General features: G+C 47.7%; 10 protein-coding genes and 1 pseudogene across 20 annotated transcripts; 6 read left to right on the top strand and 5 right to left on the bottom strand.

The window, feature by feature from the left end:
• Positions 1 to 255: 255 nt before the first annotated feature.
• On the bottom strand, positions 256 to 51,215 carry EBF4 (EBF family member 4). Of its 2 annotated transcripts, none has more exons than XR_014795245.1 (18): positions 50,814 to 51,215; positions 50,171 to 50,292; positions 37,882 to 38,038; positions 37,601 to 37,664; positions 37,394 to 37,449; positions 35,485 to 35,558; positions 34,334 to 34,402; positions 8,483 to 8,564; positions 7,582 to 7,699; positions 7,349 to 7,482; positions 7,131 to 7,257; positions 5,756 to 5,844; positions 5,526 to 5,591; positions 5,271 to 5,448; positions 4,947 to 5,135; positions 2,512 to 2,593; positions 1,304 to 1,378; positions 256 to 1,077 (listed from the first exon to the last, which is right to left on the bottom strand). XR_014795245.1 is itself a non-coding variant. In XM_084886882.1 (18 exons), exons 1-17 carry the CDS (start codon positions 51,126 to 51,128, stop codon positions 1,308 to 1,310), a joined length of 2,109 nt encoding a protein of 702 aa, XP_084743008.1. In that variant the 5' UTR covers positions 51,129 to 51,215; the 3' UTR covers positions 256 to 1,077; positions 1,304 to 1,307. The 2 variants fall into 2 exon arrangements, 1 of the variants encoding a protein (XP_084743008.1); XM_084886882.1 differs by having other exon boundaries at positions 2,512 to 2,709.
• A 6,911-nt stretch (positions 51,216 to 58,126) lies between these two features.
• LOC311624132 (RNA-binding protein PNO1-like) lies at positions 58,127 to 59,092 on the top strand (annotated as a pseudogene). The gene has a single exon. The product of its transcript is annotated as an RNA-binding protein PNO1-like (transcript).
• Positions 59,093 to 68,620: 9,528 nt separating this feature from the next.
• On the top strand, positions 68,621 to 74,219 carry IDH3B (isocitrate dehydrogenase (NAD(+)) 3 non-catalytic subunit beta). 3 transcript variants are annotated; one of them, XR_014795431.1, is made up of 13 exons: positions 68,621 to 68,752; positions 68,881 to 68,961; positions 69,258 to 69,356; positions 69,462 to 69,582; positions 71,485 to 71,545; positions 71,623 to 71,755; positions 71,857 to 71,990; positions 72,078 to 72,180; positions 72,276 to 72,422; positions 72,595 to 72,689; positions 72,799 to 72,859; positions 73,809 to 74,010; positions 74,103 to 74,219. XR_014795431.1 is itself a non-coding variant. In XM_084889036.1 (12 exons), the coding sequence occupies exons 1-12, from the start codon at positions 68,717 to 68,719 to the stop codon at positions 73,893 to 73,895; spliced, it is 1,158 nt and encodes a 385-aa protein (XP_084745162.1). In that variant the 5' UTR covers positions 68,621 to 68,716; the 3' UTR covers positions 73,896 to 74,219. The 3 variants fall into 3 exon arrangements, 2 of the variants coding, with proteins under 2 accessions (XP_084745162.1, XP_084745161.1); XM_084889036.1 differs by having other exon boundaries at positions 73,809 to 74,219; XM_084889035.1 differs by lacking the exon at positions 73,809 to 74,010.
• A 1-nt stretch (position 74,220) lies between these two features.
• Positions 74,221 to 79,593, bottom strand: NOP56 (NOP56 ribonucleoprotein). Its single transcript, XM_084889034.1, has 12 exons — positions 79,507 to 79,593; positions 79,264 to 79,353; positions 78,801 to 78,915; positions 77,782 to 77,943; positions 77,420 to 77,618; positions 76,914 to 77,101; positions 76,683 to 76,834; positions 76,397 to 76,497; positions 75,905 to 76,053; positions 75,558 to 75,679; positions 75,235 to 75,372; positions 74,221 to 74,647 (listed from the first exon to the last, which is right to left on the bottom strand). The coding sequence occupies exons 1-12, from the start codon at positions 79,507 to 79,509 to the stop codon at positions 74,297 to 74,299; spliced, it is 1,770 nt and encodes a 589-aa protein (XP_084745160.1). The 5' UTR covers positions 79,510 to 79,593; the 3' UTR covers positions 74,221 to 74,296.
• A 9,740-nt stretch (positions 79,594 to 89,333) lies between these two features.
• On the bottom strand, positions 89,334 to 132,536 carry TMC2 (transmembrane channel like 2; the record flags this gene model as incomplete). Its single annotated transcript, XM_084888413.1, has 20 exons — positions 89,334 to 89,551; positions 91,168 to 91,270; positions 92,158 to 92,236; positions 95,140 to 95,265; positions 98,163 to 98,402; positions 99,154 to 99,221; positions 99,417 to 99,545; positions 101,968 to 102,117; positions 103,281 to 103,460; positions 105,027 to 105,215; positions 105,522 to 105,669; positions 107,428 to 107,570; positions 108,934 to 109,032; positions 110,913 to 111,019; positions 111,397 to 111,478; positions 113,381 to 113,471; positions 119,334 to 119,486; positions 126,345 to 126,657; positions 131,857 to 131,904; positions 132,503 to 132,536. 20 exons carry the CDS (start codon positions 132,534 to 132,536, stop codon positions 89,334 to 89,336), a joined length of 2,700 nt encoding a protein of 899 aa, XP_084744539.1.
• LOC311624699 (cleavage and polyadenylation specificity factor subunit 6-like) lies at positions 121,398 to 122,826 on the bottom strand (the record flags this gene model as incomplete). The annotated part of the gene is made up of 2 exons (XM_084888272.1): positions 121,398 to 121,690; positions 122,142 to 122,826. 2 exons carry the CDS (start codon positions 122,824 to 122,826, stop codon positions 121,398 to 121,400), a joined length of 978 nt encoding a protein of 325 aa, XP_084744398.1.
• Positions 132,537 to 145,993: 13,457 nt separating the features above from the next.
• Positions 145,994 to 153,372, top strand: LOC311624810 (cleavage and polyadenylation specificity factor subunit 6-like; the record flags this gene model as incomplete). The annotated part of the gene is made up of 3 exons (XM_084888414.1): positions 145,994 to 147,483; positions 152,589 to 152,741; positions 153,324 to 153,372. 3 exons carry the CDS (start codon positions 145,994 to 145,996, stop codon positions 153,370 to 153,372), a joined length of 1,692 nt encoding a protein of 563 aa, XP_084744540.1.
• Positions 153,373 to 170,319: 16,947 nt separating this feature from the next.
• ZNF343 (zinc finger protein 343) lies at positions 170,320 to 199,608 on the top strand. Of its 7 annotated transcripts, none has more exons than XM_084886892.1 (5): positions 170,320 to 170,405; positions 178,393 to 178,654; positions 178,826 to 178,884; positions 183,169 to 183,295; positions 194,856 to 199,608. In XM_084886892.1, the coding sequence occupies exons 2-5, from the start codon at positions 178,621 to 178,623 to the stop codon at positions 194,885 to 194,887; spliced, it is 252 nt and encodes an 83-aa protein (XP_084743018.1). In that variant the 5' UTR covers positions 170,320 to 170,405; positions 178,393 to 178,620; the 3' UTR covers positions 194,888 to 199,608. The 7 variants fall into 7 exon arrangements, with proteins under 7 accessions (XP_084743018.1, XP_084743014.1, XP_084743017.1 ...); XM_084886888.1 differs by lacking the exon at positions 194,856 to 199,608 and adding an exon at positions 186,831 to 189,445; XM_084886891.1 differs by having other exon boundaries at positions 170,342 to 170,458.
• On the top strand, positions 195,872 to 199,608 carry LOC311624074 (histone deacetylase 8; the record flags this gene model as incomplete). The annotated part of the gene is made up of 1 exon (XM_084886904.1): positions 195,872 to 199,608. The coding sequence occupies one exon, from the start codon at positions 195,872 to 195,874 to the stop codon at positions 197,003 to 197,005; it is 1,134 nt and encodes a 377-aa protein (XP_084743030.1). The 3' UTR covers positions 197,006 to 199,608.
• A 600-nt stretch (positions 199,609 to 200,208) lies between these two features.
• Positions 200,209 to 209,103, top strand: SNRPB (small nuclear ribonucleoprotein polypeptides B and B1). Its single transcript, XM_084886911.1, has 7 exons — positions 200,209 to 200,356; positions 202,699 to 202,850; positions 204,820 to 204,931; positions 206,113 to 206,265; positions 207,261 to 207,399; positions 207,746 to 207,871; positions 208,957 to 209,103. The coding sequence occupies exons 1-7, from the start codon at positions 200,354 to 200,356 to the stop codon at positions 208,992 to 208,994; spliced, it is 723 nt and encodes a 240-aa protein (XP_084743037.1). The 5' UTR covers positions 200,209 to 200,353; the 3' UTR covers positions 208,995 to 209,103.
• Positions 209,104 to 224,517: 15,414 nt separating this feature from the next.
• On the bottom strand, positions 224,518 to 244,025 carry TGM6 (transglutaminase 6; the record flags this gene model as incomplete). Its single annotated transcript, XM_084888273.1, has 13 exons — positions 224,518 to 224,671; positions 224,854 to 224,987; positions 225,320 to 225,474; positions 231,658 to 231,999; positions 233,432 to 233,674; positions 233,752 to 233,855; positions 236,334 to 236,472; positions 237,004 to 237,181; positions 238,501 to 238,629; positions 239,847 to 239,965; positions 240,684 to 240,926; positions 241,485 to 241,658; positions 243,965 to 244,025. The coding sequence occupies 13 exons, from the start codon at positions 244,023 to 244,025 to the stop codon at positions 224,518 to 224,520; spliced, it is 2,175 nt and encodes a 724-aa protein (XP_084744399.1).
• Positions 244,026 to 283,740: the final 39,715 nt, after the last annotated feature.

The raw sequence follows: 283,740 nt of genomic DNA on the forward strand, positions 1-283,740 counted from the left end.
AGTCAGCTAGGGGACGGAGTCCTCAGTGGCAGAATGTGCTCCCAGCCAAAGATCTCAGGGCTGAGCCCATGTCCTGGGTCCTCAGGCCTGTACGCCCTCTCCCCACATCCCCACACAGTACCTGAAAGCAGACCTGGGTAGGGAATAGCTGCTCAGTGGAACTCTGGGGCTGTTGAAAAGCCCAACCTGCAAGAAGGCTGCCCAGGGGCACGTTTTGGACGGGCTTCATGAGAAGCCTAGAAACGCAGACCCACGCCAAGGAAGCAGGCAGGAGAGGCCGGGTGGCCACCTGCATCTGTGTTTATTGTTCTCTTTTCTCCAACCCCAACAGAGCAGAGTGTGAGTCCAGGGCAGCTGGGCCCGTTCCATGGTTCTATGGGACCAGCAGAGTCATGTGTGTGTGGGGGGGCCAGAGTCCATGGGACATATATTGGGAAGAAGACCCATAATTCAGGGGGCCTAGCACCCCCTCTTCTGCACTGCCATGCCTGAAGCCCCCACTGGGATTCATGATGTGGCAAGCGTGAGAGTGCAGGCTGCGATGGGAGGGGGGCAGCCACGGGGTCAGGCGGCCATCGGAAGCTCCATGGGAGCCTGGGCAGGCCTTCTGAGGCTGCTGGACCTCTCCCAGGCCCTGGAGAGAAGTGGGGCTCTGGGACAGCGAGATGGGCCAGACACAAATGGGACCGTCCCAGGCCTCCTCTCCCTGAGCTATTCTCTTTCCCGCAGTCCACTTCCTGTGCTCCTGTCACCTGATGCCTCAGGTCTGCACAGAGTCCATCTCTTCCGCAAGAACCGGTCCAGAGTGTGAAGTCCTACATCCCGCACCTCCTGGGATGCTCTCCTGCCAAAAGCATCAGCACAGTGCTGGGGCTCCGACCAGCCCCAAGGAAGGGAGGTGAAGGAAGCCTGTGGAGGGCCGTGAGCATGGGGAGGAAGTCCTCTCCCCACTCAGGCCCATGGGTTGAGGTCTGTCCACAGCCCTGGCCCTGCATCTGTCTGTGCTGCCATCCAGGGCACGGGCGTGAATCCTGGTGGGACCTCCATTCCGGGCCAGCAGGGGCCCGGCCCACAGACCTGGTGGGAGATGGAGAGAAGGTCTTGAATGAAGGCTGGCTGCAGGGGACAGGAAGCCACTTCCTAATGCTTGTTCAGTCTGGGCCACTGCGTGGGCTGCGTGGCCCTGACAGCCGTCTAGCTGGGCCCCGGAGAGGAAGACCTGGACCCCAACTCCCCGTCCTGGCTAAGGTCTTTTGGAGACAGAGCCCATCGAAGGCTGGGAAAGGACCGGCCGGAGACTTACCGCATTAGGAGTACGCCAGGCCCTGAAGCCCCCGGGCTGGAGAATGGAACTTCTCAGAATCCTCAAAAGACTGGTCTGTAGTAACCAAGGGGAGGGGCTATGAGCCGTGTGTAGCCTGGGGATCTTATCTGCCTGCCTCTCTGGGCTGGAGACAGTGCACAGGGCATATAACTTGTCCTGAGCACAGCGCTATCAAGAGCCTTGGAGGTAGTCAGCCAACCCTAGCGCTGGTCTGAACCAGCACCGCAGAGAGTTAGGTGAGGCGTGCCAGAGGGCCTGGCTCAAGGTGAGGCAGCAGAGGGCCAGGTACCAGGACAGAAAAGAGGCCAGCCTCCGGGAGCACCGATGCCCAATGCAGCGGCAGCAGCAGCATGGCTTCCTCCCCCATCTCCATGACATTCATCACTCCCATCACCCTTGCCCCTGTCTAACCCCCTCCCATGGTTGGTACCGGTGGCCCTCTGTCCTCCCCACCCCTCACATTTTAAACTCTCTTGGGTTAAAAAAAAACAAAGCAAAAAAAGGGATTACCCTTTCAAATCACCCTAGAGCATTGTCTAGCAAGCCCATCCTAACTGTCATCTCTAGGGGATGTGACTTCTTTTGACTTGCTATACACTATTGCTTAGGGCTCAGGCTGTTAAACTGGATGTTGAGCTGGAGGAGTGATACATGAAGTGGCAAATGACAACCATTTCACAACTGGGATGTGGAGGGATGATGGGGTCTCAATTTCTTATCTGTAAAATGGGGAGAGGAAGCTGGGCTGAACTTTGTCCGAGGCCAGTCCCCTTCCATCAGCAAGTGACCCGTCCCTCACAGTGGTGTGTGCTACCCTCCAGTGGACGCACAGGTAAAAAGCACGCAGCCCACGTGGGGTTCCTCAGGCTGAGCATTAGGTCTCTGCCCTGGGTTCAGCTGGATGGGGGTGGGGCCTTGGGATGGTTTTCAGACCTTCTCCATCTGGAATGTGAGTCCCCTTTCCCTTGGTCAAGTGGCCAGTGGATGGCATCCAGAGTGGTGACCATACCAAGCTATGGGGACAGGAAAGAGGGGGTCCCCTTGGACTCGTACCAAGCTCGTTGCTCTGCACCCTACAGGGAGAACTGGTCAACTGGCAGGAGGCTCTGGTGACATGTGGAGGGCAGGGGCCCCTCAAGCCCAGCTGCTCCACCGGCCACAGTGGGCAGAGAGAACCCCTCGCTCACCTGGAAGCCCGTCTCCGTGGGCTCTGGGGCAGGCCTGGGTTGGGGAGCTTGGTGGGCGCAGCACGGGGGCAAAGGCGCTCCTCTGTTTGACAGCGGAGATCATGTTGACAGGTGAGAAGGAGAAGACGCTGGTGGTGGGGGCAGCCGCCGCGAGGGACATGGAGGAGGCAGCAGCCAGCGGGGGGCTAGAGGGCATGACTCCGGGGCGGGGCGGGGAGGAGCAGGTGCGGCAGGGAAGGCAGTGGGAGACACAACAGGGAGACAGCACCATAGTGAGTAGCATGGGCTGCTGACCCCAGGCCCAGACCTCACTGGGGGCTGGGAGGGTTCTGGGGGGACCCGCTCAGGGCAGGGTCTGGAGGCGGGCTGGGAGCCTCTGAGGTCCTGGGCCAACACCCGCCTTTTGCGGGGCTCTGGAGACCCTTTCTCGGGGCTTGGAGGTGACAGAGTCAGACTAGGTAAAAACAAAAGCAAAACCAGAATATCCAACAGAATCAAATACCGGGAGGTGGCCTCAAAGAGCGAGATGAGCAAGAGATAGAACAACACAGGATTCCCGCTGAGAACCACTGGAAATCTGAGGAACTGAAAAATATTTACGGGCCCTAGAGTACCAAAGTCCTCACTCAGAGACAAAGACCGGGGTTCATAGCGGAGCTGGGACAAGTGGTCAGGGATAAAGTTTGGGGGTAGGTGAAGGCTCCTGTTACAAGGCCTCTGTCCAGAACCAGAGCTCATACAACTTCCTCCACAAGTGCGCTCCCCTTATCAATCACCTCTCCCTCTGGGCATTCTGTTCTCTCTCAGTTCAATGTAGGTCCTCTGCACACGAGGAGTGGATGGGGACCTGGGTAAGCACTGCAATATTATGAGATGGGACTGGCACTTGGGCGAGTCCAGGGTGTCCCCAGCTGATGCTGGAAGTGGGATATAAGCAGCTCTAGAACGCTTGATCCTCTGGCTGAATGGGGAGATCTCAGGTCGCCTGGCTTCTGCCCCCTGGGTCAGGGAGTGCCTCCACTGCTGATGGCAGTGTTATAGTGGAGGAGGGACGTGGGTGCTCCAAATCCGAGGGTCACCCAGAGAGAGGTCTGAGAGAGCTCTCCCAGAACTGAAGGGACGTACAGCGGTGGAGCCTGGCCCGAGCAAATGGCCAGGAGAGACAGAGGCTACAGGAAGGATACCAGAGAGCCATCGCCTGTGTGGATGCTGGAATATGGGGCTTAGGGTTCCAGAAGTTGAGTCTGGGAAGGGAGTAGAGTGCCAGACTCAAACCCACAGCCAGAAAGAGCAGTACCCAGGGTGCAGCCACTGGCTAAGAAGGCTAGGCAGGTGGCCAGAGACTTTGATCCTCAGCGATAGCAAACATAAGATGGGGGACAGATGAGGAAACCACAGGAAAAGCCACGACCAGCTTCTCACGCAGCCTTCCTCATCCCTCTGGCTCAAAAGTGTCCCCCAGTATGTGAGGCACAATCTCTCTTACAATGGATAGGGAGGGGCTTTGCAGCACACAGTAGGTGCTTTATAATTATCAGCTTAATAGCTAAGCTATAACAACTTGGTGTTGGAAAGAGGGACTTGAGGGAAGTGCAAATGGTAAAAGCCTAAATGTCCTGCTGCCCATCCACCTGCCTTTGAAATGCCCCACCCCAAGAAGCCAGACCGAGAATGATTAGTGCCCAGTGACACATTCAGACCTGAGAACAACCCTAGGCAGGGGGTGACAATGATCCCATTTTACAGCAAAGAAACTGACGTTCAAAGTACATAACACGCTGAATGTCAGACAGCTCCTGATTTGGACACTCAGAGGTTGAATCCAGCTGTCTGACCACAGAGAATCCGCCCGCTCTGCATGACCCCATCGCAGGGAGCCACGGCTCCCCGGCCTCTCAGACCCAGGCTCCAGGGGAGTGTGGGGCCAGGCGGAAGCCTCCCTTTTCTTGATCCCTGAGTTCCCTCAGGCTTCCGGCAGGGGGCGCCACACTCCTCCCGAAGTTCTAGTTTAAGAAGGAAAAGGTGGCGGTCCGCCAGGTTCAGAGGGACGCTCCCCAGTTAAACACCGGTTTCGGGAGGACGGGAAGGTTAGAAGCGATGAAGTCAGCAAAGAGAGCTAACGGTGGAAGAACTGTCCCGGCCCCAGGGCCCGGTGTGTGTGTGTGTGTGTATGTGTGTGTGTGTGTGTGTGTGAGAGAGAGAGAGAGAGAGAGAGAGAGAGAGAGAGAGAGAGAGAGAGAGAGAGAGAGAGAGTGTCGCACATTGAGGGCTGGCCTGGCTCCCAGTGGCAAGGCCAATGCCGTTGCTCCAGAGACAGGGATGCTCCAGGGAAGGTGCCGGCAGCCTTTCCCCCCCATGGGCTGGGAGGCGCGGGGCTGAGCCCCACGCTGTTCCCGGGAGCCCCGGTCTCCCTTCCGCGGGCAGGGGACACTCACTGGTGAAGGGCGAGGTGGCCGTGGAGCCGTTGAGGAAGCTCGGGGAGCCGGGCACGCCGAGGCCGGCCACTCCCGGAGCCCCGTAGCCGCCGAGGCCGGCTCCGAGGCCGCTGCCGTAGCTGCTCTGCTGCGAGCCGGGGCTGGGCGCGAACCCGCGGGGGGACGCGCTGCTGCAGCTGCGCGCATAGCCTGCGGGAGAGAGCCTGGCGGTCAGGGGTGCAGCATCGCCGGGGAGGGCAGGGCAGGGGAGGAGAGGGAAGAGGAGGGGAAGGGAGAATAGGGGAGGGGAGGGAGGGTCGCCCGCCCTGGGGACGCAGGACGCACCCGGCTCCGGGCCCGGCGTGGCTTCCCCGACGGCGATGGCCAGCGGGCTGCTGAAGGCGTTGATGCCCACGACGGCGGGGTGCGGGTGGCTGGGGGCCAGCGGCCCGAGGGGCGCGGGCGCTCGCGGGGCGCTGTACAGAGCCTCGGCCACGTCGGCCGCGCGCTTCAGGAGCAGCTCCTGCGGAGACAGAGAGGGCGCCGGGCAGCCCGGGGCGGGCGGGGCGCACACAGCCCCGGGGGCGCGGGGGCGCCTACCTGGTTACTGCTGGGCACCCCGTACAGCGCCTCCGCCAGGTCGGCCGCCCGCTTCAGCAGCACCTCCTGCGGGCAGGGAGAAGACAGCGGGCCAAGGAGCAGTCCCGGGGGCGATGGAGGGGCCGAAAGCCCCCGCCTGCCCCCTCCACCACAGGACACCCTCCTCCCCGCCCAGACTCCCCCCTCCGCCACAGGACACCTCATCCCGCCCGCCGCGCCCCCCGCAGTACCTTGGGCAGCCTCTCGGGGTCTCCGGGGTGTCTGGGGATGACTTTCTGGAGCCTCTGGAACCCGTAGTCAATGGTGGGTTCATTCAGGGCTGGGGAGAGCGACAGCGACTGGAGGACGCCCCCTGCCGACGCCCGGCGCGGGGCCCAGCGGCAACCAGCCCAGAAGCCTCGGCCGCGGGCCCTGCCACCCAGCCCAGCCCCAACCTCTCGGGTTGGTGATCTTGGATGTTTTTTGAGTTCATTTCTTATTACAAAAATGGACACTGTATATGTATATTAGCTTCTGCAGGACTGGAGGGAAAGGTGTTTTTTTTATCATTTGCATTTGGTCTTATCAGATGTAAATTATTTGCCATAAAAGACCCCCCCCCCCAACTCCCCGCAACAATCTCCATTTATGACAGCTCAGGTGCACTCTCAGCAGCACCTCACCCCAACCTAACGCACCAGCGGAAGCCTTACCTACCTCCACCTTCCACGCCAGATTTAGAGAATTTCCCTTCGTTTACCCCAAAGTGTAGAACACTCACTCCGGGTGATTGCACTTGCATTCCTTCTCTCTTCTCCCTGGATGACCTTCCTTCCACATCTATCTTCCCCTCTCCATCCCACCCTCCCCCATACACACACCACTCTGCAGGAGGAACCCCTGGCTGACACCCCCTCCACGGTGAACCTCCACAGCGGAGCACGTGCTCACTGCTCAGCTCCCCGGCCAGGCTGGAACTCCCTGGCAGTAAGCAGGGTCTCTCCAGCGGTGGGAGCCCCGCGAAGGGCTCCGTGAATAGCTGTTGGATGATAGCGTGGGGGTGGGGGGTGGAGAAGTGCGTGGCTTGGGCTTAGGTGGGGATTTCTGGCCAGTGGCCAAATAGAGCTGGGATGGAGGATTCTACCCCTCATCTTCAGTGAGTGGCTTTCACTCAGGTCGTGTGTGTGTGTGTGTGTGTGTGTGTGTGCAGAGTGAGGCTTGCATGCAGAGTGAGGCTTGGAGGAACCAAGAGACCCAGGGAGGATGCCCCTATTGGGGCACCTTTAAAATAAACATGCCCGTGGAGATGTTACTGTAGACCCTGAGGAGTGGGATGCTCTGGACACCATGGGGAGAAGGCCCAAGGCGGGGAGAAGGCCGAGGAGCGCTGGGACTCAGCTCCTGGGGGAGGACTGAGGAGCCAGAGGCCAGGGGGAGAGAGAAAAGCGCAAGGGAAGCAGGTAGCGCGAGGTGGAAGGCGTGCATAGCGAGGAGAGCGGCCGCTAGGGGGCGCTGCCACAAGGAGATTTGATTAACCCAGAGGCGGGGGCTCCAGATGGATACCAAGGACCGGGCTCCTTGCCGGGGACCCTAGGCCTCCCCTCTCCCACCTGACTCCTTACCTACCTGTGTAGACAAAGCGGCCGGGGGCCCCCTTGCAAAACTGCTTGGACTTGTAGGACAGGGTCACCTCCACCACCCCGGGGATGTGCCGCGGGGGCGTCTGCACCCGGATGGCGTGCGGCGTGATGAGCTGCCAGGGGACAGAGCAGGCCTGCGCGTGAGGACCCCGGAGAGGAAGGCCCAGCCCCGAGCCCGGGGGCAGTCTGCAGCGGGGGGCTCACCTCACTCCACACGAGCACGTTCCCGAACACGACCTGCAACCCGTCGAAGAAGTTGTCGCCGATGACAATGACGGTGGCGCCGCCCGTGGTCCAGCCCTCCCCCGGGCTGATGGCCTTTATGCAGGGGGTGGCCGCTGGGGGGCGGGAGAGGAGCCAGGTCAGGGGCTGGCCCCGGGGTGGGGCGGGGGGCCGGCTGGGCCTGCGGGCAGCGGGGGCGAACCGGGGGTCCTGACCTTCGGAGGGGTCCAGGCGGCGCGCCCTGCGGCCGTGCTTGGAGTTGTTGTGCACAAACATGTTGTCCGACACGGCCAGCACGTGCCCGTCCACGCTCACGGTCGTGGACACCACCACCTGCGGGGAGAGCGAGGCCGGCTTGGCTGGAGCCCCGGGGAGCGGGGAGGCCCCCAGGAGGAAACGTGTGGGGCACCAGCAACTTGAGGCGGTGGTGGCTGGGTGCTGGAATTCAGGGTCACTCACATGGGGAACAGCCTCAGCCCCTCAGGGTTGGTGGGAGGGAAGCCAGCTGGGTCAGTGACATTCTCAGAAGCCCAATCTCTGACTGCCCAGGGAAACTGAACCCCGGAGCTGGAAAAGTCAAGGGCTCTGGGGAGGGGGGGGGGGAGTAAACTGTCTCCTTGGGTGGAGTGGCTAGGGTTTTTGCAGACACACAGCTCTGTTCTTGGGGTTCCGAGGCAGGAATGGCTTGTAGGCAAGTGAAGTGAGAGTTCTGACCAGGGGGTCAGCATCAGCTTGAGAACCCGTCAGCAGGAGCCCCCACCCTGGGAGGAAATTGGGGCTGCCTTCTTCCCCCCTCCTTCCCTGGGACGGGTGTGCAGGTTGGGGATGTGCTAAGGGCAGCTGCTCGCTGCTTCACGCTATGCAAATGAGCTGGGTCGTTAATCATGTAAAAATGTCACAATTAGCATCTCCTTAAGTGGGGCTCTAATGAAGCCTCCCCTGGCAGCCGGCATAAGTTGAGATGGAGCCACCCCACCCCCGCAGGCAGCAGGCCCTGGGCTGGGCTGGGCTGGGCAGCGATCTGCCCTGGAGGCCTTTCCCAGGCGGCAGGGGTGCCCCGAACTCCCGCTGTCAGGACAGGGCAGGTCTGCAGGGTGAGCCCGCTCCCAGACCCACCTGGAAGCGACGCATGTCCCGGGGATTCCCTGCGTTCTTCAGGCAGTTCTGGTTGCATTTGAGGAAGAACTTGAGGAAGAACCTGAAACAATATGGGGGTGGGCTCCAGGGTCTGGGGGTTCTGGAAACAGGTAAAGAGCCAACTGCTCCCTGCTAGCCCCTCCCAGCAGAGTGACTGCATTCTGTGTGCTCACACGCAGACACACCTGATATTCCTATCACAAACGACACACACACATCCACGCAGTAGACCCATCCCAACAACTATTTCATACACACAAGACTCCCACAGTGTAGGAATCACACAGTCCCTATTTGTCCTGCATAGTGTATTCTTAAAGAATATGTCCATTATGCACACCATATATACCTATTACTCATGATTATACCCACCACACAATGTATACATATGCAGCAGGTACTCACACTTACTGTAAACGTATCCCACTCCATGTATATGTCATAGTATATGCCCATCACACATATAGTGCGTCCATATCTCTTAGCATGTCCCTCCCCAAAGTGTAAGCATCACCCACACAGTGTGCACTTGTCATAAAAGTATATCCATCCTGTACACTGTAGATGCCTTATGTACTATTACTCACAAAATATAGCCATCACAAAGTGTATACTCAACACACTCAGGGTATATCCTTCATATAAGCCTATTCAATACGTACTCCGCACACAGTCTGTACTTATCACATACATATGGTACACTAATCACATGCAGAGTCTCTCCATTACACAGTGTGTGACCATCCTACATAGTATATGCACAGAAAGAATATGACAGTATATGCATTAATATACCATTTTATGTTATATATGATCACCCTAAATACAGCCACTGCAAGTACTATGTAGTCATTGAATATAGTAAGCAGATCTCCCAACAAATCCCCCTCACGCACAGCAGGTCCGCTCACACATAGACCCTTGTAGAACTCTGAGGTGCAGATATGTCATGTGACCCCAAATAGTGCACACCCATCATGCATGCACTCCACCCACCTCTACAAAATACCCTGTGGGACAGACAGCCTGTATGTCCCCATAAGGTCGTCAACGCTGTGTAGATGCCATATATAATCCAACAGGCCCTCCCCAAGGTGCAGCAACTCAAATGCTCCCAAATAATACATCTGCACAGTGTAGATACTCCATTTATATCACATTATATGCCACCACAAAGACTCCCTACCCCTGTAAGACACCCCATAGTATAGACCACTGGTTGGCAAACCGCGGCTTGCCAGCCACATGCGGCTCTTTGTCCCCTTGAGTGTGGCTCTTCCACAAAATACCATGTGCGGGCGCGCACATACAGCGCGATTGAAACTTCATGGCACATGAGCAGATGTCGGTTTTCGGCTCTCAAAAGAAATTTCAATCATTGTACTGTTGATATTTGGCTCTGTTGACGAATGAGCTTGCCGACCACTGGTATAGACGCTTCTTTGCTCACAGTAGTCGTGCCCCACCTTTGTGCCAGAGTGTTGACACCTTAATCACACACAGTGTAGACCCCCCTCTTGGCCTCTTCCACAGCCCTTGCTCACAGGTCTTCCCACCCTTTCCCTTTCCAGTACAGGATGCTTTTGTCCTTTGGGTCCACACCAATTCCCACTTCCTGTCTGGCCTTTGGAGACCACGCCTCCCTGAGAGCCCCATGCCCTTCTGGCACCTCCACTTGTGCAGACCCTCCCCAGGACATCTCAGTTTTGAGCCTGGTTGGCATTACTTGCAGAGTGGTGTTGAGCAAAAAGCAGCCACACAAGGCCTGAGCCCTCCTTGGGGTATGAGAGTCGGTTCCCTTTTCCCCACTCTGAGCCTGAAGTTCAGAACTGCACACAGTTGCCCTGGCCAGTTTGGCTCAGCAGATTGTTGTTGGCCTGCAGACAGAAGGGTCCCAGGTTCAATTCCAGTCAAGGACACATAGCTGGTTGCAGGCTCCTTCCCGGCCCAGGCAGTGGTCAGGGCTCATACAGAAGGCAACCAATCGATGTTCTTCTCTCACATCAATATCTGTCCCTCTCTCTTCCACTCTCTCTAAAAGCAATGGAAAATATCCTCAGGTGAGGAAAAAAACACACAACTGCACACAGTTGATGCCATCAATGATGGAGCTGCTGAAATCTCACCCACTGCCAGCTGGTAGGCCATGGGCTGCTCCCACCCAGCCGGAGGCCCAGCCAATGCTCACATTCTCCAGAGAGCCTGTTGCTGCAGAGCACATGCCAGCCCCCTGCCAGCCTCGGAGCTGTTAGAAAAGTTATCCACAGTTGGCAAATAAGGCAAAAAGAGGCCTGTGAGCCCTTTCAAACACATTCTGGAACAGTGGTTTTCAAGTTGGCACCCACACCACCTTTGCCACATCACCTGGGAACTTGCTAGAAATGCAGATCAGACACACTGACTCAGAACCTCCTGGGGGTGGGGCCTAGCAATCTGTGTGTTCATAGGCCTCAGATGATTCTTTTTTCTTTTAAATATATTTTTATTGATTTCAGAGAGGAAGGAAGGAGAGAGAGAGAAACATCAATGATGAGAGAGAATCGTTGATCAGCTGCCTCCTGCAGGCCCCGCACTGGGGACTGAGCCCACAACCTGAGCATATGCCCCGATCAGGAACTGAACCATGACCTCCTGGTTCATAGGTTGATGCTCAACCACTGAGCCACACCAGCCAGGTAGCGTTCAGGTGATTTTGATGCTCCCTAAAGTTTGAGAAGCACTGCGCCAGAGCTCACTACCCCGCACAGCAGCCACAAGCCCTACAAATGCAGTTTGTCTGAGCTGAGATGTGCTGTAAGTATAAAATTCCTATCATATTTCAGTCACTTAGAAAAATGTAAAATATGTAATATATATATGTAACTGTAAAAAAATACTCATTGGAGGATATTTTTTTCTATTGCTTTGTTGTTGTTTTGTTAGAGAGAGTAGAGGGAAGGGAGGTGGGGGGATAGAGATGTGACAGAGACACATCGATTGGTTGCCTCACACACACACCCCAACTGGGGTTGGGGATCAAACCTGCAACCAGGGTACATGTCCTTGACCAGGAATCAAACCTGAGACCCTTCAGACCATCAGCTAACACTCTAACCACTGAGCCAAAACAGCCAGGGCGCATGAGTAAATTATTTGGTATTGATTACATGTTTCGATAATAATTTTGGATATACTAGATTAAATAAAATATATTCTCATAATTAATATTACCACTTCTTTTTAAAAATGTGACTACCAGAAAATGTAAAAATTACATATGTGGCTTGCATTACATTTATATTGACTATGTTGCTCTGGAGTACTATGCTAACAAAGCCATTTAAGAGTTAGCTGTTATCCAGGGGAAAGTAAGTTTGACTCATATTTGCTATTGATGGGGCCCAAATGTCATAAAGTTAGGTGCTAATCTACAGAAAACTGATAAGATGCAAGTGCTTTTTGTTGGGAGAAGTAAATATTTCTGTTTGGGAGAGAAATGACCCCTAAAGGTTACAATTTTTTATTTATTGCTTCATATCTAACTTGGCAATCTCACTCCAGGATTTTTCACATATCCCACTTCTTCTCTGGGTCTCCCTCCCTCCCTCTCCCCTTTCCATAACTGCACACTCTCCTGGAAGGAGAGCCTGGCAGGATCTAGGTCAGTGAGGGCAGAGCATCCTGCTCCGGAGCCAGGGACATCCTACAGGACGGGGTGTGAATTGTGTTGAGGGGTTGGGAAGCTCTGAGGACCCCAAAGCCGGCATGATTCCAGGGATGGGAAGAGGGAGGAGATGGGAGAAGAGGGTGTTTCTGAAAAGCCCCGCTGTGCCCATGGGGCTGGAGGTCTGGGGAAGCTGCCTTTACCCAGGGGGCAGAGCCAAGCCCACAGCCCTGGGTGAACTGAGTGCCCCCAGGGAGGGTGAGCATTTTACTGTGCCCCTGGGCAGACAGAACCTGTGCCCAGTGCTCTCCCCATTGTGGCCAGGAGGCCCTTTGGGGACATGATCCCACAGAAAGGGTGGTAAGAGAAAGGACAAGTCCCAGGGGCTGCCATTGGAATTACTAGAAGAAAACACCATAATTAAAAGCATGAGTTACAAATAAATTATAAAACTGCAAAAATAAATTTAAGAAATCATCCAGGCAGGCCGGTGTGTCTCAGTGGTTGAGCGTCGACCTACGAACCAGGAAGTCACGGTTCCATTCCTGGTCAGGGCACATGCCCAGATTTCGGGCTAGATCTCCAGTAGGGGGCATGCAGGAGGCAGCCTACCAATGACGTTTCTATCTCTCACACCCTCTCCCTTCCTCTCAGAAGTAATAAAAAGAAAAAAGGTCATCCTGGTCTAATTTACAAGTATAGTACTTAGCAAGAGCCTAGAAACCCTGCTGAGTTCTCACTTGCGTTATCTTGTTTAATCCTCTCATGGTCCTGAGGTCTGCAATCATTCCTACTTTTACAGATGAGAAAACAGAGGATAAGCTACAAAGTCACAGGGAATACCAAATTTGGGATATCAATTTGGGACTCCATGCACTACTGACGTGGATAAGAATCATGGAAAAATCCCTCTAAGTGTGGTTCTCAGAGTCCAACCCAGCCCCAGCCAGGAGGCTTCTGTGCAGCGAGCATCCTTCAAAAGAGGCAGGCCATGCAGGGACCAGGTTAGCCCTTGAATGGGGATTTCCTCAAGGTTACACATCCATCAGGGTTGCAAAGGAGGCTCAGGTGCCCTTACACCTAGTATGGGGCCTTCTCAGTCAGAGAAGATTTTTAAAAATATATATTTTATTGATTTTTTTACAGGGGGGTAGGGGGGAAGAGAGCTAGAATCATCGATCAGCTGCCTCTTGCACACCCCCCACCGGGGATGCGCCAGCAACCAAGGTACATGCCCTTGACCGGAATCGAACCTGGGACCTTTCAATCCGCAGGCCGACGCTCTATCCACTGAGCCAAACCGGTTTCAGCCAGAGAAGATTTTTGCAATTAATGAACAGTTGCCTAATATGAGCCAAACGTTGACCGGTGTTGCAGTTCAGTTCAGTGAAGGGTACAGATGGTTTCATTATTCTATTCTGTGTATATGTTCCACATCCTCCATAACGGAAAGTTTAATAAAATGCCAGATGAAGAGCTGTGGACAGTGGCCATCCAACTAATAAAGCAATTGAGAGTAGTAGTTATTCATCATGACTCTGGGCGCAGTCCACTCACACACCTACCTTACCACTTCCTGAACTCAGTGTTGCCTTCTTAGTCATGTCTATAAATGCTTTTTATTCCTCCCTGTAAAAACAACTCAAGATGAAATTAAAATGAGCCTTCCTTGTCAATGAAATATTTCGTATCAAAGCAGATGCTGGATTGACTCAAGTGCAAACATTTGACTTTTACATAACTTCTCAGGTGTGAACCATTGCCTAAAGAAACCTCCCTTAGCACAGTCCTTCCCTCAAAAGCGGCAAGAGGTAAGGGGAGTGTGGAGGTGATGGATGTGAGCCCACTGTCAGCCTCTGGGTTCTTGGGGCTGGAGTGCAGAGTGGACGGAGCTGCTCTTTGGAAGGCAGTGTCCAGGTGCCTGGACCACTCGGTGCCTGGATTCCCTCACCCCAGCTTCTGTGACTGGTGGCTGTTGAGGAACCCACTCTCTGTGAATTATCCTCAGCCAGAAGCAAGGTCCCCACCAGCAGCCACAGCCAAAACAGACGGACATTACAAGGATGATAAACTCTTAGTGCTATTCATACTCCCAAACTCTCCAGAGGGTCAGGCTGACACTGGGCTCCAGCTGAGACCATCTTATTGCTAAATCCCTTTTCCTGCCGGGTCCTGCTTCCCTCACTTCTTGTCTTTTCAGAGAGCTCTACCAATACATCACTTTCCTTTTTGAATGTTTAAAAAATTGTCTGTCAAGCCTCACTAGATCATATTTTTTCCCATTGATATTTAGATAGAGTGGAAGCGAGGGAGAGGGGGAGAGAGCGAGGAGAAATGTCGATGTGAGAGAGACCAGGGCCGGGTATAGAACCTGCAACCCAGGTCCCTGCCCTTGCCTGGGAATCGAACCTGTGACCCTTTGGTGCAGGTGCTGACGCTCAAACCACTGAGCACACTGGTCAGGGCTCCAATACATCACGTTCACAGGAATCCCCATCTCCAGCCCTGTTTCTAGGAATGGCATCCTAAGAAACCAGATTGCAAAGCTTTTACCAGTATTTCCCCCCCCCCCCCCCCCCGCCTCCTCATATCCCTGTGAGATACTTAGAGCTGAAATTATGTTCCCATTTCCAAAGAGAAAGCTGCTAGTAACGGGGCCCAAGGGTCCTTGCAAGTACAGGGCTGTCAGGAGCAAGGAAATGAATGTCTAGATTACAAGTGCTATCCAATAGAACCTCTCCCAAAATGATATCCACTGGCCACATGTGGCTATTGGATAAAGTAAAATTTCAATTTTATTTTAATTGATTTAAATGTAAATAGACACATGTAGCTCCTGGCTACCACATCAGACAGTGCGACTCTAGAAGGAGGAAGCAAAGTGAATGGATACATGGGTTGGGACAGGGTTTCCAAAGCATGTGTCCTGCCAAGGCCTTAGGGAAAAATGCAGATTGGGAGCAAAAGGTGAAATAAAATTCGTTATTTATTCCAAGACCAAAGATGGCCCTGCATCCAGGGATGGGGACTAGCAGAGTGGAAGGGGGTGGGGGGCTGGGAGCAGGGGTCGGGAATCCTCCACTAATTTTCACCTCAAAGGGTTTGCCTTTGAGCTCTCGAGCTCAGGAAAAGCAGAACATCTGGGGCAGGGTCTGTGCTCCCCACTGCTTTTCTTGTCTGCTGCCCCCGCCCCCAGCTCAAGGACAGAAGAGGATGCAGATGGCTGGGCCATTCATTCCCTCATTCACTCAACACACCCATTCATAAAGATGTATTAAACACCTTCTAGGTGTCAGGTAGTGTAATCTAGAGATGAACACGATCTTAAGAAAAGTACAATACTCAGGGAAAGAGAGAAACTTAAAGTACAGCTAGTAGGATAGAGTGGTGGGCATGACAGGATAACCTGCCAAGTGCAATCTGTAGCAGCCACTCTGCCTGGGGAAGTGGAAGGGGTCCTTGAGGTCACGTGTGAGCTTGGGCATTTGGGGTCTTGGAGGAGCAGAGACATTTTTCCTGGGAGAGAAGTGGGAGGAAGGGAATTCCATGCAAAGGGAATAACAGCCCTGCCAAGGGGCAGGTGGGACACGGCACTTTCCCAGTGGTGCCTGATGAGACTGAGGAGGGCAGCTGTGGACCAGGGCCTGGGGGCTGGGGGTATTGGCACCAAGTCCTGTGGTATTTGGACTCTGAGGGTGACAGGAAGTCAGCTGAGGATGCTTTATTGGCTGTGTCATTTGGAAAAGTCATTTTGCATCCAGGGACTAGCAGGCACCAAAGGGCCTAGGCTAGAGAAGGGATGGTGGATGAGGAGGTTGGTATGAGGGGTAGTTCAGGCCCAGGTGGGAGTGACCCTTCCTGGCCTTGGCCTGGGGCAGCAGCCACCTGCCAGGCCTGGACCTGGCCTTCCCACCATGGTCCTCACTGGGGCAGAGGTGGCTGCAGTGCAGATGGGCTGGGGGACTATAAATAGTCAGGGTGCATACATTAGCATGCCAATGCACCCGAACCCCATCCTCTATGCTAATGGCCCACCATGCGCCTGAACACCTTCTGTTCCCCTGCATGCATTTGCATGCACAATTAGCATAATCTTGTATAATTAATGAACAGCGTCAATTTTAGCTCCTAAGTAATTTGATTAACATGTTGATAGGGCACTTACGAGGCTCTCCAAACCTCAGGGCCGGGCATGGGGCCTGAGGAGAGGGGAAGAGGAGGGGGAGAGACAGCTAAGCGGGCCCCCAGCTGCCCAGGAGAGTGGTGGTGACTCCACTCTCTCCTAATGGGGCCTGAGGGGAGGGAGGAGAGGCTGCTAATGGGAGGCCTCTGGGCACCCCATGTGGACTGGCAGGGACCTGAGCATGAAGCACACTGTGTCCTTGTGGACACAGAGATACACAGGCCCCTGGCATGTACCCCAGCCCAGGGAGTCTTCTGTGAATGCAGGATGTGGAGAACAGAAGAGGAGGGATGGAGAAAACGTAGGGTGACTGGTGGGCTGGGGATGGATGGGCAGAGGGAAGCCACAGAGGAAGAGGTGTACTTGTGGGTAGTTGGGGACATGAGGTCCTGAGACTTAGGGAAGAACTTGTATATTCCTCTGGCCTTGGGTGGGTGAGCCAGGCTCCAGAGCCAGGGATCTTGGCTCCTTTTCTTTATGAATCATGCGCGAGGCAGAGGTGCGGGGCTGGCACCTTCTATAATGCCCCAGTGACAGGGAGAGAACACATAGAAGACTGAGTGCTGCTCCCTTCCTTTTCAGAATCAGAGCCATTCCTAGCCGCCATCCCAGGGCTTCAGACAGAGGCCCAGCTCCTCTCTCCTGCTCATCTCTGAGTCAGAGTCAGGAAGGTCATCCCTGCCTCTAATGGACTTTCCTGTTGCTGTCTGGGCTCAGGTGCACTACCTCCCAAGATGGTCAATCAAGGTGAGGGCAGGTGGGGTAAGAAATGGTACTGTGGCAGGCCCTGTATTGGACATTGTGTCAACACCTCTCACTTAACTTTACCACATTCCTACAAGCTGGGTTTAGGAGTCAGCTCCATTTTAGTTTTAATTTTTATTTTTTATTGATTTCAGAGAGGAAGGGAGAGGGAGAGAGAGATAGAAACATCAATGATGAGAGAGAATCATTGATTGGCTGCCTCCTGCACACCGCCCCCTCCCCCCCCATCGGGGATCGAGCCCACAACCCAGGCATGTGCCCTTGACCGGAATCGAACCCAGGACCCTTCAGTCCGCATGCTGACAGTCTATCTACTCATCCAAATCAGCCAGGGCAAGGCAGCCCCATTTTACAATGAGGAAGTTGGAGCTGAGAAAGGTGAGACCTTGCTCCGAGTCACATGTCCACACATTCCAAGTTGGCTTCAGTCCCCCAATCCTGAATAGCTCTTAGCTTTTTGGTGAGGATTTATCATTCAAATTGCAGACAGGTCATTTATTAGCCATCTCCCACTCCACCCATTATGGTCCCCAGGCCTCGTCATGCCCATACTCACTCTCCACCAACATCCTCTGGAGGCATCGTCCACAGCTCCCTCCAGCCTCAGCCTGGGGGCCGCTCTGATCTCAAGCTTAGTTTCAGCTGCCCAGATACCTTCCCTTAAATCCCTGGATGAGGGATGGCTTGCTTTGTGATTGGCCTCCTAGCCCACATGAACCCCAGGGCACATGGAGGAACCTCTCATGAACCCTCTCTACTTCCTCCCTCAAATGCTCCCAGCTCTGAAAGGGGGTCAGGGGAAGAAGTGCAGTTCATTCTCTGGCAAGAGGGAAAATTTCAGTCCTGCTTCAGCCCTGAACCAGCAGGAAGGTTCTGGAACCTTCAGGGGGAATTGACAGAATGTTCCATGGACTACTGGATTAGGAAGAGGGGCATATTCTTTCACAGCTTCTACAAGTCCTTCTCATCGAAGTGAATTTGTCGGCTTGTACTACTACCTGATCTAGGGATTGAGGCCTAAGTTTGCCACCAATAGGATAGATGAAAGCTTACATCGGCCAGGTGGCTCAGACATGACCTGTTCAATAGTTATTGCGCATTAGGTACAACTACATGCCGAGTGTTCATAGTCCACAGCTCCTGTCCCACCCCAGGAGCCAGAGGAGGAGAGCTGTGGGCCTCTCATGGGATGAAATCTTCCTCACCTACTCCTGCACCATTCTGGTCAATCAAGCAACTATTTAATCTTAGAGCTGTGATGTCTAATAAGATAGCCATTTTAATGTGGCTATATAAAGGGGGGGGGTTTTACATCTATGATACTTTCAATAATAAAGATAAATTTTAAAAATGTATTTTCATTGGTCAAAATTACATAAAGTTGAACATTCAGTTCCTCAGTCATAGTAGTTACATTTCAAGGGCCAAATAGGTATATGTAGCTATCGGCTACCATATTGGTCAGTGTAGAACATTTCCATCATCACGGAAAGTTCAACTGGATAGTGTTGTCTTAGAGCCTTACCGTTGTTTTTTACTTCCTCTTACCATTATGTAAAGGCTTACATAATTATGTGTTTTTAATTTATTGATTTGAGAGAGATAGAGAGGGAGGAAGAGGGTGAAGAGAGAGAGAGAGAAACATTGATTTGTTGTTCCACTTATTTATGGATTCACTGGTTGCCTCTTATATGTGCCCTGACTGGGGAAATCTAACCCACAAACTTGGTGTATTGGGATGATGCTCTAACTAACTGAGCTACCCAGCCAATCTTACACAATTGTGTTTTATAGCAACAGCTCTGTAATCTTAGTAAGAACAGAGAGCTATGCGGTGTTTTAACTTGTCCTATCCCATTCCCTTCTCCTCAGCTCGGTGGTAGCTTTGAAAACCAGCAGCCTTGAAACCTTGGTAGTTATGACAACCAAGAGTCTAGCAGCCACTGGAATGGACAAATTGGTTTTGAAAATTCTTAACAATCTGTATTTCCAGACAATCGTTACTATTTGACCTACCTGGAAGCTCCCTAGCAGCCCCATTCTCAGTACTTGTTATTTGACCTGATTCAGATCTTTCTTAGTGGGAAAAACCCTATCCTCAGGGTGTTTGTTGAAAACAATCTGTGGCAACTGTTCAAACTGCTGTTGCTGGAAGCACTGGTACTAGTTGGGGCAAACAGAGTCAGGAAAAAGTGAGAATGAAATGTTCCTAGGAGGCTCTGAAAAGTTCTTATATATTCCTGGAAATTTAGAAGGTAATGTGTGTACTCGGGGAAGAGCAGGTGTCCAGAAAAGATCTCCTCCAGCGTGCTTGGGTCTGGGGTGACCCTGTGCATTTCTACAGAGCTTGCGAGAACATTTTGGAACGGTTTGAGGCCTTGCTCTGCTGCATCCGGAGCAAGGTTATAGAAATTTCAGACAGTCGGAAAAAAAAGAAAAAGAAAAAAAAAGCCCTCCCTAGTCTCCCATCTCTAGCTGGCCCTGGAACCTTGCACAAGCAAGAAGTGAAGGTAAAGGCAGAGCTTCCCTAACACACACACACACACACACACACACACACGCACGCACAACCTATTGGGAAAAGGTTGAAGACTTATTGGTCCAAGGCAATTAAGGAAATGCCTGTTCAATTATGAGCAGAACACTAAGCTAAATGAACAGAAGAAACTTTAGTGGTCATGACAAAGAATACAGACTTTATAGAACTGGTCCAGTAAAGTCACTAAACAAATAGCAACAGCAACAAACATTAGAAGACGGGATTTGATTTGTAGAAGTACCACATTATGTTATTAAACTATTAATTTTCAACAAATAATTATGAAACATGCAAAGTAACAACGAACTATCACTCAAAGATGAGAATAAAGCAGTTAGTAGGAATTGTCCTTGAGGAAGCCCACATGTTGGACTTACTAAACAAGTACTTTAAACAGCTATTATAAATACTTTAAGAACTAAAGAAAACCATTTCTAAAGAATAAAAGCAAGTATGATAATATTTTACCAAATAGAGAACATCAATAAAGAGTCACAAATTATAAAAAAGAACCAAATTTAGCCCAGTCGGCATGACTCAGTGGTTGAGCATCGACTTATGAACCAGAAGATTGCAGTTTGATTCCTGGTCAGGGCACATGCCTGGGTTTTGGGCTCAATACCCAGTGTGGGGCATGCAGGAGGCAGCTGATCCATGATTCTCTCTCATCGCTGATATTTCTCTCTCCCTCTCCCTCCCCCCCCCCCCTCTCTCTCTCCTCCATCTACCTCTTCCTTTCCCTATCCCTTCCTCTCTGAATCAATAAAAATGTATTTTTTAAAAAGAACCAAATTTAAATTCTGGAGTTGAAAAGGACACCTTAAAAGTAATTTTTCTAGAGGAATTCAACATATCTGAGTTGACAGAGGAAAAAAAAAAAATCAGTGACCTTGAAGATAAGTCAATTGAGAGAACCCAGCTCTGGAGCAGAAAGAAAAAGAACAACCAAAGGTGAATAGAGCCTAAGATGTTCTGGGTCACCATTAAAAATACCTACATACACATAGTCGGAGCCCCAGCAGAAAAGAAGGAAAGGAAATGGGCAGAAAGAAAGTTTGAAGAAATAATGGCCCAACACTTCCCGAATGTGATGAAAACCTTATTCTGCACATTTAAGAATCTTAATAAATTCCAAGTAACGTGAACTAAGAGATGCACACATAGAAACATACTCAAACTGTTAAAAGACAAAGACAAAGAAAGAAGCAACAAGAGAGAGAAGCAGCTTATCATGGACAAGGGATCCTCAATAAGATGAACAGCTGACTTCTCATTAAAAACTATAAAGGTCAGAAGACAGTAAAATGACATATTCAAAGTGCTGAAAGAAAACAGTTGTCAACCAAAAAATTATAGTAAAACTACTCTTTAAACATGAAGTATAAATTAAAATTAAATAAACATGAAGGATGATTTAAGATGATAAACAAAAACTGAGGGAATTAAGGACTAACAGATCTTTTTTTATAAAAAACTAGAGGCCCAGTACATGAAAATTCATGCACTGGAGTGGGGAGGGGCGGTCCCTCAGTCCGGCCTGCCCCCTCTCACAGACTGGGAGCCCTCAGGGGCAGGAGGCCACCCAGCAATCAGGGGAAGATGACGCCCCATCACACCTCTGCTGCTGCCACTGCTGGCAATGCAAGCCTCAGCCGGCCCTGTGCAATGAAGGGTCCTGGGTTTGATTCTCAATCAAGTTGCAAGTTTGATTCCGGCCCTGGTCAGGACATCTTCAGGAGGCAACCAATCGATGTGTCTCTCTCACACTGATGTTTCTCTCACTCCCTTCCACTCTCTCTAAAAATCAATAGAAAAATATCCTCTAGTGAAAATTAATAAAAAAGGAGAGGAAAGGGAATGACTCTATATTGCAGCACTATTTCTATATATTATTATAGCTAATTTTATTATCTAAATTAGATTGTTTTAAATTAAAATATTAATTTATATTCCCAGGGAAACAACTAAGAAAATTACTCAAAATTAAATAAAAACAACAGCAACAAAAGATATACTGGTAACTACCCATTTAACCCAAAAAAGATAGTAATGGAGTAATAGAGAAAAACAACAAAATAAGACAAAAAACACAGCAAAATCCAAGACATAAATCCTACTTTTTCAGTAATTATATTAAATGTAAATGGATTAAACACTCCAATTAAAAGGCAAAGAATGGCCATATGGATTAAAAAACATTATGTTTGGAGTGGTGAACACACAATACAATATACAGATGATGTTACAGAATTGCACAACTGAAACCTATATAATTTTATTAACCAACTAGGAGCCCAGCAGGCGATTTGAAATTGCACTGCACCGCCCACTCTTGAGTCATTGATGCAGCCCCAGCCGCTGCTGATCAGGTCCTCCTCCATCCAGCACAGTCATGTGGAGGCCCCTGCCACCCCACCGCCAGATGCTGTGTGAGCAACCTCCTGTCTGGTCGACCAGTTCCTGTGTTCCAGTTAATTAGCATATTTCTCTAATGTATATAGATATCCCCAATAAATTCAATAAAAAAGAAAAAAAATAAATGTAGAAAATGCAAATTTAAAGTTTTACAGTCTGTTGAGTTGCATAAGTTGTTTCATGCACTAGAGGCCCAGTGCATGAAAATTCATGCACTGTAGGAGAGTTGTCTGGGAGTTTTACCAGGGTGGGCGGGATGGGGGGGGTGGAGGCAGGCAGCTGGGGGAAGGGAGGGGAACCCCCGGCCAGCAGCCAGCAGCCACTAGGGGCTATACCAGTGCATGAATTTTGTGCACTGGGCCTCTGGTGTTTATATATAATAATAATCCTATAAAATAAAGAGCTAATATGCAAATGGTCATCACACCCTCATGCCCTTGCATCCTCACTCCGGGGCTGGGAGACCTGAGGCCAGGGCAGGGGACCTGAGGCTGCGCCCCTCTCCCTGTGGGGTTTGATGGGGTGTGGAGATGGCCAGGGACTTGACTGTGGGTCCCTTGGTATGCCCCAGACTCTTACAGGAGGTAGATTTTCATATACATTTTATTAATTTTCTTTCATCTCTTATACTTCTATTATAGAGAAAGAACAAATGGCAATATTAAAATATTTCCTCTAATTAATTCCCTTTTAATGTGCATGAATTTAATGCACTGGGTCACTAGTAATAATAATAATAATAATAATAATAATAATAATGTGTAGAATTAAAAAATAATCAAAATTCATAGGGTAATTGAATGTCCTAAGATCGATGGTGTACTGGCAAATATTTAACAACCATTTCCAGCGAGGGGAAAACCCTGATTTATAGTGTTTGTAGATTTCATGGTTATATGTTCCTCCCATAGCTGATTTCAAGCTATCAATGTGAAGTCTCTGAATATGGAGTTGAGCAGAGTTACTAATAATTAGCACTTCTGAGTCAGTATGAGCCAGCTCTGGCACACTACTGTCAAAGATTATAATATTAGTCAGGAAAGAAATTATGACTTTATTAAGAATATATAGTAAATTTTAAGAGTAATGACTAAAAGAATAGAAATGAAATGAATAAATTTCCAAGCCAGTAAAGGGGAAAATAAAATAAGAAATACAGCCTTAGCTGGTTTGGCTCAGTGAATAGAGCGTTAGCGTCCGGACTAAAGGGTCCCAGGTTCAATTCCAGTCAAGGGCACATGCCTGGGTTGAGGACTTGAACCCCAGTAGGGGGGCGTGCAGGAGGCAGCCGAATAATAATTCTATCTCATCATTGATGTTTCTATCTCTCTCTTCCTCTCCCTTCCTTTGTGAAATCAATAAAAGTATATTAAAAAAAAATACATACACCACATCAAACAAAGTAGCTAAACCATTTTAAACAGCAAGAAAGAAAAAAAAAAATAGAAGTGGAACAAATAAAAAGTACAAAGATCATAGGAATATTATTCAGAAAAGATAATAGAAAAATATCTGAAATAAATCATAATATCAATAAAGTAACTAGACTAAACTTGCAAGGTGAAAAACAAACTAGATTTTTAAAAAATCCAGCAATATGCTGTTAAAGAGAAATATCTGAAACATAAAGACACATAATGGTTGAAAATCATAGGATGTAAAAAGGAATATGAGGCAAATATAACCAAAAGTAAGTTGATAGAGCCTATAAATAATATCTATAAAATAGACATTAAAGCAAAAATATTATTAAAAATAAAGGATCAATAAAATGCTGATAAGTTGAAGTATTTAGAGGAGGATCCAAGATGGCTGCACAGGTAAACACCTAACCGCAGCCGCACACAATAATTTCAATAAAATACAACTAAAATATAAAATGGACATTACCCAGAGCTACAGGAAAGTCGACTGACTGGAAATTCTACAACGAGAAGCAAGGAGAAAACCAGAAGGAAGCAGGGAGGAGCTGTAAAAGCCTGAGGTACGGAGACACGCGGCGCACTCGGAGAGGACGGAGCCGGAGAGGAGGGAGGCTGAGTGCCTGGCTGGCGTTCCCTAATGGGAAGGAGATAAAAGCTCCGGACTGTGCTGAGCCCCAGTTCTGACTGCTCTGAACCCCAGTTCTAGGCCAGACCCTAGGGACCCAGGCTCATCCAGAGGGAGCTGGGCTGTAAGGCAGAATCCCAGGGGAGCGGCGAAAGGCAGAGCCCCCAAAGGCGTGCACATTGCGCACAGAGAAGGGACGGTTGGCTGTGCCGCGGGATTGCCCTGGTGGGAAGGAAACAGGGGCTCCAGACTGCTCTGAACACCACCTCCAATCCCACTTCCAACTGAATTGAACCCCAGTTCCAGGCCCATTGGGGGAGAGACTAGACTGTTTGGTAGCAGGCGAAACTTGAGAGCACCTCACTCTCAGAGGTGCTTGCAGCGAGTACTGAAGGACCCTGAGGAATTCTGAGACTCAGGAGTCGCATAGGGCGTGGCTGACGGAAGCCAAGGCTGTAGGCTCCACCCTGAAACTCCGCCCCATCAGGGAAGCTGCGAAAATGCCGAGACAATGAAATAGATCACAAACGAAAGAAATGGAAGACAAAAAGTGACTGGATATAGAGTTCAAAACCACACTTATAAGGTTGTTCAAGAATCTCCTAGAAAAGGCCGATAAAATAAATGAGACCTATGAGGATATGAAAAGGGATCAACTAGAAATAATAAGGGATCAACAAGAAATAAAGAATACATTGTCTGAAATAAAAAATATTATACAGAGTCCTAAAAACAGAATGGAAGATCGCAAGAATCAAGTCAAAGATTTGGAACATAAAGAGCCAGAAGACACTCCTCTGCAGAAGCAAGAAGGCAAGAGAATCCAGAAAGTTGAAGATAATGTAAGAAAACTCTGGGACAACTTCAAGCGAACCAACATCAGAATTATGGGGATCCCAGAAGATGAGAGAGAGCAAGATATCGAAAACATACTGAAAGAAATAATGACAGAAAACTTCCCCCACCTGGTGAAATTAGACTTACAAGTCCAGGAAGCGCACAGAACTCCAAACAAAAGGAATCCAAAGAAGACCACACCAAGACAAATCATAATTAAAATTCCAAGAGCAAAAGACAAAGAGAGAATATTAAAAGCAGCAAGAGAAAAGCAGATAGTTACCTATAAAGGAGCACCTATACGATTGTCAGCTGATTTCTCAACAGAAACCATGCAGGCCAGACAGGAATGGCAAGAAATATTCAAAGTGATGAATAGTAAGAACCTATAGCCAAAAATAATCTACCCAGCAAAGCTATCACTTAGAATCGAAGGCCAGATAAAGAGCTTCACCAATATATGGTGAAGTTCATCACCACCAAACCAGAATTATATGAATTGCTGAAGGGGGGTTCTTTTGGAAGAGAAAGTAAATAAAGATAAAAACTATGAACAACAAATATGTAACTGTCAACAAATGAATCTAAAAACCAAAAATTTTTTTTTTTTTTAAATCTGATGAACAATATTAACTGGTGAATATAATAGAATCAGAGGTATGGAAGGGGAGTAAACTGACGATTCTCGGGGAAAAGGGGAGATGGGGATGAGGGAAGAGACTGAACATAAACTGTGCACCTATGGATGAGGACAATGATGGGTGGGGAAAGGCAGAGAGTGGGGTGGGAACCTGGTGGAGGAGAGCAATGGGGGGGGGGGGGAGAGGAACATCTGTATAATATGAACAATAAAGATTAAAAAATAATAAAATGCTGATAAGCCCTGGCCAGTGTGGCTTAGTTGTTAAGAGTGTCAGCCTATGCACTCGAGGGTAGCTGGTTTGATTCCAGGTCAAGGGCACATACCAGTGTTGCAGGTCCAATCCCCGCCCCTGTCAGGATACCTGGGAGGTAACCAATCGATAGGTCTCTGTCATATCAGTGTTTTTTTCTCTCTTCCCCCTCTCTCTATCCCCCTCCTCCCTCCCTTTCACTCTCTCTAAAATCAATGGGAAAAATACCCTCATTCCTTAGACGAGGATTTTAAAAATGCTGATAAAACAATTAACTCAGGGAAGCTACAAGGTTCTGGTCTAGGGCTTATGCCTTGGTGATAGGCTCCTCCTGGGCTGGACCCTGGTTGGGCTCATGCAAGAGGCAACCAATCAATGTGTTTCTTTCACATCAATATTTCTGTCTGTCTCTCCCTATCTCTTCCGCTCTCTCTCTAAAATAAAAATAAAAATAAAAAATCAATGGAAAAATATCCTCAGGTGAGGAATAAAAAACAATAATATATATGCCTAATATGCAAATTGTCCCCTTGGGAGTTCAACCAGCACACGGGGAGTTTGATGACTCGCTATGACGTGTACTGACCACCAGGGGAAGAAGGAAGGCCCCGATCGGCCCTGATCGCAGGCCAGGCCTAGTCACCCTACTCGTGCACAGATTTTATGCACCAGGCCTCTAATAATAAAATAGAAAACATATTTTAAAAAGACACAAAGGAAATGGTAACTACATAGGCAAATATATAATTTCTTTCATATTGTTTAACTCTCTTTAAAAATACTTGGCTGTTTAAATAACATGGGTATTAAAAAAAACTCAAAAGGGAAATGAGAGAGTATTTTTAACTGAATAAAAATGAAAACATGTCATAATTTGAGTATACCCCTTCAGCAGTAGTTAGGGAGAAATGTACAGAACTGAAAGCCTGTTTTAGACAACTAAGAAAGCCTCAGCTTTCACTCTAAGAAACCAGGAAAAGGAGAGAAAATTAAGCCCAAAGTAAGCAGTAGATAGCAACTAATAAATATAAACATAGAAAATAGAAAATCAAATCACTGGGACTGGTTTGGCTCAGTGGATAGAGCATCAGCCTGTGGACTGAAAGGTCCTGGGTTTGGTTCCGGTCAAGGGCATGTACCTTGGTTGTGGGCACATCCCCAGTGGGGGTGGTGCAGGAGGCAGCTGATTGATGATTCTCTCTCATCGATGTTTCTAACTCTCTATCCCTCTCTCTTCTGCTCTGTAAAAAATCAATAAAATAAAATAAAATAGAAAATCAATAGAGAAAACCAATGAAATAAAAAGCTGGTTCTTTTAGAAGATCAATAAAATGGATAAACCTGTAGCTATATTGCTCAGGAAAAAAAGAGAAGATACAATTTGCCAATACCAGAAATGAGAGTAGTGACATTCCTACAGATTTTAGATATATTAAATGGATAGGGAATATTATTAACAATTTTATGCCAACAAATTCAGCAACTTGTAAGAAATGGACAAATTCCTTGTAAGATACAAATTCACAAAGCCCAACTTAGAAGAGCTTAAGGAAGAAGTAACACCACCTTTACCCAAACTCTAAAAAAAACTGAAGAGGAAGAAATGCCTCCCAACTCATTTTTTATATCAAAACTAGACAAAGAAATTACAAGAAAACTAGAGACAAATATCCATATGAATATCAGTGCAAAAATTCTAAATAAAGTGTTATTGAATCAAATCCAACAGTATATTAAAAGGTTAATATGCTATCACCAAGTGAAGTTTATATGGGAAATATAGGGTTGGTTTTAACATTGGAAAACCAATTGATGTAATTCATAATAAACTAAAAAAGAGGTCACCTCAAAAGATGCAGAAAAAGCACTTGGCAAATCTAACATGCATTCCTGATAAAAACTCTCAGTAACTAAATAGAGGAGGGAATTTCCTCAACCTGATAAAAGGCATCTATGAAAAACATATAGTGACATACATGCAAACATACATACATGCATGCACACCCACATACATACATAATGGTGACACCTTGAGTGCTTCCATCTAAGATCAGGAACAAGACAGATGTTCATTCTCAATGCTATTATTCAACATTGTACTGGAAGGCCTGCCTAGTGTAATAAGAAAAATGAATAAAAGACATTGCATTCCAGTGCCAGGTTTCTATCCTAAACAAACTCTTGTACCTACTCAGATTAGGAGAAACAAACAAGACTGTGCATAACAGCTTTGCTTATCATAGCAAAAATAACACACAACGAACAACAGCTAAATATAGCAACAGAAAATTTCAGAAATATAATGCTGAATTTAAAAACATCTTAGAAGACTACTATATAGAAAATAACATAATTTTTATAAAGTTAAACATAAGCACAACTAAACAACATGCTTAATATTATACAAATTGTGATCATTTATTTTTTTTTAAAGAGCAAGCTCATGATAAACACAAACCTCAATTTATTACCGTTGGGAAGGGGCTGGCAGTGGTATGAGACGGGGAAGGAAGACGGTGGTGGCATCAATGCTATTTTTAATGTTCTAAGTTTAAGTTTGTTGGTAGGTTCACAAACGTACAGTGATTATCATGCTTCCTCGTTTTTATTTTGTTATAAAAATTCTTATGTATTATCTAGGTATAATAACTTACAATTTTTTTTCAAGTGGATCCAGTATTTAATGTAAACAATGAAACCATAAAATTACTAGAAGAACTACAGGATAGATTTTTTAAAAATTATCTTGGCCTGATAAAGGTATTTCTAAATAGGATGAAAACCCAAAGTATTTAAACAATTGAGGGACTGGGTAAAAGTTTCACCATAAAAAGTTAAAGGACAACAACCAACTAGAAAAAAATTTGTGCAACTCATGACAAAGATGCACAAATATTCCTTAACATATATTCCTACAAATCAGTAACAAAAGCCAATCTGTTATAGAAAAATAAATAAAGGATATGCACTAATGGTTCACAGGAAAGGAAATAGAAATAGACTTTAAATACATGAAAGTGTGCTCAACCTCCGAGTGAGAGCAACGGAATTCACTGGGATATCACAGTTGACCTCTATGATGAAGAAAGGTGGGGGAAATTATGGCAATCAGTGCTTGCTGCAGTCATTTCTCAACCCTGAGATCACCTGCCTCTATTCCTTGAAGATTTTATTCCTGGATCACTATATATGCTCTTGAACATTGGTCCTATCATAATTCTTGGTGTTTTCAGCCGAAACCGGTTAGGCTCAGTGGTAGAGCGTCGGTCTGTGGACTGAAAGGTCCCAGGTTTGATTCTGGTCAAGGGCATGTACCTGGGTTGCGGGCACATCCTAGCTCTCTATCTCTCTCCCTTCCTCTCTGTAAAAAATCAATAAAATATATTTTTAAAAAGTAATAATAATTCTTGGTGTTTTCAATATCAATATCGACATATAATGCTTCCAACACATTCTCTTCTCCACTCCTTGAGCATCTCTCCTGCAACAGCCTGTCTCCAGCCTCCCAAGGTCACACAGGACCATGAAGGCAATCCTCAAAGAACCCTACCTACAGGCAGCCCACTCTCTAACCTCCTGCTACTACCTCAACTCCAATAATTCTTTGGCTCCATCGGAACCCATGTTCCACGTATCCTGCCTTCTCTTCACTCTCCCACAGTCCTCTCCTGAACCAGCTTAAACTGCTTGTTCCATTTTTGTAAACACCCCTTGCGTTCACTCTCTTGCCCTCTCGTGTTTCATCGTACCTGCATGTGTGCAGGTCTGCATGGCTGGAGAAAGTTCTCACTTCAAATTTATGACCACAAACCTCAGGAGGGTCTTTAGTGCTACTTGGCAATCACACAACATTTCCATGGCCCATTCGCTCCCCTGGACAACTATTTTATGCCTAATGTCTCCCTTTCCATCCTCATCCTCATCTGTTGACCTTGCTTCTTATTTTTCTGAGAAAACAAAGCAATCAGAAGAGAATGTCTGCAAGCTCCCACATTGTATGTACCCGTTTACCCATCTTCACTACTGTTTTCATGGATAACTTCGTGCTTTCAGCTAAAACCAGTCCTGGGCACAGGGTCCCATGTCTTTTGCCAGCTAAAGGACACGGCTTTAGCAAGTCTTTCTTCTATCTCTTGCATCATCATTTCCCCCTTTCCTACTGAGTTCTCATCAGCATATGAACAAGCTATATATTTTTTCTTTTCCTTTCTTTTTTAAAAAAATATATTTTATTGGTTTTTTACAGAGAGGAAGGGAGAGAAATAGAGAGCTAGAAACGTCGATGAGAGAGAAACATCAACCAGCTGCCTCTTGCACACCCCCCACCGGGGATGTGCCCGCACTCCAGGTACATGCCCTTGACAGGAATCGTCCCTGGGACCTTTTAGTCCGCAGACCGACGCTCTACCACTGAGCCAAACCGGTTTCGGCTATATATTTTTTCTTGGTCTTACCTTGTGTTCCGGCCAGCACCACGTTCTTTGATCCCTTTACAGCAAAACTCAAAAGAATTCCTCTAGTCATTGTCTCTAATCTCTCTTCTCCCATTCATTTTTTTTAAAGCGATTCTTTAATTTTTAATTTTTATTGCTTTCAGAGAGGAAGGAAGAGGGAGAGATAGAAACATCAATGCTGAGATAGAACATTGATCAGCTGCCTACAAAGGATAGAGCCCACAACCTGGGCATGTGCTCTTGACTGGAATCCAACTTGGGACCCTTCAGACTTCAGGCCAGACACACTATCCACTGAGCCAAACCGGCTAGGGTTTCCCATTCTTTCTTAAACCTACCCTGCCAGACTTCTGCTTCTCCCCTCCATGGAAATCGCTGTTATTGATGTCACCAATGTTCCCCATGTTGCTAAATCCAGTGGTCAATCCTTGGTCCTTTTTATCTTATCCACAAGCAGCATGGGATGCAGTTGACCACTGTGTCCTTTTTGGAATATTTCCTTATCTGGGGTACTGTACTCGCCTGATTTCTCTCTGACTACACTGGCCGCTCCTTCTCATTCATTGCTACCATATCTCTATGATCTACAAACACTAGATACCCCAGGATTAAGTTCTTGAACATATTCTAGTTTCTGCCAACACTCATTCCCTCCAATTTCATTCATTTAAATTCTATCTGCATCCTGGATCTTTCCCTTGAGAACCATACTCATGTGTTGTTGTTATTTTGTTTTAATATATTTTCATTGATTTCAGAGAGGAAAAGAGAGAGATAAAAACATCAATGATGAGAGAGAATCATTGATCGGTTGCTTCCTGCATAGCCCACACTGGGCCGGAAACCTGGGCATGTGCCCTGACCAGGATCGAACTGTGAACTCCTGGTTCATAGGTCAATGCTCAATCACTGAACCAAGCCGGGCCAGGCCATACTCATATTTTTAGCTGCTTTTTCAACATCTTAAACAGAACACATCCAAAACCAAACTCCCAATTTCCCTCCTCCCAAACCTGCTCCCCCTGAAATCTCCTCCTTCTCAGTAAACAAAAGTTCTCTCTAAGTTGTACACATCAGGAACCTTGGGGACATCACAGACTTCTCTCTGTAACTTTGTCTCTCCTTCCATAACACTGCTTGTGAAATACATCCCGAATCTAACCACTTCTTATAATACAACCTCTTCTTATAACATCCTTGGCCTTAGCCTCCATCATTTCTCACTGGGAGAACTGAAATGGCTTCCTAAGGCACCTATCTCCCTGTTTCCTCCCTCGCTTCCTGCAGGTCATCTTTACACGGGAGCTACAGTGACCTTGCTGAAATAGAAATCAGGTCATATCATTCTTCCCCAAACCCCCCAACGGCTTCCACATCATTCAGAATAAACGCCCAAGTCCTTACAAGGGCCTACATGCATGGCCCACACTCAGCCTACAAGGCCCTGCATGATCTTGCCTTCCTCCTGCCCCACCATTAACCCTCTGGCATCACCTCCTCCAGTCACCTGGGCCATCTTGCTGTTCCTTAAACACACCAGGGGCCCTCCTGCCAGGACCATTCTGCCCCCCAGGTTCAGACGTGGCTCATTCTCTTACTTCCTTTAGGTCTTGGCTCAAATGTCATCTTTTCAGTGAAGCCTTCCTTCCATCACCTAAAACTGCAGCACTCCCATCCTGGGCGTGCGCTGACCTCTCCCGATGGCTCTCTTTTTCTCCTTAGCTGTTATCGCCACCTAACATGCTATCTGTTTTATCCACTCGGCTCATGTCAGTCTCACCTATTAGATCGTAAGCCCATGAACACAAAGCTTTTTGTCGATTTTCATTGCTGCTTAATCCACAGCGTATTAGAAGACGCCCTGGCACAAGGAGACATTAAAACATTGTTTGTTGCCCAGCTGGTGTGGCTTGGTGACTGAGCGTCAACCTATGAACCAGGAAGCCAGGGTTTGATTCCCAGTCCCGGCACATGCCTGGGTTGCAGGCTCGATCCCCAGTAGGGGGCGTGCAGGAGGGTAGCCGATTAATGATTCGCTCTCATCATTGATGTTTCTATCTCTCTCTCTCTCTCTCTCTCCCTCTTCCTTCCTCTCTGAAATCAATAAAAATATATTTTTAAAAAATTATTTGCTGAATGAATAAACAACGTACATAATTGGCAAGAGTGTGGCGAACAGGCATTCTCAAAATTGTTGGTATGAATGCCAATCGGTATAATCTCTACAGAGGTAAACAGGCAATAACTATCAAAATCATAAATGCACCTATCTTTGGACCCAGCAATTCTACTTTTCGTAATATCTTTTGTAAAATTCATACATGTGCAAAATGACACAGAGTAATTCACTGCAGCATATTTTATCCCTGAAAAAGAATGAAAACAGCCAAATTGTAGAGCTATAGAACCATCTAAAGAAATGTCAGTTTATCCATGCAATGGGATACTTTACAGTAGCACAAACAGAGTAAAGAAACTTCTCGTGTCGTGAGATAAGCTTCCCGATAGATAAAAAGCTACATGTGCCCACTTTTTAGAAAGGTGCTGAAAGTACATTTAATATGCCCCCTTTTATAAAAATAAAGGGAAAGGTGCAAAATAACGTATATCTGTGTTTTCTTGTGTATGCATAGACTATTTCAGGAAGGATATACCAGACGCTGCTAACAGTGATTGCTTATTTGGAGGGCGAAGGATGGATCAGAGGCAGAGGTAGGAGACTGCTGTAAATTCTTTTCAATTTAAAAATCTGTACTTTGTGAATGTTTTATCTGTTACAAAGAACAAGGCAGGGTTTATGTTCCAGTATGGAATGATTTTTTTTTTTTAAAATACATTTTTATTGAGTTCAGACAGGAATGGAGAGGGAAAGATAGAAACATCAATGATGAGAGAGAATCATTGATCGGCTGTCTCCTGCATGCCCCCTACTGGAGATCAAGCCTTCAACCCAGGCACGTGCCCTGACCGGGAACCGAACCCAGGACCTTCAGTCCCCAGGCCAACGCTCTATCCACTGAGCCAAACTGGTTAGGGCGGGAATGACTTTTAAGGTATAAAAGGTGGGGCCAAATTAACAAAATAACTACAAAATAACTTTATAGTTATTCATATGGAAAATAATGCAAGAATAAACTCTGTGTCTCACGTACTCACAACTGCAAACCTAATTTTGCCCCTGTAATATGTGTTACAGTTCTTTTTAAAAAGGCAAAATACAAAAGAGTGTGTGTAGCATGGTATACCTAGCAGTGGGGCAGACTTACTTTTCGTTATTTACTCTTTTGTAATACCTTTTGATTTTTTTTTTTTACCTTATATATGTATTTCCTATTCAAAAATTAATTTTTAAAAATTATGGTGGGAGAATAATTTAAAAAAATTTTTTAAAATATTTTTTATTGATTTCAGAGAGGAAGGAAGAGGAAGAGAGAGAGAGAAACATCAATGATGAGAGAGAATCATGGATCGGCTGCCTCCTGCAAGTCCCCCACTGGGGATTGAACCCACAACCCGGCCATGTACCCTTGAGCGGAATTGAACCTGGGACCTTTCAGCTTGCAGGCCAACACTCTATCCACTGAGCCAAACCGGCTAGGGTGAGAATAAATGTTTACATGCATCACCTTGGCAATCCTTTGAACTTGTCAAGTATTTCTCCAGTTTTCAAATGAAGGAAAGGGACATTCAGAGAAGTCAAGTCAAACAGTGCAGAGGTGGCATCTGGACTGGAACCAGCAGTGCCTTCATTCTCCCAGCCTCTCTCTGCTGCAAGCTCACATCCCACTCCCCTCCCCCATCCCTTCCCCTCCTCAGGCCCCCTCAGGGAGCACAGCTCCTAAGCCCAGCCCCAGAAAGTTTGCCACCAAGGCTTCCTTCAGGGGCCACGGCTGGTGGCTCCCTGGTGTCTGACTTTTTTTTTCTGCTGAGAGCCACCCACATGGGGGTGACAGAGGGGTGGGCAGCTCCATCCCTCCCTGGAGCCGCCACCACTCTGTGCCTGAGCCCAGGCTGCCCAGGCCTGGCAGTGCCCAGGCCTCCCCTCGCTGTACCTGTCAATAATGACGGGGTCTGAGGGTGTCTCATTCCGGTTGCCACAGCTCTTCCGGTCACAGCACCGGCTGATGGAAAGATGAGGAGGGAAGGAGAAAGGGAGTGAAGGAGAGGGAGATGTGTGTGTGTGTGTGTGTGTGTGTGTGTGCGCGTGTGTGCGTGTGTGTGTGTCTGGGTATGGAATCCTAGGGCCAGAGGGACTCACTCCCAGGGACCTGGGGGCGAAAGGCAGTGAGGGTCCAGCCCAGGGGGTAAGGTTGGCAGGGAACCTTGTCCCTAAGGTATGCTGCGGCTGGAGGATCGGGAAAGGGCAGGCGGCTGGCCGCCCACAGGGCCTCTCTCTCTCTCTCTTTATTCACACAGAGACAGCTCAGATGGTAAGCATGCAGCTCCGGAGTCCTCACAGGGTGAACCTGCCCATCTAACAGCCCCCGACAAACACCACGTAGTACCCGGCGCCCCAGAAGCCTCCTGGGCCCCTCCTTGTCACGTCACTACACTTCCCAGAGGCAGCCTTCATCCCAACCAGATTTTTTTAAATCTATTTTTTTCTAACTAAAATTTCGTATCCAACCACCTTGCATTCTCTTTTCCATGTAGGAGGAACTGGACGCTGTCTGACTGGCATCTCCTGGGGAGATCTTGCCTAGAAAGGCCACGCCTTATGGTGATGGGGAAGGGGAGCCAATAGCTGTGTGCCCCCTCTCCCCCTGCCCCCTCCCAGGAAGTGCCCCGGGGTCATGTAGGAGGCAGCAAAGTTTCCTCTCTCCTGCTCTGGAGGGAATCCAGGAGGCCCGGGCCCTGCCCCCACATCCCCAGAGAGCCCTCCCCTGAGCTTTATTAGTGAAGCTTCCCAGCAGTGGCTGAGGCTTCTCTTACAAAAACACTTGGCAGAGCCACATAAACAGGCCAGGTTAATGGGGCCTCAAGGACCCTCTCTTAGCGAGCACTGTGCCCAGGGGCCTCCCTCTTTCCTCACCACCACCCCCACCCCCACCCCACCCCCGCCCCAGGCTTTCCCAGGGAGCAGCAAGGAGGGCGGTGGTGGCAGTGGCAGTGGCAGTGGCAGTGGGCAGGACCTGGGGGGGGGGGGGAGTCCTTGACAAAATCTCAGCCAAGGTCAAGGTGCCAGGGAGCCAGCCCTTCTCACCTGCACATGATCTCGTGGGTGAGCAGCACGCGGCACATCTCCGGGTTCTTGTCCTGCCCCTCGTAGATGATGGCCTGGGGAGGGAGGAAGGGCACAGGCTCAAGTGGCTGCAGGCTCCTCTGAGGTCCCAGTGCAGGGGGGACATGGGTGCTGCCCCCTGGGAACACCAGTACCCTCCAAGTCACTGGGGGGCGGAGGGGGGGGGCTAGGAGTGAGAGCAGGAACCTGGAGCCTGGCGCCCCAAACCAGGATTACCACCAGGACAGACAGCAGTGGCACAAACTCTGAAGATTCTGTCTGTCCACAGGCAGCTCTTTCCAGGTCCAGCTCTGCTTGGGACCAAGGACCAAGGTCAGGTGGGTACGGGGGGGGGGGGGGGAGGGGAGACACGGGACGGGGGTGAGGGGGGAGGAGAGACACTCTTATCCCCACGCTCCCCATGGCCCTTGTGGACCTCCGCTTCTGCTCACAAACATTGTCCTCTAGGCCCGTGGTTGGCAAACTGCGGCTCGAGAGCCACATGCGGCTCTTTGGCCCCTTGAGTGTGGCTCTTCCACAAAATACCATGGCCTGGGCGAGTCTATTTTGAAGAAGTGGAGTCAGGAGAAGTTTAAGTTTAAAAAATGTGGCTCTCAAAAGAAATTTCAATCGTTGTCCTGTTGATATTTGGCTCTGTTGACTAATGAGTTTGTCACTGCTCTAGGCTATCCCAGCTGGTTAATCAGACTCCCTCTCTCCATTCTTATCACCTCCCCAGCCCAGGCCAGGGTCTCCCCTTGGACTTTGGGTCAGTTTCCTCACTCACTCCCCCCCCCCCCCCCCTTCCACCCTCTGCCCTGGAGCAAGGAGTAACCTTCCTAACTGCATGACCCCTTTATAACCCCTGAGCCGCCCAGCCACTCCCACTTGTGGGGTCCTTCTTTCTCTGGACTCCCTCAACCACTTCCACGCTTGTCCCCACACAATCCCTCTTGGTCACTGCCTGCCTGGTCTGCCTCCCCCATGACGGCAACCACAGAGTTTCTAGAAAGAAACTGTTTCTCCCTCTGTCCTGGGATTAGACAGAAACTGCTGGAAAGCCCAAATGGCATTCCAGGCCACTGATGGGCCCATTTGAGCTCAGCTCCCGGTTCATGTGCACTTGCCACTTCTCTGCAAGAGGCTTGCAGCTCTGCACTAGCAAGAGCCCATCAGGGCTCATTGGGGCGTCAGTCTTCCTGAGCCCTTGAGGAGCTTGGCCCCTGAGCCTCCTTCCTGTGACCTTCCACGTCAGCAAGCGCTGAGGGTCTACCATAGAAGCTCTGGGCCCCACCTCATCCCCTTTCCTGGACCAATGCACCCCCCTTCTCCCCCCAGCTACAGTGAGTGCTGGCTGCCATGTGTTTCCTCTTGAGGCTGGCTCTCACACATAGGCGCTGCCTTGCCTGAAAATGTCTGGAAGGTTACAAGCTCCCCTTGGGAGTGCTCCCCAGCCAATTACTGACTCACACAGGGCACAGAGTCCTGGCTTCCTTGCCTCAGGGGGGACAACGCTGTTGTCATTCCTTCTCCAGGGCTCCCTGTGGAGCAGGCTGAGGTTGGACTGCAGCTGAGACCCCCTCCATGCTGAGCATCCCCTGCCCTGCTCCGCTTCCCTCCCTCTCTTCTCCTGAGAGCCCGTCTGCCTCCCCAATAAACCCTGTACGGCTGAATCCCTCTGTCTAGGCTGGGCTTCCAGGGGACATGACTAGGATGAGGTCTTTGTACAGATGTTGTCCTTTTTCTCGGCTAGAGGGGAAGGACCACACAGGCTGGGGCAATACCTGAGGGAGCCAGGCCATGGGGGAGGTGGAGGCAGGGATGAGGATGCTCACGCACACCACCAGAGATGGGGGCCCGAGGAGGCCAGAGCACCCCTGGGCTGGCTCACCTGCTTGGACATGGAGTCGATGAGACGCACGTAGAGGTCCTGCTCCGTCCGAAGTCCTGAGGGTGGAAAGGTGGAGAGGGCTTGCTGTGTGGGGAGCATCTGTGGCCTCGGATGACTGGAGCACACTCCACACTCTCCCCACCTGGAGGCAGGGGCCTCCTCAGCCCTGCAACGGGGTATTTGGTGTCGCCGTGGGGCTCCACTCACCATTGTTATACACCAGCCGGAGGCGGTAATGGATCCCGTTGTTCGTCTTTTCAGCCCCAGGTTCCTACAGGGCCAAGATGGGGAGGGTGCTCCCAGGGATCCCCCACCCAGCCCTCCTCTCTACAGCCACCCTCTTCCCCTCCCTCCCACCCACTCACACCGCCTCCCTTCTCTACTTCTCCACGGGCCATCCGTGCACCTGCCCTGTGGGAGGGGACCCCTGAAGCTCTCCTGCCCTCCCCCACCGTGCTCCGTCCCCGCCCAGCCCACGAGCCTCTCACTCGGTCCTTCTCCACGAAGTCGATGAAGGCCGTGCGCTCCACCTCCACGGGCTGCCCCTGCCGGTCGTACATGGCCAGCACGAAGTGGAAGAAGTTGGATTTCCTGAGGTTGGACGGAGGCTGCTTCTCAAAATGTGCCCGTGCCAGGCCCACGCCACTGCGGGGAGAGAGGAGCGGGAAACCACCGGAAGTGCTCTCAGAGAGGACTCCAATGAAACCACCAAAAATGCTCTCAGAGAGCAGGACCCCATGGAAACCACCGGAAGTGTTCTCAGAGAGGAGGACCCCATCGAAACCACCGGAAGTGCTCTCAGAGAGGACCCCAATGAAACCACCGGAAGTGTTCTCAGAGAGGAGGACCCCATCGAAACCACCGGAAGTGTTCTCAGAGAGGAGGACCCCATCGAAACCACCGGAAGTGCTCTCAGAGAGGACCCCAATGAAACCACCGGAAGTGTTCTCAGAGAGCAGGACCCCATGGAAACCACCGGAAGTGTTCTCAGAGAGGAGGACCCCATCGAAACCACCGGAAGTGCTCTCAGAGAGGAGGACCCCATGGAAACCATCAGAAGTGCTCCCAGAGAGGACCCCATCTGAACCACCGGAAGTGCTCTCAGAGAGCAGGACCCCATCGCCTCTGGCCAGGTGGTGGGGCTGGCCAGGATTTGGCTCTGACTCTGGGCAAGGAATAAATTGGATGGGCCCGTTGCACGCTTGCCAGGGTCCTGCAGCCCAGGCAGGGGCCTCTCAGCCGTCACTCAGCCTGCTCTCCAGGGAACAGGCAGTGGCAGCAAAGGTGTCCCAGCCAGGCTCCCTCCCAGGCTTCTCCTGGGGCCCCACGTTTTGAAAGGCTGATCTCCAAAACCAAACGCATGAACAACCCATGTTACGGTCCAGAGGCTCCTGTGACGGCCCTTTAGGGCATCCAGGAGCAGTTAGCAGGTCCTGGAAGAAATACCCCACTGTCACCCAGTCCATGGCTGTGTCCAGGAGCCTGAGCATTGCCTGGGAGGTGATGATAAACATTGGACCCTCATGGACATCAAACTGGCTCAGGGCCATTTGTCTGCCCGGCCTGCATCTGGGCTTTGGCTAAAAGCAGGGGGCGACTCTGTGGGTGTGGGGGCACCTGCCTCCATGCTTTAGGACAGTGGTCGGCAAACTCCGGCTCTAGAGCTACATGAGGCTCTTTGGCCCCTTGAGTGTGGCTTTCCACAAAATACCATGGCTTGGGTGAGTCTATTTTGAATAAGTGGCATTACAAGAAGTTTAAGTTTAAAAAATTTGGCTCTCAAAAAAAATTTAAATCATCGTACTGTTGATATTTGGCTCTGTGGACTAATAAGTTTGCTGACCACTGCTTCGGGAAAGACAGCCCCTGGCTCCCTGGGCAGGAGGGTCTTTTGGTCTGGCCTTGTCAAGGGCTTTCTCCTGGGTCACCAGGAACTATTTTCAGAAGCAAGGCCATGTGAGAGCAAGAGGGGAAGGACCCTCTTTACCAAATATTTCCTGAACTCCAATGATGTACCAAGCACTGAACACATGGCACTGAGTGGGGCGGGAGTTAAATGCCTGGAAGGGGAGGGAAGACAGAGAGCTGTAACCCAAGACAAAGTGGTAGGTGACCTGCAAAAGATGTTACTATATTAAGAAGTATAAAAGCAAAGGGGGGGGGGGGATGAATTCTTTCTGGGAGAGATGAGGGAACGATTTATGGAGATGGTGGCCTTTAGCTGGTCCTTGAGGGATGAGTAAGAGTTAACATGTCTTCTCCTCATGGACCCACAAAAGAGCAGACCAGACAGCATAAGAAATGGCAGTAGGTGTGAGTGTTAGTGTCACTGGACTGCAGACTTCAAAAAGTGAAGTGAGGAGACAAAGGGCTATATTGAAAGTGCGAGACTATGGAGGGACACAAAAAACAGTTTAGACTTCCTTTTCTGGGTCAAGGTCCTCCAAAGTATATCCCTTAGATTTCTTGTAGCTCCAGATCCCTCCTTCACAAAAGGGTGCTATGGCCACAATTGCTGGGAAATGGGGCTCCATAGCATACATTTGTGTATAGGGAGGCCTGGGACACTCTCCAGGAATGGACCCCACTTGGCCTGGCTCAAGCTGATGCTCCTGGTGTGTGGTAGCCAGCCTCGAAGATGGTTTCCCAGATTCCTCACCTCCTGGTATTCATGCCCTGTGTAGTCCCCCTCACACACTGTGTCAGGATTGGTCTGCGTGGCTGATACACTATAGCACTAGTGATAGCATATGAGTTCCAATGTTAGATCATAAGAGACACTGTGGCTTCTGCCTTGTTCTAGCTGGCTGGCATGTGGCGAGGACATTCAAGCAGCCCTATGGAGGGTCCATGTGGAGAAGACCCGAGACCTCCTGTCGACAGCCAGCACTAACTTGAGTGACACCTTGGAAAGAGATCCACCAGATCCACCAGCCCCACTCAAGCCTTCAGATAACGGCAGCCCAGGCTGTCACCTTGACTGCAGCCTCATAAGAAACCCTGAGCCATGGCTTATCTATAATAATAAAAGCATAATATGCTAATTAGACCGCACGTCCTTCCTGATGACCTTCCAGACGAACCCAGGGCTGTGAGGGAAGCCTGGGTCCCGGGTGCCAGAGGGAAGCGGTGCCGGCAGCCGGGGGAAGAAAGGCCTACTCCTGCACGAATTTCGTGCATCAGGCTTCCAGGAGTGAATAATACCGTGCGGTAATAGTTGTTAACTAGACTTACTGTGGTGATCATTTTGAAATAAATAAATACAAATATGGAATCATTATGTTGTACACCTGAAACTAATGTAATTTTGTGTGTCAATTATATCTCAATTTAAAAAATAATTTACTTGCGCCGAAACCGGTTTGGCTCAGTGGATAGAGCGTCAGCTTGGGGACTGAAGGGACCCGGGTTCGATTCCGGTCAAGGGCATGTACCTTGGTTGCGGGCAATATCCCCAGTAGGGGGTGTGCAAGAGGCAGCTGATCGATGACTCTCTCTCATCGATGTTTCTGACTCTCTATCTCTCTCCCTTCCTCTCTGTACAAAATCAATAAAATATATTTTTATAAAAAATAAAAAAATAATTTACTTGCATATACCAAAAAGAAACCCTAAGCCAGAACCACCCACCTATGCTGTTCCCTGATGCCTGACTCTCTCAGAAACTGTGTGAGATAATAAATTTGTTGTCTTTTGTTGCTGAGTTTTGGAGCAATTTATTTATTTATTTATTTATTTATTTTTTAATGTGGCAGTAGATAACTGAGACACCATGCTTACTCTACTATGGAGCACTTCTGTCGAGGGATGTGGTTTGGGAAACATGACTGAAGGCCACCGGAAGAGTCTGAAGCCAGGCAGGGCTGAGAAGATGCTGCAGGCGGGTGGGCAGTGTGGTGGGAAAGGGGAGGCTGCAGCAGGGGTAGAGGAGGATGGGGTAGTGGGGCTACCTTGAGAGCCATTTAGACCAGAGTCCCACCACGGACATGCTAGCACCTGCCATATTCATCACGACTTAAGATTTTTCTTCATAGAATTTAAGGGGACTCTTCCCCCTCCCCACATGGGAGTCTGTGCTGTGAGATTCTCTCCCCTTCCCCTTGTGGGAGTATGTACTTGTTCTTCAATAAATTTCCACCTTTGCTATAAAAACAAAACAAAACAAAACAAAACAAAAACAAAAACAAAAACCTCGACAAAATAAACGTATTCTTCTTCCTGTGAAGCCATAATATCTGAGATGTCATGGGCTTGAGAGTTGAGAGGCTCGTTGTGTTTTTACTCCCAGAGTCCAGTAAATACATAAACAATAAAATGCAAATTGTTCCTCCTCTCGAAAGCCTGCTTGAGAGCCCCAGTGGTCCATGGGACATGTTGGTTCCAGAGGCAGAAGTGATGGGTCTGGTTTGTCCAGATCAAGATGAGGAGGAGGAGGGGGACTACCCACAGCTTTTCCACACCAAGGGTTTTTCTACACAAATTCCTTTCTCTAAGGACATCCTTCTCCCTTAATCCCCTCATCTTTCCTCTTCCCTCTCCCCACCCCCACCTCCACCCCCTCAGGCTACAGTCCTTTGAAGTCCTGGCCTTGACCCTCCAAATTCCCTCAAGAGGGCTTTGATCACAGCAGGTCCCTGATTACTGTTGATGAATATGTTAATGAGGCAGCAACCCTGACTCCTCCCTCCAGTCTCAGGACCACTTTGGGGGGAGAAAAGCTCCCAGGAACAGGTTCCAGGACCACCTGCGATGAGAGGAGGCCAGAAGGGGATGGGCTTGCGGAATCATCCCAGATCACTCTGCCCTTTATTGTCATCTAGCCCAGGAAAGACACTGGAAAGCTTTCAGACAGCAGGGCGTGAAGATACAGAGAAAAGCAAAAAAGGTCTTAAGAGAGGAAGGGTGGATGCAGGGCAATAACACAATCTCCTAGACCAGTGGTCGGCAAACTCATTAGTCAACAAAGCCAAATATCAACAGTACAACGATTGAAATTTCTTTTGAGAGCCAAATTTTTTTTTAAATGTAAACTTCTTCTAATGCTACTTCTTCAAAACGGACTCGCCCAGGCCATGGTATTTTGTGGAAGAGCCACACTCAAGGGGTCAAAGAGCCGCAGTTTGCCGACCATGGCCCTAGACCACTCAACACACCCTTTCTCCTCAGACACCCTTGTACTCCCCAGGCCAAGAGAAAACCAATGATGCTGGTCTCTCCCATCCATCCCTCTTGGCAGATATCAGGCAGTCCTGGGTTCTGCCTACCGGCCGGCTCCTGCCAGCCTCCTAAGAACCAGACCTGGGAAGTCTGGCCTAAGCCCCTAGCCAAGCTCCCTTCACAGGGTCCACCCTCCCCACAGGAGGGGATTCTTTTTCTTTTTTAAAATATATTTTATTGATTTTTTACAGAGAGGAAGGGAGAGAGATAGAGAGCTAGAAATGTCTATGAGAGAGAAACATCGACCAGCTGCCTCTTGCACAACCCCTACCGGGGATGTGCCCGCAACCAATGTACATGCCCTTGACCGGAATCGAACCTGGGACCTTTCAGTCCGCAGACTGACGCTCTACCACTGAGCCAAACCGGTTTTGGCAAGGAGGGGATTCTTGTAGAGGTCAGGTACCCTAGCCTGGGGTCTGTGACACTGGTGCTGCCAGCTGGGGAGTATGGAGGGGCTTCCCTGTCTCATAGACTCAGTCCCACTTCCCCTGAGACAGCCCAGCATTCTCCTCTCTTCCCCGCCTTGGTTAGTGGGTCAGAGGCACAATCCTCCTGGGCTAACCCACCCATGCAAAACAGTGGGGCCCAGGTGTTAGTGTAGAGCTGTGAGACAGGATCCCTATCCTGAACACAACAACGTGACAGCCGCAGCCCCTGCAGGCCAGGAGACTGCAGATTGGGCACACCCAGGCCTGCTCCTGGTCTGTGACTGTCTCCAGTTTACCCAGTTCAAACCCAGCCAGATAGGTGAGAAGATCAAGGTGAGATAGAAAAGGTTTTGCTTAAAGACATTCTAGCATTCCTATGAACTGAGAGACAGAGAATGACAAAGGACCAGCACATCAGTGAGGGCATCAGAGGCTGGTCTGGAGTAGGCCTCTCTTCTCCTGGTCCCCCCCTGGCACCTCCACTCCCACCCCCAGCGTGCAGCAGGTGACCGACCAACACACCCGAATGGAACTGTAAGCCCCAAAGGAGAGGGTCGGGAGAGGCAAGGAGAGAATAATGTTGCTTTTCTCCCTTCGGGAATAGCTGAAGCTCTTGTAATGAGAAAACAAACCACAATTAAAGACCAGAAAGAAACTCAGAAGAGAGCCAGGGATGTGGAGAGGTCTGAGAACCCTGGCCTGGGCATAGGTGTGTTGGATACAGGTGGGAGGTGGGACCACTCACTGCTCTCTCACTAGCTTAGAAGCAGACAGATGTAGAGGAAGGCCAGCACCTCTGATCCTGGGGTCTCCACAGTGGGGCTGCCCAAGTTCAAAGTGTGGGGAGAAACGGCGAGAATGTTTATCGATAGGACCCCTTTGCCTAAAAGAAGGGAGACTGGAGTAGAGCCTCTGGCGAATGGAGAGGCAAGTGTTTTATTTGGGTTTCCCCCGAAGCAGAACCCTCAAATGCAAAGCTTATGTGGGAGAGGAGTCGGGAAACATGGGTGGAGGTGGGGAGTGAGAGAGAAAAGGAAAGGTGGTTTATAAAGGGTGCATTAGCGAAAAGTTACTACTGTGGGCAACCGCACTGGAGCCCTGGAAACAGCCAAGAGCACTGCTTTGGAGTCATTGCGCAGAAGGCTGGAAGGACCGGGGTATTTGTCCACCGGCTCCAGCCAGCCATTGGCGGGGGGCTTCCGAAATACTTCGCAGGTACTTCTGGCCTGAAGTGCAAGTGGGCAGAGCAGGCCCTGGGAGCCTAAGTGGTAGGAATCAGATGCTGGCAGGGGGCATGGGAGGAGTGCCATCTAGCAGGGTGTAAACGGAAGCCACGGAAGCCATAGAAGCCGGCAGGCACGAGCACTGCCTCACCTGGCACCTTTGGGGTTGGGGCTCTCATTCAGAAACAGCTCATTCGCTTAGCCTCATCAGAGCACAGAGCCTGCCACACAAGTGGCCTTTCCAGGTAAATGCAGATGAGTGATGAAAACAGCCACATTAACTACCTTTTGTTAACACTCCAAAACGAATGATACATCTCACTTCCTTAAAAATGCTGTTTTCAACAAAATGTTCAAAACGCTTTCCTACCAACTCCGGAGGGAGCCAAGGTGGTGGGCCATTTGCCCCTGAACCAAAGAACCAGGCTATGGGAGGAGAAAATAGTCACTCTCATACTTCCACCGGGGCCCACTCACGCCCTTCCCATCTTCTGTTCTGGAATAGCCCCAAAGTTAAAGGCAACTGTAACAAAAAAAAAAAAAAAAAAAAAAAAAAAAAAAAAAAGCTGTGGTTTGCACAGCTGTTTTTTGTTTTTTTTAAAATATATTTTATTGATTTTTTTACAGAGAGGAAGGGAGTGAGATAGAGTTAGAAACATCGATGTGAGAGAAACATTGATCAGCTGCCTTCTGCACACTCCCCACTGGGGATGTGCCCGTAACCAAGGTACATACCCTTGACTGGAATCGAACCCGGGACCCTACAGTCCGCAGGCCGACACTCTATCCACTGAGCCAAACTGGTTTCAGCTGCACAGCTAGTTTTTGTTGGGAGGACACTGGCCTTGTAGCAAACATGGTGTGTGCATGGGCTTCCTGAGCACTGTGCTGGGAGTCCAAGTTCAAGGACAGCCTGACCTTCACAGTCTGGGCCTGTGCTCCTGAGTACAGAGGGGTGATATGGGGACATACTAGGGGCTGCCAAGTTGCCTGGCTGCTATTGCTAGGGCCACCCAGTGGTCCCAGGGCCACCCCGCGGTGCCTGGAGGTGCTCCTTGGTGAGGCTGAGCAGGGTGCCCCAGAGCCCCTCTCACAGAAGCTGCTGGGCTTTGCCATGACTGGGTAATACAGACAACACCTCCCTCACCTTCTCTGCTCTGTTCTCAGGCCACTAGTGGTTCCTCACATCCTTGACTACATGGTTATTATAAACACCAGCAATTTAAAACGAGTAACTCAAACCACAGAGGACCAGTGGCTGAGGCTGGAGCTTTGGCTTCCCCCCAGGGGCACCCTCAGGCTGCTTCCGGCTCCTGCTCAGCACCAAACCCTCCCTTACCCTCCTCGGCAGCCCAGGGTTCTGACGGTGTTTTGGCTTGAGCCCTATCCCTCTCGGAGTCTGGGATGCTGGGCAAGGTGGGGACAAGCCCTGAGGTCATCAGAAATGAGAGGCTGTTTTTTGACCACCCTCCCCCTGAAGGTGGAAGGAGCAAAAGATGTATATCTAACTACATCTAAACCCTCGTCTCAGATTTCCCTAAAGTCTCTGCTAAACACTGCTTGTCCTTTCCCTACCCTGGCATGGTTCCCTAAGTGACCCCCCTCCCCCTTTCCTCTGCATCCTCACTTCCTCCAAGCGTCCCACTGGCCCCTGGGACTGCAGGTAACCATCAAGCTGGGCCTGGTATTCCTGGCCCGAGCCAAGATCTACTGGCCTAGTCCTGCCCACCCCGACATGCCCAGAGCCTGGCTGTGCCACGGACCAGGGAAGATAAAAGCAGAAGCTCGCTGGTGTGCACCCACCTCGACCACGCGGGCAGAGGAGGACCTAGCGGCTAGAGGCAGCTGTTCAGAAGCCATGTCCACAGATGCCTGCAGGAAGGAGAGGTGGCTCGGGGCTGCTTCGTATCCCCTGCCCCCACTGCCCCCGCAGCGGCTCTGATCACCTGCCCCAGGAAACTGCCTCAGCCACCGAGGTCCCTACACAAGGAGGAAAAAGACTGGCCACCCTGCTTCTCTCTGCCCACTCCCTCACCGCCCACCCACAGGCCTGTCTGCCAGGTCCCAGGCTGATGAGCGGCTATTAATTATTAAAGCAAACAAAAGCATTTCCTAGCAGGGAGGCTGGCCTGCAGCTGCTTACAGGAAAGGCGGCCCCAGCTGGCTTGCCTCTCAGGACCCTGCAAGTGCGATGGGACCAGCTGGAGGGGAGGCTGGCCTGGGTCCTGCGTGGGTCCCGGGCTGGGAATCCCATCGAAAGGCAGGGCAGTGGCTTCTGTGCCAAGCTCTCTAACAAGAGGATGTGGGTCTGAAGGGGAGCCGGGGAAGCTGGGATATGAGTCTCAAAGCCAAAGTCCTATTGGCCCAGAGAGGGGACGGTCATGGCAATGGCCAGGGTCCTGTGCAGAGCTCTCCACCTGGAAGACCCTGCCAGGCTCTGCACCAGACTTCCCTGTGCTCCACTGTCGTCTCCAGTGTGAGGGTACGCAGCCCCTTCCCGCCATCCCTCTTTTATATATATTTCTTTATTGATTTCAGAGAGGAAGGGAGGAGAAACATCAATGATGAGAATCACTGATCAGCTGCCTCCTGCACACCCCCTACTGGGGATCAAGCCCGCAACCCAGGCATATGCCCTTGACCGGAATCGAACCTGGGATCCTTCAGTCCACAGGCTGACGCTCTATCCACTGAGCCAAGCCGGCTAGGGCTCCCCCATCCCTCTTAAAAATAAATAAATAAATAAATAAATAAATAAATGCCGAAACTGGTTTGGCTCAGTGGATAGAGTGTCGGTCTGCAGACTGAAAGGTCCCAGGTTCGATTCCAGTCAAGGGCATGCATGTTGGTTAAAAAAAATATTTTATTGATTTTTTTACAGAGAGGAAGGGAGAGGGATAGAGAGCTAGAAACATTGATGAGAGAGAAACATCAATCAGCTGCCTCCTGCACACCCCCTACTGGGGATGTGCCCGCAACCAAGGTACATGCCCTTGACGGGAATCGAACCTGGGACCCTTCAGTCCACAGGCCGACGCTCTATCCACTGAGCCAAACTGGTTAGGGCCCATCCCCCTTTTGCTGAGAACTTCCTTCCTGTTGCAGAACCTCCCTACTGTCCTTAGGCTCTGGGGCTTCTCCGTCTCTAGCTCCTGTAAACCTTGGCTTTGCAGAGCTGGGGAGCAGCAGCTGCCCCAGTACCTGGCTCCTGGGGTCAGGTAGATCCTGGCGACCACCAGAGTGGAGAGGGGAGCCCAACAGAAAGGGGTTTGGGAATCTTCCAACACGCACTCCTGTCTCCTCCACCAGATGCTCATTGCCCCCGCTGACTGCTCGTGCTTGTCCTCGTGCTGTGGACACAGGACGAACAAGCCACCCTCCTTGCTCTGAAGGGACAGGCTAGCAGCTCAGGAAGCTCGGGAGAGTCAGGGCACGGCTGACTCTGGCCTTAGGCAGCACCGAAAACCATCCCCTTGGGTTGGGTGGGAGGGCGCAGAGAGAGAAGGTACTGGGTAAGACAGTTCGGCGGGCATGTGGGTGCTAGGAACAGGGGAACTGTTTCAGGAGACATTGCTGAGTGACAGGTATCCTACAAAGGCTGCAAGGAAATTTGGGATCAGCCTGTGACTGGCCTTGAATGCTGACTATCTGGGAGGAAGAGGGAGTCACTGAAGTTTTTAACGGAAGAGGGACGCGAGCAGAGAAAAGTGCTTTGGAAATATTGCTTTGGTCCCCAGTGCACGGCAGATGGTTTGGGGGAGGGCTGAGAGGCTGAGGTTGGACAATAGGAAACCAGGGTAGGTTAACCACCAGCCGGAGAGAAAAGTGGCGGAGGGCATGTCATCATTAAAAGAGGTCTGTGGGCACTGAGGTCAGGAGTAGGACACAGAGGGAACTTCCAGCAGCCCTGACAACCAGGTGACCATGGGGCAAAGGAGAGCATCAGAGACAGGTAAGCAGCCTTGGGGGCAGTGCTCCTGGGCCAGGTTCTCAGAGGTGAGAGGGAGAGGGACCAGGCAGAGGTTGAAGAGGGAGGTGGGGGCAGGAAAGGAAGTTTTGTTGTTGCTGTTTTGGGATGAGTAGGAGACCAGCTGGGGATTGAGATGCCAACAGGAGAGAGGCTGGGCTGCTTGGGGGAGAACGAGGAGAAAGGATTGGCCTGCTCTCCTGAAGGAGGTGACCCAGAGTCACTCAAATGAGGAGGAGGGGCCTCTCAGGCTGTGTCCTAAGACAAGCCTCTGGGATTGGAGACGTGCAGCCCAGGCCTGGGCCCAGCCGTGTGGCCCTGGGGACTCAAATTTGATCCCAAGCACCAGTCAAGACCCCATGTGAAGACAACACGTCTGGTGGCGGAATCCCCTGGCACAGCCCCGCCCCACACATCCTGCACCCACCGAAGCTACAGGGCCACTTGCCTCCTTCACCTCTGCTCCCCCCTCATCCAACCTGCCGCCTGGGGCTGGGGCACAGGGGAGGGCCCGAGAGAAGGAGGACCCTGAAACCCCTGCGACCCCATTGCAGCTCCCGTATCCACGGTTATAAGGTGCTTTCACCACACTGCCCGTGGGGGAGAGGAACACCGGGCGATGTTACTAGTAAGAAATGGATTATGTCAAAATGAAACACACACCAGAACCAACAGAAAAACAACAGGACACAAAATTGTATGCATAGCACGGGGGTAAAAAAAAAAATGTAATGAGAAGAAAGATGGGAGGAAAGTGTTGACAGTAGTTGTATTAGAGAGGTGGGGTTTTGTTTCCTATTTTCCAATTTTTATCATGAGTGAATTAATGCGGAGGCAAGACCTTTCTCTTCTTGAAGAGATGAACTCCAGAGAACACCCTCTCCCCCACTCCCTCCTGACGGTCATAAAAGGATGAGCAGAACCACTGGTTCAGTTTGAGCATGAAACAGGGGGGCTAGGGGAAAGGCTGGGGCTGGACAGGACAGGAGATGTGACTGTATGGCCTGGGCGCCAGGCCATCCCCTATGAGAATCCCTTCAGGCTGCTGTACGGGCAGCTGCTCAGGACTCTGGGAACCGGCTTTCACATGCCCCAGCTGTCTGCAGAGGCCACACCTCTCCATGCTACCCTCCCTCAACCCCCCCCTCCGGCCCCCCCCCCCATGCTCACAACTAGAGATACAAATAGCTTGGGGCCCTAGTGTCGTAGGGGCAGGTCAACACATCTTTAAACTTCCTTCCCAAATCCAGGCGTCCACCCCCCACCCAGCCTCCCTGCCCAGGAGCCAGAGGAGATGGGTGTGGGTGCGGGCTTCCCAGGGACACCCAGCCTCCCGCAGGACCCACCAGAAAAACACCTCGAGAAGAGGCGGGACCTGAGCGGCCCTGCCCCATTCCCGGCCCCAGTCACTCCAGCTAGCAAAGAGGGACGCGCCCGCCTCATCTTTTCCCATTCTTCAGCCCCCGGCCGCTTCCCCAACCCAGCGCACCCATCCTCCAGTTGAGGGTCGTGGGAAAGCAGAGAGGGGGCTGGGTTTGAACCCTGGAATGGGACCTGGAGAGGCCCTGGGACTGCCCGGGAAGCGGGGAGTGACCGTTCCTACACGGCGGGTAGCTGTGGGGCTTGGCTCAGGACGGCGGGCAGGCGGGATGCCTTTTCCTTAGAGCCGGGGGGGGGGGGGGGGGGGGGGGGGGGGGGGGCCGGGCTCACCTGCAATAGTCAGAAGTCAGAGCCGGGACAGCCTGGATGGGAGGCAGAAGCCCCGCCCCGGCCCGCCCGCCCCGCATCCTCAGGAGACAGCCCTGACGCTCGGGCCGGGTGGGCGGGAGAGCTTGCCGGGACAGTCCAGAGTTGGGGCTCCCCTCACCCCGCGCCTGAGCGAAGGCGGCGAGGAGCCGTCCAACCCCAAAGCGCTGCTGGGTCGCTTCGGAGCGCTTACCTCTGCGCCGCGGTGCCGGCGTCCAGGATGCCCGCGCCCTGCATCCAGGAGCGCACGGAGCCCAGGCCCGCAGGCAGCAGCGGCTCTTCCTTCAGGTGCAGCCCGCCGCGGGGCAGAGCGTCCTGCGCGGGGAACATGAGGGCGCGCAGTGGGTAGGCGCCCCCTCCCCCCAGCACGGGGGATCCGCTCCCCCGGAGGCTGCGGGCGTCCCAGCTCCCGGGGACCCGACGGCACCGACGCCTCCAAGCGGGCAGCGCAGCGCGCAGTCCCGGCGGCTCGGTGCGCGCTAGCCTCTGGGGCGCTCCCTCGGAGAAAGCGGGTCCGCGAGCGCCAGCGCCGTCCCCACCCCTCCCGGGGCGCGGGGCGGGGAGACGGAGGGATTCCCCCGCGGCCTGAGCGCCGGCGGGCGGACCGTGAGCGCGGCGGGGAGGGCGGGAGCGCAGCCGGCACCCGGTCCGCGCGGAGGCGCCCCAGAGGCGCGCTCTGGCGGCTGCCCAGGGCCGCGGTCGTCGGAGGGGGGGCCCCTGGGCGCCCTAGCAGCTGCCTCCGGCGAGGAGGGGGCGCGGGGCTGCCCGCCCTTTTCCCCTCGCCGCCCCCACCTCCCGCCCGCCCGCCCGCGGCGCCGGCGCGGGGCGCTGATTACCATCCGGGAGGCGGAGGCTGCGGGCGCGGAGCTCGGCGGCGGCGGCGGCGGCGGCGGCGGCAGGGGAGGCAGGAGCAGCAGCAGCCGCGCGTCCCGGGGAAAGGCTGGGGCAGCGCCGGGCCAGCAGACGCCGCCGCCGCCGCCGGCGCCCCGCTTGCCCCGGCGCCCCGGCCCAGCCGCAGCCCCGGGCGGCAGCACCTGGAGCAGCAGCAGCAGCAGCCCGGCCGGCTCCCCCCGGGGCCCGGTCCCCGCGCCGCCCCGCCGCGGCCGCCGCCGCCCGCCGCTCCCCAGGGCCTGGCCGCGGGCCCGGGCCATTCCGCCGCCGCCGCCGCTCCCGGGGGAGCGGAGCCGGAGGGAGGGAGCGCGCGGGAGGAGGGATGGCGGGAGCAGGCGGGCCCAGGGGACGAGGGGCCGGGGGAGCGGGGGCGGGGCGGCGCGGCCGGCCGAGGGGCGGCCGGGGACGTGACATCATCGGGGGAGGAGCGGCCGGGCCCGGGCCGCCGCGGCGGGGCGGACCCTGGAGAGGCAGTCTCCGGGGCTGGGGGCTGGGGGCTGCGGCCTGGCCGAGGCGGCGGGGAGGACCGGAGGGACCAGCGGGGCCGGGAGGCCCGGGCAGTGAGCAGACGGGGCTGTGCGGCGGGGGAGCTGGCCACGCTGCGCTCAGAAACCACCGCCGCCTCAGGGTCGCCCCAGGACGGCCCCCGGCTGCTCAGTCTCCTCGGCCTCCCCGAAGTCCCGCCGCCCTGGCCCTGCACTTGCTGCTCATGTTGACGCCTCCGAGCTTGTACTCTGGATGGTCGTGGCTCCAGGCTGTCCTCAGGGCATTTCCTCTGATGAACCTGACCTCGGCTTACCCTCAGCCCAGGACGCAAACCTCTGTCTCTTAGACTGGATCCAGGGGCGCTGAGCAGAGGCCCTGCACCCCCACCTCCAGTCCCTGTCATCCCTAGTCGTTGTTGTCTAAATTCAAAGCATTTTCTTCCCCCAATTTGTGCCTTTCCAAGACCTCTTGCTTTTTTTTTTTTTTATCGCAAGTTGGAGACGTAGGGCTTGGAGTTGGGACTCAGAGTCAGCTCACTTCGTCTTTCTCTTCAGCCAGAGAGTCTTCCCTCTCAGATTTCATTCTTTTTATTAGTTCCTGGCACAGACATCATCTTACCCAGGACCCCGGGGGCAGAGCCATTTCTGCCCCTGTTTCCAGTTCTGTCCTGGTGTGTCTTGCCAGGCTTTGCACAAGCCCAGAGTCCAGCACTTCCCTGCAGAACAGCTTGGGGGTGGCCTGCCCTGCCCGCTGTCTCACTCTGACACCCCCAGAATACCACTTTCCTGCCCCAACTGACTCCCACCCTCTTTCTGAGGGGCCTCCATGTGTGTAGTTGGTGGTCTGCCCCACAGGGACCCAGATGAAGGACCCCAGGACCATCCCACTACTGGGCCTCCTACCACCCCAGAGGTTCCCCCACCTCCTGTCCTTTTACCATCCTTCCCTTTCCCTGTCCCCCTCTCCATCATCTGCAGGGCCTGTCTCCCTCCCAGACTAATCAAGGGCTCAGTTTTTACCACGGGTGAGATTATCAAAGGGAGGTCTCTCCTTAAGGTGAACTCTTATGCCAATCTCTCCCCCTCCTTACCCGGCTCTCTAAATCCTTGCTCCTCCCAGTGTGGTCCCTGGACCAGCAGCATTCGCATCACATGGGAGCTAGTTAGAAATGTAGAATCGCAGGCCCTGCCCAGGCCTGCTGAATCAGAACCTGCCTTTTAACAAGATCCCGGGAGACTTGTAGACACGTTGCATTTGAGCAGCATTGCTCTAGAAACCACCCAAAGCTGTTGCATACACGCTCCACTTCAAACCTGCCTCTGGCTTTCACATTTCCAGCAGACACCCTACCTCTTACTTAACGGAGAGGAGATAGGAATCTTGAAGGATCTTGCTGTCTCTCAGGGGTGCATCTTTTTCAACCTTTCTCAGTTTTTCCATCCATTCTCTCCTCTCCTTGTACCTCGGAGAAGCAAGCACCAGGGACCTCTTTGCTCCGTCTCATCTTTTGCATCTCCTGATGTTGCCCCATATGATCTGCTTGGGTTTTGATCTTCCTTCTTTCCTCTGTTCAGAACTGCTCTCTCTTAAAAGAATCTTCCCCTTGTCCTGCCTCTTCTTCCAACTGTGCCCCTCCTATTTCTGAGAAAGTCCCCAAAACAACGCCTTCCTTGTCAGTCTGGCCCTGTTTGCTCTTCTCTGGCCTCAGGCCTCTGAACCCCTGCAGCGCTGGGCTCTCCCCTCCCCTTCCTCTCTCCCCCCCCCCACCCCTGCACTCCCCCTCCCTGTCTCCTCTTACTCCTCTGAGTGCTTCAGCCCCTCTGTGCCTTGCTCTCTTCTCTTCCTCAGAGAGCGCATGCTCTTCCACAGTCTCGGAGGCCATCCGTGGGGAAAAGGTCTAGTGTGGGCCTCCATCTTGCTTCTGTCAGTCCTGGACATCAGCTGGTGAGGACAGGGTTGGGGAAGAGGGGAGCAACGGCCTCCACGGAGGGTCCCTGTCATGATAGCTCTGCCCCTGGGCCGGGCCTGCTTCCTCTCCACATGCTCAGGCCACATTGCCCATGACACCTCCTCCCTATGCCCAGCAAGCTTGGGGCCAGGCATTCATTTCTGATATTTTCATCACCCTGCCCAAAGACATCTCTCTATCAGATCTTTTTTTAAAAATATATTTTTATTGATTTTTTTCACAGAGAAGAAGGGAGAGGGATAGAGAGCTAGAAACATCAATGAGAGAGAATCATCGATCAGCTGCCTCCTGCACATCCCCCACCAGGGATGTGCCCGCAACCAATGTACATGCCCTTGACCGGAATCGAACCTGTGGCCCCTCAGTCCGCAGACCGACGCTCTATCCACTGAGCCAAACCGGTTTCAGCATCTATCAGATCTTAAGGATTCTCCCTCCATGTCTGTCTCCTACCCGAGGGCCCACAGTGCATGTCTTTAACAATTAAAAGTATTTGTCCTCCCCTGCTCTGCACCCTGACTTGGAGGAGAAATTTACCTCAATCTGATGACAACCTCCTTAGCCCTCTGCCTGCCCCCAATTGTCTATCCCACAACCACCCTCCATCCTCCTGCCACAATTTTTTTAAAAAGCCTGCCATCACTGGCTTAGGAACTTCCAAAATGTTCTCACGACTCCCCAAGGAGACATTTATGGACTCAGTTTAGGGACACTCTGGGCCCTTTGCCGCATGGTCCCAGTGTCTCTTGTCAGCCTTCCTTCCTTCCATCCCCTTGCTGTGTGCGTCTCTTACGTGCCTGACTCAGAAACCACACAGTTTCTCAAACACAGTCTCACACTCAGCTCTGCCCCTTCATGCTGGCATCCCCTCTGCCTGCAGTGCCCTCACTTTTGCAACCTTTCCCCTCTGGGAGGCAACAGGGTCCACATGCCTTTTCATCATGGCTGCAGATCTTCATGGTTCTAGAAAGACTCTCCAAGGTACATTTGGGAGGTAAAAACACTCAGTATTAACCTGGGGCAGAAAGGGAGGTCAGTCAGCCCAGGAAAGTGGTGCTGTGCTAAGGCCAATCTGGATGGGCTCCTGACTTACCTGGATTTCTATTCTATTCTAACCACATGGATTAGCAAGAAACCAGCCAGGATGGCATTTGAGGCTTCTCAGGGCCTGCAGCCCCAGAGAAGGGTTTAGAACCACTGAACTATAAGGCCTGTGGGTGATGAGGTGCCAGCTGGGCTCGGCAGGTGGAAGGCCAGGAAGCAAATTGTGGGGCAGCCTCTAAGGTCAAAGGTAATCATCTTTCCTTTAGATTCAGCAAGTCTGTTTCTCGGACCTCTATGTGTGTTTTTATTTTGCATTACTTATCTCAGTTCCTTTGGCAAATTTCTCCTCGCAACCTGAGGCAGCTTCTCCATGAAGAAGGGATTTTGGGCCCTGGCCAGTTTGGCTCAGTGGATAGAGCATCAGCCTGTGGACTGAAGGGTCCTAGGTTTGATTCCAGTCAAGGGCACATACCTGGATTGCAGGCTCAATCTCCAGTAGGGGAGTGTGCAGGAGGCAGCCAATCAGTGATTCTCTCTCATCATTGATGTTTCTATCTCTCCCCGTCTCCCTTCCTCTAAAAGCAATAAAAAATATATTTTTAAAACAAAAAATGTGTTCTTTAAAAAAAAAGAAAGAAAGAAGGGATTTGGGGGCCTGTTGTAGTTGTGGTTGCAGAGAGCTGGTGTGTGTGTGTGTGTGTGTGTGTGTGTGTGTGTCTGTGTGACGGGTGGAGGAGGCGGGGTCCAAGCCCACAGAGAGCGCCTGTCCTCTCTGGCCCAGGCAGAGGCTCCCGCCATCCACCAGCCCAGAGCTCTGCCCTCCTCTTTCCCTTCATGGACGTTCGTGCTCACAACCACGAGAAGGGCTCTTGTCATGTGCCCAGTGCTAGAGAATAAGCAAAGACTAAAACACAGGTTCTGCCCATAGGGACACCACAATGTGGTAGTGGTGGTGGGGTGGAGGGAGGACTTATAACACTCAGGGTCACTCTAGAGCAGTGGTTCTCAACCTTTCTAATGCCTCGATCCTTTAGTACAGCTCCTCGTGTGGTGACCCCCAACCATAAAATTATTTTTGTTACTATTTCATCACTGTAATTTTGCTACTGTTATGAATCATAATGTTAATATCTGTGTTTTCTGATGGTCTTAGGCGACCCTGCTAGCGGTTCTCAACAGGCAAGCATGGGACCAGTGCAGGAGGGCCTGGGCCTGAGAAGGGGCAAAGGGGGTCTTGGGCAGAAGGACAAGCATATGTAAGGCTAGAACAGTTCAATGGGTGGGTTTGGGGTCCTTGCTTCAGAGTGGAAGCTTTTAGCACCTGGGGCATCATGCTTGTGCCGAGGATGCCACATTGGGGAGCTTAGAATTTTCCCTGTCGGCCTGGCTTTAAAACAGTATCTTAAAATTTGACAGAACTCGTCCATTCTTCCCCCACTTTTTCCAAAAGGGGGTGCAGCACAATAGAAAACAAATCCGAAGCGGTGTATTTGGCAGAAGTAGGTCCATAGCGCCCCCTAGAGGTTCCATAGTGTCAGGCCAGCACTTAGATCCACTTGACGTCAAGATCATTAAAATATAGGAAGGGTAAAAAAAATAAAAAAATAAAACTTGCATCAAATATGGCTGTCCAATAGAAATGACGAGGGCCATCCCAGAGGATTCCTGGTGGGTATGCCCAGTTCAGCCTTCCTCCCTGGTGACTGCTGAGTTTCCTCAGCTACTTCAGGTGTTAGTCTTGCTAACTGGTGTTAGTCTTGCCTTGGGATCCCATTTCCTGCAACTAGGCTGAGTTTAATCCTAAATAGTAAAAGGATGAGAGCTATAAGGGTGGATGCTTTGGCGGGGTGGGGGTGGGGTGAGCTGCCATCTTCAATCTGTGGGCTGGAGCAAAGGCTGCCTGTCCCCTCGATATTCCTGGGTGTTCACAGCCCTCCCCATCACGAACCATCTCAGACAGCCAGTTTGAACCCCATTGAGAAGGATGAAAGGAGTGATTTTTTTCCTGGTGCAGCAAGGTCTTCTCCAGGCTGGCTCCTTTGTTCCTCTCCCGGCTTTCAGAAAGGGGCCAGGACCTGCAGGTTTCTAACCTAAAGCTGTAACAGCACCCAACACTACCCCGGAGGGCTGCCTCTTACCTACCCACAGGGGCAGTGGCAGAGAATCTGAAATTATATATATATATATATATATATATATATATATATATATATATATATATATAAAATTTCAAGTACAAGGGAAAATTTATTTAGAAAGTCACAGAGGTAGGGGAAGAAGGAAAAAATTTCAGCAGCGAAAGAAGGGCTCTTGAATCTTCTTTTTTTCTCCAGAGAGAGAAAGGGAGAGAAAAAGAAAGATCAATGATGAGAATCATCCATCGGCTGTCTCCAGCTGCCTCCTGCACACTGGGGATCGAGTCCTGACCATGAATCCAACTGTGACTTCCTGGTTCATGGGTCCACACTCAACCACTGAGCATGGACTGGGCCATTTTTTTTTTTTTTTTTTTTTTTTTTTTTTTTTTTTTTTTTTTAGAGATATGTCTTAATAGAACAAGGTTATCACTTACTGGCCTGCAGCTCTTGCAGATGGGAATTTTTATTCCTTCTCATGTGTATCCGTAGTGTTCAGAACAGTGCCTAGCACACAAATATTTATGGAAGTAGGACTTGTCTGAGAGACAGAGGTCAGGAGCTCATGACTGATTTGGTACATGGAGTTCCACAAGGTGTCTCAAGTAGATGGGCTCAGCACACCTGCTCTCTGTCATCTCGCCCTGCCCTGCCCTGTCACTCAGGCCTATTCCTGGGTAGAGAGTGTCAAGGTCGCTCTCTCTTACTCTTCAATGGCCACTTGGCCAACTGGAGCACCAGATCCTTGCAATGCAGCACATGGTGAAAAGAATTTGGGGTCTGGAAACTTGTGTAGGCAATATTATTATCTAATTATTATAATCCTATCTAATAAAAGAGTAATATACAAATTGACTATCACTCCAACACACAAGATGGCTGCCTCCATGTGATCAAAGATGGCTGCTCCCACGTGGACACAAGATGGCCACCACAAGATGGCTAGCAGGGGAGGGCAGTTGGGAGGGACCAGGCCTGCAAGGAAGGGCAGTTAGGGTTGACCAGGCCTGCAGGGGATGGCAGTTGGCTGGGGCGGACCAGACCAGCAGGGGAGAGCAGTTAGGGGTGACCAGGTTAGCAGGAGAGGGCAGTTGTGGGGGACCATGCCTGCAGGGGAGGGCAATAGGGGATGACCAGGCTGGCAGGGGAGGCCAGTTAGGGGCAATCAGGCTGGCAGGGGAGCAGTTAGGCATCAATCTGGCTGGCAGGCGAGTGGTTAGGGGGTGATCAGGCTGGGAGGCAAAAGCGGTTAGAAACAATCAGGAAGGCAGGCAGGCGAGCAGTTGGGAGCCAGCAGTCCTGGATTGTGAGAGGGATGTCGGACTGCCTGTTCAGGCCCAATCCTACTGTACGAATTTCGTGCACCGGGCCTTTAGTATTTAATATAATTAAATATAATTAAATAAATAAATTAAACATTATCTTCTACTTATTAGCTTCAGTTACTTTCTACATAAGCCTGGGGTACTGAGGGTCCAGTGGTATGATGGTAAGTACTTAAAAATTGCCTCTCAAAAAATAAACCTGATTTGTAGCATTTGCCAATTTTCATAATGTATTTGTTCCCACCATGGCTGATTTCAATGTGATGTGACAAATCATATTGGGAGAGCAGCATACGCGTTCCAACTGGAAGCACCTGCGGGGGCTGGAGATTCCTGAGGATGGCCTCAGAAATGGAGGCACAGAGCGCTGGGGCCCAGGACAGTTTCACCCAGGACACCCGCCAGGGTGGCCGGAGAGCGAAGAAAAGGCAGGCGGAGGAGCTGTCTGCGGCGGGGGAGGGCGGGGACACGAGCCGCCCGCATGGACACAGAGGAGGCCAGCGAAGAGGCCGGTATTCCTGCCCCTCTCCGGGGACGGATTCCTGGATGGGAAAGAAGAAACAAGGAAAATTCCAGTCCCGGCTAACAGATACACACCATTAAGAGAGAACTGGATGAAGATATTTACTCCTCATGTAGAACATTTGGGACTTCAGATACGCTTTAAGTTGAAATCAAGGAATGTAGAAATCAGGACTTGTAAAGAAATCAAGGATGATAGCGCTCTGACAAAAGCCGCCGATTTTGTGAAAGCCTTTATTCTCGGGTTTCAGGTAGAGGTTGCACTTGCTCTCATTAGGTTGGATGACCTCTTCTTAGAGTCTTGGAATTACAGATGTGAAACCTCTACAAGGAGACCGCCTGTCAAGGGCAATAGGAAGAATTGCTGGCAAAGGAGGAAAAACCAAATTCACCATAGAGGATATGACACGGACGCGGATAGTTCTAGCTGATGTGAAAGTTCATATCCTTGGCTCTTTCCAAAACATCAAGATGGCAAGAACTGCCATTTGCAACCTCATCCTGGGAAATCCTCCACCAAAGGTTTATGGCAATATACCTACGAGCTGTGGCTAACAGAGCAGCAGATCGATTCTGATTTCAAGTCAGAGACTTTTTCTTATCTTTGAACTGTAGAGAAGAAGAGCTTACAAGTGGTTCCAAGAAATCATGGGAAGAATTTCGGTCACTTTAAACCTCAATCTCTGTTCTTCAGTTCTTAGCCAGAAGCATAAACCTAACAGGAAAATTTGGTAGTATTCATTCAACAGTATTCATTGAGGATAACTTGAGTATCAAAATTTCATACCATTATTATACTTAAACATTAATTACAATTTATCTTATTTTGTTTTAAATTAGATGCGTAATTTCTAGTTCCCTTATTTGGAGGGAATATTCTTATTTTTCTATTTGAATTTATGTTTTTAAATTAGAGATTTATAAACATTTCTTCCCTATGAGTTGTAATTAAAGAACTATTCCCAGAAAACCTCTTTGAATCATGTCCCTAAATACTGGTGATGTGACTATTTTAGAATCAGGTCATAAAAGCAGCAGTTTGGCCATGCTGTGTGAACCAAAAGACTAATCTTTCTACCTGTTTGCCACTTGTAAAATTAAAATTTTTTTTATAACAATAATAAAAAATAACCATATTGGGAAAAGATACACATAATAGGTCCTCCAGAGCCCATGCAGGCTGACTCACTAATACACCTCCGTGTGGGTCCTAATGACAGAAGTTTCCCCTTAAAAGTCACCCTTTGAAAAAGAGTGATGGACAGCCCTGGCTGGGTGGCTCAGTGGGTTGGTGCATAGTCCTGTATTCCAAAAGGCTTTAGATTCGATTCCCTGTCAGGGCACATACCTAGATTTCAGGTTTGATCCCTGGTCAAGGTGTGGTCAGGGTGCATACGGGGGATAACCTGATGGATGTTTCAGTGTTTCTTTCCCTTCCTCTCTAAAATCAATAAAAATAAAAACTATATCTTGGGTGAGGATTTTTAAAAAGTGGTGGACCTTATACTTTACAGCAGCCTGTATGTGGGCATTTCTTTAAAACAAAATATTTTATTGATTTTTCACAGAGAGGAAGGGAGAGGGATAGAGAATAAGAAACATTGATGAGAGAGAAACATAAATGTGCCCACAACCCAGGTACATGCCCCTGACCGGAATCGAACCTGGGACCTTTCAGTCCACAGGCTGACGCTCTATCCACTGAGCCAAACCAGCTAGGGCTAGGCATTTCTTTTTACTATCAAGATCATTTCATGTGGGTTAAATGTATGTGGATGATCAATTTGATCTGAAGTACAACTTTTATTATTTTCAGTTTAAACAAAGTTATTTGTGGGCTGGAAGGGATCAGTGGGGGGAAAAGGAGGCCATAAGTAATGCTTTCAACACTAAAGATTTTTTAAAAGAGTTATTTGATTTTTAAAGTATATCATAACACAGCAAATTGCCTATGTGTATACACTTCAATAAATTTTACACATGTATATACCCATATCAACACAGCCCTGATTAAGATTCAAGCCATTTCCATGCCGAAACTGGTTTGGCTCAGTGGTGGAGCGTCGGTCTGCGGACTGAAGGGTCCCGGGTTCGATTCCGGTCAGGGGCATGTACCTTGGTTGCGGACACGTCCCCGGTGGGGGGTGTGCAGGAGGCAGTTGGTCAATGTTTCTCTCTCATTGACGTTTCTGGCTCTCTGTCTCTCTCCCTTCCTCTCTGTAAAAAATCAATAAAATACGTATATTAAAAAAAGAAAAAAGAAAAAAAAAAGATTCAAACCATTTCCAATATTCCATCTCTGGTACCTCTTCCCGTTCAATACATGCCCTGCAGAAGTAACTCCTCTCCTGACTTCTCACACTGTAAACTGATTTTTCCCATCCTTGGAGTTCATATAAAAGATATCTATCATGCACTGTGTACTGTTTTGTATCTGGCTTTTATTCATCATTATATCAGTAAGGTTTATACTTGGTGTTGTAAGAGTAGTTCATTTATTTCCATTTGTGCAGTATTCCTAGTGCCTACTTTAAATAACTTTAACTCAGTAGAAGTTTTTGTATATGTGTGTGCTTCTCATGCCTAGTTTTGTCACTCATTAATGAAACTGTGGATCCCATCGTTTGGCCTTCCAGGCCATGTACTCAGTCCCATATGCTCTGTTTCTCCTTGGCCCTGACATATCCTCCACCACTTCTCCACTCCCTGGAACATCTGCCAAACCCTTTAGAATCCCTTCTGCGTAATGAACCAGCCTTCTCATATTCCCAGCATTCCTTTTAAAGATTTCTCTCACCTCCAGCCCTAACTGAAACCTGGAGGACACCTGTTAGGGACTACATGTTATGTCCCCCTGAAATTTATGTTTTAAATCCCCAATACCCCTTGTGACTGTATTTGGAGATAGGGCCTGTGAGGATGTGATAAAGTTTTAAACGAGATCGTAATGATGGAGCCCTAATCTGATACAGCTAGTGCTCTTATAAGAAGAGAAAGATAGAGCAGAGTGCTCTCTCTACCATGTGAAAACAGAGAGAAAGTGGCCATCTGCAAGCCAGGAAGAGTCCTCACCAGGAGCTGAATCAGCTGGCTCCGTGATCGTGGACTTCCCGGCTTCCGGTGCTGTAAGAAAATACGTTTATTTTGTGTGGTGGTGGGTTCGGTTGGGCATTGTCCTGTGCACCTAAAAGTTACCAGTTTGATTCCTGGTCAGGGCACATGCCCAGGTTGCGGGCTTGATCCCTGGTGTGCAGGAAGCAGCTGATCAATGTTACCCTCTCACATTGATATTTCTTTCCCTCTCCCTCTCCTTCTCCCCCCCCTCTCTAAAAATCAATTTTAAAATCTTAAAAAAGAAGAAAAGAAATTTTTGTTGTATAAACCCCGGTCTCCGGTATTTTGTTGTGGCAGCCTGAGCAGACTTAAGACAACACCCCAGACACCCTTTATCCTAACGGAAGGTCCTTCCTAGCGATTACTGTCTATTCTCTCTCCTCCCACTACATGGCAGTATTTGCAATTTTCCACTCCGCCCACCACTACTACTTTCAAGCCAATACGTTAACCCGTTACTGTTTCATGGATGCTGGCGGAAGACCTGAAATTCCTGGAGAAGAAACAGAAACTTGCTGCAGCACAGCAAGTAGCAAAAGCATCGTGTTTGCATCAGTTCTTCCTGACCCTGCTGTCCCACAGGGACAGTGGAGGGGAGGAGCCCTGTGCATACTGTGGGCTTGTGCTGCGTCTGAGGAACATGGGCATGGGGAACCCACCTCTTTTCTAGAAGGCAATAGCACGCTTCTTGTCCTGGAGGGAGATAATACATCATTCTCAAGGTTGGTTGCTGCACACACACCCCTGACCAGGAATCAGAAAATCTCATGGATATAGAGAACATTTTGATGGTTTCCAGGTGGGAGGTGGGTCAGGAGGCTGGGTGAAAAAGGTGAAGGGGTTAAGAAATACAAATGGGCTGCTGAAACCGGTTTGGCTCAGTGGATAGAGCGTCGGCCTGCGGACTGAAGGTTCCTGGGTTCGATTCCGGACAAGGGCATGTACCTTGGTTGCTGGCACATCCTCAGTAGGGGGTGTGCAAGAGGCAGCTGATCGATGATTCTCTTTCATTGATGTTTCTAGCTCTCTATCCCTCTCTCTTCCTCTCTGTAAAAAAATCAATAAAATATATTAAAAAAAAAAAAAAGAAAGAAATACAAATGGGCCGAAAATGGGTTGACTCAGTGGATAGAGCATTGGCTTATGGACTGAAAGGTCCCAGGTTTGATTACGGTCAATGGCATGTACCTTGGTTGCAGGTACATCCCTAGCAGGGGGTGTGCAAGAGGCAGCTGATGGGTATTTTTAACTCTCTATCCCTCTCTCTTCTCTCTGTAAAAAAATCAATAAAATATTAAGAAAAATATATATAAATGGGCAGTTATAAAAATATGGGGATGTTATAAATACAAATGGGGCAGTTATAAAAAGCATAGGGAATATAGTCAGTAATATTGTGATAACTGTGTATGGTATTAGAGGGGTACTAGACTTACTGGGGTGTCTACTTTGTAAGTTACATAAATACCTAATCTCCATGTTGTACACCTGGAAATAATACAATAATGTATGTGAACTAATTGAAAAAATACATTATAAAAGAAAAGAAATAACCCAGACAGAGTGGTCAGGGCCTTATATTCCGCATGGCCAGTAGAGATGGGTAGTGGTGCACAGGGTCTGTGGCAGCTCGCCTCTCCCCACAATTGGCCGCACACATTCCTGGCTGAACGTGAATATTCACATGAGAATGCCGCTCCACCCGCCGCTCTGATTAATCTGATCAGCAGAGGCTGGGACCGAATCTGTTCAATCTGTCTCACAGAGAATTTAATTAAGGCGACTATCAATAGAACTTCAAGCAGCTAACTGAGGCCAACCTGAAGTGCTGGCTTCAACCATGCCACCCAGGATCCCACACGCAGTCACCTGTGAATGAGTCTCATCCTATTTTAGGCAGCCAGGCTAGTCTAACCTCAGGTTATTATCACTAAAATCCTCACAAGTGAGTTTTAGACTAATCTGCTGATCTTTGATGTCATTGCTAATAATAAAGGCCAAAAAGCAATCCTCAACGCTAATAAGGAGGCATGCCATGACCCACATATAAAAATACACTCTAAAGCAGGGGTCTTCAAACTACGGCCCACGGGCCACATGCAGCCCCCAGGGGAGTCTGATCCTGCCCGCCAGGTTTTTTGGGCAGTGAGCGCAGCCAAGGTGTTACAGTAGGAATTAGTAGTTCATATAGTCCGGCCCTCCAGCTCTCTGAGGGACCGTGATCTGGCCCCCACTTTAAAAAGTTTGAGGACCCCTGCTCTAAAGGGTCACATACAAACACACACATGCCACTCCAGTTCAAGATTTGGTTTTAAGCCCGGCTCCGTGGTTGAGCATCGTGTCCTATGAATCAGGAGGTCATGGTTTGATTCCTGGTCAGGGCACATGCCCAGGTTTTGGGCTCAATCCCCAGTAGGGGGTGTGCAGGAGGCAGCCCATTGATCAGTGTTCTCTCTCATCATTGATGTTTCTATCTCTCTCTCCCTCTCTGATATCAATAAAAATATATTTAAAAAAGATTTGTTTTTAAATATGATTTGCATCATCATTACACTGGTTTGGTTAAGTCACATGGGCAGTGTTACCAAATTGTTGCAGTCTCAGTTGCCAAATATGAACCAAACCATTTCGGTGACAGGAAAAGTACATGCATTTGTGCCGGTCAGACTGAAACAAGGTTGTGCCGGATGGTGTGTTTGTACAAGGATGGGGTTGGTTCCACAGTCAGGAGCTGCCGTTGATGGCAAAGGGCACAAGTAGTTGAGTAATGACCATGTCCACACAACTTCTTTTGTTTCTGTAGCACGAGGATAGGCTGACAAGCCCAGAGGGGTCAGGCTGCCAGCTGAAGCTTGACTCAACCGAACTTGGTGATGGTTTTGTTGGCTGCAGTGTTGAATCTAGGGGACACAGAGGACATTAAGCGTCCCCTCTCCCTGCACCTGCTGGCATCTAAGGTGTCTTCTCACCAGCCTCCATAGCCACGAAATCAGTGTGTCCCACTCCAGTAGCTAAGACTTTTTTTCCTACTTGAACCCTGATCTTTCATCTGAAGGGACCAGATACGAGGGGGACAAAATTGACAAAATTCACAGACACACATTATCTCTCCCACCTTGGCCTCCGTGGGCCAGTGCAGGGGGATTTGACAAGCAGTGGGCTCAACCAAGCCATGGTTGAACATGGACACCAATGGGTGTCAGTATAGCCGAACCACCAGCGAACCAGGCCGGCACTTAGGGGGCCCTCTGTGAATTGAGGATCCCACTGAGCCAGCAGCTTTGCTTTAGGTGATGAAGTGAGGAATGAAGTTTTCCTCAAAGGAATTGCTGCCACTCTTGTAAAGCTCAGATAAGGTTAGGGCTAGGCAAGCTGTGCTCTTGAAAACAGCATTTACATTTGACTGGTAAGACCTTCTGTGCCCTTCCCTTTATCACCACCAAATCCAAGTTGATTTGGATCATGCCCAAATGGGAGTCACAGGAACGCTATGGGTCAGTAATAGGTTAGGCTTCTTTTTAAAAAGGGATGTATTTGGTGACTGTGTCCGGCAGGTGGCACTGTTGTGCTGGAAATGGCCTCAGTAATTTTTCCTGATTATGTTTCTCCTCTAGGAAGCCTATATGGTTTCTTTCTGGACCATCCCAGATGGTTCAAGAGTCACCTCTGAACACACAGCAGCCTCTGAATGGGCGAACCCCCTCTAGAACTTACGGCGTTTATAGTACAAGCCTGGACAAACATCAACACCAGTTATACTTTCAGCAGTGGCAGCCCCAATGACAGTACAATACACTGAACTGGCCCAAAGGACCTCCACACAGGGCCACTTTAATTTCCTTTCCCCAATGAAAACGTTGCTTAAAGCCCATCAGTTGAAATTGGGGGATTTCCTTGTACCTTATGGGAAAACAAACCAAGGAGCTTAGTGTGTGCGGATCAGGAGCCATGGCAACAGCTTCAGAGCACGCTGCTCCAGAGGGGAGAGCAGGGTGTGGGGGAGGCTAACCCATGGGGGTGGGGCAGCTGGGGGGCTTTTCCTTTCTCTAGGCCTCTGGCTGCAGGACTGGTACACCACTGCATTCTCCCCTGTGCCTCCAGCTTCAGTACAAGACCATGGCCACTCCCCTCCCGCCCCCCAAGCCCAGGACCATGGCCACTCCCACTGCATTTCTTGGAACCTTCAGCCACCTCTGCCTGCATCCAACAACAGGACTGGGTAAGGTGGTAACATGAGTGCTTGGGTTCTACGGAGTTATAGACATTTGTGGCCGTTACCTCTATGGAAGTGCCCAGCATACCCACTTTTTCTTCAAAGCTGCTGAGGGCAGAGTAGCGTGTGTGTGTGTGTGTGTGTGTGTGTGTGTGTGTGTAGATGGAGGAGCACAGAAGGCGAGAAAGGTCTGTGCAAGTGAGCAAGGCTTTTGTTCACTTTGGGTTTGAATGGCCACTTGTTGGGCTCAACCAAATAAACTGGTAGTGTTTTGGTTCACCTGAAGCTCTATTTCAGACACCCTGGACATGCCATTTTATTTCAGCTTTCAGGACCTTTTGATTCAGAAGCCACATCCCTACTGCCTTTGGTGTGGGGCCGTGAGGCTTGCTGCCCCTTCGTCCTCGCAGCCCTTCCACCTGCGGCATGGAGGAGTGAGCAGGAGCACAGCACCGCTCAGGTGGCTTGTTTCCGTCTGCTTCCCACTGCTTGGCCTCATTAACGGGTAGGACGGTGTGAGACCTTCCCTCCAGTCACCCGCGGCCTGCCACCCACCATCTGGAAGATTCACTAACCTATGTGAGGGGGTCTTTTCATAACCTCTGATCTGGTCCCCAGGGTTGGCCTTCCTCTTCCAGAAAGCCATGTCTCTGTCACATCCCATCCTCGCTGCCACAGTCAGGGCCTGGCATTTGAGTTTCCCCTGCTGATCAGTTAATAACAACCAGTCTTACTATTTCATGGATGCTGGCCAAGCAAGAGGGGACTCCTGGGTCAGAAACAAAGGACTTTATTACTCATGGCACAGCAAGCAACACAGCATAATATTCACATTGGCTTCCTTCCCTCACACTTGGGCAACGTGGAGGGCCCAGGAGATGCTGGGTTTGTGTTGCATCTGAGGAACATGGAGTTTGGAGAACTCACCTCTTTTATAGCAGGGAATGAGTGAGCTTGTTCTGAGTCCTAGAGGGAGATACTACCTCATCCCTCCAGGTCGCTCACTGCAAATACAAGTCTGAGAAATAGTGTGGGCAAAGAGTAGTTAGGACCTTGCATTCTTGGCACAGCCAGCAAGAATGCACAGGGACACTCAGGGACCACAGCCAACTGCCTCTCCCAATAGTTCCTACCACATGTCCACTTCTATGTTATGCCTGTCTCTTTTTAAAAAGCCTTGTGTCTCAGTCCTAATGCCCAAACTGGGTGATAGCAGAAGAAACAAAGAAAAGAGAACTGAAAACTCTTTTAAGATCACAGATGCAGCCCTAACCGGTTTGGCTCAGTGGATAGAACGGTAGGCCTGCAGACTGAAGGGTCCCGGGTTTGATTCCGGTCAAGGGCATGTACCTCGGTTGTGGACACATCTCCAGTAGGAGGTGTGCAGGAGGCCGCTGATGGATGTTTCTAACTCTCTATCCCTCTCCCTTCCTCTCTGTAAAAAATCAATATAAATATATCTAAAAAAAAAAAAAAAAAAGATATCAGATGCAAATGACTTAAATATGTGTAAGCTGATCAAAAAGAGTAGTATACCGTCCTGGCTGGTTTGAGTCAGTAGTCAGAGCATCAGCCTGTGGCCAAAGGGTTTTGGGGATGATTTCGGATAAGGGCACATACTTCAGTTGTGTAAGCCTAGAAAACTGACATTCAATTCACCCATCCTCACACTGAACACTTACATATGCTCTATAAGAGCTAGAAGGAACAATTAAGATGGTTTAAACATCCTCCCTAACCCAAAAGATTGGTTAAGGCACTTTTCAAGGGTTCTAACTTTCCCCATTCTCAGGCAGCATCAGTGAACTCATCAGTGAACTCACCAAGCTCACGGGGAGGACACAATGTCCTTCAGTGACGGTCTTGTTACCGATTGGGGTTATTGGCTGGGACTTTGGTTCTTTCCATCGAGGCAAGAAAAGATTTTAAGGTCAACAAAAATAAAAGCAAAGCAAAATGGGGTTTATGGAAGATACATTCCAAAGGAGAAGCAGGCCAGTCGAGAGGGCATGGGAGCCAGCAATGGCTAGGCTGCTTTAGCTCACTGGGAAGTCAGAGAAAAGGGGCCTTGGAGACAGGTCCAGGGGGTTAGTCTGGGAGGAGCTGTAGCTATCGGTTTCTCCTCTGCTTGCAAGTCTCATGGGGCCCCTCAGAGATTGGAGGGTACTGCCTGTGGAGGAAGGAAAGGGGAAAAGGAATGGCATGCGCCTGCTCCTTAGGGACAGAGTGAGAGAATGCAAGAGAAGCTCCGAATTTCCGGGCTTGATAGGGGGGTTTTCTGGGTGAGGCCTTTCACAAGCATTCAGGGGAGATTAACAGAAACTATCTTTCTTCTGGGCATGCCCTTATCTAGAATATCTACAACCCAGAGGGCGGGGTCAAAACCAAATGCAAATTTCATTGTAATTAGCCCGGGGCCCTAGAAAGGTCACAGTGGCTTTGAGGTCATGTCATTTTCTTCTGGGCTCACGCCAACGACCGCTGGCTCCGAACCTGCCTGCTGGCGGTCTGCTGGGCCGCCCGTAGGGAGAGGGGTCCGAAGGCAATGCTGGGCCGACCCCTGCTCCGGAGGCACACAGACCAAGGAGGGCCCCCTTGTTTTCCTTCGTGGACCCCGGGGCAGGCCTCCCCGCCGCCGCTCAGGTCTGACCTCCTACCGAACAGTCATCTCCTCCGCTGGAGTCAATCAGCGCCCTTCATCAGGCCCTTTCCCCTGCCCACAGCCGCCTGTCTCCCCGCGGCATCCCATTCAGGTCCCCGTTAAACATCAAATCTGACATTATCCTTTCACGTTATGCTGACGTTTCAATATAAATTAAATACAGCGGCTGGGGAAAAAAGGCAATAAAGAAAGCAGCTGTGTGTTCCGCCCGTCTCCTGCGAGGGGGTAAGCAGAAGAAGACGGAAGGGAAAGACGAGCAGGTGCGGGAGCCGGCGGGAGGAACTGCGCGCCCTCCAGGGCCCCGGGACTGACCGGAAGTCAGGGTGCCGAGCCGCTCAGGCTGTCGCGTCACTTCCCTCGCGACTTCCGGCGAAGAAGATGGCGGCTCTCAGCAGTGTCCGCTGGCTGACCCGAGTGAGGCGGGGAGCGGGCCAGGCCGGGCGGGCGGCCGGGCGGGGGTCGGCGCGGTTTTACCGGATCACAGGTAGCGTTCCGGGCGAGGGCCCGGGCCGACCTCACTCACAGGCTGTGTCCCTCCGCAGGCGCTGGTCGCCGCCCCGAGCCCGGGGGCATGGAGGGGCCTGGCTACTTCGGCCGTTTCGCGCTCCGCCTCGCGGGGCCAGGTAAGCGCAAGGCCCCCTTCCGCCCCCTCCCCGGCTCCCCAGCCCTCCTCCCCGGCTCCCCAGCCCTCCTCCCCGGCTCCCCAGCCCTCCTCCCCGGCTCCCCAGCCCTCCTCCCCGGCTCCCCAGCCCTCTTCCCCGGCTCCCCAGCCCTCCTCCCCGGCTCCCCAGCCCTCCTCCCCGGCTCCCCAGCCCTCTTCCCCGGCTCCCCAGCCCTCCTCCCCGGCTCCCCAGCCCTCCTCCCCTCTCCCGGGCTCCTGCTCCTACTCTCCCACCATCTCTGATGGCCCCGCTCGCAGGCCGAGGACGTGAAGGTGGAGGGCGCCTTTCCTGTGACCATGGTGCCGGGAGACGGCGTGGGGCCCGAACTGATGCATGCCGTCAAGGAGGTGTTCAAGGCGAGTTGCCCGGGGGAATCTGCGGCAGGGACGAGGGGGTGGGAGGCGGTTTGGAAAGAACGTATTTGATCCTGACCCTGTCATTTTTGGGACCTGCCTCTGAAGGCTGCCAGTGTCCCAGTGGAGTTTGAGGAGCATTATCTGAGCGAGGTGCAGAACATGGCTTCTGAGGAGAAGCTGGAGCAAGTTCTGACTTCCATGAAGGAGAACAAGGTGGCCCTCATTGGTATGTGTGCCCTCTTCTACGTGTCATTTAAAATCAAATGGAAAAAAATATATTCATTCAGCTTCCCTCGACACATATGACTACATGAACTCTCCCTGAGCTCCCATCGGTTCCTGACCATTGTTGGTTCCTTCCAGCTGGAACACAGGAGTTGAGAGATCATGTGAGCTCTTCCCACAGGAATTCAGCGTCTGTCATGGGGCTACACCGTGAATCGTTGTCTTGTTAATTGTGATTTTAGAATGCTACTCTGGCCACCTCTTTTCTGTCTTCTCTCCGCTTCCCTCCTTGGATCTCCTCATTTGATTTTTTGGTTTTCAGTTCTGCCCTTGCAGTCCATTTTCTGCATCTCTTCTCTTGGGAAGAGCAGCATGACTTTGCCAGGCCCAGCCTTAGCATAGGACAGTGAGTTCTTTATACAGTGACTCTCAGCTTTTCTGCCTTCATTTCCACAGCAATTATTCTGTGCTATGGACTAGGCTGTGTTAGTGTCCAGATGTATGTACTACCTTGATTTATGCTGTTCCTTCTGCCCAGAATGTTCTGATGCTACATGTCAGAATCCTCCTCACTCACTGTATTGGTCTCCCAGGACTGTCATAACCAATTGTTGCACAACTGGTGGCTTAAAATAACAAATTTTATTCTTTCACAGTTCTGGAGGTCAGAATTCCAAAGTTAAAGTCTTGGCAGGGCTCTCTGAAAGCTTAAGGGAGAAATCGTCCTCGGCTCTTCCAGCTCTTGGTGTTCCTTGGCTTGTAGATGCATCACTCCGGTCTCTGCTTCTGTCTTCATCTGGCTTTTTCCTCTCTGTGTCTGTGTATCTATTTCTACTCTTTTTTTTTTGTTTGTTTAAGGGCTTGTCATTGGATTTTGGGCCCACCCTAATCCAGATTGATTTCATCTCAAGATTCTTAATTATATCTGCAAACACTATTTCTTTTCTTTTTCTTTTTTTTCCTAACACTTTCTTAAATAAGGTCACATTTATAGGTTGAGGTATAGACATATCATTTTGGGGGTTACAGTTCAATCTACTACACTCACTTTACCTAAGGTCTGGCTGAAGTGCCAGTCATTCCGTGATATTTTCTGATATTACCGCAGTGAACTTCTGTGTTTCTATGTATGTCATTAAGGTCCTTTCCCATGTTGTTTATTTATTTACTTTAAAATATACTTTAAAAAAAAATTGATTTAAGAAAGGAAGGGAGAGGGAGAGAAAGAGAGAGATAGAAACATCAATGATGAGAGTCATTGTTCTGCTGCTTCCTACACGCCCCCTACTGGGGGATCGAGCCTGTGACCCAAGCATGTGCCCTTGACTGGCATCGAACCTGGAACCCTTCAGTCCGAAGGCCGGCACTCTCTCCACTGAGCCAAACTGTCTAGGGCTTCTCTCATGGTTTTAAAAAACCATATCCTTTATATTATCTGTCTTCCTCACTATTGTTTGCCCCTTGGGGGCAGCAGGTATGTGTTGTGCTTTTGGTTGATATACCTAGCACCTTTCTTACACATAGTCCATGCTCAATAATTGTTGGTTGAGAAAATGTCAAATAGGTAGACACAGAAACATCAAGAAAGGTCACAGATCCCTTGGCATTGTTTCTCAACATATTAAGCCCAGGTTCTTTGATAACATGAAAAAATATTCTGTCCTCTTACGTCACTTTGAGGTTTCAACATACATGTGACTAAAAATAAAAGTGTTAGACAAAATGTTTCTGCATTATTTTCCTTTGCCCCATCCCTCCAGAGAAGTTTAAGGGTCATGATCGGGAGCGGGAGATGGGAGTCTGGGTTGCATTCTGTCACTGAGGGGACTGGACAGTGATCTGAGTTTCCTTGGGTGTGGCTTGTGCCTGACATTTCCCCACCCCTGCACCTTTGTTTGTGCAGGAAAGATCCACACCCCGATGGAGTATAAGGGGGATCTAACCTCCTATGATATGCGACTGAGGTAAGTATGGTGGGCCAATGGGTCAGAGGGATTCTAGGGCACCAGGCACAGTGTTGATGGCCCTGTCCCACCCCCAGGCGTAAGTTGGACTTGTTTGCCAATGTAGTCCATGTGAAGTCACTTTCTGGGTACAAGACTCGACACAACAATCTAGACCTGGTGATCATTCGAGAGCAGACAGAAGGGGAATACAGCTCTCTGGAACATGAGGTGAGGTCCTAGAAATTGGGGAGCGCAGGGGTGAAGGTAGGAGAGGCATAGCTCTTCCTTTCTTTCCAGTATCACTCAGCTATTTCTCTCTTCCTGCCCAGAGTGCAAAGGGTGTGATTGAGTGCTTGAAGATTGTCACTCGAACCAAATCTCAACGAATTGCAAAATTCGCCTTTGACTATGCCACTAAGAAGGGGCGGAATAAGGTCACGGCTGTTCACAAGGCGAACATCATGTGAGGGACATGGCTTTGCGTGGGGTAGGTTCCTGGGAAGGTAGACCCCTGCACTCTCTTGGCTGAATCTGTTCCCTTTGCCCATAGGAAACTTGGGGATGGGTTGTTTCTGCACTGCTGTGAGGAAATTGCTGAACTGTACCCCAAAATCAAGTTTGAGACAATGATCATAGACAACTGTTGCATGCAGGTAAGGCTCTCCTTGTGTGTACACACTCTCAGTGCAGAGGGAGGCAGGCAGTGGAATTTGCTTCTCTTCTCCATGCCCACATTTCTCCCTTCCAGCTGGTGCAGAATCCTTACCAGTTTGATGTGCTGGTGATGCCCAATCTCTATGGGAACATTATTGACAATCTGGCTGCTGGTTTGGTTGGGGGAGCTGGTGTGGTACCTGGTGAGAGCTACAGTGCAGAGTATGCAGTCTTTGAGATGGTGAGTGAGGTCACCTCCTCTAGTTCTGTGTGCCCTTCTCTGACCTCAGGTTCCTCCTGATCGTTTCATCCCATGCCTCCTCTCAGTGTACCTGGCCTAACCTCTTCTCCTTGATCTTAGTTTCTGCAGAATGTCTGCTCCCAGTGACTCTGGCCTGCCCTTCTTTTCGCAGGGTGCCCGGCATCCATTTGCCCAGGCAGTGGGCAGAAATATAGCCAATCCCACAGCCATGCTTCTGTCAGCTTCCAACATGCTACGACACCTCAAGTAGGTTGTGGTGGGCTGGAGGAGGGCAGGTGGTGAGAGGGAGCACAGATGGTGAAATTGGGGCCTGATGAGGGGGGAAATCTCAAATTGTTCCTCTCTACATTGACAGTCTAGAATATCACTCCAACATGATTGCAGATGCAGTGAAGAAGGTGATCAAAGTTGGCAAGGTGAGTTTAGAAAGGCTGTGGGGTTCAAGGCCTCAGAACTACTCTCTAGGTAACCTGAATTGGGGTCTCCTTTCCCTATAGGTCCCCAGAACATCTGCTCTCTGATCTTGCCCTTCCCTCTCAGGGCTGCTCTTCACTTCTCCTCTCTTAGCTGTTTCATCCTCTAGATCAGTGGTCACCAACCGGTGTCTGCGGACCACTGGTGGTCCGTGAGATCTGAAAGGTTGGCGACCATTGCTCTAGATCTCTTTTGCCTTTCAGTTCCCATCTGCTATTCCCTTTCCTGCTCCATCCATTGGCTCTTTTATGGACAACTTTTATTATTTTTTAATCCTCACCCGAGGACATGCTGAAAGATCGATTACCCTTCTTACTTGCCCCAGCCGGGGATCAAATCTGCAACCCAGGTATGTGCCCTGATTGGGAATCAAACTGGCAACCTTTTGGTACACAGGACAGTGCTCAATCAACTGAGCCACTCTGGCCATGTGTACTGGGCATCTTAATGCTGAATTTGTAGCTCTCTTATCTAGGGGGAGCGGATGGGGATGGAGCAGAGGGAGGTAGCAGGCAGGATGAGGCAAGGGTGTCATCACCTCCACCCTGGAAGCCCATCCTCGTTTGCATCCCCCTGCCATTTTCTTCCTTCTACTTGTCTCCAGGGCATCTCATCCTGTCTCCAGTCTACATTTCCTATCTTCTCTCCGGCTCAGCCTCCCATCCATTCTGTCCAGGCTGCAGTATCGCTTTAATAGTGACTCTGGCCCTCAGAAGACCTGAGTGGACAAGTCCATGTTCTTGCAATCCTAGCAACTTTCTTGCATCTGCTGCCTTGTCTTCTTTCTGGCTGTTATCCCATCTTGGACTCCCATTTCCATCACAGTGCCCTACCCCGCTTCATGGGCTCTCTTCTCTTCTTTCCCACGGCTATTGCCGGTGGTGGCTGTAGGTGCGGACACGAGACATGGGCGGCTACAGCACCACAACCGACTTCATCCAGTCCGTCATCGGCCACCTGCACCCCTATGGGGGCTAGAGCCCCCTTATTCCCTTCAACCTCACGAGGACCATTCTACCTACATCTCCCTTCCGCACAGTGGACCAGAGAAGAGCCCTTAAACCTAGACCATAATCACCTGGGCAGAGCCTAGGTTATCCTGGGGCTGGCTTCCTGAGGGAAACTAATGGGGGGAGGGTAGGGGTGGGCCCAGGTCACAGGGGTGATGACAATTCTCCCCCACAGGTTCGAACTCCTGACATGGGTGGCTATGCCACCTGCCGAGACTTCACTGAGGCTGTCATTGATGCCCTGTCCCAACCACACCCAAGTAAAGGTGTCAAATAAAACATGACGAATGAACTCTATGTGATTTTCTTTTATTGGGACTTAGGGGGTGGGTAACTTGGTGGTTATACCCCACCAGGGTACTGTCCATTCTAATCCTCCTGGGCCAGTTTTAGCTTTTTCTTTTTCTTTGAGCTCTTATTGCTAACAGCCTCTTCAGGTCCACTGCTGAGAGGTTCCTCCTTCAAGGAGAGTTTCCTCTTTTTCTTGAGAACACTCCTGTTTGCTGCCTCTTCGGGTTCACTAACGGGTTCTGGTTTGGTTAAAGATTTCTTCCTCTTGGGAAGATTTCCATTGGTAGCTGTCTCAAGATCATTATTAACTAACTCCTCCGTGGGCAAAGATTTCCGTTTCTTGGGTTTGGGTGAAGAAACAGGTGGGTCTTCTGTTCCATTCTCCTGGAGCTTTTGCTTTTTCTTCTTTTTAGGTTTTTCATTTAGTTCCTAAGGGGGGAAATGGGCATGAAATGGTGTCCCTCACTGTATCAACACTTCCAGCCCCCACCCCATTCAAGTTCCAGCAATTAAACAGGGCAGAAAAACTGGTGGAAATCCACCCCAAAGGTGACTCCCACTTAAAGGTGAAGAGAGAATTATTTAAGCCCATAAGAGAAAACCCCACCATGTTGGTCACAATGAAGCCACCATGCCTAGTTCCATAGGGGACCCTGAGATACTGTTTGGCAAACTGGGCGCTATGAAAATCCCAGGGAAGACACACAGCCGAAACCAAGAACAAACAGCAGGAATGCACACTACCCCCAGTTGAGGACTCCTGGCAGGCAGCCGAGGACAGAACACACTTGCCCAGGGAACCAGTGTGCTACAACCAACTCTCTGGGCTCTTGTTCAAGTTCTCTCAGCACCTATCTCCTTCCTATAGAATCAAGAGGCAGTTTTAGAGGTTTCAAGTCCTTGTTTCAGTTCAAAGGCCTGGACTCAAGACTATGACTTTGAGGTCACATCCTTTGTTCTACAGTTGAAAATCCTACAACTCAGGATTTTCACTCAGGCTCTGCCTACTTACTGACCTCACACTCCTCTTGTGTACTGCTGCTGTTTTCTGGAGATGCAAGGGTGATTGCAGCCAGCCGTTTCTTTTCCTTCTTCAAGCGTTTCTTCTCCTGTTTCTCCAGCTTCCTAGTAATCTCAGCAGCCGCTTCCTCTGCCTGGCCAAAGGAAAGTGCTGAAAGGCTCTGAAGACCTCTGACCAGACAGAGGTTTCCCTCCTGGCTTCATTGGATCAGGCTCATTAAATCAGTTTTTTGCCTCCACTCTACAAGGTCAGGCCAAGACAGTTCATCACTTCCAACAGCTAGCTGTGCCAAGCCCCACCTGCAAAGCCCCAACTGACCTGTACCATTGCCTCCTTCATGACCTCCAGATTCTTTCGTGGAATCACGCCAGTCTCATAGAAGGATAGCCGCTCTTCCACTTGTTCTCGAAGCTTCTCCCCAAATACATTTGTGGGTACCTCTGGGTGTGTGTGTGTGGGTAAACAGAGCCTGTCAGCTCCTACCGGGTCAAACTACACTCACCCCCCGCATTTCCTCTACCCTCAGCTTCACTCAGACCCAAAGTATCAACACTCACTAGGTGAACTGCTGTTGACGAAAAATGTTACCATCATTGTAGAAGCTAAGGTATTTCCCCCACACCCTCCCAGCCCCCTCTTCACAAATGCCACTCCCTCAACCATACCAGAGAAGCAATCAATTCGCGAGGCAATACTGCATTTGTTTGCCAGGTATCGGGAGATGCGGCCTTTGTTCTTGGCAGCTGCTCGGCCAATGAAGGTGGAGTGGAAAATGAGTCCATATTTTGGGGTGTTACCCCTTGTCTTCAGGGCTCTGGGAGAATAACATTCAGTGGAGACTTTACAACTGGAAATTTCAACCCTATTAGCCAGGCAGCTCCTCCCCTCCCCTTTCCCTCCATCTCCAGAGTGAGCCTTAGGCTGGGGTGGGTCTAACCCATGGCTCCCAAGGCAGAAGGCACCCAATGTCGCTGACCTGGAAACTCGGTCCCTTTGCTGGGCCCTGGGAATCACTCAGACACCAGGACAGGCCATCACCCCCACACCAGAGGCCTGTATAGGTCAGGATGCCCTGGTCAGCCATCACTGTGATTCCCCAAACAAGTAGTGGACACCAGAAGTGGCACCTGAGTGTGGGCAGGTGCCCTCACTGGTACCTGAACAGGGCCTTCTCAGCCCCAAGGATCTGCACTGTGGATGCTGGATACTTGGCCAGGTTGGTGAGGCTGCCAGCATGAGCAATGAGACGTGCGCCTACCTGGAGGAGTCAAGGAATTAGTCACAGACGCTGGATATGCCAACCTGCCAGCTGCATAATCCCGCCTTACCTCTGCCCATTGCCCATCAAGTCACGGGGAAAACATGGTGGATCAAGAAACAGAGCAGTGTGGACATATAACCGTAACATTCCTTATCCCCCCATTTTTGTTCCCCATGACTCACTGCTTCCCCAATTAGGGCTGACAGGCTGGGGGCCACTTGGCTCATCTTGGATCGCAGGTAAGTATGCAGACTCTGGCGGTACTCTGACAAAGACACCACACGACTGGAGAAGCTTTCAATGTTTATCAAGTCAATGGCTGATATGTCCATGCCTGAAGGACACCAAGGAGGAACGTAAGGGCCAGATAGTCAGTCCCATACCTTACTTTGGCTGCCAGGTTCTGTACTGACCCATAGAGGACCGTGAGGCGTCCAGAATAGCCTTAGCCTTGGCCCCATCCATTGTTAGTTCCTCCAGCTCCTCCAACTTTTCTTCATTCAGCTCCTTTCGGTTTCCAATGAACTGAGCGACGCGACAGTATGTAGCATTGTCATTGATTATCTTCACCAGCTCAGGAAAGTGATACCCATACCACTCCCTGCAAAGAGCAAAAATCACTCCCTGGCCAAACTGCCACATATCAAATAAACCTATAGCCACCAACTACTCCTTGCCCAGAAGTTGTTTAAACAAGACAGATCCCAAACCTCCTTGATTCAATGTCTCCCCATTCACAATTCAGACCAGACAAAGAGCCTGAGCTGAGGTGTATATGGGGTAGGTTTACTCTGCCTCCTATTTCTGTACAGTCAGTGTAAGCACACAGCCTGTGGTAAGCACCAGGAGGCCCAGCCCCACCCCACAGAAGCCAGTCCATTTCAGGATCCAAAATGAGCTAGGCCATTCCTCCCCTTACCTGACACGCATGGAGAAGGTATTGATGTCCTTATCCAGCTGGTCCAGGAGGCTAATGGACTGTATAATCATATTGTCCACCCGGTTCACATTAAACTTAACTTTGGCCCGAGAATAGCTGTGTCCCAACCCCAGCTGGGCTTTACAAGCAGACACATCAGTCAGGCCCTTCACCAGGTTGTGGAAGTGCAGACGAACTCCTAGAGGAGGGCAAGACTATGAGCAAGGGAAGGCTGAGCTAGCTCCTGCACCCACAGGAAACAGCCAAGCAGGACAGCTACCCAGAAGCAACCCTAGGCACCCTGTTTCCAGACCCCCCCCCCCTCAATTAAGAATGGCATAAAAGTTAATGGACGGTCTCACCTCGAAGAATCTCAGCTATCACACCTCCAGTCTGGCAGCTGTACCCTAACTCCTCTTGTATAGCAGCACCAATCTTGGGGTCCCCAACCCCCAGGAGTACTTTCTTCTTTTTGGTTGGCAGGTAAGTTTCCAAGAACAGGCGGAGGTCCTCATGAACAATACCTCAGGGCAAAAAAACCAGAGCTCCCACTAACGGACGGCTTAAATCACAAAAGGGATCCTGTCACTTCAACTGTTGATTGACAGACCACTAGTCCAGCAGAGCATGCTGGGATGGTTTGCCTATATCCCTCCCGCTTTTGGCTTTGCTCAGAAGCATAGAGACATCAGTGATTGCACTCAGGGGATTGACAGATTCAAGTCATCACTGCAAAGCCTGCATTAACCACGGGAGGTACAGAACTCAGGTACAACGGTACAAGTGTGAAATGCATAACTGAAAGCTTAAGACATACTCCGAAGCACCATGAAAATATTTAGTTCTCAATCTGCCTTCTGGAACCAAAGGTCTAAGATGGCAAGCTGGGCAATGTGCTTTAAATATAACATCTAGCCTACCATACTCCTCCCTCCCCCCACCGGATATTGAGCTCCGTTAAGACTACTCTAGTCGTAGCCGGTTTGGCTCAGTGGATGGGGCGTTGACATGTGGACTGAAGGGTCTCAGGTTTGGTTCTGGTCAAGGGCATGTACCGTCGATGCAGGCACATCCCCAGTGTGTGTGTGTGTGTGGGGGGGTGGGGGGGGTGCAGGGGGTGGCTGATCGATGTTTCTGGCTCTCTATCCCTCTCCCTTCCTCTCTGTAAAAATCGGAAAAATGTTTTTTTTTTTTTTTTAAAAAGACTACTCTAAATTACATCCTGTACACACCAAATACTACCCAGAACCTATCAGATTTTGAACAATTTAGCCGAGGAAAGGCAAATACTATCACAAGCTCCCTAGGAAAAGAAACTAGACAATGGCGGGGCCTATATGTTGGCTTATCTTCCTGAACTCCCCGGAGGTAGCTTACTCACCTTCAGACACAGCATTGACATTTTCCAAGGCAACCTGGGATGAGGCAAAGGGACCAAAGGCCACGAGACGAACGATGTTGTGGAACTTGCCCAGATTGAGCACGCACTCCTCCACCTGGGGGAAAGGAAGGAGGGGAGAAAGGCTAAGTGTCTTCCTTCCTTCGCTCCTGCCTGTAGGGCGCAGTAAAGCGGCGGCTCTCAGCCCTGGTCAGGCCTAACAGCCGACTGAACGCTTAAGGGAACGAACCTATCATGGACCCTAAATCTCGTTACTTCTTCGTCGGCTCAGGGTGGGAGAATTCTAAATGATCCTAAGGCGATTCTAATCACGGAGGCAGATCAGGATCCTCGGCAAAGGAGCTTTCCGGCTCGGCTCCTACCCCATCGCGCGCGGTCGGCCACGTGGGAGCGCGCGGTGCATGCTGGGGTCGTGGCGGCCCGAGAGCCCACCGCTCGCACCCACCTGCGGCTGCAGCAGGCTGATCTCCTCCACCTCCTTCAGCGCCAGCAGCGTGTAGCCGACCGCGTGCTCGAACAGCACGTGCAGCAGCACCTGGAGAGGAAGCCGGACGTCAGCGCCAATGCGGCCATCGCGTCCACCCGGACCCACCCCCACGGCAGGCCCAAGCTCCGGCCAAGGCTCGGGCCCGAACCCAGGCCCGAACCGCGGCGTCCACCCGGCTCGCACACCACAACCACTCCTCACCATGGCGCCCGCTCCTGGCCCGGCTCGCAATGCGGCGTGCGGGCTCTGGCGCGCGGAACCAGGCTCCGGAAGCCCCGCCTCCGGCCCCCGCTGGCCAATCAGAGGTCGGGGACGATACCTTTCCGGGCTCCCGGAGGGGTGCGCCGTGTGGTATCTCCCGCCGGGCGCGGGGGTGGCGCGAGTGCCGGCGGGTGGCTTTTCCGGCCTCTGCCGCAGCGCCCGCATGGGCCTGGGCCGCCAGCATGGGCCTGCGCCGAGCCTTGTGGGCTGTAAAAAAGGTTTTGAAAACGCTTTTCTGGCTGATAGCCCAGGCCCTCCTGTTCTCATCATATAAACGGCGGGCCGCAGAGCTAGGGGAAGCCAGGACTGGAGGCCCGGCACAGGAAACGGATGCCGAGCTCGCCGTCCGCAGCGCAGGTGGCCTCGGGCCCCAGACACCTCCCTGCGCCCCACACCTTCTGGATCCCCTCATCCGTGCCTCCCTCTGAGGGCCGACCCTCCTGGGAGGCCCGCGGGCCGCGCTCCCGCTCTTCACCGGAGCGGAAGCGGGGCCTGGGCATTCTGGCGCAGACCCTAAGGAAACTTCTGGTGGCTGGTTTTATGCTTTTAAATAGTATTTTGTTTTGTTTTTTTTTAAATGAGGATGGCAGGCGATGAAGTAGAAAAGAAAGGCGATCCCACCTTTTTCTAGGTTGGTTCTTGTTCCTTTTGAGCAGAACACACTTCCTTTTGCTCGAACATGAGTTGCTTTGCCCCGTTGAAGGGCCCTTAAGTTTTTTTCAAATTATTTTTTATTGATTGCATAGAGTAAGGGAGAGGGAGAGAGAGAGATAGAAACACCAATGACGAGAGAGAATCATTGATCGATTGCCTCCTGCACGCCCCAGAGCCGGAATCCCAGCACGGAGCCCCAACCGAAAAATCAAACCAGAGGACTCTAACCCGGACCTCCTTCCTGGTTCATTAGCTCAACCACTGAGCCACGCCCACCGGGTTAAAGAGATTTGTTTGTTTTTAAACTTAAAAAAAACGTATATTTCAGAGAGGGAGAGAGAAACAAATGATGAAACCAGCTAGGGCTAAAGGTGTTTTTTTTTTTTTTTTTTCCTAAAGGTTTTTTTTTTTTTTTTTCCTAAAGGTTTTTTTTTTTTTTTTTTTAAATTCCCATACAGAAGTACATTTATAAAGTTAATATATTTTATTTTCTTAAGCAATTAAGTTACTTGACAAAATCCAATTACTGAGTTCACTTCCCTCGCGCCCCTCCATCCCCCCAGTTACCACATTAAAAAATATATATATAGCCAAAAAAACAGTTTGGCTCAGTGGATAGAGCTTTCTCCTGCAGACTGAAAGATCCCAGGTTTGATTCCAATCAAGGGCGTGTGCCTTGGTTGTGGGCACATCCCCAGTGGGAGGTTGTGCAGGAGGCAGCTGATTGATGATTCTCTTTCATTGATGTTTCTAACTCTCCCTCTCTTCCTTTCTGTAAAAAAAAAAAATTAATTAAAAAATATATATATATGATTTCAGAGAGGAAGGGAGAGGGAGAGAGATATAAAACATTAATGATGAGAATCATTGATCTGCTGCCTCTTGCATGCCCTTACTGGGGACCGAGCCCTGATCTGGTTCATAGGTTTAAGTTCAACCACTGGGCCTGGGCTCACTGTTGAAGCCATGTATATTAAACTATATGGCTGGTAAATATTAAAATCTTAATATTGTTTGAAAAGATTAAATTCTGTTACATATATCCACTTAAAATCATGGGTCTAAATCAGTTATTTCACATTTTAAAATAGAATTGCAAAATTATAATATTAAATTCTCTCAAATGTTATAAATACCAAATCAAATAGATGGTTTCAAAATGTAATGAAGAATATTAATGCTAAGACTTTGTTTTACTTCATTCTTTCTATAGTTAATCCTAAATATTCCTGGAGTTACAGGTGCTTATCTGCTAAAGTAGGGGCTTTCAAAGAAGTCAGAATCCATTAATGGATTGCAGGGTTTAGACATTCTTGACCAGCATTGAAAAGAAAGGATGAAAGAGAATAGGAAATAGTAATACGTCACATAGAGCAAGGGAAGGGGTGTTGGTTTGTAGAACTTGTCTCAGCTAAGCATACATCTGTATACAAATATGTATACCCTAGTACAGTGGTTGGCAAACTCAGTCAACAGAGCCAAATATCAACAGTACTACGATTGAAATTTCTTGTGAGAGCCAAAACCGACTTCTGCGCATGGGCCACGAAGTTTCCATCGCACTGTACATGCGCAGCCACTCGTGGTATTTTGTGGAAGAGCCACACTCAAGGGGCCAAAGAGCCGCATGTGGCTCTCGAGCCGCAGTTTGCCGACCACTGCCCTTGTAAACATATACATAGTATATGTGTACATATAGAAATACATATGCACACACACAAATATGTATAACTTCTGTGGATTAGACTGAGAGTTACTTAGCTGAAAGCTAACATATTTGGGATAAATAAACCTGCCTCTGAGTCAAAGCATGAGGACCAGGAGCACCGATGTGCAAGGGGAAGAGGAGGAGATGAATGTCTCCGCTCAAGCAGAGAGAGAACTAATTTATATTTCCTCTGCCTTCTGTGTATTTCTGGCACCCAAAGGATCAGATGATGCCCATCCACATTTGGGAGGGCCAATTCACCAGTTCAAATGCCTATTGCATGCCAGGTATTTCTAGTTGCATGGATACAGTAGTAAGCAAACCAAGTCAGTATCATCTGGAGTTTACAGTCTATGGGGAGATGAAAAATCAAATAAATATGTTGATAAATGTTAAGGAATATTGCATTGTTCTATAGAGGCCCTCAGCGAAGAGGTGACATTGGAATAGAGATCTTAATTAAGAGAGTAATGCAGACATCTCGGAGAAAAATAAAAATAACCCTTGGCCTCTGACTTCAGAGACTTTATAATCCTGGAAGAATGAATATAACAAAGTGCTGAAATGAGTAGTATGGGAGGCAGAGCAGAAGGTAATGTGGTGGTGGTGGTGGTGGAGGCCAGTGCTCCTGAGGAAGACTCTATGGCCAGAGGAGTTTTAAGCATTAGAAGAATGTGTAGATTGTTAAGAGATGAAGGAAAGAGAGTAGAAGCAAATGCCAGAAACAAGAAAAGAACCTGCTAGAAGTGTAAGAGTTATGCTGGTCAGTAGTAGGAGAAAGACTGAAGGATCCAGCATGTAAAATCTAAAGCAAGCCTTAAATGAAGGCCGGATGGATTGCTTAATCTGATGAGTCTCTCACTCTTCACTAAACAGTGTTTGGTTGGAGATTAATTTGGAGGTGATGTTCCAGCTGGGAAAATGTCCTTCATGGGCCACAGGCCTGAGGGGGAGCTGTGTGTTTCCAGGCATGCTCCAGACTCCAGCTGTAAAGCCACAAGGCACCTGGGTCCTTTTCTTTCTCTGTGCAGATAGGACTGTGTACCCATGGGGAAGGATCATACACTGTAGCATCCATAACTCTTTCACGTAGCCTAGTCCCGTGGTCGGCAAACCGCGGCTCTCAAGCCACGTGCAGCTTTTGGCCCCTTGAGGGTGGCTCTTCCACAAAATACCACAGCCTGGGCGAGTCTATTTTGAAGAAGTGGCATTAGAAGAAATTTAAGTTAAAAAAATTTGACTCTCAAAAGAAATTTCAATCATTGTACTGTTGATATTTGGCTCTGTTGAATAATAAGTTTGCCAAGCACTGGCCAAGTCTGTGGCTCACTGTGTCATTTGGTATAAATTTGAACAATGGGCAATGCTAATGGGGACCTATGGAAATGGAATGTGCTATAGTCATGTGCCACACGAGGACTAACATATATGATAGTGGTATACCATATAGCCTAGGTGTGTAGGAAGTTATACCATCTAGGTTTGTGTTAAGTACACTCTATAATGTTCTCACAATGACAAAATTGCCTCAAGTGCATTTCTCAGAACTATCCTTGGGGTAAACTGAGGATGACTGCTTAAATTCCAGTGACTAGTTTCAGGCCTGGTTGCTCAATTGGTTAGAGCATTGTCCTGATAGGCCAAGGTTTTGGGTTTAATCCCTGGTCAGGGCACATACAAGAGTCAACTAATTGCTGAAACCGGTTTGACTCAGGGGATAGAGTGTCGGCCTGCGGACTAACGGGTCCTGGATTCAATTCTGGTCAAGGGCATGTACTTTGGTTTCGGGCACATTCCCAGTGGGGGGTGTGTAGGAGGCAGCTGATTGATGTTTCTCTCTCATCAATGTTTCTAACTTTCTGTCCCTCTCCCTTCCTCTCTGTAAAAAATCAATAAATATATATTAAAAAAGAGTCAACCAATGAATGCATAAAAAAGTGGAACAAGTCAATGTTTTCTCTCTAAAAACAAACAAACAAATAAATAAATAAAATCCTTCAAGAAAGGAAATTGCACAAAATAGCCAAAAGATGGCGGCCGTTTACACATTCTGTGAATGAGACAGTTAAAAGGCTTCTAGCAATTCGCTTGCCCTTTTTTCAAAAGTGAAAAGAAACCCTGCAAGAGTCTTTGATAATGAGTTACCCATATATGCAACGTTGATTTTTAAAAATATATTTTTATTGATTTCAGGGAGAGAGAGAGAGAGAGAGAGAGAGAGAGAGAGAGAGAGAGAGAGAGAGAGAGAGAGAAACATCAATGATGAGAGAGAATCATTGATTGGCTGTCTCCTGGCATGACCCAATGGAACTGTGACCTCCTGGTTCAGCCGCTGAGCCACACTGGCTGGGCCGCAACATCATTTCCATGGACACAGAAGAATGAAAGGCATTGAAGGAAGACCATCTAGCACAGTGTTCCTTTTTTTTTGGCTATAGCTTCTGAAGCTCAGAGTTGATTAGAATTATAGGATATAAAGGGGGAGGGGGAATGGGAGATACTGTAATACTATCAACAATAAAAATATATAAAAAAAGAGTTATATGATAAAAGTTTTGTTCAGTTGATGCTGTTTGTGTTCATAACCTGTGTCTGAGGATATTTGATCTTATCCACACCTGTGATAATATTTGCTATTTATTGATCACTTAGCATAATGCTTGGCACTTAGTTTTACATGTGTCAACTGGTTGAATCACCAACAGAAATTGGAGGTTGGGTTGATATGGCCCTTATTCCAGATATGATTTGGTGATGGAGATATCTGTATGCTGTATTTACTTCATGTGCCCCAACCATGAGATTTACATTTTTCAAACTAATACTACATTACAGAATAAATTATCTGGTATAGTACTGCAGACAGCTGTCTTCAATAGAAATCCTCAGCACTCAAAAACAAGCTCAGTTTACAAAGTTGGTTGGTACTCATGTACCTGGTGATTTTGCCCTTAAAGATTGTATTTCAGTTTTTGTTCCCTAGGAACTAAAAGGGATAAGGGACAAGATGCCCTAATGAGCCAATTAGGAGTCATCTTTATTGTGTGAAGGTTCAGAGCAGATTACCTCTATCAAATTCTGAACAAACACAGGAGGAAATATTTCCTTTTTATATCCTTCTAGTTCTTTGTGTGAGTTATTTTTGTAGACAGCTTGTAACTTTGAGTATACATCATATCTAGCAAGCACCTGCCATATCTATACAGACAACTTGTAAACTTGAGTAAGATATCTACACAAACACCTATAACCTTGAATAACATCTATACAGGCACCTGGCATCAATATCAGTGTATCAGTTAGATGGCTAGCTTGCAAGGTCAGACAATTAAGTTTATCTTTTCTATTCAAGCAAAAAAAAGTTATTTTACAGTCTAAAAATAACAGAGTTGACCTACAGAATAAGAGACTGTCTAAGAATAACATACTAGTTCAAACAGCAGTTTTCCAAAGGAGGAATTACTCTGCTTCAAAGCAATACATGGTATTTTAAAATATTCATTTGATAATCTTTGTATTTTATTGGGAGGTTTTATTACATTAGCATTTATTTGATTTTTAGAGAGAGAGGAGGGAGAAAGAAACATTGATGAGAGAGAAAGTCATCAATCCGTTGCTTCCTGCATGGCCTCTACTGGGGATCAAGCCTGCAACCCAGGCATGTGCTGTGATGGGGAATTGAACCAGTGAACTCTTGGTTCCTGGGTAGCTGCTCAACTGCTGAGCTGCACCAGCTGGACAGCATTTATTTTGATTCCTGATATACTAGTATTTTAAATCCTCTTGTATGCTTTCTATTTGGTATAATTTTTGTTGTTTCTTTGCCTTTCTCCTCCCCTCTCCTCCCCCCACACTTTCTTGGAGGTACAGTGAACCTAAAATAACTTTAAAATTTTCCATTTGAGTTTTTGGGAACACATAGTTGGTATGGGAATTTAGATGCTGTGAGGACTACCTTGTTAATATAAATTCTCAAAGGAGACCTTTCTCCTCTACTTCTACCAAGATCAAGAGAAATAAATGTTCCCTTATGCATGCAGGTTTATTTCTTACTGTTCCTTCCAGAGCCTGAGGAATTTCGATGCCGCAGCTTTGGGTGGGGTGCTACAGAGCATATTGAAATGACTTTACTGAATTGAGGATCACCAGGGTAGTGGGTGCTGTTGGTACCCTGCCCAGGTCCCCTCCCTGGCTGGTGCATCTCTCCCCAGTTTCTGTGAATGTGCAAGTCATGGGAAAATCAGGTGCCCAACGTGTGTTCCTACTTATGTGATTCTGTGTGCAATGGAGTCTTTATGGACATTGAGCATGTAATTAGAAAGAAAGGGTCTGTCTGCAAAAATAGCTTCTGAAAGGTAAAATTTAGTGTTTGTTTCATTTTCCCCCAGCAAGGAATACACAGACAAACTAGGGTAATGTCACTAAGACACTGGTTATAATTCTCTGGGTAAATTTTTAAGTGGACTTTCTAAATTCAAATCATTCTCAGGTGACCGAAAGAGAGAAGGAAGGGGTGGAAGAGAGGGAGAAAGGAAAGAGGGAAGAAAAGAAGGATGGGAGGAAGAAAGATGGTCTTCATGCTTGATGGTTCATGGACAGGCTGCATAGAGAAGTTTTAAGATGGAATGAACTGGAAGCTCAAACCCGAGAACACAGAGATGATAATAGAATGTTTTCTAATAACATGTCCTACCTGTAAAGCCACACCACATCCACACCCTACTTATGCCTTCTTCCTCTACCCATCTCCCTAGCTTACTGAAGTTTCCTGTTGCTTGAGGAGCCACCATTAACAAATCCTCTAATGGATGTCTTTCAAAAAACCTTTAGAGTTTTCTTGGTAGAGGTCTTGTAACTATTTGAATTAGGAAACATCCTGTTAAAATATGTTAAAAAATTCTTTGTTAACAATCCCCTTCAAGAGATGCAGCCTAATCTTTCCTTTGAGTGTGGGCTGGACTTGCTGATTCAGTTCTAATGCATAGAAAGTAGTAGAATTGATGATGTAGCTTCTGAAACTAGGTTACAGAGGTATTGTGGCTCCCCCTTGCTCTCTCAGATTACTTGCTCTGGGGGAAACCAGCTGCTGCTGCGTTGTGAGGACACCCCATCAGCCCTATGGGGAGGTCCATGTGGAGAGTAATCAAAGTTTCCTGTTAATTGCAGCAAGGAACCAGAGCCTCTTGCCAACAGCCACGTGTGCGCGCCATCTTGTGAACATGTCTTCCAACGCCAGTCAAGTCTTCCAATGGCTACAGCCCTGCCCGAGATTTTGACTGCAATAGCCAGCACCATAGCTGCCCAGTTAAGCCACTCCCAAATTATTTGTATTTTATTTTTGAATCACAGTTGACATCCAGTATTATTTTATATTAGTTTCAGGTGTACAGCATAGTGGTTAGACAATTCTATAATTTATGAAGTGATTCTCCCAATAATTCAAGTACCTAGCTGAAACCCTACATTGTTATCACAACATTATTATCATTCCCAAATCCTTGATACACAGGAAACTAACTGTAGGAGGTAATAAATGTTTATTTAAGCTCTTAAATTTTGGGGACAGTTTGTTGTGCAGCAATAGAAAGGAAGTATTCCCTCACATACAATTATGCATCACCAGAAGAGGATAATTTGTGTTTATGGTGGGTGTTTAGGTATATTATAGATAGCCATTAGAAGCCTGACAGTAGTCACTGCCAGGAGTGATGACTGAGGCCTCTCTTGTTTCCTTCCCTGGGGGCTGGCATTATCCCCAGGCAGGATGACTTAAGGCCAGGTATCGGCGTGGTGGCCAATGCTGGGTCTTGCAGTCCTGATTGGTAGGGTTAGATTCTGTTGATTCTTATGTTGAGATCTCAGGTAGGTTAGTTCGAAACCGGAGTGTATTCTCCAGAAGAAGGGATATGATGCATCAACATTTTTGGATGGGGGGTGGGTGTTGGATCTTGGTTCCAGAAAGATGGGGCATCAGCCATATCTTACTTTTGCCTGGAGATGAACTTGGGAGAAATAATTTATAATTTCTCTCACTCCATCCCAGGTTGTATGTGAAGTTTTGGAGCTGGGCTGGGAAAGGGAAGGAAGTTGGATATTGTTTTAATTGTATAGCTTATGAAATCTCCATCAGGACTTTGACTGACTTGCAGGGTGTGGGGATTCTCCTGAGAATGTCTGGGGACTTGATTGGGTGGTGGTTGAGAGACAGGACCACTTCTAGGACGTGCAGAGACATGGAGTGAGAATGTCCCTTGGTCCCGAAGCCTCATGCTCACCTGGGTCTTGGGGCACCAGGCAGAAGAAAGGAGGGAACTGCCAGCAAGATACCTGGCTATTGAAGAGTCCTGGATTGTGACTGTGCTGAGCCTTTGCCCTTGCTGGTCTCAATGGTCTGACCTCCTGGCTTATGCTGCCTGGAGACATTTTGCGTAGAACCCGTGACACTAGTCAAGGGTGGAGAACATCCAGCCTTCAGGCCATGTAAGGCCCACATAATCATTTGGTCTGGCTCTGTCAAGGCATTAGGGATAAATTAATGAAATGTTTGACCAAATATAGCAAACTAATTTTAAAGTTAATGGTTTTGTATGGTCCTCAAATGGTGTTATAAATACCCAAATGGCCCTGGGCAGAAAGAAGGTTCCCCACCCCTGCGTGAACACGATGGCCAAGGCTAGGCTCTGCAATGACCCTTTGCAAAACTCCTCAGAGATCATCTTCAGCTTCTCCTATACAATAACCAGGCCATCACATTCCTTTTATAATTTGGTGCATGAGAAAGATTTTCTGCCCTGAGCAATCTTACGTTTCCTTCAATTAGATAAAAAAGGACTATATTACTCCCTCTCTGCCTTGCTGCCAGGAGGCTCCAGTGCATTTCTGGCGCTTAATGGTGTCTGCTCCCCCTCAGATTAGGTTCTGGGTCATCATCTTCCCACTCACCATGGCTGGACTTGGACCCATTTAGTTTTATTAGTTTCATTATTCTAGCCATTTCACCTTTGTATAGAGGTGATGGTCAGGATATGGCCCCTGTGCACCCCCTCTCAGTTGGTGGAGCTGGTAGAAACCTGTGTCCCAACATGGGTGCCAGGAATAAAGTCTATGATGGTGGCTGCAGCCCTGCACCCTTCTCCCAAAGCCCGGAGCCAAGGGAAGCCACCATGAGTGCAAGGTCCAGAGCTGCCTGCACCAAAATACTGGGAAAGACAATGATGGGGAGGCAGGAGGCTCAGCTCCCCTAACGGGCAGATGAAGCCATGACCTGAGACTAAGGAATCAAAATCCCCACATTCAATAAGAGGAGAGAGAACGTGTGTGAGAGGAGAGAAAACACCGATTTGGGCACGTGAGCTGGTGGGACTCGAGTGCAGCCCCAGGATGGGTCTCCTCTGAGTCCCCGCTATCAGCGGGGAGGTCTCTGAGCACTCTTTCTAGAGGATGACCTCCCAGGATGAGTCTGAGGCCCAGGTTGGCTAGAATCTGGTCTTATGCCAGGAGGCCGAGATATAGGCAGGTGACTGGAGGCAGGCAGCATGGTCCGACTGGCAGAACTGGAGGTCTTAGGGCCCTGCGCCTTCTTGCACGGGGTTTGGCTTTGGCTGGCAGAGTGAGGCATGGTCTCTGGAAAAAGAACCAAGACAAGGATGAGGATATGAGAGATTTTGCTACAGTTTTTTTTTTTTTGTGTGTGTGTGTGTGTGGGGGGTGGTATGGAATAGAGCCCTCTGGAGCTGTCCTGCTCAGTATGTAGATTTCAGTCCTAGTTGGTGAAATGAGAAAGGCCAGATCACCCCCAGGCCTCTGGGGACACCTTGGCCTAGCCTTCACATGAACAGATCTGCTGGAGGAATATGACCTGCTGGCTGGAGGACTAGAATTTGAATGCTGGCCCTGGGCTAGACTCTCTGGACCTGGTTTTCTTGAGTATAAAATTGGGACAACAACAACAGCCTCACAGGTGGCTGCTAGGGTCAAATATGGATGATGGAAGGGGCTGTGTAAACTAGAATCAAATTTGATTTCCAACTCTTTCATGCACTTGTTTCCTTCCCTTCCCTTAACTCCAAGTGAGGGGCAGTTACTGGCTTGTTCTCAACGCTGGGTTAAGTAGCCAGACATTAGAAGGGTGTGACATGGGAACTAACGAACTCAGGAGAGAAAGTGAAGACAAAAATCATTTCAGAGCTGAAACCGGTTTGGCTCAGTGGATAGAGCGTCGGCTTGGGGACTGAAGGGTCCCGGGTTCGATTCCGGTCAAGGGCATGTACCTTGGTTGCGGGCACATCCCCTGTAGGGGGTGTGCAAGAGGCAGCTGATAGATGACTCTCTCTCATCGATGTTTCTAACTTGCTATCTCTCTCCCTTCCTCTCTGTACAAAATCAATAAAATATATTTTTTAAAAAATCATTTCAGAAACAACTAGATTACGAGGACCAGAGAGAAGAAAAGTTACCACAGAAGACTTGGAGGGTAGAAATGAGTGAGACAACCCTAAGACAAGCAGTGCTATTTTCCCATGTTATATAGAGGCTGCTCATTTTCATCAGTCCTTTCTCTGTGCCAGGAATTCTGTAAAGCACTTTAACACACAATCCATTGCATTTTCACCGCTGCATGAGGCTGGCATTATAGTTCATTCTTTAAAAAAAAAAAAAAAAATAATATATATATATATATATATATATATATATATATATATATATATATATATATATATATATATTGATTTCAGAGAGGAAGGGAGAGGGAGAGAGATAGAAACATCAATGATGAGAGAGAATCACTGTTTGGCTGCCTCTGGCACCCTCCTCCCCCACTGGGGATTGAACCTGCAATCCGGGCATGTGCCCTTGACCAGAATCAAACCCAGGACCCTTCAGTCCGCAGGCCAATGCTCTATCGACTGAGCCAAAACAGCTAGGGCTATAATTCATTCTTATTTTCACCGACCCAACTTCATACAGCTAATAATCACCCGAATTCTGATTTCAATCCCAGATCTGACTTCACAACATATACTCTTTATACCTTTCCATGTGGCCTTGTAAAAAGTAATTATGACATGAAACTCACCTGCTTTGAATGAAAGAGAAACACCACATGACCTCACTCATTTATGGATAATAAAGAACATTATAAACTGATGAACCAAAAGATAGATATAGAGACAGTAAAGCAACAAGCAGACTGTCAATTTACAGTGGGAAGGGGAGGGAGATCTGGGGGAGAAACTCACCTGCTTTGGTGGCATTTTTGGAGCTGTCTTTAGCTGTGTCCTCGGAATCTCTGGCTGTGGCTCTGTCTTTGACAGATTTGTGGCTCTTCTCAACTTCACGGAGCTGCAGGAAAACATTAATAGTCGGTCTCCCGCAGGGAAATGGGTGTTTGAGCTCAGGATGGTGAGATCTAGTTGACAAGGACTCCATCTATCTTCAGTTCTTGGGAACTACCTTAAATCGCCCATTATTAGTCCTCATGACTGACGGCAGGGGGCAGCAGAACTCAGGTTTGCACAGCGTTTGAAGTGCACCTGGCCCTGGAGGCTGGAAGCCCTCAATGGAAGTTCAACGGTTTTCTTCATCTGGGCAAGAGACCAGTAAAATTAAGGAAATGGGAATGGGGATGGGGATGGGGATGGCGAACTGGCTGTGAAGCAGATGAGATTCATTCCGGTAGAGGCATGGAGGAGGTAAGGAGGACAGGGTCTAGAGAGGGTTTACCCTATGTAGGAGGTGAGGGTGGAGGAGCTGGCAGAATGGAAGAGAGCAGTCTGAAGCCAGCTAATGTTGAGAGAGGCTGCCTGAGCTTGGAGGAAACTTCCAAGACATCCTAGGCTACAGGTCACAAGCAATATGTAGTTCTGACAACACTGTTTCCTTTAGCATTTATAGCATTAGTCTTAATCTATAGGAGTTATCATGGGTACCGGTTTTATGATGTGTGAACACTGGTTGAATTCATTGAATTTCTTCTGTTCTTCAGCAAACTCTCAAAATGTAATTATTGTTATAGACACCCAAATATCCCGAGAATGTAAATGCATGCTGTTGAATCTCACAGGCTGCTACCTGTCATACAGATATTTTTGGCTTTGACTCAGGAGAAAGCCATTTAGAGCACACAACTGGGTTCACAGAGATAATCAGCAAAACACAAAAACATGACATCATTTTTGCCTTCCAGAATGAAACTCGTGACAGAGTAATGAAACTCGAGACAGACTCACCGCTTGGATTTTCTTCCTCAGCTGGGCATTGGCGCGGGAAAGGGTTTTGGAAACTGAGTTCAGGTAGTAGATGGCCAGGCTGTAAGAGAAAAGCATGCCTCCTGTGGGAGCGCGGCCTTGGAAAGTGACAAGAGCTGGGTGCCTGTCCCGAGAAATCAGGGCAGGCTTCCTGGAGTCGGTGCCAAGGCTTTCCCCCCGGGCAGGGTGGAGAGAGGTCCTACCATCCTAAATCCTCCACTTAACATGGAAAAAAGGCCCTGGACATCCCTGCTCTCTCCATCTGCTGGAACGTGGACATGACCTACACATTTCTACCTCTCAGAGTGCTCAGTAAAAGGTGGCTAAAGGAATCACCCCTCTTATAAAAACCTGAAGAGGTGGGGGAGTAGCAGGGTGTCCTGTCTGCAAAAGAAGCTGATGGTGTTTCCTGGGCACTGCCCCGTGCCAGGCTCTGTGCCCCCACTGGTTTGGATGAAACTCCATGAAGTAGAAATGATGGTTCCCATCTTTACTAATCAGGGTCCTGGGATTCAGAAAGGTCAAGTCATTTGCCCAAGGCCAGCCCCTCTTCAGGGTCAACACAATCACCCATAAACATTTTACCCTCTCTCACCTCCAGCTCCTCCCTAATAAACGGGTTGTTAATTAGGAGAAAGGGCAAGGCCTGGTGCCGAGAAAGTGCCCCCAGAGCCAACTGTGTTCTATCAGTGCTCCTCAGAGCATTGGAAGCCAAAGCTCTTTTCACAATCGCCACGTATGGAGAGAGGCAGAGCAGCCCAGTACCTGCTCCCAGTTAGCCCAGAAACACAACTGTGGATGCCCCGGAGGCCCTCTGCTCGGTTTAATGAATGGAATTTCTTCTCTAAGCTGCTGGTGTTCAGCATCAGACGCCCACTGGCTGCCTGCAGGACGGGGTGTCCTTTGAGGCTATAATCTGGGCCTCCCTTTCACAGGACCTGCAGGGGCTCTGACCTGGAATGTACAATCTGAGAACAGAGAGGCCACTTGGGTGGGGTGCTCAGCCAGTCTGTTAGCTGAGAGCTTTTTAGGTTCATCCTAATTGCCACTTTTCTCCGTGAACTTCAAGCCTTAGCTACTCCCCAGCTTTCCTCTCATGTGGGCCGCCCAAAGCCACTTGAGTAGAGTCTACCAGCTCTCTCCGTACAGAGGAGGGAGGATTGGTGAAGGGACCACTCTCTGTTTTGGCGCTTTCTCGGCACCAGGCCTTGCCCTTTCTCCTAGTTAACAACCCGTTTATTAGGGAGGAGCTGGAGGTCAGAGAGGATAAAGTGTTTATGGGTGACTGTGTTCCCCCTGAAGTTGCCTGCAAAGGTCAGGTTTGGTGTCTGGGTTTCAGAATCTTTTCAGGGGGTCCAGGGCAGTCCAGGTTGTTATAGTATGTCAGCCCTCTTTCATGCCAGGAATAGAGCAGATGTTTGGAACTGAGCAGTTTAACACTATTAAAGAGAACAAAGAAACACATACCTATGATCCAAGAGTTCCACTCTAAGATGTCTACCTTAGAGAAACGCTCCATATATGTACAAGGAGCACATTTGCAAGAGCAAAAAAGTAGAAACAACCTAACTATGTCTATGCAGAGAATAAACTGGTTCGTTCATTCATTCATACAATAGAACATGTAGCAATATTAAGATCTATGCTCATGTATCTACATGGATAAATCTCCTAAACATAATGTCGAGTGAAGAAAACTATGTAGTATGACCATTCATGAAAGATTTTCAAACTCAGAAAACAATAGTACATATACACATGATGAAAGTACCAAAATAATAAGCTAATCAAAATAGCAGTTACCTTCGGAGAGGGCGGGAGAGAAAAGGATTGGGGAGAGCTTGAAGTGCATCTTCCCTTAAAAAGACAGATCTGAAGCAAATACTGCTAGATGTTAACATCTAAATTTGTGATCACGTACATGGTTATACTTTTCTATATGTTAGTAATATTTCATAATTAAAAAACACACACATGACAACAATGGATATTTATAAAGAAAAACTAATATTTTCACTAGTGTATTTTTGATGAGGAAATTCAAATTCAGAGCTAGCTTCCTGTCTTCTCTTTTCCTTCCTTTCCCTGGTCCTTCAAAGAGCTTTTACTGTTCTCCTACTCTGCCCTAGGTGCGGGGCTGGTGTTGGAGATAGAGACCCTCAGACCCGCCCACCATCCTCAGGGGTTTCTCAGTCTGTGAGAGGGAGAGTGATGAATGAAGGAGCCAGAAGTTCTAGGGCACGGGATGCTCTGTGGAGAAGTCCCATGGGCCCCGCAGGGACAGGCTGAATCAGCCCCTAAGGTTTCTCAGAGACTCAGAGCCAGAGGTCTTTGATATTTCTAGTGAATGTTTAGGAGGGTGTTACAGACACTATCAGCACCCACCCATATTCCTTGGCCCCTATCTTTCAATATGGAAATCCCTCTTATGGAAACCTGAAAAGGTGGGGGAGTAGCAGGGTGCCCCCACTGGTTTTGATGAAACTCCATGAAGTAGAAATGATAATTCTACTGAAAACTTGCAGCTGCCAGTACCTTTCCCTCTGTGCCCTGCAGCCTCCTGCACAGAAACCATTCTCCCTGGGAATATGCCTGGCCTGTATTGCTGGTCAATGAACCAACTCCTCTCCCCTCCCGAGATTCCCAGCAGCATTCAACCAGTGACTGATGGGAGCTGGTGTGCAAATGCCCCAGATCCCTACCCTTGAGTGAGGTAACTCTGAAGCACACTGTTTTCCAGAATTCTCCAGCAGGACCAACATCATCCCAATGATAATAAAGCAGCCTCCTGCTTGTCTACCTGCTCCCTTCCCCCCCAAATTACTTGCATTTGAATCGTTGTCTCAGGATCTGCATCTGGGACATCCAGACGAAGAAGGCAAGAAAGAAAGATCTACTAAGGAAGTTCCCAACTATGAAGGGGAGGTTTCAATGAAGCCCAGCCAGGGGCCTTGGCTAACTTACAACATCAGCAGGATGGCTGGAATGATCAGGCCTGGATTGGCGATGAACGCAAAGATCTTGCCCAGGAAGGTTGGAAAATCATTTTCAACGGTCTCTTGGATGACGTCATACATTCTGTTTTTCCCACTGGGAAGAAGAGGACACATTACAGCATGCTGCAAAGCTCACACGACACACGACTGTGTGCATGCCCCTCCCACAGCTGCTGCTCACCACTGAGCAGGGAGAACCACAGATCTGTCCCCACAAAGGGTTGCCCTTTTGGGTCAGTGCCCTCACAACTTCTCAAACTACATTAGCCTCCTGCGTCTGACATCTTATGGGTGTCCGCCTGCACTGTCATGGGAGAAAATTGCCTGTACTATAGCTATGGGACTGACACAGAGCTTCCCATGCAGGGGAATAGTTCTCTAAAGGCTGGCGTGATGGATGACATCATGGTGCCTCTCGATTTTTTACTATCAGGCTCTTTACAGAAAAGGTTAGCTGATCCTGGTATAGGTAATACTTCTTACTTCATAGCATTGTGATGTGATGAGTACCAGCTACCCCCAAGTTGGGCAGGACTCAGGCTTAACAAACTTGCATATATGCTTTAGTACGGATTTGCACAGTCCTCTAAGCACTTTACAAATAATAACATGCTAAATCCTCAAAACAACCTTATGAGGTATTGATAGTAGGCTCTACTGCTATTTCCATCTTATAGGCATGAACCTGTGGTGTAGGGAGCTAAGAAAGTTGCTCAAGATGACCCAGCTGGCAAGTGACAGAGCTGGTTCTAGAATCTATGCTCTAAATGAGAGGGCTGGCAATTCTTTTCTGAAAGGAGATAGATAATAAAGATTTTAGGTTTTGTGAGCCAGAAGGTCTCTGTTGGAATCACTCACTTCTGCTGTGGTACCGAGAAAGCAGCCGTAGATGATATGTAAGATGATAAGTGTGGCCGCGTTCCAATAAAACTGTGTTTATAGAAGCAGGTTGGTGGTCTGGATTTGGTCCATGGGCTACAGTTTACCAACCCCTATTTTTAACTATATGCTGTGCAATGCTGCCCATTTCATTCACTTATATTGTTTGTCTGGAACGGATCTAAACCCTGAATCCCTCCATGAAAAGTGAATTTCTGTGAAGGGTCTAGTTTAAGCATCGACCCAGTATTCTTTTCTAGACAGTGGGTATAAAGCCGTGAAAAAGGAAGCAAAAAATCACACCCTCATGGAGCTTATGCCCTGGTGGAAGAGACAGAAAACAAACAAGATAAATAGGCAGAAGGAATGGCATGTAGATGTTAGTAAGGAGATAGAATAAGCAGAAACAATGGTGTGTGTGTGTGTGTGTGTGTGTGTGTGTGTGGCATTTTAGTTAGGGTCTCCAGGGAAGGCCTCACTGACCTTTGAATAAAGACCCGGAGCAAGTGAGAGGAAGCTATGAAAATATCTACGGGCTGAATGTACCAGCCGTTGATGGGTTTTGGTCAAAGGAGTGATAGGAGGAAGGTGACAACCATATTTCCTGCTGAGTTCCATTTTCCTTCCCCTGCCACCTGGGTGGAGGCTGCCAGGGCCTCTCAGGATAGCAGATGAAGCGGGGAGGGGCAGCTGGGGAGGGCTGCATGGCAAAGACCTGTTCCCTAGCTTCCTGCCTGAGGACAGGCGGGCAGCCTCAGCAAAGGGGCACCGCCATCTGCACCCAGAGTCCAGCCCTCCAAACCTCACTCAGGAAGGCTTCTACCACCTGTGCCATGTGGTTCTCCCTGCAGCCTGGCGTTCAGGCCTTCTACTCTACATCTACCCTCCTCACCCCCCCCCCCCCCACACACACACACACCTTTCCTTCTGTCTGAACCTCTGATCAGCCAGATTATAGTCTGTTGTGAGCACTCCTGCTACTCTCTCCTTTGAGCTCCCAGGACACTCCCTGTGGGGCACTAACTACAGGGCTGTCTCTAACTAAGTTCTTTATAAACCGAGCAGCATTCCCCAAAGGGCATTGATCCACACTGGCAGGCAGGGCAGGGACGGGGGTGAGGTGAGTGAGGCTCTGGGGTGAACAGTCTAAGGAGGAATTCACTCTGAGGCTCGTGACACCCTGCCCCCAGCCCTGGATGGGTGTCACACAAAGAAAGGGTCTGTGGCCAATAAGGATAGAAACATTAGCTTGCACATCTTATCTTATTGCATGACTCCTCCAAGCCTTTAGTACAGGAGCTGCATCGGGCATTTCTGAGTGGGAAGGTGGCAGATAAAATAGTCAGCAGGTTCCAAACTGCTTTAACCACAGACTCCTTTTGACGGAGTAGAGAGAGGGCTTTCCAGAAGGTCTCACGTTTGGAAAGAGAGCAGTCGATGCACAGATCTCTCATTGTACCTCCTTATATGGTTATTGATCTCTTTATACAATGTCCAGTCTCCCAAACTAGTCTGGTGTATACACCCTGAACCCACAGTGTTGGCAAATGCTCTGCAAAACGTGGTGTCCCAGCCAACAGTCTCAGTAGCTGCTGCACATTTGACTGGTGATAGTCAATACTGCATATGGTCATTTCATCTTCCGAATACCGCCTCCTCCCACCCCCATCCCCCACCCCCATCCCTGTTATGTTATTTATCCCCGCTTTTTCCTTTCTGCCTTCTTCCCTCTCTCCTTCCCCTGCCCCCCTCTTCTTTCTGTTTTCCTTCTCTCCACCTCTTCTCTTCTTCCCTCACTATGCCCACCAGAGCACAGGGGTGGGCAGACACTGGGGGTTCTCATCTAGTCCCGCCCCCTGTTTTTCATGCTAAAAGGTTAGAACTGTGCTGTCCAATATGGTGGCCATTAGCCATATGGGGTTACTAAGATGAATTCAATTGAAAGAAAATGAGAAAGTCAATTTCTCGGTCCTCACTTCAAGTATCCAACAGCCACGTGGCTGGTGGCTACCGTATTGGATCGTGCACACATAGGACAGTTCCATCAATCTGAGCCACGGCGCTCTGAGCAGACTGCCCGGAGGTGGGGGGGGGGGGGCTTCTCTCATGCACCTGAAGGGTCCGCAGTCAAAGGAGGGCGGGAGGGACATGATGGTGTAGGCCACGGGCAGCAGGCTGAGGAAGAGCACCAGCAGCAGCAGGCCCATGTAGAAGTTGTTGGAGCGGGAGGCTTTGAATACGCGCTCGTGGGGCACGTTGCTGCTCATCACCGCCCAGCACTGGAAGTACATGGAGGTCAGCAGGCGCAGCACGTTGATGCCCACCAGTCCCGGGGCGTAGAAGGAGCCCATCCTGGAGGGGCGGAAACACACACCCGGTTGGCCTGGCAGCAGGAGAGGCCAGGGAAGGGGGACAGGAGGAAATGGGATTGGTGGGTTAGGGGAAGGAGGCCCCGCCTTCTCTGCAGGTCCCAAAGGAAGGGGCCTCCCGTTTAACCAGGACATTTATCACCACACCATAGCCATTCATTCCCCAGGAGACACGCTGAGCATTATTGCCTCAGCACCAGGCATCTAGCAAATTATACGGCCTCCTGTCCCTTTCTCCGTGGCCTGCCTAAAATAACATGACTGCTCAGAAAAGTATTTGGAAAGTTCTCAAATTGAGAGACTTGGACATTGACTTGCACTGAGCCATTGGTATCTTGAAAGTCTTTGGCTGAAGTTATACAACCTCCTCTAACTCCCTCCTCAGAGGAAGAAGTTCCTTAGTTCACTTATCTCCCTCCTTCTCTCCTTTCTTTCCTTTCCTTCCCTTTCCTTCTCTCCCCACTTTTTCCTTTCTGCCTTCTTCCCTCTCTCCTTCCCCTGTCCCCCTCTTCTTTCTGTTTTCCTTCTCTCCACCTCTTCTCTTCTTCCCTCACTATGCCCACCAGAGCACAGGGGTGGGCAGACACTGGGGGTTCTCATCTAGTCCCGCCCCCTGTTTTTCACGAGAAAGGAGGGCGCTCCAGCCTCTCCCAGCGAGTTGAGAGGCCAAGCCTGAGATTCCAGTTTTCGGACTCCCCAAATGAGGTGATCTCTAGATGAACTGGGTAACTCACCAGATCATGCCTTGGTTGAAGATCAAACCAAGCACATTTCCACTAATATCAAACTCAGCATAGGAAGGCTGCCGAGAGATAAAGAGGGAGGAAGTGGGAGGGTGGGGGGAAGAAAAAGGAGACATGTTAGATGGTGTCAGCCAGACACTACTACCAGCCACTGGCCAACCCAGGGCCTCTCCAATCAAAGAGAGAGGAACTGTTGATTCAGGGTTCTGCTTCTTTAACATATAGGGTGTCTGCGGAATATCTGCGAGACATACAAATCCAGCCTCCAGGTCCCAGCACCAGCAGTAGTTCATGAACCGGACAAAACACGCCCTCAGGAAGTCCCCCACCAGGATGGTGATGTACGTCACCAGCATGTCGGACACCGTCAATCTCACGAATTCCTGTGAGGAAGAGCACAGAGGAAGGGGTGGTCAGGGCTAGGCCTTGCCCACCTCTCCCAGCTGACTGCAGCCATGCAAATTCTCTCCCGCCCACCTACATTCTTCTCTGTGATCCTCTGAATTTGGAGGCGCAGGGGTGGTGGTACAGAGCAGAGACCCAGGCTTTGAAACATTCTTATATAGGTCTCAGCTCTATAATTACTACTGGTATTGCTTTGAAATAGTCCCTGAACCTCTTGAAAGTTAATAATATTAACCTTGCGGGGTAATGGGAAACTTAGTGATTATGTATGCAAATTGCCTGGCACACCGGTAATGCCCAAAGCTTGGCAGTTATCAGCCCAGATGCAGGATCTGAAGGCTTGCCCCTTCTTTCCCCACCTGCTCTGAAATACCAGTGGCCCCAGCTAAGACTGAATCTGATTTTTGTCACCAGGAACAACAGCTAGCTTTCCTTACCTCTGGCTAAAGACTTTTTTTTTTTCTTGTTAGATAGGGAAAATAATGTAGGTTTTTCACATAGGCACATGGCAAAGGGGGCAAAAGTGTGTTACTTTTTGGTGGAAAATTTCACAGACTTTCACAAAATTTCACAAGACATCTAGTGGACTTGGAATTCCTAGAAAGTTCAGGGTTTGCTTTCTTCACTTTTATATTATATTCTCCAAATTGATAAATGAATTATTTCTGGATGAACAGCTGATGAATTTTCAGGGTTATTCCTCAGTAAGAATTCAGGTTTATGTTCTAAGTTAGGGGTGTCGAACTCAATCAGAGAAGGGGCCAAAATCTAAAATCCAGCCTAAATCGCGGGCTGAATGGTTTACTGAACATTCATAAACTGACAATGTCATAAACTGACAGTTGAGTGCAGTGATGACAGCGCGGTGCAGGCCACATTGCAAGGCCTGGCGGGCTGGATTTGGCCCGCGGGCCTTGTGTTTGACACATGTGTTCTAAGTAATAGACAACCCAACATGCGTCAGGTCTCCACTCTGTGCAAGATGATGCTCTGGGGCTCAGGCTGGAGGTGGTGGAGGACATAATGCCTCAGACCCATCATTATCAACTAGCTCAGAAAGATACAAACTTTTATCAGTGATGGGAGCAGTGATGGGCATTGAGGGAGGAGGGCAAGAGAGATACCTCCCAAGGATGTGGGGCAGGAAAAGAGAGACTATATGGCAGAATATTTAAAAAGAATCATGTGGCCGAAACCGGTTTGGCTCAGTGGATAGAGCATCGGTCTCTGGACTGAAAGGTCCCAGGTTTGATTCCGGTCAAGGGCATGTACATTGGTTGCGGGCACATCCCCGTTAGGGGGCGTGCAGGAGGCAGCTGATCGATGTCTCTCTCTCATCGATGTTTCTAGCTCTCTATCCCTCTCCCTTCCTCTCTGTTAAATATCAATAAAAATATATTTTAAAAAAAGAATCATGTGGGTAACAAACTCTCTATGGCCTTCTAAAGAGGATTGGTTTTATTGACTTGCAGATTCTTTCTCTGTCACATATTGTGATGAGTTGAATGCAGGAGCTGGGGATGCTCAGTGGCTCTACACCTTGAAGACGAGGAGGATTTGAAGAACATGGGAATCTGGATCGGAGGAGGAAGGGATGGTAAATCTGAGCTCTCCATGAATGCGGTGGGAAGGAAAGGCCTCCAGGACCTCCAAGGGCAAGAACAGATCTTTTTGCCTGCAAGATTTGCAGATGGTGAACTTGGAGGCAGTATTCAATGGAGTGTGTGATGTAATTCCCTCATTCATTGTACTTCATTACCTTTAGTTAATAACACTGTTGTTTGACACTCTATGAGAGTGGGTTCTTCAGGGGACCCATGGAAAAGTAATAAACTCTGCATCTCACTGGGGTGGCTGATGAAGAGAAACCCCATGCAGAGAGCTGGAATTGAGGAAGAGAAGGCAGCAGACCTCTGTGACCTGTGAATATTTTAAGTTCTGCTTGTGAAGGCCAAGAACACTAGGCTTTAAAGTCCGCCCATTGCAAGTTACAGGAATGGTGGTAAAAGTGGATAAAGGGAAATAGCAGTTGTTAATTTTTGAGTCTCTGATAAAAACCATTAATTCTCTTTACAGAAAAATGCACAGATGCACATACACACACATTCCTGAATCCAATTTGTAGGAGTCATTGTTCTCCAGGTGGAGAACCTTAGGATTGCAGTGAAATCTACAGTAAAACTCTAAATAAAGAAAAACAAAAACAAAACCAAAAACTAGATTAGTGAATGAAGCAGATAGAGAAATATATGGATTTTGAAAAAATGGGAAAGTGAAAAAGTGGAATTTTCCTAAGAAATATTGGCTGGACACTTTGGTGGCTTAACAATGGAAACATCGAGAAAAGAATAAAAACAATTGAGAGCAGGGATGACTTTTCAGGAGAGCACAGCTACTCACAATGCCCACGGCTGTCTCCCAGCAGGAGCCGCGGGGCACGTCAGCGGGGTGCAGGGGCGGCCGGGGGACACTCTCGTTCCACCCCGAGGAGTTGTAATAGTTAAACAGAGTCCAGTGAGTGATGTTCTTTATCGTCTCTTCATTAGAAAGCTGGAACAGAAGATGGAGAGGTGGGGCTGGAAGGAACCAGGGATGGCCCAACTATTTCCACAGGAACAATAACTGAAGCCAGCACATGCCAAACCTTACCACCTCCTATAGAGTGATAAGAGCTATGGAAAAATTTCTCTGAGGATAAAGAAAATTCACATCAGACAATGGCAGCCAGAGAAGACTTCCTGGGTAGGCAAAGAGATCTGAGCCTAAACTTCAGGGAGGATTAGTCAACTAGTCAAACATGGGGAGAGGGTGGAAAGAGAGAAGTTTGCTCTGAGGAGGAAATGTGAGGGTTAGGAGGGTGGAGCAGTCTATTGGAGTAGGAGGGAACCAAGAGATGAGGATAGAGCGATGGCCAAGGGCCAGATCCAATTAGTTCCATGCTTAGAACCTTCTTATAGCTTCCCTGTTAGCCTCAGGAAAAAATCCATGCAGCTCAATAATGAGGAGGGAGGGGTAAGGAGCAGGAGCCTCATCATCTGGGCCTTCCCCGGTTTCATTTTTCACTTCTCCCTCTCTACTCTGCTCAGCCATCCTGCAGTTCTCTATTTGCACCTGCTGTTCCCTCTGCTTGTTCCAGTCTCTGCTAAGGTTCCCCAGGGGGTGCTGGAGCCCCTCGAATGCACTGCAGTGCTGTCCTGGGCTTGCCCCAGTGAAGCATATCCTGCAGCATCTGTAATGGATGAGCCTGTCTCCTGGCCCAGAGTGTGAACACCCTTGGTGTGAACACCCAAAGTGTGAACACCCTGCTGTCCCCCGAGGACCTGACACAGAGGACTCCATAACCATTAGGTAAGCAATGAGGAAAGGTTAAGTCAACTATGACATATCATCTCCATGGACACTTACTCGGCGGTAAACACTCAAGGCAGCTATGAAACCATATGGGAAAGGCTGTAGCTAAAATATTGAGTACTAATGGATATGTACAAGATGGGAATAAAGACAACCTAAGAAAAAGACAGCAAAGAACTACAGCAAAATGGTTAATGGTGGCTGTCTTGGGTCATATTCTGGGATTACTTGTTGTTCATTTTCCCCCCCTGAATTTTCCAAAAATGTACTTAACTGATACAAAGCATGCATGAGGAGAGTATTATATCTAAACAAGGAAATTTGGTGGGCCCCGGGGGCTGAGGGGAGTCTGTGGGCTTTACCTTGAGGTGGACGTCATCCATCAGGGCCAAGAGAAACGTGTAGAGATTCCCCAGGAAGAGGGCAAAGATCCGCCCCAGCTGCCACTTCAGCCCGATGCGTGGGTGGTAGTTCTCCAGGTTAGCGATCGTTTCAAACAGAGGGGGACAGAACATCCCAAGCAGGGACATGACAATTTCAACCTGAGAGATCAGCAAAGCATGGGTTACTTGCCTCATCAACATCACTTGGTTGGTCACCATTTCTGCATCCTGAGGGCCCTGCATCTCCTTCTCCTTGTTGTCCCCTCCTCTGCCTCTGGAGATGCCCTGGGGTCTTCACAACTTGCTGTGTGACCCTGGCAAAGGCACCAACATGCCCTGAGCAGTTGGCATATGTCCCACACATCATAATTGCTCTGCAATTGGTTGCCACCATGACTGTTGCTTATTAGTATTGATAAAAAAAAAAAAAAAAAAAAAAAAAAAAAAAAAAAAAAAAGAGGAAACTTTCTTTGAAAAGTAAATGAGTTAACCTAGGGGGCGCTGCTTTGTGTTCTGGAAAGCTCTGAACTAGGTAAGAGTCACGTGATAGCCGTCATCATCTCAGGAGACTGGAGGACAGGAAGCTTATGATTCTGTGGGTCGTTATTTGTTTCTGGGCTTAGCTAGATGGCTCTGCTGTCTCACCTGGATTAATTCATGAGTCTATGGTCAACTGATGGTTGTTGGCTTCATTCACACGTCTGATGGTTGATTGGCTATCACCTGGTGTGATGAGATAACTGGGCCATGTCTCATTACTCAGTAGGCTAGTCTGGACTTATTCATTTTTTAATTTAAAAAAATGTTTTTTATTGATGTCAGAGAGGAAGGGAGAGGGAGAAAGAAACATCAATGATGAGAGACAATTGGCTACCTCCTGCATGCCCCCTACTGGGGATCAAGCCCACCACCTGGGCATGTGCCCTGACCTGGAATTAAACAGTGACCTCCTGGTTCAACCACTGAGCAACACCAGATGGGATGGAATTGTTTAAATCATGGAGGTCTCAGGATTCCCAAGAGAGTAAGTTCCAATTCACAAGCACTTTTCAAATCTGCTTGTCTCATGGTAGCTACTGTCCCATTGGCTAAAGCAAGTCAATGGCCAAACCCAGCTGGATTCAAGGGATGGGGAAAAAGATGCCACCTCTTTGTGGGAGGAAATCACATTGTGAAGAAATATGTATACAAGGGTGGGAAGAATTTGTAACCATTCTGCCAACTACCACAGATGTCAAATTTCCAAAAGATATTTATGAATTCAATATAATCACAATAAAACTTTAATGTGTTTTACTGTGAATCTCCATGAGAAAATCACTCTACCAGATATCAAGACATACCATAAAGCTATGGTTTATGAGTGTGTTATTAGTGCCAGAATAGACAAATAGATCAATGGAATGGAAAAGGAAGCCCAGAAACCTAGCCATGTATTAATAAACACTTGATTTATGACATATGGTACTATAGAGCTGCGAGGAAAGGATCACCTTTTTAACAACTGTGTTTTAAAGCTATCCTGACTGACATGCTAATTAAATCCAGCTCTATCTAGCTTCAGAAACCCAATGGGTGACTCTTAGTTCAAGATGTTTGCACTACTAGACTAGAAAGAGATGTACTTTCACTTTCTAAATCAAGTCTTTAGCTGAATGGCACAGGGACCATTGTAATTTCAGTATTTGCCCCTAATATTCACTTCCATAGAGATGCCCTCCTTACCTCATTCCTTTCATACCAGCTGACGTTCTGCATTTTGGAGAATTCCTGGGATCGCTTCACCACAAAGTAAATGAGGTACCCACTCCCACACAGACAGCAGATGATGAGGAAGTTGGCCAGGACGCGGAGAAATCTTGTCAGGTGAATATTTTCTTCTTTGTTACTTTCTTGTTCATCCACTATTGATTCCTTAATGTGTGAAAATGAGATGTGAGTAACATAAGGCCAGGAGCCAAGAGGAACCACTGTTGGGTTCCTGGGATGGCTTCTTTATGTATTTCTATAAGTGAAATAATATAGAGTGTTGCTATTAAGCACTGTTGCCTTATGGGGAATTATTATAGTTCTTTCCTTTAAGAAAACCCTGTCCAGTGTGGGTCAGTTGTTTGAGCTTTGTCGGGAGCACCAAAGAGTTGCCAGTTCAATTCCCAGTCATGGCACATGCCCAGGGTAGGGTTCGTCCCCCAGGAAGTGGGAACTGCCTGGGGTGGCTACCTTGAAGCTGGTGGTGATGGAGGCATATTTGTTGTCGGCCGTCTCTGAATTGCCGATCAGGTAGTCCCAGCTGGTGAACATCTTGAAGCTGAATGTGAAGTTATCACTCTCCCCCTCGCTGGTGCTGCCCTGGGTGTTGCTGGCCATCCTGTAGGGGGCACATCACTGGTGTTATATCTGCCCTGTCTTTACTGTGGCAGCCCAAGGGAACCGTGGCCTGAGCCATCCTTGGGCACAGGTAGCAGATATCCGAGGAAGGGAATGAACCATGCAGGTATTCGGGCCAAGAGAGATCGGATTTGGGGCACTTTCCCTTCAAATTCAGAGTCCCCTGTGAGGACCTATGGTGTCAGTTGTGTAATCAGAAGCCTGCAGGACACTGAGCCATGCTTTTTACCCCAATGTCTGATTTCCTGTGGCTTGATTTGCCTGCAAATGTTTCAGAACTCTGTTCTCACAGAGAAACAGCCTCTTCTAATTTGTCTATTTTCTTCAAGAGAAAATGTATTTTTTTTCTGATGTAAAATCCAATAAGCCTTGAGACAGCTGGTACTGCACCCAGGTAACACAGACATCCTTTTCTTAAAGCACCTTGGACCTGCCTTGTTACCCACATATTTCATCCCACCCTGTCTGCAACCGCTCTTTGTGGAGTCTTTCTGTGAGAATCGCAAAATTCAGAGCAGGGGCTCTATCAGACATTGTGTGTGTGTGTGTGTGTGTGTGTGTGTGTGTGTGTGTATGTGTGTGTGTGTGTGGAGATGGAAGGTGGGGAGTAAGAGTGCACTCTCTTTAATTCTATCTTACATGCTGGCTTTGGGATTTGCTATTTCAGGAGCTTGGTCGGCTTAGTTAACTTTTGGTTCATCAGAGAAACATTTCGTATCCTTATACTTACCTGGATAATTGCAGGGGAAAACGTAACCACATGAGGCCAAGAATAAATCCAAGCCTGTCTCCTTGTTTTTTGTGTTTTTCCTCCCTGTTGCTTGATAGAGCTGGGCAGCCACATGTTACCTCACAGACTCTGTTGTGTGCTGGGCAGGCTCTCATGAACGGTAGCATTTTCCGTTTAAGGATTCTAATTAGGCTTCGAGAGTTCTCTACTCCTTTTCTGCAGACTCAGCTACCCCTGCTCTTCTGGGAAAGTGACCCTTTGTGGCCCTGCCGAAGGTCCTGGTGGTCAGATGTACATAGGAGACTGTGACACCCCACCCTGCACCCGCCTTTACTGAGTGGGGTCCTCTAACTAAGAAGAAGGCAGTTCATGAGATGGGTAAACATTTCTTTAGAAAGTATGGATTAAGAACCACAGACATGATTAAGACAAAATTAAGTACCAAGTCCACTTCTGAACATGGAGACAGGTGGAGTCGGGGCCAGTGAGGACACCATACTTTCATTTAGGCATATTGTTTATATCACCATAAGTACCAGGCTGGATTCCTACATGCAAGCTAGAGGTATAGAGGCACAGAAGAGTTTTTTAGAGAAAGCTGAGCTCTGGGGGAAGCAAAAACATGTCTTGCAAACTTCTCTAGTCTTACCTTACTCAGTACCATACAACCCACAGTGGCCTTTGGCAGTTCCTGGAATTCACTAGGCTATTTCCTACCTCAGGGCCTTTGCACATGCTCCTCTTTTGTCTAAAATGCTGTGCCCCAGACTTTCAGTGTGGGTGGCAGTTCTCAGCCGCATCTAAAGGAGTTTCTATCCCATTTCACAGAACTTCTCACATTACCCTGTTTACCTTCTATACAGCACACGAAAATCTGCCTTTGCTTTATTTATTTTGGTTTTCTGTCTAAATCCCCCACAAGAAGGTAAGTGGGCACAGAGTGGCTGTGGGAGTAGGATGTCTGTATGAAGAAAATGAAAAACCTGTAAATAAGATGGTCATACTTACGATCTAATGACAATCATCAGGCTATAGCCGAACACGCTGACCCCCACCATAAAGTAAGCCATGGGCAGTCTGTACCTCAGCCACCCGATGGTCCGCTGGTCATTGTAGTAGCCATAGAAGAGAGCGGAGTATTTAATGTAGCCCTGTGGGACAGCAAACCCAAATGCTCTGGGTCTGTAAGCTCAGCGCGGTCATCAGACACTTCCATTCTACCAGGCTTTCTTTCTCAGGGGCTTAGCGGGAGTCTGAGGGGAGGAAGGAAGAGTTCTGGACACTCTTGTTCTTCCCTTCACTTCCCCCAATGGCTTCCAAGTCTATCCATGTCTCCCCCTCTTTTCTTTCTTCATTCTCTCTATTTCTCCATTATACAGAGTGCAGAGATATAGGACAGTGAGGAGAGTGTGGTTTACATTGGGGAAAAGACTAGGAATAAGGTGTGTGTGTGTGAGTGTGTGTGTGCGTGCACATGCACATGCACAAATAGCTCCAAATTCTTAACCTGAGCATGAGACCCTGAGCAAAGGCAGGGAAGCACCAAAAGTATGTGATGCATCCAGGGACTTTCCCCCAAACTCGATAACATTGGGGCATAAAGTGTGAGGTCTTAGGTAGAAAAGGGGCTGAAGAAGTAGGGAACAGCCAAACAAGATTATGAATAGTTCTTTTGTAAACCCAATTCAGAACACTGGGTTTTATTCCATTTGGGAGTGGGAATAAGTGACTATTGGAGGTAGGGAAGATAGGGTCAGGCTTGCATTGTAAAAAGATCGCTCTGGCAACAGAGGGAATGGAGACTGAAGGAGCCAAGCCAAGGCAGAGAGCAGAGGTAGAAGATTCCAACTGTGGTTCTGGTGTCTGGATGGCAGATGCAAAGTAAGGGGTACTGATAAGGACTCATCAATGCCCAGGGCAGGGCATAGAGATGTAGTGGGGTGTTATTCAAAGGAAAGGTAAGGGGGATGGAAAATGAGGGACCAATTCTAGAAATATTTCGTAGATTGCATGTGTTGGGGGGAGAGGGGTGGGTAAGAGGGAGAAGTATTGGGTAACTTAATGATTGGATGAACCATGGTTCCAATAAAAGAGATGGGGAAAAGGTGTGTGTTTGGTTAAATAGATGTTGGAATTTATGGAACAATAGGACATTCACTTGAAGATGCCCTGTCACACTTAGGGGAAGGCTGCAACAGTAAAAGACTTGGGGTGTTCTTGTGGGCACAGGGAGAGAGAATGGTGTTGTAGATCCGCTTACACTGATATAGCAGAATGAGGGGAGCAGTGTTCTCATGGGGGCTCATGTCCATCAGCATGTGTGCCTGCACAGAGGAGCCCAGGAAGGGGACCGAGGAGGACATAGTTGGCTGCCTCGTTTTGCATAGTGCTGGAATTCTATTTGATAAAGCACTGGGTTTTCAATAATCAAATGCAGCATGTCTTGTGTATTCATGCAGTTTTTAGAGTTCACAATCATGAAACAGAAGTTCATTGGCATGTTGGCAATGGTACCTCAAAATCCCAGAGGACGGAAAAATCCATGGCTCTTTCTTCCTCCGCCCGCGGCACTGTCTTTCTGGGTATGCTCCCATAGGGCATGCCCATCAGGACCTTGTAGGGACAGGAGGATGCAATTATATGTGGAGAAAATACAAACACGCCGAGACTTCCCTTCTCAGAACAGGCACACCCGTTGTCTTCTTTAAATGACATCAGTCATGTTCCTGATTTTACAGGTAGCACACACTTATTGTGGAAAATGTGAAAAAGCCCAACCACTTGGGTAAGCATCGACTTATAAACCAGGAGGTCATAGTTCAACTCCCGGTCAGGCCACATGCCTGGGTTTCGGGCTGGATCTCCAGCCTGGGCCATGCAGGAGGCAGCCAATCAATGATTCCCTCTCCTCATGGATGCTTCTGTCTCTCTCCCACTCCCTTCCTCTCTGACATGAATAAAAATAAGTTAAAAATGTGAAAAAGTAGAGAAGAGCATTTTATCTACCACCTCCCCATCTTATTAGGAAAAAAAACCCCTACCTCAATGTCCTTAAATTTACTCAACTTCTTTATGAACCACTGCATTGCCAATGATGTCGTATAGGCCCACAGCGTTTTTATGTGCTCTCTTCTCATGGGCATAAATTCATTTGGAATAAAAAATAAAAAAAAAAAGCTCCCGGGAAGAAAGTAAAAGCTCTGTGAAGGTAAATTTCCCCAGTGGCTTCTGGGAAAACTGACACTTCCTTGGCTATGGAGGGGTCAAATGAAACTTCTGGTTGACCTCTGGCAATATTTCTCCCCTGGAAGAACCAGGCCTGGTGGAAGAGCGTCTGTACACTCGCTAGAAAATTTAAAATCCTTATTTCTAGGTTGGAGAGTAATACTGGCTTAAGGATATACATAGGACTAAGTGGACTCATAACCCTGGGTTTCCAGGTATGTGTATAAAAGAGTATAAAGGCCAGTTGATGACATATTTGTCAGTACACTTGTAAGTTATGTAGAGAAGAATTCAGTGGTTTTATTAATAGTGTAACACTTCTTTGCTACCAAGCACTATTATAATACATCATCAACCACTTCCAACTAATCTGGTTTAATTCATATTACATGGAAGTCCTTTTAATCTCCTAATAAACTGACATGCAGAGAAGTTAGAATTGACTTCATATACTCATGGAACCAGCTATAGCAAAATAGGGATCAATAAACTGTCATAGAACCCATTAATAAACACTAAATGTAGACAGATAGTTACGGGAAAGTTTCTGACGTGAATCCACGTGTGTACCCAGCACCAGCACCAAACAGCTCAGGCAGGACCATAGCAATTCGGGTGCTCGATGCTTAGTGGACCAGAGGCATTGTTGGAAAAGATCTGAGGTCCACACTCTGAAGACCTGGGATCTCATCACCCCAAATTTACTGTGTAGCTCTGCACAAGGCACTTATTCCTTTTTTTGTTTCTCAGATGCTCATTGATAGGCAAGGATCTGTCTATATTCATGATAGGATGATATTTGAAAGAATAGTGAGGAGCACTAGTCAAATCCAATGTTTGTTTGTTTTTGTAATAAATTATGATATAATGCATTCTATCCCCCTCACCCCTCTCTTTTTTTTTTTCAGGGTAAAAGAAAAAGGAAAAAAAAAAAACCTCACTGAGATATTAATTATCCACTGATCTTAAAGTAAAATGAGAGGTAGAAAAATATAGAGTCCACATCTTAATTCAGAAGTATTTTGGTTTCTTTCTTTCTTTTTTCTTTTCTTTTCTTTTCTTTTCTTTTCTTTCTTTCTTTCTTTCTTTCTTTCTTTCTTTCTTTCTTTCTTTTATTTTTAAACTGAGCTATCTGGGCAATTGATGTGAGTATAGAATCTAAAATGAATGACTGATTCTTTGTAAAACAGAAAGTATTTAATATAAACGAAGATGGTGGTGATGATAAGCCTGAACACTATCCAAAGATATAAGAAGTCCTTTCTTACCTCTGGGATTATGACTAGCCCAAATATTAAGCCAAAAAGGACAAGGTTAACACCATACATCCATCGCAGGAAGATGAAATATGAAGCCACCGAAGAACCAAAGTGACCTGGAGAGAGAAACGATGGCGGGGGGGGGGGGGGGGGTGTCAGTGTTGCTGGAGGAGGATGTTAACACTATTGAGCACGCTTTGTGTGTGCTGAATCTAATTTTCACATCAGTCTGTGGCATGGACATCCTGACCGCCATTTTCTTTTTCTAAATAAGTAACGTGAGGCTCTAAGAGCTTAATGGATCTGCCTAACCTCCCAGAATCAGAAAGTGAAGAAATACATTTCCAATCTTTGTCTGGCTATTCCGTAGCCGGCTCTTCTTCCCAGTACGACAGCATCTACAATAATCTAATCAGCGGGACAAGAACACAATCCCAGCCCTTGAAAAACTCTTCAGTAAACCAGCTAAAAACAGGGACACCAAGATACTCACTTTCAATGTCCTTGATCTTCATTTCCCAGGGAATACACTGAGTCTTGAAATTATCAAAGTCTCTCTTAAACTTGATCCATTTCTGAAATTAGACAGTTAATACCCTCAGTTCATTAACATGTTGCCTTGTGCCTTGGAGGGGGATGCTGGAGGTGCACGATGATGTTGACATGTCAACATGGGGTCGACATGCGGGTGAGGCACCACCTTGGAGTCGGTGAGCCCAGGCTGCCAGAGGTGGATGCTAAGTCTTCACGTTCAGTCGGGTGTGGAGTGAGGGAGAAGGCAGGGCACCACAATACCTTGCATTTGTCTACAGGGCTGATAAAACTCCAGGTTTGAACAATTTATATGTGAAGTTAGAAATTTTGTATAGAATTTCTGATTTGGGGAATCAAATGGGTTAACAACCTTTAGATACAACTTCCTTTACCTTAAAACAGTGGGAAAAAGAAATCTTACAACTCTCCCAGCCAAGTGCCTAAGTTTGATAGGAATTGTTGCTAAACCATGATGCTGATGGGACTGGTAGAGGCCTCAGCCCATGGCTTCCCATTCTTCTCCTGGTGAAATAACAGCTTGTTTTTTGTTTTTGTTTTTTTTCTGAAGAAAAGGAAAGCATCACACCCCTTTTCACAGACTCTTCCCAGTTCCAATACTCAGTTTGTACCAGTTAGAAACCTCAGTAGCGGCCTGTCTGATGGCTGGATAAAAAGTTTTCAACTCTTCAGGGCGCTGCTTTCCAGCAACCCTAGCTCCTGGAAATAAATCCATTTGGAATTTTTAAAATTCATAGAAAACAGCGAAGAGGTAGTAGGGAAAAGCTCCTCAGATCAGTGTCTATTATTACTGAGAACGTGTCTCCTCAGAACTTGTCTATGAAGGAAATGAGATTTTCCTTTGTAAATTCACTGAGGATGAAGGAGATTTTGTCTGAAGGAATCAGGCTGCCAGACTTGAAGGCTTTGACCATACCCTAATTGGATGACTACTTACTAAGGAAGGAAACCATCCATCAGAAGAGAGAGAAGAGGGGGCTCATAGGGATAGACTGGGGGATAAGGCAAAGGTATCCCTAAGACGGGAAGGGAGGGCTGTGGGGAATGGCCGGTGGTGGACATGGGGCACTTCAGTCCCATTGCTTCACCTATTTTTCTTAGTCATGATTCTGTGCTCAGAAATCATCTTTGGCTTATTTGGCTTCCTGTGTAGGTCTGTTTATAAGAGAGCATTATCCCACCACCTGGGCTCTGAGTATTTTGGTGCTATGGCAGTAATTTTTCATTGCAAATTAATAGATTAGAATTGGGATTATGGTTTAGCTTTCTGCAGAACTAACTCTACTGGAAAGGAAAAAAAAAAAAAAAAAAAAAAAAAAAAGGCATTCCTGATATGGACTTCAGGTTTTCTAGTTCTTGTATCAGTTATTTCTCCTTGTGAATGAATAATCCAGTGTCTGGTTTTATATATCAGTCTCATAAGCTTTATTAATGTGAGTCCTCCCCCAAGGTGGATCTCCTGTCAGGTTGCTGATAAAATCAGTACAAAATATAGGCTTGCAAGACTGAGGCCAATAGGAGTAATGAATGCTGCCAGGCGAGGCCCTTGGAGACACAGTTGGTCTCTTGGCAACCATCCGACAGCCCCTCAAGGCTGTAGGCATCTTGGCCTGAAAAGGGATGCCCTAGAGGTGGAGCAGAGGCAGAGGGAGGCCCGGAGAAGCTCTGCATCAGAGCTCTCTATCCTACGGGGCTGGGGTGTGGGCAGGAGAAGACCTGGCACATCCTTCCTCAGAGCTCTGTGAGATGGTAGCTGCTGCCCTGGGACTGGGTTATTCATTGTGACTTCCATCTTGCTCACCAGCTATATAGTCAACTGGACCTCACACTCAGGATTCTGGGGGAGCAGGACACAAATGGTGAGGCTGGGAGGTGCCTGGGATAGTCACCCAAGCTCAGAAGTTTGCAGCCTCTGCAACACACACCTTAGTCATCAGCATCTTATAGGCGTAGAGTCGCCTGCCTTTCCCTTTTCCCAAGGCTCCTTCATACTTCTCCACAAATTCTTGGGCCTCCCTGGTTGGAAAAAAAGAGGCGGGATCAGGAATTACTTAACACCCAACCAAAAAAAATCTGAACTATGAGGGTGTCTACGTGGCAGAAAGCTGTGTTTTTATACTGCTTGTGGAGTATGATGTAAGTTTCATGAATGAAAGGTATTTTGTCTGTTTAGTCCCTGAAATTTCCCAAATGCAAGCACAGTGCTTGCTTCAGGGTAGGCACCTGAGGCAGAATTTTGGCCCCCATGACCTTCATCCCCTGGTGGTACATTCATGAGTGGCAAAAGGGATTTTGTAGGTATAATATTACTGACTTTAAAATAGGAACATTGCTGCCCTTGCTGGTTTGGCTCAGTGGACAGAGTGTTGGCCTGTGGACTCTAGGGTCCTGGGTTTGATTCTGGTCAAGGGCATATGCCTGGGTTGTGGGCTCCATCCCCAGTAAGGGGCATGCAGGAGGCAGCCAACAATGATTCTTTCTCATCATTGATGTTTCTCCCTCTCCTCTCCCTTCCTCTCTGAAATCAATTAAAAAATATCCTATATAATAAAAGTTTAGTATGCTAAGTGTCTGGTCATCCTGTTGGCCATTCAACCAATCAAAGTGTAATTTGCTAATGATGTGCTAAGGCCGCTCAACTGTTTGCTATTATGTGCACTGACCACCAGGGGGCAGACTCTCTGACCAATAGGTTAGTTTTCTGCTGGGTTCCGGCCCATCAGGACTGAGCAAGATGGGCTGGACACACCCTGGAGCCCTCCAGGTTCTCTCCCTGGCTGGCCAACCTCCCATGTCCCTCTCCAGCCCCGATTGTCCTCACCAGCTTCAGCACACCACCCCAGAATATTTAATGTATCTAATCTTCCCTGGATGTTCACTCACTCATTCAACATTCATGCACTTCACAAATATCTCCTGATCACTGTATTGTTTTCTATTGCGTCTGTAACAAATGACTACAAGCTTAACAGTTTCAGACAGCACTCATTTGTTAGCTCACACTTCAGTCAGAGGCCCAGCACAGCGTGGCTGGATTCTCTGCTCAGGTCTCACTGGACTAAAATCAAGGTATCAGTAGGGCTGCAGTTCCCATCTCAGGCTCTGGGTCCTCTTCCAAGCTCACTGGCTTTTGGCAGATTCAGTTCCTTCTCTTGCTTTTCATGTGGGGTCCCAGCAACAGAGAGTCAGAAATTCTCCTGCTTCTAATTTCCTTGACTTTCCCTTCTGCCACATCTCTCTCTGACTCTTCTACCTTCCTCCTATTTTTAAGGGCTCACATGATTACATTGGACCCTTCCAGATAATCCAAAATCATGTCCCTATTTAATATATATGTATATTTTGTTGATTTCAGAAATGAAGGGAGAAGGAGAGAAAGATAGAAATATAAGTGATGAGAGAAAATCCTTGATCAGCTGTCTCCTTCATGTCCCCCCCAGTCCCCTCAACCTCCAACTGGGGATTGAGCCTGCAACCCGGGCATGTGCCCTGACAAGGAAGGGAATAGAATCATAACCTCCTGGTTCATAGGTCAAAGCTCAACCTCGGAGCCACACCAGCTGGGCTATGTTCCTTTTATATACTAGTATACTAATACACACACACACACACACACACACATACACACTAGAGGCCCAGTGCACAAAATTAGTGCGCTCAGGGCAGGGGAGGGGTTGTCACTCAGCCTGGATTGCAAGAGGGCACAGGCCAGGCCAAATGATCCCACCAGTGCATGATCGGGGATGGTGAGGAACCATGGAAGGGTTCCAGGGTGTGTCTGGCCCATCTTGCCCAGTCCTGATCAGTCAGACCTGAGCTGCAAGCTAATCTAATGATTGGAGTGTCTGCCTTCTGGTGGTGAGTGTGTGTCATAGTGACTGGTTGAACAGTTGAACCAATGTTTGGACACTTAGCACATTAGGCTTTTATTATATAGAATTTAGGTTAATCCTCACACAAGAATATTTTTTCCATTGACTTTTTAGAGCGAATGGAAGGGAGGGACCGAGAGAAACATTGATGTGAGAGAGACACATCAACAGTTGCTTCCCAAACACATCCTGACTGGGGCCAGAGATTGAGCCTGCAACTGAGGTACATGCTCTTGACTGGAATTGAACCTGCAACCCTTCTGTCTGCAGGCTGACACTCCAACCACTGAGCAAAACCAGCTTATGGCCCCCACCTGAATTTTGTTACTAGGGGTGGGGGTGGGGCTGCTGTTTTGTTTGTGGGGTTTGCCTGGAATAGGGTTGTTATTGTCTGTTTTCTGTCTTGCCAGGCTGTCCCTTTTCTGGTCCTTTGGCCAGAAAAAGCAGGCCTTTCTTCAGGAATTTTTTTGTCTATGTTGGTGTTGCTAGATTTCCAACCTCTCCAGCCTGGGTACATAGGCAAAAAGAAAGAAAGAAATCGTGGAACTCAATGCCCTGGCATTTCTTTGGTCCTGAGGTCCTTAGCCAGTCTGTGTTCATCTCTGCACCTCACAGAGTCTCTCACGTTTGCTTTGCATGCAAACATCCAAGGTTTTAGTTGTACGGAGTGGGTATGTCTGCTCCATCCTCCTGGAAGGGCAATTCATCTCTCAGAAGAAAGCAAGCAATTTGGATAACTGTCTAATCACCAGGCTCCTGACAAAGCTGAGGGACAGCTGGTACATATTGTTATGATTACAGCAGCCATTCCTGACGTGTGGGCACTAGGTGTTCTATTGCCAATATCACAGCCACCGTGTGTCATTATTAACCAAGTCCATTCATAATGCCTTTTCTCATTCATCTTTGTCCTCATCCTTATGTTGCAGGACTCAACATAGTGTCTGGCACAAGAGCCATTCAAGTTTTAATAATAATAATAACAACTATTAATTAATTGCATATCATGTGCCGGGCATTTTAAATAAATATTTTGAATTTGTCAGAAAAACTCTACGAGGTAGATATTATTATTCCTATTTTACAAGTGAAGAGTGTGAGGCTCAGAGGGGTTAAAGAAAGGAAACCAGACTGAGAGGGATTAACCGGCCAAAGCCACCCCGATGTGGCAGAGGTGTGAATGCAGGCTTGCCCCAATTCACTGCTTATTGCTCCTCATGCCTGGTTGTTGATGATCTACAACAACTATGCCCAGGTCAGCCAGCTGCCTGAGCGGCCAGAGGCTGTGGCCCCTACACCACTGCTTCTATTATAAAAAAAGAGAATATAGTCAGGGAATGCTATCTGCTGTCAAAGAGTTCACCACCAGGAGAGGAAACCATACAGGAGGCAGAGGGGTGCATTCTAGAATGTCTAGTGATTCTGAAGAGGTAACTACAAAGTAAGAACGCAGGTTCTAGAGCCTGGATGCCTGAGTTCAAATCCTGATCAGGCCACTTAACTCACTGTGTGACTTTGGGCAAATTACTCAATTGCTCCGTGTCTCCGTTTGCTCATCAGTAAATCGGGGACAATGATAGTAGTCTCCTACCCCACAGGGTGGTTATGAGGATTACATGAATTGGGACCCATATAGCATTCAGGCCAGTGCCTGGCACATAGAAAGAGCTCAGTACCTGTTGGCTATGTATAAAAGAAAGAGCATTAGAAGTTGGATCAGATTTGGTTCTGCAAACAAGAGCATTGAGTCCAATGAGAGGCAGTGCCTGGGCATCGGAACAGCAGTAAGCACCTCGGCTTGACTGTGGGGAGGGGCAATGGGACTTGGCTGCACAGGAGACAGTTGGTCTGAGTCTTACAGGTGAGTAGAGGTAGCCTTGGGCTGGCAGAAAGCAGAAACCTAGAAGAGGCACTGGCTGGAGTGGAGCCCCAGAGGCTGGAGCCTTAGACGTGAGTCTGGGATAAGGAGTCTTGGAGAGGGAAGAGAAAGGAAGGAGGTCTGGAGGGAGGAGACCACGGTGCGCTGGGGAGGCCTGCCCCGTGAGCAAGTGAGAGAGACAACTCTTTCCAGCTTCTCAGGACTCAGTCACTTCCCACCCCCGCCAAGGGCGGGAACTCTCCCTCCTGCCTGGAGGGGGTGTCAGACTTCTCCTGGGGCAGCTGAGCAGCCCTGGGGGATTTTCATGGCCCTGAGACCTCCTGCCAGCTGGGGATCTCATTTCCATAAGCATCAAGGTGCTCTCTTTCCACAGTTAATAAAAGATGGGTTCAGCTGACACCTGAGAGGGGATGCGGCTCTGTTGGAGTGACAGGTGGCTGTGCTGCTCTGGTTAATGGAGGAGGAGCAGGCCCTGAGGGAGCAGGGGGAAGAGACTCAGACAAACTAGAACCACTGCCTGGAGCGGTACCTGCAGCCCAAATCATAGCCATTGAACCCAGTACATTAAAAATTCACAATTCCTATATACAATCAATATGAAATATTAATCCCTTATTGCACATTCTTTTTGTATTGTCTTCAAATCTGGTGTTCATCTTGCACCATGTGTGATGAGTTAAATTTAAATAAATTAATATAAAAAATTCAGTTTCTCAGTCACACTGGTGGGGAAAATAAGACATATTGTGGGGTGGGGGGGCGCTATTTTCAGTCGCCTGGTATCTATAACCACACGAACTGTTTTTCAAGGGCTCAGGAGCCACAGGTGGCCGCGTTGTTAGTGCAGATTTAGAGCACTTCCAGCCCAGAAGGTTCTGTGGGTCAGCCTTGGCCTGGAGGCACCCAGGGAGCCATTTTCCTGCAGCTGCTCAGGAGACAACGTGATAATCTGCAGGACAGTGAGCAAGCTCTGCCAGGACCCTTGTAAGGGTCTGTCAGGGTTTGTGCAGCCAGCATCTTTACTATGCCCGCTGGCGGCAAACGGAGTTAAAATAAAACCGCCACGTTTTCCTACACAATAGAGGGGGGGAGGCAGTTGACTTGAGCCATAAAGAAACTCAGGTGTGAAAGAGATCAACCAAAGAACTTATATGCATGTCTGCATGACCCATGGACACAGAGAATGGGGTGGGGGGCAGGGGTGGGCTGGAAGGGGTTGATGCGGGGGGGGGTGGGGGGAGGGAGGAAGGGACATATGTAATACTTTCAACAATAAAGATTAAAAAAAAGAAAGAAACTGAGGTGTGAGAGGAGCTGGGGAAAGTGTCTTTGCTGAGAGGAATGGGGCAGGGGGTGTCACCCCAACCCCATGGCAGAAACATGGAAGAAGGACTTGGGGGAAATGGTAACTGCGGATGGGAATTTTTTAGGAGAAAACCAGAGTGAGGCAGTGTGCCTCCTGTTCTTATCTCAGCACTGCTGTAGACACTCAAGCATCAGAAAGCGCTGGTGTGCCAGCCGTCATCGGACACCGTTGAGAAGCGGCTGAGTAGAAAGCAGGAGCCAGGAGTGTGTGCAATGTTCACGGAGCACCCTCAGAAGCTTGGCCCGGGGTTAGGCATTTGGGACCCGTGAGTACTGAGACAGGCCCTTCCTGCTCTCCGCAGGGTGAGTGTGCTACACATGGAGGATTCTGGGTGCTTAAAGCACAAGAGAGTCTGAATCTGTTGAGATGGGGGTGGGGGGTCACAGAAAGTCCCCCAAGGAAGGCTGCGAAGGAAGCACAGAAGCCACCAGAAGGGGTGGGGGTGAGACAGAAGGGGCAGCTGGGCAGTGGAAGGGTGGGGCGCAGACAGGAGCACCAGGATTCTGTCTCTCCGGCCTGGCCCGGCTCCTTGCTGGCCAAACAGCACAGTCTTAGTCAACAGCCCCGGCCCAGGCCCGTCTTGGCTGAAAGGGCAACTCGCCTGCCCCTCAGCTCTGTGCTTGTGCTGGGGGCGCAGGGGACCCGGAGAGCGGGAGGGTGGTCCCCCTCCTGTGAAGGCCCTGGGGGCAGAGAGGAGGAAGGGGCTCCAAGCAGGAGCGGAGCTTTTGGACACTGAGAAGCCCGGCCGAGCCCCTGCTCACCTGAGCTCCCTCAGCTTCTTGGCCATGGGCCAGGGCTGGTTGCGCATGTGGGTAATGAGCTTCTTCTTCTCTTCCACCTGCTCCCAGATCCTGGCCAGCTCCTCCTCAGACAGAGACTCCCGGGCAGAGGCGCTGGAGGCCACAGAGGGCGATCTGGAGGAGAGCCAGGGCAGAGCAGAGAGTGAAGAGGAGGTGAGCATGGGATCAGAGGAGCCCAGAGCAAGACAAACGGGCCCCAGACACACAGCTCTGACCACCCCTGGCAGGCCTGCGCCTGCTCAGAAGCCCTCAGGGACTCCCCCTCCTGTAGAAGAGGCCTGTGGCTCTGTCCTGTAGCTCAAGCCACCGGGGGGAAGGCCTCCCCAAATTCCACTTCTCCTAGTCCCCCCACATCCCAGACCCCAGCACCGTGCTGCCCAATAGAAACACAATGCGTGCCACAAACTGTAATTTAAAAATTTTAAAAAAAATATATATTTTATTGATTTTTTACAGAGAGGACGGGAGAGGGATAGAGAGTTAGAAATATTGATGAGAAACATCGACCAGCCGCCTCCTGCACACCCCACACCAACCAATGTATATGCCCTTGCCTGGAATTGAACCTGGGAACCTTTAGTCCGCAGGCCGACACTCTATCCACTGAGACAAACTGGTTTTGACAATTTTAAATTTTTTAGTAGCCCCATTAAAGTGGTAAAAGGAAATGGGTAAAATTAATTTTTAATAATGCCTTTTATTTAATCTACCATATTAAAAATTATAATTTTAACGTGTAATCAATATAAAAAATTATTAAAGAGATATTTTCCACTTTTTTTTGTACTGTCTTCAAAGTTTGGTGTTCATTCTGCACTCCGAGTGCCTGTCAATTCAGACATTACCATACATTCTTCATTAAACATATCAGATCCGTATTTGAATTTCATAAAATTTATAATTGAAAAAAGTAGATTTGTATACCTCAATTTTTTGAGACATAAAAGTTTCCCGATAAAAGAAGCAAGTGGCAGAATGTCATTTTCTTTTGACATTTGCATCTGCATTGGCAAAGAAATGCTTTGGCTTTAGAGTAAAATTGTTTTCCAAACTACATCTGTGTGTCCAAGTGAAATAAATGTACTGACTCTTGGGTCAGTTCTATATTAACATCAAATTAAAATTAAATTGAATGGGAAATTCAGTCCCTTGTCACACCAGCCACATTTCAAGTACCCAGCACGTGGCTGGTTGCTGTTGTATTGGACGATGCTGCTGCCGAGAACTTTCGGCGGGAAACCCTGTTGTGTGATGACCCTCAGCATCTCATGGACAGGACTCTGTGCTCAGCTGCCACCGAAATCCAGATTCTTCCCCCTCCCCCCCGCCACCCCCATTAAACAGTTTATTACAACATTACATCTATTGTAATCAGAGTGGTGCTGTTTATAGACATTATCATATCAACATTTTTAACAAGAACAAACTACTACAAAAACAAGCATTTGACATTTATTTGACCTTTATTTCAATTGCTTGCACATTGTAACAGCCAAAAAGTATATAACCAGTAATAAACTTACAGAAGCTATAACTTTTAAAAAAATATATATATTTTATTGATTTTTTACAGAGAGGAAGGGAGAGGGATAGAGAGCTAGAAACGTCAATGAGAGAGAAACATCGACCAGCTGCCTCCTACACACCCCCCACTGGGGATGTGCCCGCAACCAATGTACATGCCCTTGACCGGAATCAAACCTGGGACACTTCAGTCCGCAGACCGACGCTTTACCACTGAGCCAAACCGGCTTCAGCCAGAAGCTATAACTTTTAAACCACACAGGTTTTCCTCAAATAAAAACAGTTAAGCAACATAAAAAATAAAAGGAGAGCTACTGGTTGCCATTCATGCAGATTTGCTTAATTCAGATCTATTCCTGTTCATTTATCCATGAATCCTTACAGGTTCATTTATCCATGAATCCTTACAGGTTCAGTTCAATCACAAAAAGCAAACTGCTGGACAGGCATCATGTTTCCCTCCTGGAGAATGTTTTTGTCTTTGAAGGTGTTCCTCTTCCTTCAGCTTCTAACGATGACGATACTTGCGCTGTCGGTCACGCTCTCGGTCTCGCTCTCGGTCGCGCTGTCGGTCACGCTCTCGGTCTCGCTCTCGGTCCCTATGTCGGCCACGGTGTCTCTCTCTTTCTCTGCTTCTCTCTCTATAATAATCATCACGACGATCTCTACTGCGGGATTTATGACGCCGACTCTTTTCTCCTGATCTACTACAGTCCCTCTCTCTGGATCCTTCACGTCCTGACCCAGAACCATAAGCCTTGGATTCAGTTGCACGAAGGCAATCTTGCAAAGAGCTAAGAAGAACTTTGCAACGATCATCAGTGTATACTTTGGATTGTTTAATTAAAGAAATTGCAGCTACCAATGTCTCAGTTGCTCTCCCATGATTACCAGAACTGGCATCAGACATAGCTCTTGAAATAGCGCTGCTTGAGATTGCTCTATTTTCATTCACGATTCCTTCAAACTCGGCTTCACTCGGTGGCGTTCTTGCTGTCTCCATTTCCCTTGCGGGAGGCCCAGAGTCCCCCCTATCATATGGCGGAGGTCGGCCACATGGATCTGTTGGTGGGGGGCCCCGACTGTCTGAGGTGGGCATGCCGCTGTGAGTCGGTGGAGGAAAGAAAGCTGGGTTCACATGTGGAGCTGGCCCTGGGGCACCTGGAGGCGGTCCTGGAAGATGCGGGGGAGGAGCAAGTGTAAAGGGCGGCCCCAGGGGACCAGGTGGACGAGGTGGGAAGGGACCTGGCGGTGGAGGTGGTCCTGCTGGCCCAGGAAATGCGTCCCCACCGGGCACAGCCCCCGGGAACCGGCCCCGTCCTCTCCCACCTCGTGGAAACGCTGCGCGGGACCGGCCTCCTCGGGGACCAGCTCTCCCTGCCCCAGCTTTGCCTCGTCCTGATCCTGTAAGTTTCCTGTACTTCATTGCAAGGCCACGCAGGTACTGTTCATCGCATGGAATCACAACAGGATTCCGACCGTGAAGTTCTCTTTCAGGCAACAGATCCTTTATCTTTCTTGAGGATTCTCCGGACCCAACGTCAACAAGGGCAATCCCCTTTGACCGGCCGTTGGCCCGCTCCTCAAAAAACCTTATCTCCAGAATATCATGGACTCCCAAAGAACGCACTGCTTCGGCTAGGTCCTCAGCGGTTGTCCACCACGTTAGGTCTCCGATGTATACCGCAGACCTCTTCTCCGTGTGTGTACAGACATCATCCGGTGCGGCTCCTCTTCCCACATCATCGCCAGCAGCTGGTGAGAGAGGTTCCATGTAATCCCAGTATTCTGGGCCATCGCCATTATTTGCGCATGGAGAGATGGCATCGCTGTACAAATCTGTCTCTTCAGGCCCGCCACATTCAGCTTCCTGGTAGAACTCTTCGTCTACATCCGCGTAAATGTCTAAGTAGTCCTCTGCGTCCGCCATCCTGCCTCCGCTGCCACTGCCTCTGCTGCTGCTGCCACTGCCTCTGCCGCTGCCAGAATTGTGTGTTCTCTTCAGGCCTCTTTCTGTCTTAAGTACAGTCACTCTCACCTGAATTAATCTAATCCAATCAACCTGGTCCAATTGGATCCACTAACTTTAATCTGATTAGCTTGATTTAATTTTATCACCTTGATTTATGCTGGTCAATTAAATATCTGATCAACTTGATTTAATTGGATCAGAAGGTTACAGTTTGATTCCCAGTTAGGGCATATGCCCAGGTTGTGGGCTCGTTCCCCCAGTAGTCAATCAATGATTCTCTATCTCTCCCTATCTCTCTTAAATAAATTTAAAAAATTAAATTAAAAAAAATATATATGAGAGATCAGATAGCCTCTTTTTTAAAAATACATTTTATTGATTTTTCACAGAGAGGAATTGAGAGGGATAGAAAGATAGAAACGTTGGTGAGAGAGAAACATCGACCAGCTGCCTCTTGCACACCCCCCACTGGGGATGTGCCCCCATCCAAGGTACGTGCCCTTGACAGAAATCGAACCTGGGACCTTTCAGTTGGCAGGCCAACGCTCTATCCACTGAGCCAAACTGGTTTCGGCAGATATCCTCTTGACTGGATAGTCAACTCACATCATCTGTGAAGGGCAGATAGATATCAGATACCTCCAGATGGGATACCTTGAGAGGGACACAGTATCGCTTATATGGTATTCAAGCTGGGATGCATAATCTAGCCATGAAAACACATCAGAAAACCCCCAAAATGAGGAACTTTCTATTAAACACAAAAACAGGATTGTACCTTCAAAAGCGTCATAAAGGAAAGGCTGCAAAACATCCCAGATGAAAGGAGACTAAAGAGATATGACAACTAAGTCAAATACTTGAACCTACATGTGTTCCTATACTAGGGGAAGAAAAAGAAATGCTATAAAGAACATTACCGGCCGAAACCAGTTTGGCTCAGTGGATAGAGTGTTGGCCTGTGGACTGAAAGGTCCCAGGTTCGATTCTGATCAAGGGAATGTGCCTTGGTTGCGGGCACATCCCCGGTAGGGGGTGTGCAGGAGGCAGCTGGTCGATGTTTCTCTCTCATTGACGTTTCTAGCTTTCTATCCCTCTCCCTCTCTCTCTGTGGAAAATCAATAAAATATATTTTGAAAAAAAGAGAAAATTACCGAGTCAACTGACAAAACTGAAATGCGCATAAATTAGACACGATATTGTGCTGACGCTAAGTTACAAGGGAGGGGCTGGAGAAGCGTGCTGCCAGGGCGGCCTTCTTAGCGGGTTCATTAACGGGAACATCAGGACATGCGCTTGGGTTACTGCAGGCTTTGGAGAAACAGTTTGCAGCAGTCTCCGTGAGCTTCAGCTTCTGATGAATCCTGAGGAGCAATGGAGAACCATAGCAGAGAGGTGGACAGGAGGGGATCCTAGCCCTGGAACACCCAAAAGCCCAGGGATTTTTTTTTTATACGCCTCATGCACACCCCATGATATCTGCCTGTGGGTCTTTGCATGGGGTGTTCCCTCGGTAGGGGGGGCATTCAATCATTGCTCATTCCAAACCCACCTTTGCTTTCTGCCTTGTCTAATGGTGACTGATAATTATGTCCTATCGCCCTATTTCCTCGAAAATAAGACAGTGTCTTATATTAATTTTTGCTTCCAAAGATGCGCTAGGTCTTATTTTCAGGGGATGTCTTATTTTTCCATGAAGAAGAATACGGTACCATTTATTGTTAAATGAAAATAAAGGAAATTTGTTACCTGTATACAGTTCGGTAGTACGGTAGTTGTCAACACAAACCAGATAAACTGAATCCTACAGTATCAAGAATTTACTCATTTATTGAATGACAATAATGTCATTATCTTCAGGAACATCATCATAACAATCCAATTCCTGAATTTCCTGGTGAATTTCTTGTGACTCCATTTCTTTCAGAATCAGTGGACCAAATCTCTCATGTTTAGCAATAGCACTGTCTTTAAATGAGTACTTCTTGTCAAGGTAGCCTGCTCGCAGTGCATTTGCAATGCAACTGTCAGTGATTTTCTCCCATGAATTCTTCATCCAAGTCACAACTTCTTGCAGTTCGGGTTTCACAAAGTTTCCACGCTGATTTCTCTCCATTCTATTTTCAATGTAGTCATTAATTTTCATTCTGAGACAGAACATAGGGGGAGGGGGAGGCTTATTTTCGGGGGATGCCTTATATTTCACTCAGAAGGGAACCTGTAAGTAGGTCTTATTTTCGAAGGATGTTTTATTTTTGCGGAAACACGGTAGTCTGTCAGTATCTGGGGAAGAAAGCTGAGAATTTTTCATCGCTCTATGCCCCGACATGGGCATGGATGAGTCCTTGTTTGCACCCCTTACTTTGCATCTGCCATCCAGACACTGGTGGTCTGTTGAGAATGGTGAGACTTCCCTCTAAAGTTTGGAACACGCCAAGGCCCACTGGCAATGCATTCAAGTTCTCTTTAAGTTGTTGAGGGCACTCTTCATCCTTTACCTCCGTAGTTTGTGTCCAGAGACTACCAGACAGTAGACAGAAGCCCTAACAGCCAAGGAGAGCTGACATGGTGACAGGAGAGATCAGTGGCCAGTTTGAGGGCCTGAGCTCCATCTCTGTGAAGGCGGAGAGGCACCATGGACAATGACGGGGGGTGTGGGTGAAGAGGGTTTGTTGGAACCCAGTGGGAGGGAGCGTCAACTTCACTATAGTCCTAATACCGCCACTGTTTCAAAAGCATCCCCACCCATCACCAACAGGGATTCTCGAAACATCCTGAGAAGTGAACAATGCAAAAAAGGGAGGCGAAGAGAGGGAGCTGTCCATTCAAAACTGGGAGCGAAATGTGGAACTAAAGTTTTGACTTGTCTGTATGCTGGTTCTGACTGGTTTTGACCAGTTTCTGTATGCTGGTTCTGTTCATCAGCCCACGTATGCTAGTGCTAATGAACAAAGGAAACAAAACAGGTAAAACAAACCCCAAAATCCTTGAACTTCAGAGCTGGTGGAACCTTTGAAGATCTTTTAGCTCAATGCTGTGTTTTACAGAAGAGGACACAGGTCCAGATCAGGGAAATGGTGTACTTAACGCCCTCCTATGAGTCCTGAATCCAATTTTGTTCATTTATATCAGCTCCTCTGCAAGAGCTGTGGCGAGTCACCTGCTAGAGTCAGGAGACTTGGAGTCTTGTCCCACCCTGCAGTCACCTCCCCTCCCCACGCTGAGCTCCCTCTCGCTCTGGTGTGATATGAGTTGTGGAGTGAAGAGTGCCCGGTGACCACTCCACCTGGATGGCCATGATTTCCCTCCAGGTTCTGCCCCAGATTCAGAGAGGCAAATAGAAGCAGGAGAAGAGAGCAGGGGCAGCCTATTTATAAGGTGGTGGGGGAGGAGGGTCCTCATCAGGAGAGGGAGAAAGATCAGCAGAAGAGGGAAAGCACCACTAAAAACACACCTGAATCAGAGTCACAACACACCTGTGTTTCTTCTGTTGCTTCCCCATCTCCTTCTTCTGCACCTCCTTTTCCTTCTTTGAGGATGCTCTCCGTTCCTTAAGGGAAGCCCTCCCATCTCTCTTCTTCCCCTCTCGGGCCCTCTGGGCTGTGCTCCGCTTCTGTTCCCCCAGCTCCTCTCGCTGTCTCCTGTGCTCTACCTGCTTCCTTTGGGGGGACTCTGGCCTTGGGCTGCCCTTGGCCCACTCCTTCTGGCCAGCAGAGCCTCCGCACCTGCCTGCCACACCCTCTGCTTTGGGGGCTGGCTTCCTGGAGGGTCTCCTTTCAGATCTGTCACCTGCAGGGGCAGGAAAAAGACAGGTCCCATCTGTGAGGAATCAGATGTTCAAGATGCTTCCTGGAGCTTGTGGGCTCCAAAGGCCTCTTTTGGAGCCTCCGGTCTTGGGTAAAAATTAACGTCTCCCTCCTTTGACCAGTCGGCACTCCAACACACTCTTGCCTATTCTCAGATAGAGATCCAGACACATGCCTTGCTTCTTTCTTGGTGTGCAGTCCCTTGGACTCAGAGCTAAATCACCTCCTGACTCCCAGGGTGAAGGCCAAGTGTGTGCTCTGTTTGGTAAGGCTGGACCACTGAGACGGGAAGGAGCCAGCTGGCTCCATTCTCCAGGGCTTTCCCCCTCGCGTGCCCCTGCCTGGCATGAGGAAAAGACAGAAGGTGAGAGCAGCAGGTCCTGTTCTCACCTTAGCCTTGCAGGCCACAGGTCCAGTCGGGAGGCAGAGGGAGAGGGGAAATGTGGGCAACTGCCTTTGTTGTAGTTCCAGAGGGAAGGAATGGATGAGGTAGAGTAAGCAAGGTTAGGGATGGCTGGTTTGAAGAATTTCAGAAAGACCCAGAATAGCCTACATAACATTGAAGGAGGAGAACAAAGTTGATCAACAGACATTATCTAACATCAAGATTTACTATAAATATATAATAATCAAGGCAGTGTGGTATTAGTGAAAGAATAGGCAAATACACGAATAGAGCAGAATAGAGAGGCCAGAAGAAGACTCACATAAATATAGCCAACTGAGCTTGAACAAAGGCAATTCAATGGAGATACTGTGTTTCACCAGATGGTACTGGAAAACTGGACATTGCATCACATGCAAAATAATAATAATAATCTGGACACAGACCTTTATACCTTTCACAAAAATTAACTGAAAATGGACCATAGATCTAAATGTAAAATGCAACAGATAAAACTCAAAGATAACAGAAGAGGATACCTAGGTGATCTTGAGTTTTGCAATGATATTTTGAATCTGACATCTAAAGTATGATCTATGGAAGAAGAAATGGGTAAGTTGGACTTCATTAAAATTAAAGAGTTCTGCTCTGCACTGTTAAAAAAAATGAAGAAAAAACCCCCACCAACAAAAAAATCTATATATAAAAGTCTAAGCAACCATTTGATCGTTCAACCAGTAGCTATGACCTGCACTGACCATCAGGGGGAAGATGCTTAATGCACAGGCATAGAAACATGGAACAGACTGATGAACCTCAGAGGGAAAGGGGAAGGGGGGAGGGTGGGAAGAGATTAACCAAAGATCTTATATGCATGCTAGAAGCCCCATGCACAGATTCATGCACTGGTGGGGTCCCTTGGTCTGCCCTGCAGGGACCGGGCCAAAACTTGCAGTCTAACATCTCCCAAGAGGTCCTGGATTGCGAGAGGGTACAGGCCAGCCTGGGGGACTCCACCAGTGCACAAATCCATGCACCGAGCTTCAAGTAAAAATATAAAAAAGAAAGAAAATGAAAAGACAAGTCACAGGCTGGAAGAAAACATTTGCAAAATGCATGTCTGAAAAGAATTTGTATCTAAAGTCTACAAAGAACTGCTAAAACTCCGCAATAAGAAAACAACTCAATTTAAAAATGGGCAATGGATCTCAACAGATACCTCTCCAAAGAAAATACACAGATGGCAGATAGGTATAGAAAAGAAACCAACATTGTATGTGTTCAGGGAACTATGAATGGAAACAAGAATGACTTATTAGATGACTTACAACATTAATTGCTAGTGAGGATGTGGAGTAACAGGAACTCTCATTTATTGCTAACAGGAATGCAAACTGTTACAGCCACTTTGGAAAACAATCCGGCAGTTTCTCACAATGCTAAACACAGCTTCCCCTGGAATTCAGCAGTCACACTTGTAGGGGTTTATCCAAATGAATGGAAAACTTAGTCCACATAGAAGCCTGCACACAAATGTTTACAGCAGCTTTACTTATAATTGCCAAAAACTAGATGCAAACCAGACGTTCTTTAATAAGTGAATGGATAGGTAAACTGTGGTGCACCCAGACAACAGAATATTATGCAGTGATAAAAGGAGCTATGGAGCCATGAAAACACACAGAGGGACTGACCGTAAAGGCATGTTCCTAAGTGAAAGAGGACAGTCTGAAAAAGCTATGTACTGTTTGACCCCAACTCCATGACATATGGGAAAGGCAAAACTATAAAGGCAGTGCTCTGGCTGGTGTGGCTCAGCTGGTTGGAGCATCATCCTGAACACCAAAAGGTGGCAGGTTGGTGGGTTCGATTCCCATTTGGGCACTTACCCAGATTGTGGGTTCCATCTCCGATTGGAGTACATATGGGAGGCATCTGATAGATGTTTCTCTCTAACATTGACGTTTCTTTCTATCTCCCTCTCCCTCTTCCCTCCATTTTCTCTCTCAAATCAATAAGAAAAAAGCTTGTCCTTAGATGAGAATTTAAAAAATATTTTTTAAGCCAGGACCGGTTTGGCTCAGTGGATAGAGCGTCGGCCTGCGGATTGAAAGGTCCCGGGTTCGATTCCGGTCAAGGGCATGTACCTTGGTTGCGGGCACATCCCCAGTACGGGGTGTGCAAGAGGCAGCTGATTGATGATTCTCTCTTATCAATGTTTCTAACTCTCTATCCCTCTCTCTTCCTCTCTGTGAAAAATCAATAAAATATATTTTTAAAAAAAAGAATTTAAAAAATATTTTTTAAAACACCAAGGGAGACAATAAAAAAAAAAAAAAAATCAGGAGGGGAGGAGAAGGGGAGAAAGGATGCTAGGTGGAGCACAGAGCATCTATTTCTGGGTGTACTAGTCTGTGTGTTAATGTAATGGTGGATGCATGGCATTTTGCATTTGTCAAAATGTGTACAGACAGCCAAAACCGGTTTGGCTCAGTGGATAGAGCGTCGGCCTGTGGACTGAAAGGTCCCAGGTTTGATTCTGGTCCAGGGCATGTATCTTGATTGCGGGCACATCCCCAGTAAGGGGTGTGCAAGAGGCAGCTGATCAATGATTCTCTCTCATTGATGTTTCTAACTCTCTATCCCTCTCTCTTCCTCTCTATAAAAAAATCAATAAAATATATATTTTAAAAAATCTGTACAGACAACACATAGAATGACTCCTAATGTAAACCGTGGACGTTAGCTAATAATAATGTATTAATATTGGTCCATCAGTGGTAACAAATGCACCACACTGATGCAAGATGCTAAACATAGGCGAATTGGAGGAGGGCGGGGGAAGGAAAGAAGCTTGTCTATGGGAGCTCTTTCTGTTTTCTGTGCATCTGAATCTGATCCCCTCGGGCTTGAAGAGTGACCACAAGACGAGAGTGAGAACTGAAACCTTGTACCCCACGCTCAGCCTGGACGTAGCATGCAAACTACTCTTCAGTGTCTATAGTGAGATGACTTTGTGCTCTGCCTGTCTTCATTAGCATGACTTTATTTTTCCAGGAATTTCCTGCCCAGGCAAATGGCTCATGACAGGGTTTTCCCACAGATCCTTCACCTCCTTGATGAAGAGCATCACAGACAACTTGCACCCTTAGATTCTTTGAATGCTTTGCCTCCTGGCTTTGCTATTGTGGGCTGGTATATCATAATTCGTACCCAATCCTAAACAAGCCCCCACTTTGAAAGACCTGCCTTGAGTCAAATTTTCAATTCTCAATGAATTCCGACTTTCCTTCCCCTCTGAGACAGTGCCAAAACCTGCCTGTAAGCAACACATCAGCTTTGTCTTATCAACAGGCTGTGTTTTTCATACTTAGCGAGCCAGATTTTGACAATAAATTAGGTCAACGTATTTTCAAATAAATGGTGTACTAAAGAAAAAGGCCATGGAAATAGAGAGTGATGAATTATAATTTGGGATGGTTGAAAATGACTCTCAAAGAACTGATGTTTATGCTGAATCTTGAGGGATGAACAGGACTTTGCCAGGAGAAGTAAGGGGTAGAGATATAGAGAGGTGGGGGTGGTAATTAAAGGTGGAGGGATTGTGAGCAGAGGAAATGGGACCGAGGGCCCCGGTGGAAATGCCAAGGGCTCTGGGCATGGGTTACCAAGGCAGAGCCGAGTCTCAGGGAGGATCTGGTGCTTGGGCAGGGGGTGTGGAGAGAAGGGGTTACCCAGAAAATAGTACATACCCATGGGCAGTTGGATTGGAATCTGAAGGGTGAGGGTGTGACACTGGCGTGAGTTTTGCAGGATGTGGCCTGCATCAGTGGATCATGCTAGATGCACTGAAGAGCCTATCTTGGGTTGGGGACACTGGTTCCCAGCTGTTGCAGGGCAGGCTTTGTGAGCTTGTTTGCTTCACTTGCTGTGAAGGCAAGAAGAGGCATCAAGCAGGACAGCAAACTCCACTGGGACTTGGTTCCTAATTGCTGCAGGAACTTCAGGGACCTAGGAGATCTCTGGTGTAAATAAGCACAGGGCGGACAACGGGGGACAAGAGGGAAGAACTTGGCAGAGGAGGCCGAGGAGGTGGACCTTGGAGCCAGATCCCCCACATGCTGTGCACCAGGTGGGGGCCAGAACAAGTCCCTTCCCCTCAAAATGGGGTGGAAAGAGCTCTTCCACCCCCCAAAGTTCATCGCTCCCCAAGATTCTGCTTCCTCAACCACAAGGGGGACCCTGACTGGGAAGTGAGGAGGAGAAAATGGCATGGAATCCACAGCACCTCTCATGATCTGAAGTGAAGGACAGCCACCCTGTGGGCATGGCTTCTGCCTTCCTAATGGCAGCGGGGGGGGGGGGTCCTCTCTCAGCCTATGAGAGCCTCCGAAGCAGGCCATCCCCTCTGGGTAAGCCCCCCGTGGCTCACATTCTGGATGAGAAGAGGATGAGCACCCACTACCGCTGGGATGTGTGGAGGGTAAGAGTGTGCGGCTGGAGTCCGTGACCTGGGTGAGTGTCCTGACTCCCCCCGACCCGCAGCCTGGTGCGTGTTCACTGCTTCCTATGGCTCATCTCAAAGTGACATAACTCTGGGCGTCTTCCTGACCGCTGGGGCTGAGGGCAACCCTCCCTGTGCAGCATCCGCCCCCTCTCTGCTTGAACCTCCTGCTTGGGAGGATTCCTCACAGAGACAGGGAGGGAGAGAGGGCGGAAGGAGGATGGGAGAGATGGTGGGTGGGTGCCAGGATGAGGGGGCACCGCAGGCTCCCCGGGAACGAATCACCACCTCACCTGCGCCTGGAGAACCGCTCCTCGGCCTTCCTCTCACTCCACCTCCTGCTGTAAGAGATGGGCAGATAGATGGATGGCCTCTGGACAGCCCCCCTCCCTGTCACTGTGGGAACCCTCCACCAGTTCACAGCTGCCTCAGCCCAGAGCCTGGCTCCCGTTATTTTACTAACAAATTCCAGGACCCCCATCTTGACATTTCTCTGACACCCTGGGAAAATCATGAGGCCAGAACATCCCCACAGCTCCCTGCCCCAGGCAGGCAGACAGACAGACAGACAGAGGGCATTGCTATGGAAAGGCAACTCTAACCAAGACAGCAGGAGACTGACAGACCCTGGAGGCTCTGCCTGCCTCTGCCGCTCAGCGCTCAGCGTCAGCACGGGTGTTGTGCGTGGCGCTCTGCACCTGCCACTTTACATCCCTCCAACAGTCCTGCAAGGAACGGAGGCTGCCTTCACCTCCCCGATGAGGCGGGAGAGGATGGATAACCAGACTGAGGTTGCTCAGCGAGCGGGCAGCAGGCCCTGAACTCAAACCCAGGTCCCTGTGTCTTGAAAGATCCTTTCTGCTTCCCTGTCCCTGCTGCTACCCAGGGCCCCTGGGGTTTGGGGGTGGGTGGTGGGTGCAGAGATGAGGACAGACTCACCTTCCTCCCCCGGGCCCTTTGCCTGGTGGCTCATGGTCGGCAGGGCTGGCTGGGCCCTCACTCGGCTCAGGCGGCTTGCTGGGCCACACACACCTGTGGCCTGGGGTGATTTCCTGTCCTCATGCTGGCTCACCTCCCTTCCTGGGCCCCAGGGCAGTCAGGGCTCCGGGGCTTGATGGAGATTGAATGCGGAGGTAGGCGAAGTGTGGGAGAGAGCGGGCAGGAGCCAAGGTGGTGAGCTCCCAGCCTGTCAATCCGGCCACACACTCCTCAGTTCAGGTTTCCTGGAGAGGGGCGGCGGGCCTCACCTTTCAGGCATCGCTTACAGCAGGGCCCGGAGCTGTGGCTCCTCTCCCCTTGCACTGGGCCCGCGGAGGGTGCGGAGGGGGCATCCCGGGCCTTCCCTCTAGCGCAGCCCAGGTTGGAACAGGGAGGTCCTAGGACGTTTGTGAAACCATCACCAGGGCTGTGTTTGAAACACGATTCCCAGGACCACCCTGGGCTTTGCATCAGGAGGTCAGGCAGGGCCCCAGACCCTGCACACTGAGTCCTTATGTAAGGAGCCCTGAGCCCACGGTGAACCGTTCCCACCGGCCTCCTGCTCACAGATCTCAGCTCTGCCCGCGGCTGCCCCGTTCAAGAAACGGCAGCTTCGGCTGCTTTGAAAACCATGACCCGAGCCTTGGCGTGGGCTCTCTGGAGGACGGTCACAGTGCGGGCCCTAACCCGGGGTGGGTCCCTGGAACTCTGAGAGTCCTGGATGGAATGGTGTGGGTCTGTAAACACCACACTTTTATTTTTCCTGTCCTTACTTACTAGGTAAAAACTGCTGTTTGAATTTTAACCCTGCTATTCTGACTTCGGCACTGGCTTGCTAGCTTAAACAATAGGGCACTTGCCTCAGCTTCCAGATTGAGACCTGGAGGCTAAGGCAGTTTTCCTGTGCCTATGGACCAGGACCACAGGAGATTGATTCCCACTGACTCAGTTGCTCCAGGAGTAAAAGCTGTAGATAACCTTTAGAGATTAACTTTGCTCAGGTCTGCTTCGGTACTATCTGTTATCACAAGATAGGGCCACATTCCAATGTCCAGCAGGATGTGGCTGGGAACAACCCGTTCCTAGCCTTTAGAATTTAGAATTTAGAACAAAGGAAAATCCTTGTGGTTTGGACCTTTAAAAGGTCTGCCTACACCTGGAACGGTGTAGTCATGTGGACTCTACCTGCATGTGGTGTTCTTGCGACCGTCCCGGCCAGTTCAACAAATCCTTGTCTGCTTTTTTTAATCAATCATCAGCCTCTGGTGGTCTTATTTTGAATCCAGGGTTCAACCACACAATATCCTTTAATTGAAACTTAGCATTTCCTTAAGGATGTGTGATTCTGTCCCCAATAAAAGTCAGATTTGTTTTTCCATAGCACATTAAGCTGCTGGGACTATCTCAATATATCACGTACCTGGTCACCGCTTTGGGATTATGATAGTCACAGACCTGCCACTAAGTCTTGCTATCTGATTATTAGGAAGCATGTGTGTCATTATCTGAGAGATTTTTAAAAATATATATTTTAATTTATTTCAGAGAAGGGGGAGAGAGGTGGGGGGAAGAGAAATGGAAACATCAATGATGAAGGAGAATCATTGATTGGCTGCCTCTTGCATGTAACCTATTGGGGATTGAGCCCGCAACCCAGGCATATGCCCTAACCAGGAATCAAACCCATGACCTCCTGGTTCACAGGTCGATGCTCAGCTACTGAGCCATGCTGGTCAGGCTATCTGACAGATTTTTAAAAAACGGTTTGATACCTATTTCAGGATCGTTGGTCTCCTTTGTAATCCCAGTATTTTATCTTATGGATTTGAAACCAATGTTTTGACCAATGTCTGTGGGTCACACCAGGATTCTGTGACACAATAGGATTAAGAACCTGTCCCAAAGCAAGTCTCCGGTGGGTGTCCCAGAGAGCCCCAGCCTCCAACCCTCCGGACACCTTGGTGAAGGGGAGGAACAAAGGAACCTCCACCTGTGGTGTCCTCTGAAATGCACTCACAACACCCCAGCTTTAAAACTTTTCTCTTCGCCACCTGCCTTTCTCTCGGACCTGATGGCTCCTGCCCCAGGGTGCAGGGACAGTGAGGAGCTCTCCCTCTGTGCTCTCCCTCTACAACCGGGCCCTGGGGGCCTGCAGCTGGCCCCTCTCCCAGCTGGACAATCCCACTGCAGGGCCCCGGACAGGGCAGCACAGGCAGCCTGCCCGGAGCAGTGAGGAGCGGCTTCCTGCGGAGGGCGCTCCCGGCTCTCCTGCCCCTCCCTGGTCTCCTGATGAGCAAGGACCCTCACAGCAGCTCCTGGCCCTGCCCCTCCTGGCTCCCTCTTGTCAAAGGAGGAAGGCTTCCTGCCCACCTTTGTCTCCGGAGGATTCCGTCGTGTTCCAGCCCCAGCCCTGTCCGCACAAAGGAACACACCACTTCTCTGCTTCCCACAGAGAACAAGGAGCACTCGCAGGGCCAGAGCCAGTTGCAGGCACAGGGCACTCACAGGGGGAAAAGCAGAGAACCCTGGTGGGTTTATAACCTCTAAGGCCGCTAGGCTTAGTCTGTGGTGTCTGCAGGGGGAGATCTGGGAATTAAAACACTTCTTCTCTCGCCCTAGCCAGTTTTGCTCAGTGGATAGAGCATCGGCCTGTGAACTGAAGGGTTTAGGGTTCATTTCTGGTCAAAGGCCCATGCCCAAGTTGCAAGCTCAATCTCCAGTAGGGGGCGTACAGGAGGCAGCCAAACAATGATTCTCTCTCATCATTGATGTTTCTCTCTCTCTCTCTTTGCCTCTCCCTTCGACTCTGAAATTAGTTAAAATATTAAAAAAAAAAAAAAAATTTCTCTCTCACAACAAAGCCTTCATGGGATTCCAAATCCACGTTTGGGAGTCAAGCACTGAACACAGAGTATTGTGCTCTGTTTGCCGCACAGCATCTGTATAAATTCCAGTGCTTCCAGAGCTACGTACACGTTCAGGTGAGCACGAGGCCTCGGAACGTGGGAGGCAAACGAGTCTCTCCTCATCCCGGCGGGGCCATCCGCAGCGTTCCAGGCAGAGCGGAGGGAGAGGACCGGGGCCTGTGAGGCACATGCGTTGTGGTGTAACCCCTATCTTACAAAGGACGCCTCAAGAAGTCAAATTATGCAGTCATTTATTAAAGACCAGCAGCATACGAGGGAGCTATTCAGTGCTCCAAACCTCAAAGCCCCAAACAGCTTGCCATATCTGGCTTATATGGGCAGAATATCAGAAAGGTATTAATTACATTTTTGGGGGTCTGGAATGAGGAACCTGTTTCATGAAAGGCATTTTTACAGAAACAAATTTGAGCAAATTAGTTATCTAAAGTATCTACGAATCACTGAATCAACAGAAACACATCATCTGGGACCCAAACAGCAGTTTCTACCTGAGTTGATTGCTACCATACTTTACAGAGACCAGGATTTGAGCTATTTGCTCAAGGAGTGAGAAAAGAGAATGACAGTGATATTTTCTAACTCTGATCCTGCCCTGGCTGCTGGCTCGGTCGGTTGGAACATCCTCCTGTACACCAAAAGGTTGCAGGTTCCATTCCTGGTCCGGGCACATACCTGGGTGGTGGTTAAGGTGCCGCACAGCCTATGGAAGCGATTTGGAACATGAGCTTGGAAATCAGAGTCTAGTTTTGCATTATCCAATTCCTGCTCTGCTTTGCCCTGGAGTTTTGCCTCATCAGGATTTGCCTTTTCTTTTGTGGTGATTTTACCATGTCTGCAATGTGAAACCTCTTGACTTCACACACTTGCAAGTTTTAAGAAACATAATCTAGTTTGAGGGGAGTGAAACCAAATCAGGCGGCCCCAAAACATGTCTTTTAACTTTTCATAAAATATTCTTGCTTTTATTCCGCTTATCACCAGCGTTAGCTAGTTTACCTGTGGGTTAAATTTATTAGGCATTCAACTCAAACACGGCTTCGAAGAGTCATAATATTAGAGTGGTGTGCTCTTAATATTTTATCAGGATGGTGAACACTTCTATTGCTAGGGTTGAGGCTGGTAAGTGCTGCAGTCATTCTCTCCCAGGGGTGTGGCCTGGTCTTGGAAAACAAAACACTAACATTGAATAAGACAAGGACAAAAATCACATGTGTGACTTCAAAACCAGGAGTCACAGTGTGTCCAAATTCAATGGCTCTTTTGTCTCAAAATCCCTGGTTAAGGGGAAAGCATCCTGGGCCACCTTGTTAATGTATCTATCCAATGAAAAATGCATCCGTATAATTAGCTGTGGGTATCTGCTTACAAAACATCCAGTGTCGCTCCCAGAACCTTGTAAACCAGCACAATAGGGAGGATCCGGTGTCCGGAGCTAACACTCTCGCTGGGCTAATGTGAGCTGGTGCTGCGGCCAGGTCCCAGGTCGCTGCCCTTCACCTGCGGCTCACACCAGAAGCTCCCTCTGGGGTGGTTTGTGGTGTGAGCCTCGGAGGGGCAGCAGAGGGGCCCCGGAGAGCAGGGCAGCAGCCGTGCGCCCTGCTTGCCTGGGGTGTGTATGTGTGATGAGCAGGGTGTGCTGGAGGCTCCTGTGGGCAGTGTCTGAGTTCCTCTGCTGTGCTCTGTCATCACTGAAGGTGGAGCAGAGGGCACTTGTGGGCAAGAAACTGCTGGGGCTGTCTCTGCCATGTCAGGAAGGGAGACCTGCACCCAGGGATTTGGGACCTGAGGAAACATTATCACCAGGGCAAGGGGCGGTTCCTGCCAGAGAGATAAGTCAGACACACCAAGAGGCTGGCTGGGCATGAGGAAAAGGGCAGCCGGGTGGTGTCTGGGGCTGTGACTCTATGTGTCTGCCTCAGCCCCCTCCCCGCCACCCCGGGAGGCAGAGTATGGACAAAAGCCATGAATGAATAAAGCCAAACTGCATTTATAGATGTCATCACGGGTGACAAGTCTCCTTCCGTCCCCCACTTTGTATGGACCTAAGGAAGCTCCTGAAGACCTCTACACCTTCGTGTTTTCCTCTGTTCGGTGGAGGTAATTCTGCTCCGGCTCCTGGAAGGGTGCTGGGGACTGAGTGAGCTGACGGCTGTAACCGGAACACCCCAAAGCCCTGCAGAGTCAGAGGGGTCTCTGCAATGCTGCTGTCGCTGCTCACAGTCGTGGAGCTTGGGCCCGAGGTGCATCTGAAGCCCCATTTTTACCAGGGCACAGACCAGCCCCCTTCCCTCTGCTCCTCCACAACCTCCCACAAAGCTCTTTATTTTTTTTTTTTTTATTCTGTTGTTGTTAGTCCTCACCAGAGGATATTTTTTCCATTAATTTTTAGAGGTAGTGGAAGGGAGGGACAGAGGAAGGGAGAGAGAGAAAGAGAGAAACATTGATGTGAGAGAGACATTGATCTCATCACATGAGCCCTGACTGGGGGACGGTGGGGGCGGAATCGAACCATGAGCCCTGACTGAGTGGGGGGAGATCAAACCATGAGCCCTGACTGGGGGAGCAGGCGGGGGGGGGAAAAGAACCTGAGACCCTTTGGTGCACAGGTGGACGCTCTAACCACTGGGAAACAACAGCAGAGGCCAGAGGTGGGACAGCAGCAGGCGAGTTTGACCCTCCCTTCCCCCCGCCATCCAGTGGGCACACCCTGGAGAAGCAGTTACACACCATAAAGAGCTGTGTGGTCCTGGCAGGTGGCCCAGTGTGGTTTCAGCAGAGCCCGGGGCTGGAAACACCAAACTGGGACAATTGCACAGCCTGACATTTCTTGGCCACTTCTGCCCAGGACTAACCCCCCTCCCCACCTCCTCCGGGAAGCTTGGACTTCTGCCTGCCCCCTTGTTTCTAGCGCTCTCTCTTCCCAGCAAGACACTTACTGGTCTGATAAACCAGGCTGACCACGCACAGTTTGAGAGGTGAAAGTCCTCAGCTGCAGATTCCCTGTCTTGAGCCCCGTGGATGGGAGGCTGCGGGTGGACATGGACGGGGAAAGGGAGCTGGAGAAGACACAGGGACTTCACTTACTGAGAGGTGTGTGTCTGTCAGGATACTATGTCTCTCCCTGTCATTTGGGTCAACTCTCCTCAGGCCCACTCTGAGACTGTTTGTTTTTCGGGTGCATGTGTCAGACTCTATTGGCCTCTGTTATGTCCTCTTTGGAGAGTGCTCACTCTTTTGACGTTTATATGGCCTGTGCCTCCTTCATCTTATTAGTCTCTGGAGCCTGAGGGCAGGACTCAGACCTTGGGTCAAACATCCCAGAGTCAGCTTCGGGAGTGAGCCATTTGGGACTCCTGGGGGAACAGTGGGGCCTCAGCCTGTGGAGGGGAGAGGGGACTGAGCAACCGGCGTGGCCATCAGGGATCTAGGCAGACTTTGAGAGAGGGACTCAGCTTCTGAACTGAGGACCGGGCCTTGGCCTCGGGGCCAGCTGTGCGGAGGTTCCCCATAGAAAGCCTCTCTTCCCCCCAGGGCTCTGCCAACTGCTCTCCATCCTCCCCGCCTCACTCCGGGGGCCAGGGGAGGCCCGGGTGCTGGAGGGCGCTGGCCGGCTGCTGTAGGCAGGATCCGGGGCGACCTGCCTGAAGGGCCTCCCACCCTCTGAACAGGCTCTTGGGGGCTCCCCTCGCGGTTCTCATGGCCCAGAGTAGAGATTGTGCTGGGAAGCTGGCTCCTCTGCTTGGTCCAGGCAGTTCTGTCGGGCGCCCTCTGTCGGCCAGGCCACCACTTGGCCATTGTGGCAAACCCGTGCCAGGCTCAAACATCAGCAGAGCCACCAGTCTTTGGGGTGGAGAGGGGAGGCTGATCCAGCGGGCAGCAGCACTCGCCAGGATAAGTGGAAAAAAACAACAAACGACAACCAAACAAATCACAAGTCCTTTTCCAAAGTACGCATTTGTCGTGGTTTAGAGCAACTTTACATGAATCTCAGTATAATTAAAAGTGACTCATGGAGGCGGTCAATGGGAGAAAAAAGGGGACATATGTAATACTTTCAACAATAAAGATTAAAGACAACCCCCCCCCCCCAAGTGACTCAGTTCTTTGATCTCAAAAGTAACTTCCTGTGAATTAGAGCGAATATACATGCAAATAAGGAGTTTACCTCAAAATGAAAACTAAGCTCTGTCGACTTCTTATTATGAGCTGGAGCACATTCGTTCAGAAAGGCAATTGAAATAAACTCAGAAAGACACATCTCAATCTAAATGTCTTATTGCAAGATAGGGCAAATTAAGATAAATCTAAGTATTAGTCCTAATCCTAACGTCATAGGGGAAATGAGGACAAATTGAGTTTATGGGAAATCAAGCTCTAAGTCACTCATTTAAAATAAAATGCATGAGCTGTAAGGTGCTATAGAAACTTGCCCTTTGCAAACAAGCTCAGAAACGCAGTCACCTGAAATGTACAATCTTTATGCAAATTAACTAGGCTGAGTAAAAACAATGTAAACAGGGTGTCCCCAAAATGTGTACACACGTTGAATAATTATAAAGGCAGTGTTTATTAAAATACATTTCATTTTCAAAATAGAGCCATCAGCTGTTAAAGTGGGTATACATTTCGTTGGGACACCCTGTATATAAGATAAATTAAAAGTACTTTATTGCCGAAACCGGTTTGGCTCAATGGATAGAGCATCGGCCTATGGACTGAAAGGTCCCGGGTTCGATTCCGGTCAAGGGCATGTACCTTAGTTGCGGGCACATCCCCAGTAGGGGGTGTGCAAGAGGCAACTGATCGATGATTCTCTCTCATCGATGTTTCTAACTCTCTATCCCTCTCTCTTCCTCTCTGTAAAAAATCAATAAAATATATTTTTTTAAAAAGTACTTTATTATGTTGAGTTAGTGAAAATGAAGATGGAATTAATCTATGCGTCAAACAAGCAGTATGTTGGCAAACAAGTTAAGATGCAGATATTCCCCTCTAAGAAAACTTCTAGTAGAGAAGAAAGGCGAATAAAAATGAGTTAGAACCAATTTAGGTAAATCTAAGCAGTATCAGGGAAGATGCCATTTTTCCTTAATCTACCTTGTTATGAGGAATGAGAGTAAATATAGTCAGTGCTAAGCATTTTAAGTGCAATCAAGCTCAAGATAACTCCATTATTTTAAAGGAAACTGTTTATTTCTCTTTAGAAAGAATTCATATGTAACAGTTGATATTGAAACAAGCACAGACTCAAGCACTCTCCAGGTAACTAAGAGTTTAATCTGAGTGTTTTTTTTTTAATGTGAAATCAAGCTAGAAATCACTCATTCGTTTCAAACAGATATTACAAGCTTCCAAAGTACTTTGTAAACTTTACGTGTGCACACAAGCTCAGAAACACACATTCATCTCAAAATTTCCTGCTTCCTTCACTACTGATAGCTAGGCCCTATTAACATCGATGTGAAGAACATTGATCAGCCACTAGGGGGAGTGCCTTGGTCCTGGCATGTGGCCAGCTGGCACTGCCATGGCATACTCAGCCCTACCTTGGGCGCCTTATGAGCCACGCCAGCTCAACCAGGTTTGGTGACCCTGAGAGGGGGCAGTGAAGGATTGAGAAAAGACACACGAGATAAAAAAAGCTGGGTCTGGGTGGGACACTGTCCTCTCTGATGGAGAGCTAGGAACAGCCCCACGGAGTATAAGCCGTGTCTTTATTTTACAGCCAGATTCCACGAGGCAAAGTAAGGGCATGGTTCAAGATGTTTACAGCATTCTCCTGGGTTTCAATCCCATTCAATTACATGCACCTGAACTCTATCAAGCCCACGTCACTGCGGCACAAGGGACCATGTGTTCAGACCATAGGTTCAAGCTTACAACTATAGCTGATGGCTATAATTGTGCTGGGAGGGCTCTGCCCCCTAAGGTGGGGCTTGCACGTGGCCATGTGAGGACTGTGCCCTCTCATTAGACCCAGGCTTGAACCTGTGCAAACACTGGCACAAAGACAGAAATGGTATTCATGGAGACCACCCCCAACTGCGCTCCTGCTCCCTCTCCAGAGGTTACGCTGGAGACAGATCTGGAAGGAGACCCTCCAGGAAGCCGGCCCCCAAAGCAGAGGGTGTGGCAGGCAGGTGCGGAGGCCCTGCTGGCCAGAAGGAGCGGGCCAAGGGCAGCCCAAGGCCAGAGTCCCCCCAAAGGAAGCAGGCAGAGCACAGGAGACAGCGAGAGGAGCTGGGGGAACAGAAGCGGAGCACAGCCCAGAGGGCCCGAGAGGGGAAGAAGAAGAGAGATGGGAGGGCTTCCCTTAAGGAACGGAGAGCATCCTCAAAGAAGGAAAAGGAGGTGCAGAAGAAGGAGATGGGGAAGCAACAGAAGAAACACAGGTGTGTTGTGACTCTGATTCAGGTGTGTTTTTAGTGGTGCTTTCCCTCTTCTGCTGCTCTTTCTCCCTCTCCTGATCAGGACCACCCCCCCTGCCCCCCCCCCCCGACACACCTTATAAATAGGCTGCCCCTGCTCTCTTCTCCTGCTTCTGTTTGCCTCTCCGAATCTGGGGCAGAACCTGGAGGGAAATCATGGCCATCCAGGTGGAGTGGTCACCGGGCACTCTTCACTCCACACCTCATATCACACCAGAGCGAGAGGAAGCTCAGCGTGGGGAGGGGAGGTGACTGCAGGGTGGGACAAGACTCCAAGTCTCCTGATTCTAGCAGGTGACTCGCCACAGCTCTTGCAGAGGAGCTGATATAAATGAACAAAATTGGATTCAGGACTCATAGGAGGGCATTAAGTACACCATTTCCCTGATCTGGACCTGTGTCCTCTTCTGTAAAACACAGCATTGAGCTAAAAGATCTTCAAGGGTTCCACCAGCTCTGAAGTTTGAGGATTTGGGGGTTTGCTTTACCTGTTTTGTTTCCTTTGTTCATTAGCACTAGCACACGTGGGCTGATGAACAGAACCAGCATACAGAATTGACAAGTCAAAACTTTAGTTCCACGTTTCGCTCCCAGTTTTGAATGGACAGCTCCCTCTCTTCGCCTCCCTTTATTTGCACTGTTCACTTCTCAGGATGTTTCGAGAATCCCTGTTGGTGATGGGTGGGGAGGCTTTTGAAACAGTGGCGGTATTAGGACTATAGTGAAGTTGGCGCTCCTTCCCACTGGTTTCCAACATCCCTCTTTACCCACACCCCCTGTCATTGTCCATTGTGCCTTTCCACCTTCACAGAGATGGAGCTCAGGCCCTCAAACTGGCCACTGATCTCTCCTGTCACCATGTCAGCTCTCCTTGGCTGTTAGGGCTTCTGTCTACTGTCTGGTAGTCTCTGGACACAAACTACGGAGGTAAAGGATGAAGAGTGCCCTTAACAACTTAAAGAGAACTTGAATGCATTGCCAGTGGGTCTTGGCGTGTTCCAAACTTTAGAGGGAAGTCGCACCATTCTCAACAGACCACCAGTGTCTGGATGGCAGGTGCAAAGTAAGGGGTGCAGACAAGGACTCATCCATGCCCATGTCAGTCACAGAACGATGAAAAAGCCTCAGCTTTGTTCCCCAGATGCTGACAGACTAGTAGGGGCGACAGGACAAAATTATCAGTCACCATTAGACAAGGCAAAAAGCAAAGGTGGGTTTGGAATGAGCAATGATTGAATGCCCCCCCTACCGAGGGAACACCCCATGCAAAGACCCACAGGCAGATATCATGGGGTGTGCATGAGGCGTATAAAAAAAAATCCCTGTGCTCCAGGCTTTTGGGTGTTCCAGGGCTAGGATCCCCTCCTGTCCACCTCTCTGCTATGGTTCTCCATTGCTCCTCAGGATTCATCAGAATCTGAAGCTCACGGAGACTGCTGCAAACTGGTCTCCAAAGCCTACAGTAACCCAAGTGCACGTTCTGATGTTCCCGTTAATGAACCCGCTAAGAAGGCCGCCCTGGCAGCACTCTTCACCCTTGTAACTTAGCATCAGCACAATATCATGTCTAATCTATGCGCATTCCAGTTTTGTCAGTTGACTAGGTAATGTTCTTTCTAGCATTTCTTTTTCTTCCCTTAACCTGTTAACCGGGGAATTCCCTTTTTAATTACGCAACATATAACGGGTGCGTACTCTTTCACTAGGACGTGTCAGAACGTCACGCCAGGAGGATGTAATTTCATATTATTATTATCTTTTATTTATACTTAAAATAAATGGAAAGACTATGAAATATATATTTTTTCATTTATTTATATATAAAGCAGAAAGGAAAATACAAAATTACAAACAAATAGAAAAGAATACCAACAAAAAAATGGAAACATCGAATTAAAAAATTATAAATTTTACAAACAATTATAAAGATTACAAAAAATATATATTTTTTATTTCGGTATAAAATAAAAAATATAAAAAAGTTAACAATTTCAGAACAATAAACAAAAGCACACAAATCAAATAGAAATATTGAGTTTAAAAAATTAAAATATAGATGTAAAAATTCAAAACTTAACTTCCATGTGATATACTTTAAAACAATTGTTGATACATAGTGCTACCTTACAATCTGGACACCAGTATGTAGATTCTTTCCTAACACCTTTTTTGTAGCAAACTCAGCATTTCCTGGATTTAGTTTTTCCTATATCGCTTTTCATTTGTTCTGGAAAATGCCTTTCAACTAAGCATGATGATTTAGATGTAGAGCTGCTTGTTGATGTCTTTGGGTGGGTTTTCACTATGTTGTTATCTACCAATTTCTCTACACACTCTATCAAAAAGTGTAATCGATCCAAATGACCTTTATCTTTTTTGTATATAATATATGCATTGAAGCAGCACATATCAATTAATCATAGAAAAAATTTTTTAATAATTTTTTTTTACCCTATTACGGGCAGCCGTGTAGGACACCATAACTCCATCTCCCAAATCTGCGCCGCCCATATTCTTGTTATAATCCAGGACAACATTTGGTTTTTCTTGCCTTCTTCCTCTCTTTTCAATCATTGTCTTTTCGTCATTATGAATAGAACTGAGCATCAATACGTCTTTTTTATCCTTCCATTTTAAAACCATAAGTTTGTCTTTGAATCTTACTATATGTTCATTTTTCTGTAATTTTTTTGTTTTTATTTCACTGGGGATTCCGACTCTGTTTATCCTCATTGTTTCCAACAATGTCTGTATTGTTTTGACACAAGAGTTCAGCCAAATGAATTGACCTATAGAAATTATCTAAGTAAATCCTATACCCTTTATTCAGTAAGTCATGTGTTAACTCCAAAACAATTCTTGTTGAACACGTCCACCACTCTCACTAGCGAAATTATACTGATTCCCTCCGTGTCTTAAATTCATGTTGAGACATGTATGGATGATTAATACCTTTGTTGTTCGAAAATATACGTCCCGCCCGTTTCAAGGCGCAACATATATTTCAAGGATGTACTCATATGACCTACCCGTACCCGATATTGTTTACGTTTGACGTATTTACACGTCCCGCCTGGTTAACAGGCTAGTATAGGAACACATGTAGGTTCAAGTATTTCACTTAGTTGTCACATATCTTTAGTCTCCTTTCATCTGGGATATTTTGCAGCCTTTCCTTTATGACGCTTTTGAAGGTACAATCCTGTTTTTGTGTTTAATAGAAAGTTCCTCATTTCGGGGGTTTTCTGATGTGTCTTCGTGGCTAGATTATGCATCCCAGCTTGAATACCATATAAGCGATACTGTGTCCCTCTCAAGGTATTCCATCTGGAGGCACCTGATATCTAACTGCCCTTCACGGATGATGTGAATTGACTATCCAGTCAAGAGGTTATCTGCTGAAACCAGTTTGGCTCAGTGGATAGAGCGTTGGCCAGTGGACTGAAAGGTCCCAGGTTTGATTCCTGTCAAGGGCACGTACCTTGGTTGCGGGCACATCCCCAGTGGGGGGTGTGCAAGAGGCAGCTGGTCGATGTTTCTCTCTCATCGACATTTCTATCTCTCTATCCCTCTCAATTCCTCTCTGTGTAAAATCAATAAAATATATATTTTTTAAAAAGAGGTTATCTGATAGCATATATATATATATATATATATATATATATATATATATATATATATATAATTTTAATTTTAATTTATTTAAGAAAGATAGGGAGAGGTGAAGAATCATTGATTGACTACTGGGGGATCGAGCCCACAACCTGGGCATGTGCCCTGACTGGGAATCAAACTGTGACCTTCTGATCCAATTAAATCAAGTTGATCAGATTAAATCAAGCTAATCAAATTAAAGTTAGTGGCTCCAATTGGACCAAGTTGATGGGATTAGATTAGCTCAGGTGAGAGTGACTGTACTTAAGACCGAAAGAGGCCTGAAGAGAACACACAATTCTGGCAGCGGCGGCAGCAGCAGCAGCGGCAGCGGCAGCGGCAGCGGCAGCGGCAGCGGCAGCGGCAGCGGCAGCGGCAGCGGCAGCGGCAGCGGCAGCGGCTGTGGCTGTGGCTGTGGCAGTGGCAGTGGCAGCGGAGGCAGGATGGCGGACGCAGAGGACTACTTAGACATTTACGCGGATGTAGACGAAGAGTTCTACCAGGAAGCTGAATGTGGCGGGCCTGAAGAGACAGATTTGTACAGCGATGCCATCTCTCCATGCGCAAATAATGGAGATGGCCCAGAATACTGGGATTACATGGAACCTCTCTCACCAGCTGCTGGCGATGATGTGGGAAGAGGAGCCGCACCGGATGATGTCTGTACACACACGGAGAAGAGGTCTGCGGTATACATCGGAGACCTAACGTGGTGGACAACCGCTGAGGACCTAGCCGAAGCAGTGCGTTCTTTGGGAGTCCATGATATCCTGGAGATAAGGTTTTTTGAGGAGCGGGCCAACGGCCGGTCAAAGGGCATTGCCCTTGTTGACGTTGGGTCCGGAGAATCCTCCAAAAAGATAAAGGATCTGTTGCCTGAAAGAGAACTTCACGGTCGGAATCCTGTTGTGATTCCATGCGATGAACAGTACCTGCGTGGCCTTGCAATGAAGTACAGGAAACTTACAGGATCAGGACGAGGCAAAGCTGGGGCAGGGAGAGCTGGTCCCCGAGGAGGACGGTCCCGCGCAGCGTTTCCACGAGGTGGGAGAGGACGGGGCCGGTTCCCGGGGGCTGTGCCCGGTGGGGACGCATTTCCTGGGCCAGCAGGACCACCTCCACCGCCAGGTCCCTTTCCACCTTGTCCACCTGGTCCCCTGGGGCCGCCCTTTACACTTGCTCCTCCCCCGCATCTTCCAGGACCGCCTCCAGGTGCCCCAGGGCCAGCTCCACATGTGAACCCAGCTTTCTTTCCTCCACCGACTCACAGCGGCATGCCCACCTCAGACAGTCGGGGCCCCCCACCAACAGATCCATGTGGCCGACCTCCGCCATATGATAGGGGGGACTCTGGGCCTCCCGCAAGGGAAATGGAGACAGCAAGAACGCCACCGAGTGAAGCCGAGTTTGAAGGAATCGTGAATGAAAATAGGGCAATCGCAAGCAGCGCTATTTCAAGAGCTATGTCTGATGCCAGTTCTGGTAATCATGGGAGAGCAACTGAGACATTGGTAGCTGCAATTTCTTTAATTAAACAATCCAAAGTATCCGCTGATGATCGTTGCAAAGTTCTTCTTAGCTCTTTGCAAGATTGCCTTCGTGCAATTGAATCCAAGGCTTATGGTTCTGGATCAGGACGTGAAGGATCCAGAGAGAGGGACTATGGTAGATCAGGAGAAAAGAGTCGGCGTCATAAATCCCGCAGTAGAGATCGTCGTGATGATTATTATAGAGAGAGAAGCAGAGAAAGAGAGAGACACCGTGGCCGACATCGGGACCGAGAGCGAGACCGAGAGCGTGACCGACAGCGCGACCGAGAGCGAGACCGAGAGCGTGACCGACAGCGCGACCGAGAGCGAGACCGAGAGCGTGACCAACAGCGCGACCGACAGCGTGACGGAGAGCGAGACCGAGAGCATGACCGACAGCGCAAGTATCGTCATCGTTAGAAGCTGAAGGAAGAGGAACACCTTCAAAGACAAAAACATTCTCCAGGAGGGAAACATGATGCCTGTCCAGCAGTTTGCTTCTTGTAAGGATTCATGGATAAATGAACCTGTAAGGATTCATGGATAAATGAACAGGAATAGATCTGAATAAAGCAAATCTGCATGAAGGGCAACCAGTAGCTCTCCTTTTATTTTTTATGTTGCTTAACTGTTTTCATTTGAGGAAAACCTATGTGATTTAAAAGTTATAGCTTCTGTAACTTTATTACTGGTTATATACTTTTTGGCTGTTATAATGTACAAGCAATTGAAATAAAGGTCAAATAAATGTCAAATAAATGCTTGTTTTTGTAGTAGTTTGTTCTTGTTAAAAATGTTGATATGATGTCTGTAAACAGCACCACTCTGATTACAATAGATGTAATGTTGTAATCAACTGTTTAATGGGGGGGGGGGGGGAGGGGGAAGAATCTGGATTTCGGTGGCAGCTGAGCACAGAGTCCTGTCCATGAGATGCTGAGGGTCATCACACAACAGGGTTTCCCGCCAAAAGTTCTTGGCAGCAGCATCGTCCAATACAACAGCAACCAGTCACGTGCTGGGTACTTGAAATGTGGCTGGTGTGACCAGGGACTGAATTTCCCATTCAATTTATTTATTTTTATTTTTTTAAATTTATTTATTTATTTATTTATTTTTTACATATTTTCTTGATTTTTTTTATTGCCCCCCTCCCTCCCTCCCACACATCCCCTCCCTCCCCATAGTTTTATGTCCATTGGTTGTACTTATATGCATTTATACAAGTCCTTCGGTTGATCTATTATCTCCCCCTGATATCCCTACCCTCCCCACTGTAATTTGACAGTCTGCCTGTTGCTTTACTTTCTCTATATCTGTCTCTTGGTTCATCAGTTTATAAAGATCTTTATCATCCACCGATGTGTGAGGTCATGTGGTGTTTCTCTTTCGTTGATTGGCTTATTTCACTCAGCATGATGCTCTCCAATTCCATCCAGGTTGCTGCAAATGATGAGAATTCCTTCTTCTTTATGGCAGCATAGTATTCCATTGTGTAGATGTACCATAGTTTTTGGATCCAATCATCTGCTGACGGGCACCTAGGCTGTTTCCAAATTCTGGCTATTGTAGATTGTGCTGCTATGAACATAGGGGTGCATATATCCTTTCTGATTGGTGTTTCTAGTTTCTTGGGATATATTCCTAGAAGTGGGATTACTGGGTCAAATGGGAGTTCCATTTTCAGTTTTTTGAGGAAACTCCACACTGTTCTCCACAGTGGTTGCACCAGTCTGCATTCCCACCAGCAGTGCACGAGGGTTCCTTTTTCTCCGCAACCTCGCCAACACTTGTCGTTTGTTGATTTGTTGATGTTGGCCATTCTGACAGGTGTGAGATGGTACCGCATTGTTGTTTTGATTTGCACCTCTCGGATAATTAGTGACTTTGAGCATGTTTTCATGTGCCTTTTGGCCTTCCTTCTGTCTTCTTTTGAAAATATTCTGTTTAGGTCCATTGCCCATTTTTTAATTGGATCATTCATCTTCCTTTTATTTAGTTGTATAAGCTGTCTGTAAATGTTGGAGATTAAACCTTTATCAGTGGTAATATTTGCAAATATGATCTCCCACACCGTGGGCTTTCTTGTTGTTTTATTGATGGTTTCTTTTGCTGTAAAAAAGCTTTTTATTTTGAAGTAGTCCCATTTGTTTATTTTCTCTTTAGCTTCCATTGCCCTAGGGGCAGTATCAGTGAAGAAGTTATTTTGGCATACGTCTGAGATTTTGCTACATGTGGATGCTTCTAGTATTTTTATGGTTTCCCGTCTGATGTTTAAGTCCTGTATCCATTTTGAGTTTATCCTTGTGAATGGTGTAAGTTGGTGATCTAGTTTCATTCTTTTGCATGTGTCTGTCCAATTTTCCCAACACCATTTATTGAAGAGACTGTCTTGACTCCATTGTATATTCGTGCCTCCTTTGTCAAATATTAATTGAGCATAGTGATTTGGGTTGATATCTGGGTTCTCAATTCTATTCCATTGATCTATTTGTCTGTTCTTGTGCCAGTACCAGGCTGTTTTGAGAACAGTGGCTTTGTAGTATAGTTTGAAGTCTGGTATTGAGATCCCTCCTACTTTACTCTTCTTTCTCAGAATCGCTGTGGCTATTCGGGGTCTTTTATTGTTCCAAATGAACTTTTGGAGAGTTCTTTCTAGGTCAGTGAAATATGTCGTTGGTATTTTAATGGGGAGTGCATTGAACCTATAGATTGCTTTAGGAAGTATGGACATTTTGATGATGTTGATTCTACCAATCCATGAACATGGTATGTTCTTCCATCTCCTTACATCTTCCTCTATCTCTTTTTTCAGTGTCGTGTAGTTTTCCGCAAATAGGTCCTTTATTTCTTTAGTTAAATTTATTCCTAGGTATCTTAATTTTTTTGGTGCGATGGTGAATGGAATTGCTTTTTTAGCCTCTGTTTCTGTAGTTTCACTGTTGGTGTATAGAAATGCCATGGATTTCTTGGCATTAATTTTATATCCTGCTACGATGCCAAATTCATTTATTAAGTCAATTAGTTTTTTAATGGAGTCTTTTGGGTTTTTTATGTACAATATCATGTCATCTGCAAATAAGGATAACTTTACTTCTTCTTTTCCAATTTGGATGCCTTTTATTTCCTCCTCTTGTCTAATTGCAATGGCTAGTACTTCCAGAACTATGTCAAACAGGAGTGGCGAGAGTGGGCATCCCTGTCTTGTTCCTGTTCTTAGAGGGAATGGTTTTAGTTTTTGCCCATTGAGTATAATGTTGGCTGTGGGTTTATCATATATAGCTTTTATTATGTTGAGGTATGATCCTTGTACTCCCACCTTTTTAAGAGTTTTTAACAGGAAAGGGTGTTGGATTTTGTCAAATGCTTTTTCTGCGTCAATTGATATGACTATATGATTTTTATCTTTCAATTTGTTTATGTGATGTATCACGTTTATTGATTTGCGGATATTGTACCATCCTTGCATTCCTGGAATAAATCCTACTTGGTCATGGTGTATGATCTTTGTGATGTTCTTCTGGAGTCGATTTGCTAGAATTTTGTTGAGGATTTTGGCATCTATGTTCATGAGGGATATTGGCCTGTAATTCTCTTTCATTGAGTTGTCTTTATCTGGTTTTGGTATTAGGGTGATGTTGGCTTCATAGAAGGAGTTCGGAAGTGTTCCTTCCTCTTGGATTTTTTGGAATAGTCTGAGGAGGATAGGTTTTAGTTCTTCCTTGAATGTTTGGTAAAACTCTCCTGTGAAGCCATCTGGCCCTGGGCTTTTGTTTGCTGGAAGCTTTTTGATGACGGTTTCAATTTCTTCCCACGTCACTGGTCTATTGAGATTTTTAGATTCTTCCTGATTGAGTTTTGGCAGTTTGTATTTTTCTAGGAATATGTCCATTTCCTCCAGGTTGTTTAGTTTGTTGGAATAGAGTTGTTCGTAGTATTTTGTAACAATCTGTTGTATTTCGGTGGGGTCCGTTGTTATTTCACCTCTTTCATTTCTGATTTTGTTTATTTGGGTCCTCTCTCTTTGTTTCTTGGTTAGCCTGGCTAGAGGTCCATCAATCTTGTTAATCCTTTCGAAGAACCAGCTCTTGGTTTTGTTGATCTTATGTATTGTTTCTTTGGTCTCTATGTCATTTATCTGTGCTCTGATTTTTGTTATTTCCTTCCTTCTGCTTACACTGGGCTTTTCTTGTTGCTCTTTTTCTAACTCTTTGAGTTGTAGAGTTAGTTTATCTGTTACCATTTTTTCTAGTTTTTTGCAATAGGCTTGTAAGGATATGAACTTCCCTCTCAAAACTGCTTTTGCTGTGTCCCATAGATTTTGGATTGTTGTGTTTTCATTGTCATTTGTTGCCAGGATGTTTTTAATTTCTTCCTTGATTTCTCTGGTAACCCAGTCCTTGTTTAATAGCATGTTGTTTAGTCTCCATGTATTTGATTTCTTTGGATTATTTTTATTGTAATTAATTTCCAGTTTTATGCCACTATGGTCTGAGAAGATGCTTGATATGATTTCTCAATTTAATTTTAATTTGATGTTAATATAGAACTGACCCAAGAGTCAGTACATTTATTTCACTTGGACACACAGATGTAGTTTGGAAATCAATTTTACTCTAAAGCCAAAGCATTTCTTTGCCAATGCAGATGCAAATGTCAAAAGAAAATGACATTCTGCCACTTGCTTCATTTATCAGGAAACTTATGTCTCAAAAAATTGAGGTATACAAATCTACTTTTTTTCAATTATAAATTTTATGAAATTCAAATACGGATCTGATTATGTTTAATGAAAAATGTAATGTCTGAATTGACAGGCACTCTGAGTACAAAATGAACACCAAACTTTGAAGACAGTACAAAAAAAAGGAAAATATCTCATTAATAATTTTTTATATTGATTACATGTTAAAATTATAATTTTTAATATGGTAGATTAAATGAAAGGCATTATTAAAAATTAATTTTACCCATTTCCTTTTACCACTCTAATGGGGCTACTAAAAAATTAAAATTGCCAAAATCAGTTTGCCTCAGTGGATAGAGTGTCGGCCTGCGGACTAAAGGGTCCCAGGTTCAATTCCAGGCAAGGACATATACATTGGTTGATGTGGGATGTGCAGGTGGTGGCTGGTCATTGTTTCTCACTCTCTATCCCTCTCCCTTCCTCTCTGTAAAAAATCAATAAAATATATATTTTTAAAAATTTAAATTACAGTATGTGGCACGCATTGTGTTTCTATTGGGCAGCACGGTGCTGGGGTCTGGGATGAGGGGGCACTCAGAAAAGTGGAATTTGGGGAGGCCTTCCCCCCAGTGCCTTGAGCTACAGGACAGAGCCACAGGCCTCTTCTACAGGAGGGGGAGTCCCTGAGGGCTTCTGAGCAGGCGCAGGCCTGCCAGGGGTGGTCAGAGCTGTGTGTCTGGGGTCCGTTTGTCTTGCTCTGGGCTCCTCTGATCCCATGCTCACCTCCTTTTCACTCTCTGCTCGGCCCTGGCTCTCCTCCAGATCGCCCTCCGTGGCCTCCAGCGCCTCTGCCCGGGAGTCTCTGTCTGAGGAGGAGCTGGCCAGGATCTGGGAGCAGGTGGAAGAGAAGAAGAAGCTCATCACCCACATGCGCAACCAGCCCTGGCCCATGGCCAAGAAGCTGAGGGAGCTCAGGTGAGCAGGGGCTCGGCCGGGCCTCTCAGTGTCCAAAAGCTCCGCTCCTGCGTGGAGCCCCTTCCTCCTCTCTGCCCCCAGGGCCTTCACAGGAGGGGAACCACCCTCCCGCTCTCCGGGTCCCCTGTGCCCCCAGCAGAAGCACAGAGCTGAGGGGCAGGCGAGTTGCCCTTTCAGCCAAGACGGGCCTGGGCCGGGGCTGTTGACTAAGACTGTGCTGTTTGGCCAGCAAGGAGCCGGGCCAGGCCGGAGAGACAGAATCCTGGTGCTCCTGTCTGCGCCCCACCTTTCCACTGCCCGGCTGCCCCTTCTGTCTCACCCCCACCCCTTCGAGTGGCTTCTGTGCTTCCCTCGCAGCCTTCCTTGGGGGACTTTCTGTGACCCCCCACCCCCATCTCAACAGATTCAGACTCTCTTGTGCTTTAAGCACCCAGAATCCTCCATGTGTAGCACACTCACCCTGCGGAGAGCAGGAAGGGCCTGTCTCAGTACTCACGGGTCCCAAATGCCTAACCCCGGGCCAAGCTTCTGAGGGTGCTCCGTGAACATTGCACACACTCCTGGCTCCTGCTTTCTACTCAGCCGCTTCTCAACGGTGTCCGATGACGGCTGGCACACCAGCGCTTTCTGATGCTTGAGTGTCTATGGCAGTGCTGAGATAAGAACAGGAGGCACACTGCCTCACTCTGGTTTTCTCCTAAAAAATTCCCATCTGCAGTTCCCATTTCCCCCAAGTCCTTCTTCCATGTTTCTGCCATGGGGTTGGGGTGACACCCCCTGCCCCATTCCTCTCAGCAAAGACATTTTCCCCAGCTCCTCTCACACCTCAGTTTCTTTCTTTTTTTAAATCTTTATTGTTGAAAATGTTACATATGTCTCTTCCCCCCTCCCCGCATCGACCCTCAACCCTTACCACCCCAATGTCTGTGTCCCTGGGCCATGCAGACATGCATGCAAGTTCTTTGGTTGATCTCTTTCACACATGAGTTTCTTCATGGTGCACATCAACTGCCTCCCCTCCCCCCTCGTCCCCCCCTCTATTGTGTAGAAAAATGGGGCAGTTTTATTTTCACTCCGTTTGCCTCCAGCGGGCATAGTAAAGATGCTGGCTGCACAAACCCTGACAGACCCTTACAAAGGTCCTGGCAGAGCTTGCTCACTGTCCTGCAGATTATCACGTTGTCTCCTGAGCAGCTGCAGGAAAATGGCTCCCTGGGTGCCTCCAGGCCAAGGCTGACCCACAGAACCTTCTGGGCTGGAAGTGCTCTAAATCTGCACTAACAACGCGGCCACCTGTGGCTCCTGAGCCCTTGAAAAGCAGTTCGTGTGGTTATAGATACCAGGCGACTGAAAAAAGCGCCCACCCCCTCCCAATATGTCTTATTTTCCCCACCAGTGTGACTGAGAAACTGAATTTTCTTAATATTAATTTATTTAAATTTAAATCATCACACATGATGCAAGATGAACACCAGATTTGAAGACAACACAAAAAGAATGTGCAATAAGGGATAAATATTTCATATTGATTGTATATAGGAATTGTGAATTTTTAATGTACTGGGTTCAATGGCTATGATTTGGGCTGCAGGTACCGCTCCAGGCAGTGGTTCTAGTTTGTCTGAGTCTCTTCCCCCTGCTCCCTCAGGGCCTGCTCCTCCTCCATTAACCAGAGCAGCACAGCCACCTGTCACTCCAACAGAGCCGCATCCCCTCTCAGGTGTCAGCTGAACCCATCTTTTATTGAAGGGGGAAAGAGAGCACCTTGATGCTTATGGAAATGAGATCCCCAGCTGGCAGGAGGTCTCAGGGCCATGAAAATCCCCCAGGGCTGCTCAGCTGCCCCAGGAGAAGTCTGACACCCCCTCCAGGCTGGAGGGAGAGTTCCCGCCCTTGGCGGGCGTGGGAAGTGACTGAGTCCTGAGAAGCTGGAAAGAGTTGTCTCTCTCACTTGCTCATGGGGGCAGGCCTCCCCAGCGAACCATGGTCTCCTCCCTCCAGACCTCCTTCCTTTCTCTTCCCTCTCCAAGACTCCTTATCCCAGACTCATGTCTAAGGCCCCAGCCTCGGGGGCTCCACTCTAGCCAGTGCCTCTTCTAGGTTTCTGCTTTCTGCCAGCCCACGGCTACCTCTACTCACCTGTAAGACTCAGACCAACTGTCTCCTGTGCAGCCAAGTCCCAGTGCCCCTCCCCACAGTCAAGCCCAGGTGCTTACTGCTGCTCCGATGCCCAGACACTGCCTCTCATTGGACTTGATGCTCTTGTTTGCAGAACCAAATCTGATCCATCTTCTAATGCTCTTTCTTTTATACATAGCCAACAGGTACTGAGCTCTTTCTATGTGCCAGGCACTGGCCTGAATGCTATATGGGTCCCAATTCATGTAATCCTCATAACCACCCTGTGGGATAGGAGACTACTATCATTGTCCCCGATTTACTGATGAGCAAACGGAGACACGGAGCAATTGAGTAATTTGCCCAGAGTCACACAGTGAGTTAAGTGGCCTGATCAGGATTTGAACTCAGGCATCCAGGCTCTAGAACCTGCGTTCTTACTTTGTAGTCACCTCTCCAGAATCATTAGACATTCTAGAATGCACCCCGCTGCCTCCTGTACGGTTTCCTCTCCTGGTGGTGAACTCTGACAGCAGATAGCATTCCCTGACTATATTCTCTCTTTTTTAGAAGCACTGGTGTAGGGGCCACAGCCTCTGGCCCACTCAGGCAGGTGGCTGACCTGGGCATAGTTGTTGTAGATCATCAACAAGCAGGCATGAGGAGCAATAAGCAGTGAATTGGGGCAAGCCTGCACTCACACCTCTGCCACATCGGGGTGGCTTTGGCCGGTTAATCCCTCTCAGTCTGGTTTCCTCTCCTTAACCCCTCTGAGCCTCACACTCTTCACTTGTAAAATAGGAATAATAATATCTACCTCGTAGAGTTTTTCTGACAAATTCAAAATATTTATTTAAAATGCCCGGCACATGATATGCAATTAATTAATAGTTGTTATTATTATTATTAAAACTTGAATGGCTCTTGTGCCAGACACTATGTTGAGCCCTGCAACAGCCTGGCAAGACAGAAAACAAACAATAACAATCCTATTCCAGCCAAACCCGACAAACAAAACAGCAGCCCCACCCCCACCCCTACTAACAAAAGTCAAGTGGGGGCCTGAGCTGGTTTTGCTCAGTGCTTGGAGTGTCAGCCTGCAGACCGAAGGGTCCTGGGTTCAATTCCGGTAAAGGGCATTAAAAAAAAAAAAATCAACCGAAACCGGTTTGGCTCAGTGAATAGAGCGTCAGCCTCCGGACTGAAAGGTCCCAGGTTCTGATTCTGGCAAAGGACATGTACCTTGGTTGTGGGCATGTCCCCAGTAGGGGGTGTGCAAGAGGCAGCTGATCAATGATTCTCTGTCATCGATGTTTCTCACTCTCTGTTCCTCTCTCTTCCTCTCTGTAAAAAAAATAAAATAAAATAAAAAAATTAAAATATAATTTTTAAAAAATAAACTGAGTGCATTTGAAGATGTAGCAAAGAGAAAGGAGCTCCAAAGGAGCTACACAAAGTGGACTTTTATAGGCAGAAGGATTCAGGGGGTCAAGCAAGCTATTGACAAAGAGTGGATTCTTTTGGGCAAGGTCACAATCCCTTAGGGGTCTATGAGAAAATCACCTCACTAGTGCTGACCAGGTGATTCCGGAATGACTGGTTTAAGATTTCATTTCTGGGAGAAGTTGAAACTGTTACTGACAGGGGCCGGCCCTTAGTAGGTCTGCCTCAGGCCGGTCTGTGGTATATGGCTGCTTGACTTTGGGTAGGAAAGATTTCGCAACAGGATTCCAGATGGGTTTGAGAATATGTTTACTAATGCTGGGGACAATGACACAAAGGAAGAAATTAGAGTAGAAGAAAGGACAGGGAGAACCCAGGCAGTGCTCTGCTTTGGCTCTAGAAATGTTATAGGAAAGAAATGAGCAAGGCAGGGCTGCCTCACCTCCTGGGAAGCTAGAGAAAAAGGAGGCCGTGGAGACAGGATCAGGGGGTGAGCCCAGGTCGAGCTGCCACTGCCCACCGCTCCCCTGGTGGCAAGTCTTGTGGGTACCCTTAGAAATAAAAATGCATGCCCAGGAAGACTCTAGCGAGAGCCCACATTAAGACTTTGTCCTGAGGGCTTTTTATCCTTTTTTTTTTTTTTTTTTTTTTTTTTTTTCCTGAAGGTGAAAATCTTGCAGGGGGGGTGGGGGGAGAAAGGAAAATAGGTAGAATATTCATCAGCTTTCCAGGTGCATTTTTAATAAGCTGATGCATTAAAATGATCGTATAGGGGAGTTTGGATTATTCTTTGGTCTGTTGTACTGTTTTACCTTTCTCTTAGGTCCATCTGGCTTTAATGGGTTTTTTGTTATTTGTTCCCCAACTTCATCTGTCCTTGGGTTTAGCTGGCACAAATGCATTCATTGGGTCTATGTTCTCTATTTTCCCAGGCCAGGGTGACTTAAGCTCTGTATTTTCTGGTTAAGGAGGAGAATAGAAACCATTTGCTCTCACATGTCCTTGGTTAGGGAAGATAAAGTCTTGGAATTCACAAGCTGGCTGCAAGCTGCCCAAACTGTTTGGTTTTGTTTAATTTTCTTCTTCCCCATTCCACTTGCCCAGGGATTTTCCTAGCTTCTTATTTACTGTCCTGCTACACAATTAAAGTACTAAGTTTTGGTTTGGTGTTGTGGGCTTAGCAAAAGCGACACTCTTGGTGGCCTGTTGTCTCTTTTTGAACGGGGGCTCTGCAAAGCAGACCTCGTTCAGCTCATAGGAAGAGCGTTTCAATAGTAATGGCAAATGAAATGTAAATTTAGTTTTCACCTTTGCCACAAAGGAAATACATCGTCTCCTCCCTCCATTTTCTGAGAATGTCTTTATTGAGAAATCTATTTGTAAATGTGTTCTGCTGATGTTTGAGCCTGTCCTGGGTTTGCCAAGATGGCCAAGTGATGGCCTGGCCGACAGAGGGCGCCCGACAGAACTGCCAGGACCAAAGGGAGGAGCCAGCTTCCCAGCACAATCTCTGGTCTGGCCAAGAGAACCTCCAGGGGAGCCCCCAAGGGCCTGTTCGGAGGGTGGGAGGCCCTTCAGGCAGGTTGCCCCGGATCCTGCCTGCCGACAGCAGCCGACCAGCGCCCTCCATCTCCCGGGCCTCTCCAGGCTCCCGGAGTGAGGCGGGGAGGATGGAGTGCAATCAGCAGAGCCCTGGGGGGAAGAGAGGCTTTTTATGGGGAACCTCCGCACAGCTGGCCCCGAGGCCAAGGCCAGGTCCTCAGTTCAGAAGCTGAGTCCCTCTCTCAAAGTCTGCCTAGATCCCTGATGGCCACGCTGGATGCTCAGTCCCCTCTCCCCTCCACAGTCTGAGGCCCCACTGTTCCCCCAGGAGTCCCAAATGGCTCACTCCCGAAGCTGGCTCTGGGATGTTTGACCCAAGGTCTGAGTCCCGCCCTCAGGCTCCAGAGGCTAAGTAAGATGAAGGAGGCACAGGCCATATAAACATCAAAAGGGTGAGCACTCTCCAAAGAGGACGTAACAGAGGCCAATGGAGTCTGACACATGCACCCGAAAAACGAACAGTCCCAGAGTGGGCCTGAGGAGAGTTGACCCAAATGACAGGGAGAGACATATTATCCCCGACAGACACACACCTCTCAGTCAGTGAAGTCCCTGTGTCTTCCCCAGCTCCCTTTCCCCGTCCATGTCCACCCGCAGCCTTCCATCCACGGGGCCTCAAGACAGGGAATCTGCAGCTGAGGACGTTCACCTCTCAAACTGTGCGTGGTCAGCCTGGTTTATCAGACCAGTAAGTGTCCTGCTGGGAAGAGTGAGCGCTAGAAACAAGGGGGCAGGCAGAAGTCCAAGCTTCCAGGTGGAGGTGGGGAGGGGGGTTAGTCCTGGGCAGAAGTGACCGAGAAACATCAGGCTGTGCAGTTGTCCCTGTTTGGTGTTTCCAGCCCCGGGCTCTGCTGCAACCACACTGGGCCACCTGCCAGGACCACACAGCTCTTTATGGTGTGTAACTGCTTCTCCAGGGTGTGCCCACTGGATGGCGGGTGTGTGTGTGTGTGTGTGTGTGTGTGTGTGTGTGTGTGTCAAACTCACCTGCTGCTGTTCCACCTCTGGCCTCTGCTGTTGTTTCCCAGTGGTTAGAACATCTGCCTGTGCACCAAAGGGTCTCAGGTTCAATCCCCACCACAGTCAGGGCTCGTGTGAGAGGCAACCGATCAATATGTCTCTCTCACATCGATGTTTCTCTCTTTCTCTCTCCCTTCCTCTGTCCCTCCCTTCCACTCTCTCTAAAAATTAAGGGAAAAAAGTATCTTCTGGTGAGGATTAACAACAATAAAAAGTTAAAAAAAAAAAAAATAGAGAGAGCTTTGTGGCAAGTGTGTGGAGGAGCAGAGGGAAGGGGGCTGGTCTGTGCCCTGGTAAAAATGGGGCTTCAGATGCACCTCGGGCCCAAGCTCCACGACTGTGAGCAGCGACAGCAGCATTGCAGAGACCCCTCTGACTCTTCAGGGCTTTGGGGTGTTCCGGTTACAGCCGTCAGCTCACTCAGCCCCCAGCACCCTTCCAGGAGTCAGAGCAGAATTACCTCCACCGAACAGAGGAAAACACGAAGGTGTAGAGGTCTTCAGGAGCTTCCTTAGGTCCATACAAAGTGGGGGGCGGAAGGGGACTTGTCACCCGTGATGACATCTATAAATGCAGTTTGGCTTTATTCATTCAACACATTGGCTTGTGAGGAGCATTCCAGTTTCCATTGTCCTTATCCCCCGGAGAAAGAAGTGACAGAGTCCTGGCTCCTCCGGGCTTTTGTTCACACTCTGTCTGCCTGGGTGGCGGGGAGGGGGCAGAGGCAGACACATAGAGTCACAGACCCAGACACTGCCCGGCTGCCGTTTTCCTCATGCCCAGCCAGCCTCTTGGTGTGTCTGACTTATCTCTCTGGCAGGAACCGCCCCTTGCCCTGGTGATAATGTTTCCTCAGGTCACAAATCCCTGGGTGCAGGTCTCCCTTCCTGACATGGCAGAGACAGCCCCAGCAGTTCCTTGCCCATAGTGCCCTCTGCTCCACCTTCAGTGATGACAGAGCACAGCAGAGGAACTCAGACACTGCCCACAGGAGCCTCCAGCACACCCTGCTCATCACACATACACACCCCAGGCTGGCAGGGCACACGGCTGCTGCCCTGCTCTCCGGGGCCCCTCTGCTGCCCCTCCCCGGCCCACACCAGAAACCACCCCAGAGGGAGCTTCTGGTGTGAGCTGCAGGTGAAGGGCAGCGACCTGGGACCTGGCCGCAGCACCAGCTCACATTAGCCCAGCGAGAGTGTTAGCTCCCGACACCGGATCCTCCCCATTGTGCTGGTTTACAAGGTTCTGGGAGCGACACTGGATGTTTTGTAAGCAGATACCCACAGCTAATTATACGGATGCATTTTTCATTGGATAGATACATTAACAAGGGGGCCCAGGATGCTTTCCCCTTAACCAGGGGTTTTGAGACAAAAGGCACATTGGGTTTGGACACACTGTGACTCCTGGTTTTGAAGTCACACATGTGATTTTGTCGTTGTCATAGTCATTGTTAAGGTTTTGTTTTCCAAGACCCAGCCACACCCTGGGAGAGAATGACTGCAGCATTTACCAGCCTCAACCCTAGCAATAGAAGTGTCCACCATCCTGATAAAATATTAAGAGAACACCACTCCAATATTATGACTCTTTGAAGTTGTGTTTGAGTTGAATGCCCAATAAATTTAACCCAAGGGTGAACTAGCTAATGCCGGTGATAAGCAATAAAAACAAGAATATTTTATGATTTGATTTCACTGCCCTCAAACTAGATTATGTTTCTTAAAACTTGCAAATGTGTGAAGTCAAGAGGTTTCACATTACAGACGTGGTGAAATCACCACAAAAGAAAAGGCAAATCCTGATGAGGCAAAACTCCAGGGCAAAGCAGAACAGGAATTGTCCCAGAGGAACCTCTTATCCCCATTTAAATAACACGCATAAGATCATGCAAAACTAGACTCTGATTTCCAAGCTCATGTTCCAAATCGCTTCCATAGGCTGTGCGGCACCTCACCCACCACCCAGGTATGTGCCGGACCAGGAATGGAACCTGCAACCTTTTGGTGTACAGGAGGATGTTCCAACCGACCGAGCCAGCAGCCAGGGCAAGATCAGAGTTTGAAAATATCACTGTCATTTTCTTTTCTCCTTGAGCAAATAACTCAAACCCCGGTCTCTGTAAAGTATGGTAGCAATCAACTCAGGTAGAAACTGCTGTTTGGGTCCCAGATAATGTGTTTCTGTTGATTCAGTGATTCGTAGATACTTTAGATAACTAATTTGCTCAAAATTGTTTCTGTAAAAATGCTTTTTATGAAACAGGTTCCTCATTCCAGACCCCCAAAAATGTAATTAATACCTTTGTGATATTCTGCCCATATAAGCCAGATGTGGCAAGCTGTTTGGGGCTTCGAGGTTTGGAGCACTGAAGAGCTCCCTCGTATGCTGCTGGTCTTTAATAAATGACTGCATAATTCGACTTCTTGAGGCGTCCTTTGTAAGATAGGGGTTACACCACAACACATGTGCCTCACAGGCCCCGGTCCTCTCCCTCCGCTCTGCCGGGAACGCTGCGGATGGCCCCGCCGGGATGAGGAGAGACTCGTTTGCCTCCCACGTTCCGAGGCCTCGTGCTCACCTGAACGTGTACGTAGCTCTGGAAGCACTGGAATTTATACAGATGCTGTGCGGCAAACAGAGCACAATACTCTGTGTTCAGTGCTTGACTCCCAAACGTGGATTTGGAATCCCACGCGAGCTTTGTTGTGAGAGAGAATAATTTTCTTTTAATATTTTTATTCATTTCAGAGAGGAAAGGAGAGGGAGAGATAGAAACATCAATGATGGCCAGGACCGGTTTGGCTCAGTGGATAGAGTGTCGGCCTACGGACTGAAGGGTCCCAGGTTCGATTCCGGTCAAGGGCATGTACCTTGGTTGCGGGCACATCCCCAGTGGGGGGTGTGCGGGAGGCAGCTGGTCGATGTTTCTCTCTCATCGACATTTCTAACTCTCTGTCCCTCTCAATTCCTCTCTGTGTAAAATCAATAAAATATATTTAAAAAAAGAAAAAAAAAAGAAAAGAAACATCGATGATGACAGAGGATCATTGTTTGGCTGCCTCCTGTACGCCCCCTACTGGGGATCGAGCCTGCAACTTGGGCATGGGCCCTTGACCAGAATTGAACCCTGGACCCTTCAGTCCACAGGCCGATGCTCTATCCACTGAGCCAAACTGGTAGGGCGAGAGAAGAAGTGTTTTAATTCCCAGATCTCCCCCTGCAGACACCACAGACTAAGCCTAGCGGCCTTAGAGGTTATAAACCCACCAGGGTTCTCTGCTTTTCCCCCTGTGAGTGCCCTGTGCCTGCAGCTGGCTCTGGCCCTGCGGGTGCTCCTTGTTCTCTGTGGGAAGCAGAGAAGTGGAGTGTTCCTTTGTGCGGACAGGGCTGGGGCTGGAACACTGCGGAAGCCTTCCTCCTTTGACAAGAGGGAGCCAGGAGGGGCAGGGCCAGGAGCTGCTGTGAGGGTCCTCGCTCATCAGGAGACCAGGGAGGGGCAGGAGAGCCGGGAGCGCCCTCCGCAGGAAGCCGCTCCTCACTGCTCCGGGCAGGCTGCCTGTGCTGCCCTGCCCGGGGCCCTGCAGTGGGATTGTCCAGCTGGGAGAGGGGCCAGCTGCAGGCCCCCAGGGCCCGGTTGTAGAGGGAGAACACAGAGGGAGAGCTCCTCAGTGTCCCTGCACCCTGGGGCAGGAGCCATCAGGTCCGAGAGAAAGGCAGGTGGCGAAGAGAAAAGTTTTAAAGCTGGGGTGTTGTGAGTGCATTTCAGAGGACACCACAGGTGGAGGTTCCTTTGTTCCTCCCCTTCACCAAGGTGTCCGGAGGGTTGGAGGCTGGGGCTCTCTGGGACACCCACCGGAGACTTGCTTTGGGGCAGGTTCGTAATCCTATTGTGTCACAGAATCCTGATGAGACTCATAGACATTGGTCAGAACATTGGTTTCAAATCCATAAGATAAAATACTGGGATTACAAAGGAGACCAACGATCCTGAAATAGGTATCAAACTGTTTTTTAAAAATCTGTCAGGTAGCCTGACCAGCATGGCTCAGTAGCTGAGCATCGACCTGTGAACCAGGAGGTCATGGGTTTGATTCCTGGTTAGGGCACATGCCTGGGTTGCGGGCTCAATCCCCAATAGGTTACATGCAAGAGGCAGCCAATCAATGATTCTCCTTCATCATTGATGTCTCCATTTCTCTTCCCCCCACCTCTCTCCCCCTTCTCTGAAATAAATTAAAATATATATATTTAAAAATCTGTCAGATAATGACACACATGCTTCCTAATAATCAGACAGCAAGACCTAGTGGCAGGTCTGTGACTATCATAATTTCAAAGAAGTAAACTACCTACATGATATTTTGAGATAGTCCTAATAGCTTAATGTGCTATGAAAAAACAAATCTGACTTCTACTGGGGACAGAATCACACGACCTTAGGGAAATGCTAAGTTTCAGTTAAAGGACAGGAAAAATAAAAGTGTGGTGTTTACAGACCCACACCATTCCATCCAGGACTCTCAGAGTTCCAGGGACCCACCCGGGTTAGGGCCCTGCACGGTGACTGTCCTCCAGAGAGCCCACGCCGAGGCTCCGGTCATGGTTTTCAAAGCAGCCGAAGCTGCCGTTTTTTAACAGGGCAGCCGCGGGCAGAGCTGAGATCTGTGAGCAGCAGGCCAGTGGGAACGGTTCACTGTGGGCTCAGGCCTGACTTACTGATGCAAAGCCCAGGGTGGTCCTGGGAATCGTGTTTCAAACACAGCCCTGGTGATGGTTTCACAAACGTCCTAGGACCTCCCTGTTCCAACCAGGGCTGCGCTAGAGGGAAGGCCCGGGATGCCCCCTCCGCACCCTCCGCGGGCCCAGTGCAAGGGGAGAGGAGCCGCAGCTCCGGGCCCTGCTGTAAGCGATGCCTGAAAGGTGAGGCCCGCCGCCCCTCTCCAGGAAACCTGAACTGAGGAGTGTGTGGCCGGATTGACAGGCTGGGAGCTCACCACCTTGGCTCCTGCCCGCTCTCTCCCACACTTCGCCTACCTCCGCATTCAATCTCCATCAAGCCCCGGAGCCCTGACTGCCCTGGGGCCCAGGAAGGGAGGTCAGCCAGCATGAGGACAGGAAATCACCCCAGGCCACAGGTGTGTGTGGCCCAGCAAGCCGCCTGAGCCGAGTGGGGGCCCAGTCAGCCCTGCCGACCATGAGCCACCAGGCAAAGGGCCCGGGGGAGGAAGGTGAGTCTGTCCTCATCTCTGCACCCACCACCCACCCCCAAACCCCAGGGGCCCTGGGTAGCAGCAGGGACAGGGAAGCAGAAAGGATCTTTCAAGACACAGGGACCTGGGTTTGAGTTCAGGGCCTGCTGCCCGCTCGCTGAGCAACCTCAGTCTGGTTATCCATCCTCTCCCGCCTCATCGGGGAGGTGAAGGCAGCCTCCGTTCCTTGCAGGACTGTTGGAGGGATGTAAAGTGGCAGGTGCAGAGCGCCACGCACAACACCCGTGCTGACGCTGAGCACTGAGCGGCAGAGGCAGGCAGAGCCTCCAGGGTCTGTCAGTCTCCTGCTGTCTTGGTTAGAGTTGCCTTTCCGTAGCAATCCCCTCTGTCTGTCTGTCTGCCTGTCTGCCTGTCTGTCTGTCTGCCTGGGGCAGGGAGTTGTGGGGATGTTCTGACCTCATGATTTTCCCAGGGTGTCAGAGAAATGTCAAGATGGGGGTCCTGGAGTTTGTTAATAAAATAATGGGAGCCAGGCTCTGTGAACTGGCAGAGGGTTCCCACAGTGACATGGGGGTGGCCCAGGGAGGGGGGCTGTCCAGAGGCCATCCATCTATCTGTCCATCTCTTACAGCAGGAGGTGGAGTGAGAGGAAGGCTGAGGAGCGGTTCTCCAGGCGCAGGTGAGGTGGTGATTCGTTCCCGGGGAGCCTGCGGTGCCCCCTCATCCTGGCACCCACCCACCATCTCTCCCATCCTCCTTCCGCCCTCTCTCCCTCCCTGTCTCTGTGAGGAATCCTCCCAAGCAGGAGGTTCAAGCAGAGAGGGGGCGGATGCTGCACAGGGAGGGCCTGCCCTCAGCCCCAGGGGTCAGGAAGACGCCCAGAGTTATGTCACTTTGAGATGAGCCATAGGAAGCAGTGAACACTCACCAGGCTGCGGGTCGGGGGGCGTCAGGACTCCATCCAGGCCACGGACTCCAGCCGCACACTCTTACCCTCCACACATCCCAGCGGTAGTGGGTGCTCATCCTCTTCTCATCCAGAATGTGAGCCACGGGGGGCTTACCCAGAGGGGATGGCCTGCTTCGGAGGCTCTCATAGGCTGAGAGAGGACCCTCCGCTGCCATTAGGAGGCCAGAAGCCATGCTCACAGGGTGGCCGTCTTTCACTTCAGATCATGAGACGTGCTGTGGATCCCATGCCATTTTCTCCTCCTCACCTCCAGTCAGGACCCCCCTTGTGGGTGAGGAAGCAGAATCTTGGGGAGCAATGGACTTTGGGGGGTGGGAGAGCTCTCCCCACTCCATTTTGAGGGGAAGGGACTTGTTCTGGCCCCCACCTGGTGCACAGCATGTGGGGGAGCTGGCTCCAAGGTCCACCTCCTTGGCCTCCTCTGCCACGTTCTTCCCTCTTGTCCCCTATTGTCCCCCACTGCCTGGGGCTGGAGTCCATCTGTGACAAGGGGATGTGCAGGACGTGCTCTGGGCAGGAGGGAGCCGGTGTGAAGGCACCAATGGCATCTCAACACTCCAGCTGCCCCTTGGTCACTGTCCCTCCTCCCTACCCCACCTGCCGCCCCATCCAGCCCATACCTTCCTGCAGAGACATGAGAGCGAGCATGAGAATGCGTGCCTCCGTGTGGCTGGAGGAGGGAGGGCCAGCTGCACTGGTGATCCTTGTCTGCGGGATGCTTAGGTCTGGTTCTCCACAGCCCACCCCCTTCTGCACCCACCCTGCTCCCTTCACCCAGCTCAGTTCTAGGGCTCTCCCAGGGTCACAGCTGTGCTGACACACAGTCTCACCATCCTCCCGTGTCTTTGGAGGGAGAAGATTTGTTTCTGGCTCCATCTCTCATTCAAGAGGGAGCCGAGCCTCCCAGGGCCAGGGAAGAGCATCTATAAGACCACCCATCTCTCACTGGCTCTCACTGACCAGCTTCCTAACGTGTATGAATTATTATCACGTCCAAATTTTCTTTCTTTACCTTGTCTTACCAAAAACCCTTTCCCCCCAGGAGGTGAGAAGAAGAGAAAGGTTAGCGCAGAACTGGGAGAAGAAAGCCTGTCCTGCCACACACACCATGTCCTTCTGTGTTTGAGTCTGTAAATAGCACTCAATACTTTCCAATGTGCTTATTTACACCAGAGATCTCCTAGGTCCCTGAAGTTCCTGCAGCAATTAGGAACCAAGTCCCAGTGGAGTTTGCTGTCCTGCTTGATGCCTCTTCTTGCCTTCACAGCAAGTGAAGCAAACAAGCTCACGGAGCCTGCCCTGCAACAGCTGGGAACCAGTGTCCCCAACCCAAGATAGGCTCTTCAGTGCAGCTAGCATGACCCTTTGATGCAGGCCACATCCTGCAAAACTCACGCCAGTGTCACACCCTCACCCTTCAGATTCCAATCCAACTGCCCATGGGCATGTACTATTTTCTGGGTAACCCCTTCTCTCCACACCCCGGCCCCAGCACCAGATCCTCCCCGAGACTCAGCTCTCCCTTGGTAACCCATGCCCAGAGCCCTTGGCATTTCCACCGGGGCCCTCGATCCCATTTCCTCTGCTCACTATCCCTCTACCTTTGACTACCCTCCCCTATATCTCTACCCCTTTCTTCTCCTGGCAAAGTCCTGTTCACCCTTCAAGATTCAGCATAAACATCAGTTCTTTGAGAGGCATTTTTAACCATGGCAATTATAATTCATCACTCTCTATTTCCATTGCCTTTTTCTTTAGTACGCCATATATTTCCTTTTTTTTTTTTTAAAGCAAAATACATTGATCTAATTTATTGTCAAAAGCTGGCTCCCTAAGTATGAAAAACACAGCCTGTTGATAAGACAAAGCTGATGTGTTGCTTACAGGCAGGCTTTGGCACTGTCTCAGAGGAGAAGGGAAGTTGGAATTCACTGAGGATTGAAAATTTGACGCAAGGCAGGTCTTTCAAAGTGGTGGCATGTTTAGGATTGGGTACGAATTATGATATACCAGTCCACAATAAATAGCAAGGCCAGGAGGCAAAGCATTCAAAGAATCTAAGGGTGCAAGTTGTCTGTGATGCTCTTCATCGAGGAGGTGAAGGATCTGTGGGAAAACCCTGTCATGAGCCACTTCCCTGGGCAGGAAATTCCTGGAAAAATAAAGTCATGCTAATGAAGACAGGCAGAGCACAAAATCATCTCACTATAGACACTGAAGTGTAGTTTGCATTCTACGTCCAGGCTGAGCGTGGGGTACAAGGTTTCAGTTCTCACTCTCGCCTTGTGGTCACTCTTCAAGCCTGAGGGGATCAGATTCAGATGCACAGAAAACAGAAAGAGCTCCCATAGACAAGCTTCTGTCCTTCCCCCTCCCTCCTCCAATTCGCCTATTTTTAGCATCTTGCATCAGTGTGGTGCATTTGTTACCACTGATGGACCAATATTAATACATTATTGTTAGCTAAAGTCCACTGTTTACATTAGGAGTCACTCTATGTGTTGTCTGTACAAATTTTGACAAATGCATAATGCCATGCATCCACCATTACATTATCACACAGACTAGTACACCCTGAAAAAGATGCTCTGTGCTCCACCTAGCATCCCTTCTCCTCCCCTCCTGATCTTTTTGGTGTTTTAAAAACTATTTTTTAAATTCTCACCCAAGGACACGCATTTTTCTTATTGATTTGAGAGAGAGAGGAGGGAAGAGAGAGAGGGAGAGAGAAAGAAATGTCAATGTGAGAGAGAAACATCGATCGATTGCCACCAAGACTATGGCTTGTGCTAAGCCCAAGGCACCAAACCAAACTTAATACTTTAATTTTGTAGCAGGACAGTAAATAAGAAGCTAGGAAAATCTCCGGCAAGTGGAGTGGGGAAGAAGAAAATTAAACAAATCCAACAGTTTGGGCAGCTTGCAGCCAGCTTGTGAATTCCAAGACTTTATCTTCCCTAACCAAGGACATGTGAGAGCAAATGGTTTCTATTCTCCGCCATAACCAGAAAATACATAGTTAAGTCACCCTGGCCTGGGAAAATAGAGAACATAGACCCAATGAATGCATTTGTGCCAGCTAAACCCAAGGCAGATGAAGTTGGGGAACAAATAACAAAAAACCCGTTAAAGCCAGATGGACCTAAGAGAAAGGTAAAACAGTACAACAGACCAAAGAATAATCCAAACTCCCCTATACGATCATTTTAATGCATCAGCTTATTAAAAATGCACCTGGAAAGCTGATGAATATTCTACCTAGTCTCCCATCTCCCTCACCCCAAGATTTTCACCTGCAGAAAGAAAAAAAAAAGGGTAAAAAGCCCTCAGGACAAAGTCTTAATGTGGGCTCTCGCTAGAGTCTTCCTGGGCATGCATTTTTATTTCTAAGGGTACCCACAGGACTTGCCGCCAGGGGAGCGGTGGGCAGTGGCAGCACAACCTGGGCTCACCCCCTGATCCTGTCTCCACAGCCTCCTTTTTCTCTAGCTTCCCAGGTGCTGAAGCAGCCCTGCCTTGCTCATTTCTTTCCTATAACATTTCTAGAGCCAAAGCAGAGCACTGCCTGGGTTCTCCCTGGCCTTTCTTCTACTCTAATTTCTTCCTTTGTGTCATTGTCCCCAGCATTAGTAAACACATTCTCAAACCCATCTGGAATCCTGTCGTGAAATCTTTCCTACCCAAAGTCAAGCAGCCAAATACCACAGACCGGCCTGAGGCAGACCTACTAAGGGCCGGCCCCTGTCCAGTAACAGTTTCAACTTCTCCCAGAAATGAAATCTTAAACCAGTCATTCCGGAATCACCTGGTCAGCACTAGTGAGGTGATTTTCTCATAGACCCCTAAGGGATGGTGACCTTGCCTGAAAGAATCCACTCTTTGTCAATAGCTTCCTTGTCCCCCCGAACCCTTCTGCGTATAAAAATTCATTTTGTATAGATCCTTCGGAGCTCCTTTCTCTTTGCTACATCTTCAAATGCACTCAGTAGATTTAAATTATATATATATATATATATATATATATATATATATATATATATATATATATATTATTGATTTTTTACAGAGTGGAAGGGAGAGGGATAGTGAGAAACATTGATGAGAGAGAAATATCGATGAGCTGCCTCTAGCACAACCCCAACTGGGGATGTGCCCGCAACCAAGGTACATGCCCTTGACTGGAATCAAACCTGAGACCTTTCAGTCCGAAGGCCGTGCTCTATCCACTGTGCCAAACCGGCTTTGGCGATTTTTTTTTTTTTAATGCGCTTTACCGGAATCGAACCCAGGACCCTTGGGTCTGCGGGTTGATACTCTATCCACTGAGCCAAATCGGCTAGGGCTGAATTTTGGGGTGTGTGTGTGTGTTTAACACCCAGATCCTAGGTAATAGGCCTGAGAGCCAAGCTCCAGCCTGTGTGAGGCTTCTGTCCTCCAGAACTGGATGAGAATTTTTCACTAACTTTGAGGACTTGGACAAGAGGATACCCACTAAGTAGCATCATGCAAAGTGGGTGACAGCTTTGCCTTCCTGTTTCTCCTGCTGGCAAAGTGGGGATGCCCACAGGCATGCGCGGGTGGCACGAAGCCTCACTTAGATGGCGCTCATGAAGGGTGGTGTGCATGCTATACAGCTTGAGCTCAGGGAATTTAGCGGCTCCTGGGAGTGAAAAAACAAGGGTAAGCGCAGAAAAGGCTCCCAGCCTGCACTCAGTACCCGCCAGCCCGCCAGCCGGAAATGCCTCTATTGCACAGAACTCTTCACCCCCGGGGTAGGCCGGGTGCGGAAACCTTCCGCGGAAGCTGCCGTAGAGATTTCTGGGAAATGTAGTCTTTCCAGCGAATGAGTAGAAGGAACAAACTTCACTCTGGAATCACTGCCTGTCTTATTTGTTTTTTTTGGTTATTAAAAAAAAATAATTCTAGAGAGAGGTCTGTCTCAGGCCAGTTTGTTGTTCCACTTAGGCATTTATTGGTTGATTTTTTTTTTTCTTCATTGGTTGGTTCTTATGTGTGCCCGGACGCGGGATGGAAGCGGCAACCTTGGCGTTGTGAGAGGACGCTCTAACCCACTGAGCTACCCGGCCAAGGCCATCCCTGTCCGCTTAATGCGTGGGCATCTTCATAAAAGAGACAGATAGGCTGTCAGTACAGCAGACAATGTCCAGGTACATTAACCTCGTGGCCGCCAGCCTCTCCCCGGGCGGCCATTGGGGGCGGAGCCCGGGGGATTCTGGGAGCTGTTCCGGCGCCGTTGATGGCGGAGGGCTGGGTGGACCTGCCCCGCGGACTCCGGTGAGGCCCTCCACCGTGCGGGAAGGCGTCCCCCGCGCAGGGTTAGGGACCTGGTAGGGCGAGGCTGGTGGGAGAGTGGCCGCAAGCTCGGGAGGTTTCGTTTTGGAAATGGGGCGCGGCCCCCGATGCGCCTTTGGGGGCAGGGGGTGGGGAGAGGCGCTGCTAGCTGGGAATCTCCGAGTTGCTGGGCGCTAGCGGACCTTTCTTCTCGGGCTCCAGCTCTGTGATTTCTTTTTTGAAGGAGGTGAGGTTATCCTGGGCCAGACAATTAACGAAGAGGGCGGCGGCTGCAGTCGAGCATCCCCGGGGTCTATTTGAGCCGAGCACAGGTTCAGCCAGGCATCCCCTGGGGTGGGGTTGGGGCGCGGATCCAGCCCTATAATAGCCCCCCGTCTTTGTAGCAAGGGAACCCCTTCCTGGGTCCTGCGTGTCCGAATGGTTGTGGGAACCTAGGATTGACCACGAATATGAAGAATTGGGTAACTGCTTGTTTGCGTGTTTTGGTGGGGCTGGATGTGGCTCCAGGAGTGATTGGGTGGGGACGGGTTTGGGGTGGGGAATCTCAGCACCTGCAAGTGCTTAGGTTTGTCGGGGTGGTGAGCTTCGCGTGGGCAGGTACCTAGGGGGTGGTGGGAGTGTCTTGGGTCAGAAGTCCTGGGCTTTAGGGGTGGGGTGGTTTGGGCCTAGGACGAACATCTGGTGATGGTGGGTACCACCCGACCTTGACCTGCGTTTAGGCAGTTTTGTGAGTGGGGGATGAGACTGCTTCCGTGGCACCTGTTGTCCCAGGGCTTGTCATGAGGCAGGGACTCGCCCTCTTTGTGGCAAAGGTCCCGGTTTGGCTGTAAATGTCATTTACAGCTCCCTCTCCTTGTCTGCTTTTCTCTCGTGTTGGGGTCAGACTTGTGGATTAGTTAGGGTTCAGGGAATTAACCTCTGGATTAGGGTTTAGGGAATTAAGGTAGGGTGGGAACTTCTGGGGGCTATTGGCTGACTATCCAAATCACTTCTGGCATCTGGTGAGGCCTAGATATCAAGACTTAAATTTTTATTTTATTTTTATTTTTGGTAAGGACAGATTTTAATCCTCTTCAGTACTCGAACCCCATGAACCTATCACCAGATCCAGCATTTATTAATTCACTGCTAATCTTTACACCTCCTCAACCCTATGTGTGAATATACTTTGAGAATAGTCCCACCCCAGAGGGGTTGACCACTACTAACCTTACCACTGACAGCTGGCTAAGGACATGGGACTCCATGGGTAGTTTAAATCTAGGCACTTTCTAGCTCTTCAACATGAGCAAGATTCATAACTCTGCCTCAGTTTATCACAAGAGCTAACTCATGGGGCCATTGGGAGGTAAACATTGTACAGAGCCTGGTATATAGTAAGAGTTTTTAGTAATTGTTAAGTAACCTATGTAATAAAGAGGTAATATGCAAATTGACAATCACTCCAATGCACAAGATGGCCGCCCCCATGTGGACACAAGATTGATGCCACAAGATGGGAGGGAAGTTGGGAGGGCAGTTGGAGGCGATCAGGCCTGCAGGGGAGGGCAGTTAGGGGTGGGACTAGGCCTACAGGGGAAGGCAGTTTTAGGGGATCAGGCCTGCAGGGGAGGGAAGTTGGAGGGGACCAGGCCTGCAGGGGAGGGCAGTTGGGGGTGACCAGGCTGGCAGAGGAGGGCAGTTAGGGGTGGCCAGGCTGGCAAGGGAGGGCAGTTAGGGGTGACCAGGCCTGCAGGGGAGGGCAGTTGGAGGTGACCAGGCCTGTAGGGGAGAGCAGTTTGAGGGGGATCAGGCCTGCAGGAGAGGACAGTTAGGGGTGACCAGGTCTGCAGGGGAAGGCAGTTAGGAGTGACCAGGCCGGCAGGGGAGGGCAGTTAAGGGCAATTGGGCTGACAGAGGAGTAGTTAGGCTTCAAAGAGGCTGGCAAGGAAGTGGTTAGGGGCAATCCAGCAGGCAGGCAGGTGAGTGCTTGGGAGCCAGCAGTCCTGCATTGTGAGAGGGATCCCAGATTGAAGAGGGTGCAGGCTGGGCTGACACACCCCATCCCCGTTCCCATCCCCGCCCCGGTGCACGAAATTTGTGTACCAGGCCTCCTGAGCCCATAGACACCGAAGGGTTCAAACAGGCCTGAGTTATTCTGTCCCTAAGATGTGCTACTTTGGCATGTGAATAAATTTTGAGGTGAAGGCAGTTGAGACCCTGTTGACTCACAAGAAACTTTACCTCTCCCTTATAGAATTTAAATTTGGGACCTTGTCCATTCAGAGTTATCACCAGAAATAACTTTTATGACCTGTGGAGCAGGGCAAACCTGTGATTGCTAAACCTCTGCTCTCATCGTACTGCAAATGACCTTCCTCCCTCTGAAGCCCATGATGCCTTACCTCATCGTGAGCTCAGAATGCCAGATGTACCTCAACTTCCTTTCTGTCTCTGAACCTCTGCTGTGCGTGTGTGGGTGTCTCTGACTCACTCATATATTCGGGGTTTCCATATGTACGTATGTAATTAAATTTATTTTTTTTCTTATTAATCTAATAAGATTTAATTATTAGGCCAGCCAGAAGAACCTAGAAAGACGGGAGCGTTTCTTCCTCCCCCACAGAGCAAAAAAGATTCCTTACTTTATAGCAGCATAGCAGGGCAGGCTGTGTTCTGACGCCCATTTTTTATTTTTTATTTTTAATTTTTATATATATATATTTTATTGATTTTTTACAGAGAGGAAGAGAGAGAGATAGTTAGAAACATCAATGAGAGAGAGTCATCGATCAGCTGCCTCTTGCACACCCCCTATTGGGGATATGCCCACAACCAAGGTACATGCCCTTGACCGGAATCGAACCCGGGACCCTTCAGTCCCCAAGCCGACGCTCTATCCATTGAGCCAAACCGGTTTTGGCATGACGCCCATTCTTTTTTTTTTTTTTTTTTTTTTTTTTTTTTTTTTAATAAGTTTTTATTTTTCATATTATTACAAATGTTCCTTCCCCCCCCCCCCACCATTGCTCTCCTCCACCAGGTTCCCACCCCACCCTCTGCCCTTTCCCCTCTCCCCATTGTCCTCATCCATAGGTGCACAGTTTATGTTCAGTCTCTTCCCACGCCCCCCTCTCCCCTTTTCCCCAAGAATCGTCAGTTCACTCCCCTTCCATACCTCTGATTCTATTATATTCAACAGTTAATATTGTTCATCAGATTTTTTTAATTTCCTTGGTTTTTAGATTCACTTGTTGATAATTACGTATTTGTTGTTCATAATTTTTATCTTTGTTTACTTTCTCTTCTGAAAGAACCCCCTTCAGCAATTCATATAATTCTGGTTTGGTGGTGATGAACTCCTTTAGCTTTTTTTTATTAGTAAAGCTCTTTATCTGGCCTTCGATTCTGAGTGATAGCTTCGCTGGGTAGCTTATTTTTGGCTGTAGGTTCTTGCTATTCATCACCTTGAATATTTCTTGCCATTCCCTTCTGGCCTGCATGGTTTCTGTTGAGAAGTCAGCTGACAATCGTATAGGTGCTCCTTTATAAGTTACTACCTTCTTTGCTCTTGCTTCTTTTAGTATTCTCTCTTTATCTTTTGCTCTTGGAATTTTAATAATGATGTGTCTCGGTGTGGTCCTCTTTGGATTCCTTTTGTTTGGAGTTCTGTGCACTTCCTGGACTTGTAAGTCAAATTCTTTCACCAGGTGGGGGAAGTTTTCTGTCACTATTTCTTTCAGTATGTTTTCGATATCTTGCTCTCTCTCATCTTCTGGAACCCCCATAATTCTGATGTTGGTTCGCTTGAAGTTGTCCCAGAGGTTTCTTACATTATCTTCAATTTTCTGGATTCTCTTGCCTTCTAGCTTCTGTGGAGGAGTGTCTTCTGGCTCTTTATGTTCCAAATCTTTGACTTGATTCTTGCGATCTTCCCTTCTGTTTTTAGGACTCTGTAGAATATTTTTTATTTCAGACAATGTATTCTTTATTTCTTGTTGTTCCCTTATCATTTCTTGATGGTCTCTTTTCATATCCTCATAGGCCTTATCCATCTTTTCTAGGAAATTCTTGAAAAACCTTATAAGCGTAGATTTGAACTCTATATCCAGACGCTTTTTGTCCTCCATTTCTTTCGTTTGTGATCTATTTTGTTGTCGCATTTCGCAGTTACAGATGGGACGGGATTTCAGGGTGGAGCCTGCAGCTTTGGCTTCCGTCAGCCCCGCCCTATGCGGGTCCTTCAGTGCTCGCTGCCGGCGCCTCTTAGGCTTTTACAGCTCCTCTGTGCTTCCTTCTGGTTTTCTCCTTGCTTCTTGTTGTAGGATTTCCAGTCAGTCGACTTTCCTGTAGTTCTGGGTAATGTCCATTTTATATTTTAGTTGTATTTTATTAAAATTGTTGTGTGCGGCTGCGGCTAGTTGCCTACCCGAGCAGCCATCTTGGATTCTCCATGACGCCCATTCTTGACTCTGTCCCCAGAAGCTGCCTACTTCCTTCTCTTATAGATATTATTTTCAAAAATCAGGACATTATAAGTACAATCATTCTGCATGTAAGAAGAAAAAGAAAAGAAAAAACTGGCAAAATCCTATTAAAGACAATCTAAAAATGTTATGCCCTAAGACCTTATCCTGGTAACTACTGGATTGGAAGCTTCAAAGTGATGGCCAAAAAGAAACATAGGCCAAGTCCTACCAAACTGCTGCCAACCTTCAGGGAAATTATACCCTAAAAGCTTACAGTGGCTACTATGAAGATCATTCCGGTTAGATTAGACCATTTAAAAGTGCACTTAAAAGTGAGGACTTCCAAATCAGATATACAGAATAGGGACTATAATTACTCACCAATATAACAATATGAAAGCTCTCTTTAAAAAAAATAAGTTTTTTTTTTTCAATTGAAATGAAAATTTTGGATTCTAGGCTTGGCTTTGATACTGGGTCGCTGTGTGGTCTTAAGATAAGTCAGTGGACCTTTTATGCCTTAGTTTCCTCCTCTGGGGGTGGAAAGGATAGAAGTGTCTATCTCTTGGTTGTGTTGTGAAGATACGTAGTACTCTGCGCTTAGTACAGTACCTGTTTTATAAAAGCAGCTCTGAGGCTTTTTTTTTTTTTTTTTTTTAAAGGAAGAGGAGTACCGCTTATTTTAGACTTGGCGATTTCTAGCCTGGTGTCTGGGGCTGAGAGACGGCCCTGACGTTCACAGTTCCTGTTTTATCCTCAGGTCCCCGTTCTCATATCCGTGCTGCCCAGAGAGGATTGCAGAGAGAAAATGGGTTCCTGATGCCCCGTTATGGTGGGCACCACACACTTCACGTTCTTAGGGTGTTTTCTTTGCTCCAAACTGTGGGTGAATTTCCTTTGCTCATTCTGACATCTCAAGTCCTGCAACGTCCCATTTGAGGCTTTTTGGTTCTTGTGAGGCTACTCTTTTTACACTCTTGTGTGGCCCTTGGTTAAGCCATAAAAAGGCTTATTTGGTTTGAGTGGCTAAGTTTCTACATGTCAAAATCAGATGATGATGAGGGATCTTTTAAAAATATATATATTTTTATTGATTTCAGAGAGGAAGGGAGAGGGAGAGAAATAGAACATCAATAATGAGAGAGAATCATTGATTGGCTGCCTCCTGCACACCCCAACTGGGGATCAAGCCTGAAACCCGGGCACATGCCCTGATCGGAAATTGAACCATGACCTCCTGGTTCATAGGTAGACATTTCACCACTGAGCCATGCCAGTCAGTCAGTGATGGAACCACTGAGCCACACCAGTCAGCCATGATGGATCTTAACTGGAAAAACTTATAAATTGAAAAAAAAAAGACTTTTTAAAAAATTTTTTTATTTTTAAGAGAGCTCTCACATTGTTATCCTGGTGATATGATAGCCCCCCCATTCTGTATATCTGATGTGGAGTCCTCGCTTTTAAGTGCACTTTTAAATGGTCTAATCTAATTGGAATGTTCTTCATAGTAGCCACTGTAATTTTTTAGGTTATAATTTCCTTGAGGGTTGGCAGCAGTTTGGTAGGACCTTGGCCAAAAATGGAGTTTGGCCTACATTTCTTTTTGTCCACATTTCGAAGCTTCCAATCCAATAGTTACCAGGATAAGGTCTTTAGGACATAACATTTTTAGATTGTCTTTAATAGGATTTTGCCAGTTTTTCTTTTCTTTTTCTTCTTACATGCAGAATGATTGTACGTATAATGTTTTGATTTTAAAAAATAATATCTAGAGATATCTGAACGTATTTGCTCATGGGGCATTATTTTAGAGAATGGTGAAGAAAAAGAGCTTTGGAATGAAAATTATAGATTCTTGGCTTGGCTTTGATATTGGGTTGCTGTGTGGTCTTAAGACAAGTCAATGGACCATTTATGCCTTAGTTTCCTCCTCTGTGAGGTGGAAAGGATAGAAGTGTCTACCTCTTGGCTGTGTTGTGAAGATTTGTAGTACTCTGCACTCAGTACAGTACCTGTTTTATAAATACTAAAAAATACTAGCATTAGTGGGAGGAAAGGGGCTATATTTATCAGCTTAGGCTAAGTTGTACTCCAGTAACACATGACTCCCAAATCTCAGTGACCCACAATCTAACCTTAAACCTAGTCTGATGCCTCCTTTGTAGGTTGGCTCAGCACCATGGCCTTTGATAGTAGAAAGAAGGCCACTTCTTGGGAACGTGGTGCTCTCAGAACATGAGAGATGGTTGAATCCTGCACTGCTCAGAGGTGGCATGTCACCTTCTCTCCCATTTCATTGTCTAAGGCAAGACCTGATGTTATAGGCAGAAAGTACAGTCCTTTTAGAGAGAAGCAGATAATTGGGAACAATGACCAAATCTACCACAAAGGACTGTTTTATTCCACTCACTAGGAATAGCAAAACCCCTGAGATGCGCTTCCTCTTACAGGAAGCTCGGATTCTAGTAAGGAGAGTCATAGAAATAGAAAAATTGCAAGATGGTGTGATTAAGATGGGATGTCCAGATTGGACAGAAGAGTGAGTGACCATCTCTGCCTGTGTTGTTAGGGGGTAAATCAAAAGGGCTTCTCAGAGGAACCCTAGCTAGTCTCAGAAGGGAACGTGGCAACAGCAGAACTGCAGTCACTTGGACTGAGATTCTGGACAGGGTGTCTGAGTTGCTTCTGAAGGTGGTATAGCCCCTAACATCACCTGCCCCCTTTGGGACCACGTGGGTGGAGGACTTCAGATTGTGCCCATCAGGAGACATCCGTGCACATCACTGATAAGGCCTGTGGCATACATGTGCAGAAAAGAAAGATGTGTATGTGTGAGGATATCTTTACAGAGTCACTGTGAGATTTGGAGCTCTACCTAAAGTAAGATGGACTCAGTTTAGACCCCCCCTCCCCCACCTCCTCAGACTACTGGGACGTAGGGGATGGAATACATTCAGAACAGCCAGGAGCCGAGTTCTGAACGCCCCATTCCACTGGCATCATGCTATGTCTTCTCTCTGACTCAGGCTCCAAGCAGCAGAGCTTGTATACAACACATGGAGCTTGAATTTGAGGTGTGGGGGAGGGAGGGAATTGTAAATTTTGTCACATAAGGGAGAATGGCAGGCAACAGATTTGAGAGCTGGAAAGAAATGAGGTAAAAGAATCCAAGAAGCCCGGCCAGTGTGGCACTTTGGTTGAGCATCGCCCTGTGAACCAGAAGGTCACAGTCTGATTCCTGGTCGGGCACATGCCTGGGCCCAGCCCCCAGTGCGGGGTGTGTAGGAGGCAGCCGATCAATGAGTCTCTCTCATCATTGATGTTTCTATCTCTCTGAAATAAATAAAAATATATTTTGGGAGGAAAAATTCCAAGGAACACCCTCCCCCCGCCTGGACTGAGACTCCATATTTGCTGAATGAGGAGGATGTGAGAGGACAGGATCCCCATGAGGAGGCATGGGCTTAGGGCCTCCATTAAGGATCCTGGCAACATCAAGTTTCTTCTCCGTCCCACAGGTCCTGGCTTCATGGAAACAAGATGGGCTTTTATAACTAAGGTTCAGAGACGTCACTTCAGGCAGCAGAAATCGATCTTGCGATGAAATGGCTTCTACCTGGATTGCTGGTAGAATTGCAAGGCCAACACGGGGCTGATTCTGGGGCCCCGACATTGCCTGACCCCCTGCCTGGGAAGGCAGGACAGGGAAGAGATTTTGCCTTTGGAGAGCAGGGGAGCTGCGGACTATGAAGAAATTGACTCAGAATCCTAAGGCAAAAGGTGAGAGTTGTTGAGAGTGTGGAGGTGAGAGGGAGAGCAAGGCTCCAGGGTTAGCTGAGCTTAGTGGCCTCAGCTGAGTAAAGGGACTGCTTCCTCCATCACAAGGCTCAGAGGAGCTGCTCCGGGAGCATCAGGGAGGCCTCTTCTCACAGCTTCTTTTTCTTCCCCGAGGTTTGCCTTCTGATGCTACTGGCTCGCTCCAGAAAACGGAGGGAAAGCCCGAAATACTGGTGAGTTTGGATTACTGGGTTTTTTTTGTTTGTTTGTTTGTTTTTTATGAAATGCTGGCTCGTTTTTCAGAGCATAGGCATATTGTATATTCTCTTTATTGGGACAGGAACAGGCAATTGTCAAGTCACTTTATAATGATTCCTGTTTATTTCCATTTATTTTATTGTCAAGATTAATAGTTAGAGTCCAGGAAACTTTAAAGCACAAGAGATGTATTTAAAAAAAATTGCTTTAAATTCTTACCCGAGGATATGGTTTTCATTTTTTTTTTTTTTTTTAGAGAGAGAGAGAGAGATAGAGATAGATAGAGAGAGAGAGAAAGAGAGAGAGAGAGAGAGATTGACTTGAGAGAGAAACATCGATTGGTTGCCTCCTGTACATATCCCGACTGGGGACTGAGCATGTAACCTAGGTGTGTGCCCTGACCAGGAATGGAATCTGCCACCTTTTGGTGTTCAGGACGACACTCCCACTGAGCTACTGGCCAGGACAGCATAAGAGATCTTTTTTTTTTTTTTTTTTTTTTTTTAAATATATTTTATTGATTTTTTACAGAGAGGAAGAGAGAGGGATAGAGAGTTAGAAACATCGATGAGAGAGAATCATCGATCAGCTGCCTCTAGCACACTCCCTACTGGGGATGTGCCCGCAACCAAGGTACATGCCCTTGACCGGAATCGAACCCGGGATCTTTCAGTCCTCAGGCTGAGCCAAACCAGTTTCGGCAACATAAGAGATCTTTTTGAAAAACTGAGATTATTGAAAATTGTAAATGTACTATTAAATTTCACTTTACAACCACACTACTTAACGATAATATCTTTTGCATTGGACGTATTTTACTAGTGAGATTTTGAACATATGGAGAAGTAGAGAGCATAGTAATAACAGGGCCTCAGGGGCCATCACATAGCTTCAATAGTCATCCACAATGGCCAGTTTTGTTTAATTTCTACTCTTCTGATGTCTCTCGCTGGATTGCTTTTGACAAATTTCAAACATTTCATAACAATGTCTCTATAATTTTTAAAGATAGTGGTAAGAGGGTAGTAGTGGTGTTAATTCTATTTATTCTAGAAAGAGGAACTATGGCTTAAAGGTGTTTGTGATTTGTGCATGGCCATACTATCAGTTGATGGTAGAGCCAGGATTTGAACTTGGTTTTCTCTGACTCTCAAGCTCTGCAGCTTCTAGTGTGTTGTATTTTGGACTCTTTCTGTGACATAAGTCCTCATCTAGTAATATGGGAGCATATTTTCCAGCCCTAGAAATGGGCCTAGATTGTTTGAGGAATGACTCATACAGAATGCTCTCTGTAGTTAACAGTGCTTCACCCCTACTCCACCTCTCCTTCCATCTTCTTTCCTTTACCAGAAATTTGATGTATTCTTTCATGTGAATGGTGCGTGTGCGATTCTACAAGTCAAATTAATAGGTTTATAAGTAGACTGGCCTTATCCTCAAGGAACATTTCAGTTCATTGGGAAAATAATGTATATAAAAAAGAAATTATGACAATAAGTAACTTATACTAATAAAAGGGTAATATGCTAATTAGACTGGATGTCTTCAGGATGTCCTTCTGGATGAAGTCACGGTAGTGGGGCTAAGGCAGAAGTGGTTAGGGGTGATCATGCTGGCAGGGGAGAGTAGTTGGGGGCGATCAGGCTGGCAGGGGAGAGCAGTTGGGGGCCATCAGGCTGGCAGGGGAGAGCAGTTGGGGGCGATCAGGCCAGCAGGAGAGCAGTTGAGGGCATCAGGCAGGCAGGTAAAGTGGTTAGGGGCGATCAGGCAGGTAGGCAGGTGAGTGTATAGGAGCCATTGGTCCTGGATTGGAGAGGATGCAGGCCAGGCTGAGGGACCCCCTCTCTGCCCCCCCCCCCAAATTTTGTGCACTGGGCCTCTAGTTTTTAAATAATAATTGAGATGGTTGCCTAACTACCAGCCTAAAGCTTTCAAACCAATGTGCAGCCACTCACAGTTTATTGACATGCAAGGTCACAGGACATGCGAGCACTTTTGGAATGCTGGAGTGAGGCGCTCCACAGACACTCTCCCCAGTGAAACAACATAGATGATTTAAAAAAACTCCACCATTAAACCCAAACATTTGAAGTCTCTGGAAATTGTCCTAAGGACTATAGCAAGTGGAGAAACATTTAATCAAGAAAATCTGTGTTTTTAGCCCTGGCTGGGTAGCTCATTAGTTAGTTCATCATCCCCATATGCCAAGGTTTCCAGTTCGATTCTCAATGAGTGCATAAATAAGTGGAACAACTAATCAAAGTTTCTCTCTCAAATCAATAATTTTTTTTTTTTTTTTTAAAAGAAGAGAAAATTTAAGTCTCAGTGAAAACTGCAAGTCTGTGGCACTTGTCCCACAATCTGCTTCGTCTGCCCGCCCTTTAGCTCACCATGATGGGAGCTCTACTCCCAGTGGGTACAGCCGAGACAATGGGGCTCTTCTCTTCCAGTTCCCAGTGTAGGCCTGTACTTTTTCCTGGGGAGATAGGCCACCAGCTGTTCCCATTCCCTCCAGATCTGTGTTGCAGGCAAAGTGGCCGAGAGGTCTGGGCTTTTCTTTCTCCACCAGCCCCTGTTGGTCGGATAGAAGCTCGGTCCCAGGCATCGGAGGTCAAGAATCAGTAAGGACCCTATTGCCTTCTCCCCTTCCTCAGAGGGCAGAGATTTTGTGCCAGGAGGGGCAAGCTGAGAAGAAAGGAGCCCCCCCCCCCCCCCAGCATCCCACCCCCCAGGGCACCTCTCTCAGAGTAGGAATGTCGCTGAGAGAAGTGGCTGCCAGTTCTGCTCCCAGCTCTCAGCACTGGCAGAGATCATGCCCAGGGGGAGAGGCAGGTTGGAAGAACGAAGGCCAGTGCAGCACTCAGAGCACGGGCTTTATTTGGAACAGAGCATAAGGATGTTGAAACCTAAGAGTGCTCCTGAGAACAATGGAGATTTTTGTGGTGAGCAATTAAGAGGCAGCTCAGGATCCATGATAGCAACAAGCAAAATGCAAATCAGCCGAAATCGGTTTGGCTCAGTGGATAGAGCGTCAGTCTGCTGACTGAGGGGTTCCAGGTTCGATTCCGGTCAAGGGCATGTACATTGGTTGTGGGCACATACCCAGTAGGAGGTGTGCAGGAGGCAACTGGTCGATGTTTCTCTCTCATCGATGTTTCTAGTTCTCTATCCCTCTCCCTTCCTCTCTGTGGAAAATAAATAAATAAATAAATAGATAAATAAATACACACACACACACCCACACACATACATTTAAAAAAAAAAAAAAAAGGCAAATCAGCTAAAAGTTTAACGGAGAGAACCAGGGAAAGAGAGAGCTGAGTAGAGCCCTCCCTCTCCAATTTGGGACATCCCTCTCACAATCCAGGACTGCTGGCTCTCAACCTCTCACCTGCCTGCCTGCCTGATTGCCCCTAACCACTCCCCTGCCAGCCTGATTGACATTTAACTGCTCCCATGCTGGCCTAATTGCCCCTAATTGCCCTCCCCTGCCGGCCTGCCCCCAACTGCTTTCCCATGCAGGCCTGGTCTCCCCAACTGCCTTCCCCTGCAGGCCTGGTCCCTTCCAACAGGCCTCCCCTTTAGGCCTGGTCCCTTCCAACTGCCCTTCCCTGCAGGCCTGATTCCCCCAACTGCCCTCCCCTGTTGGCCTGATCTCCCCTACTTGCTCTCCCCCACATGACTGGTCCCCCCAACTGCTCTCCCCTCCTTGTCTGGTTGCCCCCAACTGCCCTCCCCAGCAGGCCTGCGTCCCTCCCAACTGCCCTCCCCTGCAGGCCATCTTGTGACGGCCATCTTTGACCACATAGGGGTGGCCATCTTGTGTGTTGGAGTGACAGTCAATTTGCATATTGCCCTTTTATTAGATAGGTTTGATTTCAGAGAGGAAAGGAGAGAGAGAGAGATAAACATCAATGATGAGAGAGGATCATTGATCAGCTAGCTACCTTCTGCATGTGCTATACTGGTGATTGAGCCCACAACTGGGGCATATGCCCTGACTGGGAATCGAATGAACCCTGACCTCCTGGTTGGTGGCTCAGTGCTCAAACACTGAACCACGCCAGCCAGGCACTATCCTCAGATTTTAACACACAGCCGTAGTAATGGCTAGAAGAATTTGATCTGGAGAACTGTGTAACCTGAAAAAAATTAGACCAACTCTTACATATCAAGACTCTCCAGGGCTACTGCACAGACTCCTCACACTGGGAAAACTGACGGGGACGTGCTGCTCATTAATTGTTGCTTGTTTATAGGTACCTGTTACATTCAGGGATGTGGCTGTGGTCTTCACTCAGGCAGAATGGGAGCTCGTGAACTCTGAGCAGAGGATCCTGTACAAAGAAGTGATGCTGGAGAATTACAGGAACCTACTGTCATTGGGTGAGGCTATGTTCTTTCCTTCCTTAATTCAGGAGAGATTTATGGGCCACCTGTCATGTGCCAGAAGAAGTTCTAGACACTTAGAATACGTTAGTAAATGAAATAGTAACCCTGCCCGTGGGGGCTTTTTCTAGTGTATGGAGACAGACAACAAATACCTTCATATACAGGGATGTTATGTTAGAAAGGGATAAGCACTACCTAGTAAAAAATAATAATAAAATGAAGCAGGATAAAGGAGAATTGAGTGTGACAGGGTGGCTGGCTGAATTTTTGAAATCAGTTATCTGAAATCAGTGAGGAGGGAACATTTGACCAAAGACAAAGTGGTGAGGGAGTTAGAACTCTAGCTCTCTAGGGCAAAAGCATTTCAGATGGAGACTTATTTGGGGCTAAGACCTTAAGGAAGGAATATGCCTGTGGGGAGAAGGGATTGAGATTGGAAGCACAGTTAACGAGGGGGAGAGAAATGCCTTCTGCAACAGAAGTTGAAATTAAATGTCAGAGATTGTATAGCTTTTGAGTTTCATAAGCCAGATTATTTCTTTTATTTAAAAACATACATTTATTCTTTAAGTCTAGATTGATAAATACTTTTGATTGCAACATTACTCTCATTCAAGGGTTGGTCACTTTTTCTACAAAGAGCCAGATGGTAACTATTTTAGTTTTTGTGGTTGATATGGTCTCTAACCACTCTCAACTCTGCCCTTGTAGTGCTAAAGCAGCCACAGGTGATGTGCAAATGAGTATGACTGTGTTCCAGTAAGACTTTATTTGTGGACATTGAATTTTGAATTCCATATAATTTTTATATATCATAAACTATTACTCTTTTAACTTATTTTCAACTCTTTAAAAATTTACAAACCATTCTTAGCTAGTAGACTGTACATGAACAGAGGGCAGTATGGTGGTTTTAGGCTGTAGTTCCTCTTTCCGACCCGCCCCCCCCCCCCCCCCCACCTTTGTTCTAGGTCAGCACTATGTAGTTGAAATATAATGTGAGCCACATGGATAATTTTAGATTTCCTAGTAACCACCTTTAGAAAAGTAGACATAAATGGGTAAAATTAGTAATCTTAATCTGATATATCAAAATATTATTTCAACATGTAATCAGTATAAAAATCATTTTACTTTTTTGTACTAAGTGTTCAAAATCTGGTGTGTATTTTATGCTTAAAGTACATTTCAGTTCAGACTAGCCACAGTTCAAGTGCTCAGTAAAAATGTATGCTGGTGGCTACCATATTGGATAATGCAGTTCTGGATATTTCCATATTTCTAGATAAAGCATCTAGAGAGTTAGATTTTTGCAAACACAAACTAGTTTCAGGAAGAAGTTTCTTCAGGAGTTTCCTCACATGGCCTGGCTTTTTTCATGATATCAATTAATCAGATTTAATATGTCAATTTTCATCTTTGATAGCTTTGTTCTGGTTCCGTCTAGTTTGCGCTCTACTTAAGTTGGATTCATCCATTTCAGTCTGGTTTTATGTGTTTTGATTTGGCCTTAGCTATTCAACCTAACTAGATTTTATTTTGATTTTTATGTTCCTCTGATCATATTGTTCTCTTTCTCTATGTTAATACATTGAATGGGTTCAATGTTAAAATGACCTGATTCAAATTAGGCTCGATATGGAAAAACTGGATTTTCTGAAATTGTTTCCTTTGTCTTGCTCCACACCACAGTATTCTGCAGTTCCCTAGCCTCTTACTGGGTTTCTCTCTTTCTTTTCTTTGGATTAATGTCACATGCTTTTTTTTTTTTTGTCTATATTCAAACTCTTAAACAATTTGTGAACCTTAACGATTGTGATCATCACATATTATGATGAACCCATTTTCTCTGTCACCATCTCACCTGTGCTTTTCTGTTTAGTTACAAGAATATAAGTTTATTCTCAAACTTACAAAAATTGAGGTCATACTCATTTCCCTCTCTTTTTTTTTTTTTTTTTTTTAAATATATTTTATTGATTTTGTACAGAGAGGAAGGGAGAGAGATAGAGAGCTAGAAACATCGATGAGAGAGAGTCATCGACCAGCTGCCTCTTGCACACCCCCTACTGGGGATATGCCTGCAACCAAGGTACATGCCCTTGACCGGAATCGAACCCGGGACCTTTCAGTCCCCAAGCCGACGCTCTATTCATTGAGTCAAACCAGTCTCGGCTCGTTTCCCTCTTAAACTCATTTCTTGTTTTCTAATTCTTCACATATTCATGTTCCAATGTCTCTTTTTCAAGGGTACTGTTAGAAATAAGTGGGCCAATTTTCCCTGAAATAATCTTTAAAGCTATCATAGGTGAGATATTTCAGTTAGTATAGGCTATGTATTGTTGTGATAACAACACAGAACTTTAGCAAATGCTCATTTCTTATAATACCTCTTATGTACAGTTCAGATAGGAGTTTAGCTCTATTGGGGTTCTGTAATCCAGGCAAAAGAACCAGTCTTTGTCTGGGTCATGGGATTCTTAAAAGGAGAAAAATGGAATGAAGAAACCACATTGTGGCTCTTAAAATGTGTTGGAGCCCATCCTGGGTGTTTCATTGGTTGAGTGTTGACCTATGAACCAAGAGGTCACCAGTTTGATTCCTGGTCAGGGCACATGCCTGGGTTGCTGGCTCAACCCTCAGTAGGGGGGCGTGCAGGAGGCAGCCGATCAAACATCTCTCATCATTGATGTTTCTATCTCTCGCTCCCTCTTCCTTCCTCTCTGAAATCAATAAAAACATTAAAGAAAAATGTTTGAAAGTAGCACTAACTTTTCACCAATCTCCCATTGGCCTAAGCAAATCCCATAGCCAGTCTGGTGTCATTGTAATGGGATTAGCTTTGGCACAAGATGCCAAAATCCTGAAATCATGGATCATGCATTTCTTGTCCACTGCAGAATCCACAATACTTAGTAGAAAACCCAGCACTTAAAATTTCTAATAAGTATTTGTTTTCTGTGGACAACCTGAAATTCAGATTTATTTCATATGCAATCCCTTTAACCCCTGTTTCATGTACATACTCCTATGTTTGGAAGCCCTCCAGATCAAGTGACTTTTTATGTTTATTAGTCTTTTTGTTTTCTGATGTAAGAAAAGTCATGGAGGAGAGTTTCATATCGGTCATAGAGTCTGTTATCTCCAAGTACAACAGAATTGTGGACAGTACATCAGTGTAAGTGTCGATGGCTTGGATGATGTACTAGAAAGAAATGGCTGACACTATTGAAGCTGTTTACAAAGCAGAATGCTTACTTGAGAGGCTCCTGGTATGACTGTACACAAACATGTGGACATGTAGACTGAGTGACATGTAGAGGCTGTTTCTGATGTGGTTTTATTGGATTGTAATAGAAAATGGAATGTTTAGAAATGGAATATAGAGGAATTTTTGGTGGAAAACGAACTCTGTTGTACATTTATTATCAATAGTAGGTGTGGCAGGAAGATACTCTGTCCTAAGACAAGCCGGAACAGCCAGCTGCCCACTTAGGGCTTCTCTAATTGAACACTCTTTCTCCGGCAGAAACAAAGCCAGAAACAGACTCCTATTCCTCTTGCCTTCTGGCCTGCTCCCATGAGCCACTCCTCAGCCAACATGTGCTTCCGAGCTTCTTGGACTTACGTGACTTCCATCCAGGGGATTCTGGCCCAGGGCGTCAGGAGCAGAAGTTTTCTTCTCCAAGCTGCTGGAGGGAAAACACAAAAGCTCAAGAGAGAGAAGGTGGCTTCAGATCCTTGTTTGCGAGGACCGAGGAGAGAGAAACCTCAGGTGCTGTTCCCAGCCCACCCCGAAGACAATCAGCAAGTCCTAGAGAAGGCAACGCAGTGGTAGAAATAGAGCCCAGGTCAGCCCAGAGGGTCCGCCCTGTGCAAACAGGCAGAGGAGCGAAGGAGTCAGGAACCCTGAGATCCAGAGTGGTCGGCCGTAGCAAGCACGAACTAGACTGTAGTCTGAAACCAAACTTAGCTATAAACCAGGTGACCCTCTCAGAGGAGAAGCCCTATGTTTGCAGGGAGTGTGGGCGAGGCTTTAACAATAAGTCAAACCTCAACAGACACCATCGGACACACTCAATGGAGAAGCCTTATGTGTGTGGTGAGTGTGGCCGAGGCTTTAGCCTGATGGCAATCCTTGTCCATCACCAGAGGACACACTCAGGAGAGAAGCCGTTTGTGTGCAAGGAGTGCGGGCGAGGCTTCAGCAAGAAGTCCAATCTGAACAGACACACAGAAACACATTCAGAAGAGAAGCCTTATTCATGCAGGGAGTGTGGGCAGAGCTTTAGAAATAATTCAGTCCTCATTAAGCATCAGTGGACTCACTCTGGGGAGAAGCCCTACGTCTGCCCGGAGTGTGGACGGGGATTTGCTTATAAGTCCACCCTCAGAAAACACCAGAGGACTCATTCCGGAGAGAAGCCCTATATTTGTCAGGAGTGTGGGCATGGCTTCAGCGAGAAGTCATCTTTCATCAGACACCAGAGGACACACTCAGGAGAGAAACCCTTTGTGTGCCTGGAGTGTGGACGAGGATTTGGTGACAAGTCAACCCTCAGAAAACACCAGAGGACACACTCGGGAGAGAAGCCTTACAAGTGCAGTGAATGTGGCCGAAGCTTTACCCAGAAGTCATTCCTCCTCATTCACCAGGGGACACACACGGGAGAGAAGCATGTTTGCAGGGAGTGTGGGCGAAGCTTTAGCTACAAGTCAAATCTCATCAGACACCAGAAGACACACTCAGATGTGAAGCCTTATATCTGTAGGGAGTGCGGGCGAGGCTTTTTCTATAAGTCGGACCTCATCATCCATGAAAGAACACACTCCGGAGAGAAGCCTTTCGTGTGCAGTGAGTGTGGGCGGAGCTTTAGCCAGAAGTCATTCCTCGTCATTCACCAGGGGACACACTCGGGGAAGAAGCATGTTTGCAGGGAGTGTGGGCGAAGCTTTGTCTACAGGTCAAATCTCATCACACACCAGAGGAAACACTTGGGGAAAAGCATGTTTCCAGGGGTCACGGACAAGACTCAGCCATCAGTCGAGTCTCATCTGACACCAGAGAGACACGTGGGGTCTGTGTGTGGCGTGAGTGTACTTTCAGAGATGCGCTGACTCTCATCAGGCACCGAGGACACATTCAGCAGAGGAGCCTAAGTGTGGGTAACTCGGCCACACTTAAGTGAGAGGTGTTGTGTGTGTAGGGACCGTGGGTGAGGTGTTTATCGAATATCCAAGGGCAGACAGGCAGGCACAAGATGACACACTCAGAGAGGAGCAGTGTGTTTGTAGGGATTGTGGGAAAACTCTTGTGATCAGCCAGCCTTCTTATGCCATAGAGAGATCCTTATGTGGGGATACTGTGGAACTCTGTCCAGATAACCATATCAGGATCAATACCCCTGCTGATGAGCTGCAGAGATGGTGCTTTTCTATGACCTGCTCTCAGCCACAGGGAATAGCACTGTCCTCAGGGCTGGCTCCTGGCCAATGACTGATTGCTGTGGGGAGACAAAACCTCAACCCTGAACTCAAGAGATGCCCATCCGATCTCAGCTGTGAACACATTGCAGGTCTGCTTCTTCCTCTGCCCAGTCCTGCCCTCATTCACCAATAAACTACTTCTCCATCTCTTTGTCTCTGCAGGGACGCCACTCAGACATTTTAAGTGTACAGGGAGCTTGGACATGATTGTGGCCATAGACACCCCTCACAAACCTCAGCGTTTGCATAGAAACTATGGGCAGAATGGGCATGGATTTAGGAAAAGGGCATCTCAGGATACATCAGAGAATAGCCATATTGTGGGAAGCTTTAGGGAGTCTGTAAGATGCTTTAACAGTCAGTCACATTAGTTATTAGAGGTCACTCAGAGAGAAGATCTGTGTGGGCGGGGTTTGTGGGTGAAGCTTATCCAGATGCTCTTCCTCAACAGACTAAAAGGACATTCTTTACACCACAAACCACTACCTCACTCACCTTTGAAGAGGTTTCATAAGTCTTGATACCCGCCCCCCTCCCCACGCACACACACATTCTCTGTATGAGAGTGAAGATGGCACTAGCCACTAACTAGACTTGGTTTTCCACCACTTTTTGTAACCCAATGGAATAAAAAAGTAAAAGGTTTTATTTAAGTAACCTAAGAATGACAACTTGTTTTATTTTTGTACACCAGTTCCTTCCCATGTTTTATCTTTTTGTTATAGTAAAATATAAGCTCAAGCTGCACACCTTAGTCTCTCATCCAAGTGGAAAGGAATTCACATTCACAACCTAGATTTCCTGCATGAATTCAACCCTTGAGAAAAAATAAGTCCAAATAAATCTGAGGATATCTGAGCCTTTGTGTGGGGAGGATGATCGGGGTTCTGGAGACATGCCAGCCGAGGGGAGAACTTCCCAGGTATCCAAGGCCTGGATTGCCTTTGCCTCTTCTAACTGATCACCCCCTTTGGCTTTTGTAAAGGTTCCCTTCCCTGGGTTTTCTTCCTTCTAATCTCTACCCAGGTCTCTGCTGAATCCTCCTCATCGCTGTCAAACCATCACTGTGCTTAATGGTCTGTTCACATCCTGCATTTTCAGGGATTCTGTAAGCACACTCCCTATGCAGCCTTCCACAGTCTAAGCTCAAGTCCTTTAACCTGCCCTGTTCTCCAGTCATGCATGAATGCTTTGGGTTCCTTAGCTATTCATAGGTCTAAAAACCCCTAAATATAGCTTCAAGGCCATGTCCCCACAGCCCTCCAAGGGTCCTGCTAATGACATACCACATCATCCTACTAACTGGTCCAAGACAACCTAGCCATATGCCAGCCATCGTTTTTCAGCCCAAGGACCTGGTCCTTTGGCCACACCCTTTCCTGGTCCCCCTCCCTCAGAGCTCAAATTGCTCAGTTTGACAGCTCTAGACTCGCTGGCTCTGATTTCTGTGTCCCGGCCAATAACCGTTCACTGTAGAGGGTGGGTCTACCTAGACTCCAGCAAATTTGCTTGCTTAGTTGGAGTTTACCAGGTCACAAATTGGACATCAGGCTTTGAAAATCAAAAGTGGTGTTAACATCCCATCAAAGGAGGGGGCAGTAAGAGAGTCTGAAGGAGTCCCTGGCTCCAAGGCCTCTGCTCACTCCCTGAGCCATGCACTCAGCTCTGCAGCGGGTCCTGGGTCAGCTCTGGTGAGGGGGTGTCAGCATCGGAGTGTTCCCCTAGTGTTCCTATCCCAGAACTACCCCTATACCATCAACACTTTGCTTCTGGTCAGAACTAGAAGCCACAGAGGGAGGAACATGGCTATGTAATCTCTAGGATTTGAAGAGTGATGCGATGGGCCTTTTGCATTCCTGATAAGCCTAAGGCCCTTTCTTTATGCCCTGCTGTTGGGAGAGAAAAATGCAAACAAAACCAGCACCTTCCATTAAAAAAAAAAAAAAAGCATACCCTGTTCATTAATTTTAATCTGGACATCATTTTGGAGAATAGCCAAGCACTCAGCTGACCTTTAATTAAAGAAAATTACTTGGGATATATTAGAACATGATATTCTAGGATCCTAAAAAAATAGAAACAAGATCCTTAGAGTTTCCATGCACCGGTGTTTTGAAGAGGATACTCCAGCTGAGGAGTGGAAAATCTCACAAAAGGCAGGTTCCCTGGGACAGGCTTCGCCCTCGTCTGCTGCTGATGTAGACAGACCACAGGGCGAGTCCCAGCTTACCCTGCTCACCAGCTTGGAGGAAGAATTGGTTCTGCAGAAGAGTTGGTTCTGCAGAATCCTCATTGCTGCTGACCATAAGTTCCCCTTTTTCCGACCCCTCACTTCCTTGGGAACTAGGTTATTTTTTGTTGGGAAGAAAGTTTAATGTGAATTTTAAAAAAATATATATATTTTATTGATTTTTAACAGAGAGAAAGGGAGAGAGAGAGAGAGAGTTAGAAACGTCGATGAGAGAGAAACATCGACCAGCTGCCTCTTGCACACCCCCTACCGGGGATATGCCCGCAACCAAGGTACATGCCCCTGACCGGAATCGAACCTGGGACCTTTCAGTCCGCAGACCGACGCTCTACCACTGAGCCAAACCGGTTTCGGCTAATGTGAATTTTTAATGCTATTTACAATAGTTTTTGTCTGAATTGACTCTTTGCAATGTCTGTCCCAATAATCTAGAGTGAAAGCAGGCCTGTACCGTTCCCTGTGCCTAGTAGACACTGCTGATAACAGAGGCTTACTTGTCTTCCCCCCGACCCCTGCCCCAATATATTTTTTATTGATTTCAGAGAGGAAGAGAGAGAAACATCAATGATGAGAAAATTATTGATCAGTTGCCTTCTGCACGCCCCCTATTGGGGATCAAGCTTGCAACCCAGGCATGTGTCCTTCACCAGAATTGAACCTGGGACCCTTCAGTCTATAGACCGATGCTCTATCCACTGAGCCAAACAGCTACGGCAAAGCTTACTTGTCTTTTTCAGAGAGGGGCCCAAGCTTTGAAAATCTTAGTGTAAATAAATTTGGCAATATTGGAGGTGTGCCTGATTAATAAAATTGTGAAAACAGTTCAGATCAGGTTTTCTGCTGAACAGGGGTGAGAGAATCTGGAAGAGATGATATAGGGAAACAGAAAAATTAAGAGAAAGAGAAGGCGTGATGGACTTGAGACTAGGATAAATTTGGGAAGTCACAAGTGTTGGCGTTGCCCAGACAAAATTTACAGGACAACTCTGGCGATGGTAATGCGGACTAAAAGAGAAGACAGGCATCGTAGGGTTTGTTTTGAAAGTCCTTGGTGTTGCAACTTTCCAACGTGAGAAATATTTGCAAAAGATAAAAGTTCTCATCACTCCCGGGATCCAAGCAGAACATCATCTTATCTGTGCTTATCATAAGAATAGTTCCTTTTCTGGAGGGTACTAGGTTGAACTGGCTATCCTCTTTCCCCATTCAAGTCTTGCATTGTGCTGACCTATGTGTAGAGTGTTTGTGTGTGTGTGTGTGTGTGTGTGTGTGTGTGTGAGTGTGTGTGTGAGTGAATGGTGCCACTTATTAATATGTTGTCTCAGCTCTAAATTCACCTGATCTGTGAAAATGGATAGCCCTTGAACTCCTTTTCGTTTGCCAGCTGGCATGAAGTTTATCAGTAGTGGGCTCTGGAGCAACATCAGAAGGAGCTGCTTTCCTGGCTCATTTCACCAGACTCCGGGGGTACCCTTTCCCCCCTCTTCTGCAGTTTCTTCATGCTGAATGCCTGCAGGACCCAGCTTCCTCCACTGATTGGCCATCTTGTTTTCCTCAGCTCTCCACTCAGGCAGTGGTGGTTTAGCCGGGAGCCCAAACAGCACAGGTCACTGCTCCTGCACCTTCTCTTCATCTCCATGGGCACACAGTCTAGGGCTGACTGGCTTTCTGGCAAGCAGATCACCACCTGACTTTCATCTCGTGCTGAGGCCCAGAACTCCCCTCCCTGGTTGCTACTCCCCAGACCCTCTCTTCAGCTCTATGTGCATGCACACCAGGGTCCTGGCAGTTACCTTTAGCAGCCCCAGCTCAAACTGTGCACAGAAGTACCCTAGGTTCTTGCAGTTTTCCAGTCTCCATTTCTATAGCAGTGTTTATAGCAGTGTTCTGACTGTCTTTGCTCACCTGCCTATCAGCCTCGGCTCGCTTGTGCCTCATAGGTTTGTTTGATGCATCCCTTCAGATGCAGACACTGTGTGGTCCAGGTTTTGTATCAACGTCAACATCAACATCTTTTTTTTTTTTTTAAAAATATATTTTTATTTATTTTTTTACAGAGAGGAAGGGAGAGGGATAGAGAGCTAGAAACATCGATGAGAGAGAAACATCAGCCAGCTGCCTCCTGCACACCTCCTACTGGGGATGTGCCCGCAACCAATGTATATGCCCTTGACTGGAATCGAATCTGGGACCTTTCAGTCTGCAGGCCAACACTCTATCCACTGAGCCAAACCGGTTTCGGCTCAACATCAACATCTTGGTTCTCTGTCCACATCCAGCTCCCTCTGTGTACCTGCATTCCAGAGGGTTATTCCTGTTCGCCAGCTCTGGTGTGTGCAACCCCCCACCCCTACCCCAACTTCTTGACCATCAGTGGGCTGCAGCCACTCCTCCAGCGATGGCTGATCCCCAGTCTTGGGGAGGGAACTCTCCTTTCCTGTTCATCCTTCCTTAGAATTCTACCACAGCTGAGTTTTTCTTTCAATATTTATAGTTACTCTCCTATCATTATATAATATATACTTTAAAAATCTTTACCTGATAAGCCCTAGCTGGTTTGGTTCAGTGGACACGGCATCGGTCTGTGGACTTAAAGGTCCCAGGTTCGATTCCGGCCAAAGACACATGCCTGGGTTGTAGGCTTGATCCCCACTGTGGTGAGCGCAGGAGGCGGTCGATCAGTGATTCTCTCTCATCATTGATGTTTCTATCTCTTTCTCCCTCTCCCTTCCTTTCTGAAATCAATTAAAAAATTTTAAAAAAAATCTTTACCTGAGGATATGTCCTACTAATCTTAGAGAGAGGGGAAGAAAGAGCGAGAGAGACATCAGTGTATGAGAGAAATATTGTTTGTCACCCCAAGTGCCCCAATCAGAGATTGAACATGCAAACTAGGTATGTGCCCTGACCAGCAATTTAGTAACTGGCAACCTTTCAGTGCATGGGGCAGCAGTCCAACCACTTGAGCCATACTGCCCAGTGCTGTATAATAATCCTTTATGTTAAATTTCCTACTTGAATTACTGTGTGGTTTATGTCTCTCTTCATTTTACCCAACTAATACAGATGTGAATTGTGTATGTAGTTTTTATATGAGCACAAAGACACAGACTTTTGATGGCATTTATTCAAAGAAACAGTGCTAGTCAAAGTTATTACTAGCTGGGGCTCTGGACCTGAACCCAGACACAAAAATCTAATGGGCTAGACCTGTATTTGTGAGGCTTACGAATTAAGAATGGTTTTTACATTTTAAATGGTTGAAAATAATCAAAAGAAGAATAATATTTTGTGACATATATCCATGTCCATAAATAGTTTTACTGTAACACAGCCACATATTTGTTTTGTATTGTTTATAGCTGCTTTCATGCTACAGTGGTTGAGTTGAGTAATTGAATCAGAGACCATATGACCCATAAACTCTAAAATACTATCTGACCCTCAACAGAAAAAGTTTGCTGACCCTTGATCTAGACCAGCAATTTTAATCAGTGTGCCACAAGAATTTTTAAAACATGCAATACCTGACTATTCAGTCAGGGGCACTGACCTCTTTTCCCTTAGATTGTCAATAAAAAAATGACAACCGCTAACAGAACAATAGACACCCAGTGTGAATGAATATAAAATATACCTATTTTTTGTCAGATCGGTAAAAAATACATTTTTTGGTTTGCTGAAGAATTTTAGTTTATGTGTGCCATGAAATGAAAAGGTAAAAAATTGCTGATCTAGACTGAATCAAAGGCCAAATGAATAACCTACTTAACCCCATGCTCTGGAATTCATGACCTCTTTTTTTCTTATTTGTAGATATCAACAAGCTGATTCTAAAATTTATATGAAATTACGAGGGATCTGGAATGCCAAACCAATCTTGTGAAAGAAAAACAAACTAGGAGAACTCACATTTTCTGATTTCAAAACTTACTACAAAGCAATGGTACTGACATAAGGATAGATCAATAGAATAGAATTGAGAAGTCAGAAATAAAACCATGTGTCTATAGTCAGCTGATTTTCCACAAGGGTACTAAGACCATTCAGTGGGCAAAGAATAGTTTTTTCAACAAATGGTGCTGTGGCAACTGGTATTTACCTGCAAAAGAATAAAATTTAACCCTTACTTATGCCAGACATAAAAATTAATTAAAAATATATCAAAGATCCAAATGTAAGAAACTAAAACTATAAAACTCTTAGAAGAAAGCAAAGGACCAAATCTTTATGATCTTGGACGTGGCAAAGATTTTTAGATATGCCACCACCAAGAGCATGAGCAAAAAACAAAACAACAAAAAAATATAATAGATAAATTGGGCTTTATCAAAATTAAAAACTAAGGTGAAAAGACAATCCATAGAGTTAGAGAAAATGTCTATAAATCATATATCTGATATGGGACTTGTATCTAGAATACATACAGGATTCTCACAATAAGAAAAGAATCAAATGGGCAGTAAGTACACGAAAAGATGCAAATCAAAAGCACAATGAGATAAATACCAGTCCACACACCTTTTGATGGTCCATCCAAGTCACATAATAAGAGATGATGAAGAAGTGGAGAAATCAGAACTTTCATATGCTACTGGTGGGAGTATAAAACAGTGCAGCCACTTTGGAAAACAGCCTGGCAGGGCTTTATATCTGCCCAGCTCCCAGTTTTGAACTGTGGTCACTAAATGAGTGCCCGTGCATTTCTTCAATTGGATGGGGATGGAGGACAGTGACTCTTGATCAGGGAGCACCGCTGCAGCAGATCAGAGGAGCAGGAACCGGAGCCTGGGCTGAATTCACAAAAAGCAGGATCTAGACAGTGGCTCCAGATGGAGGAACCAGAGGAACCTGTGGACAGTGGGCATTCCCTGCTCCCGGTTTACATCTACAGTCCCGAGTACGTCCGCATGTGCGATTCCCTGGCCAAAGTCCCCAAACGGGCCAGCATGGTACATTCTTTGATTGAGGCATACGCACTGCATAAGCAGATGAGAATAGTCAAGCCCAAAGTGGCCTCCATGGAGGAGATGGCCACCTTCCACACCGATGCCTATCTGCAGCATCTCCAGATGGTCAGCCAAGAAGGAGATGACGATCACCCGGACTCTACGGAATATGGCCTCGGTTATGACTGTCCAGCTACCGAAGGGATATTTGACTATGCAGCAGCCGTGGGAGGGGCTACAATCACAGCTGCCCAATGCCTGATTGATGGGATGTGCAAGGTAGCCATTAACTGGTCCGGAGGGTGGCATCACGCAAAGAAAGATGAAGCATCTGGATTTTGTTACCTCAATGATGTCGTCCTGGGGATACTACGATTGCGACGGAAATTTGACCGTATTCTCTACGTGGATTTGGATCTGCACCATGGGGATGGTGTAGAAGATGCCTTCAGTTTCACCTCCAAAGTCATGACGGTGTCCCTGCACAAATTCTCCCCGGGATTTTTCCCAGGTACCGGGGATGTGTCTGACGTTGGCCTAGGGAAGGGACGGTACTACAGCGTGAATGTGCCCATTCAAGATGGCATACAGGACGAGAGGTATTACCACATCTGTGAGAGTGTGCTAAAGGAGGTATACTCCGCCTTCAATCCCGAAGCGGTGGTCTTGCAGCTGGGAGCGGATACAATAGCTGGGGATCCTATGTGCTCCTTTAACATGACTCCAGTGGGAATTGGCCGGTGCCTTAAGTACATCCTTCAGTGGCAGTTGGCAACGCTCATTTTGGGAGGAGGAGGCTATAACCTTGCCAACACAGCTCGCTGCTGGACATACTTGACTGGGGTCATCCTGGGGAAAACGCTCTCCTCCGAGATCCCAGATCATGAGTTTTTCACGGCATATGGTCCCGATTACGTGCTGGAAATCACGCCAAGCTGCCGGCCGGACCGCAACGAGCCCCACCGAGTGCAGCAAATCCTCAGCCACATCAGAGGGAACCTGAAGCACGTGGTCTAGTGGACAAAAAGGGGTCAGGTTTCCAGAGCTGAGGAGCGGCGCCTGTTCCGAAGGCAGCATGTTTATGCGAGCTGTGTGTGGAATTTGTGACTTCAGGGGAAATTTGGAAGAAATGAATTCTTGGAAATTTCCAAGGGGCACCAAGTGTCTGCTGGCCTCCTGGGGTGAGGCAGGGAGGCACCCCAGAGGCTCAACTAAGCCTAGAGGAAGAGTGAGACTTCCAACATTAAAAGTGTTTATTTTTTAAACAAACAAATACCATTTTTAATCTTTGAAAATTATTTTTTAAGCAAGTTGGGCAGGGGGGTATTTTTATTTTCTTAAAGGGGACAGATCAGAAGCTGGGAGAAAGCATGGATGTGCAGTGGGTTAGCGGGGGGCTGAGAGGTAGGGTTTGGGCTTCAGGACCATCCAGGTGATGCCTTGGTGAAGGGAAATGATAGTAGATTGGGAGATGGGAAGAAGTCCAACTCTGTTGTTTTTAGGATTATTGATCTTTTTAAAAATAATTTTTTATTGATATTTAGAGAGAGAGGTAGGGAGAAGGCGAGAGAGATAGGAACATCAATGAGAGAGAAGCATCAGTTTGCTGCCTCCTGCACGCCTCATACCGGGGATCTAGCCCAAAACCTGGGCATGTGTCCTGACTGGGAATTAAATCAGCAACTTCTTGGTACATGGTATGATGCTCAACCAACAAGAGTCACACCAGCCAGGCGAGCTGTTTTGTTTTTTTGAAATCCTAGAAAGAAAAGAAAACAGTCTGGTAGTTCCTCAAACAATTAAACAGAGTTACCATATGACCCAACGGTTCTACCCCTAGGTATATGCACAAGAGATATGAAAGCGTAAGTCAGCATGAAAACTTGCACACAAATGTTTAAATGCAGCATTATTCATAATAGCAAAAGGGCAGAAACTGCTGAATGTCTATCAACTAATGAATGGGTAAACAATAATGTTATATTCATACAATGAAATATTAGTCAGCCATAAAGAAGAGATGAAGTACTAATATATGTCATAAAATGGATGAACTTTGAAAACATGATGCTAAATGAAAAAGACAGTCACCAAAGACCACATATCATGAGCTCTTTTGTAAGGAATGTCTGGAATGTCCTTCATTCAGGTCTTAGTTCACATGCATGCTCAGAGTTTCCCAGAGCATCTAACCAAAGTTATAACCCATCACTCCCAATCCCACTATCCTACTTTGTTTATTTTTCATATCACCTTAATATTACTCTTTTTACCTATCCACTCGGTTTACTGTCTGTTTCACTAGAACATGAAGTCCTTCAAGGAAGGGACTTTGTATCTCACTAACAGTGAGTACGAAATAAATAATTTAAAATGCATGCATGAGTGATATGTTAGGAGGCAGGATAACTTGGAAGCAGCTGGGGAATCAGATGGAACTATATTCCTGTTCTTGCCACCTTGAGCAAGATAATATCTCTCTCTGAGCCTCCATCTCTTCTCCACATGTTGACAAAAATGGGACAGAAGCTACATTTTAGGGTGTGAGAGTTAAATTACAAAGTCCTGGATGGTGTGACTCAGTTGTTTGAACATCGACCCATACCCTGAACAATTGCTGGATCGATTCCTGGTCAGGGCACAAACTCAGGTTTCAGGTTCAATCCCTGTTTGCATATGGGAGGCAACCGATCGATGGATGTTTCTCTCTCACGTTGATGTTTCTCCCTCTCAAAAAAAATCAATAAAAACATTAAAATTACAATGAAGTAGAAACTTTTCTTGCTGGGTTTTGAGGAACAACAAGGAGACTAGTATGGCTGGAGGGTGATGAGTGAGGAGAATGTTGAAGGAGATGAAGTGGGAGAGGGATGCAGGGCTGGATTTTATTCTGCGTGTGCTGGGAAGTTATTGGGAAGTGGAGAGCAAGGCAATGACATCATCTGATATAATCCCACTACATGATAGAGGGATCCCTCTGGCTGCTGTGAGAGCAAGAGAGGAAGCAAAGAGACTAGTTAGGGGTTCAATGATCCAAGACAAAGATGATGGTGGCTAAGAGTAGCATGGTAGTAGTGGGGCAGGTGACAACAGATTTAAGACATTTTGAAGGTGAGGTCCATAGGATTTGCTGATGGATGGAGATGGGAGAGAATGAGAGGGATCAAGGATGCTACCAAGTTAGTCGTTTTGATTTTTAATCAGAGAAACTTCTGAGATGGGAAATGCTGGTAAGAAGTGGTTTTGGGAAGAAGAGTGATTAAGACTCAAGAATTTAGTTTTCATTGTTAAATTTATTAACTATTTAGACATTCATGTCCATCAGGTGGCTGGATATTAAAGCCAAGAGTTAAATGAAGAGCCCAGGTTTAAAGGAACAAATTTGAAAAACCTGAACATGTAGAACTTTCAAAAGTCCTGGAATTGGTCCTAGCTGGTTTTGTTCAATGGATAGTGTTGGCCTGTGGATTGAAGGGTCTCTGGGTTTCATTAGGGCACATGCTCCAGGCTCCATCCCCAGTAAAGGGGAAAGCAGGAGGCAGCCAATGGATGATTCTCATCATTGATGTTTCTATCTCTCTCTTCCTCTCTGAAATCAATAAAAATGTATTTTAAAGTCACTGGACTGGCTGGGGATTGATTCATTCAAGTATTCAATAACTCCTTGTTTTTGTGTTAGCAGTGACCTAGTCTAGGCACTGCAGCCATGAACAATGCACAAACATCCTTACTGTTGCAATTTACGTCTAAAGGGAGAGATAGCAAAATGGGGAGAGATAGCAAAATAACTAACAAAAGCATATAGTACATTAGCTATTTGTGTTCAAGAGAAAGGGCAGGTTGCAGTTTTAAACAGGATGGCCAGGGAAATTTTCCTCAGTGGTGAAAATGAGTCTAGAAGGTGAGGGCATGAGCGGTGCACACACCCGGCTGCCCAGAATTCCAGGCAGAGGCTACAGCAAATGCACAGGCGCTGGGGCAGGAGCACTTCACGGAGGGCAAGTTCACGGAAAAACCGAAAAACCGGACGAGTGGCTGTGGGGGAGAGAGCCCAGGGCGGAGCTGGTGGCGGGGTTCACTGGCCAGGCTGGGGCGGGGCGGGGAATGAGGAGGAGGAGGAGCAGCTGCTCTGGCGGTTCCGTTTGCCGTTAGCTCCGCCCGAAGCCCCGCCCCTCTCTGAAATCACAGCGTTACGTCGGGGGCGGAACTCCGGGGCCGGGCTCTGAGACCGGAAGTAGTTTTCTGCCGGACTCCATTTTGCCTGGGACTGCATTTCCGGTAGTAGCGGCGGGAAGCGGGCTCCGGGAGGGCTAGGCCTCGGCGCAGGCGAATCCGGCGGGAATCGGCGCCATCAGAACCGCTACCATGGTGAGGAGGCACAGGCCGGCGGCGCGGGCGCTCCCGAGTCTGTTGTGGAGGGAAGGGGCGCGACCAATTGGGGAGGAGGCCGTGGTTGGCCGCTCGGTGGTCGGCGATGAAGGCCCGGCCGCGGCCGCTCCGTCCGGGCACGAGAGCGGGACCTGGGACGCTCGGCGGGTTGGGGGAAGGGAAAGCGGGAACTGCGGGGCGGAGGCCGGGGCCCTCGGTGGGCGCGGGGGTGGGACCGCGGCTCTCCACGGTATTTGGGGTCCTGGAGGCACGAAGTAGAAACTTCTGCGGTAGAGATATGTGTTCGTGTGTCGAGTGCAGGCTCTAGAGCTGCAGGAGGGCTGGGGAGGTCCGGTGAGCGAAGGCCGTGGGGCAGGAGGGGGCAGGGCTCCTGGCTGAACCGGGCGAGTGTCCTCGGGGCTGGGGAGGCGGAGGGAGCAGGAGCACGCGTGGAGGAAGAGCTGGACTCACTTTCCAGTACATTTGTGTGTGTGAATACGCCCGACTCTTCAGGCGCTGGGGCTGCGCAGGGGAACGTTTCCTTCCTGCACCGGGTTTACTTTGCAGCCGGGGACGCTGGCAGCGCACCTCCGCGGCGGTTCAGCCTTAAGTAACGGTCACCGCGCCGAGGGGACGGGACGCACGCCTGCGGGGTGGATGGTTCCTGCGCGATCAACCAAAAGACTTGTGTGCAGGCATATGAGCCCAACCGGTGGTCACGGACAGCAGGAGGGTGGGGGCATGCGTGGGGAGGGGTTTGGGATGGGAATTGGGGGGGGGGGGGAGATGAGGAGAAATATGTGATACCTTAATAAACAAAGAGAAAAAGATTGTTCCTTAGCGGAGTCAAGATTGTTCCCGCGAAAAACGGGAGGGCACGTTTTCGATCCGAGGGATGTAAGTGCAAAGCATAGGAAGTTCTGGAGGGGGCAAGGGAGAAACGGGGGGGTGGGGGGGGGACCTGGTTACTAACGGCCTCAGCCGCACCTAATCTTGCTGGCGATGGGGCAGGCCACTGAAGGAATTGAACCCCCCAAAATGATAAGAACTTTGTGTTTGGAAAGCTCCCTTTGTTGAGTAGGTGCTGTGCTGGGCGAAGTGGAAGCAGGGGGACCTGGTAGGATATTGTTTGGGGAATTTGTTAGAGGCGTAGACACTGGGTTCAGGCTGATGAGGTTCCTGGCTCCGAGAGAGACAGGATAACCTTCCTCTCCTCTCCCAGCTTCAGTGGCCTCATCTGTAAAGGACGAAAATAATAGAGCTGATTTTGAGACTTAAGTGAGACATACAGTGCTTATCACAGGGCCTGGTATGAAGTGAACACTCAGTAAGCGTTGGCTATTACTGAGAAGGCCAAAAAATGTTGCCATAAAGATTGAGGTCTGTGTGGCTAGAAGCTGTCTGATTACAAGGCAGTTAAAGAGTCATCTGAGGGAGACTGGGTCTCCCTGGAGGGATTAAAAGCTCTGATTCACACATTTGTAGGCTCAGAAGCCTTGTCCAAGCTCACAGAGATGAACCGCATACACAGTCAGGACTGGCCAGTCAGACTGATGCTAGGCTGATGCACAGATCAACTGCCAGGCCCTTTGTTTCTAGAGAGAACTATAACTGCCAAGGGCACCCAACATTGTAGTGTTGCCTCTAGTCTATTTTACCAAGCCAGGCTGTAAAACAGAAAATGTTGTTGGGTTAATTTATTTAAGGATAACAAGTTTATATATTCTTAAAGAGCATTGTGTGTTCAAAGTAATTAGTATCCTGGCTACCAGGAAATTTCCCTGCCAAAGGTAGTCCTGAAGACTAACACATTCTCCTTTGGGGCATTCTACTCCCACCTCCAAAGTGATCGCTCCTTTCTGATAAGCTTCTGGCTGATTGGATTTTAGTGCCAGCCCCATTCCAGCCCATTTCCTGGCCTTTTAATGGAATATGGGTGTATTATAGTACTGGAGTCACACGCCTGTAATCTTCACAGTGGTAGGTATGGATGGATTGGATTAGTTAATTCACTGAAATTTACCCAGCCTTCACAAAGGCAATTGTAATATGAGATGATTTGAAGGGAAAGGGGCAGAGGTCAGGACTGAACCCGGTAACATGGGAGAATTCCCGGGAAAGGACTGTGGCTGTACTAAGAAAGACAGATCCATGGAAAAGAAGGCTGCAGGGATATGTGGTTCCACCCTGGCTGGGTAGCTCAGTTGCTTAGAGTGCAGTCCTGATACGCCAAGGTTGCCCGTGCAATCTCCAGTCAGGGCACATGTAGGAGTCAACCAGTGGATGCATGAATGAGTGGAACAAATCCATGCTTCTCTCTCTTCCCTGCTGATTTCTTGCAGACTGTGGGCAAGAGCAGCAAGATGCTGCAGCACATCGACTACAGGATGAGGTGCATCCTGCAAGACGGTCGGATCTTCATTGGCACCTTCAAGGCTTTCGACAAGCATATGAATCTGATCCTGTGTGATTGTGATGAATTCAGGAAGATCAAGTGAGGAATGGGTTGTTGGGGGGAATTTGGGTGAGGGGGGTACATTGGTGGTGGGGTGGGCCAAGTGATAGGTAGTGATACAGCTAGCTGATTCCTGTTGGTTTGCTCTCCAGTGTTAGAGGGCGGATTTAAATGGAGACATTGGTCACTTAAATTGCTTTCGTTAGCCCAGCAATCCTTGCTCTGTGGTCCTAGCACATTACAAGTTGTAAGAAGGGCTGCTAGGCTTTTTGTTTCTCTTTCTCATGCTCCTGGGTATTGGGGTAAGGGCTGTCATAGTCTCCCCACAAGTGTATGAGGGGGGAGAGCTTGGTTTTCTGGCCTCATTACCTATTTGTAGAGCTGTAGCCTAAAAGGCTCTCCCAGTGCAGCCTGGTCTGAAATGGCTTTAAGAGCCTCTGACCTCTGCAGGGTAAGTGCTCAGCTGCCCCCGTGGGTTTGGGGCCAGTGCTTTTTGTTGGCATTTATAGAAGCAATCAGAGAGATCTTCTACTGTCCTACAGTTCCATAAGTTATTGGATGACTCCCTTATAGTAAGAGTCACAGATCTTAAGTTTCGGACCTAAAATATGTGGTCTAGCTTTTTGTCCTATTTTTACATTCAAGGCAACTTGAGGCCCAGAGAGGTTATGTAATTTTCATGGTCATTCAGCTCTCGTTGGCCACGTGCAGTGGCCATTTTATGTTGTCAGCAGCTGTGAAATTCCTTTGATTCCCTTTGGGACCGTTGTTTTCTTTGTGGCATGAGGTTAAGAAGTATAAGACAAAAAATTTGGTAGCATGGCTGATTGCCAGGTATGCACGTTAGAGAAAAAAGGCCAGCAGATCAATGTAGAATTATTCCAAACAGTTCTCTTTTTCAAATGAAACTAACTTTATTCTGACAATAAAAAAGTTTATTAGAATATCTTTTTAAAAATAAAGAAAAACATATGAGAAAAAATTAAAATGCCCAGAAAAGCTTTTTTTTTTAAGATTGTGAAAGGCAGTATATACTTTTAGTTAAAAATAAGAAAATATAGATAAGCATAAAAAAGGGGGAAAATGTCCACCCACAAAAAACCACTGTTAATTTATTATAAAATAGCATTAAAATGAAACCTTTACACGGGCCTACATGTCTCAGTGTCAGCCTGTGAACCAGGAGGTCATGGTTCAATTCCCGGTCAGAGCATATGCCAGGATTGTTGGCTTGATCCCCAGTGTGAGGTGTGCAGGAGGCAGCCAATCAAGGATTCTCTCTCATCATTGTTGCTCCTCTTTCTTTGCCCTTCGTCTCTGAACTATATATTAAAAAGAAAGAAAGAAACCTTTAAGTTGATTTTTACATGGATCAGGTATTTTTTCTTTCTTTTTAGCATACTGGCTTTGAGATTTTCTTCCCTGCCTTGTGGTTATTTTTCCCAGGTTGCATTCATATTTTGTTCATCTTTTCTGGCTGTGATTGTTTGGAGATTTGTGTTTTTGTGCTCTGAGGACAGAGGTGTAGTTCCTATGTGGTTAACCTCTTACTTTTCCTTTATGGTTTCTATTTCTGATGTGAGGTAAGGGACCCACTTGTAAGTGGTGCTGAGTGGGATTCAGTTGACCTGAGGAATTGTTTCAGCTGCCTTCTGACACTGACAAGACCTTAAGTTGAAGGAAGGGAACACAGTGATAGATAGCAGAGAAGATTGACTGAGGAAAGATGATTTGATGGTTGTTAACGGAATAACATTGAGCCAGGGCTGGGCTTTCTTGACTGTTGTCCTGTCTCTTGTTCTGTTTTCTCTTGGCACAGGAATCAACCACCTGGGGTTGCAGATACATCCTGTGAACACTACTAGAAGAGCTGTCTTAGGGAAAGTTTAAGTACCATTTGTCATGAGATAGAGTGTAAAACAAATCCTAGAGGCCACTAGGTAGGTGAATATGAACTTTACCCTCTTTCTAATGCTTGCTTTTTTGTTTCTTCTAAACCTGTCTTTAGGCCAAAGAACTCAAAACAAGCTGAAAGAGAAGAGAAGCGAGTCCTTGGGCTGGTGCTACTTCGAGGGGAGAACCTGGTCTCAATGACAGTAGAGGGACCTCCTCCCAAAGATGTAAGTCAGAGCAGAGTGCCAATGAAAAGCGTGTGCTGTGTGCCAAGCACTTTATTTATTCATTTATTTATTTTTGATTTATTTTTTGCCAAGCACTTTAGTATTTTATTTAATCCTTGTAGCCATCTTTGAGATAAATAACTCCCACTTTCTAGGTTTAAGTAACTTGCTCAAGGTGTCAGTAGCCCAGCCCTATCTCAATGCTATTCTGTAGTAAGATGTGACCTTGGCATTTGAACCCAAGCATCCTTGATTCTGTAAACACCAACCTCCATTTAGAAGTAGAGCAAATTTTAGAGAATCTAACCAATTTGTTTTCCCTTTTTTATTTTAAGACATTTTTCATCAAAAGAATATTTCTCTTACACTGTTTATTGTCCATATAATACATATAGTAGTACATATATGTATATTAGTATTTAACACATAATATGCATGTAATATTTTGTTTTGCTTTTTCACTTAATGTAAATATTTTTCTACTTGCTGTATATAAGTCATGTTAGTGGAATGACTTAAGATATTTTCTCAAGTGAGTACAGAGTACTTTGTCCTAGTAATTTCCTTATTTTTGGATTCATTTGAAGCTTTTTTTTTCAATATATATGACTGCAAGTGATGTTACCATATTTTTTGGTTCAAAGAATATGTACCAGTATGTAATTCTTGGTATCTATTTCCAGTAGAGTTTACTACTCTAATGTAGCTCATTGTAAACTTTCGTGACCTCAAGCAGTTTTGTCATAACTCCATCATTTGCAGCTGAGGAAACAGTTCCAAAATCGTGGGATTACTCCCCACTGTCACCCACCAGGTGAGATTCAGAGCTGGACTGAACCTCATGTTTCTTTGATGCCAGGTCAAGTGCTCTTGTCTGCTGCACCCTCCTGAATGGAGCCCTGGGCCTTTGTTAGTTTAATTTTCATTGGAATGCGTATTGGTGGTTGTGCTGTGGCATGTTTCTCTAGACTTACCCTTAAAGTCTAGCCTGCTGCAGAGTGACAGCGAGGCATAGAATCTGAGGTGGAGAAGGAATGGTGTTACCACATACCGGTGGACAGTGTCTGTACGTTGTTTTGATGTCCTATAAGTCTGAGAGGCTCTCTTGGCAATGACATTCCAAAATGTACACCTGATTCTCTAGGCCATGAGCATTTTAACTAACTTACTTTATTTTTTAGACGGGCATTGCCCGAGTGCCACTTGCTGGAGCTGCTGGGGGCCCGGGCATCGGCAGGGCTGCTGGCAGAGGAATCCCAGCTGGTGTTCCCATGCCCCAGGCCCCTGCAGGACTTGCTGGGCCAGTTCGTGGTGTTGGTGGACCATCACAACAGGTGAGGAGTTGGGGAAAGGCACCAGTGTCTGTAGTTAAAGGATAGAGGGAGGGTCTACAGTTTGGGAGAAGTCCAGAATGACAAACCTATGACTGCCAGGCTATCAGTGTTTTAATGGTGCTTTGTGTATGTGTTTCTAGAATCTAGCGAAAGGAAAACCTGTCGTGGTAAACTATATGACATTCATGAAAGGTATATTAGCCGAATGTATGGTAGCAAAAGGTTTCTATGACAGCATTTGAAATATACTCTCATAACTTACTAATTATTTGAAAATGCAGGTGCCTTCTCTAATTTGTGTTGGGCATCCTGGGAATTGGACATTCAAGCTTGATCTTCTCTGAAAAATGGCTTTTTGTTTGTTTTTGGTTAATACTCACCCGAGGATATTTTTCCCACTGATTTTTATTTTATTTTTAAATATGTATTTTTATTGATTTCAGAGAGGAAGGAAGAGGGAGAGTAGAAACATCAGTGATGAGAGAGAATCATTGATTGGCTGCCTCCTGCACACTCCCTACTGAGGATTGAGCCTGCAACCTGGGATTTGCCCTTGACCAGAATTGAACCTGGAACCCTTCAGGTCACTGGCTGATAGATAACTCTGTTCACAGAGCCAAACCAACTATGGCTCCCATTGATTTTTAGAGAGTGAAAGAGGAGGAGAGACATAGAAGAGACATTGATGTGAGAGTGACACATCGATTGTTTGCCTCCTACGTGTGCCCCAACCGGCACCAGGAATTGAGCCTGCAACTGAGATATATGCCCTTGACAGGAATCGAGACTGCGACCCTTCAGTCTGTGGGCCGATGCTCTATCCACTGAGCCAAACTGCCTAGGGCTAGAAGATGGTTTTGAATAGAAAGTCTTAAGGCCTGAGTGGTAGTTTAGGGAATTTGGTATCTGCTGCTGCTTTACCAAGTTGGGGAGGAGGTTAGGATGCTGCATTGCACTGGACTGTTCTTCGTAATTCTCTTCCTGCGTTCTCTTAGGTGATGACCCCACAAGCAAGAGGCACTGTTGCAGCTGCTGCAGCTGCTGCCACAGCTAGTATTGCAGGGGCCCCAACCCAGTACCCACCAGGCCGTGCAGGTCCTCCCCCACCTATGGGCCGAGGGGCACCCCCTCCAGGTAAGAAACCCATAAGGAGAGCATTGCTAATTGCTAAAAGATGCCTGAGCTGGATTTATGATGAGACATACCTTGACCGAAACTGATGATGAGTTTTATAGTTAAGCAGGATTACTCTGAGATCCAGCCTGGCTGACTGACTATGGAACAAGAGCCATTGGGAGTTCCCTCCTCTTTGGCTCAAGTCCCAGTTTGCTAGGAGATGCTGGGACAGTGTAATGGTCTATCTGTCTCAGAACTTGTTAGTTGTTAGACAGCTTTCTATGTTTTTTGTTGTTGTTGTTGTTGTTGTTTTTTTACCCTTGACAGACACTTGAGCTATCTTTTGGGGACTTTTATCTTTCAGGCATGATGGGCCCACCTCCTGGTATGAGGCCTCCCATGGGCCCCCCAATGGGGATCCCCCCTGGACGAGGAACTCCAATGGGCATGCCCCCTCCAGGAATGCGGCCCCCTCCACCAGGAATGCGAGGTAATGCTTACAGCAGTGACTTAGACTTCCTTCCCTAAAGCCATACTGGGATGGGAAGTGAAGGGAAGGTGAGATTGTGACCATTCCTCTGGGCTTTCAGGCCTCAGCCTAGTGAAGTGAACTCTTTCTTAGAGGACAACTTAATCCAGAAAGGAAAGAGGGAACACCATTTCTTTAATTGACCTAACTCCCTCTGCACCCAGGTACTTCTCAGTGTCCAAGGCAGTGTTCTTAGGGCACTATGAAATAATGCATTCTGAGGGTCCCCAATAAAGGTCATGGAATTAATCACCTTTGGTTTGGTAGTGTTTAGTAATTAAGAAAGGGCTCTGGGCTTTGCTATGTACTATTTAGTATGTATATCTTTAACTCCAGTTTGAGAAATGGTGACATAGATCGCCCTCATCCTCTGGTAAGAAAACGGGCTCAAAAAAAGTTCAGTGTCTAGAAGCTCACACCGGTGTTCTTTTCACCAAGCCAGAGTGGCTTCTAAGCTCACCCACACACATCACACTAGGCCAGTGGTCGGCAAACTCATTAGTCAACAGAGCCAAGTATCAACAGTACGACGATTGGAATTTCTTTTGAGAGCTGAAAACAGACTTCTGCGCATGGGCCACGAAGTTTCCATTGCTCTGTATGTGCGCGCTGGCACGTGGTATTCTGTGGAAGAGCCGCACTCAAGGCGCCAAAGAGCCGCATGTGGCTCGCAAGCCTCGGTTTGCCCACCACTGCACTAGGTGATTCCTGTGTCTGTGGTCTGAGCTTTCTGCTTTTGGTTTTTGTAAGCATGGGAATCCAATTAGTCCTGGAGATGTCACCAGTCAGTACATACATCCCTCCAGTCGATTGATCACTGCAGGATGTAGGAGCCTGGGCAGGAATGGGGACTTGACTTGCAGATCAGGCGCTGACTACACTCCTTATTCTTACTTCAGGCCTTCTTTGATCCTTGGCCACAGAGTTACGGAAGTAGCTCCACAGAGGCGTGGTCCCGGTTCACCGGGGCCACACTGCCACAGCCCGGTTTGTTTGTTATGCTGTTGTACTTGGAGTCTCACCAGATTGTCTGGTTTCCCTTACAGGACCCCCTCCCCCAGGAATGCACCCACCAAGACCCTAGACTCATCCTGGCGCTCCTCAGCTCCATGCCTGAAAGCCTATGCTGTACATAGTCCTTTTGTTTCTGTGTGGCCTGTGAAACAGTTTCTTAATAAACTCTTAATGGGATATTATAAGTGTGCCTGGTGTTTCTGTTCAATTTTAGAAAAATCTTAGATAATAACAGGTGCTTAATCAAGTCAAGAAAGGGTACCTTGGAAAAATTAGCCCTAATCTTAACTGTTTGCCTTTTAAAATATTTTTCTACACATTTGCAGAAATCCACATACCAAGAAGGTTACAGAATTGAACTGCAATGAGACATTTTAACCTATCAAACTGGCAAAGATGGGTTTGTTGAAGTAAACAAACAGAGTGGGTTGGGACTTTGTGTATCCTCTTAGAAGGAACTCATCTAAATAGCTTCTTGAGCAGTACTTTATTTTTATTCAATAAAGTATGAAGTTAATACTAAAATTGAAAATCCTATTGATCGGAATAATTTAACTTTCTCCTAGGGTTATACATATACATGTAACCTCATCCAGTTTTTGAATTGTGGGGCCTCCTTGATTTCTACCCAAAGTCTATGGTCAGTTGATAAAATGGTCATTGAGCAGTAGTAATCTAGTACTTGGGTACAGGTATAAGAGGTCACCTCTGTTTTTTTGTTCTCGTTAATCCTCACTCACGGATATTTTTCCATTGAGTTTTAGAGAGTGGAAAGGAGGTGGGAGAGACACACAGAGAAACATTGATATGAGAGAAACATCAATTGGTTGCCTCCTGCATGTTTCCAACCAGAGCCAGGCATCTAGCCTGCAATTGAAGTATATTCCCTTGACCAGAATCAAATCTGGGACCCTTCAGCCTGCACACTGATGCTAGCCACTGAGCCAAATCAGCTAGGGCTCACCACTGTTCTTAAATTACTGTCTCGGGGGAATATAATTCTAAATGTAAAGGAGAACTTAATAAAAAAAAGGAAAAGATCTGCAGTAGGGGGGTTTTGTCCAGGAATGTAAGTTTGGTTCAACATAAGCCATATAATAAAAGGAAAAATACATTATGAGGTCATTTCAATAAATGCAGAAAAAGCATTTGGTAAAATTTCCCAACCCTTTTATTATAGAAACAGCAAATTAAAAATAGAAGGGAACTTTTTAAACATAAAGACTCGTGAAAACATTTTAAGATAAGGAGCAAGGCCAGGTTGTGGCTTTGGGCACTATTTAGCTAGAGCAATTACTCAAGGAAAAAGATCCAAATTAGGAAGAAGCAAAACTATAATTATATATATAATCTCAATAATTCATAAGAGCTGTTAGAACTAAGTGAATTTAGCAAGATTGCAGGGCACAAGATCACACAAAAATTAGTTGTATTTTTATATTACAGCAATGAACAATCTGAAAAGGAAATTTTAAAAATTATAATAGCATTCATGCCGAAACCGGTTTGGCTCAGTGAATGAATAGAGCGTCTGCCTGTGGACTGAAAGGTCCCAGGTTTGATTCCGGTCAAGGGCATGTACCTTGGTTGCGGGCACATCCCCTTTAGTGCAAGAGACAGCTGATCGATGATCTCTCATCGATGTTTCTAACTATCTCTCTTCCTCTCTGTAAAAAATCTAAAAAATATTTTAAAAAATTATAATAGCATTCAAAAGAATACCTATGAAACTACCAAGGGAGTGAAAGATTTACACACTGAAAACGTAATGTCCTAAAAGAAAGAAAATTTAAATGGAAAGCTCTCATTGAATGGCAACATTCCTTGAAGTGATCTATGGGTTCAGTGTTATCCCTGTAAAAATTCTAATGGCTTTTGCAGAAATGGAAAAGCAAAAACAACTGAAAAAGAACAAAGTTGGAAGTCTCACACTTCCTGATTTTAAAACTTACCATAAAACTTAAGCCACTGGCATAAGGATAGATGTAAGCAAACAAAAGAATTGAAATAAACCCTTACAAATACAGTCAATTGGATTTTGATAATGCCAAATCTTTTACTGGAAAAAATAGTCTCTTCAACAAATGGTGTTGGACAACTGGATAACCTCATGCAAAAGATAACATTGACTGTTATTCCATATATCACTAACTCAAAATGGATCAACAATTGAAAAACAAGAACGAAAACTAATAAAACAATTAGAAGAAAATAGATAAATCTTCCCGACCTTGGATTTGGTAATGGGTTCTTAGGTTTGACACCAAAAGCAAAGCAACAAAAGAAAGAAATGCACTTCATCAAAATTACAAACGTCTTTGCATCAAAGGACATCAAGAATGAAGAGGCAACCTGCAGATGAGAAGTTTCACAAATCTTTAATCTGGGTTTATCTAGACCAGCGGTTGCTAACCTTTTGGACCTCATGGACCACCAGTGGTCTGCGGACCACCCGTTGGCGACCGCTGATCTAAACTATAAAGAACCTTTATAACTTAGAAGATGAATTTAAAACCCAATGAATTCCTGGCCAGTGTGCTCAGTGGTTAGAGTGTTGGCATGCATACTGAAAGGGTCGTGGGTCAATTACTGGTCAAATCACATCCCTGGGTTGCAGGTTCTATCGGCCCAGACTGATATTTCCACTCACATTGATATTTTTGTCTTCCCCTTCCTTCCCTCCCACTGTAAAAATCAATGGAAAAAATATCCTTGGGTGAGGGTTATTAACAACAACAGCAAAGCCCAATTAAAAAGTGAACAAAGGAATTAAGTTGACATTTCAAAGATCTACAAGTGGACAACAAGCACATGATTCAATATTGGTTGTTAGATGAAAATCAAAATCACAATGAGATACCACTTCACACCCACTAGGATAGCTTTAAAGAAAAAATAAATGACAACTATATATGTGGAGAAATAGGAGCCCTCGTGCATTACTGGTGACAAGGTAGAATGGTGCAGCCACTATAGAAAACGTTTGGCGGTTTCTTTAAAAATTAAACAGAATTACCATATGATCCAGCAAATTCCACTCCTAGATAATATAGCATTATTCATAATCAAAAGGTGGAAACAGCCCCGGCTGGTTTGCTCAGTGGTAGTGTCAGCCTCAGACTGAAGTGTCATGGGTTTTATTCTGGTCAGAGGCGTGTACCTCGAATGCAGGCTTGATTCCAGCACCAGTCGATGTGTCTCTCTCACATTGATATTTCTCTCTCTCCCCCTTCCACACTCTAAAAATCAATGAAAAACATATCCTCGGGTGAGAATTAACTAGGAAAAAAAAAAAAAAAAAAAAAAGAAGAAGAAGGTAGGGACAACCCACCTGTCCATAAGTGGATGAACGGATAAACAAATTGTGGGATATACATTTAATGGAATATTGGCCATATAAGGGATGAGGTGTCCACACAATATCATCTGGATGAACCTCGAAAACATTGCAAAGTGAAAGAAGCCAGGCACCAGAGGTTACATAATTGATTCATTTTACAGGAAATACCTAGAATAGGTAAAATCAGAGAGTCAGAGCTGATTAGAAGTTACCAGGGGATGGGGATGGAGGAAATGGAGAGTGAATATGGAGTGCTTTTCTGTGGTGGAATTTTGAAACTAGAGATAGATGGTAGCTGCACGACATTGTAAATACATTAAATACCATTGAGATCCAATAGTCAAAGTGGTTAGTTGTATGTTATGTGAGTTGGACCTCAATTTAAAAAAGAAATGTTCTATACAGAAAGAGTTTACCAAGGCTTTTTGTGTTGGAAAGGATATTCCCAGCAGAGGAGAAGGCCTAGGAGTAGAACATCAGGTAGGCGAGCTTGGCAGCAGCTTTTGTCAGAAGTGTTAACCGTTGGTTGGCTCAGATAGTATCACAGGAACCCGTACCTTGAGCATCACAAACTGTAAAGCAGGGTTGATGTAAACCTCTGGCTAGCCGAAACCGGTTTGGCTCAGTGGGTAGAGCGTCGGCCTGCAGACTGAAAGGTCCTAGGTTCGATTCGGTCAAGGGCATGTACCTTGGTTGCGGGCACATCCCCAGTAGGGGGTGTGCAAGAGGCAGCTGATTGATGATTCTCATTGATGTTTCTAACTCTCTATCCCTCTCTGTAAAAAAATCAATAAAATATATTAAAAAAAACACACACACACAAACAAAACAAAAAACCCTCTGGCTAGCTTCCCAATCTGTCTGCCAGGTGTTACCCACTAGGGTTTTGTACTTCTAGCCTAGAGGGATGAGGGCTGGGAAGGTAGGGACTCCACACAAATAGCAAGAATAAATCAACAAGGGTAAAATGTAGTCACCTATTGCCTAGTGGTTAGCAGAGAAAAAATCCCGGATGCTCAAAACTATTCTTGAAAATTGATGAAAACTCTTTGAAGTATTTCTATGTGGTTCTGTGTATACAACCTTACATAGGAAAATCTTTGACATACTTGCTTTTAAATCATTGACTAAAGAGAAAGAACAAAAGGAAAAGTGTACAATCAGACATCGGGATTCGATAGTATATTTAAGATAACTCCTAAGTCTCTAAAGGAGAAAGAGATTCGAGTGGAGAATTCCAATGTGCTTTGATTTGCTTATAGACTTTACTCCAGTCCAGTTTTCATATAAGCTTCTATCAAATTAGTTCAGTTAGTAAATTGGTCTGTGTCTGTAATGACTAAATGAGATAGCAGAGTATAAAGGCATCCAGTTTGCTGCTGAATCCTGCTTGATCAGACCCACATGAGTACATTTCATAATTTATGTATTCTGCTTTAAAAATACTTTATTATGTAAATGTTCACTAAAGAATGACTATGGAAAGAAAAGAGTCCCAACACTCCAAACATTCAATGTTAGCCTTTGTCTACTCATTGGGTTTTGTGATCTTACTATATACTCAACTTTCTATTTTTTCTTCTTCAAAAATATACATTTTTATTGATTTCAGAGAGGAAGGGAGAGGGGATAGAAACATCAATGATGAGAGAGGTCCGGGGGTAGGGTACCTCCTGCATGCCCCCTCACTGGAGGATTGAGTTATAATCTGGGTATGTGCCCTGGTCAGGAATCAGACCCTGGTTCATAGGTTGATGCTCAATCATTGAGCCACACTGGCCGGGCTGTATTTCTTTTACCATCAAAAATATCTCGGGCCTTGACAGGTTTGGCTCAGTGTATGGAGTGTCAGCATGCGAACTGAAGGGTCCCAGGTTCGATTCTGGTCAAGGGCATGTACCTTGGTTGCAGGCACATCCCCAGTAGGGGTGTTTAGGAGGCAGCTGATATAAATATATATATATATATATATAATTGATTTTTTACAGAGAGGAAAGAGAGGGACAGAGAGCTATAAACATAGATTAGAGGCAGCTGATTGATGATTCTCTTCCAGAGCTGTTTCTAACTATCCCTCTCCCTCTCTGTAAAAAAAAAAATAAAAAAAAAATCAATAAAATATAGATCTTTGCAAACATTTTAGTGACTTTAGTATCTCATTAAGTGAACATACCACTGTTTACTTCACTAATTCTTGGCAGTTGGACATTTAGATTAGTTTTCCACTCACAGATAAGGGGATGACCATATTTTTGCATAAAGATCATTCTATATTTAGATCATTAAGAAAGGAATTTTTGAGTAAAAGGATGGAAACGTTTTAATTAACTTCCTTTTTTAAAAAAATATATTTTATTGATTTTTTACAGAGAGGAAGGGAGAGAGATAGAGGAAGGTTTAGAAACATCGATGAGAGAGAGTCGTCGATCAGCTGCCTCTTGCACACCTCCCACTGGGGATGTGCCCGCAACCAAGGCACATGCCCTTGACCGGAATCGAACCTGGGACCCTTCAGTCCCCAAGCCGACGCTCTATCCATTGAGCCAAACTGGTTTCGGCTTAATTAACTTTCTTAAACTTTGAGTCGATTTGCTCTGTTACTAAACAGACACAGCTACACTTTTTACAACATGGTCCTCAGAACTGATAATTGTCATTAAGAAGAAATATACTTTTCTATTTTGGCAACTGAAGTGATATATGATATCATTGTGTTCTATTTATTCCAAAGAAGGGATTTTAAAAAAATTTGTATTCTTTTGTATTTTGTGTTAAAAATTTTGGGATAGATAACTTTTCCATGTTATTACGTGTCTTCATAATGATTACTAGTGTATATCTAGTGAGTATAACATAACTCATTCATTCTGATTTGGGGAATTCATATTATTTCTGACTTTTCATGATTATAAATCAGGCAGTAATAAATATTTTCTGTGGAAGTGTTTTTTTCTTTGGAATTTCTAAATTTTTAGGAGCCCTATTTATGATTCAAAGGCAGGCACTGGAAAGAAGGACCCTCATTTACTGAATCCTAGTGAATGCATAAATTACATTCAAGGAATTGGCCAGTTTGTGCCTGTGGGGAAAGGAACTTAATTTGAGGGGAAAAGGAATGAAAGGGAGAATTCCCATTGAATGCCGTTTAGAACTTTAAAAATGTTGAGCGACGTGAGAGCATTACTTAGTTTAAATACATTTTAAAAATAAAAATGGTGAAATATGAATGTACTCAAAGAAAAAAGATAAATCCACCAGGAGGCAGCATTGCTCTGTCAGTAAGAAGGAAGCATTAATAGGCTTTTAGCACAGGTGCTAGAAAATGTGGGTATTTTTTTCTTCCTCGCTTTCTGTATTGTTCAAATTTTCTATACAGACCTGTACATAAATAAAATACGTGTTATTTGAGGATGTGCCAAGCCCTGCCCCTCTTTAGCTGTGGGGCCCTATTTCTATATTTGTGCATACGTTCATAAAAGTAGGAGTTACTGAGGAGGAAGGAGGCTACATTTAAAATGTTAATAGAGCCAAACCCGGTTTGGCTCAGTGAATCGAGCGTTGGTCTGGGGACTGAAAGGTCCCGGGTTCGATTCCGGTCAAGGGCATGTACCTTGGTTGCGGGCACATCCCCAGTAGGGGGTGTGCAAGAGGCAGCTGATCGATGATTCTCTCTCATTGATGTTTCTAACTCTCTATTCCTCTCTCTTCCTCTCTGTGAAAAATCAATAAAAAAATATTAAAAAAATAAAATGTTAACAGATATGCCAAATGGCCCTCCATAAACAGGCACACGGGTGCCTCTGTCACATTCTTACCAACACAGTGTATTAGGACATTGTTAGATCTTGTTCGATCTGATAAATTAAAAAATATATCTTTGTTCTAAGGAGTATGTCTTTAGTTTTAGTATGTCTTTATTTTTCTGTGGACTGTTTTGCCCACTCAAATGAGGGCAGGGGATTTGTCCACACTGGCCCATCTTATTGTGCTCAGGGTGCAGGGCTGCGGTGAGGGTCCTGCGAGAGGGCCAGGGCTTATATGACTTCAACTCCCCTTACGTGCCTAGAGAGGGAGCCCACAGGCTTTCCGTATGGGCTTGAAAGCTGTCAGCAAACCAAAGAAATGAAGTCAGACATAGTAAGGTTAGCATAGAGGACGTTGTCAACAAATATTTGCTATTGTTGTTCTTGAGTCTTTCAATTATTAACTCTGTAAAGAGAGTTTTAAAAATATATATATAACTTTAGAATATATGTTTTTTTTCAGGATCGAGAGCTATAGTTATGGGTCTCGGCTGCCCTTAGGAATAACCTGGCTTGTCTTTACGTCTTTCCAGGGTACCAGGTTCAGTATTTTGCATGGAGTCAAAGAAAGAACAGGTCCGTTTCCAGAATGGCTCATACTGCGGGCCACGTGAAGTGCCAGGCACTTCATATATGTAAAAGCAGGGGATGCTAGCTGACACGAATGAAGGACAATCTCCCTGGGATGTGCGGTGGGAGGTTGGTTAGTAAAGCTGAACACAGGCATAGCCTGTGATCCAGCAGTTCCATCTGTAGACATCTGCCTAACAAGTGCTGGCATATGTTCACAGGCATGTATAAGAATCTATAGAGCAGTTTAATGCAGAGTAGCTCCAAAATGGAGACTACCTGAATATCCATCAGCAGTGAAGTGGATAAATATTATATCCACACACTGGAGCACATCATGGAGTATGAAAGATCTGCAGTAACACAGCAATGTGGATGAAAGGCCAGACACAAAATGCCTACTGTGTGATGCACACAAACTAATATTCGCTTTACAATTGGGGTAATGGTTTCATTGGGAACAGCACAAAGGGAGTTTTTAAGTTACTGGGAATGTTCTATTTCTTGATCCAGGTGCTGGTTACCCAGTGGGTTGAGTTTATAAAAATTCAGCAAGCTGCTCTCTTTTGATATTAACACACTTTTGTATGTATGTTAGCCAATATGCAAATCTAAAAATCCTCTTTGGGGAAAAATCTAAAAGGAAATTTATCATCTTGTGAACTGTGGCAGTGTCTAGGAGATGAGATTCTGGCTAGTGTTTCCCTTCTCTTTCTTTATGCTCTTTATCTTCATTCGTTTGTTCACTCATTCATTCATCCATTCATCCATTCAATATTTATTGAATACTACTGTTTTATTCAGCTCTGCTGGGCAATACACAAGAGTAAGCAACATGTAATTCTCTGTGCTTGATGAGCTTACATTCTAGAAGGTGGAGACAGACAACAAATAAACATGCAAATAAATTATATCAAACACTAATGATTGCTATAGAGAAAAGAAAATCAGAAAGAGGAGTTGCAAAGTGCTATGCTTGCTATTTAATGAGAGCAGTCCCACTGATAAAGGCCCCGCTGATAAAGAATACTTTGATCAGAATCCTTTTGCTTCCAGCCATGCAGATATGGTCAGGGGTGGAGAAACAGGGTTCCCCGTAGAGGGTACAGCAACTGCAAAGGCACTGCGGTGGAGCCATGCTTTACTTTTCAGAGAAAGTCTAGATCATGGTGCCAGTTATCGGTGTATTGCATCTTAGCCCCAAGTCCCCCCTTCAGTGCTTGCTCTGAGGCTAAAATATTTTTGTCCCTTGGTACGATGGGCAGGTTTGTCTGCAGAGGCTGCTGGAGAGACACCAGGGAGGGCTCTCTTCCTGGTTCTAGTGTGCTTTCAGCAGGCTTCTGTAGCGGGGAGCCCTGGGGCCTTGGGCGGGAGATGGCCTCTTTAGCACCAGGTCCTGCAATGCACAGTGGCCATCAGTACCCAGAGGCCAGAAGCTCCCTCCTTCCCCACACCCATCTCAGGCAGTTTTGTAACAGTTCCTCTGGGAGAGGACTCACCAGGAATGGCTTTCCCTGGCAATCTAGAGGGCAGATTTCCAGCAACTTTCACTGGGGAGCACCACAGGCTCTGCCACCCATTGAGGTACAGCACACACTCTCCAGCAAGGCCTGTTTGTCAACCTTGCTGGGGAGTGGGGAGTGGGGAGTGGGCTTTTCCTTGGCTCTATCTCAGCGCCAGGAGTAGTAGCTGCTCCTCGAATATGAAATTCCTACGTTATTTGGAGTTCTTGATATTTCTTACAAGCTAATGGCCCATTACGCCATCACCCTGTTACAGTCAATAATTGAACTAGAGGCCCAGTGCACGAATTCATACACTTTGAAAGGAACTGTGGGCTTCGAGGCTGCAGGTAGGCACAGGGGCAGGTCTCGGCTCACCCTCTGAGCCCCTGCCTGGCCCCTCCAGCTGCACCCTCCCCACCTTCTCTCTGCCAGCAGTCTTGTTCCTGCTGCTGCCTCCTCCATGTGATGATGGTGCCGGCCCCACTTGCACCTGCTGTTAGTGCTGAGTGATCAGGACCAGTGCCAGGTGCCAGCAGTGGGTGTGAGCAGCGGCTCCAGTGCCACCTCTGAGTGAGCAGGGCCAGCACTGGCAGTGGGTGCGAGAGTGGGCTGCTGGCCCTGATCACCCCTCAGGAGCAGAGGGAGATGGAGAAGCCCTGAGGGGTGATTGGGGCTAGTAGCCACCACTCACACCTGCTGACAGGGCCGAGTGTCAGGTCCAGTGCTGCGTGCTGGCAGCAGGTGAGAGTGGGGTTGGCGTCAGCAGCAGGTGTGAGCACCAGGAGGGACTGCACTGCGAGGGAGCAAAGAATTTTTAGAAACAACCAGAGGCTTGCCCTGATGACAGTGACCAATGCCTGCCTTCGTCTGGCGCCCTGCTCACCTGCTCCACCATCCCGCCACGGCTGATGCCCGCCCACCATGTTCTGTGCTCTTCTGCCTGTTGCTGATGCCTGCCATGTGCCATGTCTCCTTTACTTGCTGCAAGTAAATTTACTACCTGGTGGTCAGCACATGTCATAGCAACCATTTGTTTGGCTGTTCGGTCTATTTGCATATTAGGGTTTTATATATATAGGTGTTCTCTGTGCAGGTTACTGCATGGTGTCTGTCTCATAGGTAGACCTGACTGAGACAGTCACTGTGGCTCTAATGAGCAGATAAGGAAGGGGATGACAGGCGATGAAGTTAAAGATCAGCAAGGGGTCATTTGCTTTTGCTCTTGGTGAGATGGGATGTTCATGGAGAGGATTTGAGCAAAGGAGTGATATTATGTGACATTTTTTTTAGGTTCCTTCTGATTACCTAGATTAGAAGGGACAGAGGAGAGGCAGGAGAAGGAGGAGGGTGGTCAGCAAGGAGGCTACTGCAATAGTTCAAGCAAAAGGCTGTGGTGGATCAGGTAGGGATTAATGGTGGTGTTGAGAGGCAGATGGACTTGGTGAATATTTTGAAGGTATAACTGATAGGATGTGCAGTTAGATTTAATGAGGTGAGAGAGAAACCGGAATAAAGGATAATTTCAAGGTTTTTGACTTGGAGAGCTGGAAGGAGGGAGGTTCTGTGTACAGTGGGAGGGGATGGGAATAAGGGATTCATTCTGAGATGTAGTAAGTGTGACACACCAAATTGAGAAGCATTATTTAAGAAAATCTATCAAACTTCAGTAAGAACAGTGGGAACCCATGGCATGCTAGCCTAGAGCTATTCCCCTCATTTTACACCCTTTTCGGCTCTAGTCCTACCAGGGCAAGGCAGGCCAGGATGACTTAGCTCTGCTGCTGATGGGATCGAGTTTATTGGAGAAGAGTGCAAAAGATTCCATGCTTGGGTGTTCGGTAGGATAAGGTCTCAAGGTCTGGGCAGTTCTAAATGTTATTACTAAATGTTGTTCTTATTAGATGTTAAAACATAGCACAGTATTTTACAGACCAGCTGTAAACAGGATGAGCATGACAGCAACCCAACTAGATAAATGTACCAACTACAAAGAAGAAATCAATGTGTAATTAACCAAATAGTGTTTATAAGCAACGGCTAAGCCTCCCTTCGGAGAGACAGAGCTTTGGATATAAATGCCCTGTCTCCTTTAGTTGCTGCAAGTAAATTCACTACCTTGTGACAACCACATTTTGGTCTTAAATAGTGCACCCAATGCAGGGGTGCTATTAAAAACAATAGCATTGCCCTAGCCGGCGTGGCTCTGTGGATAGAGCGTCTGCCTGCAGTTTGAAAGGTCCCTGGTTCGATTCCGGTCAAGGGCATGTGCCTTGGTTGCAGGCACATCCCCAGCAGGAGTTGTGCAGGAGGCAGCTGATCGATGTTTCTCTTTCATCGATGTTTCTAACTCTCTATCTCTCTCCCTTCCTCTCTGTAAAAAGAGCAATCAAATACATATTTTAAAAAAAACACACACACACAAAAAACAAAACCCCCCCCCACACAAAAACAATAGCATTATCAGTGGCAAACAATCAGAGGCCACTGTCATGGCTAACTTAAGGTCTCCATGCTGATGGGGCAGGCCCTCATCCAGACAGAGCAGCTGGGAATTTAACCAGGGACATCTGGGAGGTGGGTCTTGCCAAGATCCTACTTATCGCTGGTGGTCTGGAAGACTGTGCTCATGCCCAAGGCTGTGAGCACCTAGGAGAGACCAGAGAGGACACAGCAGAACATGAGATCGTGTGAACATAAAATGTAAAAGATGGGTCCCGCTTGTAGACTGCCTGCACTTTGAATGCACTCCTGAAACTACCCACAGATTCATCAGCAGAGGCGTTTAAGCACTATCTCTGACTAATCACCTGCCAACCCAGGGTGGCCTCTAGGAAATCAGGCTTAAAATGAAAAACAAGAATAAAAAAACAATCAGCCCTGGCCAGTGTTCCTAACTGGTTAGAGCGCTGGCCTGCATATCCAAGAGTCATGGACTCAATTCCTGGTCAAAGGCATGTACCTGGGTTGCAGGTTCGATCCCAGGCCCTGGTTGGGGTATGTGCAGGAGACAACCAATCAATGTATCTCTCTCCTTCCTTCCCTCTCTTCACTTTCTAACATCAATGGAAAAAATATCCTCAGGCGAGGGTTAACAAAAACAAAAACAAAACAAAAAAACTATCAAAGAAACAAAACCCCCTCAGAAGCGACCTGCCCGGTGTTCCTGGTGACACAGGACCTGGCGGAGAAGCTGAGGCTGCTCGCTAGGAGGAGGAACTCCTCTGGAAGAATACCCTGAGGCTCCCGTGCACACACTGTTTTGCACTGCCCACCGAGCCTGGCGAAGAGTTCTACCTGCTTTGCACTTTTGCTGCTTGGCTGGTTAACAAAGCAGGACGCCCCTTGGAGCAGCTTCAGGAATATGATGACCCCAGTGCAAGCATACCTAACGTATTATCTGAGCTCTGATCCCTCGGGAAAACTGTAGATTTTCTTTCTTCAAAATTAAAGTTGGGTTATGGAGAGCCCATATGCTGTTCTCGGTTGTTTAGTTGAAGAAGCATTAAAATATATTGGTTTCACCTGGAAAAAAACCAACATGCATGGAGGAGAGGGCCCTGGTCAGATCCAGCTTTTATATCTTCCCCTGGGTAACTGGGCTGGGAAAGCAGACCCCCACAGCACGACAGAGCTGAAGAATCCAGGGGTTCACACTTCTCACATACTTCTGCCCAGCTACCTCAGAGGGAAAGGAAGGTGAGCTCAGACCCCTGGTCCAGCTGGCAGGTCCTGCTTACCCAGTGACTTTAAGTACCGGTACACTAGAGCGCTGTGTGGATCCCCATTGGAGAAGCTCAGATGTGGATGAGAAACACAAAACCAAGGCCTAGAGCTCGATCTGGCTGGGGTCGGATCAACATCAGATCTCAGGATAAGGCTGGACGAGGGCTCGGCGTGGGATCAGAGCTCAGACCAGGATCAGGTTCTGTTTGGAATGAGGGCTCAGCCTGGGTTCAGGGCTCAATCAGAGATCAGGATTGGAGCTCAGCCATGGTTCAGGACGTAGCCTGAAGCCAGGATGAGGCTCAGTCTGCAGTCAGGACTTAGGTTGAAGTTAGGATGAGTGCTTAGTCCCGGGTAAGAACTTAGTTTGAGGTTGGGGTTGATCCCCAGGCCACCTCTCAATCAGCTTCCTGCACCCTAGACTCCATCTCAGAGACAGCTTTCTGGGAAGCTCAACCTGCAACAGCTGAGTTTGAAGAAGATGGGCGTGGTGTTTGCTGGGAGAATGAGGATCTGGGGCCACCACCAGGGGAGACCATCTCAGTCTCCCTGCTGAAAGGATTGTTTTTTTTTGACTAAAGTGGGAGATCACCTCCGTTGTCTTCAGCCCCCAGTGCCCCTTCTTACTGCTGAACCCTGAGGAAGTGGCTGCCTGCTCTGAGCCTCTAGCTGTCCCTCTCACAGGGGACCAGCATCCAAACCAGGCGTGGGAAGGGAGTCTGAGAGCTGAGGCAGCACGAGGGTCTGCATCCACTCATCTGGGTTCTCTAAGCTGTCCCCATGCTGTGTAGAATCATCAGTGAAATGCCTTCACGGAGGCCTTGGCCACAAGGATCATCCATCAAAGACTGTCCATGTGTTTGCCTGACCCTTTTTGAAAAGATCCACTATATAATTGTTCTCACTTGAGTTTGCTTCAAGGAGGTGTCTCACTGTACATGAGCCTGCTTTGTTGCTGTTGCTCATACTTAAACGATGTCAAACACACTCCAAAGAGTCAAGAGGCTTTGACTAGAAATAAAATAAGGAAGATTTATTCAAGGGTCTTACGGTTAGTAAACTAGAAACACAACTCAGAACATTCAGAGTGTTCTGAAAGGGGGGGGGGGAAGCTGAGGGTTCTTATAGTAAAAAGTACCTTCTTGAGAAGAATCAGTCCTCTATTCTTAAACTATGGGTTGGTCTGAGATGGTAATTTTTGTATGTCCGGTGATCTGGACAATAAAGCAATTTCTTCTCAAACTCACTTAGATAGTCAACCAGAGGGTATGATGGATAGCCAGGCATTGTTGTACAAAGACCTGATGTGGGTCCAGGTATTCATGCAGGACTGGAAAGTTCAAAAGTTTAAATTCCCAGGATAGAATAGAATTGCCCTAGCCAGTTTAGCTCAATGGATAGAGCGTCGGCCTGCAGACTGAAAGGTTCCGGGTTTGATTCCCATCAAGGGCACATGCGCAGGTTGCAGACTCAATCCCCATTAGGCGGCATGCAGGAGGCAGCCGATCAATGATTCTCTTTCATTGTTGATGTTTCTCTCTCTCTCTCCCTCTCCCTTTCTCTCTGAAATAAAAAATACATAAAAAAATTACAGTTGTTTCCTCATGCTTCAGTCTACTTTATTTTAATAATTTAGTTGCATGACCCTTGAGACTCCATTTTATTCTTTCACTCTAGTCTTCAGTTATATGATTAATTATCATTCCTTTGACTGTGTAGAACATCTTGGAGCTGATTTTCATGTCTGGTGTAGTTATCTTCAGAACCTGGAAGTCTTCACCCTGGTCCTCATCCCACGGGTCTCCGTCCTGTTTGATGCTAGGAGTGTGACTGTGCATCGGTAAGCTGCTCGGAGATGCTCTGCAAAGTCAACACTATCCTGGTTCCAAAGGAGTAAACCAGCACTGGGCTGGTTGCATGAGATCATTTATGACCATAACTGGATCAGATTTGGGGCTGAATATCCAAATGTAACCCAGTCTTAATGGCTCCTTTTCCATCTTCAGCTTCTTCTAGGCACAAGTAACCCCTCAGATTCTGGGCCTGGGTCTTCATTGAGAGAAAATCTCCCATCCCTTCAAATCTAATGCTCTTTAGGAACATGACTATGGGGTAACACTTAGAGGGTGTAAATGGCAAGTCTGTGGTCAAGGCTCTTCACTCTATGTAAAATGGGAATGTTAAGAAACGTTTAGGTTTCAGTTTGAAAACTTTGGGTTTTTTTGTAAGAGCCAGGAGGAGAGTCTTGGGTCTGGATGTGGTCAGAGCATTGAAGAGCTAAGAGAGAGGCAACGAGAGCCAGGAGTCAGCCAGGGTGCTGGTGACCTGTCTGCCAGGAGGTGGCAGTGCCGGGTGGATTGGGGTTACTCTGATGCTTGGTCTGTCAGCCTCCAGCAACCAGGGTGATGAGGTGAAGATGGTAAAGGCTCCACCATTGCCCAAAAGCTTAAAGATTACTGAGTCTAAGACCTCATTTTACAGACAGGAAACCAAGGCCCAAGAGGGGAAGGGTCTTGCCCAAGTTCACAGAGTGGGGCAGAAGCTGAAGCAGGACTTGAACCCACGGCTCCTGGCTTCCACATGGCAGAGGCAAAAAGGTGGATGAAAGAGGCACAAGAGCCACCTCCTCCGCTCTCACCCCCTTGTGGCCCATCACTTGGCTGTGGCCACATTGATGATCACAAAGCCCTTGATGTCTGAGAACTGGGGGCTGACAAAGTCCACCTGCAGCTGCCTTAGGCCACTCTTGGAGGGGGTGATGTGGAACTGGACCAACGCCCTCTCCTGGGGCTCCAGGCTGGGTACACTGGGGAAAGGGAAAAGGAGAAAAGCAGACCATCAGCCCTCTCCCGTTCCTGAGCTGGCCTGCCAGTCCGTGGCTCTCAGAAACCTCAAGATCAAGGTCACACTAGCAGCTTCTCTATAGCCCATCTTATAAGAATGGCAGCCCTCCCCCTATACTTCCACCCTCCTCAGGCTGGCACTTACTCAATGGTGAGCTGTCCCTGGAGAAGGCCACTGCCCTCGACCATCAGCATACCGTCTTCTACTTTTTCCAAGAGGGGGTTGACCACCAGCACTTCCACTACAACTGCTACCCCCACCATGGCCGGGCCCAGCACCTGGAGGGGCAAAACCCATAAAATCATCCCTTCTCATCCTCATTTCCCCAGGAAAATCCATGGTCCTGGTGGGTCAGAGAATGGGGCAAAATCATCTCTACCCCTTGCTTTCACACACCCAGTTACCTAGCTCCATCATTATATCCATCCCCTTGCATCCATGCCATTTCTCCCACTCTTGAGAGTTGAAGCCAGAGCCAAAAGCGCACATGCGCAAACACACACACACACACACACACACACACACACACACACACACACACTCCCTCCAGCTTCTCATTTCTTCCCACAGCTTGGCCAGGAACAGAGTGGTGGATGCAGACAGGGGTCACCTTGATGGTGATGAAGTCCTCCAGAGTAATGTCCTTTTCTACCAGGAGCTTCTCTCCTTTGGCGACAAGGCACATGGCAGCCAACAGGATCTTTTTGTCCTCTGTCAGATCTTCCTTATATTGAGAGTAAGATATTGTGATTGGGATCTTTTTCTCTGGAAGGGAAAGCAGAGGTGGGAATTGGGAATCCAATGTTCTTTTTCAACGGGACCCAGAAAGAGGAAGGGAATGTTCAATTCATAGTTATACCCTTTCTGGTCCTTGCAATTAACTGGAAGCAGGCATTATCATTATCAGTTCGCAGATGAAGACACCTAAGGCTCAGAGAGGGTAATTTCTTGTCCAATGTCAACTGGCAAGTGAATCAAGGAGCTAGATGAGGTGGAATTCAAATTCAGTCCAGTTAGCTACCATGACATCGGATTGTCTCTCTAAGAGTTACTGGAAATGTCTTTAAACTTTCCCTAGTCATTCCAGATGGAGATCTTTCAGTTCATCAATCATTCATCCCGTAAGGAATTCACTCACTGTTTGTTAAGCCCCTGCTATGTGCTAGGTGCAGAGAAGAGGGAGACCAAAGACCTGTCTCAAGCTTCTGATTGAGGGAGGAGGCCAATTTCTTCAGTTCTCCAAATCCTCCCTCCCCAGGAAGGTCCAGTCCAAACCAGTCCCACAAATAACGAAAAACCTTCACTGATACCGCCACCCAGTGATCTTGTGCTCGCTGCCTTCCAAGCTCCTCTGGTCCTGGCTACCTCTGTCTCTCTCACCAGCCACAAACACACTAAGTATTCTTTTCTTGTGAGTATAGATTACCACAGGCATTATCTGACTGTCAGTCATATTTGGGCTATTTTTGGACATACATATATAATTATTATTTAGGTGTACCATGTCCTTCCAAGTTTGTTCCAGACCCTACCATCCTCTACTGCTCTATTGCCACTGCTTTCTTTACTTCCGTGTCCTCCCTGTCTCTGAGTGTTAAACCTGTGGAAAAGGTCCTTAAAGGCTTGAACTTGGATCACACTCTCTGTTCCCCGAGAACTTTGACAAGGAGCATTTACAAAATACCTACAGCTGACAGCATACTTCATGGTGAGAAACTCAGCTTTCCCACTCAGAATAGGAACAAAGCAAGGATGTCACCTCTCGTCACCCCTTTTTAACATTGTACTGAATGTCCCAGCCAAGGCAACAAGACAAGAAAAGGAAATGAAAAGCATACAGATTAGGAAGGAAGAAAGAAAACTTTTCACAGATGACATGATCATCTATGCACAGGATTTAAAAGAACAACAACAAAAAAATCCTGGAACTAATAAGTGTTTACAGCAAGGTCACACAGAATATATGATCAATATACAATCACTTTCTTTTAAAAAAAATGTATTTTATTGATTTTTTACAGAGAGGAAGAGAGAGGGATAGAGAGTTAGAAACATCAATGAGAGAGAATCATCAATCAGCTGCATCTTGCACACCCCCTACTGGGGATGTGCCCGCAATCTTAAGTACATGCCCTTGACCGGAATTGAACCTGGGACCTTTCAGTTTGCAGACCGACGCTCTATCCACTGAGCCAAACCAGTTTTGGCTACAATCACTTTCCTATAAACGCAATGAAGTGAGATTTGAAATTAAAAACACAATACCATTTACACAGCATCCCCAAAAAGAAATACTTGGGCATTAATCTGACAAAATGTGTACAAGATCTTTATGAGGAAAGAATAAAACTTTGATGAAACAAGTCAAACAAATAAACAAATGGAGAGTTAGTCTATGTTCATGGATAGGAAGACCCAATATTATTGAGATGTCAGTTCTTCCCAACTTGATCTATATTTAAAGCAAACCTATCAAAATCCCAGTAAGTTATTTCATGGATATTGAAAAACTGATTCTAAAATTTATGTGGAGAGGCAAAAGATCCAGAACACTCAATGTAATATTGAAGGAAAATAAGATCAAAGGACCAGTACTACTTGACTTCAAGATTCACTAAAAGCTATAGTAATCAAAACAGTATGGTACTGGTAAAGAGCAGACAACTACATCAATGGAACAGAATAGATAGTCCAGAAATGGAGCCACATAAATATAGTCACAAAGGAAGTAAATGAAGAAATTATAGATTTTTAAAAACATAATGCTGAACTAACTGGACATTCAAATACAAATAGGTAAACAAACATAAATAAGTGTAGACACAGATTTATATTCTTTACAAAAATGAGATAAAAAATAATAAGCTTAAGTGTAAAATGCAAAACTATAAAATTCCTAGGAGAAAACCTAGAGATCTTGGGTGTAGTGGTGACTTTTTAGATACAACACTAAAGGCACAATCCATGAAAGAAAAAATTGACAAGTTGGACTACATTAAAATTACAAAATTCTGCTCTGTGAAAGACACTGTTTAGAGAATGAGAAGATAAGCCACAGACTGGGAGAAAGTATTTGCAAAAGATATATCTGATAGCCTTAACTGGTTTGGCTCAGTGGATAGAGCATCGGCCTGCAGACTGGAGGGTCCCAGGTTCCATTCAAGTGAAGGGCATGTACTTTGGTTGTGGGCACATCCCTAGGAGGGGGTGTGTAGAAGGCAGCTGATCAATGTTTGTCTCTCGTTGTTGTTTCTAACTCTCTATCTCTCTCCCTTCCTCTTTGTAAAAAAATCAAGAAAATAGCCAAAACCAGTTTGGCTCAGTGGATAGAGCATCGGTCTGCGGATTGAAAGGTCCCGGGTTCGATTCTGGTCAAGGGCATGTACCTTGGTTGTGGGCACATCCCCAGACGGAGGTGTGCAAGAGGCAGCTAATCGATGATTCTCTCTCATCGATGTTTCTAACTCTCTATCCCTCTCTCTTCCTCTCTGTAAAAAAATCAATAAAATATATTTTTTTTAAAAGAAGATAAAGCAAATTTTTTAAAAAATCAAGAAAAAATATATATATATATAAAGAGATATATCTGATCAAGGACTGCTATCCAAAATATACCAAGTACCCTTAAAGTCAACAATAAGAAAATGAGCAACACAATTAAAAAATGTGCAAAATATCTGTACAGACACCTCACTAAAGAACCTACACAGATGTATATGAAAAGATGCTCAACATCCTAAATCATTAAGGAACTGCAAATGTGAACAACAATGAGATACTACTACACACCTATTAGAATGGCAAAAATCCAAAGTAGTGACAACACCAAGTGTTGGAGAACATGTAGAGCAGCAGGAACTCTTGCTCATTGCTAGTGGAAATGTAAAATGGCATTTTGAAAGACAGGTTGGCAGTTTCTTAGAAAACTACATATACTCTTACACCATCCAACAATCACACTCCTTGGTTTTTACCCAAAAGAGTTGAAAACTGTCCACGCAAAAACCTGCACACAGATGTTTATAGCAGCTTTCTTCATAGTTGCTAAAACTTGGAAGCAACCAAGAAGTCTGCCCTTCAGCAGGTGAATGGATAAATAAACTGTGGTATCTATAATGATAAAAAGGTAATACGCTAATTAGACCAGACGTCATTCTGGACGTCCTTCCTGATGAAGCTGGGGCGGGAGGGAAGCCAGCCTGGGTGCCTGCGGGCAGCCGGAGGAGGGAAGCCCGGGTCCCGGGTGCTGGAGGGAAGCTGGTGTGGCAGCCAGGGGAAGGAAGGCCCACTCCTACACAAATTTTCGTGCATCAGGCCTCTAGTATCTATATAATGGAATATTATTCTGCACTAATAAGAAATTATTTACCACTCCTCCTCCCCACACACAAACATGGAGGAATCTTAAGTACATGTTTCCATTTTTTTTAAAAATATATTTTATTGATTTTGTACAGATAGTAAGGGAGAGAGATAGAGAGTTAGAAACATCGATGAGAGAGAGTCATCGATCAGCTGCCTCTTGCACACCCCCTACTGGGGATATGCCTGCAACCAAGGTACATGCCCTTGACCGGAATCGAACCCGGGACCCTTCAGTCCCCAAGCCGACGCTCTATCCATTGAGCCAAACCGGTTTCAGCGTTAAGTACATGTTTCTAAATGAAAGAAGCCAATTTGAAAAGGCTCTATGATTCTAACTGTAGGACATTCTCAAAAAGGCAAAACTGCAGAGACAGTAAACAGATCAGTGGTTGCCAGGGATTCAAGGAGAGAGAGGGAAGAATGAGTTGGTAAAAACAAAACAAAACAACTCCCCCCCCCCAAAAAAAAAAAAACACACAAAAAAAACGAAAAACCTTGCAATTTTAGGGCAGTGAAACTATTCTGTGTGATATTCCAGTGGAGAACACATGTCATTTATACATGTGTCAAAATTCATAGACTGTACAATACAGTGGGTCCTGATGTAAACTATGGACTTTAGTTATAAATAGGGTATCAATATTAGCTCATCAATTATAACAAATGTTCCACACTAAAGCAAGATGTTAATAATAGGGAAAGATGGGAGGTGGTGAGGGGGAGCATGGGATCTCTGTATTTTCTACTCAAATTTTCTGTAAATCTAAAACTGCTAAAAATATCCAGGAATCAAAAAATGATAAATGTTGATACATTTTATACTTTAATAGACATACCATTTAGCTCAGTAATTCCATGTTTGTGAATGTATTCTAACAAAATAATAAAAAATTCAGGTGAGAAAAAGGGTATTTTTTTGCACCAAGTTGTTTACCTTAGCGTGTGTATTTTTAAATAGCAATAAGCTGATTACTACCCAAAAGAGGGAAAGAGATAAAATATATCACCATATATTTTACAGATTACACATCTATTAAAATGATGTTAATGAAAGGCTTATAAAATTTAAATTACAATGTAAAGTGTAAAGAGCAAGGCACCCATGAGTGTTTGCAATATCATTAAAACTATGTTTTCCAGAAAGCAAACAGGCATTAAAAATTTGGAAGGAAAACATGTTCATTTGGAGGTGGGCAGCAGGATCATAGGTGATCTTTCTCTCGTGTGCTCTCAGTCATTAATGACTGTGTATTACTTCCAAAATGAAAAAAAAATTGCTAAAAGCCGGGAGAAAGTATACGTTAATTAATATTTCATTATAAAGTGTGATTTAGATTTCATGAACATTAAATGACACCTCCTTCATACGCTTTCACGCCTGTCAAGATACACCAGTTTCACTCACCAGACACTGGCCCAGAGCAACAGTTTCTTTGTTTAATTAAATCCTTAGAGTTTAGAAGGTATGTGAAGAGACAGATAAAGACAGAGAGGTAGGGAGGGAGAGAGAGTAGGAAAAAGAGAAAGAATAATTAAATGGCATACATTTAGTAAATCATAGATGAAGTGCTAGGTGTAAAGATTATTTAAAAAATCCCTGAAATGTGCCGAAACCGGTTTGGCTCAATGGATAGAGCGTCGGCTTGGGGACTGAAGGGTCCCGGGTTTGATTCTGGTCAAGGGCATGTACCTTGGTTGCGGGCATATCCCCAGTAGGGGGTGTGCAAGAGGCAGCTGATCGATGACTCTCTCTCATCGATGTTTCTAACCCTCTATCTCTCTCCCTTCCTCTCTGTACAAAATCAATAAAATATATTTTTTTTAAAAAATTAAAAAATCCCTGAAATACATATATTTAAAAGCAGTTAGAATAAAGTAACTTAAAATTGTGCAAAAAAAAAACTTCAAAAGGACGATGTTTTGGTTCAAAATATCAAGGGTGCATTTCAGACACATTAAGCATAGTCCCTGTGGGCTTACTGCACCCACCCCTCCGAGGCCTGCAGTCAGGCGACCGGCCAGCTGCGCCACGGGCCCTGGCTTTCGCTGTGGGCTCTTAGCCAGACTGCTGTGAGTCCTGCCTCTCCACAGACTGATGGTATGACCTTGGACTTGTGAGTTCACCTTTCTGGGTGTGAGTTGAATTCTCAGGACAGGGCCTGGCATGTGTCAGCACTTAATAAACATCTCTCACTCACCCACCCCTCTCAGGCAGGGCACCTGGATCGGAGAAGGCGACACAAGCATATTCCATGGGGTCTGAAATCCCCCCAGCAGGTGTTTATTCGGCATGTAACTATTTATACCAATTTGGTGAATAGAGATGCTAACTCCTCTCACCATTAGGTCAGTTCGCCACCAGACGATGGTGGACTTTTATTACTATTCTCATTAGTTAGCCCCTCGGAACCTCAGTTTTCTTCTCTGGGAAGAGCAGACCAGAGGCAAAGCACTGAGCAACTGCTAGGAATATCCTCTTCTTTCCTGGGAACGAAGGTAGGATTATGGGAAGTCAAGCCCCACCCCAACCCTCCTGGAGAAGGAATTGGAGTGGCCAGGTCCCACCCGACAGGGCGGTCTTACCTTCCTCGGGCCCCAGCCGCACCGGGTGGGACTCGCGCAGGATCTCGGCCACCGGCCTGCGGGTGTAGAGGATGGTGGCACAGCTCAGGTTGACTCGGACCCGCTGGGCCCGGGAGGTGAGGTTGGTCAGGCTCAGGGCCAGCTTCAGGTCGTGGCCCAGCATGGGCGGCTCCAGCACCTTGAACTTGCCCGTGATGCTGGGCTTGGTGGCGGGCTCCAGGAGGTCTTCGCGCCAGAGACCGCGGCCGCCGCCCCTGCGGACCCGGGCCCTCCTCCCAGAGGCTTCCACTCCGAACAGCTTCCTCACGGCCTTGCTGTACACCTGCCTCTCCTTCCGGGACCCTGCGGGGCACCGCACCGCTCAGATCCAGCCCCCTTGTCTCATGTCCCCGCTTCTCTAGGCAGAACCACCACCCTCTCTTCACTTTAATTTCCCAGGCTGCTGGGGGTCTCACATAGGCAGCCCAAGAGCCATATGCAGACCTCAGCCATATACAGGCCTCAGCCATATGTTTGGTTCTGGACCATTGAAATAACTTTAAAAATGTTATTTATTTATTGTTTTTTTAAAAAAATATTTTTTATAGATTTCAGAGAGGAAGAGAAAGGAAGAGAGATAGAAACATCAATGATGACAGAGAATCACTAGATTGGCTGCCTCCTGCATGCCCCCAGCGGGGAGATGGAGCCTGTAAACCAGGCATGCAACCCAGAATCAAATCTGAAACCCTTCAGTTTGCAGGCTCTATCCATTGAGCCAAACCGGCTAGGGATATATATATATATATATATATATATATATATATATATATATATATATAGAGAGAGAGAGAGAGAGAGAGAGAGAGAGAGAGAAAGAGAGAGAGAGAGAAGGGGAGAGAGAGCACAAATTAGTGACCATGGCATAGGCTTTGGCAGATGATAAACAGGCACTGCTGTTATTGTTAGAGGCCCGGTGCATGAAATTCAGTGCCTGGGGGTATGTCCCTCAACCCAGGCTGTACTTCTTTAATGTGGGATCCCTCTCACAGTCTGCGACTGCTGGCTTCTAACTGCTTGCCTGCCTACCTTCCTGATTGCCCCTAACCACTTCTACCTGCCAGCCTGATCACCCCTTAACTGCTCCCCAGCCAGTTTGATTGACACCTAACTACTCCCCTGCCAGCCTGATGGCCCCCAACTGCCCTCCCCAGCTGCAACCCGCCTCCTCCGTGCGTGCGAGGTGGCAGAGATGTTGGGACCTGCCTCCTTGGCACCACACAGAGCTGCAGGACCCCCAGGCATCACCACATGGAGTGGCCACCAGGCTCCACCTCTGCTGTGTGTGCTACCATTTTATGGCGGCCATCTTGCAATGATGTCATGTGAGGGTGTCATGCAAGGCCTAATAAATACTTTTATTATTTAGGATTATTAATTTTGAACTGGGCCCTAGGGCTAAGTATCCTAGATGTTCAAATTAAAAAAAAAATCTACTACTATCATCACTATGTTTACAGTAATTACTATTATATGTGAACGTAGCTCATACAGTGCTTGGCACATGGTAAGTGTTCAAGGACATGCAGCTATTATTATCATTAGATGTGGGAAATCGTAGAAAGCAGAGGAAGCTGTTAATAGAAGCTATAGCCACTTGGCTCCAAGCACAGAGCCAGTGCTGAAGGATGCCGCCACCATCAGAGCATCCGGGAAAGGGCCCCCCACCCACGTTGTCCCTCCGCAGAGGCCGGGCCATCGGGGAGGCTGGCGGAGGCCACCTCGCTGCCCTTACCCTCTGGATACTTGTAGAGGCCCGTGATGTCCACGCGGGAGTCGCTGCCCACAGCCTTGGTGCTGATGCACCTCCCGATCTTCTTGGTGTCCGAATACACACGTTCCCTGCTGTCATCCTCGTTCCAGAGCCACGTGATGTAGTCTGCGTTCACCTCCGCAAACACAAAGGGGCCGTCGTGGGCCAGGTGCACGTCGCCCTCACGGATGGCGGTGACCGAGGCCGGGCCGCACCGGAACACACCTGGGCGGGAGGGGTGGGGGTGAGCAGCACGCGTGAGGAGAAGCAGGGGTCTGGGACCCACCAGGCTGAGCCCATACCTTCGCTCTCCTCCTGGGGGGTGGCATCCAGAACCTGCCAGCCATTGTAAGAGGGGCCCAGGTCCTGCCGGGCAAACCAGCTCTCATTCCAGACATGGAAATTCCTGCCACAGAGAGAGGAGGGGGCCGGGGGCCCCACAGTGAGCACAGAGGCCCATGCTAGGGGAAGCTCCTAGTGGGAGCCATCCCTGGGCTGGTACTCTGCAGGAGTGCGGTGGCGGGATCTTGTGAGCCATTCATTCAACTGGACTGATGAGAACACATCGTGTGTGTGTGTGTGTGTGTAAAAAGAACCTGTTGTTTAAGGTGCTAGAAATACAACTGCAAATAAGACAGAAGATCCTTGCTCTCATGCAGCTTACATTCCAACAAAGGAGACAGATGAGGAGATAAGCAAAATTAAGTAAGCAGATAAATAAAAACAAATGCAAAGAACAATAAATGCTGTGAAAAGAGGGGCATAACTGCTGGGGACCAACTGAACTGTGGGTAAATGACGTCTGAGATGAGACTTACAGGAGAAGGAAGTATCCATGGGAGGAGGGAAGGGAACAGTGTTCCAGGCAGGAGGAACAGCATGTGCAAAGGCTCTGGAGACAAGAAAAAGCTTTAGTGTGCTCAAGGAACAGAGAGTATGTAAGTATCTCCGGGCCACAGCAAGCATGGGGTGCAAGCAGGGTTCAGAGTAAGCAGAGTTCTGTAGGCTTTGGTGAGGAGCTCAGGCTTTAAGTTTCCTACGTTAAAGATGAGACTGTGAGACGAGGAAAGGTGACACAGGGTCACACGGTAAGGAAGCAGCAGAGAGAAACCTCGTTGGCCCAACATGGCATCTTTACAGCTGCCTCCGAACCCTCGTGTGGTAGGGGATGGTCTGTGGGAAGACATCTTGACAAGCACCCGGGCAAACAGGAGGACAGTGATAGCCTGCATGTAACCGAGGCCCCAGCATCCAAACCAAGGTCTGTTCCTTTGGGTGGTGCTCCTGGGGGGGACAGGGAGCGAAGAGAAGCAAAAAGAGAAGGAAATGCCAAAACCGGTTTGGCTCAGTGGATAGAGAGTCGGCCTGGGGACTGAAGGGTCCCAGGTTCGATTCCGATCAAGGGCATGTCCCTTGGTTGTGGGCACATCCCCAGTGGGGTGTGTGTGTGTGTGTGTGTGTGTGTGCGCGCGCAAGAGGCAGCTGATAGATGATTCTCTCTCATCGATGTTTCTAACTCTCTATCCTTCTCACTTCTTCTCTGTAAAAAAAAAAAAAATCAACAAAATATATTTATAAAAAAAAAAGAGAGAGAGAAGGAAAGGGGAGAAGAGAGGCAGGTGATGTGAGGCAGGAGAAGGTTGGGGAGAGGGCTCCTGGGCATACTCCCTGGCGGGGCGAGGACACTCGAAGGCCAGGGTTACCAAGGCTGTCTGTGCTCTGGGTTGTATGCTCTTCCTGGTTTTCTCTGCTTTTTAAAAAGTTGACTTGTGTGACAACTCGTACGTATGACCATTCGGACGAGGTTATTCACTGACGCCTCGTTTATAAAAGGCAACCGTCCGGCCCATCCATGTGAGATGGTTCGGTAAACAATGATGGTTCCCATAGAACCGAGAGGCAGACCAGGTGCGCACCCTGCTGGTCCACTCGCTAGCTGTACGGCCTTAGACAAGTCACCTACCCTCTCTGTGCTCAGGCTCCTCATCTGCAAAATAGAGATAATGATACTCTCTCGCTCACACGGTTCTTTGGAGGGATACGTGAGTTAGTATATACGTAGCACTCAGGACTGGGCCTCGCACACACTAGTGTGACATTATTTTACACACTACAAATAACAAGAAAACCTTGAATGTACTGATATAAAGTTGTTACATGTTAACACTTTACATGTTACATGTAAAACATGTAAAGATGATAGTACAGGCAGACCTGGAAGATGTTTGGGGTTTGGGTCCAGACCTCTGCAATAAAGTGAGGTATCACAATAAACGAGCTGTGATTATTTTGCTTATGGTGGGGGGAGCGGAGAGGGCATCTTGCCTTCAATTTGTCAAAAAGGCAACATCTGTGAAGTGCAATAAAGCGAAGAGCAATAATAAAATGTGCAATAAGACGAGGTCTGCCTAGTTACACCACGCTGCCAATGTGAAAAAAGCAGGTGTGCAAGGGGGCTCTCCACGAGCATGTTCTTGTGTCTGCAGAGACACTCTGGGAAGAGATGGGAGAAGCTCATCCCAGTGAGACCTCTGGGAGGAGGACGGGGAGGCCGGGCCTGGGAGGAAGGGCGATATACCACGGTGGCCCATTTTGTACCTTTGAATTTCAAAGCACAGGAGTGCGTTTCCTATTCTAAAAAATATGATAGTCTCAGGGCTCTCCAGAGGGGAGGACCAGGGGTTCAAGGCAGTCAGACCTCGAGCCCCCTCGTGACCTCCGAGTCACGTGTCCAAAGACTCCTGCATCTCAGCAGAGTCACCCTGCCTAGGACCTCCCACCCCACACAGGGTGCCTCTCACTCGTCCCAGAACTCAGGAGAGTCGGGCTCCGGATTGGGGACTGCCTCAGGGAGCCCCTGGGACCCAGCGGGCCAGGGACCCACCACATGCTGTCTTCCGTCAGGTCCTCCAGGGTCCGCCCGAAGGAGTCCACGTATTTGTCCACACTCAGGCTCCTGTCTGTGTCATGGGCCGAGTTAAAGTTGGACACAATCCGTGTCGCGATCCCCAGGCACCTAAGGACTGAAAGGCCGGAGGCTGGTGAGGCTCCGGAGCAGGCGAGGACCCTGCACTGGGTTGGGGTCTGGCTCCCCCAGCTTGCTGCCCCCTCATTTCTGACCACAGGCTCCTCCTCGTCTTCGTCTACTTTGTCAGGGCCGGGACTCCTGTCTCCACGTGCACAAACACCACCATCCCCTCTCCCCTCTGTGAGGGGACTTCTGGGGATACTGCGGCCCCCTCCCCCACTTTTGAATGGACGGGCTCCAAGGCTGGCAGGACCTTGGAAGCCATGTGACCAACAGCTGGAAATTTGAGGGGACGGAGGCCGTGGGGCCACAGGATTTGCCCAGGCGGAGGGAGGTGGGACTCCTTCGGCCAAATACATGATCCACAGTCATGTAAATGAACCATCTACTTTCTTTCTTCATTAACCAGACTTCTATTTCCCCTTCACCAGGAAAGAAAGTGTGTGTGTGTGTGTGTGTGTTTGAGGGGGAGAAAAGATCTATGCAAATGCATGTAACTGAGAGAACTGGCCTCATGTTGGAGTACCTGTGCACATGACTCCAGCGAAGACCCAACACTGGCCGTACTTCACCGGCTTGAACCTGCCCTTGAACCACTTGTGCAGGATGGCCACGCTGCCGCTCCAGTGCAGGGGGCTGGTGCCGCCGCCGTACTTGCCCTGCCACTGGCCCTGGACCACGCCCCGGTCGTTGTTGCTGTTCACCTGCACAGACGGATGGGTCACCGCCGGGCAGGGCTCCCGCCTCAGCAGCCTCACCATCGTAACGTCACCCCCAGCTATGGACCACCCAGTCATTTGGAGGGGATCACCCCTTGCTTTAAAACTGTCTGAAATTTTAATTGTCTTAAAATCTCCACTTTTCGCTACCACTTACTACGTTCAGTGACCTCCCATCGGGTTACTCTGTCGTTGGAGATCATCTACAGTCTTAGAGCATTTCCTGTTTAAACGGTGTGATTTGGGGAACGGTTGGTGGGATAAGAATTACGGAGACAGCTAACCTTCGATAAATGCTCCCCGGGTGCCAGGCACGCCTCTAACGCTTTGGGCACGCTGTATCAGCCTGCTTCAAGTAGGTTCTATTATTTTACTTTTGTGTTTAGATTAAAAAGAGAGAGAGAGAGAGAGATTCAGAGTGGTTAAGGGACTTGCCCTGGCCACCCAGCAAGTGAGTAAAAGGAGGTCAGGACTCGGGCCTGACTGTGCCCTACTGTCAGGACTGGCCACAGGTACAGGGCTTCACCATCTCTCTGAGGTCCGGGGGACTGAGAATCAAACAGAGAAAAGCAGCTTTGTCCATTCGGTAGTCGCGATCCCCACCCCCTGGCCTAACACCTGCTTCCTCTCAGAGAGCGGCAAGGCCTTCACTGAGGAGGGAGGGTTGAAGGTGGCCGCCCTCCCCCGGGGGTGAGTCTGTGTGCCCTCTCCCCGATCTGGCTGCGGTGACTACTCTGCCAAGGACTGTGGTGGAAGTGAGGCGGCGCCGGTTTCCAGGCCCAGGCCTATGCCACTGGCTGCTCCGACTTCCTCTTTCTGAAACCATCAAGTGGGGAGAGGCCAGCGGCCATGCCTGATTGCCCTGAGACTTCCCTGCTCCGAGAAAGCCCAAGCCGGCCACGTGGAGAGACAGAGAGGTGATTGGCAGCCCCAGCTCTTCCCACGACCCCATCCTAGTGCCAGTCAGGAAGGCGAGCAAGCCATCTTCCCTGTCCCGTTCCGGCAGGTGCGGCAGGGGAGGGACCAAGGGCTGCCAGAGGACACTGGCCGCCAGAACCACTGACCGCCTGGATAGATAGTCCCATCAGTCCGTCCCAGACACCTGCAGCCGTTCAGACGCCCCCTGCCCAAGCATCTGGGAGCGGAGACAGGCCGTCTGCACGGTGCCCTGCCCCAGTCCCCGATCTGCAAAACTGTGAGCACAACAAATGGCTGTTTTGCACGCCTGAGTTAGTTTCGGATGGTTTGTTGGGCAGCAGCAGAGAATTAAAACAAGAGGCTGGCAGGGAGGGCGGGCTCCTCACCATGGCGCTGATGATCCTGGTGACGTAGACCGGGTCGTGGCGGTGGGACACGTCGGTGGCCGGGTCGTTCTGGTGACTGGGGCTCCGGTCCAGGATGGAGAGGCAGATGTTCAGGATGTCCTCCTCAAACTGTCCCCAGAGAGGCTGTGCTTAGAGCCAGAGCCTCAACCACATTCCAGACCCTCCCGCGACCTCACCCAGTGGGTCATTTGTGTTGTGCAGGGGAATTTGCCTCTCTGTAACCCCCACCTCCCCTCCACCCCCGCCGGGACCCCACAGAGCATCTCAAGCCTCAGAAGCCCTTCCTCAATAGTCACCCGGGAACCAGAAGCTCAGTCCTAACCATTCCTCTCCTGCTCAGTAGCCCCCGTGGCTCCCCAGAACCCGCCGTCAGTGGCGTACACTTGTGGCTCCACCCCACTGGTATCCTCGTGTGGCTTTTATGATTTTTTTTTTCAGCTGCATTTGAATTAATTGGCAAATGGGTCGAATTCATTGAAGCACTAGGAGGTTTTTACATACAAAAATGGAAAATTTTGAGGGTCTGGGAGCCCTCACTTTCCCACATGACTCTAAGAAGTGGATGCTGAGAAGGGTATCATCCCCGCCCAGCCCTTGACCCCAAATGCCTTCCACACCCAATCCTCAGCCCACAGTCAAGGTCCTTCCCTTGCCTGCCACCCCTCTCCTGGTTGGGCAGCAGAACCTCAGCACCCTCCTCCGTCCCCTCCTGCTGCCCTGTCTGCTCCTCCCTCGGCCCATCCCGGTCCCGCCCAGCTGTGGACACCAGCCCCGTTCACACCACGTGGCCTCCTACAGCCCCGCGGGGGCGTTTCCTTTTATCTCTTCTGAAAGCCCTCTGCTCCCATCTCGACTACCCTGACTGTCCTCTGTCCATCGGCGGTACTGTATTATCTAAGCCAGAGGCTCTCAGGTGTGGCCCCAGAGCGGCAGCAATGGCTTCACATGGGGACTCGTTAGAAATGCAAATCGCCCCCTCCCCACCCCTTCCTGAGTCAGCTGCTCTGGGGGGGATGCCCAGCCCTCGGTGTGTTCTCAGGAGCCCTCCACGTAATGCTGGCGCGGACTTGAGACTGAGAACCCTTGATCGAAGCTATTTAGCTTTCTGCAGCAGAGCTGACCGTTCCATTTCCAAGTGCATCCAAAGCATGTCGCCTTCCCCAGGGCCCAGCACAGGCCCTGACCCAACTAATACAGATAAGGAAGGAAGGAAGGAATTTGCTCCAGGAGCCGGACAGCGTGTCCTCCCGGGGAGAAAAGGCTCCTGGGATGAGTTTTCGTCTGCCCCGGCCCACGTCCCGCTGGTGGCCTGTGCCCCTGGAGACCTGCCCGAAGTTCCAGCCTTGGGCTCGGATGCGCTTCTCCACGCCTCGGAAGATGATCCCGCTGTCATTGAGCACGTACTCCTGTCTCTCCTCCTCTGAGGCCAGAAACACGTCATCCTCTGAAAAGCAGAGGTCAAAGGGCTCAGCAGGGACCAGCTGCAGGAGGTGCCGGGAGGCTGGCTGGCGGGGGAGGCCAGGAGGAGCATGCTGGGCTCCCGGGTTGTCTGGAGGCCAAGCTCCATTCCACCTGGCGATCTCTCCCAGACAGGGGGCAACCCCCACCCAGCCCAAGACCGAAGGATTTTACGAGTTCCTCGTGTCTTTGGCTGACCCTACTGGTGCCGACAGCAGCCTCATATTTCTTAAATACTAATAAGAATACTGATCCCAGAACCCCTCATAATGTACTTTGTACATTACAAGCATTAGTGCTATGAATTCTCACCGTAACCCTTAGAGGTAGGCTGTTATTCCCATATTACAGATGAGAAAACTGAGACTCAAGCAGCAGGAGAGCCAGGACCGAACCAACGCTGTCTGATGGCTAAAACCCAGCTCTTACCCACTCCTGGGCCCCTGCTGCCTCAGGCCCCACCGCTGCCCACCGGCCTCTGCGCCCAGAAACCACCGATTCCTGTCCCCCTGGCACAGGCTCCTGTGGAGCACCTGCTGCCAGGATCCTCTGCAGTGCCCACCTCCACCGAGGCCTGGCTCTCCCCAAGCTCTTGGCATTGGCCTCCCCAGCCATGGACCTGCCTCCCAGGCTCTTTCCAAGGACAGGCCCTCCTCTAGGACAGCTCCCAGGAAAGCTTGTGGCTCAGACGTGACAGCTCCTACCTGGGCACCAGGGGTTGAAGAGGAGAACAAACTCGCCCAGCTTCCGGTCACTGTGTCTGCGCCGGGAGGAGAGCCTGGTGCTCAGCCGGTAGCGGCCGATGACGGCGTCGGGAGGGCTGGTGATGTGGATGGTCACCATGTTCCCCTTCTGAGCCGCCCTCACTGCCGTCCAGGCGTCTTCCACCTCCAGCTCCGACATCGTGAACACAGCTTTGGTGCCGAGAGCCTCCGAAGCTTGGGGCCCTGGAGGAGAGGAGAGGCACTCAGGAGACCCAGGGACCCCAGGAAATCCAGCTCCGGAAAAGTGGGAAAGCCGAGGGCCGGGGCCTGGACGCGCAGCCTTCCCTCCCGGAGCTGCTGGGACACTGCTGCGGGGAAGGGCCTGCCCAAGACAAGACTGGGCCCTTGGCAGAATGGGGTACTCAGCTGTCCCGACTCCCACCCGCCTCCTGGACCAAAGGGAAAGTGACAGGCCCCTTCGAGACCAAAGTCCGCCTCTTGTCTGGCCAGGAAAGAGGGCGTGGGCTCCAAAGGTGCCCGCTGACTTCTGGTACCTCCCAGAACCCTTGGTGTCCTCAGGATTCCGGAGTCGTCATCTTGTCTGTCCCACTGCCTGCTGCAGCTCCTCCCAGCCACCCCCAGAAAGCTGTCATCAAAAATGTCCAGGATCCAGGGCTCAGCCCACCTGTCGGGATCTGCTTGCCCCCACGTCTGGGCTGATGACGACAGGGCTTCAGGTCACTGGTCACAAGACAAGTGTTTCTGACCGTGGGCCAGTGGAGGCTTCTGTGAGCCAGTTACCTGTCTCCACTGTGAAGATGAGGGTGTCCTTGCTGTCCAGGGGACGGTTCAGCTCCAGCTCGAGGGTGAACATCTGGCCCCTGCGAACCACCAGCTCAGGGCCGGGGTACTCCTGGGTGTGGTGGGCAGCACCGTTCCTTGGCCACTGCCAGTCCACCTCCGTGACTCTGGTCCCTGAGGGAGAGGACAGGGAGATGAGGCCAAGTCCGTGGCACTTTTCACACCCCTGCCCTCCCATCTGCCTCAGCCTGCCAGCCATGTGCTCACGTGGCCACTAGTTGTCCCACACAGTAGATCCTTGGTATTTGTGGCAGTTATGTTCTATTAAGTCTCAGTGAACAGCGAATTAGTGAGCACTGAACCACTGCCCTAGGGCAAGTACAGGGCTAGGTTCCTATGAGCCTTTGTCACAATTTTTTTTAAGCGAATCAATATATAATCTGTTTTGTGTGTGTTTCTGTTTAAAGGCACCTTATCCTACATAACAAAAGGCTAAAATGCAAATAGACTGAACAGCGGTACAACTGAACAACCGAACAACTGGTTGGTCTGATGTACACTGACCACCAGAGGGCGTGTGAGGAACATGGTGGGTGTTGGCCACAGGTGGAAGGGAGAGCAGGTGAGCAGGGGTGCCAGACCAAGGTGGGGTGCCGGGTGCTATCATCCGGGAGAGCCTCTGGTGGTTACTGAAAATTTTTTGCTCCAATCCACTGCAGTCCCACCCAGTGCTAGCACCTGCTGCTGGGTCCGATCACAAAGCACCATCAGTGGGTGGGAGCAGCAGCTGCTGGCCCTGATTGCCCCTGAGAGCTTTTCTGCCTTCCCCTGCTCCTGAGGGTGATAGGGGCAGCAGTCGCTATTCATACTTGCTGATGGTGCACACCCTGCTTGCACCTGCTGCTGGCACTGGCCCCAATCGCTTCGCGTCATCAGTGGGTGCAAGTGGGGTGTGTGCCATTAGCATGTGGGAGTGGCAGCAGTGGGAGCGGGGCTGCCAGTAGATAGGGTAGGGAAGAAGGCATGGTGGGAGGGGCCTGGTGGGGGTGTGGAGGATGGACTGAGACCTACCCCTGTGCCTACCCGCAGCCTACCAGCAGCATCGCGGCCCACAGTTGCTTTCAAGGTGCATGAATTTGTGCACTGGGCCCCTAGTTGAATATATTGTTGATTCATTAACATTACACATGGATAACACTGTACCTCAGGCCTAATGAAGCTTAGCTAACATGCATTTCTTCATAAGGCATGTTGTACCCTCCCTTGCTTAGGAACATTAGACAGTGTTTCAGCACTAAGCTTGGGGCCATTTTAAGCTGCAAAGTTACCAACAAAAAGACAAAAATGCAGAAAATGTGGCATTAAATAGACTGCAAAAGGACACTTGTTTGTCTGTTTCTGCTCCTGATACAAGAGCAGGAATAAGAAGACAGAGCATCTCCTTTTCCCACTTCAGCTGGGAGCACACATGTTAGGCCACCCGATTTTCTTCAGTCACCATATGAGGATTGACTTGGAGTTAAAAATAAATTGTAGCCAGTAGGCCAATTTGCAAACCCGGAATCCACAAACATGGGGATTGACTGTGTATTTTCTGTGCCAGACTGGCCCTGGGATATACTGGTCAGCAAGATGGATCTGGGCTTTCCTGTAGAAATACACAGTGAGGCTCTGCGGCTCAGTCATTATGAGCACAGCTTTTGGGATCAGCTCATGTGGGTTCAAATCTTGACTTGGTTATCTAATGGCTAAACGACCTTCTGCTTGATTTCTTTGTGCTCCAAGGTACCTTTCTGTAGAGTGGGAATAATAATACTTTGTCGAGGACAACTGCTTGTAATTTGGAGCCTCAAGGACAGAGCTTTAATTAATTAATTAGTTAATTAATTATTTGTTGTTGTTAATCCTCACCTGAGGAATTTTTTTCATTGATTTTTAGGATGAGTAAAAGAGAGAGGGAAAGACAGAGAGAAACATCGACGTCAGAGAGTCATCAATTGGTTGTCTCCTTCTCGAGCCCTGACAGGGCCCAGACTGGGGAGGAGCCTGCAACCAAGGACATGCCTTTGACTGGAATCAAACCTGGGACCCTTTGGTCTGCAGGCCGATGCCCTGTCCACTGAGCTGAACTAGCTAGGACCAGAGCTTTATATTCCAGATGAGCAAGAGGACATCTAAATAGGTGAGTCCACAAATAACTATCACTCTCATATAGGTTGTTCAGGCAAAGTACGTAGAGCTGAAAGAAAGTGTAAAAGAGGGGTCTAGCCTGGTCTGCAGGTGATGGCGAGGCTGGCTTGAGGAGGGGGCATTTAGACTATCTTGAACTGGATGGGGTGTTTCCACTGGAAAGGTAGGTGGCATATCCAGCCTCAACCTAAGCACCCTCTCCCTCCATCCACTTCCATCTACTTTAGTGTTCATTCTTTCAGGTGTCAGGAGCTGTGCTGGGTGCTGTAGGCCCAATGGCCATGAAGCACACATTCGCCCTGCCACCAGGAGGTTGACAGTCCAGCAGAAGAGCAGGTCGATCTCAAACATCTAAGCGCAAGCTTTGGAAAGTGTCCTCACGGAATAGCACCTCATTTCCCCTGATCTAGTGATCCGAGAGACCAAGGTGGAAGCTGCGATGCCTATTGTGACCAAACCTTAGAAGTTGCACTCTGTCTACCATATGCTATCGGTCAAGGCCATTACAAAGTCCGCACAGGTTTAAGGGGAAGGAACACACCCCACCCCTTGATGAAAACGGGTCAGCGCCACATTGTAAGAAGAAGGTGTGAGCTGAGATATATATTGATATGACCATCCTATGAAATACAATCTGCCACACTCAAGAACCACTGAAGTGATGTCATCAAGTACTCCCTGCCCAGGGGCACCCGCCATGGGGCTCTTGGCTCTATTTTATTTGGTACCTAGTGTACAGTAAGTGCTCAGTAATTCTTGGCTGGACAATTTAATAAAACCTCCTATGAACCAAGCATTTATAAAACTAAGCATTTTATAAATACTAGCTCATCAATCTTCATAAACCTGTTCCAACTTCACAGATGGGGAAACGGAGGCTCTGAGTCATACAGCCTGTAAGTGATGGAGCTGGGAATCTGGCTTCCAAGTCTGTGCTTGTTTGGAACCTCGAGGCTATGTTGCCTGACCTTTGACCCCACAAGAGTAAAAAAACAACAAAGAAACAAACAAAAAAACCCAGAAGTCCCAGACTTGGGCTTGGACCATGCATATCAGAGCAATGGTTCATCTGGCCAGTGTTTGGCTTTTTAAAGACTCTCAAATCTTCATGTAACTTTTTTGGTTAGGGGAGAGGCAGATTGTATTTTCCAAAGATGGTTGCCGTGCTATCTCTCCTCCCATTATGTCTCCTCCTGCTGAATCTGGGAGGAATTGTGACGAAAACAGAATGGCACTTTGTGACTTCCAAGGATAAGTAATAAAAGTTGATGTACCTTCTGTCTGGCTCCTTGATCTTGGAACCCAGTGCCCTGCCATGAAAAGAGCCAAATGGCCCATGGAGAGGGTCTGAGACCTCCAACCCACAGACCGCTAAGTTCCCAGCAGCAGCTGGCACCAACTGGGAAGCCAAAGAAGTGAGCCATCCTGCAAGCAAATTCTCCAGCCCCCAGTCACGCTGCCCCACTCGCCACCAAATGAAGCAGACACAAGCTGTCCCTGCTGAGCTTTGTCCAAATGGCAGGTTCATGAGAGTGAGAACGGTTGCTACTGTAGGCCTGTACGTGCTGGGGTGGCTTGTTACACAGCAGCAGATAACCGACACATGGAGGGAGCCCTAATGACAACTGGGGTGGAGTTTTCTGGTAAGTCCAGTGGAATCAGAACTCAAAGTTAAATTTAATGTGATTTAAGTGGTAAATGTGACATGTTTCCCATCCTAGTTTAGGTTGTTGATTCATACATGCTGAACTTTGCAACATGAAATTCTGATGTCTTCATACATCTTTAGGACCCCGCTTCAACAATAACATTCACCTCTTCTTTCCAACATTTAAACTCAAATGTCCCAGGGAATGTGACAGCCACTCTGCCCTCAACCATGATCATAAGAATAGTAAGATGAATAGCTAACATATATAACTGTGAGTCTGACACTATCCACTGATGTGGGTACCTTTATCTAAGGAGCATCTCAGGAGGAAAGAATTGAGCCCCTAAACTCTTGCCTTTTGAGGTTCACTATTACTGGAACTTGTTTACAAAGCGAAGTGGTCTTGTTGGAGGTCTGCTGCTGTTATCACCCATCTAACTTCTCCTTTGAAATCCAAACACTATAGCCCACCATCTGCCTGAAATCTCTGTTTGCTGGTCTTCTGGACAAATCCAAGCCAACATGCTGAACTCTTGATTTCCTCTCTGCCTCACCCCCAAGTCTCTTGCTCTCCCCATTTTGGTGGCTGACATCCTATCTGTTCTCAGGATCAGGTTCAAACCAAAGAATTTTTTTGACTCTCTTTTGCTCTCACATCCCGTATCCAATCCATCATCAAGCTGACATGGCACCACCTCCAAAACTTGCCCTGAATCCATCCCATGTCTCTGTTTCTGCTGCTACCTTAGGCCATGCTACTGATTCTCTCTTCTAGACTGGGAAAGCCTTCTAACTGGTCTCTACTGTGAGGAATGGGCTGGTGCTAGTCTCAATGCCTAGGCCTGAGATTTTTGGAAAAGCCTAGTTCTGGTTTGGCCCTGGCTGGAAGCCCTAGCCTGGCATCATGATTTGGGGATAATGACTGAACACAGGAACAGGAACTTACACAGCTGACACATGTGTCCCAAGCTTGGTAGCTCCTACAGCCACCATTGTGGTGGGTGAGCAAGAACTGTGCAGGACTCCTGGGTGGCAAAAGCTGGAACAATAATGCCAGGGGACTTCCCCACTTGCTTGCCAATTTCACATTTGAAAGTAGGACTGAAGCCTCCCCACCGAGTTCTTGGGCAGGAACAAACCTCTCAAGTCCCAGAGCTTTGATCTTAGGTGACCTCTGGTTAGCCTGAAAACACAGGCAGGAACCCCCACTTAACCTCATACATAGGATTGGCTAATCTAATAACAGCCGCACCGCAGAGCTGGCAGGACCATTGGAAGCCCAAGTCTCCGTTTTATTGACAGAAACTGAGACCCAGAGTTGGGAAGAGAGGGACTTCTTATCTGAGGGCACATTGAAGCTGAAGTCTACGAAAACAAGCCACAACCTATATTGGGACAGGCCAGACCAGTATGCAATTTCTTTCTTTCTTTCTTTTTTTTTTTTTTTTAGGAGATGAGTCAGGAGCAGGGGGTGAGGTTATTAAGTTGTAATTATCTCAGCCCTGGCATGCCCCAGGGGGCTTACAAGGTGTGTGTGTGGGGGGGGGGGGGGAAGGGGCGGAGGTTAGGAGGTGAGGAGGTTCATGTCCTGAGAATTCTGCCTTGGCTTCCCCTCTCCCCGTCACAGACCAAACTGGTCCCCACGACCCTCTGGGCATCTGAAGGTGGGATGAGTCAGGACTACCATTATCATCGTCATCCCTGAATCTCAAAGACCATCTTTCTTGCAACTTCCTGCCCGGGGTCAAGTTCTCAGTGGATACTTGATCAGGGTTCCAGCTCGCAGACCTCTGAGAGGCAGCTGACCATCTATCCAGGTATCAAAAAGTCCTTTCTGCTAAACCAAGGTCTTTTTTCTTGCTTTATTTGTCCCCATATGTCCCCACTCTGCTCTTCTGTTACTGCCACACCTGTCCTTTTTGTTCCTTGATGATTTTGCCGAACATTTACCAAGTAACCCCAACCTGCCGCCCCCATCCCCACCAACTCTACACCTGCCTTTTCCCAAGAGGTCACTGGTGACCTGTGGTCCCCATATGACCTGTCCCCAGAGCTGCTCCTTTGGTGACCTAAGTCCTCTGTGCTCATCAGTATCACACCCCCATGACCTGGCATTTGTGCACTGATATTCAGGCCAGGATCCTGCAGGGGGAAAGCAACTGCCCTGGTGAATACAACCAATTCTGCCCTAGCCATCGTGCTCCTCAGCCCTTACGGGGACTGATGGGCACCGGGGAGGGGAGCTCAAGGCCAGGGTCCAGACCCCTCACCAAAATAAGCCCAACAGCACCTCCTCCATGTGCTCAGCTCGGGTTCTGCTCTCTGAGACTCTGATTGTCCCCAGTAAATCATCAGGGAAGCCGGGTTATAGTTCATTGCTTATATGTCCCTGACCCTTGGCTGGGGTGAGGGTGTGAAAAGGGGAGCTGATGCTCACCAGCTTCCAGGCATGCCCTCAAGGATCAGTGCTCACTCCCCAGCCACCTGAGCCACCCACCCCACCCATAATCCCTCTCCCTCTCAAACTGTCACATTCTGAAACCTGCTCTTTCTGACTTCCTTCTTCCTACTGTCATGGATGGGTCCAGGAGTGGCAGAGTGTGTGGCTTTGAGTCCAGGCACACCAACCTGCCACTGGCTCACTGTGGAACTCAGGCTAAGTGGTTTCTCCCTGAGCATTAGTTTTCTTACCTGTGAAGTGACCCAGGATTCTTAGGGTTTGGATAGTCTGTGGTTTGCCAAACCAAGTGCCTCTGATACCCCCATGACTCCTCTCAGCCCCTCCCCACAACCCCTGCCTCCCCTCCAGACTCTGCTGACTCATGTCACTCAGCACCTTGGTGGGCGCCAGGGAAGAGCTGGAAGAGACAGTCAGGGGCCTGTCTGGTTGACAGCTCTCCCGAAGCCCTGAGGACAGAATAGATGGCATGTTGTGAGGCCCTGGGCTCCCCCCCTGGGATATGCAAGGTGAGCTCCCAGGCCCTCACTCAAGGACCCCAGGCCTGAGGCTGTGCCCACCTGACTCAGGGAGAGGGGGGTGTCGTGAGAGCATTCTCTCCACCTACCCTGTTACCCCAAAGCCTCTTGGCCCCTCTAGCTTTGCTGCCCTCTGTCTTGTCTCTCTCCCACCTCCTCACTTGGCCTTCCTTTCCACTCTGAGTAGCAATTAGGAGCCCAATTCAGAGGCACACATTTGCAGACTTTGCTGCTTGTTGACTGTGTGAGCTGAGGCACGTGACTAAACCTCTCTGAATCTTAGTCTCCTGGTGAAAATGGAAGTAATGATAGTAGCTGCCTTCTTGAGTTGTGAGGATTAAACAAAATAATTCATATAGTGTACCTTGAACTCTATATGTTCTAGGTACTCTATATGAGTATGGCACATATTATGTACTCAGAAAATGCATGTTTATTAATCATATTATCATCATCAGTATTTGCCCAAGAACTCCTGGCTGCCATTCCAGTGTTCTGCCAATCATTGCTATCCCGAATCTTCCACTGATTGGCTGTGTGGCTCTGGATCAGTTAATGGACCTCTCTGAGGTTCAGATTTCCTTCCCTGAAAAGTGGAAATAATAATACCTCCCTCATAGTTTTGGGGAGGATGAGGTAATGAGAAAATAGATCGCCTAAATCTGGAAATTCTGAGAGTGGAAGGAGAAGGCATTAATGAACACTCCAGCACAGCAAGCTCCATGCAGAGTGAGTGGGCTCCTCACTTACAAGGTACTTAGCACAATGCTGGGTCTGCAGTGAGGAGGTCAATAGATGGGATTTTTCCATTGTTGCCTTTGTCTTTCCAAATCTCCCCCCTCTCTTTGGTTCTCCCCTTCCTATTTTTTTTTTTAAACTCTTCCCTCTTGCTTAAAGTTCTGATTGGCCCCAACAGCCTCAGAACACTTTTATGTCATCCAGTTCAATCTATCCTATTAATTACTATGGAGAAACTGGTGAGGCTCAGCCACGGGAACAGACTTTCCCAATTGCACAGCAGTCAGCATGTCATTTTCCCTGCTCAGGAGCCAAAAAAATCCACAACCTTCAGTCTGGCATTCAAGGACCCTCACAGTCTGGCCCTGCCTACTGCTCCCTCCATCCTCCAATCCCTGCCAACCTCATCTCTCCAGCTCACTTGCTCAGCCTCTGCTCCTAGAGATCAGCCTAAGAAAGAGTCCTGGTTGGAGGGAAGGACCTATGTGCAGAAGATTGTGTCTTACCCCCAGTTCACCCCAGCTGTTCCTCCTCCTGCCCTTGAGTGACACCAAAGGGCTGATGATGCTCTCCTCCCCAGATCTCTGTTCCAGACCCTGAATGGCACCCAGTGGGGCTGAACCCAGGAGGCTTTGCTGAAGCTAGCAACATCTCCCAGACTCTGGACTCCACGTAATTGGTTTTTAATGGGCCCTATTATAACCCTATCCTTAATGTGCATCATGGGCACCTGACCTCCATAGCTAAATGGTTAATTGAGGAGGTGCCTGGGGCCACTGCCCAATCTCCCTTTTCTTCCTGGTCCTGTTGGAAGCTGCTGGCCTCTCTCTCACCAGTAGTCAGTGGCCCACCAACTCCAACCCAATGTCCCAGCCAGAGTCAACCCCACAGAGAGTATTATTGATTCTTAGAATTTCTGAACCAAAAGATCATGGTAATTCAACAATAGCAAAAGGGTCTTATTTCAATGACTAACACTGATCAAGTGTAGGGACTGCTTGAACTATGTTGAGGAGAATGCCAGGCCACATCCAAGCTCAACTAGTGATGCCTGCATGGACCGTGTGAGGGAGGGGAGATGAAGAGTCGCACGCAGGCCACGTACTTTCCATCCAGGATCTCATGTCTGTCATCCATGCACAGATTGCAGGGTAGGCTTGGTATGCTTCTCTGAAGAAGTCAGGAAGTCAGAAAATCCCAGAAGACTGGGGAATTGAATTCAGTCTAACTAATAGATAATATCCTAGGTATGATGGATCTAACCCTGATCTTTTACAGAGGGAGAAATCGAGGTTCAGAGAGAAGAATGGTCACCCAGCAAATTAACAGACTTGACACTGGAACCTTTGGTCAAGTTTAAGGTTGATAGGGAAGAGGACTTCTAGGTGATCCCTGAAAAGCAGATCCTGAAAGAAGCAAAGCCAGTCTTTTGCAAAACAGGCCTAATAGAGAAACTGTGGTATGGGGAGTGAGATGGATGGTGAGGCCTGGTCCTCAGGGAGCAGACCCGTCCCAAGAGCCAGAATGGCCCAGGATGGCCTTACTCTGCCAGGGGAGAGTAAGAAGAGGAAGTTCAAGTGGCAAGGAAATTAAAATAAACAAGAGTTGACTCACATAATTGTCACATGATGCTGAACAATTGAAAACAAGAGACATAGAATTAGAAACATCCTTTAAAGATCTCTGAGAAAAGGACCCCTGCATCTGCTGACCTGCTCATCACTGAACCCCAGCTTCTATCACAGAGTTGGTACAAAATATGTTATTGTTAATTAATGGACAAATCCCCATGGTGGGAGAGGAATTTGCCCCTCACTATATTGGGGCCAGAGAGGGAGGCACATTTTCTAAGTGTGCTGTTCATTCACTGGCCTCATTAATTCCTCACAGCAGGCCTATGAGATGATTTCTATTATAATCCCCATTTACAGGTGAGAAAATAAAGGCACCAAGGGCAAATTCTCTTGAGAGTTCAAGGTCACATACCTCTTTTCACTTCACACAGAACTTCTCTTGCTCTGGAGTTTTTGGGGTGGGAAACAGAAGAAGATGTAACTCATGGGGCCTCTTTCTTCTCCGCAGACAGCCTACAGTTCCCAACTCTGCCCAGAAGTGTTTCTGGATCCATGAGAAGATCCCGCTTCTTCTACTCTTTCCTTTCTCCCCCCCCCCACCCCCCCACTCCAGTCCAGCAATGCGTGTGGGAAAGGCCCAGCCCCAGCCATGGAAGGGCTCTGCCATGGACTTTCTATCTCTGGACCTCCAGGTTCTCATGGACTTCAGGGTTCATGCAGCTCTGCAAACCTAAGAATCAATGGTCAAAGTTTCATTCTGTAAACCCCCTTTCCTGAAGCTCCTTTCAGGGGCCTTTGTGCCCACTCACCTGCCATGCAACTCCTTGCTTCCTCTGCTCCTCGCTGTGTGGACGGCCAGGACGGTGTGGCGTGTGGGAGCAGCCAGCCAGACCCAGGTGAACAGGGCACACCTTGGAACACTCCTGAGCAGGACAGTCAGAATTCAAGAGGAGGCGTGGTCCTTTTCACCTCAGCAGCAACACCTACGAGACATCTAGTCACCCAATAATTGCCCTGGTTTGTACCTAGAAGGTGTCCATCATGGGAGTGGCTTCAGCCAAGAGGCCTTCCAAATTCTGTGGCAGAAACTGAGGCCCAGAAAGATAATAAGCTTGGCAAGGAGCAGAGGAGGGAGAGGAACGAGGAGGGAAAAAGGTTTATGGTCAGCTTTTTCTACCCCTCACAACAACCCTCAGACAAGAAAATGGAGCCTCAGAAAGGGGACCCTAAGGTACCTGGTTACAAGAGGCAGAGCCAAGACTAGGACCCTGGTTCATAGCATCCAGTCAGGGGCTGTCCTCTCCCCTGCTGGGTGGGATGAGAAAGTTCCTGGGACCACCGCTCTTTTCTCTTCTGTGTGAGCTTCAGAGGGATCGTGAGGGGCAAAGGCCCACGACCCTCTTCCAAGGACCTGCCTTCACCATGTCCTTCCCTGCCACACACCTGTACACACCCACCCACAGGCTGAGCCTTCGTGCAGCAGCCCTGGGTTTCAGAACAAATCTGAGACCCACACAGACCTGGATTTGAAGACCAGCTCCTGCCCCTGGTCACCCTGGGACTCCGGCTAGGTCTGTGGTCCTCCCTGGACCTTAGTAAAAGACGACAGTGATCTCTCTTTGTGGGGCATAAAGAGGGTGATTGGGATAACTCAAGGACATGGCCTGATGCTTAGGGAGCCTGGCTTGCCTGTCCCTCCCCTCTGTACTTTGGGAGTTGAACCTGAACTTGTCCCTCTGTCTGGGTCAGATCTACCCTGGAAATTGGGAGGAGACCCTCAGCCTGATTTTTTTGCAGTGTCTTCTGTCTTTTGGATTTCTTGCAGGGCCTCCCTGTGCCAACCCAACTTCCAGGAGTGAAGTCAGCTGAAGCTCTTGGGAGGAGGTGAATGAGAAGAGGGCAGTGGTTCTCTGGTTCGAGGATGAAGCTAATCTACCCCGAGTTGTGAGTGGGCTCCAGCCTGGAGTTTAGCAGCCACAGGTACTCCATGACCTTGGGCAAGACCTCTCTCCCTCAAACCCAGCTTCTCCACCTGTCGACTAGAGGGACTGAACCAAAGTGTTCTTCAGGGTCATTCTAGCTCAATGTCTAAGATTCCAGGGTTCAAAGACTCAGGACTTCAAAGCTTCTAAGGTCTTACGAGCAATGAAATAGAATTTTATTTTCATGGGAGCTGGGAGAGAAGTTTCTCTTTGTTGGGAAGGGCCTTGAGGGGGTGACTTGGGCCATTAGAAGCTGGGCGGAGCTGGGCCAGCCAGGAAAGGGGAAGTAGTAGGGGTTGGACTCCGGAGACAAGGGCAGGAGGGGCGGGCAGTGATCTGTGTGCTATTGCTCTCTGTGAGCCCCCACACACTGGGGAAAGCGTACAGACCTCAGTGTTTGATGTGGCTGGATTTCTTATAGAAAGTGGCGAAGGGGTTGAGTTGTGCTTGTCAGTGTGACACGGGGCCAACATCTTCAGTCGACAGACTTGGGCTCGACCAAAGCTGCTCTTCTGCTTGTGCAGGGTCAGGCTCCTCCCCACTAATGATGGTTATTCAGGGACCTTTTATCTTTCATTTTGGGTTTGCCTGGACTGGGATCCCAGAGCACGGGCCATTCCAAAGCACCTCCCCCATCAACAGCCCAAACAACAATTCATTCTCAGCTGTAGGGGGCAGCAATGTAGCCTGGCTATAGAGACCTGGGATGAGGGCTAAGAAAGTGGGCTCTGTTGTCTCTGGGATAACTACCCTGTTTCCTCCAAAATAAGACAGTGTCTTAGATTAATTTTTGCTCCCAAAGATGCACTAGGTCTTATTTTCAGGGGATGTCTTATTTTTCCATGAAGAAGAATACGGTACACATTTATTGTTAAATGAAAATAAAGGAAATTTGTTACCTGTATATGGTACGGTAGTACGGTAGTTGTCAACACAAACCAGACAAACTGAATCCTACAATATCAAGAATTTACTCATTTATTCAATGATAATCATGTCATCATCTTCTGGAACATCATCATAACAATCCAATTCCTGAATTTCCTGGTGAATTTCTTGTGACTCCATTTCTTTCAGAATCAGTGGACCAAATTTCTCATGCTTAGCAATAGCATTCTGAGACAGAGCTTAGGGGGGCTTATTTTCGGGGGGATGCCTTATATTTCACTCAGAAGGAAACCTGTAAGTAGGTCTTATTTTCGAAGGATGTCTTATTTTCGGGGGAACACGGTAGCTGTGTGACTCTCCACAAGTCAGTTACCTTCTCTGGGCCTTGGAGCTCTCCTCTGTGAAATGAGGGTGGGTGTTGAGTCTTACCAGTCCCAACATTCTCAGATTCTAAATGATCAGACAGGATCCAAAGACAGGGGCAGCTCAGTACAGCCCAGTGTCACCTGGACCAATGCCTCGCATACAGTGGGTGCTTCACAAACTAAAATCCTTGCCTGTGGAATAAGCAGATGCTTTAAAGATAGTTTAATTGTTTTTATGACTGTGAAGATAATACATACTCATGCAGAAGCAACACAGAGAAAGCATACACGCATATGTAAATCAATTTACATAATAAACCCCTTTGTATGGAGAAGAGGATTTGTAACTTGACCTTTTTCTTAGCCACATACTGTGCTTATATTGTGCTCTGTTTCAAATCACAGGGTAGAGACTCACGTCATCACTGGGGGCAGCTCGTGTGAATTTACATAATTTAGCTAACCATCCTCAAATCAGTAGGAGTTTAAATTGTTTCCAGTGTTTTGTCCTTATAAAGAAACTGGTGGCTTGGTGCACAAAATCATGCATGGAGGCAGGGAGTGTTCCCTCAGCCCAGCTTGCACCCTCTCGCAATCTGGGACCATTGGCTCCTACCTGTTCACCTGCCTGCCTGCCTGATCACCCCAAACTGCCCTCCCCTGCTGGCCTGATCTTGCCCCCAACTGCCTCTGCCTACCTGATAACTCCTAATTGCCCTTCCCTGCCAGCCTGATCTTGCCCCCAATGACCCTCCCCTGCCAGGCTGATCTCATCCCCAACTACTCTCCCTTGCTGGCCTGGTTGCCCCCAACTGACCTCCCCTGCCAGCCCGATCTCACCCCCAACTGCCCTACCCTACCGGCCAATTTAATTCTGATTAGTTGGTTTCTATGCCAGTCAGCATCAAAAGCTCCACCTCCTAGGCAGCCATTGGCTTCTCACAGTTCACCCAGATTTTATTCTGATTGGTTGGTTTCTATGCCAGTCAGCATCTCTGGGCCTATCTCCAGGCCTATTCAGAGAGGCGGGGCTGATCAGCAGCACCTGCAGAGGCCCGAAGAGAAACAGAGGCATGGCTGCTGGCAAAGCCTGGAGAGAAAGAGAGAGGCAATGGCTGATCAACAGCTGCCATGGGCTGCAGATCAGACTCTGCCTCTCTCTTTGGGCCTGATCCACAGCCCCTTGGCAGTCAGTGCTGGATCACTGCACCCCCACTGGCGGCAGTCAGTGATGGGTCACCATGGCAACCCAGCACTGACTGCAGGACTGACTTCCAGTGTTTAGTTGAACTTTTGGTCAGTCGTTACAGACTCTGGGTTTTTATATATTAGGATGTAATGTGGCCTGGCTGGTGTGGCTCAGTTGGTTGGGCATTGTCCTGTGCACCGAAAGGTTGCTGCTTGGATTCACAGTCAGGGCACATGCCCAGGGTTGCGGGCTCAATCCCCAGTAAGGGGTGAGCGGGAGGCAGCTGATTGATGTTTCTCTCACAAGCATGGATGCTTCTCTCTCTCTCTCTAAAATCAATTAAAAAAATAAAAAGAAATGTAATGCTATTTTCAAGGGCATTTTTGTGTACTTCCCATCTCAGGCTCCTCAGGTGAAGCTACCTTGTGGGCTTCAGACCTCCCTGTCCTCCCACCTGCTCCCTGGATATGATGGAGAGGAGGCCATGCTGAAGTGCCCTGTCCTTTTGGTGGGGTGAATACAGAAAGAACAGGGCAGAGGCAGAGCTGTGAATCCATGAGTGTGAGGTCTACAGACCAGCAGCACCAGCACTGGTCAGAGGTGCAGACTCTGGGCCGAATGCACATCCCTGCACCAGAATCTGCATTTTAATAGTGAATCTCATGCACACTGAAGTTTGAGAGCAGGTGTTCTCAAAGGGAAGCCCAGGGTCCTTAAGAATCTGTGAGGTCTAAACTAGTCATCATACTCTGAAGGTTTTTTGGGGCCTATTTCAACTCATTCTCTCATGAGTATAGAGTCGAGTTTTCCAGAGGCTACATAATATATGATGTTGCAAAAATTTTAATACAAAAGCAAATATGAGATTACAGCTGTTTTTCTATTAAGCCTTCTAAATAGTTAATGGCATTTGTTAAAAAAGTAAAATGATGTTACTCTTAATGATTTTATTTTTATTTTTGGAAGATATAATTATATTTTTCATAAATACATATTACTTGTTAAGATGGGTTTATTAGTTTTTAAAAAAATATATATTTTTTTTAAAATTGGTTTTAGAGAAAGAGAGAAGAAGGGAGAGGGAGAGAAAAACACTCAGTTGGCTGCCTCCTGCACGGCCCTACCAGGGATCAAGCCCGTAACCCAGGCATGTGCACATGGGACAATGCTCAACCAACTGAGCCACACCAGCTGGGGTGGGTTTATTAGTTTTTAAATGAGTTAATGAATAAACATTCTGTAAGTCTCTCAGTGTTAATTTCCAAATTGGTAAACATTCATAGATATTACCCACATAAGCACTCTTTGAGATTCTCAGTAATTTTTATGGGTGTAAAGAGGTCCTGAGACCAAAATGTTTGAGAACTGCTGGTCTAGAATATGCTTCCCCTTTTGCATTCTAGTTCTGTCCCTCAAGAGGAAATCATAAACTGAAAATCACAGGAGTGGGGGGCCTGAGGCTGTGGCCTCCAGTAAAGGTGGGCCATGGGCCAGAAAAATCCAGGGGCAGGGGGAAGCCTGGTGCCACCTATGGGTGAATCCCAAGGTCTGAGCAGCCAGATAGATGTACTAGTATGTGTGTTTAGACTGGGAGTCACCCACAGTGTCTCTGGAATTCATCTTCACAGGATATTATTTAGTTATTAAACCAGTCAGAAGGACCCACCAGAGCTAGATCTGGACTGGTCTGGTGGCAGGCGGTCTCTTTTCTTCTCTGAGCCTTTGTCAACCAGACTGTAAAATGGGTGATACTGCTTCCCTCCACCCTTGGGCCAAGTCATAGGGCAACTAATAAAAGACTGTGAGGCTCTAACTCATCACCACATCACCTCATATTTAGAATAATAACCAGGTGACATAGACAGTCAGAGTTCAAACTGACTGGGAGGGAATTGCTTGTCCAGCCAGAAGGCAAGATGAATTTCTACCTTGTCATTTACCACTGTCTGCAGGCCAGAAGCTGCGGGGCAAGCCAGCAGGTTAGAGATGGCTTCACCCTGTCCCCAGTGTCCAGGCATTGCGCTGTTCATCCATATACCCATCTACCAAATATCATCAGGACCTAGGAAACTACAAAGTATTTAGAGCTTCCTGTATTCCTGCTGATCTACTTATAATTCCTTCTTCATTCCGTAACTTCATCCAAAATTAATTCAACAAATATTTCTTTATGCCCATGAATGGGCAAATCACTACAAAGACATCAGTAGTTATGACACTTTTAAAAATATATATTTTTATTGATTTCAGAGAGAAAGGGAGGGAGGGAGGGAGGGAGGGAGGGAGAGATAGATAGATAGATAGATAGAGAGAGAGAGAGAGAGAGAGAGAGAGAGAGAGAGAGAAACATCAATGATGAGAGAGAATCATTGATTGTCTGCCTCCTGCACTGGGTATCAAGCCCATAAGCCTGGTAGGTGCCCTTGACCAGAGTCAAACCCAGAATCTTTCAGTCTGACACACTCTCCACTGAGAAAAAACAGCTAAGGCTGTGACACTTTTTCTATCCATGTGTAGATATTGTGGGAGAGCAAAATTTGCCGTCCCAAAATGTGCCACTATGGCATATTGATTGTTTTGAATTAAAGTTACTTGAGAAACAGCTGGTGCAAGAGGGACTCTCTGACCTCCCCTCTGTCTCCCTGAAAGCAAGAAGCAGTCTCTCCTGTGAAAGGCACACTTCTGGCAGCGGGCGGTGGGGAGACCCGTCATCACCAGAGGCGGGAAACTCGGGCTGACAAGGCTGAGTCAGCAAACTCTGCTTAGTTTCCCTGAAAGGGACCCAAGCCTAAGTTCCTTTGTCTTGTAGGCTCTTCATAAATTCATGGTTTCTTTGTCTCAAAGAATAAAAGTTGATGCTTTGATAAATTTTTTTTAGGCCCTATATCTATGAGACTGCCATATATATGAAATTAAGCTTGATTTTCTCCTATTAATCTGTCCCATATCTATTTAGTTATTTAACCAGTCAGAAGAATCTAGAAAAGTTGAAAGACATTTTTCCCCCCTCCCTGATAATATCAACCGATTCTAGATTCTCCCCTTGGTTTATATTGGTTCACTCATTCTGTAATGGGGATACTATTTTTGAAGTATTTTTCAGCTGTATTTTCTGTAAATTATGCTGTCCTGGGACTCGACACCCACTAAAGCCAAGGGTTTCAGTATTTCTAAAGATCTGAGAGCTAATGGTAGGATTATGGGATGATTCCCCTCCCCCACACCATACCATCATATCACTAGAGACCTATTTATGGAGTTCCTTTTATCCAACCAGCTTTCAATATATATATATATATATATATATATATATATATATATATATATATATATATCTCAAAAGACAAAAATCACAGTTTGAAGAGAAAACATAATCACACTTAGAGATAGCAAAATGTTGGAATTAGGTTGGAAATTTAACATGGTTATGATTAATATGCTAAGAGCTTTAATGGAAAAAGTAGACAATATGCAAAAGCAGATAGGTAACCTAAGCAGGTAATACAAGCAAAGGGGTGTAAATCTAAGAATGAATAAAAAAGAGATGGTGGGGCTTCCACCTATGCAGCAGGAGAAAACAGTTGGATTCCCAATTTCGGGCTGGATCCCCAGTAGGGGGGGGCATGCAGGAGGCAGTCAATTAATAATTCTTTCTCATCATTGGCGTTTCTACCTTTCTCTCCCTCTCCCTTCCTCTCTGAAATCAATAAAAAAATATATTTTTAAAGAAAAAGAAATAGAAATATTGTAACAGAAATGAAGGATGTTTCTGATGGGCTCGTTAGTAGACTGAATATGACTAAGAAAAGAATCAGTGAGCCTGAGGATATGTCAGTAGACACTTCCAGGCAGAGGGAGAAATGGCAAATAACTAGCACCTATTTCTAACCTGGCAATGGAGCAAACCAGGTGGTGATGAAACCAACTCAGAAATCACTGGCAAGTCCCCCAGAAGGTTCCAGACGGACAGCACCAGACACATCCGTAATTGGAGGTTGGTGTATCGAGGCTTATGGTAACCAAATGAGAATTGGTTGAAACTCTGCTTATGAAGGAGCCAGTCCCAGGCCCCTTCCCTGCCTCTGTGAGCTGAATTTTCTCTGGCCCAATAAAGGCTGAAGCTTTATTCTTTGGAGAGAATACAACGAAGACTAAAGCCCAGCATGCACAGTATGGCCCTGAAAATAGGAGTATTGAGGGGATTTTATACACTGGATGTTGGGATGCTTGCCCACCCCATCTCTTCCTTCTTCTCTTCCCACATGTGGTGCTGGCAGTGGGAGGAAACACCTTTTAGGAGTCTGACCAGCACAAAACAAATGAACTTAAGGTACTGATTTGGATTTTCTCATGACATAAGCCTTCCCCATGCTCTTGGAGCTTCCAAACACAGCTTTAGTCCCCATTCTTAAATATGAACAGACAAGCCCGGGTGGCATGGCTCAATGGTTGAGTATCAATGTTTCTCTCTCTCTCTCTCTCTCTCTCTCTCTCTCTCTCTCTCTCTCTCTCTCTCTCTCTCCCTCCCACTCTCTCTCTAAAAATCAATGGAAAAAATATCCTTAGGTGAGGATTATCAAAACAAAAACAAAGAAGAAAGAAAGAAAGTATCCACAAGAGAGAAAAGATAAGAAAATTTGAAGGCCAGTCCACAAGGTCCAATATCTGATCAACAGATTTTTTTAGAAAGAGATAGAGATAAATTATCAATGAAATGTTTTAAGACAAAATTTCAGAATCAAAGGACATGACCTTCCAGATGGAAAGGACTCACTGAATGCCAATAGAATGGATAGTGGGTGAATATGAACATTCAGCAAGTCTTGTGAAATTATGTAATATGAGAAACAAAGAGAATGTCCTAATAGGTTCCAGAGGAAAGCAATGGATGACTTACAAAGAATTGGGAATAAAAGTGGCCTCAAGTTTTTCAACAATAAACCTAGAATGCCACATCCAAAACTTTAATCAATGTCCCAAAACCTTTATTGTAATTGAAATAAAGTTCACATAACATAAAATTATTATTTAAACCATTTTAAATTCAGTGGCATTTAGTACATTCACAATGTTGTGCAACCATTACTGTTTGTTCCAGAACATTTCTGTCACATTGAGGCATGTATTAGCACTTCATTCCTCTTTATGGTAAATAATATTCCATTGTATGGATATGCCATATTTCCTTTACCTATTTGTCATTATGGACATTGGATTGTTCCCACTTTTTGGCTATTGTAAATATTGCTGTACTGAACATTCATGTACATGTTTTTGTTTGAACCAAAGTCTTTAAATCTAGTCATTATGCACTAAAAAAAATAGCAACACTAGAATGCAGACAATTCTGAGGGAAAATAATGTCCAGTTTAGAGTTCTCTACCTAGCCAAACTATAAGCCAAGTCTGAGGGTAAAATAGAGACATTTATTTCCCTCCAGGGACCCTTTCTTGGAAAATTTCTAGGGAATATCCTGCAACATAATAGAGGGAGTAAGCCAGGCAAGGAGAAAACATGTGATACAGGAATCAAGAGCTCTAACATAGAAGAAAAGCGAATTCCGGGGTGACCAGAAGGGCACTGGGCATACCAGAGCAACCAGTTCGGGGAACAGAGGTCAGCAGCTCTGAGGGAAACGCCTTCATGTTAAAATGGATAAAACACCTAGTGTGTCTGAAAGTTTTGAGAGATTATTTCAACAATTGGCGAAGTGTTTGGTTTCTGAAATGGTAATAAGTATGTAGAAAGTGAAGCAAATGTAAAGCCTAAATTTTAAGTCACTAATGCCAGGGAAAACAAACTGTGTGCAGGAAAGGGAAAGAAAGCATGGTTTAACTACACGAATGTTTTCCTAATGTAAGCACCACCTAACAATGTAACCTGGGCTGCAACATAGTCAGCTTGGGTGATAGTGGAGGGAATTAAGAGGACTTAACCCTTATGGTGGGAAATCACTGGACAGTTGTCACTATATTTCTGAAAAATATACAAAATTAGCAATGAAATTAACCAAGCATGTTATTTGGAGACACGAACATACATTTTAAAAAAATCATGTAACATAAAGGTGTATTTGTTTTGTAAGTCTGCATAATAAATTACCACAAGCAATGGCTTAAAACAACGCCCATGGATAACAATTTGGCAGCTCCTCAAAAAGTTAAACATACAATTGAACCCAGCTCTACATTCAAAAGCATTAAAAGCAGGTTCTCAAACAAACACATGTCTCCTGCACTCATGGCAGCGTGATTCACAGTGGCAGGAAGGAAGAAACCACCCAAATGGGCATCAAGGGATGAGTGGATAAACAAAGGCTGAGATGTGCATACAATGGAATAGTATCTACACTAGTAAAAGAGAAATATGCAAATTGCTGTCACTTCATGACGCCTACCAGCCTGAAAAATAAGTGAGTCTGAAAAATAACCTCATTGCCCCTGTGGAGACTGACAGCAGAGAAGAGGCAGGTCCTAGCAAGGCCTGCTTGGCAGTCACCATGGTGTGGAGCAGGCAGGCCCCACAGAGAGCAGAGAACCATGGGGATGGCCCTAAGCCATCAGTAGGACATCCCCTGTGGGCTCCTGGATTGGAGAGGGTGCAAGGCTGAGGGACACCCCTCCCACCCATGCATGAATTTTGTGCACTTGGCCTCTAGGACAGCTATAAAAAGGAATGAAGCACTGGTGCATGCTACAGCATGAATGCACCATATTGCTAAGTGAAAGAAGCCAGGCACAAAAGTCTCCTTTTTATAAGGCTCCTTTTAAGTGAAATATCCAGAATAAGTAAAACCTGAGAGACAGAAAGCTGGTTCCCAAGGGCTGGGGGGGGGGGGGGGGGGGTGGTGGAGAGGGAGCGGGGAGGAGTATGGGAAATAGGAAGTGACTGCTTAATGGGTATGAGGTTCTCATTTGGTGAATGAAAATACTTTAGAACTATATAGAGGTGGTAGTTGTATAATACTGTGAATGCACTAAATGCCACTGAATTGTTCACTTTAAAGTGGTTAATTTTATGTGAATTTTGCCTCAGTAAAAACACACCTATATAATCTAATTGTATGGTATTGTTCCGGGTTAGTGCTTGTAGCAGCCCACTAACCTGATGAAGACAACCTACCAAGAGGTGGAATTACAACCTAATTTTCATTCTTCTCCTCCCCTTCTTCCCCTCCTCCCTTCCCCCCCCCCTTCCTCCTCTTCCTCCTTCTTTGGCTGTCCCATTCTGCTTTTCCCTCCCAAAATATAGAAGAGTACACTTCCCTTTAAAAAATGGAGGAAGGTGTACGTTATTAGTGCCTTTTGAAAATGCTTTGGGCTCCTTTAACGAGAGTAGTAAGCTAATATGACAAGTTTATATTCTCCAGCAAGGGGAGGAATTTCCAAAAACTATGACCTTGTATATGTGAAATAAAACTCTGTTTCTGGCAAAAAACAAAACAAACCAAACCAAACCAGCAGCAACAACAAAGCCCCACCCACCTATTATTTCACCGTTTCTATAGGTCTAGGCTCAGTTTAGCTGGATTCTCTGCCGAGGGCCTCACATGGGTAAGATGAAGGTGTCGGCCAGGGCTGCTCTCTCGCTGGAGGCTTGGGGTTCCCTTCCGTCCAAGCTGAGCCCTGCAGCCATGAAACCTGTTCTTGTTTTCTTGCTGGCTGTCAGCGGGGACTGCTCTCAGCTCCTGGAAGCCATTCACAGTTATTTGCCAAGTGACTCCCACAGGCAATTTGCAAGGTAGATGTTTGCTTTCTTCCAGGCTGGCCAGAGGGGCCTTTCTGATTTCCTCTGCTGCAACCAGGTGAGAAACCTCTTTCAAAGGCTCACCTGGATAGGCCAGGCCCACCCAGAATAGTTCCCTTTTGTCATGTCATGTATCACAATCACGGGAGTGATATACTCAAAGGAGAGGGGAGTTCTTAAAAATCCCCACCTGTGTATTTGTTTATTGATTTTAGAAAAGAGGAAAGGGAGTGGGGATGGGGTGGGGAGAGAGAGAGAGAGAGAGAGAGAGAGAGAGAGAGAGAGAGAGAGAGAGAGAGAGAGAGAGAGATGAGAGAGAAGCATGGATCGGTTGCCTTCCATATGTGCCCCTACTGAAGACTGAACCTGCACCCTAGGCATGTGCCCTGATGGGGAATCAACCTACAACCTTTGGTGCATGGAACGACGCTCCAACCAACTGACCCGCCAGCCAGGGTGAGAGGGGCTTTTTATGAGGACAGGGGTCTTTAGGGGTTGTATTAGTCAGGGCTCTCCAGAGAAACAGAACCAATAAGACAGATAGATAGGAAGGAATTGAGTATAAGGAATTGGCTCATGTGGTTATGGAGGCCAACAAGTCCCAGGAGCAGCAGAGTGAATTGGCAAGCTGAGACCCACCCAGAAGAGCCAGTGGTGTGCTGCTAGTTTAAGTCTGAAGGCCTGAGACCCAGCAGAGACAGGATGGGGCTCCAGGCTGAAACCTGGCAGGCTCTGTCTAGACTAGGGGTGTCGAACTCAATCAGAGAAGGGGCCAAAATCTAAAATCCAGCCTAAATCGCGGGCCGAATGGTTTACTGAACAGTCATAAACTGACAATGTCATAAACTGACAGCGGAGTGCAGTGATGACAGCGCTGTGCGGGCCACATTGCAAGGCCTGGCGGGCTGGATTTGGCCCGCGGGCCTTGTGTTTGACACATGTGGTCTAGACCCAGGAAGAGCCCACGTTTCCGTTTGAGTGCAAAGCCAACGTCCCACAGGCAGCCAGGCAGGAGGAGTTGCCTGGTACTCACAGGAGGGTCAACCCTTTTGTTCTATTCAAGCCTCCAACTGATTGGATGTGGCCCACCCACTTTTGGGAGGCACAGTCTGCTTTACTCAGTCTACCAATTTGAATTTTACTCTCATCCAAAAAGACTCTTAAGGGAAACACTCCAGAAATGTTTGACCAAATATCTGACACGGTGTGGCTCAGTCAAGATGGCACCTGAAACTAATCACCACAGTGGCCATCTTAGAATTCTGCCTGCCCCCAAAGGGGGAAGGAGGTGCCACTGGAGAGGAGGCATTCGGAGAAGGGAACGGGTAACTGATAACTTTCGTACAAAGCTTGTTGAGGTATTTGATTTGTCCTTATGTCTGGGCCACATACCATCTCCCTCCCCATAGGCAGAGAATCCTGTGGGGCCAAGAAGCCATGACCACATGGAGCCTGTGACCCCATAATTAATCTAAAGCATGCTCTGGGACCACTGAATGCCCTGCTCAAAAATCTCCAAGTCTGCCTGGCCAGTGTTCTCAGTGGTTAGGGCATCAGCCTGAGCAGCAAAGGGTCATGGGCTTGATTCTGGTCAAGGGCATTTACCTAGGTTTCAGGTTTCATCCTGGGCCCCAGTATGGCACTTTCAGGAGGCAACCAACCAATGGGTCTCTCTTGCATCCATCTCTCTCTCTCTCTCTCTCTCTCTCCCTCTTTCTCTCTCCTCCCCCTCCCTTCCAATTTCTCTTAAAAAATCAATGGAAAAAATATCCTAGGGTGAGGATTAAGAACAACAACAAAAATCTCCAAGCCTGCCCTAACCGGTTTGGCTCAGTGCACAGAGCGTCGGCCTGTGGACTGGAGGGTCCCAGGTTTGATTCTGGTCAAGGGCACGCATCTTGGTTGCGGGCATATCTCCAGTAGAGAGTGTGCAGAAGGCAGCTGATCAATGTTTCTAACTCTATCCCTCTCCCTCTCCCTCTCCTTCTCCCTTCCTCTCTGTAAAAAACCAATAAAATATATTTTTTAAAAAATCTCCAAGCCTGTGTCTAATTTCCGAGTGGGTCCCTTCCCAGGCTGATCTTCTCGGTGGTGGTCTGCACTGCTGTGTGCAGCCGAGACCTGACAAATGACCGAGGCTGGCTATCGGCAGATGGGTGCAGCTGGCACTGGACCGTGTTGGCTGAGATGACTTTTTCAAATTAAACTTTGAATTTTGCGATAATTCCAGAATCATGTGCAATTGTATGACATAACATAGAGCAATCCCAGGTACTCAGTCTTCTTCAAAGGTAACATCGTAGAAGACTATAGGACAATGTCACAACCAGGATATTGACATTGATAGACTCCATGGACCTCATTTCCCATTTTACTCATATTGGTGTGTGTGTATTTAGTTTGTGCAAATTTTTGTCATGTATAAGTTTGTGACTCCACCCCCACAGCAAAGATACAGAACAGTTCCATCACTGTGAGGATCCTGTGATAAGGTCTTTCTTTGATAACTACACCAACCTCTCTCTCACACCCCCACCTCTAACCCCTGGCAACCACTAATCAGCTCTCCATTGCTATAATTTTGTCTTGTCCAGAATGTTGTATTAATAGGATCACACAGTATGCAATCTCTTGGGATTGACTTTACCCCCTTTCTTACACAGCATAAGTCCCCCGAGATTCATCCAAGGTGTTGTAGGTATTAGCAGTTTGTTCCAAATACGAGGATGTGGAGAACCTGAGTCACTCATACGCATCATCTCAGGTGATTTTGCTCTGAGAGGCTGAAATGTATGAGTACTGATGCCATTTTACAGGTGAGAAACTGTGACTCAGAGGGAGGGCATTTGGCCGAGGACCATGCCAGTGTTGGTTGTGGCAGGATGGGGAGTTGTGTGTCCCCCGCCCCACTTTGCCCTGACCGCTCCCATCACTGTGCCTGGCCCTGGCTGCCCATGGCCCCATGGGTGGGGCCTCTCTTCCAGGTGGACAAGCCTTTGGTGGAGTTGGCATCCCATCAGAGTTTTATAGGTGGCACTCTGCAGCCGGGGAGCAGACTGATGCCTATCGCGGGGAGCAGCCCAGGGGGACGTGGCAGCTGGCAGGTGCTGACGATAAAGAACACACACCCTCTGCCTCCTCGAGCAAAGCCCGTGGCATGAGGCGTCTGGGGTGCTGGGCAGGCCTGGCATAGTTAACGCCGAGAGGAGGAGCCTGACCTGCCGAGGATGCCAGGGGGAGCCCCCAGCAGGTACAGCATGGGGTCTCCATGGTCCTGTCTTTGGCTCTCTCTCACTCTCAACTACTACAGGTAAATATGCATCAACCAGCAAATCAAAAGTGTACAGAAAAGGTCACACATCTAGGAATAGCGCAGAATGGCGGCTGGCAGGGGCTGAGGGGTGGGGAGATAGGAGAGGTTGGTAAAAGGGCACCAACTTTCAGATATGTGAGGGCTGAGACTCTAACATAAAACATGGTGACTGTGGTTGAGAACGCTGTCTCACATACTTTAAATTGGCTAAGAGAACAGATCTTAAATATTCTCACCAAAAAGGATAAATATGTGAGGTGATGATGTTAATGAACTAGATGGTGGGAATTCTTTCACAATGTATACATGCATCAACTCGTCACAATGTACATTTTAAATACCATGCAATTTCATTCATCAATTACACCCCCCAATAAAGCTGGGAAAAAAGCGTCTAAAATTAGAATAGAAATTCCTTCGTTCCACTACCACTAAAACTTCCCCCCTTCAGAAATCAACATGGTAAGTTATTCTTAAGCTTTGTTTCTGCTCTCAGCATTCACCTGGCGTGATCTCATTCATGCCACGACTTTGAACATCACTTATAGTTTGACGTCTTTCAAATCTCAATCTCCTGAATTCCAGGAACTGGTCACTAACGTCCACTGGAAATGACACCCATAGATCAGTCGGGCACCAAAACACATTGACTAAGACCAATCTTTTCACCTCCCCACAATCTGCTCAACGCCCGCTCCCAGTTACCAGTTTATTTAAAATCTGTGCTCTGGTTTTACATAAAGAATGTGCAATGTTGTATATAGTGAGCTGCATTGATATTTTCCTTTTGCCGCCTTTTTCTCGAGTCCAGAGGGCTTCAGAGAGGTGAAGGGGGCAACGCCACGGTGGCCAAGAAGCTGAGGGCAGTGGTTGGCACGCACACAGAGGAGTCCTGGCAAACGTCTGGGAGGCCTGTTGGGGCAATGACTAGGAATGCCCTACTTTGGATTCCCTGAAAGCAGAACCTGAGGTGAGGGCTGGGGTGCCAGGAGTTGAGTTGGGAGGTGATCCAAGGAGGCAGAAGCGAGGGAGCACTGGGGGTGACGCAGGAGGAGGAATGCCAATAAAGTGAGCGTTGATAAGTGGATTACTGCGATGGACTGGATGTCCGTGTCCCACCCAAAATTCAGGTGCTGAAATTCAGCTCTCGATGTGATGGCGTTAGCAGCTGGGGCCTCTGGGGTGGTGATTCGGTCATAAGACCCCCCATGGAGCTCCCTCTCTCTCTCTCTCTCTCTCTCTCTCTCTCTCTCTGCCCTGTGAGGGCAATAGGAGTGGATAGTCTGCAACCTGGACGAAGCCCTTACTAGAACCTCACTGCACTGGCTCCCTGGTCTCAGCCGTCCAGCCTTCAGTGCGGTGAGAAGTGAATTTCTGTTGTTTACAAGTCACCCTGGTGCTTTGTTCTAGCAGCTTCAATGGACGAGGACAATGACTGTGGGCAACTGGGGCTGCCTCCTGCAAGGCGCTCTCCGAAGAGCTGTATGGAATACACCTTAGAGACAGAGGGCTGATTTCAGTCTCTCCTGGCAGTGGGCTACCCAGAGATGTTGCCTGCCCTCCACCTCTGCAGTGTGCCTGCACATGGCTGGGCAGCCGGGGGAGGCTAATCTGAAAGCAGAGCAGACGTGTCATGGCATGTACTGGTGGTGCCTGGGACTCTACCCCAGCTGTGCTGAGGGGAAGGTGTGGTCTAGCACAGTGTCTACTTCAAGGGGAGTGGAGTGAACCCAGCTCCTGGCCCCACTCCCACCAGATCATAGACCTCCCCTGATTACTTCATGCACATTCAAGTCTCATTCGTTGTTTGGTTCGAAGAAAGGGTTTCACAACTGGTCTCACTTCAAAGACACTTATTTCTACAGTCTGTTGTCAACTCAGCACTAAGTGTGAAGAGCCGCTCTGTGCCCCCTGCACAACAGACGTCTGAAGGTCTATCCCTAATTCATGGCATGTGTCTGAAATTCCAGCATTAGAATCTCAACCACTCATTCAACTTGCACTGGACCTCTTTTAGGCTGTGAGTGCCCCTGAGAGTACCCTCCTTGAGTTGCTGTCATTTATACAACTCTCCGTGTTGCTGTGACTGTTGGGGTCTCCAAAAATGGTTTTTATTTATTTATTTATTTATTTATTTTAATATATTTTATTGATTTTTGTACGGAGAGGAAGGGAGAGAGAGAGTTAGAAACATCAATGAGAGAGAGTCATTGATCAGCTGCCTCTTGCACACCCCCTACTGGGGATATGCCCGCAACCAAGGTACATACCCTTGACCGGAATCGAACCCGGGGCCCTTCAGTCCCCAAGCCGACGCTCTATCCATTGAGCCAAACCGGTCCCGGCCAAAAATGGTTTTGATAGGGGAGAAAGGACTTACGGACCCTAGGTAACACGGGAGGGTGAAGGAGGAGCCCAGATCAGCCCAGGTTGGAGGGTTAAGAGTTCAAAGGTAGCATTTCTATTCTTTATGGAAAGACAGGCTAGTGGGTGGTGGTGACCCAGAGCAGAGGACCTGCCCCTGCCTGAGCCTCCCTATGACAAGTAGGATCTTGTCAACGTTGGCAAGATCCTACTTAGCTAGACCTGTCTCCCCATCTATGAACTGAGAGTGGACAGTAAGCGTGGAGGAAAGTGTGGGCGTGGTCACACTCCAAGTCTCTTCCAGGTGGGAACTATGGGGACTTGCACCACAGGCCCATCTGAAAGGGAAGCTGGTTTCAGGTGGAGCCAATGGCTACCAAGCGGAAATGCAGAGCCAGTGTGGCCAGGCTTCACAAGAGAAGCAGCTCGTTTGAACATGATGTCATCTGGTAATTTTTAAAAGTTAGTAAATTCAAACACTTTTCAACAGTCTGGGCCAAATTTAATCATTCCTGGCCCTGCTACACCCACCAATGTTTCTTAAGCAATAGTGTTCAGGAGAACCTTTGGAGTGAAAGTAAGTGTGTGCGTTTCCGGACTTTTGTCTACAGAGATCCTGCCCCACAAGCATTCATTATTTTCTTCTCTAGGAAGAATTTTTGTCTTAAAGTCTATTTTGTCTAATATTAGGATGGCCATTCCGGCTCTCTTTTGGTTACTGTTTGTACGGTATGTACTCTCCCATCCTTTACCTTTCAACATATGTGTGCTTTGAATCTGAAATGTGTCTCTTGTAGACAGCATATAGTTTGGATAGATATATATATATATTGTAATCCATTCTGCCAGATTCTGCCTTTTAATTGAAGAGTTTAGTCCATTTATATTTAATGTAATTATTATTAAGATAGGATTTACATCTGCCCTTTTGCTTTCTGTCTTACGTCATTGTTGCTTTTTTACTGACTTTGTGTTAAATAGGTGTTTTCTAGTGTACCCTTTTAATTTTCTTGTTGTTCTTTCTTTCCACATACTTTTAAAAGTTATTTTCTTAGTGCTTGCCCTGGGGTTACAGTTAGCATCTTCACTTGAAACAGTCTAGTTTGAATCAGTACTACCTTAATGTGAATTACATATAGAAACTTTACTCCAGTGTAGCTCCATTCCCTCCCCAATCCTTTGTGTATTTATTGTCATACAAATTACATATTTATACATAATAAACAAATCAATGTAGTTTTGTAATGATTTATGCTGTTGTCTTTAAAAAATATTTATTGTTAAGAATCTAGGTAAAATATACATAAATAAAATTTATCATTTTAACTATTTTTAAGGGAACAGTTCAGTGGATGCTGAGCTGGGTCTTTGGCATCAGAAGGAAAGCCAAAGACAGGCATGAGTCTAAAGAGTAGGCACAAGAGAAAGTACTGTCAGGGGCCAGAGTCTGTTTCAGAGTGCAGTAGTGACTGGGACTAGTGACAGGCGAGGCCAAGAGAATTTGAAGTGTCTGATACACAACTATGTTCTACTCCACTCCTCATTCCCCACTTCCCCTCATGTTGGATTATCACATGCAGTTATAACAAGCTCCCCAGGGCTTTTAGTGTGCTCTCCAGGGCACTGGTTTTAAGTCTCCAGTGCACATTGAAATCACCTGGCTTCCTGAGTCTGGCGTTCCTTTATTGCTAAACTCCGGAGGCTGGTTCTGGTCTAGGTCTCCCTCTGTTGGTTGTCTTTAAGATTGCAGCAGGCTGTTCAAGCCCTCGGCCTCCTTGGGTCTTTCCTAAATACGCAGGCTGCATCTTAATGTCTATCTCTGTGATTCCCCAGAGGTGTGGGCCTCTCCTCCGTTCCAGGCAAATCCTCAGAGCTGAGCTGAGCCTCAGCCTAGGTCTCTCCCTGGTGCCACAGACTCAACCCTGATTAACCACTTCTGACCAAAGGGGAAACCACGTCCCACGCCTCTCAGAAGTCCTCCCAATGACCCCCCGGCTAATGATAGTGTCCTCCCTGGCGCTCTCAAACCCGGGCGCTGTGGGGTGGGGAACCTCTTTGACTAAGATGATGCCTTGACCAGTGACTGACCCTGGCAATAGCCGTTAAAGCTGACCTTCAGTGACCACGTACTCTCTGCCAGGCGCTGTCCTACGTGCCCACCATGATGAGCTCGCTGCTCATCACAGCTCTGTGAGGCGGGCACTGTTATTATCTGCATCGTGCGGAGGAAGAACCCGAGGCACAGACGTGCAGTAATTTCCCCGTAAGCCAGTTGAGAGGCTGAGCCGGGACCCGCAGGCAGTCTGGTGTCTAAATAACACGATGTGGACTGTTTCCGTGCCCAGGCGCTGTTTGCTCCTTGATATTCATATCACATTTAGTTTTGCAGATGAGAAGTCGTGGCTCAGAGATCCCAAACGGAGCAGGCTTGGGTTTGTTCCTCGGAGCCAGGGCACCTGTGCAGGCAGAGCTCATCGAGCATGTCCTGAAGGCCGCCTACATGAATCTGGATGCCCTGAAAGTGCATGTGCCTCGTGATCCTGAGCCAGTGGCTTTGGGGGATGGGTTGCGAGCATCCACTTTTTAACAAGCACCCTAGCCCAGCGGTCGGCAAACTTGTCAGTCAACAGAGCCAAATATCACAGTACAACAACTGAAATTTCTTTTGAGAGACACATTTTTAAACTTAAACTTCTTCTAAGGCCACTTCTTCAAAACGGACTCGCCCAGGCCGCGGTATTTTGTGGAAGAGCCACACTCCAGGGGCCAAGGAGCTGCATGTGGCTCGAGATCCTAGTTGATCCTGATTTACAGAAAAGTTTGAGAAACCTTATTCTACCCACCCACCCCTGCTCCCGCCATTAAAGCACAGCCACCTTAGATAAACATTCCTGGGGCACGTGTGGCTTTCCCTCCATAACAGCTAACGATGCTTCTGCAGCAGGTGATAGAATCCCACCTCACAGGCACCCCTCGGAGAGATGGTGGGTTTGGCCCCAGAGCACCACAGTGAAGTGACTATCACAGTTAAGTGAGTCAAAACCTTTTTACTGGCAGGTCTTGCCTTCAATTTCTAAAAACTGCAACATTTGCGAAGCGCAGTAAAGTGAAGTGCCATAAAACAAGGCATGCCTGTAGGGAGTGGCTAAAATTCTAAAGACCTTTGTTTATTTAATAAAATGCCCAGAATTAGACATTCTATCGACTGGCGTAGCTGCTCAGCAGTGCCATCGGAGACCTCGCTCCTTCAAGCTGCCTGTGCTGCTCCTGGGCTGTTGGTGGCTTTCTTCTTCACGCTTGTTGCTTCATAGTCCTGAGAAGACTGCTGCCCATCTAGGAGTCTCATCCCCAGTTCCCAGGCTTTGTTGCAGCAAGAGCATAGCCATGTGACTTAGGCTCAGCCAGAGTTTTCACCAGGAATTTTTTTTATTAATCCTCCCTCGAGGATATATTTCCATTGTTTATTTTTTTTAATTTTTTTTAATTTTTTTATATATAGAGAGAATGAAGGTGGGGAGCGGGAAAAAACATCAATGTGAGAAAGACACATGGATTGATTGTCTCCCGCATGTGCCCCAACCAGGGCCAAGATCTAACCTGCAACCCAGGTACATGCCCTTGACTGGGAATCGAACCTGTGATCACTGAGCCTCACCAGCCAGGGTTCACCTGGAATTTTTAATTGGGAGCTGGTGGCAAAAAGCAGTAAGGAAAATGGGGACTCCATTCTGGGGGAATATTGGGGGTGGTTCTGGTGGCCATAATGGACTCTAGTGCCATGTTATTCTTAGGCCAAGCAGTGTTTTCTCACTCACAGGCTTTTGTGGTGCAGTTTTGACAGCGATGCTGGCTGCATGGCCACTCTTTGCACCCGCCCACTTCCTAAGTCTGATCATTCAAGTTCACCGCTTAGTCTGAGCATTTCCTGATGTCCTTTTAATACTCTTCCTCTCCTTGATCCAGCCAGACTCAGTTTCCCCTGCTCACAGACGGGTGCTCCATGCTGGGCTCCTTCAGGTCTCGGTGGATGGACACCGTTCTCTCCGCAGAGAGGCCTTCCTGGCCGGCTATTCCCCAGGACAACACCTGAGCCTTCCCTTCATTGCACTTACCACAGCCTGCCAGTAATTTAGTTGCTTGTTTATCTTCCTCTGTCTGGCTCCCTATTAGGATGTAAACTCTACGAGGCTATGCACCCCTGTGTGCGCAGAGTGGAGCCTGACACATAGTAGATGTTCAAGATGGTTGTGGTTGACTGAATAGATGCACAGATGACTGATGGACGCACGGATAGTTAAAGGGGCTTGTTTTGGGACAGGACTGACCTGGGAGTCACAGACGGCAGATAACTCCTTATCTCAGGTCACATTCCTCCCTCCAGAGTCATCTGGAGTCTCCGGTTCTCTTTCTTCACGATGCATGGGTGCATCATTGGTTTATGAGAGAGCACTGAGAAGAGAAAACCCTGTTCTTAAACAGATCACAAGGCTTGTCCCTGCCCTGGGTGGGGTGTCTGCTTCCTCAACAAACAGGCACCAGCCAAGCACAGTGGGGAACAATAATAAAATAATATTTACAGAAGAAGCTATAATTAAATTTAATGCCTATGTATAATGCCTACTTAGAAGTTGATAACCCTGGAAATAATAGGGAGAAATTAATGACACTGGGAAATTAATCACCAGGCTGACATGTGTTAGAGCTTGTTCCAGTTACTATCTATACTAATAAAAGGGTAATAAGTTAATTAGATCGGGAGACCTTCCAGGAGACTTTCCGGGTGTCTCTCTGGACAAAGCCAGGTGGCGGGGCTGAGGCAGAGACAGAGGTGATCAGGCCAGAACGTGAGGGCAGTTGGGAGTGAGCGGGCTAGTGGGGGGTGCTTTTGGGGGTAATCAGGCCAGCAAGGGGGAGAAGGCTGGCAGGCAGAGCGGTTAGGGGTGAGTAGGCAGGCAGGCAGATGAGCGGTTAGGAGCCAGTGGTCCTGGATTGTGAGAGGGATGTCTGATTGCCAGTTTACCTGCAGTCAGGCATCCCAAACTTCGTGGTATAAAACATCCACTTACCGTTCCTATGAGTGAGGATTTCAGACCTGGGATGGCTTGCCTCAGCTCCTCATTGTCTGGGGCCTCAGCTCAAAGGCTCGATGTAACTCCGTGTCTGGGGCTGAAGCTCCATGAAGCTCCTTTGCTCACATGGTTGGCAGTTGACTCTGCTTGGTGGCAGGAATCTTAGTGGGGCTTCAGCGGGCCCACCTACATGAGACCTTTCCTTGGGGCCCGGCATTCTCACAGCACAGAGGCTGGGTCTGAAGTGAGTGTCCTGAGGCCTGAGCCAGGCAGGAGCCAGGTGGTCCTGCATGATGCATCAGAAACCACGTGACATCCCTGACTTGCCTGGTGTTCATCAGCGTCGTCTCCAAGGACAGCCTTTGGAGAAGAGAGGGAACTAGTTCCACCTTATGACTGAGTCTGGACTAGCATGTGGGATCAGGGCTATCCTATTTTTAGAAAATGTAATCTGCCACAAGGCCCCTTTTCCTGCTCCATTTTGAAGTTAACTCTGGCCAGTCAACGTCTGGCTTTTCCCAGTCCTGGTCCGCCTGCCTCTCCAGCCCCGTAGCCCTCAGGTTTAATAACACATCCTCCCTTCTCCTGTCTCTCCCTGCCAGGGTCCAAGGCCCTTTGCCTGAAATGAGGAAATCTTAACCCCCTTCAAGGCCAGCACATCTGAGAAGTCCTCCCTGACTGGTCTAGCCGCCCAGCTGGACCCCATTCTCCCTTTTCCCCTGAAATCTGCTCCTTCTTTGCAGGACTGCGTGGAGCTCTGAGAACCTGGGACCCGGACCAGTGACGATGCTTAGGCTTAGGCCAGGAACCCAGCACAGTAGTTAGGGAGTCAGACACGGAGAGGCGGCTGAGGGGGGCCCGAGTGAGCCTGGAGGGGAAGATAAAGAACTTCCACTTTACAGCCCCCAGGGCTCAGCTGGTGGAGGGAGAACAAAAGGGCAGAGTTCCCTGAGACCGGGAGTCACCAACTTGCTCAGGCTGACCGGTGCTGGCGTCAGTTGGATGACTCCGTTCTTCACATCCCCATCCAGTCCCTCAGGATGTCTGGTGGGTTCTGCCTTCTCTACCACTTCTCACCCAGCCCGCTGCTACCATCTTGGTCTAAGTCACTATCACCTCTCACCTGAGTGGTTACAGTAGCCGTCTCACTGGACTGCCCGCTGGGACCAGAGGGTACTTTCCTGATTTTTATTTATTTATTTATTTATTTATTTATTTATTTATTTATTTATTTAACCTTTTGGACCCCCCTTCACGCATTTCCCCTACTCCTGCCCCTGCTGACCCCTCCGCCCACCCACCTCTGGCAGGCATCAATCTGTTCTCTGTATCTAGGACCTTGTTTTTGCTCATTTGCCTGTTTTATATTCCACATATGAGAGACCATATGCTACGTGCCTCTGTCTGGCTGACTTATTTCACTTAATTCCCTGGAGGGCCATCTGTGTTGTCTTGAATGGCAAGATTTCATTCTTTTTTATGGCTGAATAATATTCCATAGTTTCCTTATCCATTGATAGATACTTATATGGTTCCCCGATCTTGGCAATTGTAAATAATGCTGCAGTGAACATAGGGGTGCATATATCTTTTCAAGTTAGTGTTTTTGTTTTCTTTGGATTGATACACAAATTAATCATATGGTAGTTCTATTTTTAGTTTTTTTCCTCTATACTGTTATCTGTAGTGGCTGCACCAAGTACCAAGTTCCATTCAGAGATTTTTTTTTTTCTAATACAAGTCAGATCCTGTTATTTCTCTGCTCAAACCCCCCTTGGGTTCCCCATCTCAAGTAGGATAGAAGCTAATGTCCTTACTGTAGCCTGCAAGGCTCTGTCACGTCTCTGTCTTCATTTTGATTACTCTCGCCCTCCCTGCTCCACTACAGAACATCGCTCCTTTTATGTTCTGTTTGCACATCCGGGACATCTCCCACCTCACGGCCTTGCCCGTGTTCCTGGAACTCAGTCCTTTAGATCTGCAGGTGGCTTGACCTCATAGTTCATGTCAAGTTTCTACCCAAATATCACCTACTAGAGGGGCTGCCCGCCCCAACACACATCCCCCCCTGACTTTTATTCATCACCGTACCAATCACTACTTGAATTTGTATTTATTTGATTACTCATTTTATTATCTACCTTCCCATATCCACTCCCATACCCCCGTCTCCCCGTGATGATAGACTTCCCGAAAGCACAGATCCCCCGGTCACAGTAGGGGCTCGTTAATCACGTGTGACTCAGTGGAATCTCGGCCATGGAACTTAGGTGACATCTTCCAGGATCAGGCGAGTTGCATGGCCAACGTCATACACAAAAATACCAAAGTCTTTCTGTAGAGGTATGCCCCCAACCCTCACAGACTGTGTCTTCAGCCTGAAGCACTGGCCTTCAGATGACTTTACAAAAGCCTGTTATTCCCACAATGGAACTGAAGGAGGCACCTCACTCTCGCCCCTCAAGAGCTCAGAAATAAGGGAAGGGCATGCTCCAAACTGAGAACCTGAGTGTCCTCTGGGGAAAGGAGTGCCAGAGGGATGGGGAAGGGGACTGCCTATTTTTTCACTCTTTTATATGCTGTGTGCTTAAGGAATTTTTATGCTGTGAATATATTTGTATGAAATACTTTGATAAATGAGTCTGAATATATTTAAACTTTTTATTTTATATGAGGGATAGCTAATTTGCTACACAGTGGCCATAAAATCTGAATTCATAAGCAACATTATTTTATTCTGTTCCAGATTAAACCCCCTTGATTACATCTTCTGAGGCATGCTGAAGGTGGAGGTTTATTCAGTGAAAATCAGAGACACAGATCATCCGAGGCAGCATGCAGTATTAATGAAATTGCCATGTTAACACTCTAATTTCATGCAGTTTTGCACAGCATAACTTTGTAAGAATTCAAGCGTGGTCTTGGCCGGTGTGGCTCAATTGGTTGAGCATTGTCCCATGCACCTAGAGGTCACTGATTCAATTCCCAGTCACGACATAAAAAACTAAATAAATAAGTAAATAAATAAATAAAAAGAAAAAATTAAAATAAAGTAAAAAAAATAAATAAAAGACGAAAAGAAAAATGTAAGCATTTGCCCTCACTGGTGTTGCTAAGTGGTTAGAGAGCCTGGCTCCATGCGTCAAACAATAGCAGGTTTGACTCCTGGTCAAGGGCACCCACCTGGCTGGGTTGCAGGCTCAATTCCTAGCTCTGGCTGGGATGGCGTGCTCTCTCTCTCCGTTCCTCTTTCCGCTCTCTCTAAAAGCCCACTGAAAAAATGTTCTCGGGTGGGGATTAACCACAGCAACAGCAACAAAAAGGAATTCAAGCACCTCGAACTTATCATGTAATATCATCGAACGTATTATATATTATAATGTGATATCAATAAATCATTGTATGCACATCTGCTTATCTCCACCCTGTAGATTGGCAATCATTGACAGATAAGCAAGTGGTTCCAAGAAGTGCTGTAGGTTATTATAAAGCATGTGAACGCTAGCATGAGAGCAAAAAACGGAGAGAACCTGCTCTAAGCCTCCGTTTCCCCATTGGTTACACCGGGGGGTGGGGTGAGGGGGTGGGGGTGGGGGTGTGGGGGTGTGAATAATGCCCACCGTGGAAGGTTGCTTGGAGAAGTGACATGATGGCAGGATGAGTCCCTGTTGCCGGACAAGGACAAGCTCCAGGGCACGCTGGTTGAGTCCGGGTGCTTGAGGCTGGCTTCTAGGCAGGTGAGACCGAGGCTGAGAGAAGCGGGGGCCTAAAGCCAGAAGCAGGATGGGTGAAGAGGCTGCTTCTGGGAAGAGGGACTCTTAATCTCCCGCCCATGGCGCCTCTTCAGTACAGAAATGAGAGCACATGACGAGTCATTACAGGAAAGTAGGCTGGGAGGCGGCATCCAAGAATGCCTCCGCAGGGCTGGGAGCCGCGGCAGAGACAGACTTCCCCTGGTGTCTGCATCGTGGACTTCCCTGTCCCTTTGTGAACCTGCGGTGGCATTTATCACGGGCACCTTCTTAGAATCTGTGTAGGTCGTGCTGCATAACGTGGGGGTTAGGCACGAGAGCCAGTCTACCTGGGCGCCGATGCCGCGTGCGCCGACTCTCCTGTGACCTAATTAACTCCCTCACAGGTAAAATAAAGACCATCCTCATCCCTTCCCCAAAGGAGTGTGGAAGGGATAAACAAACACTGATGCAATGCTTACAACAGACTGCTGGGTTCCAGCATGTAAGAAGCTTGGACGTTGCCACTGTCTCCGAACGAGTAAAAAGCTGAATGCATTGAGAAATCAACAACTCTGCTTGGAACTGTAAGCAAAGTGAGGCCATCGAGTCGGCTCCTGCCCCCGAATGGAAGGGACTGGCGAGTACAGAGAATAGTAGGAGCAGCAACTTCCATGGGAATGGGGGCAGAGGAGAGAAACCTGAACGGTGACTAACAGATTGCTGGAGGCTCAGTGTGGACAAGTCTGAGCGTTAAAAACTCCCTGGGGACCCCGTCCCAGAGGAGCCCTGACACTTTGTGAGCTTACCTCCAGGAGCCCTATCCGGTCCTCAGAGGGAAAATCAGAGCCACATGCCCTCACGCTTCAGGAGGGTCAGAGGTAAGCAGCTATTTAAAAATACCCCAGAGCATTCCGCTTTTCTTAACCGGGCCTGACTTCGGGGGAAACTCTTGTACTGGAGCTGAGCCTGCTGGAGTTTTGCCAGAGCCTAGCTGACCAGGGGGCGGGAAATAGTCAGCTTTAGCCCTCACTAGCCTTCCATATAGGAGAAAGGAAACACACAGCTAATAAGCGACTATAGCAAGGTTGCAGAATTTAAGGTTAATAGACAAAGTCAATCATTTTTCAATATCCCAGCAACGAACAAGTGCAATTTGAAATAAAAACCATAATATTGCTTACTTTAGCAACCCATAAGAGTAAAATAGGTATAATTCTAAAAAAATATGTACCAGGTCTACAGAAGGAAAACTACAAAACTCTAATAATAAAAAAACAACAACAAAGTACTAAATATAGGACAGATATCCCATGTTTCTGGAAAGGAAGATTCAATATTGTCAAGATGTCAGTTCTTCCCAACTTGATCTGCAGAGTCAATGCAATCCCAATCAATATCCCATTGAGTTATGCTGTGGACATCAACAAAATGGTTCTAAAGTTTATGTGGAGAAGCAAAAGACCCAGAATAACCAACATAATGTTTAAGGAGAAGGACAACATCAAAGGACTAACTTCAAGACTTATTATAAAGCTACAGTAATCTGCACAGTGTGGTATTAACAAAATGATAATAATAATAATAATAAAATACACAAATAGATCAATAAATTGGGATAGCTCAGACCCACATAAATATAGTAAACTAAATTTTGACAAAGGAGCAAAGGCACTACAATGGAGCAGAGACAGTTTTTTAAACAAATGGAGTTGGAACAATTGGACATTTATATGCAAAAAAATGAATCTGGAGACAGACCTTACACCCTTCGCAAAAATTAACTCAAAATGAATCACAGACCTACATGTAAAATGCAAAACTATAAAACTTCTAGAAGAATACACAAGAGAAAGCCTAGATGACCTTGGGCTTGGCAATGATTATTTAGATACAATACCAAAAACATGATCTAAAATAGAATTAATAAACTGAACTTTATCAAAATTGACAACTTCTCATCTACAAAGGACACTATTGAGAGAATGAAAATGTAATCCACAGACTAGAAGAAAATATTAGCAAGTGACATACTTGATAAAGAACTGTATTCAAAATGTGCAAAAAAACTTTTAAAGCTCACCAAGAAGAGAACAACCTGATTTAAAAATAGACCAACCGTATTAATAAACACCTCAGCAGAGAAGATATATGAATAGCAAACAAGCATATGAAAAGATGCTCCACATGTAACAAGAGAAAGGAAAATTAAAACAACAATGAGATACCACAACACACCTAGTAGGATGACTGAAATCTGGAACACCGACAACGCCAAATGCTGGGGAGGATGTGGAGCAACAGGAACTCTCGGGCATTGCTGGTGGGAGTGCGAAATGTACAGCTGCTTAGGGAGATAGTTTGGTAGGTCCTTACAAAATTAAACATGCTCCCTTACCATACAATCCAGGACTCACACTCCTTGGTATTTGCTTCCAAAGAAATCACTGGCAAGAGTGGAAAATATTATCAGGATGGGTTTAGACCAGTCATTTCCAGCCCGTGTGCCACAAGAATTTTTAAAACAATTTTTAATACCTGACTATTTAGTCAGGGGCACTGGTCTCTTTTTGTTTAAATTGTCAACTAAAATAATAACAATGCAACAATCATTTTCCCATGTGAATGAATCAAAATCATAACTACTTGTTTTTTGTCAGTCTGCAAAAAAAAACAAAACATTTTTTGTGTGTGTTTCACAAAATTTTAGTAATTAGTTGATGTGTGCCAGGAGATGAAAAAGGTTGAAAATTGCTAGTTTACACTAATTGGTATTGAACAACGGATGAAACCAGGACTCAATTAGCAAGGAAGAAGGAGAAATGGCCTTAGGCCACCAAAAGCATCTGACATATTATCATAGTGGCTTTGGCTCGGAAGGTTTTGGACCATCAGAGAAGGGTTTGAACCCCAGTTTCTCCACTTCATGGCTCTGTGGTCTTGCACAAATAACATGTCTGAGCCTCAGTGGTAACAGCGGTGACATTAGTATCTATCCCTTAGGTTTGTTGGGAGGATTAAGTCAGGTATTGCATGCAGATGCTTGATCTAGGGCCTGGCACATAGTAAATATTCTCAAGTGGCAGTGTTTAACTGTATATTGAATTACATTGTCTCTTCAAATGTGTGAGGGTGGGACCCAACAAGGTGGACAGTTAAAACAATAAATAGAAGGGGTTCCCATGAACGACCTTGTCCTTTCAAAGGAGTCATGGATATAAGTGCACGCTTGAACACACACACTCATTCATGCATCAGACCTTCCGTGTGCACCGGGTAAATACTCTACCTGGTTACAGAGGGCAGGAATGAACTGCCTGACCTCTGTCCTTGAGGAGTTCCCAAACCGCTCAGGATTGCCTTCAGGGTCCATGTGTCAGCAGTGCTTGCTTCAATGAAAAGAATGTGCTGATTAGCTGCACAGAGGGCAGCGGCAGCGCATCCAGGACCTGACTCAGCTTTCCAGCCGAGGCCATGAGGGTCCAGGGCAGCCCCAGCCATTGCTGCCCAGGGTGACCCGTGTGGGAACCTTTGTACCGCAGGCCCCAGCTCCTCAGAGCGGCACCTGGGCTCTTCTTCCCAACCCCCTTCCTTCTGCTTTGTCTCTCCTTCCACAGGTAGCAGGCCTGCATCGTGGTCTGACGGCTCACACACCATTCCTGCTCCCACTTATTTTTTCAAAGGCACACCCCTCCCCAATAACTCTCTCACACTTCAAACTCCATCTCGACACTCCCAAGGATCTAACTGATGCATTCTATTCTTTGCCTCATTTGATTCTCATTCCGAGCTCCCACCAGGCTGGGATCCAGGGAACATCTGCCTGGTTCCAAACACCAGTGCAGTTTCCAAGGGCAGACTTCTGCTGAGTGAGGATGTTTTCGGAAGAGCATACCTGAGGCTCCAGAGATTGTCCCCGAGGCAGGAGATTGGGAAGGAGCAGAGTTTAAGGATGCAAAGATCAGTTCTGGGAAAAGGCTCCTTCCCATTTCTGATTGCTACAAGGGACAGTTCCCCACTAGGCATGGCCCAGCTTCTCTCTGCCCCTGCACAGGTGGTGGGGCTTCCCTTATGGAATAATTTTGGAAGAATAACTAGGGTGTGTGTGTGTTTGTGTGTGTGTGTGTGTGTGTTTGTGTGTGTGTGTGTGTGACTCAACTTCCCTTTTCTGCTCTTGGCTCAGGGGCCCTCCGAGTTCCTGTGGGTGTGTTTGCCGCCATGGAGGAGAGTGCCGTCCTAGGCCTGTGTGGCCCATGTCTTGGTGTGTCAGGGTTATGGAGACAACCCCCAGTTCCCTTGTTTCTATAGTGACGGAAACCCTGACTATTGGCTGGGTAAACGTCCTCCAAGCTAATGACTACTTTCCCCACCTTCCCCCGCAGGTGTGGCCCTTACTGGCCACACCACTAAGTTCCAGCCAATGGGATGTGAGCAGAAGTGAAATGTATCATTTCAGCTTTCAGCTCCCAGACCGTCCCCTTCGTGGGAGAGAGGGAGCCCATCTATTCCTTCTTGCTGGATTGGCCGGGGACATTTTGCCTGAGCAGCTGGCATAGCGACCTGGAACCACAAGGTGGAAATGACAAGTGGAGGATGACAGGCTCTTAAGACAAAGCAGCCTGGGTTCCTGACGGCCTCCTTTGGCGCTGTCACAGAAAGAGGTAAGTGCCTACCTTGGTTAGGACCCTGGCGTGTTGGGCTTCCCTGTGATGACATCTGAGCATATACCCAAACCCCATGGTCTGCAAACTGCGGCTCGAGAGCCACATGTGGCTCTTTGGCCCCTTGAGTGTGGCTCTCCCACAAAATACCACGGCCTGGGTGAATCTATTTTGAAGAAGTGGCGTTAGAAGAAGTTTAAGTTTAAAAAAATTTGGCTCTCTAAAGAAATTTCGATCGTTGTACTGTTGATGTTTGGCTCTGTTGGTGAATGAGTTTGCCAACCACGGCCTAACCAAAACCTCCTGTTCTGGGGTTCAGCTAGCAGGCCCCCTTGCATCTCACACTACGCTGCAGCCTCCAACTTCAATCCTATGAGAACTAAGTGCAGTGCTGGGCCCCTGCCTGCTATTTCTTTGTTTTATTGCTAAAATTCCTCAGAACCCACGCCAGGTGGAAAAGTGTTATTAGGTATAAGACACGTGTGCTTGGGGTTGATTAAAAACGCCACATGCATTTTTAAAGTCACACCTCAGGAATCGCTCTCAAGAGTAGGAACCTATAGGCAGGGGTCATGCTGCTGCTGATTTCTAATCTCTTTGGAGCCGGTGCTCAGCCCAGAGCCGGGCACTGAGGAAGCGTTCAGGAAACGCTTGATGACAAGGCGGAAGCCTGAGAACAGGAAGGTCCCGGGCAGGCCTCCCAGAGATGCGAGGAAATGGAAACCTATGGATTTCTTTCTCTCTCTCCGAAATCAGAGCAGAAGTCTGTCTATGTCGCCCTCACCCTCCTCACTGGGGACCGGCGCAGGGTGTCTGAGGGAGAGTGGAGCACCTCCAGGCCAAGGCAAGCAGCAAGGGAGGCCCCACGAACACCGGAGAGAACCGCGAAGCTTCAGGATGAGAGATGAGCCTGCCACTCCCGGGGAGGCCCCCTGTGCGCCAGAGCCCGGGCGCCGGCTGCTACAGACACCAGAGCTGCTGGGAGACCCTGGACTTGGGAGCAGGGCAGGTGATGGGCTCAGGTTCTTGCACTGGCTGCCCCCAGGGACATCCTGGAGGTGGGAGGCTGGGGCTGGAGCACCTCAAGAGGCAGGAGGAGGAGAGGTGGGGCTACTGGGGCAGCTGCTTGTCCATTGTTTAGTGAGACGAGGAGGTATGAGCCCCATGGGCAGTGGACCCCAGGAAAGGTCAATGGGGTCAAGCATCATGAAAGCATCATGACTTCCAGGGCAGTGGGGGGTGATGGGTGAGGCTCTGGGGGCCGGCACCGAGGGGCATGCTGCCCGCACCAGGGAACATGGGGTGCAGGAAGCCTGCATCTCCACGCCCGCCACACAGAGGGCATCGCTGGCTGTGCTGCATGAGCGCCGGCAGCGAAATAGACCCTGGTCGTTTTTCTCCTAATCCCCTCCCTCGCTGCTCTGACTCTGAAGGAGCAGGCGGCACCTGGGAGGCAGGGAAGGAAGCGGAGGAATGGGGCAGAGCCTTCTGCAAGCCAGAGTCAGGCCCCTGCTGAGCCGCGGGCAGGAGCTTTGAGTTGGACAGGAGGTTGGACTGCTCCCTTACGTTCAGAAAGTGAGGTACAATCGCCAACATGGGATCCGTCAGCACCATCTACACTGTAGATTCTACAGGAAAGCTATGGGGTCTGCTGGGAGTTATCTCCAGGGGCAAAGACTGAGGGACTGTCAGGGCGTGTGCGAAGGCAGGGAATGTGCGGCTGAGTTCGCCATGTCGAGGCCACCCGATGTGGCACCTTCTCTCCTGGGGGCCAGAGGAGGAGGGTGGCACCAGGAGGAAAGAGCCCACGGGAGCTGAG

This window comes from Pipistrellus hanaki, assembly GCF_964339955.1.
Source record: "Pipistrellus hanaki genome assembly, chromosome: 6".
In the NCBI taxonomy this organism is placed as follows: Eukaryota; Metazoa; Chordata; class Mammalia; order Chiroptera; family Vespertilionidae; genus Pipistrellus; species Pipistrellus hanaki.

Coding starts and splice junctions, on each gene's coding strand:
- SNRPB (XM_084886911.1), top strand. Junction 207,400..207,745: donor CCGAGGGGCACCCCCTCCAG/GTAAGAAACCCA, acceptor TTTATCTTTCAG/GCATGATGGGCCCACCTCCT. Junction 207,872..208,956: donor CCCTCCACCAGGAATGCGAG/GTAATGCTTACA, acceptor TTTCCCTTACAG/GACCCCCTCCCCCAGGAATG.
- NOP56 (XM_084889034.1), bottom strand. Junction 76,054..76,396: donor GCTGAGAAGGCCCTGTTCAG/GTACCAGTGAGG, acceptor TTATTCTCCCAG/AGCCCTGAAGACAAGGGGTA. Junction 74,648..75,234: donor GTACACAAGAGGAGTGTGAG/GTCAGTAAGTAG, acceptor TTCCCCCCTTAG/GAACTAAATGAAAAACCTAA.
- EBF4 (XM_084886882.1), bottom strand. CDS start 51,128: ATGGCCCGGGCCCGCGGCCAGGCCCTGGGGAGCGGCGGGCGGCGGCGG. Junction 37,665..37,881: donor ACTTCGTGGAGAAGGACCGA/GTGAGAGGCTCG, acceptor TTGGCCCTGTAG/GAACCTGGGGCTGAAAAGAC. Junction 7,483..7,581: donor CCGCCTGGACCCCTCCGAAG/GTCAGGACCCCC, acceptor CCCGCCCCCCAG/CGGCCACCCCCTGCATAAAG.
- ZNF343 (XM_084886888.1), top strand. CDS start 178,621: ATGAAGAAATTGACTCAGAATCCTAAGGCAAAAG. Junction 178,885..183,168: donor AGGGAAAGCCCGAAATACTG/GTGAGTTTGGAT, acceptor GCTTGTTTATAG/GTACCTGTTACATTCAGGGA. Junction 183,296..186,830: donor CAGGAACCTACTGTCATTGG/GTGAGGCTATGT, acceptor TTTCTCCGGCAG/AAACAAAGCCAGAAACAGAC.
- IDH3B (XM_084889035.1), top strand. CDS start 68,717: ATGGCGGCTCTCAGCAGTGTCCGCTGGCTGACCCGA. Junction 69,583..71,484: donor GAACAAGGTGGCCCTCATTG/GTATGTGTGCCC, acceptor TTGTTTGTGCAG/GAAAGATCCACACCCCGATG. Junction 72,423..72,594: donor AGTATGCAGTCTTTGAGATG/GTGAGTGAGGTC, acceptor TTCTTTTCGCAG/GGTGCCCGGCATCCATTTGC.